Raw genomic sequence first — 264,437 nt, 5'->3', positions numbered from 1 at the left:
CATAACACAAGTTTTGTGGAGAATGCTCTCACGTTGTCATAGGCAGCACTGACGAGCTGCCCCTGGCCTTGTAACTTCTTGTTCAGTACATTCAGCTCATGCGTGATGTCAACAAGAAAAGCTAAGTCCATGAGCCATTTGGGATCACTTAGCACAGGAACAGCCACCCCATCCTTCTCCATGAAGGCTTTCACTTCTGCTCTCAACTCAAAAAATCTCTTCAAGACGTTTCCCCTGCTGAGCCAACGTACCGCGGTGAAGTAGAGCACATCCTCATATTCTGACTCCATTTCCTCTAAAAAAGTACGGATCATCCGGTGCTTTAAGCCCCTGGATCTGATTTGGTTGATGCATTTCACAACAACAGACATCACATTGTCAAACTTCAGGCATTTGCTGCAAAAGGGCCTGCTAATGGATGATGCAGTGCAGAGCAATGGCCTCCTCTTCTAGTTTTCTTTGAACAAGTGCCACCAGTCCATTTTTCCTTTTGTTGCCTCAGTAGACATGTTTTAAGATTGGCAACCCGGTTGGCTCTCTCATCTCCCTGGTATTTTGCATACTCCTCAGCATGTCTAGTTGAGTAATGACGTTTGAGGTTGTATTCCTTTTGCACCGCAACTTTTTCTGTACAAATAAGACGTCGGGGTGCTCATGTGCTCAACATAGAAATATTGCATCTCCCACTTTTCCTGAAATTGTCTGTGTTCGTCACCAACCTTTCTCTTCACTGCAGGCTTTGAAAAAGACATGATTGGGGCTGTGTGACAAGATATATATTCATTCCACTTGCTGTCGCTCACGCACTAAAGTTTCAGTCAAGCGTTTAGCCAACCAGCGACGCACAGAGACGCAATTTCCGCAAATGCACGTCATTTCGTCTTTTTCCGGTAATAACAGGTTCGGAGATTATGGGGGGGGGGGGGGGGAGTAATGCGTTCCCCTCAGATTTCGTCCCCACACCCCAGTCACAGGCAGACACAGCTGTAGCAGCTGCTACTATACACGCTAGTCTGTTCAAAGCACGGGGATCTGAGCCGGGATGAGCTGTGGATCTGCGCTTTGACGAGCTCCGTTGGGCGCACAGTGGAGAGCCGAAAGAGGGAGAGGAGAGGACTATATGAGGCTGGGTCATTGTGTGACCACGGGGTTCAAATGCTGCTGGCCACATTTTTTGTGCTTACTTTGTGCCGCTGTGTTGGCTTTTCCTGCATTCCGGGACTTATTTGAGCAGATCCGGTACCTCTCGTATCGAAAAAAATATGAATATTAAAAAAAGTTTTGATTAAAAAGAAATGATTAAAATAAAATACAATATAATGTAATCCCGTCTGCGTAAAGAAGCTCCCAAAACCTCTGAGCGCAGCGTGTGCGTAAAGGAGCCGTGGTGTCCCTTGAATTTGCCTTCAATTTAGCAAATTGTGTGTATGTGTGTGTGTGTTCCGTTCGTTTTCTCCGCTGGACACAGAAGTCGCCTTTGCTCAAGATGCCACTTTATTAATCACTGACACAAAGACTGATACCGTCACTGCAGTATAGCCTAAATAAGTCCCACTGCATTGTAAGTGGCATGTGTGTGCTGTTTTAAGCGTCGTTTTATGTGTGTTCCGGGACCTGTGCTCGTCGTACCTGCGCTGTCACCTTGTGATTTACAAATGAAGGACTGGATACATCATGACCTGCGCGAAAGAGGGCGGAAAACTATGAATTTCACCCTCCTGCTCTTCGCACATCAAAATCCACTCTTTTCTCTCCCGGCTCTCTCTTTCACACGTACACAAACACACACACACACACACACACACGCCCCCCATGACACTCACATGCATGCCGCATTCACTGGAGAGGCACACAGTAGGAAACCAGAACATCATAACATTTTCCCACACAGCAGCTAACAGCGGGGTTGCTGTGTTTGTTACTTGTGGTTGAGCTAGAGCCACCAAATTTCACATGCACTACATGGGAAAAATATTCATAACCAGATAAAAAATATTTTATACCACCACATTAAAGATTGCTATCGTTACTCTTCTTATTTCCATTAGATTCAAGACAAACTGTGTCAGGATGAATTTCAGAAAGCAAAGAAAAGGGTGAGGTAAAAATGGGTGTTAGCACCCTTTGGCTAACAGTTCAAAAACGGGACAGCGTGAAAAACTTGTATGTACACTAACATATAATCCCGTTCTACCCCCATGTCTTTTCACAGCTACATGTTTGTCTCGGATTCACTGTCTCCATCACGGTCTGGCTCATGGGCTCCACGTATTACTTTCAGGCCGTCAAATACCAGGATTAATTGTGCATCTGAAATTATATTTACCCTCTGAAAAGATCTTATTTTTTTACTTGGATAATAGCTGCAAATGTTAGTATCACATGAAGTGCTGAAAGACTAATTACCCACAAGTCTGTAGTTGTGTTGAGAGAGAGACAGGGACAGAGAGGAAGACACAGATTATACCAGAATAACCAATTTTGAGACCAGAATGAACACTCATTACCCCTTAAAATTCTGGATGTGTTTGCAGTTGGAGAAGTTTGAATGTGAATGTAAATATGTCAGTTGCTGACCATGATAACTTGGGGATGAGGAGATACGAATAGATGTTAACTGAGGACAGGAAAGGCCAAACTAATTGGGTTCAGTGGGCTGATGAAGCCTCCAAAACTCTCCACATGGTGTGATATAAATGTCCCTTGCTCATTCCTACAAGTGTAGGATAGAGGTTGGTGACGTGAGGCAGTATGAAGACAATGATATGACAAAGGGAAGAACACAGGGGAGGCAGGGGTAATTGGACACAGGTGAAAAACATGAGGACCAGGTGCTGACAATCACCAGGGCGGGAAACTGGACAGAGAAAGGAAGTAAAGTTGAAAACACAAGGAGAATGTACAAAAAAAAACAGCAAACTGAAAACTCAGGGAGAACACAAATCCAAACACAGACCTAAACACAGGGAGATACAGGAAAAGACCATAAAACCCAAAATCCAAAATAATAAATAGATTTCATTGTCATGTGCACACCAATTCCATATAGAAGTTGCTTGCAATGAAATGCTTGGGTCGCAGGCTCTCTTCTAACAATGCTCAAAATATTCACACAAGCAAAAATGTTTAATAAAAATAAAGACTATACTAAATAAATACAAAAAAATAAACTATATAAATACAAAAATATAAACCTACAAAAGTAGTGCAACACCATACACCAGGGGTACTCAAGTAGAAATGATGAGGGGCCACAAAAATTTTTTTCAGTGACTCAAGGGGCCATTTATTGGGACCGTGTACGTCCGATAACGTATCATAACATAACGTATGTATAACATTTACAACATTTTATAACATAACATTTCCTTTTTATTAAAAAAAAAAAAATTTCCTAAAATAAAAATATAATTTTAATTTGGGCATATATTAAAAAAAATAACTAAATAAAACCAAACATAACCCTGTTCAAGATAAAAAAAACAAAAAAAACAAAAAGCCTTCAGACAGCCCATTTTTGTGCTTTGTTTAACAAACTATTTCACATTTCTCACATGTCCCCTTTAATGGGAGAATTGGCCTCTGCTTTCTTTGGCCAATGCTTCAAACCTGGGCTGATATGGTGTGATTGCCAGGGAGACACACTGATGCACGTGCTCGTTGGTTAGGCGACTCCGGTACTGATTTTTGATGAAGTTCATTTTTGAGAATGCAGATTCACATCTGTATGTGGATCCAAACATTGTAAGGATGTGCACTGCCATCCTATTCAGCAGGGGGAAATTGGCCGCAGTTACCATTTTTGTCCACAGGGTGATGACGTCACACTGAGTCTCCCTCAGTGTGATATTCTCCTGCAGGTCAATCAGCTCAGTTTGGAGTGCTGCAGCTTGGATCCAGGGGAATACCTGATTCGCCTCTGAAGTCAACTCACTCACATTTCTGACAAGGAATGGGTTTCCAATGCACAGGAGGATTTGGTTTCCAAGAATGAAGTCATCAAATCTTGTTCTGAAGTTCTCAATCATCTTCTCCACAAATGCAATGTGTTTTTGATGAGCATCTTTTTGTTTGGTCTGCTCCAAAAGTTTGGGGAAATGGAGCAATTCCTCCTGTACATAACAATAAAAAAATAGTCATTATTATTGGCATTCCAAATTATTGTTATTAGGACAATGATTCTGATCATGAGTATGGTGATGATGATGATTGTTGTTGTTGTTATTGTTATTATTAATATTAGTAGTAGTAGTAGTAGTAGTAGTAGTAGTAATAGTAATTAGTAGTAGTAGTATTGTTATTATTTTAAAATGGCATGACAAAAATGGCATAATAAAATAAAGATGTGTGGCTGCCAATGTTAAACAGCCTACCTGTAAGTCACCCTTGTAGAGCTCTAGTTTCCTCTGGAATGCCCGCACTGCTGATATCAGCTGACATACAGTGTTGCCATTCCCTTGGAGCTTCAGATTCAAGTCATTCATGTGAGATGTCATGTCAGTCAAAAATGCCACAGCCTCCATCTTTTCTGGATTGTGCAGGAAATCCAAGAACAGTTTTGCTTTTGCACTTTTTTGTTGTGACAGAAATAGTTGTAGTTCATTCCTAATGGCCCAAAACCGCTCCAGGACCTTGCCCTTGCTCAGCCATCTGACGTTGTTGTGCAAAAGCAAGTCATCAAATTCAGCACTGACCTCAGTCAGGAATGACCGCAGCAAGCGATGCTGTAGTGCAGATGATGCTCTCAAGAAATTGACCAGCTTCATCATTGTGTTCATGACTTCGGCGTAGATTTCTCCAAGACTTGCACAAAGGATGGACTGGTGAATTATACAGTGGTATGAAATGAGTTGAGGGTGAAGAAGCTTCAGGCGCTGAACTAGTCCCTTCTCTCTGCCCATCATAGATGGCGCCCCATCAGTAGCCACTGACACAATTTTCTTCACATCAATTCCTTTTTCATTCAGCACTGCCATTATTGCATTGTAAATGTCTTCACCCCTCGTCTGCCCAGAAAGGCTTGCCATGCCCAGCACATCTTCAATAAACTCTCTTTTTGACTCATCAAAGTATCTCACAAATATCATCAACTGAGCTTTATCATTAGTGTCAGTGGATTCATCCACAGCAAGGGAAATGCACTCTGCATTTTTTATTCCATCACACAGCTGCTTTGCAACATCATCAGCCAGCATTTCAGTACGTCTGCATGCTGTGGAGTCAGACAGTGGGATTTGTTGAATTTTTGTTTTCATTTCATCTTTTTCTTTGCCTTCAAGCAACGTGTCCATCACGTCAATCATGCATTCTTTCACTACCTCTGAATCCGTGAATGGCTTCATGTGCTTAGCCAAAACCCACGCTACTCTAAAGGAGCACTGTGATGCCTTTTGCTGCTTTGTCACAGAAGTGTGGAGGATTCGGTTGGATGATTGATATGATTCTTTAAGAGCATTTAATTTTGTTGTTCTGATCTCGGAGTTTTGCGGAAATGTCTCTTCAAAATGCTTGTGTTTTGATTCGTAGTGTCGCTTCACATTGCTAAGTTTAATTGCCGCGACAGACTCTTGACATATTAAGCACAGAGGGCGAGTGCTGGACGGTGGTAGAAAGAACGCAAACCTTTCTGTCCACTCTGGTTGGAACTGGCGGTTTTCGCTGTCCAGTTTTCTTTTTGGGGCAAATTTGGAGCATGCCATTACGGCTCCGGTCGGTATACGTGTGACTGACTGCTGCTGAGATGGACTGTCTGCCTCGAGTTTGGGAGGGCTGGAGCGGTCTGTGGGCTGGAGTGCTATCTGTTTATCGTTGCAACCCCCAGCCTCGTATTGAGATCGCGGCGCGCGGTTTCAAAATAAGAGCGCCCAGCACGATTTTTTTTTTTTTTTTTTTTTTTAATAATTAATTTTTTAATAATTAAAAAAACTTTTCAAAACAGCTCGAGGGCCATTAATAGACACCCCGCGGGCCACAAAAGGCCCGCGGGGTGTCTATTAATGTATAACTGCCATACACCATCTGTACTGGACTGCTACATATTCAGAATCTGGACCGGAGAAAGTTGCAAGGAGGAGGTCTCTTGTGAACCACCTCCAAGATATCCACATCCATTGAGACCCCAGCTTCCCCAGGTTTGAACATTCAGTGACACCAAGAACTGACCAGAGCAAGTTGTTTGAGCCAGTTGTGTACTGTTAATGCTCCAACTACATTTGTGTTCCATCTGTATCTTTTCAGGGATTGCAACTGTGTGTTTACATACAGTAATTACTGTATCAATATTGAAAAAATAAAACCTTAACCTCAAACAATTTAAACTACATCTATGCATCTACCATGTACTAAGCTACTGAGCTATGCTTTGATAAAACCTCCCAACTTAAATTGTTTTAATTCAAATGTGGTTGGTGTCAACACCATTAGACACCTAAAACACAACCATTTTCACTTTGATTACGCATTACATTACAACCTCTAAAGTGTGTCTATGTACCTACACGTGTGTGTAAGCACTATCTTCCCTAAACTAAACACTGATAATTGATGACTATCAACTGAAAAAAGCAATAAAAAAGCTGAAAATGTGTTTATATATAATTAAAAACAAATCTATTTCTATGGTTGACCCAAAAAACTAAACATGGTACCTTCCCATTGAATTTCAACTTCGTAATTCCGCCTTTCACAACCATAAGACCGAGAATTTGACCGAGTAGACATAACAGGCATTTTGTTCACGAAACAAAAGGAGTTCATGAAGCTGACATGTATTTGTAATGCAAAGTAAAAATGTACATAAATAAAATAAAAAAATAAACATTCATGAACACATGTTTTCCTGTTTGACCAAGTCTTTAAAGACCAGTGCAGTAAATTTTAACATCTTGGTTTTATAATATCCCTCATTTGAAAAATATTCTAACTTGTTTTTATATTGTATCTATGTTGTATGTAATGAACTGCATTTTTTGTATGAAAGGTTCTATACAAATTAGGTTTTATTATTATCTCTGAAATCATTACTAATTTACAGATGTAGTCTGAGCCTCAAATACCCATAGTCAGCCCGACAAATATTGTTTGCATTTAGCAGATAATAGAGTTTCAAGCACACATGTTCCAGGCCAAGATGCTCAAGTCATGCAGTTTGTGTTGGACTGCTGATTTGGCTACAACCTTTTTGAGGATTTTAGACAGGACGGGGAGGTTGGATATTGGTCTGCGGTTGAAGTTTTTTGAGAAAGGGTTTGATTACAGCTTGCTTAAACGATTATGTTACATATCCTGATGATGATAGATTTATTGTATTCAATAAAGTACTATATATTGAGGGTAGAATTTCTTTAAGCAACTTTGTAGACAATGAGATTTTTTAAGACTGCTGATCAAGGTTGACAGGAGAGAAGCTGTGTAAATAAATAACAAGATTCATAGATGTTCCTATTTAGCATCAATTGAGGGCAGGAGAGGGTGGATTTTATTTTGAATCTTTACAATTTTATTATTAAAAAAGCTCAAAGACATTGCTGTTCAGGGTTTGAGTAATACTGGATTCAATGGATCTGTGAAGAAGCTACAATGCTTAAGAGAAACCTGGGGTTGTTTTAAATTTTCTCTCTATTAATGTGGAGTAGTAGGCAGCTTTTAAATTGTAGCAGGCCTTCTTATATACCCATAAGACTATCTTCGCCAGCAAGGTGAATTTTAACATGATTGTTGGCGCGCCACTTCCGTTCTAGTTTTCTTGGAGCTTGTTTTATTCACGTGGGACTAGGCTTGATTATAACTCAAAATTCCATTCAAAATTCCGATTATGCCCCATACGCACGAAAAACTACCCTTTTTTCCCCTGGACCTTTCTGCTGCATTTGACCCAGTGAACCACCAAATCCTTATTTCCTCACTTCAGGATCTGGGTGTCTCTGGCTCTTTACTCTCCCTGCTCACCTCCTACCTCAGAGACCGTACCTACAAGGTAAATTGGAGAGGATCTGTGTCACAGCTTTGTCCACTCACTACTGGGGTCCCTTAGGGTTCCATCCTTGGTCCCCTCCTCTTCTTGCTAATGTGCATTTTGTTTACTGTGGTTATTTGTGTCTTTCCTTTTTTGTGCCGGCGACAACTTTTTCCAGGACCACAAAACGATGGAAAGATGCCGTGTTTCTGTCGTGTTTCACAGTGGAAAACATTTGTGTACAGTACGGTCAACTGTGTCATTAATGTCAGAGGTTTTTTCCGCTGGCAAAACCACGTAAACATTTTGTGTTTCTGTCGTGTTTCAAGATGGAAGTATTGGACTGCAAGAACCCATAACGACCAATGGAATTCAGGATGAGCCTGAAGGACACAGCTCTGATGACCATGTTCTGTCTCTTATGGCAAAGAAGAGAAATAAACCCTTGGTTCATATCTAAAGTGTATCAAATCAGAAAGCAAAAGATAAACATTGCTCTAATAAGTGTCCATTTTTTTAACCAACCATAATGAATATAGAAATGAACTCTATTATCCATGACACTTAGCAATGACTGCCAACTCTAAACAGTTGCAGGCCGTCTTTAGTTTAGGGAGGAAAACATGAAGCTGGTGCAGTCATCCTCGTGTTGATCAGCCTGAAGCTGCCGATCTCCACCATGTTGCTGCTGAGGACATCAGGTGCTGCAGTCCTTCATCTAATGAAAAGAAGAAACTCACTATTAAAGAATGTTTTGTGTTGTGTATGAAGCACCACAGATGTCAGACAAAACCGATGTACTGCGCACTGGGTTTATACCCTCATGGTTAAATGCACATATTTGAAGTCGCTTTGGATAAAAGTACTGAAAGAAATAAAACATTTTATAAATAGATAAAATGTCATTCTACCTCATTTCTAATATTCAAGGTGATAATCTCCCACAGAGCTATTGATAACAGTCCACATCAAGTCTCTCCCCTTCCCTCAGTGTGAAAACATAATTATATAATTAATATGAGAACTGTCTAAACTGTCTAATTCACTCTAAAATTCCATAACAGGCTAAATAAACGAGGTGCAACAGTAATGGTGGATATACCAGCCTGTGTCAGAATATTTGTGAAACATAGTTAATATCACATGAAACTTCCACATGTAGCGTATTGATATTAACTTATTAAAAGAAGAAATCAAGTCACAACCTAACACAAGATTCTGTAGTTAACTTGCCTCAATCTGTTCATTAGACATGTTAAATAAACGGTAACTTTTATAACAATTACATATTAAAAAACCCTTGAGGCATGTAAGCATATGCATATGATGATAGATAAAGCAATAGGTTTTGTTGTTGTACAGTTTCAAGGTTACTTACCTTTAGTTCATGTTAAAGATCGCGACCTTCCGGCTGGGCAGCGCTAGCCGTTAGCACCGATGGTTAGCATTTCGCCGGTTAGCCGTAGCCTAAGCTTACCAGGCCACTAGAGCTCTGCTGCCGTCGCACAACTGTCAGTCTTCACTCGCATTCCTCGTACTTGCCCATTGATTGGTTAGCCAGGAACTAGGAGGAGTCAGCACCGGCAAGATGGCGCCTTGGGAACGCCTCCTAGTAGCCTCATTTATATATACAGTCTAGACTTAAAACAGGATATGTCTGAATGGTAAATTACACTGTCCTCATGTTTGTTCAAGTTATAGCTGGACAGTTGGCCAATGTAGGAGTAACGTCCTGAGTTACAGTACAGACTTTCACAACAGACTTTCAAAGCAGAGTAATATCTATGTGACTCAATTTTATTTCCAACGATTCATTTCAATGCAAATATGATGTATATTTTCCGCCAATCACAGACTAAAGACATACAATTAATTCAAGATTAAGATTAAGACTCATTTATTAGTCCCAAACACATGCACAGACATGCAAAGGCAGGTAGGGAACTTTAATCTCTGCTTTTGACCCATCTGGTGCAGGACACACAGAGCAGTGAGCGACCATGTAAGGCGCTCGGGGAGCAGATGTTGGGGGAGTAAGGTGCCTTGCTCAGGGGCACTAGACAGGGTAGGGAGTGTGATGGAAATCTGGAGATACAAGAGGCTGGAAACAACAAAGTTATCTACGTGTATTTAATAAGGGGCTTTCTGCAGAAAGGATCAACACAGGGAAACCACAAGGGTCTCAGAGTGAGGATGAAGAACAGTCAAAAACACAGATCTTATATAGGAGGATTTAGGGCTGTCCTTTTGAACCAATCCAGGAAGGATACATGGGTGGGGGAAGGAGAGGAATCTAAACATTAGCAGCTGATTCACATGTGTTTCCTTAGGTGATAAGAAGACATCCACTCCTTCCTTTGATGGGTAATTAAGTAACAAATGGTCTCAACGTATTTCAACACTAACAGTGCCGACCATAAAACAGCTCAAGTCTTGAGCTGTTTTAAGGTCGGCAACATTTGGTGTATGTAAATACAAGTCATAAAAGTCTCTTACAAGGCTGCAGACACTTACTATCCAAATACAAAATAGTTTGTTAAGCATGTTTAGTTAATTTTTCTACTACAGGAGACAGGTAGGATTTTTAGACAGATCAATCCAGGTTCTTCTTTTGTTGTCTCTCCGTGTAGTCGAACGAGAGACGAACCAGAGACCTTCTCTGCCCATAGTGCCACTAGACCACCGCCTCTAACTTGTTACATATGTGTAAAAAGATGATTTACATTTTTTTTATTTAAGTCTAGAATAAAATGTAACCACACCATTATAGGATAATATGTAGAACTATTGACTATAGAGACCATCAATATACTTTCCTATTGTAGTCCTCGAGAAATGCGAAAATGTCAAGCAGTGTAATGACAAATTCACAGGAAAATAACTAAATAAATCTATATTGATATCTTGAAAAGAAAAAAACGCTTTCAGACACTATTCAACACATTTTCTCTGCGCCAGTAATGGCGTTATAGTATCATAAGTATAACTTCAATAAAAGTGTAAATGTAAATTAAAAAAAAAAAAAAAATCACATTTTATAGTCAATATTGTTCCTTTGTCAAATTACACTGTTTGCCAAAGAATAGATACGATGGGAACAGACATTTTTGATCAAGTTGTGGAAAAACGGTGAAGCCTTTTCACTCCGGCTGGATGAATGGACAGCTGTTGGTGGAGAGGCACAGCTTAATGCTTTTGTGAGCAACATTGATACTGATACTGTTTTACACTGGTCAGGGGTACTCCATGATGTATTGTGGGAAACAATGAGGTTACTATGTAGGTAATAGCAAACTTCACTAAACAAATGGACACCACAATGAAATGGCGAACTCAGAGTAGCAAGAAAGGAACAAAGGCAGGAAGCGAAGGTATCTGAAAGGAGAGGAGAAGGTGAGTTTACAAAATGAAACAGGAAATTATATATCATAAAAACATAGCAACTGTAAAATAGATGGTTATCCGTAGTTCATGTATAGTGGGAGAAAGGCAATAATCACTGAAACCAGTCATAATATTACTTATATTAAATACCCCCAAAAATCTAAGACTGAAATGCACTAACAGCTACAGAGGGACATGTGAGGATGGGCACAGCCTGGGTTCAGACCAAAGACACTAATTTCTATTTGTAGCTGAGGGCACATTTATCATCTCTGTTTGCCTCAAATTTCTACCAAAGAGTGTGGTCCTAAGGGGCTTTTTGTCCAAACAATGCTTTCATTGTAGTCCAGAGTGTAGAACATGGGACTTTTACAGTCCAGATTTGGTCTGGCACTCACTCTCTTAACTACCGTCCTGAAAAGTAAGATAATGAATTATACATTTTACAACATTTTGTTAATGTTTTTGTATCTAGAATTATCACCCAGAACTGTATTGCTGTTTATATTGTGTGCTATCATATACTTTTTTATTTTAACTCGTACAAAATGTTTCTGTATGATCAAAAAAGACAGCTATGGCCTTAGCTTGAAATTATTTCATATGGTTTGGAAAAGCAATCAATGGAATCTCAGCTGCATCTTTGCTATTTTGTTGTATTTGTCTTACCCTGCTGTGTTCAGTGAATGCTGTGTAAATGACAAATAGCCTGTTGTTTTTCATTATAATGTATTTTATAGAAATGTAGATATATATATTTCTCAATGCTCATTGTCATTATTAGGGCCTAAGCACCGAACAGACATTGAAATTGTAAGCATTATTATTATAATTTTTATAATAAAAAAAAAAAATGAATTGGCTTTTTGAGAGCTTTAACATGCTCCAATTCTTACCAAACTTTGGTTTGAAAGTGGTGAAAATTTACGTAGTTTGGAGTAATTTCCAATGGGTATGGCAAAATGGCAATCTGAGGTGCCATTTTTTGCATTTAGTGGCCATTTTTGCCATATTCCACATTTTTACTTGAGGTACTTGTACTTAAAGACTGAATGTAAGGACAACTGTTTGAGTCTGTGTAAGTTATCAACATCACTGTCTGTAAGTTTAATTAGCCTTAATTCCAGCATGTTAAAGACACATTAGCATGCCTTGGCTTTGTGACACGTGGGTAAAAATGGTCTCTCATTACAACTTGTACGTGTGTTTAATTGTACAATATGTGGGGCAAAGTATGCTCATACTGAGACTGTATCATTCAAACTAATAATTTTTTGTCATGTTTATGATAATATGATTCAGTTTATAAAGTGACAAATATTTCAATTTAAGTTGAATATGTTTACATGCAGCCCTCTATAAAGAATTTTTTTACTTTGTTAAGATAAATAGCTATTTTGTTCATATGGATTTGATGTTTTTCGTATAAATTCAAGTTAAAGTCGAGCCTAATGAAGGACAATCTAAAAGAAAGTTGGTTAATAATATCACAACTTTAAAGGGCTCTAAAAGTCGTTTATAAGTACATAAGGGAAGAAATATTGGTTTTAAAAAAAACTCTCAAAGTGTTCACACTTATCACAGCATGTATGTAGATAACTTGTGCTGCCGCACTCAAAGCTTCTACATTTTTTTAGCCTGCAAAGGGCACTCCGCAGTGGAAATTAATCATTGTCAGTGAGCTTTGATTTAAAATGCTGAAGTGGAATATTTGCTTGAATATTAAGCAGGGGCCAACCTACTCAAAACAATGCCATTAATACTGGTTTAAAGGTGAGTGGTCTGAGCGCACAACTGTAGGCTTTGAAACCACAACATGAGAGGTGCAGTATATGAGAAAAACAGCATAGCCATTTATTTAGTGCAAAGCTGCTGCTTGCATGAAAAGGTCATCCATTTTAAAGGTTTAATTCAAAATTCCTGTCAAGAGGACAGGAGTTACTCTGATCTTTGTTTTTTATCTGTCAAGTCATCTTAAAACAGTTAAGTGGCAGATGTTAGGCAAGGATTAATGGTTATGACCTACAATTTATTATGACGTCGCCTTATCACCTTTTGAACCCAGAGTTCAATCTTGTCAGTGCTCATAAGAATCACTGGGGGATTTCACCATATAGGGAGTTATCACAGTCGTAACTCACCAATGGGTGGTCCTTTAGTTAAGTCTTAGCATAGATTGTATGTAAAGATGGATGACCCCACTCCCTCCCACTATCCAGAAATTAAGCTCAAATAACCCAGATACAAACACCATGCATTTCAACCAGAGTCTCCAGTTTAGCGATCAGGGAATGGTCCTGTGATACACAAGCTTGACCAATCACGAGTCAGAATCAGCTCTCAATTTTCCTTCCCCTCCATTTTTGTGAACATTTTAATTGACACCAAAATTTGACTTTTTAGTTTGATCCATTTCCAACCCACTAGCATGGAGGAGGGCAGGATTTATGACCTACACTGCAGCCAACCACCAAGTGGGGATTAAGACACTGGCTTTATTTTTAGCGAGCAGTCATGTTGTCATCATTAAAATATATTCTTACCCATTTTTATTGTAGTGCCAGTAAACCTCGATTTCTTGTTTCATGAACGTATACATATGATTGTTTCTATAGTTACTGAGGGCTGTTAGTAGAGTATACAAGCTCCAGTTGATAAGCTTGTCTAAGATCATTTATTTTTGCTGTGCAAGTTTGTCTACTGTATATTGTTTGACAATATATTGGAATTGAGGTCTCCCTTTCCTGAAAGTTGTTCGCACATTAAATTGATTTCATCACTGTCACAGCCCGGCTCAAGACTGCAGCAAGGAGGGAGACGACACGGGAAAACTGTGGCTCTTTTAGAACATTTATTAATGGAACCAACTACAAACAACAGCCAACTCTTCAAAAACGAAACAGAACAAAGGTACTGGCGTCCGGGAGAGCCAACCTCGTCCCGTAGGTAGCGCAAGAGAGAGAAAGCGCGACCAATCTGGCCAGCTTTTTAAAGGGCAGAGCACACCTGTAACTCAGAAAAAGGGAGAACAGGGACACCTAGTGTCCATGTGAGGGTGGAAGGGGTCGTCACATCACCAAGAAAATGTATTCTTCAATTATATTCAGGGTCTCTATGGTGGCTATTTACTATGTAATTGTTGTAAGTTCAGAGAAAAGCCTACCTGCACTCCTCCACTAGGGGGAGGTAACGCTGGGGTGAAGGGGATAAGACACAGGGTTAGAGAAACAATAGCAGAGAAGAAGTGATGCCCGTGGCTATGCTATGTCGGTGTGCAGTGGATAATAAACAAACATTTAAGCAAACCATCGTGTGGTCGTGAGGATATTACAATTGGCGACGAGGATCAAAGCAAGAATTCAAACGGGACACAAAGAAGACTGCAAGTGTGGCAGACTGGTCGGTGGAGTCAGACGAGGAGGACACAATCCGAACTACAATGACAGAAAACTGCAAGTGTGTTGGACTGGTCGATTGATTCAGACGAGGAGTATAAACCACAAAGACGGACGAGGATGTCGGTGATCGGAACGGTAACTCCTTTCGATGTTGCGTCGCAGTCATGGGAAGAGTATGCGGAGATGTTAGAGATGTTCTTCGAAGCTGATGATATTGAGGATGCAGAGAAAAAAAGAGCTGTGTTGCTAAGTGGAGTGGGGGCAGCCACTTATAGTTTATTGAGAAGTTTAGGCACCCAAGGAGAAAACATATGATCAGCTCACGACTATTCTGAAGACTCATTACGACCCGACACCGAGTGAGATCGTGCAAAGATTTAAGTTTAACTCACGCATACGGAAGAGCAGTGAGTCTATAGCGGAATATGTGGCGGCATTGAGAAGATTGGCCCAACATTGTGTATACGAATATTCACTGCCACAAATGCTGATAGACAGATTGGTGTGCGGAGTGAACGACGATAGAATGCAACGTAGACTATTGTCGGAAGTGGGCTTGACGTTTGACAGGGCCCTGAAGATGTGTTTGGCGATGGAATCAGCGTCAAAGGACGTGAAAGAGATGCAAGGCCAATTAACAGAGGACACGGCTCAAAATGAATATGGGATGAAATCTCAAACAACTGTCCACCGGATGTTTTCAGACAATGCACAACGTAAATTCCCCAGTTGTTACCGCTGTAAAGGACAGCATACAGCGGATGAGTGTAAATTTGCTACATCGCTCTGCTACAACTGTGGTAGGAGGGGACATATTAGAATGGCCTGCAGATCTAAGGCAGCAGCATCTAATGCATATAGAGCCATGTACAAAGGGCAGAGAGGCGAAGGCAGAGGCTTTAGCAGAGAGCGGCGTACACATTTGCTAAGAGAAGGTGAAGGAGAAAGTGACACAGAGGAGAGTAGCACTCACACCATATACAGTATGTCCCAAGAATTAGCCTAAGTGGCTTCCATCACGCGCCCGGTGAAAATAAATGGGAAAGAGGTATATGTTTGAAATAGACACTGGCTGTGGGGTGACCATAGTAAGCAAACAACAATATGTGCAGCTTTGTAAGACAATAGCCATATCCGAAATGAAGCCGTGCTTGCTAAAATTGAAAACCTATACAGGAGAGAGGCTCAGAGTGCTAGGCAGGGTACAAGTGCAGGTGCAGAATGAAAACACAGACAAGACATTGCCAGTGGTGATAATCGAGGGGGATGGACCTAACCTACTGGGGCGAAGTTGGCTAAGGGCGCTGGGCCTGGCAGATCAGTTGGTAAACAAGGTGGATTCACGCCTCCATTTCAGCTGGAAGAGATACTCAGGACACATAATGAAGTGTTTAAGGAAGGGCTGGGACAGCTTAAGAATTTCAAAGCAAAGATTAATGTAGACAGGGAGGCTCAGCCAAGATTCTGCAAACCACGGCCGGTGCCATATGCTCTAAAACCACTAGTAGAGAGAGAGCTACAGAGGCTGCAAGATGACAAGATCATAGAGCCAGTGCAGTATGCAGAGTGGGCAGCGCCCATTGTCCCAGTCAGGAAGCCGGACGGGTCAATTCGAATATGTGGGGATTATAAACTCACAGTAAATCGAGCATCGCGGCTGGATCAGTATCCAATCCCTAGAGTGGATGACCTCTTTGCACAGCTGAATGGGGGACAACACTTCACCAAATTAGACATGAGTCATGCCTATCAGCAGGTAGTCCTGGAGGAAGAATCTAGGAAGTATGTCACTGTCACCACACACACAAAGGCCTGTTTACCTACACCCGCTTACCATTTGGGGTAGCGTCAAGTCCTGGGATTTTCCAAAGAACCATGGAGGGCATCCTGGGTGGCATCCCAAACGTGGCCATCTACTTAGATGACATTCTGATCTCAGGACCCAATGAAAAAAAAACACCTGGAACACCTAGAGAAAGTACTCCGTAGATTGGAGAACAGTGGTCTCAGGCTAAAAAGAAGCATGTGAGTTCATTGGGAAAGAGGTGGCGTTTCTTGGACATAAAATAAATGCCTGCGGGTTGCGTCCGCTGACAGACAAGATGGAGGCTATCGCTGGAGCCCCTCAACCACAAAATGTCAGTGAGTTGAAAGCTTACCTGGGGTTATTAAATTATTACCACAGATTCCTACCAAAACTCTCCACGCTACTGGCCCCGCTACACACACTGTTAAAGAAAGAGGAAAAATGGTCATGGGGTTCAAGGCAGCAGAAGGCATTTGAGGAGTCAAAAGAGCTGCTGCAATCCTGTAGGGTGTTAGTGCATTATGATAGCAACCTCTCATCTTGGCATGTAATGCCTCGCCCTATGGGGTGGGGGCAATACTTTCCCAACTAATGGCAGATGGCTCGGACAGACCGATAGGATTCGTGTCAAGGACCCTCAATCCCGCTGAAAAAAAACTACTCCCAGCTAGACAAGGAGGGGCTGGCAGTGGTTTTTGGAGTAAAGAAATTTCATAAATATCTGTACGGGAGACAATTCCCTATTGTGACAGATCATAAGCCACTAATCTCACTATTCAGTGAAATGAGAGCCATACCGCAGATGGCATCGCCCCGGATACAGAGATGGGCAGTCACACTGGCAGCGTATGAGTACACCATTTTCTACAAGGCAGACCGAGACCACACAAACGCGGACGCTCTGAGCAGACTGCCACTGGAAGGTAAAGAGGAGAAAATGTCTGAGGGAGAAGAGAGAATAATGCTGTTTGAAGATGTCGAAACACCTCCAGTTAATGCACAGCAGATAAAGCAATGGACTGACAAAGATCCGGTGTTGGCTAGAGTGTGAGAATACATCCTGCGAGGGTGGCCAAGGGAAGTGGAAAATCAGGCATTCACACCATACACCCGGCGTCAGAATGAGCTCAGCACACAAGAAGGATGTTTACTGTGGGGAGGACGAGTGGTTGTCCCTCCACCGGGAAGAAATGCTTTGTTGAGGCAGCTTCACCAAGGCCACCCAGGCATCACTAGGATGAAGGGGTTGGCACGCAGTTACATGTGGTGGCCGAACATGGATGCCGAGGTGGAGGAGCGGGTGAAAGCCTGTTTGACATGTCAGGAAAATAGAAACAGTCCTCCAGTGGCCCCATTACATCCGTGGGAAGTGCCAGACAAGCCATGGGAAAGAATCCATGTGGATTATGCAGGTCCCTGGAAAGGGAAAATGTTTCTGATTCAAGTGGACGCATACTCAAAGTGGATTGAAGCGCATGCGGTGAGTAGGTCAACATCTGCTGTCACGATTGAGTGCCTGAGACAGAGTTTTAGTCAACACGGCATACCTGAGGTGATGGTGTCGGATAATGGTAGTTGTTTCACCAGTGAAGAGTTCCACGAATTCATAGAAAAGAATGGGATACATCACATCACTACGGCACCATATCACCCCTCTTCTAATGGCTTAGCGGAGAGGGCAGTGCAAACCTTTAAGTCACTTGTTGAGAAGAGCACAGGAGATTCAATTGAAACCAAAATCGCACGAGCACTGTTCAGCTACCGTATAACTCCTCAATCCTGAGTTATTGGTCGGTAGGAAGGTGAGGTCAACGCTAGACTTAATACACCCAGATTTCGCAGAAGCAGGAGAGACAAAAGTATTACCATGACAGGCATGCCAGAGCAAGGATGCTTGAGGAAGGAGACTTCGTCTTCACCCGTAACTACAGCTCAGGACCAACATGGATACCTGGGGCCGTAACAGAAAAGACTGGTCCCGTATCCTGCAAAGTCACACTCGGGAACGGAGAAGTGGTGAGGCGACACATTGACCAAGTCCGTGGCAGAAGTTCCCCATCGCCAAAGAAACAGGAGGCCTTACCTGAGGCTTCACTAGTGGAACCACCAATCGGACCTGAGACATCTTTCTGCGCTGATGAGGACGTCACGGCAGCAGAAACAGCCGATGAACTGACAGAGCCATTTGCGGCAGAGGAACAATCAGCAGTGAGAAGGTCTCAGCGAGCTAGAAAGGCTCCTGATTACTTCTCGGCAAGCTAAAAAAAAAAAAAAAAGACTTTGTATGATTGGAATGGCTATGGTTAGTTTAGTAGTGAGTTCCACATCCACAGGACAAGAATGCGTCCTGGAATCTCACTGGGATGAGGTAGTCCACCCGAATCCCTAGCTTAAAGATGTTCTTGAGGGTTGTATATATGGGAATAGAGATATAGTTATATATAGTTAAAAAAAAAAAAGAAAAAATGTGTGTTCATGTGTTTAATGAATTTGGGTGTTAACTTCTACTAGTTTTTCTCTGAGGGGAGGGAATGTTGTAAGTTCAGAGAAAAGCCTAGCTGCACTCCTCCACTAGGGGGAGGTAACGCTGGGGTGAAGGGGATAAGACACAGGGTTAGAGAAACAATAGCAGAGAAGAAGTGATGCCTGGGGCTATGCTATGTCGGTGTGCAGTGGATAATAAACAAACATTTAAGCTAACCATCGTGTGGTCGTGAGGATATTACAGTAATGTATGATTTTAACATTTAAAAACATCATACAAAAATCACACTTTAATGAATGGTAGTTTTCGTGTTTAGGTTAATTCAACCCCTCCCTAAAACAATTTAATAAGCTTCATGAAGTGAAGATCTATTGCAGGCTGATTGTATTAGACTGCATCACTTGGGTGTACCAGATAAACTGCTAACTGAGTGTAAGTGGAGATGGGTGTTGTTCATACATAAATATAATTAGGGTGACTAAACCAGTTTCTATGGAACTGTTGTGGAGAATCTGTGGAAGTTAATCACTTAAAAACTCACAATGCACAAAAAAATCATCAATCACTCTCTTCAACACACACCCACACACTATACTCTCCTTAAATAACGCTCTTCTTTCATTGTCTGCTCTGCTTTTTCTCTTATGTTTTAAAACCCCTCATTAACTCTGGGTGGTCTTCTAAATCCTCCATGATAGAAGAGAATATATCCCCTGCTTTCGACAATGTTACTTATCCTTAGGATAAGTCGAAAGCAGAGTCGAAAGCAGAGGATATATTCCCTTCTATCATCCTGGACAGTTTGATGGGGTTTGGAAGAGGGGTTAGTAAATTAGTAGAGGCCAAAAAGTTGTATTTTTCCCTTGTGAACAACCAGAATGAGAAATGGATTGATGGAGACAATCGGGGTAGAGATAAGAGCTGATGTTCTGAAGGAGTGATTGGTTAACAGATGGATGACAGATGAGTATGAGAGAGGTCCATAATGTTAATTTTCACCTTTAGTTTGATTATTATTCTGACCCGGGCGGCAGAGGAAGCTGCAAAATTCACATTTATCGACGCTCTGAAACCTTATGAACACTTCACACACCATTACATTCAGTTCATTCCAGCAATACTTAGTTGTAAAACCACACCCTTATGCAGACAGAAACATCACACCCTCAGTCAGTCTCACACAGTGAGTGTTGGAGAAACACAGGAACAAACATGCTTTTGGATGAACAGGCATTATAACAAGCAGGTCCATTAATCAACATCTAAACCTTCACCAGCTCCGCAGTCAAGAGCACATCCAGTGTTATGCTTTGTACAGTCGATCACTTTTAGAGATGCAGTGAGAGGGATGAGTGACAGAATTAAGAACAACAATATTGAAATCCTTCCGTGTCAAAGATTAGGACAATTTCTGAAGAAACTGTCACTTTGGTTAACTTTTGATGCAGTTATAGAACATCAATATGTGATGTTCAGTGCAGTTCAATAATCATTTTGTGATGAAATGGAGGAATAAACCTATTTCTTGTACGTACTTTCTTAGCATCACATCCTTACATTGCTTGTTTTGTCAGACCAACTCTCCGAAACCCAAATACATTGAGTTTAAAGCAAGAACAAGCTACATTTTGAAAAATTGCAACCAATACATTCCACCCCCTCCCATCAGCTACGCCCATATGATAGAGCACTGGCTGCTAGAAGCTAACTTTTCTGTGACTTGCTCATTAACTTCTGGATATCATCTCTGCTTCAGCGGTGCATATCTTAAGGGGCAAGTAGGTAGATCAGTTAGTGACAGACAGGTACAGCGACTAATCATTTAATTTGTTTACTACAGTTACCAGCTACTTTTCCTCTGTTTTTCAAATTAATTTATGGATAGCGATGGGGACATGGAGGATTTCCACAAAGAAGAAAAAATTATTTTCAGAAACAAGTTACCAACACTACCTTTAACATCATATAAAACAAAGAAAAGATACAAAGTCTTGTCCTGAAGCTAAGACAAGATATTTGACGTATTTTTCAGAAATGTTAAATAAAAGAATGAAACTATTTGGTTATTAACTCTCAATTCATAAGCTAGTTGATTCAGCGATTAATTTTTCTATTCCAAACACTGACTGATTCTTTGCAGCCTCACTTCTGTGATTTCCCATTTATTGCTCCAAACCTTGACAGTAGCAGTGTCTTAAGCAATTGGCGTTGAGTTTGAAGTCCATTGATTGTAGGATGAATGCCTAGTGAGTCCACTTTTTTGCATGTGGAGGTGTGCTTGAGCCACCGAACCTTAGATTAACCCTAATGTTTTTTGCAAGTGATTCTTAAATAGCAGTATTTTTTTATTTGTTGGGGACTATTTTTTACTTGTGGATTAATTCACATTTGGTTTGAATATGTACAGCAGAAGTGTGGTTTAAAAGTAAATGAACATGTGTGTTCATGGTAATGAAAAACATGTCATCCTGTTGCAACAGTACAGATCACTCTTTATTTTTCTAATTGTCTTTAGACAGTGGAGCTCCATATGAATAACATAAATACATTACTTTGCAGTAGGATCATTTCATTTTTAGCTCTTGTCAGTCACATGGGATTTTGAGGTGACTTAAAGAGCAAAGAAAGTCACTGGGCTAATCAAGTAATCAAGAGTCTCTTCAACCCTATGCCTATGGGCCCACTATTGCAAGGTGCAATAGTGTTTTATGTATAATGACAACCTCAACCATCATGGACTGTAAATGTCTCCACTTAATCACTGTATGTAGCTCTGTTGTTATAGCAACATTTAAGTTATAAATGTTTCTCCTTCATTGTCATGATGATATGTTGTCCTGTGTGTCTAATGAAAATACCGTCTTCTCACGGCAGCTACATGCATGGTGACAATTACCTAAATTACACTGTTTGGCCCTGGGGGCTCAACAAACTGCAACTAAAGAAAATACATGCAAAAAGTAAATAAACACTAGAAAAAAATCTTTGATTAATAACCACAACCTAACGAAAAGACGTATGTGCTTTCCCCTAAATTAAGCATTGCGTTAGTTCATGCAGGACACAGAGTCATGTGCTCGGCTGTCATAAGCTGTCAGGTTTATCGGTGCTCGTCAGTCACCCACCAACCACAGCACATTCTTTCACCAAAGCAACCCCTTTACATATGACCTCATCCTCACTGATACCTACTCAGCAACACTGCCACTTAAGCGCCCTGCTGCCGGCAACTTGCACCCCTCCCCACACACACAAACATATATTTATTATCTATATTCACATTTTTTCTGTAGAAAGTATATGCATATTACAGCGTATGCTGTAACGATATGATATACTAAAAGAGACAGCCCTTCTGACTCAGGCTGTGTCCCAAAGGTGCTTTACTCTCGTTGAGCATTGTCGTGGCACAGCAGCATTACCACAAAAGCACAAAATAGCACTAAAGTGTCTCCGCTTAAAACACTGACAAGACACCTGGTCCAGCTCCATAAAGCCCTGTCCCTGTTCAAATCCTGATGGTTTACATTTGAGCCACTAGAAGTTCTTAACAGCTTTTATAAGAGAGATCTCTGGTTGTGTCTTCTCCATCTCTCTGGGATTTTATAACAGGACATATAGATATTTATTATGCGCTAATACTTTCTGTTACGTAACTCCCTGCTTAGTCCCCAATCCTTTGTGTGCTGTGGTGTCTGACCGTATCTTACTGACTTATTGTTGGATCATTGCATGTTTGTGTGTGGGTCTCAGAGGTTATTTTTTCTCAACATAGCATATATGGTATTCTCCTTCAGCAATTATCCACTAGACTGTTTAATGGTTTATGGCGCAGAGGCCAGTATAGAAGGCCTCTCACGTCACAATGCTTAGTAGCTTCAATGATAAGCTTTGATTCTCATAGACAGCGATGCAGCAAAAAGTTGCCGTGAATATTAACACAGCCAAAAGTAGAAGGTATCACATAAGTGCAGGAAAATATGGCAAAGAAAAACAAGAAAAATATGTAAGAAAGCAAGACAGGGAATGGGCCCAATGTGACAGTGTGAATGTCCTGCTAGTTCACATGCCAGTTGACATGTTTGCCTAACATAAACATCTAAGTGCCAGAAGCAACAAAAACTGCAGAAATTAAGACACTTTGGGAATTATGTGGTGCTTGTGGTAAACTTAAAATCCACTTTCAAGCTTATAATTACCAGTGAAAAAGCTTGTCTTCATTTGTATAATGTATAAACTGGAATGAAATACAAATATTTTGGCTGAATAAAAAAAAAATCTTGTGTTCTTACTGACACCTGTAGAGAGAAATAAAACAATGAGAATTTAGCTTTTGCAATGCAGAAAATCAACATGAAAGAATAGTGAAATGATTTTTTTTTTAGTTTTCACTGCAACCGTTGGTGAGGTATATTTTGACCATCCTCACATTACATCTGTACAACATTATGAGAGTAGACCCTGTCATATTGCACATACTCTTCCTGCTCTCTCCAAGCAATACCAGCGGTCTGATTATAGATAAAGGGCCAACTAGCAGTACATTGTAGTGTCCACGCTCATGGACTTTTATATCTAACTCAGATGCCCCAGACAGAGAGGCACCAAACTCTTAACTGTTCTGCATATTACATCAGAGACTTTGGGAATGCATACTTTAGGCATAACTAACCAATAAGATGCAAACACCTACATGTAACATAGAGAGTGACAGTAATTCTAGCCGTGCTGTTGAAATGGATGTCACAAGTAGAAGACGATTGTGGAGGTGAGGGGGCTGGGAGAGCATCTATATGTCTTTGTGTAATAATAGTGATTGCGCCAGCTACTGGAAACAGGAATTAAGCTTTGTTTTCCAACTATCATTCGATTTACATACAATTTTCACAGTGTGATGTGTAATTGATAGCGTGGAACGTAATGAGCAATTAGCAGGCAAAGGTCGTCATGAAAGAGTGCCTTTCCCTTTACTACAGTGTAGAACTGGACCTATCCATATGCTTAAATTCACCCACCGGCCATATGCCTGGTTTCAGCACGAACTGAAAACACTGATACAGAATTTGACTTGATAAATGTAGTGCATCAGTGTTTCAATTTTATAATATGTGCCGTATCCCTTCACTTAACAGCTAAATGCATCAATATGATTGCTTTAGGGGACTGCGATCGCTCCATTTCTGCAGCTTTTCAATAGCCAATGCCTAAATTACTATGCTCAGGTAGCTACAGGCAACGTGCCAAGACATGGATTTGGTTTGACGAATCACGAATAGCTTAATTTCATTTCAGTATTCTGAAAGTTGGAATATGTTTTTTTCTAATGAAATAAGCAACTGGAAGCCATTAGCTTGTCACATCCAGCGTATGAAGAATCGAGAGGAAAAACTTTTAGTACTGTTCTGTATAGAATGGAGTAGATGGAATTCAATTATGAAACTGAGCTGACCCTAGGATGTATAGAGCAGAAGTCTTTAGTTGCTGTGCATGTATGAACCTAGACTCTCATTCATCAGAGGAATAAAGAGGGTGTATCTGTTTCATTTGGACAGAGACAGATAAAATGTTTAATTCCTCACTCTTTGACACATGTCTGTGATTCCATAAAAGTGTCTAGTCTTTTTTCCTTTTTTTAAATGTTAAAATCCATGCAGTTGATGGCAGTGCCTCTCCTGGTTTGTAGACTGATATCTCTACAACTAATGGATGGATTGTCATGAAAATCTATCTGCACATCCATGGTGCACACAGGGTGACTCTTGCCTACTTCAGTATGATTCCAGAGTTGTGCAAGTAGGTACAAGGTTCAAATTCACAAACTTTTAACTGGAAAAACTTGAGTATAATGTCTAATTTTAAAGACCACTTTAATGCCTGCTTTACACGCCACTTGTACAAAAAGCACATCTGCTTATTGAGTTTTTCAGCCCATGATGGATTCTTATTAGATCAGACTAATAACCATGACCCAATTAATTATTATGCACAGAGAGTGAGATTGACCGGGAGGGACCAACAGAGGGGAAGGCAGAAAAAGTTTGGGCAAAAGCTGGCATGCATTGTTTGAGTTGGGGCCCATGCAGCACGAGAGGCTGGGCGGACGGCTCGCCTGCCGGAGAATACTCTTTGGGCAGGACCTGAGGGGCCATTTTTCTCCCGGGCGCCCTCTTTCTATTTTTCCCCAATACCCCGTCCGGTGGATGAAACGACTCTTCCAAATCGGAAATAGGAGGGAGATATATTAAGCCAACACTGTTCAACTCTGTCATGGGCGTAAATATGAAGCTGTAGATATTATAGTGTATATATAAATAAAGCGACATCCCTTCCACCCACATTTACATACTCACTGCAGCCTATATGATGACAAATCGCAACAACACATGGGCAAGATGTGAAATGAGCAGTCTGACAAGAGTGAGGCCAGGCGGCCGTCCCGGCAGTGTCATCCGCAAGCTTCTTAGTCATCTAAAAATGAGAACCGGACCACGTCACGTTTGTGTGTGCTTTCCACGTGAACCTGGCTTTCTTTTCCTCCAGACGACCGAAGGCCTCCCTTGCGTAGACGGAAATCATCCAAGGCACGTTGGCGATGGGTTTCATGGGCGGCACCGTCACCAGCTGCAGAGCCGAAACCTGGAGCTGTTCGAGCACGGACAGGTAGCGCAGGGTCAGCCCCAACCACTCTTTGTTGTGCTGCTCCACCAGAGCGGCACGGAGGCGAGTCGCGCTGTTGCCCAAAGTGCGGGCCTTCATCAGCCCCACCACCCTCTTGTCGCAAGACAACCTGTAAAGACACGAGGTGACTACTGTCAGCAACACACAGCAGGCATTAGCACAGGCTTTAACATTGCAGCCTACTTGTACAGCCAGAAACTGCGCCTGGTGAGCCATGTCCAGCTGACTCACGATGTCTTGGGCCCACGCCGCGTACTTCCTCTTGCAAAACCAGCCGCATTCTAGGTACTCCCTGCCCATGAAGTACCAGCCGAGGTGGTCTAGGACGCAGCGGATGGTCCTGTAGAGGCCAGCGCCGGTCAGCTGACGCCGGCAGTTTGAGCACAAGAGCCTGTAGGCCCACAGGAAAAATCTGCACTGAAAGAGGGTGTGGGCAGAGGGGATCTGGGTGTAGAAGAGCCTGGCTCCCAGAGGGGTCCACCAGAGATCCAGCAGCCTGGCTTGGTCCAGCCACGGAGGGTCCAGCCTGGAAACTGTCAAATACACACTCAAGTTGTCACACTGATATATATATATATATATATAGTAACAACGATGTTTAAAGTCAAATACACTCACGTAGAGTATCAGCCTCCATGGCAGTGACGAAGAGGACTAGGGGCAGCAGATGTGTTTGTGCAGAGAAGGACAAATTAATGTGCCTATTAACAATTGAACACACTACTATTTATTTACAGTCAGTCAGTCAGCTACTTTAGTCAGAATCTCCCCCCGTGAAACACTGCCTTTTCTCTGGGGAAAACCGCCAGAATTACATTGACCTTACTGAATATGCATTATTTAACCGTGACGCACAACAGAAACAAACGGCAGAAACAAGAACATTGAACATGCACATTGATCATGCCCTACTCACATCTCGCTTTGTCTGCTTTTCTCACTTTATTCTCCCGTTGGATGTGTATTGAATGAAGTTCACCGGCAGAATAAGAGTGGCTTAAGGTCTTGGCTTTGGGACTCAGGCTCTGTCCAGGCTTGTGTTCAGATCCCACCATTGTCTTTTTACTTTGTTCCAGATTTCTTTAGGTAAAAACATTTCCGCTTTGGTGCATTCCTGGAGAGTACATTTACCACGAAGGACAGTTTGGAAATCTGATAATTTTTCTTACATTAGACTCCCATTTCCCGCACCCAACCAAACAAGTATATTTTCTTAGAAAAATCCAAAAACTCACTTTCCAAGTAGATATTGTACACCTCCCAAACTTATTTTCAACAAACGTTCAGCAGAGGGAAAGCTCTGTTTGAAGAATGCAACCCAAGGAAAGAAGTCTAGTGGGGTCAACATGCACCTCAAGCTTGACAGAGAGCTAAAAGAGTGTATTTTTTAGGTACTAATCGAAGGTAGTGGTATTTACCACCACCTTGGTATTATCTTTAACACAACCTTGATCCAACACTATCAAACAAGATCAATTGGTTGTTATTTTAAATCACAGATTTAATTATAACTGGCAGAAATTGCCACCTAGTGTTAATTATTTTCATGGTTTACATAATTTTCTCTTGTCATTACAAAAAGGACAGTATTGATTAAAAGTAAAATGTATTCATCAAGAACATGCAGACAGGGTTTTCTTCCAAGAGTAATTTTATTTCAGTTAAATAATCCCTCTTATCAGTAAAAGTTGCAACCTAGACACACTGTGTGGTTAAAGCAGAATATAAGCAGCAGAGCAGCATCAACAGGGCATGTCCAGGCTACTGCTCTGTAGGTCTTTCCGATTTAGACCCTTCTTATAACTCAATGAGTTTCTACACTTGAAATACACTTGAAGGCCAAAAGGTTGTGTGGCCCATGAGCACAGGCATATGAAATAAACTAGAAGCACATCTGCTCCCTTACACCAATGTCAGATGGATTAGAGAAAAACTGTAATGCGTTGTTTGTTGTATGCCGTCAAAATTCAATTTTCGGCCTTGCTGTTGGAAAGCAGCAATGTCACGTAAGGCGTTGTCAAACCAGGCAGACAGGCAGACTGACAACTTAGTGTACAGGGACAGAGCCCGAAGATTTTTTTGATCACCCTGCATATCGAAATGCTGCTTGACTGCTGCATTAAATATTCAAAAAGGTCAGAGAGGAGTACACAATCGACTTGGGATCCTGCCTAGTGTCTCTCTTATTCAGTGCTGGCTTCTTGAGACTTGCTTTTTGTCTTGCTCTGTTAGCATCTTTATATTTACTACATAGTACGTCATACTGATTTTGCATATAAAATGTCAGTTTCCCAATTCATTATACAAAGCCATTTAATTCAACGATTAAATGAGAATATTTACTCTTGCTCTGGAATGTTAAATAAGAAACCTTTCCTATCATCAAGTTAATTGTTGCAATAAGTGTAGTCTACCATCTGGTTATAGTAAATTAATAGATTAGAATATAATAGACAAGCCCAGTGTGCCTAGTTGGGGGGAGCAGGCTTGCAAGAGAGTCAAGTGCCAACTTGAGTTTCAGAGAAAAATACTCGATAGAATGGATGATTTCTTTATAGAGTTTAGTATCCAACAAGAATCTTTGAACAGGACACATTCAGACTAAGACATGTTTTGCGGTGAGTGAGCTCATAGATGGGCCATTCTACCGAATTGGTTCAAAGTCAGGTTGGAAATATTTTGTAATTAGTATGTTTTATTCCCAAAACTTTGTCCGTATATATATTGTACCATATCTAAAGTACACATATCTAGTAAAAGAACTGTCAATTTTTATGTTGTATTTTCAGACTGTGTTGGAATGTTTTCCTCTCCCAAAAATGTTCACTACCGAAACATAGTAATACACTTTAGTAAAAAAGTATTATTATTAACCTGTTAAGATGTGTTTCCTTCCTTTCTCTGAATAGGATTTTACAAATATTTGTTTTCACAATTAAATCAATAAAAATAAGTTCAATTTATACAATTCATCAAAATCTAAATGCAATATTTCTTTCTAAAATGCATATTACTGATCATATTGATTCCAGAGTTGATGATTGAAGAAATTGAACATACATTAAACCAATCAGTATCTTAACATTTTAGTTGATAACTCAATATATTTTCTTTTTTACAAAACATCCAGTGTCTCGGTAGTGACTGCACTGTTTTGGTAGTGACCACTGTATTTTGTTTGCAAGGTTGTATCATATTTCCTCAACCTTATTGCTTAATTTTAACTCATAACATGCTTTAGGTTGGGAATATTAAAAACACAAATGTTTTGAGGTCAATAGAATAATTTTATTCTTGAGAACATAACAATTGTTCGTCCAGAACCATTTAAAGTACAAACATTACCCAAGTGGGTTCAGTAGAAGAGAAGAAGAAAACATTGACGAATAACTGATTATGTTTTATAGTTCAGTGACAGACACCATCACAAATCCATTCACAAATTTAACTTTTCACATACTGCGGTGAACACTCTTGGGGTGACCTGGACTCTGTGGACTTCCATTTTCTGGGGCTGTTGGTTCAGATGTTCTTACATCTCTTCCAGGCTGTACTTGTGGTGCGATGTTGGAGGACGATGGTAGGAAACAGGCACAGATGGCCTCTGTTGCAGAAGCAGCTGAGGTCTCTATAATGGATCGTGCCAGGCGTAGTGCAGATAACTTGATGAATGCTCAGTGTACCTTCGATGGTGGTCAGCTCTTTTGGAAGGAGTGTGCTCACTCTGTTGATCTGGTCTTCCTCACATAGAGGAGCTTGACTTTGGTGAGAGGAAGGAGTGTGTCATAGAGGGCTTTCGCTGTGGGTATGTCAGTACCCCTGGCTACCTGTGAATCAGCAGTTCCCTTCATGGTGGCTCCAACACCATCAGCAGGCCCTTTCCCATGACCAGCTTCCAGGACACTCCAGTTTACAGCAGAAAATCCCATATGTAAAGGAATGGTGCTCAAGAGATAGAAGTTCTTCTTTCCTCTATATTGCATGGTCGGCCCATCGCTGATAAAGAAGAGCTTTTGAATCCTCGGATGGTTCTCCTTCAGGAACTTGTTCAAACTGAGCCCAAATGGCAGGAGGATCATGCTACAAGGCACAGAATGTCAGTGTACAATCTGGAAGTCTGCCTGTGGGATGCTCCAAAACAGACTTGCTGCACCTCCTTTGCATATTTGCCAGTTTTCTGCATAGTCAATGTGAAGAATAGCTTCATCGTCTTTCAGAGATCTATGCAGGAATTGTAGCTGTGTGTACTGGTGATGGATGTTGAACAGGTGCTTGCACACTTTGGCTTTCATTTCGCTCTCAAAATCTTCCAAAAGGTGCTCTGGGCTGCCCTCACATCTCTGTTTAACCGTTTTGTCACATGGGAGCTTCTGTCTTTTTCCATCCTTTTCTTTTTCATAATCTTATTTTTTCGTGAGCCACTGGTACCACCATGTGGCTTCTGTTCCTGATGTACAAGTACTTGTGGTTTGTGTGAGAGACTTGTTCTTACATGGGAGACATGCCCTGTACATGCAAACTTTAGCCTGAGTGTCACAGCACAACTCCTCTGCGACTTTGCACAAGCTCGTTGAGTTAATAATGCCAAGGTGCTTCAGCCTGTCTGCTTTCATTTGGGCATTGTCATGCAGTTTGCAGACACATGTCTCCCTGTTGTTGATGTTTGGGGCAACAATCCCAAAAAGTTTTGTCCTGTAAAGTGAATAGGACAGCTTCAGATGAGGCATCACCAGCATCAACTTCTGATGCAAATTCAGCATTGCGTATGAGAGGAACCTCTTTTGTTTCATCTTTTTAAATCTTGTGATTGTTTCAATCTTCCCCGCTGATGCCCGACTATTGTCATCTCGACTAAAGAACATTTTGACTATGTCCATGGTCTTTTCTTTATCACTTCTCTGATAGGCGAACCTCGGCTGTGGCTTGTAGGTGTCTCCCACAGTCTTGTTGTAGACTGTGGGAGACACCTACGGTTTTTCTGAGCAAATTAACAAGTGTGTATTTTCTGAGCAACCTGTCTGAGACAGCTCTTCTGAATGCATTTTTTTCTTTACAGCTAACAGACTTGTATATTTTTTCTTCATTTGGTGCATGAGTGTATTGTGAAAAAGAAGGGTCTTTCTGATATGAGCAGGAACTCTGTGCTTCTGTACATCCTTACGAGTTTTCGTTCTTGGGGAAATATTTGACTTGTCTGATGTCAACCTCAACCTTAACCTCTGACATCTTTTTTTATGTTGCTTCCCTCCGCTGCATGTCTTTGACCTTCTGCTCTAGCTTCTGTAATTTTCTGTATGAACACATTTTTGCCCTTCTCCTTTTCTTGTCTGCAGGTCTATGCTCTGGTGTCTGATCAGCCTCGCTAGAAGTGCTAGTTGCACATCTCGTCCTTTTCTGGTCTGCAGGCCTATGCTCTGGTGTCTGTTCAGCCTCACTAGAAGGTGGTGTGGAAGCCCTGCAAAATGTCTCCATCTCGCTCTGTCTTTTCACCAACACCCTCTGCTTTTACTGTCTTTTCCTCCATGATTTTCTGACCTTCCTTTGCTCCCTGTTGGATAAATCACTGATACATTTCAACTTTCCTTCTTCCTTTCGTTTTTTATTTCTTTCTCTTTCCTTCCTTAAATATTATTGATGTTTCACTGGGTCATCCCTCTCTTTGACGGTATTCGCTTAGCCTCTCTGCTCCACTTTTTGTAATTCCTTTTGGCATCTTATGATTCTTTCTCCCCTGAACAATTTCAGACAGTATACACATCTTTGAAGAGGTGTACACACATAAAAACATAATACTTTGCATAAAACCCGAAAAAGTTTACTTAATTGAAGAGAATATGTGTTCGGTAGTGACAATTCTTAAGGTTACACGATGATTTTCAGACTTTGGAACACATTTATATCAAAAGTATGGGATTTATACGGTGGCCCTGAGAGCTCAACGAACAGCAACTTAAGAAAACACATGCAAGTTGACAAAACACACGCAAAGCAAGAAAACATCTCGCTCGCTCCTGGTATTTCAAGATGGCCTGATACGGTGATGATTTAAAAAATTTACGTGACGTTCACTTACGTTCATCATTACGTTCACGTTAATAATATGAAAACTGATTTGTTAAGTTCAGCGTTCGCGAAACATATGCACAACACTGAACTGAACAGCCACTGCAGAGGGGCTGAAGAGCCGCGTTCGGCTCCAGAGCCGCGGGTGGCCGAACCCTGTGTGGAACCGAATTTGTATGGTGTATTGGACGTTTTTGTGGCAGCAGTGTCCATCACTTTTAGCTGTCCTCTGGAAACACTTCCGTTGTGTTCTCTCCTCTACTTGCTGCGCGTTTGTCTATTTGCTGCGCGTTTGTCTATTTGCTGCGCGTTTGTCTATTTGCAGTGCGTTTGTCTATTTGCAGCGCGTTTGTCTATTTGCAGCGCGTTTGTCTATTTGCTGCGTGTTTCTGTAATGTGTTGTGTTCTATTGTGAAATTGATGAAGATGTTTTCTTACTTTGCTTGTGTTTTGTCAACTTGCATGTGTTTTCTTAAGTTGCTGTTCGTTGAGCTCTCAGGGCCACCGTAGATTTAGTTACTTACCATTCAGCCATGAGGGACAGGGATACAGTGTCACTGCCTGGTCAAAAATGCAGGGGTGTGGCTAAAAACCAGGCTCAGCCAATGGACTAAAACTCTTGTGTTTCGTTAGTGACATGAAAACTGGGGACAGGATTTTTTGAGTATAGTTTTTTAATTGAAAAGTTAAACCCACAATATATCTAAATCTCCCAAGTTCTGTTGAAACTTAATCATAAAGAACTTTGAAATAAAATCATCAAAAAATATCTACAACATTTAAAAAGTGTTATTTACAGAAATTTAAATTTAGATTTCAGTTTTGGGGACAGCTACTTCCCAATAGAATGTACCCTATTAACCACTTAAGAGGCGGGTGATATTCGCCTAAAACACCTGTCTGAGGAATACATAAATTAAATTTAAAGCTGTTCTTGAACCATTTGGAGTACATGCATGATCTTGCTCCCTTTTGAAAGGTAACATTCTGACCCCCCCCCCCAGTCAGAATCACTTTAAGTGCTACTGGCATAGAGTAATAGCAGTTGGCACACAGGGCAGTAGAAGGTTTTTATTTCCGCCCGAATATATTTTAATAAACAGATGCCTGCAGATGACTCTAGCTGGAACTTATGAGTTGGAAAACATAAAGGGACCCTAGCATGAAGCCTTGACTAGCCCGAGTTCAGATTTGATAACAATACCACAGGAAATTAATATTTGACAGATTTTTTCCTAAGCGCATGTCTAGGTGTTTTCCACAAAGGCCATTTGGAGACTCCAAAGGTGAATTTTACACTAAAAATCATACTTTTATATAAAGGAGACAAAGCCGGTCATATGGTTTGAAATGTATACAAATAAACATCTTTCATATTTTGAGCAACATGTAGCAGTTAGGACGGGGACGAAACACGGGCGCACGATGCTCTGGGACCAGCTGGACACTGTTGCGCAGTGACTTACTTTGTTTCTCCGTATATTTTTCCTGTGTTACAGCCCATATCCGTGATGGAAATTTCATTGGCTAAACGATACACCAGTCATCAGAACAATCGGTTGCAATTGGCTCAGTCTCTACACGTCAGAAGAGGGGTAAGCTCTGTCTGTCAACAAGGTGTCTCATTGGCTATTGCAGGCTGTGGACAGCCATTGCCAGCTCCGATTGGGTCAAGTTTAGATTGACAGCTCACTTGAACCAATAGGAGCTGCTACCCACCATTTGGAGATCTTTGTTTACAAGCAAACAGAAATTACGAGTGAGAGTACGTCAAAGTTTACACAGTGTGTTTTGGACTGATTATGTTACTGGATTGGAGCGTCTGGACATTTGGCAATGTACTAACACCGTTTTTGTTGGAATGTTATCGATCTGTGGATTAATATGATGATTCTTAGGTGAGTTGCGTCGACTTTGTTATCATTTTTTTTTCTTCTATTTCCGGCCTGACTGAGACGTTGATTGTACCGGTTGTGGTGATCTGATCTTGAAACGGTTTACATCAGTGGAATCAAAAAAATCTTAGCTTTCTAACAATATGTGGCATTAGTACCTAGGGTTAGGGTTAGGCTTATCCCTATCTCATTTAATGTCTTGGGTTTGAATAGACCATAACATATTCTTAGTAAATATCTATGTGTGAATACTTAATTGTTTTGTAAATAGTTTTTCTTGTTGGAGGACCATACTTTGAACCAATTCGGTAGAATGGCCCAGATAAGAAGCTGAAACGTCACTCAGAAGGAGAAGTTGTGAATGAGCCCTGTTGCTAGTGGAGCTGCTGGGAACCACACAAGTAAAACGGGTCCAAAGTGTTTGTGTTTGTATCAAATAACCACAGCAGAGCATATTAATGATGAGGCACATATCAAAAAAACCCTGAAAGACAGTCTTAGTATTATTTTATAGCTTATGATGACACAATCTACCTAAAAAATACCACCAACTAGTCATTTTTTTTGTTAAATAGGGAGAAATGCATAGCACAGACAAAGGTATGGATTTGTTTGAGGAAGTTGTTCAAAACAACTATTAGAAGGATTATACAAGCTAGTGTTGATTGCTTGAGGCAATAAATGTTACCAAAGAACTGGAAACAGACTTTATTGTTAACAATACCCAGTGTGTTAGAAACAAATGCCTTTTCATGTCACAGGCGGAAGGACGTGTACAAAAAAAAAATCACAATTTATCTTTGTGAGTTTGTTTTGCATTACATAGAACAGGACTGGATCATATATATCATGCGGTGTAACTCGTGTGTTTGATGTCTGAATATGTTGATGGAGAGAAAGCAGCTGTGGCATGGACAGAAAATTAATTAACATCGGGGAAAACAAATCACTTCAGCTGTTCAAAGAGAGAACTGCAGGTGTGTGTTGTTACAGCCAGTCCAATTCCAGCTGGGTTTGTGTCTTTCCCCACTGAAGTGTGTAGGAATGGGCTGTGTGTGATTTTGTGTATTCTTCACATTGCCAAAGTGACTTGGCTCACCCGCCCATCGGATTGAGCACCTTCTGAATGTGTCCTTGCTGTGTTTAATGGGAATCCTCTGTGTTGCGCAGTACAGTTAAGGTATTTTGTGTGTTTTCCAGGCTGCCCTCACCTGAACAGCCCTTGTGCTGCCTTTCACAGATTTTAATTGGTAATCTGTGTCTTTTCCTCTCTGTTTATTTCTCTCTCCCGTATGTGGTTATTATAACAACTTTCATTTAGTTTTACCAACAGGGAAATCAATTTCATTTTGATATATTCATAATCTTGTCTCTCGCCCTCCCACCACAGTAGGATACGTGCTCATTAAAGAATAAGAAAGCACACATTAGAAACCAAAGGAAATGAAATCTGCCCTCTCACCCTTCAGATTGTTATTTTAGGTCTGTGCCAGGACGGATGTAGAGATCTTCCCAGACTCACAGTCACACATAATTAAAGGGTGCTAATTTTGAATAGGACTCACAGTGACTGAGGTTATTGCAGTGTGTGTCCCATATCTATAAAAGACACAATTTAGGGAATTAGAAAAGTATTTCCTATTTGACATTTTACCTCCCTGCCTTTCGCTAAGTACATGGTGTGTTTGAGCAGATTTGAGGGTTTCCAAGTTCAAGGCATTAATTTATGAAGGGACTAAATTAGCTTTTGAGCCAAGTATAAAACTGATTAGAAAACAACTGTGGAGCATGATATACACACACACACACACACACACACTCGCCCGCTCCTGGTATTTCATGATGGCCTTATACGGTGATGATTTAAAAAATGTACGTGACGTTCACTCACGTTCATCGTTACGTTCACGTTAATAATATGAAAACTGATTCGTTAAGTTCAGCGTTCGCGAAACATATGCACAACATTGTACTGTACAGCCACTGCAGAGGGGCCGAAGAGCCGCGGGTGGCCGAACCCTGTGTGGAACCGAATTTCTATGGTGTATTGGACGTTTTTGTGGCAGCAGTGTCCATCACTTTTAGCTGTCATCTGGAAACACTTCCGTTGTGTTGTGGCCTCTTCTTGCTGCGCGTTTGGCTTTTTGCAGGACGTTCCGGTATTTGCAACGCGTTCCGGTATTTGCTGCGCTTTTCTCTTTTTGCAGCGCGTTGCTGTAATGTGTTGTGTTGTGTTGTGAAATTGATGAAGATGTTTTTTTACTTTGCTGGTGTTTTGTCAACTTGCATGTGTTTTCTTAAGTTGCCGTTCGTTGAGCTTTCAGGGCCACCGTATGATTGGATTCAGGCTGGGAACCAGTAATTATGCCACACTTTGAAGACATAATACATGACACACTCAGCAAGCCAAACTGTTGCAGCAGTTGACTCAAACATTGTGCGCTGCCTCACTACCAGAGAGGATGCTAATGATTCTTTTGGGCATATTAAACTTTTGTGGCAGTGGAGAGAAAACAGAGGCAAAAAATACCTTATACAAAAAACTAATATACAAAGAATATAACATCCTTCTCAGAAAAGACAATATAGCTTGAAATTAAGAGAAATAGACAATCCTTAAAACTGTGTCCTCATTGAAAGGGATTGTTTTGGGATGTAATATAAGAAACACAGATATGACATTCGTTGAGATTTAAGAAGAGATCATATTACAGGATATTGTTGCTGAAGACAATATGATGATCCTGTAATGAACTGTATAAGAAAACCTAAGGGTAGGCAGTATGAAATTGTATGTGTGATGATTTAAAAGTCATTTCAAATTATACTCTTATCTTGTATTTTGTCGTGTTGTTCCGCACAACACAGAGCTGAAGTGATATAAAATGTGTCAATTCTGAACAAGAGATCTACACAAAATACAAGTGTGTTGCATTAACGTGGTTTGGGTGTTTAAATTGTGACATGGACCACAACATAGTACTTTATGTAAATTATGCCACAGTCCGTTCACCCTCCATGCAAGAATCATATCAAACAGTAAATTGAGAATCCACAGATGAGAGCTACCTATGTATAGATGAATGCTCAAGACAGCCCAAGTGTCACTTGTTGGTGCAATGGTTGTATTTAGCTTTACATTCATTTTAAACAATGACACCCTGAGATATTTAGGTTTCCTCACATCCAGTCCTCTCAAATGAACAAATGAGACAGGTAAGTTTGGAGTGAAACTCAAACTTGTATGTGTGGAATGAATAGAAGCAGCACATTATGTTTGTGTGAAAGTTGGTGTCACTGTGGTTATGAAGCATGTTTGATGATCTTAACCGAACTCTATGATGGAGATGATGAAAACCTTTCGTAAGCAGGTTGCAGTCGCTTCCCCTTCTCATTCAAACTTGAGACAGCTAAACCAAGGTGACACTGCCAGATTTAATCTGCAGCCAGCTACTTAACCGGCTTTTATCTTAATTCTCAGTGGACCTGTGACGAAACTGGCCCCAATGTTCTTTTCTGTGTTTCAGTCGTCTCTCTCATCCTGTTTGTACTCATCCTCAGCCGCATGCTTTCTTTCCTTGCATTTATATCTACCTGTTTACTGCTTATATTCTTCCCTTCCCCACTTCTTTTCACTTCTTGACAACAGTCTTCATCAGTGTTTTTTTTTATAATGTGTTTGTGTCAGACTGTCGTGTTGCCTTCTCCTTGCTTTCTTTCAAAAACTTGTTATTTTTGCCTCCCTCCATGACAACTTTTTGTCTACAACTATTCTTTTTCTTGAATTTTGGCTGGTCTGGACATTGGTCAGTGCTACATCCACAAATGTCCATGACGGACTGAATGATATGGTTACACTATTGGGCACTGGTCGAGTGTCTTGCTTTATCAATTTCGAATACATTTTCAGAGAAGAGTTTGCAAGCAGTGATCCCAACTTAGCCCTCTTTTCATTACACTTTTGAGTTACTTTTCAGTTACTTTTTGTAACTTTCTTTCCCTTATTTTTCTCTGATTGATCATATCATATCGCAATTTGATACGCAATACAGCCATCATCTTTTGCTTAAGTGTTTAGACTAAGGGTTATCAGTACAGAGAAGCAGGTTGGAAAATGCTTGAGGTGCCCTCTGGTTAATAGTCTTCTTATTGGGCTGCTGGCTTAGGTCACTTTTTTGTAGCTGTTCTGTTTTCCAGCAGCAGGAACAGACAGACATTTAAATGAGAATACCTCTCACCCTCTCCTTCCTTTGTCCTTCCTCCTGCTACGCACATCCTCTTTTTTCTTTTAATCAACATTTTCATCCTCTACCCTCTTGCAATGATTTTCTTTCCTTCTCTTTATTATTTCAGGTAGGCTGTTTTAGACTTAATCGAACAGCCTCCCAGATCTTTACCCAATCTCCGCTGTCACTCCGCTGTGTGCTATTGTGTACACTCTGAACTGTGCACCTCTCCTTTAGGCACCATCAACTTTTGAGTGAATTAGTACGAGCGAGAAGAAAAAAAGAAAAAAAGAACATTTAATGTGACTTTGAACAGACAGACAATTAATCTCTTCCTGGTGGCAGCACACCATCTGTGTGTGTGCGTGTTTGTTTATGACACAATGTTGCGTATCTCAGAAACAACTTCATATATTGAGATGGGTGGATGATCATCTTAAAGGTTTGATATTATATTTAACACACTGTGTTAAAAACACACACACAATTCAGTATTAAAATCTCAGTAGAAAATTGTATGAACAAACATTAAGACACAAAGTGGCTAGTGTTGAGAGAAATTAAAAACCTTTTGGTCATATCTGATATTTATATTATTTGTATTGTTTAGCTAATTAGCTTTTTATGTATTGTTTCATTAGCATAATACTGTTTCCCAACAGTTCCAATTAAAATCTGCTGCTTACAAAATTGCAACAATTTGCCCGAGAGTACAAAATCAGTGAAATTATAACTTAATTAAAGTAGCTGGATAAAAGCTGACAAGGTTCTAAACGTTTAGGCTTTATAGAATATTAAATTAATGAATAATTCTATCCGAGAAAAAAAAACTGCCTCCTCCAGTCATTAATTTGGTCACTTAAAATGAATTGGGTTAATGTTTCTGAGTGTGTTTGGAATATATTCTCAGAGCCCACTAAATTCTAAGAGGAAATCCACCTTGAATCTTAATTCAAGGTGGATATCTGGGTGGAGATGGCGGCGCGTGTAGACGCAGCGATCACTCACGCTCCCGAACAAAGCAAGGGTTTTGTTTATTTAATAAATGTTGGTCCGAAAGTTTGCCATGTTCGTCTCGTCTGTCTGCGTCGGATTACGAGTACAATCAACAGGCTCTGTTGAAATCTGCAAGAGCTTAACAAAAGATTAACAACGTGTTGGATACTACAACAGAGACAACCATCAATGAGCTCGGATTACTTCGCCAACCCGTGATTACACCGGACCCGACTACAGCCTCGATAAGGGACGTCGGAAACGGTGTGCGAAGAAGCAGAAGAGGAGCAAGCGCGGAGGTATCCGAGCTAGGCTAGCGGCTAGCCCAACTCGCACAAGTAACAAATAACACAAGCCCACAGAAAACATCATCGTCTTGACATAGGACTTGTTTCCTTTGACATTGGAACTTGTTCTTCTTGACGTTGGATTTGACGAAGGACATGATTCAGGACTTTTCAGCAAAGAATTTTTGAGTGAAACTAAATTAAAAACAAAATTAACTTGACTTGGACTTCCTTTAGCTTTTAGTCAAATGGCAAAATTGCATCATTTGAAGTGAAGCGCCTTAAACCAGGAGGCTGAGTTCATAAAGATGGGTCATCTGCGGGGTTCTGCCACAGACGTAAAGGAACATGTGTTGTTTTTTTCCCTGCAACAGCACAGTGGGTGTTTTCAACATTTCATCTTCCAGCTCATTGTCAGCAAAACAGCTCATGACATTATGAAGACATGTCCCTCCGTTAGAGGGGATTAAACTGCTCGAATCACTTGGCCATGAAACTTAAGATTCCTTTTCATAGATCTTTACACTTGTCTCAGCTCATCTGTAACTAATTTGAAGCCCAAGGTTACATCAGCCAATCTAACATATTACAGCATCACTTTGAGCTTTCTGACTGATGTAAAGGCTGCCCCATTACTTTCCCTCTTTTTAACTGTAAATTAGAAGAAACATGTTTTTCAGAATATAATTAGGAGCTCTAGTTTAAGTAGCAGAGAAAAGATGATATATTTACTGTTTATGTATAGTTTTGGATTGATTCTTTGTCATTGGTAGTTTTTAAGCTTACAATTAAAGAAACTTCAGGAGTAAGCACTATTACTGTGTCTTTTAAAGACCTCCCTGACTTTAAACCTCAGTCATTAAATAGTCATGCACACAGATTTTTAGAACGTTTCCATATGTTTTTAATGGTCATTGGTGAGAACTGATGCGTCACACATATTTTGAACAAAAACACAAAAACCCCTGTTATTTTTCAAAAGCATAAAACAACAAATAAACACTTGACATTAAGGGATGTACCAGATATTAAATATTCCAAATACAATTTAGAGACTCCGGTGGTATTTGTATTTAACCAATTGATCAGAAAATAATGAGGAAATCTTTTCTACTCGTAGTGTTGCCATTAAGATACAATTCACGTTTAAACTGGTTTGTACTGCTAAAAAAAAACATCATCCATATGCTTTTCTCCAAATTCTGACTTAATAAGAGCTGTATGTTACCAAAGCATAATACCATCCATATAATGAAAGGAGTACAATGTTGAACAGAATCTCACTTGAGAGCTGTGTGGTAAAGTTTAGGTTGCACACTGATGCATATTTTATGCCTGGGGCTTACTTGTAACTGCATGTGCTCACTCTTGGGACCATTCAGTAAAACAAACCTGAACAAACATGTCTACTCAACGGTATAGTACATTCTCAGCACTTCTCCCACATGTCGAACAGGATCCCAGATGATGGGAAATACCACTTTGGAGCCTCCAGGCTCAACAGACTGGCTAGTTCATGTACTACACTGCTCCTCATTGCTTTAGTTATGGAGGTGTGGTTTGTACAGTGTTGGGGACTGGGAGGTAGCTGCGGGGCAGGTGGATGCAGGAATGAATGATCTTATGAATATTTCAAAGTATTTGTTCTACCATAACAAAAAACCCACATCACTATTTGCTTGATTTGAGTTTTTTCTTTTTTATGTATGAAACCAAATGAGAACAATGTGCTTTAATTGAGGACTGTAAAGTGGGATGTTGTTGTTTGTATGTTAGTTTGTTATTCAGATTGCAGCGTTGTATCCACAGTTGTTTCCATTCTTTCAAAGCTTTTAGGGAACTACACCTGACAGCCAATGAGTGTTTTTGTTTTGATGTGTTTTCACTTTTACATTTGCAGTGTGTGTGGATTCAGCAGTTATTACACTGCACCTGTGTGTTTAAGGCCTCCTCATCTTACTGTCATTGATAGCCCATTCTGGTTATTCAACAGTAGCAGCAGCCTTAGAAAAGAGATATTGAGGCTTGGCAAGGAACTCGTGCATCATTTCATGCTCATGTCTTGGACTCCAATTGTCCATGAGCATTTTGTTTGATCAATTTTGGAAAAACTTTAGACATGATATGTTTGCCTTTATAAAAATACTGCTACAACATAGCTTTGAGCTAGTAATTAGTTCTGTGACTCAGAACTGCCCGTTTTAAAGATTTTAGCATTACATAGTGTTGGTCAAATGTGCCATAGTTTGATAGTGACTGGAAAGTTGAGCCCTGTGTTTATATTGGCTCACTGTCAGCTGGCATTCATTTTGTATTGTAAGATCAGTCCTATAATGTGGACATGTGTAAGAAAAAAATCTGTGGTTTACACACATTTGATTGAGTCGAAGATAGTTCACTTTAGTTTTCTTTCTTTTTGTTTTCTTTCTTTATATTTTCACAAACAAACAAAATATAAAACAATATTAAAGAATACGTGTGTTTAATGATGATAATGTCTGCAGTATGAGCTTAATTCACTTCTCTGCTTACTGACCGCTGCTCATCTGGTTGAGAGGGATACCATGTGTTATACACTGTTTCCAATTTCCGTGGATAACTGTCAGAAATCTGTCTGTACACATGAAGGACTTGCTGTTCCCTCTCCTCAGACAGAACTGGAACTCAGTCTGTCATCATGGTGTTGGCGGAGGCTTAAAGGCTGTTGTTTAAACTGTTGTTTTTTTTAGATTCAGAGTAGAAACATGTGGGAAGCAGTTGAAAATAATTAGTGCAACAAAACCTTCATTGAGATGAAATGTCAAGGTTTCTGTTTCAAAATCGACCTAAGCACAGTGATAAAAAACAGAAAATGAATTCCTGGTATGTTTTAATAAAGGGGCCAGTTTATGGAAGAATGCCCATCTCCTATTGTAGCTTACAAATGTCTGAGATTTGCAGAATACACAAAGGCAAGTCTTTCAGGCTGCCACAGAGGACACCTTTAAGCTGTTTAATTGGATCAGGCTACAAAATAATTGTTTACCACTGTTGAAGCTTAAGCTGATCTCAGAGTTGGAGAAAAATACGCAGGTGGTGCAGCGAGAGGAAGCTGAAGAGGGAGAAAGACATAAGTGAGTTTCGCATAAAAAATAAAGCAGAGGGAGCGAGGGGAACTTTAAGAGAAGTGGTGACACACAGGCAAATAAGCAGAAAAAGGCCTCACTTCGATCTTCCCTCTAGTCAGATTGGAGATCAGGGTATAGGGACAAGACATAGCATTGCATTGCCTCTTTTCTCTTTGAAAACTGTGTTTGTGTTTGTATGTGTGTGCGATTATGCATATCTTTTTTTGTGTGCATGTGGTGGGGGTCATTTGTATGTGTGTGCAGTAGGGCCATGAATTGAAAAGCAGGATATGGATTGTAATCAGTTTGGATAGCAGGCCTCAAATGTTTGTTAAAAAAGAGAGGAAAATAATACCTGTCCATTTTTAATTTAGTGTGTTAAGTAGATGATTTTTGGGTCATCTATGATTTCACATGTGTCAGCTACTGGCGACCTGTTTGGTATAAATCCCATTTGACGGCTGGTTTGATCAGGGAGAGACTCCAGATAATGTATGGGTGGAAGGTTCTACATTAAAGCAAGTACACACAAAGATAGAAATATGCATGTGTGCTACCTTTACCTCTGCTCTCAACTACACATGCATAAGTATGACTTCCAGTGTCAGTAAATCACATGTGAATGTTAGCACATCGATTATAACATTGCCTTGCAGTACTTCAGGCACTCAGTGAAATGAATGACATAAAAGAGGCTGTATGTAGCAACATCAAGGATATTCATCCATCCATCCTTTGTCTCCCGATTATCTGGGCTCAGGTTGCAGAGGTAGGTTATCCCAAAAATCCCTCTCTAGCCACACTTCCTAGCTCTTCCATGGGCATCTATCCAGGATATGTATTCCCTCCAGCAAATTCTAGGTATACTCCTGTGTAAGGAGCTGCATTTCTACCCCAAGCTCCCTCATGATTTCTGAACTCCTCACCCTGTCTCCAGCATTGAGCCCAGCCAACCGATGGAGAAAATTGAAAGATCATGCCCTTCTTCACCCCAAAGGTCACGTACAATGGTAAATAAAGCCAAGAATCGCATGGGACCACTGGAATTGGGATTTCCTCTAAAAACTGGACGATGTGTATGTAATGAAGGGAGACCCAGTTTAAAAATGTAAAATGTCTTGACAAAACTTTGAAAAGCTCCCTTGGCCAATCAGCATGCACTCCTGTGAAACTTCAGCTAAGGTTGGTGCCATGCTTCAGTATCACAACATGAGGTAAAAATTCGGATTGTCAAACATCCATTAAGCTGTGCTGACCAATTTATTTGGTGAAAGGTGAGTACAATTTACTGATTATGAATATCAATGAAATTATTAAAGAACTTTAAAGGAGACATATTATGCCCATTTTACCACAGTTGAATTGGTTCCTTGGGGTCTTAGTGAAATGTCTGTAACATATTTTGGTCAAAATACCACAAGGTTAATTTAAAACAGCACCCTTTTTACCCTGTCTAAAACGTGTGTTAACTTGCTGCTTACCTTGAGCCGGCTACATAGCAGGGAAGTCTCCAATGCTCCCAGTGAGCTGCCCTCGTGTAGATCTAAATCTAAGTTGCTGTAAGCTAGCGTTAGGTCGTTGCTGCTACCCGTCAGACATCAAAGAGGCCGCATAAACATGCGGATCGTCGAAGCGGAGACCCCGGGACAGCTAAACGCTTTCCGCAGGACCTGAGCTTCACCCTACTGCACCGTGTCGGCTGTACAGATGTACAGATCTGTGCGGATCTCTGCAGCCGACCAGAGAGCATCTTGAGTGCTTCATTTGCTTCATGCTGCTAGCTAGCTAATCCAGGTGTATCCGAGGTATGCAAAAACGAAGTGAAGTGCCTTGGCAAATATCGTATCTATAAAGAGTGTATAGGGGGGAGGGGGCGGGCCAAGGCCATGTAAAAAAGACTCCCATTTAATTGTGACGAGAGACTGATATGGAAGTTCATTCGAAGTCACTCAAGCATGACGTTTCTGACATAGAGGAACAATAACAAATCGCGGGAGTTGTTTTTTCCAGAATTTTTGATCGGTAGACATGCCAGATACCCAAATTAATGTGTAGAAGCACTACAAAATTGGAATTTTCATAATATTGATTGAATAAATAAGAATGAAATAAATATGCATATATATATATACAGTAATACAAGGTATAAAACAATTCGTCAGTATAAAATAATATGGCCAAGTCAACTAGTATGTAATATGTCCCCTTTAACCTAAGTTCTGTGCACCACCATGTTTATAGACTAGAGCTTGTTTTGGACAGTCTGGCTAATGTAACACATTGAAACATCACTCAGATTGTCTTAATACAGATCCCTGCCTAGACTGCAAAACATAAGCACGACACCTGTTCAAAGTTTGTCTTTTAATAAGTTTCAGTCCATTACATTCGTTTTTTTACTGGGGCAGCATCTGTGCAAGAGATGCCAGCAGGATCAATAGTCCCATTCATGAGGCCATGGCTGGTCTGAACCTGGAGGCATTTGAGTCAGTGAGGAGCAAAAGGCACTGAACAACTGCTCTCCATCTTGAACTTCAATTGTCTTATTGTTGTTATTAAACTTTCTCAGTATTCCATCAAAACACTCAACACTTTTATCCAAAGCGACTTACAATAAGAGCATTCAACTATGAGGGTACAAACACAGAACAGCAAGAATCATGTAAGTACATTTACCTAACACTGTAGAAATTGTAAGGAAGAATAACCATAGATGTTAATACTGACACAGAAATGTTACTGTTGCTAATAGTTAATGAGGCAGGAAGTTAATTTAAATTGTACAAAACACTGATTATAAAAGCAACTTCTCAGGGTATTCTTTATTCATTCCTATTAATCAAACAATTGCCTGACTGTCTTAAAGTCAGTACACAGAAGGTCAGCTCTACATCAGAACTATAAAATCTGTTTAAAGACATACACACAATCCAGAATGGACTATGCACAATAAAATCTGACGTATATTATGCATGAATACTTACCTGGTAGCAGTTTTCCCTCACAGAATCAATCTTCAATACATCTTCAATACAGTATAGAAAAATGGTTCGTAAATAATGGCTCAAGATTTCAAAGCAGTTGCAAATAATAAGCTGTATGCTTGAGTAGCAAAAAGACAGAGAAAGAATATGATTAAACGAGATTCTTAGGACTTTTTTTTATTTTATTAACAAACACAGCCCAGACTTTAGCATAGAAAGAGCTCAAATCAATCCAGAATAGGTGTTATGGTATGTGTGTCCTTTGAAATGTGGACAAACCCATCCAACCAATCTAACATATACTTTGTCGTTCATTACACCACATCACACTCTTTGCTCTATCATATAACTACAGTGAGGTCACCTAAAAATAAAACAACTATGGGCCTTAATAAGCCAATTGCACAAACAAACCTTTGTCTCCCCACTGACTATGACACACTCACAGTGACAAACACAAATCATTATGTAGACTTAAAACATGCATTTGCATACACACACACATTCACAGACACATGCACTCGCACATCCACACACATGGTCTATGTATCACTCTGTGACAAGGCCAATCTTTAAGACTCTTTTTGATAAGTCTGTGAATGATCTGTGAGGGTCTATTTCCTGCCTTCACCTCTGATAAATCACCCTTACATTGAAAGCTTTCTCTGTGTGTGTGTGTGTGTGTGCTCTTGTACAGATATTTTTGTGAGAACCAGTTCTAGCCTGCAAGCTACAGATTGAGGACATTTTGGGAAAGTGAGGACATTTTGGCCAATTCCACTTTTGTAGTGCTTCTACACGTTATTTTGGGTATCTGGCATGTCTACCGTCCCAAAAACTCTGGAAAAAAACAACTCCCACAATTTGTTGTGGTTCCTCTATGTCAGAAACGATACGCTAGAGTGGGTCGAATGGTATTACGACCGAAATAAACGTCATAGTCACACCATGCCCATGTAGGGAGTCTCGCTACATGGCCTTGGACGAAATGTCTGCTACCCGTCAGATATTTAACCTCCTAACTGCCTGAATTAATTTCCAATTATATAAAAAAAACATTATTTGTGTTTTGGGCTGTCATACAGATGCTAAATTAAGTGGAGATTGTTAATTTCAATATAGCATTTACAGTAGATATAAAATTAAGGTATAAGGCAAATTAGCGACATTAGGCATAATGGGGCATAACCTTAATTTAAGACCGGAGTGGGGTTTGAGGCAAATTCGCGACATCCGTCTACAAGGGTTTTAGTGGCCGCATAAACAACGGACCCCCGGGACACCTCTAAACGTTGACTCAACAGTGTGGAAGGATGCTGCTGCTGCGCCAGCTCAAACTCAAGCTCCCACTGCTCCCACTGCGGGGCTGCGCTGGGGCGCTGGGGAGCTGGGGCTCTCGTCGCCAGGCTTCGGCCCACCTGACTCTTGTTCAAAACGAAATGGTTGCAGGATTGTATCTTCGTCTCCAGTAGCCATATTTCTACAGAGGTAATGGATAGCAAAAAATCTGGGCGCTTGTATCTCGTGAAGGAGAGAGGGGGGTGGGGCACTCAAAACAGGTCAATCTGAGGAGGGCTATTTTAGAAAGGGTAAAAAGGGTGCTGTTTTAAATGATCCTTGTGGTATTTTGACCAAAATATATTACAGACATTTCATTAAGACCCCAAGGAACCATATCAACTGTGGTAAAATGGGCATAATATGTCCCCTTTAAGAGACCGTTTGGGTCAAGACTTGGTTTTAGGGTTAGGGTTAGAATTAGGTTTAGGGTAGGATCGGGCATTTAGTTGTGATGGTTAAGGTCAGGGTAAGGGGCTAGGGAATGCAATACGCCAATGAGTGTCGTCACTAAGATGGAAGTACAAATACGTGTGTGTTTGTTTGGGCTTTAACTGTACACGCATCAGTGCCAACTGAAATAAGAAACTACATTTTGTATTGCTACTTATTAGTAATATCTGAAGTATACAGCAATTTTTTCATAAATTAAGCTATGTATAAATCAATTAAGTTTAGTTTGTCTGCATTCCTATCTTGTTTGCCCATGCCACTTTGTAAAATAATACATAGTCTACTGCCTCCGTTTTTATGATGACAATTTGCATATACTCCAAAATGTTATGAATAGTGATCAGATGAATTGCAATTAACTGCAAAGTCCCTCTTTGCCATGAGAATGAACTTTATCTCCAAAAAAACATTTCCACTGCATTTCAGCCCTGCCACAAAAGGACCAGCTGACATCATGTCAGTGATTCTCTTGTTAACACAGGGGAGAGTGTTGACCGGGACAAGTCTGGAGATCACTCTGTCATCCTGATTGAGACAGAATTGTAGACTGCAAGCTTTAATCGGAGGGTGGTGCTTGAAATCATTGTTCTTACTCTGTTAACCATGGTTACCTGCAAGGAAACACGTGCAGTCATCATTGCTTTGCACAAAAAGGGCTTCACAGGCAAGGATGTTGCTGCTAGTAAGATTGCACCTAAATCTACCATTTATCGAATCATCAAGAACTTCAAGGAGAGCGGTTCAATTGTTGTGAAGAAGGGCGTCCAAGAAAGTCCAGCAAGTGCCAGGACCGCCTCCTAAAGTTGATTCAGCTGCGGGATCGGGGCACCACCAGTGTAGAGGTTGCTCGGGAATGGCAGCAGGCAGGTGTGAGTGCATCTGCACGCGCAGTGAGGCGAAGGCTTTTGGAGGATGGCCTGGTGTCAATAAGGGCCGCAGAGAAGCCACTTCTCTCTAGGAAAAGCTTCAGGGACAGACTGATATTCTGACAAAGGTACAGGGATTGGACTGATGAGGACTGGGGTAAAGTAATTTTCTCTGATGAATCCCCTTTCAGATTGTTCTGGGTATCTGGAAGAAAGCTTGTCCGCAGAAGAAAAGGTGAGCGTTACCATCAGTCCTGTGTCTTGCCAACAGTAAATCATCCTGAGACCAATCATGTGTGGGGTTGCTTCTCAGCCAAGGGAGTGGGCTCACTCACAATTTTGCCTAAGAACACCGCCATGATTAAAGAATGGTACCAAATCATCCTCTGAGAGCAACTTCTCCCAACCATCCAAGAACAGTTTGTGGACAAACAATGCCTTTTCCAGCATGATGGAGCACCTTGCCATAAGGCAAAAGTGATAACTAAGTGGCTCGGGAACAAAACATCAACATTTTGTGTCCAAGGCCAGGAAACTCTCCAGACCTTAATCCCAATCAGAAAGTGTGGTCAATCCTAAAGAGGCGGGTGGACAAACAAAAACCCACAAATTCTGACAAACTCCAAATGTCGGTCGTGAACGATTCGTTCGTTTTGAACAAATCTTTACAAGGACTCGGGAGTAACGAGTCCTCTAAAAGAGTGATTCGTTCATTTTTTCCGTGGCCGCGCATCGGGACTGTTGCATAGGCTGATGCAGGACACGTGAAAAAGGATCCAAAGACTCGTATCCGGCAGTTGGATGAATCACTGATCCGAAGACTCTGTTGGTAGAAAAACGAATCACTCATCTGAAGACACGGTCGGAAGGTGAACGATTCGTTCAGCTTCCGGGTACGAGTCTTTGGATCATTTTCCACGTGACCTCCATAGGCTCAGAAGAAGAAACAGTTACCTCATTCCTTTTCGTGTGACCGCTGTTTTATTAAGACGTGAATGATTCGTTCATAAGTCAAACTGACTGGTTTTGTTATTTCACTTTACGGTTTCACTTACTTGCCGTGATAATTAAATGCCAGTGTGATAATAAATGACAATTTAAAACCATACACACTGTCATGTTGTACTGTATTTAATAGAGGTTTTCTTTAAAAAAAGATGATCTGCCACACAAATGTGCAATTCAAGTAAAATGGTCTTATATTATATGGAAAATTCTGTGTAAGACAAACTTGATTTAAGTCTGTGAACTTTGAGTGACATGTCCACAGGAAGGGGGCATGCAGTAAATTCACAGTTCACACCAATTGAAAAAGATCAGTTTACACATGTAGGGCCTATTGCACTTCATGTTGGTGACAAATAAGGGTGGAGCCAGTGTTGAAGTAGAGCTGTCTGTCATGGCTGTCTCCAAGGAGATGGTAGCCCTTCCCCACCCTCCCCCACAGTTTTGCACTAGGTGACTTGCAAGCCATCTAGAAGTTAGTGGGTCGCTTTGAATGAAATGCCATATTAATCAAATGTGATGTTAAATGTTTTTATTGTAACCCAAAATCCCAATATTGCACCATGTTACATTTATTAATAATTTACTCTTTGCATATAATAATAACAACACACTTTACATTATAGAAAACTTAAAACAGTTTACAACTGTATGGTTTTTCAAAGTTAAAAAAGTTTGTCAAGCAGAGTTTGTAACAAAATATATACATAAATAAGGTTAAATAAAAATTAAGTTAAATCACACTATTCAGCCACAGATAGATAATAATAACAGTAATTAAATCACACTAAAAACCAAAGGAACATTCTGTAACAATACTGCTGTTTAGGGCCTGCTCTAAGGCAGGTTTGCATTTAAGAAAACAAGCTCCCGGACCTTGGATGGGCTGAGCCTGTTTCTCCGATCTGAAATGATCTGCCCCATTTTAGAGAAAACTCTCTCAGAAGGCAAAGATGTGGCCACAATGCAAAGTCTTGTCTTCATGACCTCACAGAGGCTTTTGTAAACAGCTGAACACTTCATCCACCATGCCAGAGGGTCTGATGTGCGGGGTAAAAGTGGCTCAGCAAGGTAAGCCCGCATCTCCATCATGGCAGTAGTAGAGACTGTTGGTGTGGTAGTAGGAGGCCTCAAGCTTGCAACCCTCTCATCAAAGTCCTCCTAAAACATGGCCCCTGTACTGGCAGCTGTAGCAGAATGTGGATCCCCCTCTTCGGCCCTATGGAGGGGGTTAACATGTGCTGCAGCTGATGTCATTCTCTTCACTGCCTCGTCTGCTACTTTGCTGTTGAAAAAGGCTTGCTTTTTGAACCTCGGGTCCAAGCAGGTAGCATCAGCAAGCTTCTCAATGTACTCCACTTTACTGAACCTCTTCAACATTTCTCTCCTCAGGCTGTCCACGAAACCTTTAACAGGTTCATGGATGGAGGGATTCCTTTGATTGCGGGCAACAATCCTCTGAAGGCCTCTTGCCATTAAAATGACTTTAGAGGCAGTCACAAACCTAAAGAAATGAACAATTATTTAAATATAATTAATACAATGTATTATTTTTTTTTTTTGAACAATTTATTTATTTCAATTTTTCAAACAAACAACAGTGATACAGGGCATCAAATCCCTGCTCCCCCCACCCCCACCCCATGGGCCAGAGTGGAACGAAAAAGGACAACAGCAATGACCACAGCAACAAAAAAAAAAATAAATAAATAAATAAAACAAAATAACAACAACATCAGCGAAGATAATACTGATACAATGTATTATTAAAAAGCCAATACATACCTGTTTGTGAAAAAAATGTTAAAAAAACAATCCATCATTAAGGAGAAATTTAGTTTGCAATCTTGATTTAAAATAGGTGTTAATCACTTAATCTACATACCTCTCAGCGCTCACTTCAGTTGTGACCTCCTCAAAGGGCTTGATAACATCCACTGTTTCTTTAACAATTTTCCCATTGTTCTAGGGACAAGGTTGCCAGAGACGCATTCACAAGTGCCAGGGTGGAGATGACAGGATCTTTGACCTCTACAATTCTTTTCAACATGTAGAATGTTGAATTCCACCTTGTGGCCACATCCTGCTTTAGGCGTAATTGCTCCTGTCCCATCTGTTGCTGTGTGGCCTTGAGCTTCTCTGAAGCCACTGTGCTCCTGTGAAAAAACTCAACAATGGCTTTGACCTTTTGCACTATGCTTTGGACCATCTTCAGGGCAGCTCTGACAATAAGGTTCAGAACATGGGCAAAACAGGGGATGTGGTCCCAATGAAGGTCTCTCACAGCTGACACAATGTTGGCAGCATTGTCTGTGACACAGGCTACAATTTTGTCCTTTACACCCCATTCTTCACTATACCCTTGCAAGATTGTCAGCAGCGTGTCTTTCTGTCATGACAAAACAGTCCAGGACATTTGAGGTCACTTGAAAATCCTCCATGAAATGACAAGTCACAGACATGTAACTTGTGGTAGTTATTGAGGTCCAGCAGTCTGTTGTGAGACATACAGCTGTGGCAGACTTGATTTTGTCCATGACCTCAGTTCTGAGTTTCTTTTACATCATAGGTAGAATTTTTGTTGAAATTGTTTTTCTACCTGGTAGGCTGTATGATGGGTCCAGAAGCTTTGAATATTCCCTGAAGCCTTTGTCCTCAACCACAGAAAGGGGCTGGAAATCACAAGCAATCATTTTGACCAGAGCCTCATCCAGTTTACTCTGTCTTAACGGATCCATTGGCCTTGTAACAAAGCTGCCCATTGAGGTTTGTTGCTGTGGCCTCCGTGGCCTAACTGCTGCTTGGGTGGTGGTAAGTGCAGCTGGAAAGGTGGATGCTGTGGACATGGTCAACGTAGCAGTTGCAGGCCCAGTTGAAGAGGTGCTGCTGGTGGAAGCAACTCCTGCTGCTGCAGTACCATCATCACTGTCTCCTCTAACTTGTGCTACGAGCACAGTTGGATGTGCACATTTAAGGTGCCTTCTCAAGTTTGAGGTGCTTCCTCCTTGAATGGATAAAAGCTTTTTGCAAATTTAGCATTTCGCTTTTGTGGAAGAAAGATTTTCAAAATGAGACCAAACATCACTCCTTTTTCTGGTGCTCATTCTCTTGACCTAATCCAAGTGGTGTCTCTCCTGACTGCAAGTCACTTAATGCAAAACTGTGGGGGAGGGTGGGGAAGGGCCTCAGTCCCCTTGGAGAAAGCCATGACAGACAGCTCTACTTCAACACTGGCTCCACCCTTATTTGAACCAACATGAAGTGCAATAGGCCCTACATGTGTAACCTGATCTTTTTCAATTGATGTGAACTGTGAACTTACTGCATACCCCCTTCCTGTGGACATGTCACTCAAAGTTCACAGACTTAAATCAAGTTTGTCTTACACAGAATTTTCCATATAAGACCATTTTACTTGAATTGCACATTTGTGTGGCAGATCATATTTTTTTTATGAAAACCCCCTCTATTAAATACAGTAAAACATGACAGTTTGTATGGTTTTAAATTGTCATTTATTATCACACTGGCATTTAATTATCAAGGGAAATAATTACACTGCACTAAACTGTAAGTGTAAATGTAAAGTGGAAATAACAACCAGTCATTTTACTTGTGAATAGGGCTGAACGATTTGGGGAAATAATCTAACTGCGATTTCCCCCCCAAATATTGCGATTAAGATTTAATATGCGATTTTTTTATTTTATCCCCTCTATCTCCCCCAAAAAAACCCTAATGAATGATTTAAATATGACCAACACAATATTAGATACTGTACAATATTCTTCCCACATTTTTATTTAACTGCTCATTACAGAAACAAGAACAACAAATCGGTGTGCATTTAAGTAATTTAATCAAAGTCATTGTAAGTATAAACACAAGCCATGCACTTTTTAAAACCTGTGTGCAAAATTTACCATCTTGAGAAAAACTTTTTTAAATTATAGGCGTCTTACTGCTCTCAAGTCAGTAACATTTCCAGTGTTGGGAAGGATACTTTCAAAACGTATTCCCTTACAGAATACAGAATACATGCCCAAAAATGTAATCTGTAACGTATTCCGTTAAATTAACTAATCTGAGTAATGTATTCCGAATACTTGGATTACTTCCAAATTGAATTGCATTTTATAAGTGTAGGAATGCGGCGTTGTTATGGTCAGTCGCTGGATGCGATGGAAGGGCAGCTTCGTAGATTCCCGTTCCTGTCCGGGTGGACGTGCAGCGGTATGGAGGCGCCGGGCCTCAGCAGGAACACCCCCATGCTGAACACCTCCGTCTAGCAGATGTGCATGTAGGGGACCGGGGGGCTCTGGAACCCCGCCCCCCCGGAGCTCGGCTTGCTTTTCCGGGGAGCGATTCTCCGGTCCGCCGCCCGCACCGCGGTCACCGGCGAGATGCGCTCGCTCTATGTGACCGACACGTCTCTGTTGGCAGATGAACGAATCATTGATCCGAAAACACGGTCGGGGGGTGAACGATTCGTTCATCTGCCGGGTACGAGTCTTTGGATCTTTAGCACCCCCCCCCGTTGAAATGAACGAATGACTCGAAAAAAGATTTGTTCATTTTACTGAACGAGATTCAAAGAACCGAGTCGGTAAAAAGATCCGAACTTCCCATCACTACCAAGCATTGATTATGCAAGAATGAGCTGCCGTCAGTCAGGATGTGGCCCAGAAGTTAATTGACAGCATGCCAGGGTGAATTGCACAGGTCTTGAAAAAGAAGGGTCAACACTGCAAATATTGACTCTTTGCATGAACTCAGTGTAATTGTCAATAAAATCTTTTGACACTCATGAAATGCCTGTAATTATACTTCAGTATACCATAGTAACATCTGTTAAAAATATCTAAAAACACTCAAGCAACACACTTTCTGAAAACCAATACTTGTGTCATTTTCAAAACTTTTGGCCTCGGCTGTACATATAGAGTTGTTTCTCTTAAATTAAATGTATGATAATTATATAAAAGGGTTAGCTTATTATCATGTCAAATAAACAGAGCTTTGGCTTGGTCAATATCTCATTAGACAACCGTTCTTTACTCACAGAATAGGTCTCACAACAAATGACTCTAGCTCTTTGTGACGTCCCCTGCCTTGTTTATTTAACTTATTTTCTTGATGAGATGCAGCAGGTAACTGGTGGGTAGACTCTCTGGTAGTTGGAAGCACCTGCGTCCAGTGTTCTCCCGGCTGTAAAAGGTCCGTCCTACTTGCTGAGGCATTCTGATTGCTTGTTCTCATCCCTGCACCACACACACGCTTCACTCATGCATCTGCACACCCTCACTACTGTTTCCATTGATGACACACCTCATTACCTTCTTAATTTTTTTTTGCAGTCAGATAATTTAATTTAAATAAATTACAAATATTTTGGCGTCTACCTCTCTTTTGTCATGGTTTCTGAGTGGGATCGCGACAATCTTTTAAATATTTTAATATATATTTAATCAACTTGTATGGCCTTTTTTGTGAAAACCGACAATACAATACAAATATTTGATACATATTATTTTATGTAAGTGTTATAGCCGCTTGTCTGGTATTACGTAGCTTGCTGTACTCCTAATGCACAGCTCAAAAACTGAGTCACAATGATTTCAATTTCAACCTGTTTTGGGACCAAGAAATCTGTTAAAGAATTGATTAGGGACATTATAAAAAAGGTGAGGGTATATCGCTTCACTCCCAACTTAAAGGGATAGTTTACTGAAAAATAAAAATTCACTAATTATCTACTCACCACTAATGTCTAAAAGTCAGCTGATCTCTTCCTATACAGCATCGTGTTGCTACTTCCACTATCTAAGCCACTTCCAGGGGACTTTTAGGCTTAAAAGATGGTGTGATTGACTTAGTTTCTAGTCGGATATGAATGTCGGGTCTTGCGGACACTTAGATAACATTTCACGAGCAGTATGTAGGCATGTTATGTTTTTTCTGTTGTTTGATTACATCTGAAGAAGAGATCACGAATCACTTCAATTGTATATGATTCTGCTACAACAAAGTTTACCCCTGAGACTTCACCAGTGTTTTGAAGATTCAAACACTTCACAACCCCTCCATCGGCATAGTGGTGAGTAGATAATGAGTGACTTTTAATTTTTCTGTGAACTATGACTTTAACCTATGGCTTCCTGCACTTCACTGCTGGTATTTGTAATGGGGCTGCAATATCACTCTTCTCTACATGCTATACAACAAGGGCAATGTCATGGATCATTTCCAGTCCCTCCTCGGTTCTCAGAGATATGTCACTCAAGCGAAGGATGCAGATAAAATAAATTGATGAGATGTTATTGTGTGGCACTAAAACTTCCAGCCTATCCAAACAAAGCAAGGACAGTCTCCCTGCTGTCCATGGCATGCTGCCATTGGCTGGATCCTTAACCTTTCCTTGTCTATGATCTGTATGTGTATTGATGTTTTTTGTATGTTTTTGTGTGGTTTGATGTGTCCATATTCTGCTCTCATCCGTGATGATACTAGTGGCGGGTGTGACTTCTGGCTCAGTTTATAATCAAAAACTCAACTTTATGGCTCTAAAACAAAACTACTGTAACATTGTCTTTCCAGGTTCTGGTGAAAAGATGAACTAGACCGCTGCAGCTAATCTACGTTTCTGCGGAATAGGTGCTTACCAACACCAAGAAATAGTGCCATGTATATAAAGTTGCCCTGCCAATTTTTACAAATGCGCTATCAGATAGATGAACAACTTCAAGCTCAAACATACATATTTTATCTTTTGTCCTGAATTAGAATATTATACCTGTTGAGTGTGCTTTTCCATGAGTGTATCAGCAATAAACTACCAGTTTGAGTGATTTGTCTAATAGCAATTATTTGCAAATGCAACTCTGTTTTTAGTCTGAGTATCCCTTGTCTTGTCATTATTACATTCTACTTCTCCTTCCATCTACCTATAAACCTGTTCTCATGTTTATTAAGTCCTCCAGAAGCATGTTTCCTGCATTCAACCCCTCTGATCATTCAAGGTAGAATATTTAGGCATCAGATTGTTGGGCCAGAGCCCAGAGGCTGACCCAGACACAGGGCAGAGGTTAACACAAAGAAAATCTAAACAAAGGCCTGTATAAATCAAGGCCTTGTGGAACATTCCTATCCACCTGTGAGTACTTTTTCCTGGCAGTTTCGAGAAACCCAAGCAGGTTTCAAGGCCCCCGCAGGAACACGGGGAGCCCTGCTGGGTCTGAAGAGCCCAAAGGGGGGGCCACCAGACACTGGAGCCGAGGGTGAACAAAGGGTTGTTTAACTTTTGGAGGGAAAACATTCTCCTGGAGGCTCAAGAATCTCCCCCTGGTGGTGGAAAATGTTCTGGGAATGCCTTGGAACCCCCGCTGAGTTCCAAGCCCCGCCCACTCAGATCGATTCCTGACAAATCAATTGGCCGATGTCCTATGACCAACTCCTCAAGGAGGAGGACCTCTCAGGTAATTTAAAAGCCCTGACACCCCAAAAATCTTCGCCATTTCTCCCTGCTAAGGACTTCGACCAGGCCCCTTTGGGGCCTCCCAGATGTTCCAGCTCTAAAGGGGCAACTTTAACTTTTAGTTTTATTCGCCATTTCCTGCTCTCTGAAGACCGTTCCCGGTCTAGCTAGATGATTTAGTTGCTAAAGGAGGCAACCAGAGTTATTTTCTTTTATCTTAAGTTGAATCTTATTTTGAAAGACTATTTTTGTTTTTAACTTGAAAAGGTCGCGCACAGAAGCTCATTCGCCGGCCGAGACAAAGACTTTCTTTTTCAAGATCCCCACAACAGCACCACAGCTGTTAATCCCTGCAGGACAAAGCATCATTCTGTCGCAGAAGGACGGAGCAGCATCCCGTCGAAGAAGACGAACGATGTTTCATCCCGTAGAGGAGCAAGACGAATCAGCTCCTATTCGGCCCAGCCGACGCCGCTGCAACCGAGGAACCAGCGCCACCGAGCTTGAGCGGCCACGATCATTCACTGGACTTCCGGAATATCCGCGTGACACGCGCATGCAACACCGTGAAGGTCACAGTAAGAGGCTTATTAATTGTCTGGGCAAAGACTAGTTTAAATACTTAGCGTGTCATTTTATTTGAGTGTGTTTGTTTGTAGATTGCTGATCTGTTTTTAGCCGTGTAACGCGCGACGAACTGGAGACGTCACATCCGGTTCCTTTGTCTTCTATGTTCTGAGAAGCGCGCGTAACAAGCCGGCACTTCCTTTTTACGTGTTACCGTCAGAGATATTGTGCAGAGTTTTACATCTGTTAAAAGATAAATCTCACGTAACTGGACTGCCCGCTTCACCGGAAGTTTGTCTCTGACGATGTTTTGAGAGCTTTCCTGATCTCTCTCTCTATCTCTCCCTCTCTCTCTCTTTTCTCCTAAACCTGTTTTTACACACGTCCCGACCTACACTTACATATTTCATGTGGCATAGAAAATTCTAGATTTAAAGAGCCTTAATACATCTCGACGCCATTCGGCGCCAGAACCAGGAGATAAGAAATCTCTTTGTCTAAAGTTCCTTTGTGTAACAGGCGACCGACCGCCATCTTGTCTTCGACCTCATGTCGTCACCGGGGTCATAAACCTCCATCTTGAAAGTACGTGAACGTAACATCTTGATCCTGGCCAGACTACGTCACCACGTGATCTCGTCATTTCGCCATAGCCACTCCCCTTTCTCTTTAGACACACCCACCCACACACACACATAGAGACACAGACAGGCAGACACACACGACCACACACACTCACCAGTAGATACTCAGTATTACATGTGTGACCATTGTGATAAGTGCTGCTGCTGCTGTTGCCATCTTTGAAATATTGGAGTTTGTTAAATGAAGAATCATTGAAATAACATTGACTTTATTTCCCCTTTTTAATAAATACTTTTGTAATTAAAGTATTTATATTTCTGTGATTATTTGTACATGTGTATGTGAATGCAGCTGGATTACTATAGCCTTTGCTCGAACTTAAAACCCTTCATTGTTTATTATATAATCATTAATATTAAATATTGAGATTATTAATTTAACAATTATCACTTGAGACTGATAACTATAGTTTGACTAGTTGGTCCCTGTAACCAGGGTGGTGCCCCGCTACGATAAGCAATGATTACAGATTGTATTATTCTTAATTAATAATTTTATTGTTTTCATTAATTATTTAACCATTATTAATGGATAACCGTATCATTTCTAATTAATTATTTTACTATTCTTAATTAATAGCTTTATAATTTCTAATTATTTTTAATAAATAATTTCTATTTTAATAATCATTTCTCATGATTATTAATAATTAGCCAACGTCAAATCTACTACTACTATTGCACAACAAGATCCAACACTGAAGACATACCACCTGTCCCACTTTTAATAAGTACCCTGTATAGCTCCTTCACATCTGTCTGCCAATGACATTGATATGTGTATTATATCTGCCATGTTTGATTGTACAGATCAGGCAGCTTTCTTTTATATTCTAACCCTTGTGATAAGTGTATCTGATAGATATGCACTGGCACAAATCATGTTTTCATGTTCACCAGCTGATTCACTGTTTAGTGATTGTTCAATAGTGAGTCCTATTCACCACAAATGCACTAGAAGAGTTTTGTTTTTAACTGAACAGCAATTGCTTATATTAAACTGTAAAATATTGTTTACTTGATGTTATTGCAGCACTTATATGCTCACAGTGATCCATTACACCTACAAACTGTGTAAGAAGTGACCATGAACCCTCAAGTCTTTAATTTGTTATTTTTTTTCAAGTGAACACACAACTGATGGGTTATTAACTTATGTCTACCTACCAGTAGAGCTAGCAAACTAGAGTATTTAAAGTCAGCCTGATTTTCAAGTTGAAATAAACTATCCATTAATCATCATCAATTTATCAATGTAAACTTCCTTAGATTAACCTGTTTGATATTCCTCGTTCCTCAGGCATAATCCTTCTGATCCTAAAGGACATCTTTCCAAAACATAGGTTTTAAGTCCACACAATACCACATCAAATAATGAAGAATATTGAAGGGGTACTGGTGGGTCCACATTCTTGATCGAATATTTGTCTAATGTAGTAGTTGAATCTTGTGACATTCTTGTGCCGCTGGTTATTCAAAGTAAACTGGTTGAGTTTGTCTCCTTTTACCTGGCAAGTAGGCTCCATTACCTCAGCCAATGGCTCAGTGGATTTGGAAATTACAACCAGGACATCTCATGCAGACAAGAGAGAACTCTGTGGAAGAGAGAGAGCATTTGACACTGCACTAAGTTTTTGACACTTTAATTTCTGTTTTAGGAGGGTTTTTTTTATTTTTTTTAGCTGTGGTCTTAAACTTTTGATCAGCTGATGAACAGCCTATTTGAGTTAAATTGTTGTTTTCAATAAATTGCCTGCTCACAACTCTTGGTCTCTTGTTCCCATTTCTTCTTTTTGCATTTTGAATCTCTACTTAGAACCTTCCTAAGATCCAGCAGTGCAAAATGCAAATTCATGCAATTTTTTAACTGGTCTTAAGATTTTGATCTCAATCCGAGGTGTGTGCCATTAAGGCCAGGTAACAATACACCCCAATGGGGCTATTTTTCTCCTTTACTCCTATCAAATTGAAACTTTACACAATGAAAGTACCCATGAAAAGTAAAAAAAATTGTGTTACAAGGTTCTTTGAAATGAATTTGAATATGCACATGAGCTCCACACTTATTGAATATGTCCTAATTCGCATCGGCAGAAACACCATTCATATGTATGACAAATACATCGGCCCAATCTTCATCCAATTATCCTACTGCCAATGGGTGATGGCAAAGCTGCTTTTAGACTGGCCTCTAACCTGAAAACCGCCTGGCTTTGTAGTACCTGCAAGGGGTATAACCCCCACCGGTATTATACACTTGGCTATTGTCTTCTTTTCTTGACAATAGAGTTCGATTTTCTCAGCCAATGCTCTCTATTGTGCCACAATGAATGCAAATTCTACAATTCAGAGCCTCTCCTGGGACATGGAAATGGCCTACTGTTATCAGCCTAAAATGGCATTTAATAATTTTTTTGAAGCATATACTTTCTTGTTGCTCCAACATTAACTGCAATAGCGTCCCAACATGTGTATTTTTGTCTCATATGTGCTGAGGATCATACAACTCACTGTACTTCTCCTCTTCAATTATTAATTTAATGTAATCCATCCTCAAGAACTTCTCCGCTGTTTGCTCCTTTCAATGTCGGGTGTTGAGGGTAAATAACATACCCTCAACAATACCTTTCAACTCTACAATCTTAGTTGAAGCCATTATATCAATTTTAGTTTTAGTAAGATCATTTCAATTAAAATACAGTGATAAGATGATTAATCAAGGTTGCTTATAGGCCACTCGGCTCTCACTTTAACTAATAAACACTCATCACTAGTTATCAGGACCTGATCAGTACATGAAGTAACTTAATGTTTGATTCGCTCCAGAGTTTGAGGCTGCATTTAAACATCATGAAAATGACTAACATTTTGTGCTCAGTACAACAGGAGACGTGACGCTCACAATCAGGACCAAACACATGACCGTAAGTTTGTCACCTAAATCATCTCAATAAAATTAACTATGAACGTGAACTAGTTCATTTTCCTCTGAATGAACTGAAGTTGGAACTCGTTATTTTTAATTGTGAACTGGCTCAAAACTGCTTCTACAGAAGGGCTCATATTCAGATTTCACTTTCTTATTTAATTGTGTAATGGTTTGTTTTTTTGCTTAAAAACAATAAAAAAGAGGAAAGGCTAAGATGCCCAGATTGTTTACACTTTATACCATCTGATGATTATAAACTAAAATCATTCTCTTTTTTTGCCCAGCTTTTGAAAATGTCTGACCAAGGCAGTGGTTTTGGAAACTTGTTAGGCTGATGCACCTCATTATTGATAATCTTCCTCATTTCTTTTTTCATTACTTTGCTCTTTTGTGTCTTTTGATTTTGGTAGTTTATTAAGTTGAAGCTTCACTACCACACATACATAATGTGTCAGTGCCAGTTGGTCACATTATTTCAGGTACATTTATTTTCTTTGTTTTCATCCCATCTGTTATGTACTTTCAGGTGGAAAGGTCTTCAGGGAGACAAAAAGAAAACAATATTTATTAACTTTTTTCAAAATAGTGTAAATAATCTAACTGTAAAAAGAGAACATTAAATATCCATTAAATGTTCATCCACAAAATTGTTGTTACTGTCACAGCCCGGCTCACGACTGTGACAAGGAGGGAGATGACACGGTTGAACTTTTACTATTTCAGGATATTTATTTAACAGAATGAAATATAAGCAACAACCAAAGTCAGAGAAGGTTGCTGACGTCCGGGAGAGCCAACCTCGTCCCAAAGGTAGCGCGAAAGAGAGAGAGAGCGCGATACGAATCTGGCCAGCCTTTGAAAGGGCAGAGCACACCTGCCCAAGATGTGCTCTGATTGTCGCTGATGTCCACTCCCCCTACAGTTCTGGGGAAGTAAAAACAGGGACACCTAGTGTCCAGGTGAGGGTGGAAGGGGTTGTCACACGTAATGACTATAATAAGGCTTTAACAGATTCACATGGCAGAGCTGAGTTGACTTTCTATGTTTAGGCGTAGAAAGTAGGTAATCTTGCTCCGACACTTTACGCAAAATTGAAAAAGGGCTGTGGAACTTGGCTTGAAACGGTAAACACACTAGTGGTAACAAAGCCAGAACCTGGACTGAAGATGCGACTCTCGGCTTTACAGTCATAAATATTTTTCATTTTCCTCTGAGCAGATGCAAAATTTTCCCTAGCCATCTCTCCAGCAATATACAATCTATGCCGGAAACCATTCACATAGTTAAGCAGATTAAGGGGTGATTCAGATTGCATAACTTGATCATGAAGTAATGTTAATGGTCCATGCACCGTGTGACCAAACACAAGCTGGTTTGGACTAAATCCAGTGCTCTCCTGAAGAACACCTCTGGCAGCCAACAACAACCAGGGTAAACCTTCTTCCCAATCTTGACTCAACTCTACAAAATAGCTACGCAACAGAGATTTGAGTGTTTGATGAAATCTTTCCAACGCCCCTGGACTCTGAGCGTGGTACGCTGAGGCCAGATTATGTTTTACACCCAGCTGTTTCAAAACATGAGAAAACAGATTGGATGGAAAATTTGTGCCCTGGTCACTCTGGATCACCTTAGGGATCCCGAAAACAGAAATAAATTGGGTTAAAGCTTTAACCACGGATTAAGCAGTAATGGAGCGGATATGCGGCCGGATATCTCGTGCTCTGACACATTACTGTAAGCAAGTAATTACTTCCCGATTTTGAGCGTGGTAAGGGATTCAATCGATTATTAAATGCTCAAAAGGCTGAGAAATTGCAGGAATGGGGAAGAGAGGAGCCAGTTTAATGTTCTGGTTTGGTTTACCGGTCATCTGACAAGTGTGACAAGTCTTGATATATCGAGATACATCCCTCTTCATGCACGGCCAGAAAAAATATTTGAGGATGTAATCATACGTTTTAAGAACCCCCAAGTGCCCCAACTGATCGTGTGAGGTCCTCAGTACCTCCTCGCGGAACTTTGATGGAACGACCACCTGAAAAACCGGATCACCGACACAGTTAAGTCTATGAGGAACCCATTTCCTCACCAAAAACTGATCTTGACACAGATAACAGGAGAGGCGGTGGACTAGTGGCAGAAACTTGGACTACGGGCAGAAAAGCTCTCTGGTTCGACTTTACGGAGAAACAACAAAAAGACGAACCTGGATTAATCTGTCCAAAAATCCAAGAGGATTCTCCCTACCCTGTCTAGTGTCCCTGAGCAAGGCACCTTACTCCCCCAACATCTGTTCCCAGTGTGCCGTACATGGCTGCTCACTGGTCTGTGTGTCCTGCACCAGATGGGTTAAAAGCAGAGGTTAAATTTCCCTACAATTGCATGAGTGTGCCTGTGCATGTCTGTGCATGTGTTTGGGACAAATAAATGTATCTTAATCTTAATCTTAACCAATAGCAGCACTCTTTACATCAGCGTCCGATAGCACTTTGTCAAAAAGCTCTCTAAGGGAAGGATCAGCTCGCTGCTCAGTGGCCAGAACGGTGTGAGAAACTGATAACAAAGAGTCAGGCACGGACACAGAGTAGGATCCAGTCCTCTCGGTCATGCTATGTTCAACCTTCTCATGGCACATAGCTCTAGTAACTGCACAGGCAGTGAACACATCAGGGAAACACTGTGAACTCTCATCCGACTCTGTATTGACAGAAGGAGAGGATGTTACCACCGGAGATGGCGGACCGCTAGCCCACACACGGATACCACACAGATCATTCCCAGAATGATATCCACGCCTGGGATTGGCAATGCAGGGCGCACCCCAATGGCTACTTCCCTCTGTACTAAGCCACAGTCCAGTTCTAACTTGTGCACCGGAACAGGCAACACAGTCAAACCCATTCCCTGCATCAGAATGTAATCTCCGGACTTCCGGTGGAGAGAGGAATGGAGTAGACGCACGTGTCGCGCTCTCCCGCACTGACTTCTAAAAACTTAACTTTTCATAACCCAAACCCGGCCCGAATCCCTAGTAAAGAGGGAATAAAATCCTCCACGCTTCATGGCCTCCGGAACCAGGCTGGCTAAAGAGAGAGAAACCGTGAAAGACGACTCGTCCGTCATGGCTAACCAGATTAGCATGCCTGCTCTGACTAGCTTACTGGAGGAGCACCGCCAGTCCATATCGGCGGCGCTGTCCGCTGAGCTCAGGTCGGCGTTTGCCTCTCTCGAAGCTAAACTTGACACGGTGCAGGCCACAGTGACTGACTTTGGTGAAAGAATTGAGAGTCTGGAGTCCAACGCTAATTTAACTGAGGAACGCATCCAAGCTCTTGAAGCATCATGCTCCACTTTATCAGAGGTTTGTGCTAAACTCAAAAACAAAAACATCGATCTGGAGGGACGAAGCCGACGCAACAACATCAGGATTGTCGGCCTGCCTGAGTCCATAGAAGGTCCCCGACCTACGTCCTTCTTCTCGGACGTCCTGATGGAGATACTCGGAGACCAGGTGCTACAAACCCCACCCGAGCTGGATTGGGCCCACCGCTCCCTAGCTGCTAAGCCGCGACAGGGAGACGGCCCAGACCCGTGATTGTGTGCCTTCACCGGCACCAGACCAAGGAGCTTATAGTCCGGGAGGCCCGCAAACGGAGGAACGACCTGAAGTACCGCGACTCGCCAGTCCGCATCTACGAGGATTACTGCCCCGACGTTTTAGAGCAGCGGGTGGTCTACCGCGAGGTCATGGCCAAGTTGTACAACCTGGGCCTCCGGCCGGCTCTGCTCTACCCTGCAAAGCTTCAAATCACCAAGAAAGATGGCTCTAAGAAACGTTTCTCCTCGGCCGAGGAGGCCGTTGCCTTCGCGGGGAACCAGTCCGCCTCCTGAGGCTGCATCACCGGATCGGCTCCGCAATCGTTGAACGGGCTAATCACTAGCGGCTAACGCTAACAACATTACCAACACAGGCCTCGGGATGACTCGTCCAGCCGGTAAGAGTGTCTCGACACGATAACATTCAACAGATGTGAACTGTGAACTCTTTCTAGTGTCTTAGGATGCTTTCTGAACACTGGGACTTTTTCACCATTTGTAAATCTTCACCTGATGCTGAGTATGGAGTCTACCTCGGTTTGTTTTGATTAGCCATGTCACAACTGTTAGTCGCTGATTACACTTTTCATTTTCCAGTAGGGGTAATATTAGTTAAACATTTAATACAAAGTTGTTTGTTATATCACAGTGTGTGTCCGGATAAATATGTGGTTTATTTTTCTCTTTGGTTATATGAAGATGCAGCCTCGCTAACCTTGTTTTTTCTTCCCGGGTCATATCGTCCCCTACTGTTCTGTAGAGGCGACACAACAGGAAAACTCGCACGGCTTTATCTATAATACTGTGTGGTTGTTTTGTTTTTGTTTTTGTTATCTCTCTCTCCTTCTCTAAACGATCGTTTGTCTAAAACGCTCGTGTCCACGTGTGAGTAAATTGGTCTTATGCCTTATAACATGGGAGGCAGTGAAACATTTTTCAATTAATGTTGGACCCTCTGTATTATCTGGGTTACATTTAATCCAGCGGGAGTGGAGAAGTTATGGGGATAAGTGAGTATAAAGAAACTGGAAGCTATACAGGGGTTTTTGAATGTTTTTTTCTCTTCTTTTTTCTCTTCTTTTTCTTTTCATTTTTCTTTTTGTGTTTGTTTCTTTTGTTCCCCCCCCCCCCCCCCCAAGGGCATTACCACCGTACATTTCCGCTTGACAAAGGGTGAGTAATGCATAATACAACTACTCCTTCAAATCATGGCTGCAGGTTGGTATCATGGAACGTTAGGGGAGTCAATGGAACAATCAAGAGGGGCAGGGTGATCTCACACTTGAAACAGCTCAAAGGGGATATTTATTTCTTTCAAGAAACTCACCTTAAGACCTCTGAGATTTCACGTATTAAAAGACCTTGGATGAGTCGCGTGTTTCATTCTAAATTTTCTGCGAGGGCGAGAGGTGCGGCCATCATTATAAGTAAAAATATAACGTTTGAACCAACAAAATCAGTTGAAGATCCCAATGGCCGTTTTGTGGCTGTTTCAGGCAGGCTGTTTGACATCCCAGTTATCTTAGTGAGTGTCTATGCCCCTGTGTGGGATGATGACAAATTCATAACCCATCTTTTCTCTTCTCTCCCGGACATGGACAGTCATTACCCTATTATAGGTGGCGATTTCAACCTTATTCAAGATCCTGTTCTAGATAAGTCCTCCGCTAGGTCCCTCACTTTGTCCAGTTCAGCTAATACATTGAAATCTTTTATGAACCAGCTTGGTCTGTGTGATCCTTGGAGATCTCTTAATCCAACCACTAAGGCCTTTTCATTCTTCTCCCATGTCCATCGTACATATTCCAGAATCGATTTTTTTCTTGCCGATAACAGGCTGCTGCATTGGGTCAACTCTGGCGAGTATCACAGTATAGTGATCTCGGACCATGCTCCTACGTCCGCTGTCATAAACTTTCCAAACCACCGTCCTCCACATTTTCAGTGGAAACTTTCTCACTTTTTATTGAATAACTCACGTTTTAAAACATTTTTTCAGGAGGAAATAATATTATATATATAATTTTTTCAGACGAATGACACCCCAGACATCACAAAAAGCACTCTTTGGGAGGCGTGTAAAGCTTATCTGAGGGGACAGGCGATCTCGTTTGCCTCTTGGCAGAAAAAAGCGGACGTGGAAAGGGTGGTCTGGCTCTCGGAGCAACTACTTAGTATCGACACACAACATGCCGCCGCCCCAACTCCCTCCCTTTATGACCAACGTCTTAAACTCCAGGCTGAGTTTGACCGCCTGTCAACATCCAAGGTTGAAACACAATTGTTAAAAACAAAGCAACGCTATTTGGAAATGGGAGATAAAGCGGGCAAACTTCTTGCCCATCAAGCTTGAACCGCAGCTCTTTCGAGACTGATCCCTAGGATAAAATTACCATCGGGGTCGGCAGTCACCGACCCCAAAATGATAAATGTCAAGTTCCTCCCTTTCTTTGTGCAGTCTCCACTTAAAGGAGTTGGAAATCTATGCAGAGTTGCTGGGCTTCACTCAATAACCACACTTTTCTTTTCCTTTTTATCTTCTTTTATTTTGTGATTTTAAGGTTTCAGGCAAGTAGGTCGTTTGCTAGTAAGCAGGTAGCAGTTAGGTGAAAAACCTTTTAAAACAATAAACAAGAAAAAGGTTGTTTCTACAATGTTCTGGAAAATATACATTTCAACAATTATTGCCTTTTCCCTCTTAAATTAAACAAAGTGCAACCTAAATTCTCCCACTTTTATCATTATTAATGTATCTAGGGATTTTATTAAGTTACTATTACAGATTTTAAATAATTTACATTTACCTAATTTTTAAATGTCATCCTAATAATATAATTTCATCATAATCATTTTAACTTATTAATCTGCAACATATAAGCTCACTCAACAATCATGTTCCTAATTTAAACAATCATGACATCATTAAATTATGAATGAGAATCAAACTTGACAAACACTGGCATTTACAGGGTTAACCACAGCACTGCCGGTTCGGCCCCGTGGCTAACACTAGCGGCTATCGAACGCACAAATATTTCATTTGGGGTCCGCAGTCTCTCCTGATGGGCTCGGTGTCTTACCGGCTGCCTCTCTGGCGTTTGTAGATTTGTTTGCACGGGATCAGATACTAAGCACGCTTCAGTTTGCGTCTTCCCTCTTCACTTCCTTATGTAGATGTTGTGCCGCCTCCTTTATAGTCCGTGCGGCAAACTCGGACTGCCGAAAGGTTCCATTCCAGCTTGCGATGTGAGTTTCTTAATTGTCGCGTTAGTTTGACTTCACAATAAATGATGCGTTTTTGAATTTCTATTCTGACCTGTATACTTCAGAGTATTCGCCTGAAATCTGGAAGAACCACAATCCTCTGGAGGATCTCGCATATCCCAAAGTTGATGGCAATCTGGCTGATGAACTGGGCGCTCCGATTGCAGCGGCGGAAGTGCGGGAGGCAAGACCAGACTGGGTTCATGGCCGGAAGGAGCTCTTCGTCCAACACTAGGAGACTTCTCAACATTATTGGCTCCCCCAATCCTGTCACACCTGAGGTGGTAATTTCTTTAGACGCTGAGAAAGCGTTTGACAGGGTTGAGTGGAAGTATCTGTACTGCGTCCTGTCTAAATTTGGTTTCGGCTCCGACTTTATTGCATGGATTAGACTGCTTTATGACTCTCCAACTGCCCATATCCTTACAAATGGTTTGAGGTCGCCCCCTTTTGCCCTCTGTCGGGGCACCAGACAGGGATGCCCCCTCTCCCCCCTCCTATTTGCTCTGGCTATCGAAACGTTGGCGATCTGGCTTCGGGGGGAGGGGCGAGTTGAGGGCATCACCAGAAATGATGTCACCCACAAGCTGTCCCTTTATGCCGACGATTTGTTATTATATGTGTCTAACCCAGCCTCATCCGTCCCTGTTATCTCAGACATTTTAACCCAATTTGGCAGATACTCTGGTTACAAGTTAAATTTTAATAAAAGTGAACTTCTTCCAATAAATAAGATGCCGCCATCTTCTTTCCCATTTAGAGTTGTTTCAGAGGGGTTTCGATATCTCGGCATATTTGTGACTGCATCTTTCAAGGACCTTTTTAATAAAAATTTTCGCCCTCTCCTTGACAAGTGCAAGCTAGATCTGACTCGTTGGTCCTCCCTCCCTCTTTCCCTCCCTCAAAAGCGCTCCATTTCTGTGATTTACAATTCCATTGACTCCCTCAACCCTGACCCAACGGCTCGTCTGAAGCACACCTGGGAGCAGGAGATAGGAGTTCCAGTTTCGGACGACCAATGGGACCAAATCCTTAGGCTAGTTCACACGTCCTCTATATGTGCCAGGCACAGCTTATTACAGTGTAAAGTTCTTTTCAGAGTGCACTACACAAACGTACGATTGGCGAGGATTTACCCAGGCACCAGTGACAGTTGTAATAAATGTAAGCAGTCGCCTGCTAATCACACACATATGTTTTGGTCCTGTTCGATTCTCACCAGCTTTTGGTGCCAAATTTTTGATACACTTTCAACAGTGCTTGAAGTGGATCTTAACCCTGAGCCTTACACTGCCCTGTTTGGCCTGCCTCCACTTATGACACTTTGCCTCCCTGCATCGAAACGCCGGGTACTGGCCTTTACTACTCTACTGGCCAGGCGCCTTATTTTGTTTAAATGGAAACAAGTTGCTCCACCTTCACATAATAGCTGGCTTAGGGAGATCCTTCTTTATATCAAACTTGAGAAGGTTAGATTCTCTCTGTCGGGTTTTGATAACGCTTTCAACAAAACCTGGCAGCCTTTCTTAGAGTACTTAAACAGCACTACTATTCACCCTGAAAGTGACTAGATGCCCCCCCCCCCCAAACTCTGTACAATTTACTACTCTATTATCTCAACAACTAATTTCTTTTTTTTTCTTTTTTCTTTTTTTATGTAATGTAAAGTATGTTTTGGTTTAATTATGTATTTATTTTTGCTTTTTTCTTATCAGTGGGAGGGAAGGGTCAAGGGTTAATTGTGGTTCATGGAGGCCGTTCTGGCTCAGTTTAAGATTTTTGTTAATATCATACATCGTGTAGGACATCCTACTGCTATTCTCTGCCTATAACATTTTTTGTATACACTGTATGTGTGAATTATTGTTGTATGTGAACGAAAAACAAAAACAATAAAAAGATGTGTAAAAAAAAAAAGAAAAAAAAAGAATGTAATCTCCAGTGTCAGTGTGCTGAGAAAACGGCAGCAGAGCTCAGAATATATGAATCGAAAGCTCCAGTATCTCTCAGGATTTTCACTGGCACCTTTACACTACTGCCTACTAAAGACACTTGACCATCAGACACAAAAGCAGAATAATCGGATTTCTCTCGTGCAAGCTCTAATGAAGGCTTTACTTGTTCACATGGAGCATCAACACATGGTAGAAAACTGGGACTTAGTGTTCTGACAGGAGCAGTCAATGCAATGGGCCTCACTTGTCCGCGTTCAGAACCACCTTTAGCCCCTGCTTTAATAGGACATTCGGTTTTCCAATGTCCTCTTCCTTTACAATAATTAAACACTTTATCCGGATCAAACTGCAGCTGAGAGCACGGGGACCTCTCTGGTTTATAAGGACGCGGGTTGCTTCCCTCTGGCCAGTGTTTACCCGCCGTGCGGAACTTACGCTCTTCCCCTTGGGAACCAGCACCATCAGGAGCCCTATACTCACCGTAACTGAGGTGCGTCAGTACGTACTCAGCCTGAGCAGCGGCCTCCGTCGCGGTCTTTACTTTATGCTCATTTAAATACAACGCTATCTGAGAGGGTACTGTATTTTTATATTGCTCTAGAACGAATTACACAAATCACCATAATTGTCCACGTTCAGTGAATTACACCATCGATTGAAATGAATGTTTAGCTCTCTAGCGAACTCCATGTGAGTCTGTGTACCTGATTTCTCCCATGATCTGAATCTCTGGCGATATGCTTACAGCACCGGCTCGTATGCTTTTAACACCGCAGATATAACCATCTCGTAGATCTTACTATCAGCAATACTCAGCGCGGAGTACGCCTCCTGAGCCTTGCCTGATAACACCCACTGCAACAATAATGTTCGCTCGGAATCCGTCAAGTCTCTACTGTCGGCGACGCGCTCATAGAGAGAGAAGAACGTGTCCACATCCCATTCACAAAAATGAGGAATCAGACGCAGACAACTGGTCACATCAAAAGAGCGTGACAGCGCAGGAGAAACAAGGACCTGGCCCTCAACATGAGAAACTCAGTCGCCGAACTTACAACTCCATTCGTTTTAATTTCCCCATGACTCACATCCCGCTGTAACAATAACAGTTCTTTACGCTGTTCAAACGTTAACGCAGACTCGGAGAAAGACTGAGCAGTAGCACCAGATTCTGGAGAAACAGTGGCCTGGAATTTTGTGTCAATTACTCCAATTTCCACCAGATGATCACGGAGGATACTCCTGACATTCTCCTTTAAACGTTCATCCCCGACATCCATCTTGAAATGATCAGCAATTTTAATTAATTGATCCCGCGAACAGCGCTCTAATAACTCCTCGGACGGAGCACTCAAAAACTCATCCACAGTAAAAACACAGCTAACCTGCCTTAAATATAATTCTTAATTCTGTGCACCGCCTTACACAGCAACACGTCACTGCAGCGCTATCCCGCTGACTGCCTAACCAGAAACTGACTAAAGCTCCCCCCTAGTCTTCAGGTGCTAGTTGTGGTGGGTATTTATGCACTGAATCCCGCAAACCTGGTGAAGCAACCAAACTGGGGACTCCACCTGCAGCCTCGGACGTGCTCCCGAGACAACTGCTCTAACCACTTTCACACCACACTACCAAACCCCAACAAACTCCAAAGGGAGTCCGCCCTTTCGCATAACCGGGAAAGAACAGCAGCAACTTACCCGCACATCTCCCACACAACCAAAGTCTCCAAAAACAAAACATAGAAGGGTGCTGGCGTCCGGGAAAGCCAACCTCGTCCCAAATGTAGCGCCAGAGAGAGAGAGAGAGAGCGCGAGACGAATCTGGCCAGCCTTTTAAAGGGCTGAGCACACCTGGCCGAGATGTGCTCTGATTGTCGCCGACCTCCACTCCCCCTACAGTTCTGGTGAAGGAAGAACAGGGACACCTAGTGTCCAGGGGTCGGATTTATAAAGGATTGCGTAGGATTCCCATTAAAAGTGTGTGTACGCACAAAAGCCGGAAATGGGGTTGGCCAAAGCTAATTCCGATTTATAAAACCGTGCGTACGCACACCTGAACGCAATGTTCACAGTCCACTTTCGCACATTCGTACGTGGATCTGCCTCTAAATCCGCCCTCCACACGCCCATCATCAACCATGAATGGTCAATGCAAAGCACGGCACGAACATTAAATGATGCCGCTGACCAATGGGTTTCCACCGTGAGTCCTGACGGAGGCACGGCATCAAGCAATGTGAAGAGGAAGTGAAACTTTCTGACACTGACATTGGGGTGTTCGTTAGTTAGTTGAAGAGCGATTTTATGGAACAGCAGTGATGTCACTAATAAAGAAAATACACTGACACTCTGCCGCTGCTGTGGATAACACAATGTGTGAGATCAGAAATCGCTGAACCCTCGCTTCCTCCTCGTCCTTCCATTCACATGCACACCACGCAGAACCCCGCACCACTGTCACGGCAGTATTTATTTATTTAGAGAATCGGACCGATTCCCTCACATCAGTGGATCCTTACCTCCACTGGGATATTATTTGGAAAGTGTCTTCATTTCTTAAGTGATCTCCTGTGCGCTCTGTGCAGATATTATAGACGATATTATTAAAAACTATTAATGACTCGGCTCTGTAACTCCACTGTTAAATAGAATATGAACGTAATTTGCTGTAAGTTGTTTTATATATTTTTTCTATTAAAAGGCTTGGGTGGAGCAGATATGTCGCGCGAGCAAAACTAAGATGTTGGTTTTAATGTAAATGATGAAGTGGATCAATAATCTGGCTTCAGTTCACCACCTCATGTCTGCATCTCCACTTTCCCGTCTCCAAAATGTTCGTACGCATGGGTCAGAGTTTGCTTAGAAATACGCAAATTTTCCCGTAAAGTTCATTTTATAAATCCCAACTTTGGCGTGAGCAGTGGCTTACGCAAGTTTCAGGCCCCATTTTGTGCATACGCAACGGTTATAAATCCGACCCGCTGGGATATACGCACATTTTCCCGTCAAGTTCGTTTTTATAAATCCCAACTTTGGCGTGAGCAGTGGCGTACGCACGTTTCAGGGCCCGCTTTGTGCGTATGCAACGGTTATAAATCCGACCCCAGGTGAGGGTGGAAGGGGTCGTCACATTACCTTTGGAGAAACTACACTTTCATCATGAGACAGATAATTCTAAATCATCCTTAACCTATTAATCCTATTGCTATATTCAAACTGAGCAATTTTTGTTTATTTATTACCTACTGGAGTCCAAAGTCTTCCAGCTCTAAAACCACAGTGACCTGATTTCACCTGACTTCAGTTGGGTAAGCCGCAAGATAAAACATAATTCAGAAATGGTCAATGAAAGTGTAACTTGATTTAATTGTATTCATCATTTGCTCCTTTTAGTGCTGCTCTGGAAACTCTCATGGCAGTACATTGCCTTTGTTCTCTATCATCTTTTATTCATGAGTGGCGCTATTATTTATCCATTTCCAGCTGCGTGTCTGCACGTCACACCAACTGTTTCCTTTATGTTTTATTTTCAGGAAGTTGTCTATTTACAGAGCAAATCTGGTGGGACTGGTGACAACAGACCTTCTAACTTTCAGTCTGTGTAGGATTTTTTGGTTGAATCTCCCGTTGTAGTAGATGTAAAAAGAAAACTGGATTTTCACTCAGACATTGACGCACCACAATTGACATTATGTTCACTTTATGAGAGTCATTATGATTTAATCTGAGAAGGCTGAATCCAGTGCACATTACTGATGTTGGGGTAAAATATATTAAATATTGAATACATCTGCATCTTTTATCTTTAATTGAATGGGAAAAAGTCTTAACTTGAGTCAGAACAGTTGATCAGTCTCCCACAGTGAGTCTTCTCACCCCCCTTGTGCTCAGTTAGGTGGTACGGTGGCTTTTATACATTTATATCACATCTATTTATGCAATATTCCCTGTAGAGACAACATGATCATTTTTTAGGTTGCTGCAGCTCACCACTGTCTGGTGACAACTTTAAAAATAGCACAATCCAAACAAAACAACACTCCACAAATGCCCTGCTCTATCTTGTACTTGTTAGCATGAGAGTATAATGTTATATATTAAATATGTTATATTTGTGAGTGGTGGCACTTTCTGACCCGCTTTTAATGGGCTATTTGGGATAGGGATAGTTCACCCCAAAATAAAAATCCTCTACTTCTCTACTCATTGTCTGAAGTGTTTGAGTCCATAAAACACTCAGGGGTAAAAAGCATTGCAGCCAAATCCCAAACTGCCTAGGGCCCTTGACGTGAAGCATGCTACGATAACAGCACCACAGAAGTCTGGCAGTTTGTTTAACAATTATAAAAATACATTTTCAATTGCGTATTGCAACTTGTGTATGCATTATTTTTTTATTAAACAAAAATCTTTGAAAATTGAACTTTTATTTGGCAAAAAGTTAGTTATGCTTTGATGCAAAAGTATATTTACACAAAATAACTTTCATTACGGAGGAGGACAAAACTATTTTTGTCCTGCTAGAACTGTACTGCACAGGTGATTAGAATGTTTATGGTATAAAATAAATGCCAACGTTTTACTTTCACTAGCACAGTAACGACAATCAAACATGAATCCTATACTAGTATGACGCCATTGCATAACATGCTTCATGTGAGCATGAACCCATATACAAAACAACCATCCTGATTTGTAACTCTTCTACCCATTGTGATGCTGCAGCAATCGCTTACATCTCCACCATGTTAACTGTCAAATGACAAAAGGTTCTCCTGTTCTCTGAAACATCCTTGCCCCTTTTTCCAGAAAGTAGAAATCAGTAGACAGTGAGGGAACAGCCAGGGTGGTGTTACTGACAAAGGTAGGGATGTAACTTTTCTGACTTAATGACATCTCTCTGGCTACTGTTATACGGCTCCATGCAACACACTCCCTCCTGGCCCCTTCACGCTCCCAACATGGAAGAAGTACCTGTGTTGTTGGCAGTCCATCTTCAGAATGCCCCTGAAATTTTTTCAAATGTTTCCACCTAAGATGTAAAGGCATTTCACCCACCTCAACTTGAAGAGCAGACACAAAAGTTGTTTAGAAAGCACCACACCAGTGTCTCAAAGTTTGACCTAGCACAACCTCCAACTTCCTTTATAATGTTTTAGCTGTTGAATGACACACAAATCAGGTGTGGAACTAGCACCAGGTGCCAGAAGTGGAGACAGCAACCACGATATATGTACATGCACACACACAAGGACAGGGGAGACAAGGAGGGGATGCAAAAAACAGGGAAACAATGAAGTAATGGGATAAGCCAAGACAACATACATACATATATACTTACATACATACATACATATATATGTATGTAAGTATATATGTTTGCTGTTCTGGCTCCTAGATGGTGGAATGAGCTCCCCATCAACATCCGGACATCTGAAAGTATAAACATCTTCCGCCGAAAACTAAAAACACACCTCTTCCGACTGTACCTTGAATGAATGAAAAAAAAAAAAAATAACAACTCTTTGAAATTAAACACTTTTAGTAGCACTTAAATGGCACTTACTTATAGCACTTTGTAGTTTTGTTTTATTTTGAAAAATTGTACTTTCTTGATTCTTGTTGTTCTGGGTCTGTACCCTCTGGGTTGATGCACTTATTGTAAGTCGCTTTGGATAAAAGCGTCAGCTAAATGAAATGTAATGTAATATACATATAGTGGTCAATCTTGCCTACAAACACCATCCTACATCTCAACCACTGTGCAGAGTAGCATGACTACAGTCACCTGTTCACTTAAGTTACTTGAACGCACAGAGGATGTGTTTATCAAACATCTTCCAGCAAAATGTTAAACAGGAAGAAATGCTGGGTATGAGGGTGGGTTCCTCAAACCACTTTCCATATACATATGCTGACCTTTCTGCTCTAGTTCCATCTATGAAGTAAGTTACATTCAGATGTGTTCCCTTTTTGCATGCCATGGCAAAAGAGTGATAACAATTTTAGGATACATCCAATATTACTTTGTTAACATTGCATGTCTGTCAAGCTCATCCAGGAAAATCTGTTGGAATGGAGAGAATGTCCAATATCACCCTGAACTTCAGACAAAACACACTAATCACATTGGAATACAATATTGGAATAGTGACACTGCCCTTTGGATTACCATTTTCCACCATATACAGTGCCTTGCATAAGTATTCACCCCCCTTGGACTTTTTCCCATTATGTACTGTTACTAACTGGAATTCAAATAGACTTAAATAAACTTTTTCCCGTTTGATCAACAAAAAATGCATAGTACTTTGGAGGTGCAAAATACATTTTATTGTGACACAAACAATAATGAGAACAAAAAAGTTGACATCTGTTGGGTGCATAAGTATTCACCCCCCTGTGTCAATACTTGGTAGAACCCCCTTTCGCTGCAATTACAGCTGCAAGTCTTTTGGGGTATGTCTCTACCAGCTTTGCACATCTAGAGATGGAAAGGTTTGTCCATTCTTCTTGGCAAAAAAGATGAAGCTCAGTCAGATTGGATGGAGACCGTCTGTGAACCGCAATCTTCAAGTCTTGCCATAGATTCTCTATTGGATTGAGGTCTGGGCTTTGACTGGGCCATTTTAAGACATTAACATTCTTTAATCCAAACCATTCCTTTGTAGCTCTGGCTGTATGTTTAGGGTCATTGTCCTGCTGGAAGATGAACCTCCGCCCCAGTCTCAAGTCTTTTGCAGACTGCATCAGATTTTCTTCAAGGATTTCCCTGTATTTGGCTCCATCCATCTTTCCCTCTATCCTGACCAGTTTCCCTGTACCTGCTGAAGAGAAGCATCCCCACAGCATGATGCTACCACCACCATGTTTCACTGTTGGGATGGTGTGCTCAGGGTGATGGGCAGTGTTGGGTTTTCGCCACACATAGCGTTTTGCATTGAGGCCAAAAAGTTCAATTTTGGTCTCATCTGACCAGAGCACCTTCTTCCACATGTTTGCTGTGTCTCCCACATGGCTTCTGGCAAACTCCAAACGGGATTTTTTATGGATCCCTTTCAACAATGGCTTTCTTCTTGCCACTCTTCCATAAAGGCCAGATTTGTGGAGTAGACGACTAATAGTTGTCCTGTGGACAGATTCTCCCACCTCAGCTGTGGATCTCTGCAACTCCTCCAGAGTAACCATGGGCCTCCTGGTTGCTTCTCTGATTAATTTTCTCCTTGTCCGACTCTTCAGTTTGGGTGGACGGCCTCCTCTTGGTAGGTTTGCGGTTGTGCCATATTCTTTCCATTTTCTTATGATGGATTTTATGGTGCTCAGAGAGATGTTCAAAGCTCTGGATATTTTTTTATAACCTAACCCTGCTTCACATTTCTCCACAACTTTATCCCTGACCTGTTTGGTGAGCTCCTTGGTCTTCATGATGCTGTTTGTTCAGTAATGATCTCCAACAAACTCTGAGTCCGTCACAGAACAGGTGTATTTATACTGAGATTAAATTGCAGACAGGTGGACCCTATTTACTAATTATGTGACTTGCAAATGTGACTTGTGAATGCAATTGGTCGCACCAGATCTTTGTTAGGGGTTTCACAGTAAAGGGGGTGAATACATATGCACTCAACACTTTTCAGATTTTTATTTGTAAATAATTGTAAAATCCATGTAATATTTCCCCCCACTTCCAAATGATGCACTATTTTGTGTTGGTCCATTACATAAACTCACGATGAAATAAATTTTAATCTGTGGTTATACCATGACAAAATGTAGAAAAGTCCAAAGGGGGTGAATACTTATGCAAGGCACTGTAAATCACTCTCCAAAAGGACAAGGGAAGTGGAGGGTAGCAGATGATCCTTTTCACCCTCAAAAAGCAGAGCTCCCCCTGGCACTTAAATGAAAATAGAAAAGTCAAATCACATAGATTTTCAACTGTCAAACAGCAATAGTAAAGGGATTGTCAATCAGCCACTGGATAACCTGGTTGACTTTATCCTGCAGAAACTTACAGGTTAAAATAACCTACATTCACATTCTTGGGGTGATCTGGTTTCAGCCTGGAACCCGTACAAACAACCTTACTGACATACGGGATAGTACCTTAACAAAGCAACAAAAGAAGAAGCTTCTAACACATCTACAGTGGTCGAATCTGGAGTGTGTCATAAAACACAAGTAAAATATATGAGATAGTGAAAATTAAAATTTGTACTTACCGAAATTAATCTCAAAACCATTCTGAAGTTTGTGCATGATGGTTGAGAAGAAATGGCGAGTCACACCATCGCCAATTGCTGGATCTCCTGAAAAAGCAAAACACAGCACAGATTTCAGTTAACAGAAAATAGGATTTGGTCATTTGTAAGTAAGTTAGTTAGTTAGTAAGTAAGTGTGTTACCAATAAGAGTGCATGTCAAGGGGCAGGCCCACTCAACATGAGCCATCTTATAAAATTAAAGGATTGCCCTTTCCCTGTCCTCTGCACTGTCCCCAAGATCCATAATGAGACTCAGTGCTTTCCTAGAAGCATGCTGGCTCAAAATGGCTTCTTTATATGCCCTTGCTGCTTCTTTGGCATTGGTGGCAATTTTCCAATCTAAAAATAGATTTACACATTTTATAATTAACATTGGATCAATTGATATGTGAGTGCAACTATTCATTGAAATATTTTATGTAATTTTCAAAATATGTAACCAACCAGAGATGCTTCTCTCCCCAAAGGGATCCAGATCAATTAGCTCTGGGGCAGGCACATCTCCCTGAGGTGGCATGGTACAGGTTGAGCTGCTGGCCCTCGCCGGCTCACTCTCCTCTCGTCTCCTCAATGTACGCACAAAAGTATCTTGACTTCGGGAGGAGCTGGCCCTTTCTGTGCCTACCTCTCCCTCACCACTGCTCTGTGGTGGTCTTGGGTAAAAATAGATCATTTTTGTTGTTAGGGTTAGTATGTTTTATATCGTGTAACATGATTAATGTTACACAATGTGCTTGACAAACTATGTTTTAGTTCTGTAGGGCAGTACCTCATGCATTCATCACTGTGATCTTTTATTTCTGAAAAAGAAAACTCCTCTCCACAAGAAATGCATTTAGCAGGTGGTCCAACCATGCTTTCTGGTTGACATGCCTGTAAAAAACAGATAATTGTAAGACTCAATACAAGAAATACTTTATACTCTGCATTTTAGGGAAGAACAGCAGTATTAAAGGGAGGAACTTACAGCCTCGAGATCCAGGCTCCTTTGGAGTGGTCGAATGAAAAGAACTGCATGACCAATTTGTGTATCTTTTAAATATTTAACATTGTAGCCCTCATTGGGACAAGGGATGAGGTTCAGATTGCGACTCCTTGTTGTTCCTGCAGTCCTGAGCAACTCAAATCCACCCCCTTGTCGGAGTTTTGGATAGGCTGTTAAAATAAACTCCCTAAAATCATTGGGATTTGTTTGACTACCTGAAATGGAAACATAATGCAAATCACTGGTGTGACATAAAAGATCCTTCATGTTTTTAAGGTTATTGCATTTTATTTATTGGATACAAAATTGACATGCAGCGTAAAAATATACTGACAGCTGAAGAAGCATGTGTCAATCCTCATCATGATGTTTAACATAACTTGAAACGTCAAACGTTTTTCCCCTAACCCTGCAGAAGCAAGTTTTTCTTTTGTGAATCGGCTGGGGACAATGTTACCACTCTTATCCTCGAGACAGCAAAAGGTACGGGTGAAAGAGGAGAGTGTGGGCACACCAAGGGGTCGCCGCCTTGTGGAGCTTCTCTCGCCATGGGAGTATGGAGCAAAGAGTCTTGACACCTCGGCTAGGATCAAGAGAAGTGACAAGTCTTACAAATGTAAGCTAACTAACAGTGTGGGATGGATTTAGCTCACATTGTGTTCGCTGCAGAAACTTACCTTCCACTGGGTGCCTTGGTGTCACATTCCTGGACGGTGTGGATGCAGTAAGCATGCTACTGGTACCCGATGCTGCACAAAAAATACCAAAGCGACGATCATCACATGGGTGGCTAATTCAGTGTCATACAATACGTTGGCAAAAGTTGGATACAACTGTTAGTTAAACTGTTTACAGATATAAACAAAATAAACTCACAGTTCTCAAGCTGGTTAGCCACATCCCGCAGCAGGTCTGCCAGTGGTCTCTGGTCTGAAGCCATCAGGGGTATTCCACTAAACTTTAACGAGGTCCAGTTTGAGAAAATTTCTTTAAGCAAAGGTCCGGAAGATCATCATTTCTAACTATTTAGTGTGATATATATTTAAGTAGCCTAGCAGTTGTATCAGCAACTGCATGTACTCAATACCTGACTGTCAAATCAAATGAATTCAGTACGATTAAAAATAAATTGACAATATTTATTGTCACATAACATAGAACTGAACATATATGTATGATTGCACACATGTATAATGTTCTCTAATTAACTAAATAAAAGTAGGACCGTATTTCAAACCCTCCATCAGTAAATGGCTTTTTGTGTCGACCCAAAATCCAAGCAACTCTGAAGGAACACTCATGAGCACGTTGTTGGGCAGTGAATGAGTGGCTCAGGATCCTGGGGGACTGGTCATATTTGGCTCTGAGACCACTTATTTTCTGTGATCTCACTTCAGATTTAACTGGATATGTTTGTTCTTAACCTTTATGTTTTGTCTCATAATGGCGTTTCACATTGGCACTTTTAATAAGTGCCACAGTTTCTGATCATATAAGAAACACAGGTTTAGTGCTCCCAGTGGGAAGTATGAACAGAAATGAGTCGGTCCATTCCGGATTGCCCAACTTTACTTTTTTTGGAGAGCGCTATTTGTTCATTACGTTTCTCTCCCTTTCTCCATTTCAGTACTCCGTTTCTCTCCCTGTGTTTTCTCTACCTGTCTCCCTATCTTTCTTTTTGATTCTACCTTCCTCTCGTGTGCAACTTACCTCTTACTCGCTCTGTCTCTGTCTGCACTGTATAGTCTAAATTTTTACCGCCTGAGATGCACAGACTTGATTGGCTGAGCAGTATCTCGCGGGATGCCTTAACTCGCATGCAATTGGTCAATGCGTTTCCTTATCCGCTAAAACACTAACGTAATCACTACAAAAGCTGCGCCTGTTAAAAAAACAGAAGCTCCGCTAAACCACTACCGTAATGATTACAAAGCTGCGCCGGTTAAAAATAGAATCACTCCGTCAGGTTTTAAATCACAACCTTCTGTTTTGGCTGTAGGCCCGGATCCGTATGGGACGGCTTCTGGGTCCGAACCCGGTCATCATTTGCATAAGGACACTGCAAATGATGACATGTTACGCTAGCACTACAAGGAGGTTCGCTAGGTATAGATTACTTCTGTCTGGATCACTCAGTTGACCAATCCTACTCGGGATTGAGGCTGGGACATCCTGCCTCATTTACATAAGGACACTGAAATCGAAAAATAAATAAATGTGGAAATAAATAAAAGTCTGAATAAATGTGGGAATAAATAAATAAATGTGGAAATAAGTTTAACACATTGATTCATTTAATTCTGCATTTATTTCCACATTTATTTATTTATTTCCACATTTATTCCAACTTTTATTTTTCGATTTCAGTGTCCTTATGCTAATGAGAAAGGCGGGCCTAACCGCGGTCTCGAGCAGGATTGGTCAACTGAGCTACACACACACAGCCCCAGCGCTCCGCCACACACTCGCTCAGAGACACGGGCAGTGACTGAGACTTGAGCTTTTCACCGTGAAACAGCCGCTCAGTGACTTTGTAGAACAGTGGAAACACAGAGTTTCTCTGGTCACATCTGCTCAGAGATCAGCGGCGTCATGATCAGAGCAGAAGCTACAGGTGGTTTGTACCGAGCTGGAATTTCGGTTTCCTCCTTCTCCTCTCGGCTCGCTCTTTGTGCTCAGTAGAACACGTGACGCTCACAGTCAGGACTACTGACACCTAAATCATCCCAATAAAAAATAACCTTAACTAACCCTCTAAACTTGAACTAGTTCATTTTAAGTGTGAACTGGCTCAACGCTGCAAACAGCTACTGGACACCAGTCAGCATTGAGAGGCAGTAGGGCTGGATCATTACACTCTTGTGACCAATCCTGCATGAGACTGCGATTAGGCCCGCCTTTCTCATTAGCATAAGGACACTGCAAATGAAAAGGAAATGTGTCAGGGAATAAATAAATGTGCAAATATATTTAAGACATTTATTTTGACATTTATTTTGGTATTAACATATTTATTAATTTTTTTCTGTATTAATTTATTTATTTCCTTTTTTATTTATTTATTTATTTCTGTATTTATTTATTTATTTATTTTTACTTAAGTCATGTATGGTCCTCCATATTCCAACCCTTCCCTATGTTCACAGAAAGAAGATTGGTTTTCACGATCAAACTACCTATTTCATAAAAGTACACACGTCCCTGGGTGGGCTTGAACCACCAACCTTTCGGTTAACAGCCGAACGTGCTAACCAATTGCGCCACAGAGACCGGCTTCCTTTGATCTGAAAGGGGAGTGGCCTAGGAGAGCTCGTCCATTAAAATGAATTTGTGTGAATTCATTTTGCATATTTAATTTACAAATAAAGCTTGTCAATGCAGAGGGCTCTTAATGTCTCCAGGTGGATTTTTCTTGACTAAATATAGATAACTCAAGAGTTGTTGAAGGACTAAGCGGACTAATTGGGTCTTATTTAAGGAATCGGTGTATAAATCTGCTTATTTTGTTGCCTGCTTGTTCTGTGACTTTCATCATACGGTTTTCCAACCCTTACCTATATTCACAGAAAGAAGATTGGTTTTCACGATCAAACTACCTATTTCATAAAAGTACACACGTCCCTGGGTGGGCTTGAACCACCATCCTTTCGGTTAACAGCCGAACGCGCTAACCAATTGCGCCACAGAGACTCGCTTCTTTTCTTATGAAAGGAGAGTGGCATACGCAGCTCGCCCATTGATAAGGATTTGTTTGATCTCATATTGCATATATCATTCACAAATAAAGCTTGTCAATACAGAGGGTTCTTAATTTGTCCATCTGGATTTTGTTTTAACTATATATAGATGACTCAAGACTTGTTGAAGGAAAAGGTTTATAATGCTGTCTATTGTATTGCATTCCTTGTTCTGTGACTTTCATCATAAGGTTTTCCAACCCTTCTCTATATTCACAGAAAGAAGATTGTTTTTCACGATCAAACTACCTATTTCATAAAAGTACACACGTCCCTGGGTGGGCTTGAACCACCATCCTTTCGGTTAATAGCCTAACGCGCTAACCAATTGCGCCACAGAGACCCGCTTCCTTTGTTATGAAAGGAGAGTGGCCTAGGCAGCTCGCCCATTTATATGGATTTGTTTCATCTCATATTGCATATATCATTCACAAATAAAGCTTGTCAATGCAGAGGGCTCTTAATGTCTCCAGGTGGATTTTTCTTGACTAAATATAGATAACTCAAGAGTTGTTGAAGGACTAAGCGGACTAATTGGGTCTTATTTAAGGAATCGGTGTATAAATCTGCTTATTTTGTTGCCTGCTTGTTCTGTGACTTTCATCATACGGTTTTCCAACCCTTCCCTATATTCACAGAAAGAAGATTGGTTTTCACGATCAAACTACCTATTTCATAAAAGTACACACGTCCCTGGGTGGGCTTGAACCACCATCCTTTCGGTTAACAGCCGAACGCGCTAACCGATTGCGCCACAGAGACTCGCTTCCTTTCTTATGAAAGGAGAGTGGCATACGCAGCTCGCCCATTGATAAGGATTTGTTTGATCTCATATTGCATATATCATTCACAAATAAAGCTTGTCAATACAGAGGGTTCTTAATTTGTCCATCTGGATTTTGTTTTAACTATATATAGATGACTCAAGACTTGTTGAAGGAAAAGGTTTATAATGCTGTCTATTGTATTGCATTCCTTGTTCTGTGACTTTCATCATACGGTTTTCCAAGCCTTCTCTCTGTTTACAGAAAGAAGATTGGTTTTCACGATCAAACTACCTATTTCATAAAAGTTCACACGTCCCTGGGTGGGCTTGAACCACCATCCTTTCGGTTAACAGCCTAACGCGCTAACCAATTGCGCCACAGAGACCAGGCTTCCTTTGTTATGAAAGGAGAGTGGCCTAGGCAGCTCGCCCATTTATATGGATTTGTTTCATCTCATATTGCATATATCATTCACAAATAAAGCTTGTCAATGCAGAGGGCTCTTAATGTCTCCAGGTGGATTTTTCTTGACTAAATATTGATAACTCAAGAGTTGTTGAAGGACTAAGCGGACAAATTGGGTCTTATTTAAGGAATAGGTGTATAAATCTGCTTATTTTGTTGCCTGCTTGTTCTTTGACTTTCATCATACGGTTTTCCAACCCTTCCCTATGTTCACAGAAAGAAGATTGGTTTTCACGATCAAACTACCTATTTCATAAACGAACACACGTCCCTGGGCGGGCTTGAACCACCAACCTTTCGGTTAACAGCCGAACGCGCTAACCAATTGCGCCACAGAGACCGGCTTCCTTTGTTATGAAAGGAGAGTGGCCTAGGCAGCTCGCCCATTGATAAGGATTTGTTTGATCTCATATTGCATATATCATTCACAAATAAAGCTTGTCAATACAGAGGGTTCTTAATGTGTCCATCTGGATTTTGTTTTAACTATATATAGATGACTCAAGACTTGTTGAAGGAAAAGGTTTATAATGCTGTCTATTGTATTGCATTCCTTGTTCTGTGACTTTCATCATATGGTTTTCCAAGCCTTCTCTCTGTTCACAGAAAGAGATTGGTTTACACAATCAGACTACCTATTTCATAAAAGTACACACATCCCTGGGTGGGCTTGAACCACCATCCTTTTGGTTAACAGCCGAACGCGCTAACCAATTGCGCCACAGAGACCAGGCTTCCTTTGTTATGAAAGGAGAGTGGCCTAGGCAGCTCGCCCATTTATATGGATTTGTTTCATCTCATATTGCATATATCATTCACAAATAAAGCTTGTCAATGCAGAGGGCTCTTAATGTCTCCAGGTGGATTTTTCTTGACTAAATATTGATAACTCAAGAGTTGTTGAAGGACTAAGCGGACTAATTGGGTATTATTTAAGGAATCTGTGTATAAATCTGCTTATTTTGTTGCCTGCTTGTTCTGTGACTTTCATCATACGGTTTTCCAACCCTTCCCTCTGTTCACAGAAAGAAGATTGGTTTTCACGATCAAACTACCTATTTCATAAAAGTTTACACGTCCCTGGGTGGGCTTGAACCACCATCCTTTCCGTTAACAGCCGAACTCGCTAACCAATTGCGCCACAGAGACCAGGCTTCCTTTGTTATGAAAGGAGAGTGGCCTAGGCAGCTCGCCCATTTATATGGATTTGTTTCATCTCATATTGCATATATCATTCACAAATAAAGCTTGTCAATGCAGAGGGCTCTTAATGTCTCCAGGTGGATTTTTCTTGACTAAATATTGATAACTCAAGAGTTGTTGAAGGACTAAGCGGACAAATTGGGTCTTATTTAAGGAATAGGTGTATAAATCTGCTTATTTTGTTGCCTGCTTGTTCTTTGACTTTCATCATACGGTTTTCCAACCCTTCCCTATGTTCACAGAAAGAAGATTGGTTTTCACGATCAAACTACCTATTTCATAAAAGAACACACGTCCCTGGGTGGGCTTGAACCACCAACCTTTCGGTTAACAGCCGAACGCGCTAACCAATTGCGCCACAGAGACCGGCTTCCTTTGATCTGAAAGGGGAGTGGCCTAGGAGAGCTCGTGCATTAAAATGAATTTGTGTGAATTCATTTTGCATATTTAATTTACAAATAAAGCTTGTCAATGCAGAGGGCTCTTAATGTCTCCAGGTGGATTTTTCTTGACTAAATATTGATAACTCAAGAGTTGTTGAAGGACTAAGTGGACAAATTGGGTCTTATTTAAGGAATAGGTGTATAAATCTGCTTATTTTGTTGCCTGCTTGTTCTGTGACTTTCATCATACGGTTTTCCAACCCTTCCCTATATTCACAGAAAGAAGATTGGTTTTCACGATCAAACTACCTATTTCATAAAAGTACACACGTCCCTGGGTGGGCTTGAACCACCATCCTTTCGGTTAACAGCCGAACGCGCTAACCAATTGCACCACAGAGACTCGCTTCCTTTGTTATGAAAGGAGAGTGGCCTAGGCAGCTCGCCCATTGATAAGGATTTGTTTGATCTCATATTGCATATATCATTCACAAATAAAGCTTGTCAATGCAGAGGGCTCTTAATGTCTCCATGTGGATTTTTCTTGACTAAATATTGATAACTCAAGAGTTGTTGAAGGACTAAGCGGACATATTGGGTCTTATTTAAGGAATAGGTGTATAAATCTGCTTATTTTGTTGCCTGCTTGTTCTGTGACTTTCATCATACGGTTTTCCAACCCTTCCCAATGTTCACAGAAAGAAGATTGGCTTTCACGATCAAACTACCTATTTCATAAAAGTACACACGTCCCTGGGTGGGCTTGAACCACCAACCTTTCGGTTAACAGCCGAACGCGCTAACCAATTGCGCCACAGAGACTCGCTTCCTTTGTTATGAAAGGAGAGTGGCCTATGCAGCTCGCCCATTGATAAGGATTTGTTTGATCTCATATTGCATATATCATTCACAAATAAAGCTTGTCAATACAGAGGGTTCTTAATGTGTCCATCTGGATTTTGTTTTAACTATATATAGATGACTCTAGACTTGTTGAAGGAAAAGGTTTATAATGCTGTCCATTGTATTGAATTCCTTGTTCTGTGACTTTCATCATACGGTTTTCCAACCCTTCCCTATGTTCACAGAAAGAAGATTGGTTTTCACGATCAAACTACCTATTTCATAAAAGAACACACGTCCCTGGGTGGGCTTGAACCACCAACCTTTCGGTTAACAGCCGAACACGCTAACCAATTGCGCCACAGAGACCGGCTTCCTTGGATCTGAAGGGGGAGTGGCATAGGAGAGCTCGTCCATTAAAATTAATTTGTGTGAATTCATTTTGCATATTTAATTTACAAATAAAGCGTGTCAATGCAGAGGGCTCTTAATGTCTCCAGGTGGATTTTTCTTGACTAAATATAGATAACTCAAGAGTTGTTGAAGGACTAAACAGACTAATTGGGTCTTATTTAAGGAATCGGTGTATAAATCTGCTTATTTTGTTGCCTGCTTGTTCTGTGACTTTCATCATACTGTTTTCCAACCCTTCCCTCTGTTCACAGAAAGAAGATTGGTTTTCACGATCAAACTACCTATTTCATAAAAGTTCACACGTCCCTGGGTGGGCTTGAACCACCATCCTTTCGGTTAACAGCCAAACGCGCTAACCAATTGCGCCACAGAGACCGGCTTCCTTTGATCTGAAAGGGGAGTGGCCTAGGCAGCTCGCCCATTGATAAGGATTTGTTTGATCTCATATTGCATATATCATTCACAAATAAAGCTTGTCAATGCAGAGGGCTCTTAATGTCTCCATGTGGATTTTTCTTGACTAAATATTGATAACTCAAGAGTTGTTGAAGGACTAAGCGGACATATTGGGTCTTATTTAAGGAATAGGTGTATAAATCTGCTTATTTTGTTGCCTGCTTGTTCTGTGACTTTCATCATACGGTTTTCCAACCCTTCCCAATGTTCACAGAAAGAAGATTGGCTTTCACGATCAAACTACCTATTTCATAAAAGTACACACGTCCCTGGGTGGGCTTGAACCACCAACCTTTCGGTTAACAGCCGAACGCGCTAACCAATTGCGCCACAGAGACTCGCTTCCTTTGTTATGAAAGGAGAGTGGCCTAGGCAGCTCGCCCATTGATAAGGATTTGTTTGATCTCATATTGCATATATCATTCACAAATAAAGCTTGTCAATGCAGAGGGCTCTTAATGTCTCCAGGTGGATTTTTCTTGACTAAATATAGATAACTCAAGAGTTGTTGAAGGACTAGGTGGACTAATTGGGTCTTATTTAAGGAATCGGTGTATAAATCTGCTTATTTTGTTGCCTGCTTGTTCTGTGACTTTCATCATACGGTTTTCCAACCCTTCCCTATATTCACAGAAAGAAGATTGGTTTTCACGATCAAACTACCTATTTCATAAAAGTTCACACGTCCCTGGGTGGGCTTGAACCACCATCCTTTCCGTTAACAGCCGAACTCGCTAACCAATTGCGCCACAGAGACCAGGCTTCCTTTGTTATGAAAGGAGAGTGGCCTAGGCAGCTCGCCCATTTATATGGATTTGTTTCATCTCATATTGCATATATCATTCACAAATAAAGCTTGTCAATGCAGAGGGCTCTTAATGTCTCCAGGTGGATTTTTCTTGACTAAATATTGATAACTCAAGAGTTGTTGAAGGACTAAGCGGACAAATTGGGTCTTATTTAAGGAATAGGTGTATAAATCTGCTTATTTTGTTGCCTGCTTGTTCTTTGACTTTCATCATACGGTTTTCCAACCCTTCCCTATGTTCACAGAAAGAAGATTGGTTTTCACGATCAAACTACCTATTTCATAAAAGAACACACGTCCCTGGGTGGGCTTGAACCACCAACCTTTCGGTTAACAGCCGAACGCGCTAACCAATTGCGCCACAGAGACCGGCTTCCTTTGATCTGACAGGGGAGTGGCCTAGGAGAGCTCGTGCATTAAAATGAATTTGTGTGAATTCATTTTGCATATTTAATTTACAAATAAAGCTTGTCAATGCAGAGGGCTCTTAATGTCTCCAGGTGGATTTTTCTTGACTAAATATTGATAACTCAAGAGTTGTTGAAGGACTAAGTGGACAAATTGGGTCTTATTTAAGGAATAGGTGTATAAATCTGCTTATTTTGTTGCCTGCTTGTTCTGTGACTTTCATCATACGGTTTTCCAACCCTTCCCTATATTCACAGAAAGAAGATTGGTTTTCACGATCAAACTACCTATTTCATAAAAGTACACACGTCCCAGGGTGGGCTTGAACCACCAACCTTTCGGTTAACAGCCGAACGCGCTAACCAATTGCGCCACAGAGACTCGCTTCCTTTGTTATGAAAGGAGAGTGGCCTAGGCAGCTCGCCCATTGATAAGGATTTGTTTGATCTCATATTGCATATATCATTCACAAATAAAGCTTGTCAATACAGAGGGTTCTTAATGTGTCCATCTGGATTTTGTTTTAACTATATATAGATGACTCTAGACTTGTTGAAGGAAACGGTTTATAATGCTGTCCATTGTATTGAATTCCTTGTTCTGTGACTTTCATCATACGGTTTTCCAACCCTTCCCTATGTTCACAGAAAGAAGATTGGTTTTCACGATCAAACTACCTATTTCATAAAAGAACACACGTCCCTGGGTGGGCTTGAACCACCAACCTTTCGGTTAACAGCCGAACACGCTAACCAATTGCGCCACAGAGACCGGCTACCTTTGATCTGAAGGGGGAGTGGCATAGGAGAGCTCGTCCATTAAAATTAATTTGTGTGAATTCATTTTGCATATTTAATTTACAAATAAAGCTTGTCAATGCAGAGGGCTCTTAATGTCTCCAGGTGGATTTTTCTTGACTAAATATAGATAACTCAAGAGTTGTTGAAGGACTAAACAGACTAATTGGGTCTTATTTAAGGAATCGGTGTATAAATCTGCTTATTTTGTTGCCTGCTTGTTCTGTGACTTTCATCATACTGTTTTCCAACCCTTCCCTCTGTTCACAGAAAGAAGATTGGTTTTCACGATCAAACTACCTATTTCATAAAAGTACACACGTCCCTGGGTGGGCTTGAACCACCATCCTTTCGGTTAACAGCCGAACGCGCTAACAAATTGCGCCACAGAGACCGGCTTCCTTTGATCTGAAAGGGGAGTGGCCTAGGCAGCTCGCCCATTTATATGGATTTGTTTCATCTCATATTGCATATATCATTCACAAATAAAGCTTGTCAATGCAGAGGGCTCTTAATGTCTCCAGGTGGATTTTTCTTGACTAAATATTGATAACTCAAGAGTTGTTGAAGGACTAAGCGGACAAATTGGGTCTTATTTAAGGAATAGGTGTATAAATCTGCTTATTTTGTTGCCTGCTTGTTCTTTGACTTTCATCATACGGTTTTCCAACCCTTCCCTATGTTCACAGAAAGAAGATTGGTTTTCACGATCAAACTACCTATTTCATAAAAGAACACACGTCCCTGGGTGGGCTTGAACCACCAACCTTTCGGTTAACAGCCGAACGCGCTAACCAATTGCGCCACAGAGACTCGCTTCGTTGTTATGAAAGGAGAGTGGCCTAGGCAGCTCGCCCATTGATAAGGATTTGTTTGATCTCATATTGCATATATCATTCACAAATAAAGCTTGTCAATACAGAGGGTTCTTAATGTGTCCATCTGGATTTTGTTTTAACTATATATAGATGACTCTAGACTTGTTGAAGGAAAAGGTTTATAATGCTGTCCATTGTATTGAATTCCTTGTTCTGTGACTTTCATCATACGGTTTTCCAAGCCTTCTCTCTGTTCACAGAAAGAAGATTGGTTTACACAATCAGACTACCTATTTAATAAAAGTACACACGTCCCTGGGTGGGCTTGAACCACCATCCTTTCGGTTAACAGCCGAACGCGCTAACCAATTGCGCCACAGAGACCGGCTTCTTTTGATCTGAAAGGGGAGCGGCCTAGGAGAGCTCGTCCATTAAAATGAATTTGTGTGAATTCATTTTGCATATTTAATTTACAAATAAAGCTTGTCAATGCAGAGGGCTCTTAATGTCTCCATGTGGATTTTTCTTGACTAAATATTGATAACTCAAGAGTTGTTGAAGGACTAAGCGGACAAATTGGGTCTTATTTAAGGAATAGGTGTATAAATCTGCTTATTTTGTTGCCTGCTTGTTCTGTGACTTTCATCATACGGTTTTCCAACCCTTCCCAATGTTCACAGAAAGAAGATTGGCTTTCACGATCAAACTACCTATTTCATAAAAGTACACACGTCCCTGGGTGGGCTTGAACCACCATCCTTTCGGTTAACAGCCGAACGCGCTAACCGATTGCGCCACAGAGACTCGCTTCCTTTCTTATGAAAGGAGAGTGGCATACGCAGCTCGCCCATTAAAATGAATTTGTGTGAATTCATTTTGCATATTTAATTTACAAATAAAGCTCGTCAATGCAGAGGGCTCTTAATGTCTCCAGGTGGATTTTTCTTGACTAAATATAGATATCTCAAGAGTTGTTGAAGGACTAAGCAGACTAATTGGGTCTTATTTAAGGAATCGGTGTATAAATCTGCTTATTTTGTTGCCTGCTTGTTCTGTGAATTTCATCATACGGTTTTCCAACCTTTCCCTCTGTTCACAGAAAGAAGATTGGTTTTCACGATCAAACTACCTATTTCATAAAAGTACACAGGTCCCTTGGTGGGCTTGAACCACCATCCTTTCGGTTAACAGCCGAACGCGCTAACCAATTGCGCCACAGAGACCAGGCTTCCTTTGTTATGAAAGGAGAGTGGCCTAGGCAGCTCGCCCATTTATATGGATTTGTTTCATCTCATATTGCATATATCATTCACAAATAAAGCTTGTCAATGCAGAGGGCTCTTAATGTCTCCAGGTGGATTTTTCTTGACTAAATATTGATAACTCAAGAGTTGTTGAAGGACTAAGCGGACAAATTGGGTCTTATTTAAGGAATAGGTGTATAAATCTGCTTATTTTGTTGCCTGCTTGTTCTTTGACTTTCATCATACGGTTTTCCAACCCTTCCCTATGTTCACAGAAAGAAGATTGGTTTTCACGATCAAACTACCTATTTCATAAAAGAACACACGTCCCTGGGTGGGCTTGAACCACCAACCTTTCGGTTAACAGCCGAACGCCCTAACCAATTGCTCCACAGAGACCGGCTTCCTTTGATCTGAAAGGGGAGTGGCCTAGGAGAGCTCGTCCATTAAAATGAATTTGTGTGAATTCATTTTGCATATTTAATTTACAAATAAAGCTTGTCAATGCAGAGGGCTCTTAATGTCTCCAGGTGGATTTTTCTTGACTAAATATAGATAACTCAAGAGTTGTTGAAGGACTAAGTGGACTAATTGGGTCTTATTTAAGGAATCGGTGTATAAATCTGCTTATTTTGTTGCCTGCTTGTTCTGTGAATTTCATCATACGGTTTTCCAACCTTTCCCTCTGTTCACAGAAAGAAGATTGGTTTTCACGATCAAACTACCTATTTCATAAAAGTACACAGGTCCCTTGGTGGGCTTGAACCACCATCCTTTCGGTTAACAGCCGAACGCGCTAACCAATTGCGCCACAGAGACTCGCTTCCTTTGATCTGAAAGGGGAGTGGCCTAGGCAGCTCGCCCATTTATATGGATTTGTTTCATCTCATATTGCATATATCATTCACAAATAAAGCTTGTCAATGCAGAGGGCTCTTAATGTCTCCAGGTGGATTTTTCTTGACTAAATATTGATAACTCAAGAGTTGTTGAAGGACTAAGCGGACAAATTGGGTCTTATTTAAGGAATAGGTGTATAAATCTGCTTATTTTGTTGCCTGCTTGTTCTTTGACTTTCATCATACGGTTTTCCAACCCTTCCCTATGTTTACAGAAAGAAGATTGGTTTTCACGATCAAACTACCTATTTCATAAAAGAACACACGTCCCTGGGTGGGCTTGAACCACCAACCTTTCGGTTAACAGCCGAACGCGCTAACCAATTGCGCCACAGAGACTCGCTTCCTTTGATCTGAAAGGGGAGTGGCCTAGGCAGCTCGCCCATTTATATGGATTTGTTTCATCTCATATTGCATATATCATTCACAAATAAAGCTTGTCAATGCAGAGGGCTCTTAATGTCTCCAGGTGGATTTTTCTTGACTAAATATTGATAAATCAAGAGTTGTTGAAGGACTAAGCGGACAAATTGGGTCTTATTTAAGGAATAGGTGTATAAATCTGCTTATTTTGTTGCCTGCTTGTTCTTTGACTTTCATCATACGGTTTTCCAACCCTTCCCTATGTTCACAGAAAGAAGATTGGTTTTCACGATCAAACTACCTATTTCATAAAAGAACACACGTCCCTGGGTGGGCTTGAACCACCATCCTTTCGGTTAACAGCCGAACGCGCTAACCAATTGCGCCACAGAGACCGGCTTCTTTTGATATGAAAGGGGAGCGGCCTAGGAGAGCTCGTCCATTAAAATGAATTTGTGTGAATTCATTTTGCATATTTAATTTACAAATAAAGCTTGTCAATGCAGAGGGCTCTTAATGTCTCCATGTGGATTTTTCTTGACTAAATATTGATAACTCAAGAGTTGTTGAAGGACTAAGCGGACAAATTGGGTCTTATTTAAGGAATAGGTGTATAAATCTGCTTATTTTGTTGCCTGCTTGTTCTGTGACTTTCATCATACGGTTTTCCAACCCTTCCCAATGTTCACAGAAAGAAGATTGGCTTTCACGATCAAACTACCTATTTCATAAAAGTACACACGTCCCTGGGTGGGCTTGAACCACCATCCTTTCGGTTAACAGCCGAACGCGCTAACCGATTGCGCCACAGAGACTCGCTTCCTTTCTTATGAAAGGAGAGTGGCATACGCAGCTCGCCCATTGATAAGGATTTGTTTGATCTCATATTGCATATATCATTCACAAATAAAGCTTGTCAATACAGAGGGTTCTTAATTTGTCCATCTGGATTTTGTTTTAACTATATATAGATGACTCAAGACTTGTTGAAGGAAAAGGTTTATAATGCTGTCTATTGTATTGAATTCCTTGTTCTGTGACTTTCATCATACGGTTTTCCAACCCTTCCCTATGTTCACAGAAAGAAGATTGGTTTTCACGATCAAACTACCTATTTCATAAAAGAACACACGTCCCTGGATGGGCTTGAACCACCAACCTTTCGGTTAACAGCCGAACGCGCTAACCAATTGCGCCACAGAGACCGGCTTCCTTTGATCTGAAAGGGGAGTGGCATAGGAGAGCTCGTCCATTAAAATGAATTTGTGTGAATTCATTTTGCATATTTAATTTACAAATAAAGCTTGTCAATGCAGAGGGCTCTTAATGTCTCCAGGTGGATTTTTCTTGACTAAATATAGATATCTCAAGAGTTGTTGAAGGACTAAGCAGACTAATTGGGTCTTATTTAAGGAATCGGTGTATAAATCTGCTTATTTTGTTGCCTGCTTGTTCTGTGAATTTCATCATACGGTTTTCCAACCTTTCCCTCTGTTCACAGAAAGAAGATTGGTTTTCACGATCAAACTACCTATTTCATAAAAGTACACAGGTCCCTTGGTGGGCTTGAACCACCATCCTTTCGGTTAACAGCCGAACGCGCTAACCAATTGCGCCACAGAGACCAGGCTTCCTTTGTTATGAAAGGAGAGTGGCCTAGGCAGCTCGCCCATTTATATGGATTTGTTTCATCTCATATTGCATATATCATTCACAAATAAAGCTTGTCAATGCAGAGGGCTCTTAATGTCTCCAGGTGGATTTTTCTTGACTAAATATTGATAACTCAAGAGTTGTTGAAGGACTAAGCGGACAAATTGGGTCTTATTTAAGGAATAGGTGTATAAATCTGCTTATTTTGTTGCCTGCTTGTTCTTTGACTTTCATCATACGGTTTTCCAACCCTTCCCTATGTTCACAGAAAGAAGATTGGTTTTCACGATCAAACTACCTATTTCATAAAAGAACACACGTCCCTGGGTGGGCTTGAACCACCAACCTTTCGGTTAACAGCCGAACGCCCTAACCAATTGCGCCACAGAGACCGGCTTCCTTTGATCTGAAAGGGGAGTGGCCTAGGAGAGCTCGTCCATTAAAATGAATTTGTGTGAATTCATTTTGCATATTTAATTTACAAATAAAGCTTGTCAATGCAGAGGGCTCTTAATGTCTCCAGGTGGATTTTTCTTGACTAAATATAGATAACTCAAGAGTTGTTGAAGGACTAAGTGGACTAATTGGGTCTTATTTAAGGAATCGGTGTATAAATCTGCTTATTTTGTTGCCTGCTTGTTCTGTGACTTTCATCATACGATTTTCCAACCCTTCCCTATATTCACAGAAAGAAGATTGGTTTTCACGATCAAACTACCTATTTCATAAAAGTACACACGTCCCTGGGTGGGCTTGAACCACCATCCTTTCGGTTAACAGCCGAACGCGCTAACCAATTGCGCCACAGAGACTCGCTTCCTTTGATCTGAAAGGGGAGTGGCCTAGGCAGCTCGCCCATTTATATGGATTTGTTTCATCTCATATTGCATATATCATTCACAAATAAAGCTTGTCAATGCAGAGGGCTCTTAATGTCTCCAGGTGGATTTTTCTTGACTAAATATTGATAACTCAAGAGTTGTTGAAGGACTAAGCGGACAAATTGGGTCTTATTTAAGGAATAGGTGTATAAATCTGCTTATTTTGTTGCCTGCTTGTTCTTTGACTTTCATCATACGGTTTTCCAACCCTTCCCTATGTTCACAGAAAGAAGATTGGTTTTCACGATCAAACTACCTATTTCATAAAAGAACACACGTCCCTGGGTGGGCTTGAACCACCAACCTTTCGGTTAACAGCCGAACGCCCTAACCAATTGCGCCACAGAGACCGGCTTCCTTTGATCTGAAAGGGGAGTGGCCTAGGAGAGCTCGTCCATTAAAATGAATTTGTGTGAATTCATTTTGCATATTTAATTTACAAATAAAGCTTGTCAATGCAGAGGGCTCTTAATGTCTCCAGGTGGATTTTTCTTGACTAAATATAGATAACTCAAGAGTTGTTGAAGGACTAAGTGGACTAATTGGGTCTTATTTAAGGAATCGGTGTATAAATCTGCTTATTTTGTTGCCTGCTTGTTCTGTGACTTTCATCATACGATTTTCCAACCCTTCCCTATATTCACAGAAAGAAGATTGGTTTTCACGATCAAACTACCTATTTCATAAAAGTACACACGTCCCTGGGTGGGCTTGAACCACCATCCTTTCGGTTAACAGCCGAACGCGCTAACCAATTGCGCCACAGAGACTCGCTTCCTTTGATCTGAAAGGGGAGTGGCCTAGGCAGCTCGCCCATTTATATGGATTTGTTTCATCTCATATTGCATATATCATTCACAAATAAAGCTTGTCAATGCAGAGGGCTCTTAATGTCTCCAGGTGGATTTTTCTTGACTAAATATTGATAACTCAAGAGTTGTTGAAGGACTAAGCGGACAAATTGGGTCTTATTTAAGGAATAGGTGTATAAATCTGCTTATTTTGTTGCCTGCTTGTTCTTTGACTTTCATCATACGGTTTTCCAACCCTTCCCTATGTTTACAGAAAGAAGATTGGTTTTCACGATCAAACTACCTATTTCATAAAAGAACACACGTCCCTGGGTGGGCTTGAACCACCAACCTTTCGGTTAACAGCCGAACGCGCTAACCAATTGCGCCACAGAGACTCGCTTCCTTTGATCTGAAAGGGGAGTGGCCTAGGCAGCTCGCCCATTTATATGGATTTGTTTCATCTCATATTGCATATATCATTCACAAATAAAGCTTGTCAATGCAGAGGGCTCTTAATGTCTCCAGGTGGATTTTTCTTGACTAAATATTGATAACTCAAGAGTTGTTGAAGGACTAAGCGGACAAATTGGGTCTTATTTAAGGAATAGGTGTATAAATCTGCTTATTTTGTTGCCTGCTTGTTCTTTGACTTTCATCATACGGTTTTCCAACCCTTCCCTATGTTCACAGAAAGAAGATTGGTTTTCACGATCAAACTACCTATTTCATAAAAGAACACACGTCCCTGGGTGGGCTTGAACCACAAACCTTTCGGTTAACAGCCGAACGCGCTAACCAATTGCGCCACAGAGACTCGCTTCCTTTGATCTGAAAGGGGAGTGGCCTAGGCAGCTCGCCCATTTATATGGATTTGTTTCATCTCATATTGCATATATCATTCACAAATAAAGCTTGTCAATGCAGAGGGCTCTTAATGTCTCCAGGTGGATTTTTCTTGACTAAATATTGATAACTCAAGAGTTGTTGAAGGACTAAGCGGACAAATTGGGTCTTATTTAAGGAATAGGTGTATAAATCTGCTTATTTTGTTGCCTGCTTGTTCTTTGACTTTCATCATACGGTTTTCCAACCCTTCCCTATGTTCACAGAAAGAAGATTGGTTTTCACGATCAAACTACCTATTTCATAAAAGAACACACGTCCCTGGGTGGGCTTGAACCACCAACCTTTCGGTTAACAGCCGAACGCGCTAACCAATTGCGCCACAGAGACCGGCTTCCTTTGATCTGAAAGGGGAGTGGCCTAGGAGAGCTCGTCCATTAAAATGAATTTGTGTGAATTCATTTTGCATATTTAATTTACAAATAAAGCTTGTCAATGCAGAGGGCTCTTAATGTCTCAAGGTGGATTTTTCTTGACTAAATATAGATAACTCAAGAGTTGTTGAAGGACTAAGTGGACTAATTGGGTCTTATTTAAGGAATCGGTGTATAAATCTGCTTATTTTGTTGCCTGCTTGTTCTGTGACTTTCATCATACGATTTTCCAACCCTTCCCTATATTCACAGAAAGAAGATTGGTTTTCACGATCAAACTACCTATTTCATAAAAGTACACACGTCCCTGGGTGGGCTTGAACCACCATCCTTTCGGTTAACAGCCGAACGCGCTAACCAATTGCGCCACAGAGACTCGCTTCCTTTGATCTGAAAGGGGAGTGGCCTAGGCAGCTCGCCCATTTATATGGATTTGTTTCATCTCATATTGCATATATCATTCACAAATAAAGCTTGTCAATGCAGAGGGCTCTTAATGTCTCCAGGTGGATTTTTCTTGACTAAATATTGATAACTCAAGAGTTGTTGAAGGACTAAGCGGACAAATTGGGTCTTATTTAAGGAATAGGTGTATAAATCTGCTTATTTTGTTGCCTGCTTGTTCTTTGACTTTCATCATACGGTTTTCCAACCCTTCCCTATGTTTACAGAAAGAAGATTGGTTTTCACGATCAAACTACCTATTTCATAAAAGAACACACGTCCCTGGGTGGGCTTGAACCACCAACCTTTCGGTTAACAGCCGAACGCGCTAACCAATTGCGCCACAGAGACTCGCTTCCTTTGATCTGAAAGGGGAGTGGCCTAGGCAGCTCGCCCATTTATATGGATTTGTTTCATCTCATATTGCATATATCATTCACAAATAAAGCTTGTCAATGCAGAGGGCTCTTAATGTCTCCAGGTGGATTTTTCTTGACTAAATATTGATAACTCAAGAGTTGTTGAAGGACTAAGCGGACAAATTGGGTCTTATTTAAGGAATAGGTGTATAAATCTGCTTATTTTGTTGCCTGCTTGTTCTTTGACTTTCATCATACGGTTTTCCAACCCTTCCCTATGTTCACAGAAAGAAGATTGGTTTTCACGATCAAACTACCTATTTCATAAAAGAACACACGTCCCTGGGTGGGCTTGAACCACAAACCTTTCGGTTAACAGCCGAACGCGCTAACCAATTGCGCCACAGAGACTCGCTTCCTTTGATCTGAAAGGGGAGTGGCCTAGGCAGCTCGCCCATTTATATGGATTTGTTTCATCTCATATTGCATATATCATTCACAAATAAAGCTTGTCAATGCAGAGGGCTCTTAATGTCTCCAGGTGGATTTTTCTTGACTAAATATTGATAACTCAAGAGTTGTTGAAGGACTAAGCGGACAAATTGGGTCTTATTTAAGGAATAGGTGTATAAATCTGCTTATTTTGTTGCCTGCTTGTTCTTTGACTTTCATCATACGGTTTTCCAACCCTTCCCTATGTTCACAGAAAGAAGATTGGTTTTCACGATCAAACTACCTATTTCATAAAAGAACACACGTCCCTGGGTGGGCTTGAACCACCAACCTTTCGGTTAACAGCCGAACGCGCTAACCAATTGCGCCACAGAGACCGGCTTCCTTTGATCTGAAAGGGGAGTGGCCTAGGAGAGCTCGTCCATTAAAATGAATTTGTGTGAATTCATTTTGCATATTTAATTTACAAATAAAGCTTGTCAATGCAGAGGGCTCTTAATGTCTCCAGGTGGATTTTTCTTGACTAAATATAGATAACTCAAGAGTTGTTGAAGGACTAAGTGGACTAATTGGGTCTTATTTAAGGAATCGGTGTATAAATCTGCTTATTTTGTTGCCTGCTTGTTCTGTGACTTTCATCATACGGTTTTCCAACCCTTCCCTATATTCACAGAAAGAAGATTGGTTTTCACGATCAAACTACCTATTTCATAAAAGTACACACGTCCCTGGGTGGGCTTGAACCACCATCCTTTCGGTTAACAGCCGAACGCGCTAACCAATTGCGCCACAGAGACTCGCTTCCTTTGATCTGAAAGGGGAGTGGCCTAGGCAGCTCGCCCATTTATATGGATTTGTTTCATCTCATATTGCATATATCATTCACAAATAAAGCTTGTCAATGCAGAGGGCTCTTAATGTCTCCAGGTGGATTTTTCTTGACTAAATATTGATAACTCAAGAGTTGTTGAAGGACTAAGCGGACAAATTGGGTCTTATTTAAGGAATAGGTGTATAAATCTGCTTATTTTGTTGCCTGCTTGTTCTTTGACTTTCATCATACGGTTTTCCAACCCTTCCCTATGTTTACAGAAAGAAGATTGGTTTTCACGATCAAACTACCTATTTCATAAAAGAACACACGTCCCTGGGTGGGCTTGAACCACCAACCTTTCGGTTAACAGCCGAACGCGCTAACCAATTGCGCCACAGAGACTCGCTTCCTTTGATCTGAAAGGGGAGTGGCCTAGGCAGCTCGCCCATTTATATGGATTTGTTTCATCTCATATTGCATATATCATTCACAAATAAAGCTTGTCAATGCAGAGGGCTCTTAATGTCTCCAGGTGGATTTTTCTTGACTAAATATTGATAACTCAAGAGTTGTTGAAGGACTAAGCGGACAAATTGGGTCTTATTTAAGGAATAGGTGTATAAATCTGCTTATTTTGTTGCCTGCTTGTTCTTTGACTTTCATCATACGGTTTTCCAACCCTTCCCTATGTTCACAGAAAGAAGATTGGTTTTCACGATCAAACTACCTATTTCATAAAAGAACACACGTCCCTGGGTGGGCTTGAACCACAAACCTTTCGGTTAACAGCCGAACGCGCTAACCAATTGCGCCACAGAGACTCGCTTCCTTTGATCTGAAAGGGGAGTGGCCTAGGCAGCTCGCCCATTTATATGGATTTGTTTCATCTCATATTGCATATATCATTCACAAATAAAGCTTGTCAATGCAGAGGGCTCTTAATGTCTCCAGGTGGATTTTTCTTGACTAAATATTGATAACTCAAGAGTTGTTGAAGGACTAAGCGGACAAATTGGGTCTTATTTAAGGAATAGGTGTATAAATCTGCTTATTTTGTTGCCTGCTTGTTCTTTGACTTTCATCATACGGTTTTCCAACCCTTCCCTATGTTCACAGAAAGAAGATTGGTTTTCACGATCAAACTACCTATTTCATAAAAGAACACACGTCCCTGGGTGGGCTTGAACCACCAACCTTTCGGTTAACAGCCGAACGCGCTAACCAATTGCGCCACAGAGACCGGCTTCCTTTGATCTGAAAGGGGAGTGGCCTAGGAGAGCTCGTCCATTAAAATGAATTTGTGTGAATTCATTTTGCATATTTAATTTACAAATAAAGCTTGTCAATGCAGAGGGCTCTTAATGTCTCCAGGTGGATTTTTCTTGACTAAATATAGATAACTCAAGAGTTGTTGAAGGACTAAGTGGACTAATTGGGTCTTATTTAAGGAATCGGTGTATAAATCTGCTTATTTTGTTGCCTGCTTGTTCTGTGACTTTCATCATACGGTTTTCCAACCCTTCCCTATATTCACAGAAAGAAGATTGGTTTTCACGATCAAACTACCTATTTCATAAAAGTACACACGTCCCTGGGTGGGCTTGAACCACCATCCTTTCGGTTAACAGCCGAACGCGCTAACCAATTGCGCCACAGAGACTCGCTTCCTTTGATCTGAAAGGGGAGTGGCCTAGGCAGCTCGCCCATTTATATGGATTTGTTTCATCTCATATTGCATATATCATTCACAAATAAAGCTTGTCAATGCAGAGGGCTCTTAATGTCTCCAGGTGGATTTTTCTTGACTAAATATTGATAACTCAAGAGTTGTTGAAGGACTAAGCGGACAAATTGGGTCTTATTTAAGGAATAGGTGTATAAATCTGCTTATTTTGTTGCCTGCTTGTTCTTTGACTTTCATCATACGGTTTTCCAACCCTTCCCTATGTTCACAGAAAGAAGATTGGTTTTCACGATCAAACTACCTATTTCATAAAAGAACACACGTCCCTGGGTGGGCTTGAACCACCAACCTTTCGGTTAACAGCCTAACGCGCTAACCAATTGCGCCACAGAGACTCGCTTCCTTTGATCTGAAAGGGGAGTGGCCTAGGCAGCTCGCCCATTTATATGGATTTGTTTCATCTCATATTGCATATATCATTCACAAATAAAGCTTGTCAATGCAGAGGGCTCTTAATGTCTCCAGGTGGATTTTTCTTGACTAAATATTGATAACTCAAGAGTTGTTGAAGGACTAAGCGGACAAATTGGGTCTTATTTAAGGAATAGGTGTATAAATCTGCTTATTTTGTTGCCTGCTTGTTCTTTGACTTTCATCATACGGTTTTCCAACCCTTCCCTATGTTCACAGAAAGAAGATTGGTTTTCACGATCAAACTACCTATTTCATAAAAGAACACACGTCCCTGGGTGGGCTTGAACCACCAACCTTTCGGTTAACAGCCGAACGCGCTAACCAATTGCGCCACAGAGACCGGCTTCCTTTGATCTGAAAGGGGAGTGGCCCAGGAGAGCTCGTGCATTAAAATGAATTTGTGTGAATTCATTTTGCATATTTAATTTACAAATAAAGCTTGTCAATGCAGAGGGCTCTTAATGTCTCCAGGTGGATTTTTCTTGACTAAATATTGATAACTCAAGAGTTGTTGAAGGACTAAGCGGACAAATTGGGTCTTATTTAAGGAATAGGTGTATAAATCTGCTTATTTTGTTGCCTGCTTGTTCTTTGACTTTCATCATACGGTTTTCCAACCCTTCCCTATGTTCACAGAGAGAAGATTGGTTTTCACGATCAAACTACCTATTTCATAAAAGAACACACGTCCCTGGGTGGGCTTGAACCACCAACCTTTCGGTTAACAGCCGAACGCGCTAACCAATTGCGCCACAGAGACTCGCTTCGTTGTTATGAAAGGAGAGTGGCCTAGGCAGCTCGCCCATTGATAAGGATTTGTTTGATCTCATATTGCATATATCATTCACAAATAAAGCTTGTCAATACAGAGGGTTCTTAATGTGTCCATCTGGATTTTGTTTTAACTATATATAGATGACTCTAGACTTGTTGAAGGAAAAGGTTTATAATGCTGTCCATTGTATTGAATTCCTTGTTCTGTGACTTTCATCATACGGTTTTCCAACCCTTCCCTATGTTCACAGAAAGAAGATTGGTTTTCACGATCAAACTACCTATTTCATAAAAGAACACACGTCCCTGGATGGGCTTGAACCACCAACCTTTCGGTTAACAGCCGAACGCGCTAACCAATTGCGCCACAGAGACCGGCTTCCTTTGATCTGAAAGGGGAGTGGCATAGGAGAGCTCGTCCATTAAAATGAATTTGTGTGAATTCATTTTGCATATTTAATTTACAAATAAAGCTTGTCAATGCAGAGGGCTCTTAATGTCTCCAGGTGGATTTTTCTTGACTAAATATAGATATCTCAAGAGTTGTTGAAGGACTAAGCAGACTAATTGGGTCTTATTTAAGGAATCGGTGTATAAATCTGCTTATTTTGTTGCCTGCTTGTTCTGTGAATTTCATCATACGGTTTTCCAACCTTTCCCTCTGTTCACAGAAAGAAGATTGGTTTTCACGATCAAACTACCTATTTCATAAAAGTACACAGGTCCCTTGGTGGGCTTGAACCACCATCCTTTCGGTTAACAGCCGAACGCGCTAACCAATTGCGCCACAGAGACCAGGCTTCCTTTGTTATGAAAGGAGAGTGGCCTAGGCAGCTCGCCCATTTATATGGATTTGTTTCATCTCATATTGCATATATCATTCACAAATAAAGCTTGTCAATGCAGAGGGCTCTTAATGTCTCCAGGTGGATTTTTCTTGACTAAATATTGATAACTCAAGAGTTGTTGAAGGACTAAGCGGACAAATTGGGTCTTATTTAAGGAATAGGTGTATAAATCTGCTTATTTTGTTGCCTGCTTGTTCTTTGACTTTCATCATACGGTTTTCCAACCCTTCCCTATGTTCACAGAAAGAAGATTGGTTTTCACGATCAAACTACCTATTTCATAAAAGAACACACGTCCCTGGGTGGGCTTGAACCACAAACCTTTCGGTTAACAGCCGAACGCGCTAACCAATTGCGCCACAGAGACTCGCTTCCTTTGATCTGAAAGGGGAGTGGCCTAGGCAGCTCGCCCATTTATATGGATTTGTTTCATCTCATATTGCATATATCATTCACAAATAAAGCTTGTCAATGCAGAGGGCTCTTAATGTCTCCAGGTGGATTTTTCTTGACTAAATATTGATAACTCAAGAGTTGTTGAAGGACTAAGCGGACAAATTGGGTCTTATTTAAGGAATAGGTGTATAAATCTGCTTATTTTGTTGCCTGCTTGTTCTTTGACTTTCATCATACGGTTTTCCAACCCTTCCCTATGTTCACAGAAAGAAGATTGGTTTTCACGATCAAACTACCTATTTCATAAAAGAACACACGTCCCTGGGTGGGCTTGAACCACCAACCTTTCGGTTAACAGCCGAACGCGCTAACCAATTGCGCCACAGAGACTCATTTCCTTTGATCTGAAAGGGGAGTGGCCTAGGCAGCTCGCCCATTTATATGGATTTGTTTCATCTCATATTGCATATATCATTCACAAATAAAGCTTGTCAATGCAGAGGGCTCTTAATGTCTCCAGGTGGATTTTTCTTGACTAAATATTGATAACTCAAGAGTTGTTGAAGGACTAAGCGGACAAATTGGGTCTTATTTAAGGAATAGGTGTATAAATCTGCTTATTTTGTTGCCTGCTTGTTCTGTGACTTTCATCATACGGTTTTCCAACCCTTCCCAATGTTCACAGAAAGAAGATTGGCTTTCACGATCAAACTACCTATTTCATAAAAGTACACACGTCCCTGGGTGGGCTTGAACCACCATCCTTTCGGTTAACAGCCGAACGCGCTAACCGATTGCGCCACAGAGACTCGCTTCCTTTCTTATGAAAGGAGAGTGGCATACGCAGCTCGCCCATTGATAAGGATTTGTTTGATCTCATATTGCATATATCATTCACAAATAAAGCTTGTCAATACAGAGGGTTCTTAATTTGTCCATCTGGATTTTGTTTTAACTATATATAGATGACTCAAGACTTGTTGAAGGAAAAGGTTTATAATGCTGTCTATTGTATTGAATTCCTTGTTCTGTGACTTTCATCATACGGTTTTCCAACCCTTCCCTATGTTCACAGAAAGAAGATTGGTTTTCACGATCAAACTACCTATTTCATAAAAGAACACACGTCCCTGGATGGGCTTGAACCACCAACCTTTCGGTTAACAGCCGAACGCGCTAACCAATTGCGCCACAGAGACCGGCTTCCTTTGATCTGAAAGGGGAGTGGCATAGGAGAGCTCGTCCATTAAAATGAATTTGTGTGAATTCATTTTGCATATTTAATTTACAAATAAAGCTTGTCAATGCAGAGGGCTCTTAATGTCTCCAGGTGGATTTTTCTTGACTAAATATAGATATCTCAAGAGTTGTTGAAGGACTAAGCAGACTAATTGGGTCTTATTTAAGGAATCGGTGTATAAATCTGCTTATTTTGTTGCCTGCTTGTTCTGTGAATTTCATCATACGGTTTTCCAACCTTTCCCTCTGTTCACAGAAAGAAGATTGGTTTTCACGATCAAACTACCTATTTCATAAAAGTACACAGGTCCCTTGGTGGGCTTGAACCACCATCCTTTCGGTTAACAGCCGAACGCGCTAACCAATTGCGCCACAGAGACCAGGATTCCTTTGTTATGAAAGGAGAGTGGCCTAGGCAGCTCGCCCATTTATATGGATTTGTTTCATCTCATATTGCATATATCATTCACAAATAAAGCTTGTCAATGCAGAGGGCTCTTAATGTCTCCAGGTGGATTTTTCTTGACTAAATATTGATAACTCAAGAGTTGTTGAAGGACTAAGCGGACAAATTGGGTCTTATTTAAGGAATAGGTGTATAAATCTGCTTATTTTGTTGCCTGCTTGTTCTTTGACTTTCATCATACGGTTTTCCAACCCTTCCCTATGTTCACAGAAAGAAGATTGGTTTTCACGATCAAACTACCTATTTCATAAAAGAACACACGTCCCTGGGTGGGCTTGAACCACCAACCTTTCGGTTAACAGCCGAACGCCCTAACCAATTGCGCCACAGAGACCGGCTTCCTTTGATCTGAAAGGGGAGTGGCCTAGGAGAGCTCGTCCATTAAAATGAATTTGTGTGAATTCATTTTGCATATTTAATTTACAAATAAAGCTTGTCAATGCAGAGGGCTCTTAATGTCTCCAGGTGGATTTTTCTTGACTAAATATAGATAACTCAAGAGTTGTTGAAGGACTAAGTGGACTAATTGGGTCTTATTTAAGGAATCGGTGTATAAATCTGCTTATTTTGTTGCCTGCTTGTTCTGTGACTTTCATCATACGATTTTCCAACCCTTCCCTATATTCACAGAAAGAAGATTGGTTTTCACGATCAAACTACCTATTTCATAAAAGTACACACGTCCCTGGGTGGGCTTGAACCACCATCCTTTCGGTTAACAGCCGAACGCGCTAACCAATTGCGCCACAGAGACTCGCTTCCTTTGATCTGAAAGGGGAGTGGCCTAGGCAGCTCGCCCATTTATATGGATTTGTTTCATCTCATATTGCATATATCATTCACAAATAAAGCTTGTCAATGCAGAGGGCTCTTAATGTCTCCAGGTGGATTTTTCTTGACTAAATATTGATAACTCAAGAGTTGTTGAAGGACTAAGCGGACAAATTGGGTCTTATTTAAGGAATAGGTGTATAAATCTGCTTATTTTGTTGCCTGCTTGTTCTTTGACTTTCATCATACGGTTTTCCAACCCTTCCCTATGTTTACAGAAAGAAGATTGGTTTTCACGATCAAACTACCTATTTCATAAAAGAACACACGTCCCTGGGTGGGCTTGAACCACCAACCTTTCGGTTAACAGCCGAACGCGCTAACCAATTGCGCCACAGAGACTCGCTTCCTTTGATCTGAAAGGGGAGTGGCCTAGGCAGCTCGCCCATTTATATGGATTTGTTTCATCTCATATTGCATATATCATTCACAAATAAAGCTTGTCAATGCAGAGGGCTCTTAATGTCTCCAGGTGGATTTTTCTTGACTAAATATTGATAACTCAAGAGTTGTTGAAGGACTAAGCGGACAAATTGGGTCTTATTTAAGGAATAGGTGTATAAATCTGCTTATTTTGTTGCCTGCTTGTTCTTTGACTTTCATCATACGGTTTTCCAACCCTTCCCTATGTTCACAGAAAGAAGATTGGTTTTCACGATCAAACTACCTATTTCATAAAAGAACACACGTCCCTGGGTGGGCTTGAACCACCATCCTTTCGGTTAACAGCCGAACGCGCTAACCAATTGCGCCACAGAGACCGGCTTCTTTTGATATGAAAGGGGAGCGGCCTAGGAGAGCTCGTCCATTAAAATGAATTTGTGTGAATTCATTTTGCATATTTAATTTACAAATAAAGCTTGTCAATGCAGAGGGCTCTTAATGTCTCCATGTGGATTTTTCTTGACTAAATATTGATAACTCAAGAGTTGTTGAAGGACTAAGCGGACAAATTGGGTCTTATTTAAGGAATAGGTGTATAAATCTGCTTATTTTGTTGCCTGCTTGTTCTGTGACTTTCATCATACGGTTTTCCAACCCTTCCCAATGTTCACAGAAAGAAGATTGGCTTTCACGATCAAACTACCTATTTCATAAAAGTACACATGTCCCTGGGTGGGCTTGAACCACCATCCTTTCGGTTAACAGCCGAACGCGCTAACCGATTGCGCCACAGAGACTCGCTTCCTTTCTTATGAAAGGAGAGTGGCATACGCAGCTCGCCCATTGATAAGGATTTGTTTGATCTCATATTGCATATATCATTCACAAATAAAGCTTGTCAATACAGAGGGTTCTTAATTTGTCCATCTGGATTTTGTTTTAACTATATATAGATGACTCAAGACTTGTTGAAGGAAAAGGTTTATAATGCTGTCTATTGTATTGAATTCCTTGTTCTGTGACTTTCATCATACGGTTTTCCAACCCTTCCCTATGTTCACAGAAAGAAGATTGGTTTTCACGATCAAACTACCTATTTCATAAAAGAACACACGTCCCTGGATGGGCTTGAACCACCAACCTTTCGGTTAACAGCCGAACGCGCTAACCAATTGCGCCACAGAGACCGGCTTCCTTTGATCTGAAAGGGGAGTGGCATAGGAGAGCTCGTCCATTAAAATGAATTTGTGTGAATTCATTTTGCATATTTAATTTACAAATAAAGCTTGTCAATGCAGAGGGCTCTTAATGTCTCCAGGTGGATTTTTCTTGACTAAATATAGATATCTCAAGAGTTGTTGAAGGACTAAGCAGACTAATTGGGTCTTATTTAAGGAATCGGTGTATAAATCTGCTTATTTTGTTGCCTGCTTGTTCTGTGAATTTCATCATACGGTTTTCCAACCTTTCCCTCTGTTCACAGAAAGAAGATTGGTTTTCACGATCAAACTACCTATTTCATAAAAGTACACAGGTCCCTTGGTGGGCTTGAACCACCATCCTTTCGGTTAACAGCCGAACGCGCTAACCAATTGCGCCACAGAGACCAGGCTTCCTTTGTTATGAAAGGAGAGTGGCCTAGGCAGCTCGCCCATTTATATGGATTTGTTTCATCTCATATTGCATATATCATTCACAAATAAAGCTTGTCAATGCAGAGGGCTCTTAATGTCTCCAGGTGGATTTTTCTTGACTAAATATTGATAACTCAAGAGTTGTTGAAGGACTAAGCGGACAAATTGGGTCTTATTTAAGGAATAGGTGTATAAATCTGCTTATTTTGTTGCCTGCTTGTTCTTTGACTTTCATCATACGGTTTTCCAACCCTTCCCTATGTTCACAGAAAGAAGATTGGTTTTCACGATCAAACTACCTATTTCATAAAAGAACACACGTCCCTGGGTGGGCTTGAACCACCAACCTTTCGGTTAACAGCCGAACGCCCTAACCAATTGCGCCACAGAGACCGGCTTCCTTTGATCTGAAAGGGGAGTGGCCTAGGAGAGCTCGTCCATTAAAATGAATTTGTGTGAATTCATTTTGCATATTTAATTTACAAATAAAGCTTGTCAATGCAGAGGGCTCTTAATGTCTCCAGGTGGATTTTTCTTGACTAAATATAGATAACTCAAGAGTTGTTGAAGGACTAAGTGGACTAATTGGGTCTTATTTAAGGAATCGGTGTATAAATCTGCTTATTTTGTTGCCTGCTTGTTCTGTGAATTTCATCATACGGTTTTCCAACCTTTCCCTCTGTTCACAGAAAGAAGATTGGTTTTCACGATCAAACTACCTATTTCATAAAAGTACACAGGTCCCTTGGTGGGCTTGAACCACCATCCTTTCGGTTAACAGCCGAACGCGCTAACCAATTGCGCCACAGAGACTCGCTTCCTTTGATCTGAAAGGGGAGTGGCCTAGGCAGCTCGCCCATTTATATGGATTTGTTTCATCTCATATTGCATATATCATTCACAAATAAAGCTTGTCAATGCAGAGGGCTCTTAATGTCTCCAGGTGGATTTTTCTTGACTAAATATTGATAACTCAAGAGTTGTTGAAGGACTAAGCGGACAAATTGGGTCTTATTTAAGGAATAGGTGTATAAATCTGCTTATTTTGTTGCCTGCTTGTTCTTTGACTTTCATCATACGGTTTTCCAACCCTTCCCTATGTTTACAGAAAGAAGATTGGTTTTCACGATCAAACTACCTATTTCATAAAAGAACACACGTCCCTGGGTGGGCTTGAACCACCAACCTTTCGGTTAACAGCCGAACGCGCTAACCAATTGCGCCACAGAGACTCGCTTCCTTTGATCTGAAAGGGGAGTGGCCTAGGCAGCTCGCCCATTTATATGGATTTGTTTCATCTCATATTGCATATATCATTCACAAATAAAGCTTGTCAATGCAGAGGGCTCTTAATGTCTCCAGGTGGATTTTTCTTGACTAAATATTGATAACTCAAGAGTTGTTGAAGGACTAAGCGGACAAATTGGGTCTTATTTAAGGAATAGGTGTATAAATCTGCTTATTTTGTTGCCTGCTTGTTCTTTGACTTTCATCATACGGTTTTCCAACCCTTCCCTATGTTCACAGAAAGAAGATTGGTTTTCACGATCAAACTACCTATTTCATAAAAGAACACACGTCCCTGGGTGGGCTTGAACCACCATCCTTTCGGTTAACAGCCGAACGCGCTAACCAATTGCGCCACAGAGACCGGCTTCTTTTGATATGAAAGGGGAGCGGCCTAGGAGAGCTCGTCCATTAAAATGAATTTGTGTGAATTAATTTTGCATATTTAATTTACAAATAAAGCTTGTCAATGCAGAGGGCTCTTAATGTCTCCATGTGGATTTTTCTTGACTAAATATTGATAACTCAAGAGTTGTTGAAGGACTAAGCGGACAAATTGGGTCTTATTTAAGGAATAGGTGTATAAATCTGCTTATTTTGTTGCCTGCTTGTTCTGTGACTTTCATCATACGGTTTTCCAACCCTTCCCAATGTTCACAGAAAGAAGATTGGCTTTCACGATCAAACTACCTATTTCATAAAAGTACACACGTCCCTGGGTGGGCTTGAACCACCATCCTTTCGGTTAACAGCCGAACGCGCTAACCGATTGCGCCACAGAGACTCGCTTCCTTTCTTATGAAAGGAGAGTGGCATACGCAGCTCGCCCATTGATAAGGATTTGTTTGATCTCATATTGCATATATCATTCACAAATAAAGCTTGTCAATACAGAGGGTTCTTAATTTGTCCATCTGGATTTTGTTTTAACTATATATAGATGACTCAAGACTTGTTGAAGGAAAAGGTTTATAATGCTGTCTATTGTATTGAATTCCTTGTTCTGTGACTTTCATCATACGGTTTTCCAACCCTTCCCTATGTTCACAGAAAGAAGATTGGTTTTCACGATCAAACTACCTATTTCATAAAAGAACACACGTCCCTGGATGGGCTTGAACCACCAACCTTTCGGTTAACAGCCGAACGCGCTAACCAATTGCGCCACAGAGACCGGCTTCCTTTGATCTGAAAGGGGAGTGGCATAGGAGAGCTCGTCCATTAAAATGAATTTGTGTGAATTCATTTTGCATATTTAATTTACAAATAAAGCTTGTCAATGCAGAGGGCTCTTAATGTCTCCAGGTGGATTTTTCTTGACTAAATATAGATATCTCAAGAGTTGTTGAAGGACTAAGCAGACTAATTGGGTCTTATTTAAGGAATCGGTGTATAAATCTGCTTATTTTGTTGCCTGCTTGTTCTGTGAATTTCATCATACGGTTTTCCAACCTTTCCCTCTGTTCACAGAAAGAAGATTGGTTTTCACGATCAAACTACCTATTTCATAAAAGTACACAGGTCCCTTGGTGGGCTTGAACCACCATCCTTTCGGTTAACAGCCGAACGCGCTAACCAATTGCGCCACAGAGACCAGGCTTCCTTTGTTATGAAAGGAGAGTGGCCTAGGCAGCTCGCCCATTTATATGGATTTGTTTCATCTCATATTGCATATATCATTCACAAATAAAGCTTGTCAATGCAGAGGGCTCTTAATGTCTCCAGGTGGATTTTTCTTGACTAAATATTGATAACTCAAGAGTTGTTGAAGGACTAAGCGGACAAATTGGGTCTTATTTAAGGAATAGGTGTATAAATCTGCTTATTTTGTTGCCTGCTTGTTCTTTGACTTTCATCATACGGTTTTCCAACCCTTCCCTATGTTCACAGAAAGAAGATTGGTTTTCACGATCAAACTACCTATTTCATAAAAGAACACACGTCCCTGGGTGGGCTTGAACCACCAACCTTTCGGTTAACAGCCGAACGCCCTAACCAATTGCGCCACAGAGACCGGCTTCCTTTGATCTGAAAGGGGAGTGGCCTAGGAGAGCTCGTCCATTAAAATGAATTTGTGTGAATTCATTTTGCATATTTAATTTACAAATAAAGCTTGTCAATGCAGAGGGCTCTTAATGTCTCCAGGTGGATTTTTCTTGACTAAATATAGATAACTCAAGAGTTGTTGAAGGACTAAGTGGACTAATTGGGTCTTATTTAAGGAATCGGTGTATAAATCTGCTTATTTTGTTGCCTGCTTGTTCTGTGACTTTCATCATACGATTTTCCAACCCTTCCCTATATTCACAGAAAGAAGATTGGTTTTCACGATCAAACTACCTATTTCATAAAAGTACACACGTCCCTGGGTGGGCTTGAACCACCATCCTTTCGGTTAACAGCCGAACGCGCTAACCAATTGCGCCACAGAGACTCGCTTCCTTTGATCTGAAAGGGGAGTGGCCTAGGCAGCTCGCCCATTTATATGGATTTGTTTCATCTCATATTGCATATATCATTCACAAATAAAGCTTGTCAATGCAGAGGGCTCTTAATGTCTCCAGGTGGATTTTTCTTGACTAAATATTGATAACTCAAGAGTTGTTGAAGGACTAAGCGGACAAATTGGGTCTTATTTAAGGAATAGGTGTATAAATCTGCTTATTTTGTTGCCTGCTTGTTCTTTGACTTTCATCATACGGTTTTCCAACCCTTCCCTATGTTCACAGAAAGAAGATTGGTTTTCACGATCAAACTACCTATTTCATAAAAGAACACACGTCCCTGGGTGGGCTTGAACCACCAACCTTTCGGTTAACAGCCGAACGCCCTAACCAATTGCGCCACAGAGACCGGCTTCCTTTGATCTGAAAGGGGAGTGGCCTAGGAGAGCTCGTCCATTAAAATGAATTTGTGTGAATTCATTTTGCATATTTAATTTACAAATAAAGCTTGTCAATGCAGAGGGCTCTTAATGTCTCCAGGTGGATTTTTCTTGACTAAATATAGATAACTCAAGAGTTGTTGAAGGACTAAGTGGACTAATTGGGTCTTATTTAAGGAATCGGTGTATAAATCTGCTTATTTTGTTGCCTGCTTGTTCTGTGAATTTCATCATACGGTTTTCCAACCTTTCCCTCTGTTCACAGAAAGAAGATTGGTTTTCACGATCAAACTACCTATTTCATAAAAGTACACAGGTCCCTTGGTGGGCTTGAACCACCATCCTTTCGGTTAACAGCCGAACGCGCTAACCAATTGCGCCACAGAGACTCGCTTCCTTTGATCTGAAAGGGGAGTGGCCTAGGCAGCTCGCCCATTTATATGGATTTGTTTCATCTCATATTGCATATATCATTCACAAATAAAGCTTGTCAATGCAGAGGGCTCTTAATGTCTCCAGGTGGATTTTTCTTGACTAAATATTGATAACTCAAGAGTTGTTGAAGGACTAAGCGGACAAATTGGGTCTTATTTAAGGAATAGGTGTATAAATCTGCTTATTTTGTTGCCTGCTTGTTCTTTGACTTTCATCATACGGTTTTCCAACCCTTCCCTATGTTTACAGAAAGAAGATTGGTTTTCACGATCAAACTACCTATTTCATAAAAGAACACACGTCCCTGGGTGGGCTTGAACCACCAACCTTTCGGTTAACAGCCGAACGCGCTAACCAATTGCGCCACAGAGACTCGCTTCCTTTGATCTGAAAGGGGAGTGGCCTAGGCAGCTCGCCCATTTATATGGATTTGTTTCATCTCATATTGCATATATCATTCACAAATAAAGCTTGTCAATGCAGAGGGCTCTTAATGTCTCCAGGTGGATTTTTCTTGACTAAATATTGATAACTCAAGAGTTGTTGAAGGACTAAGCGGACAAATTGGGTCTTATTTAAGGAATAGGTGTATAAATCTGCTTATTTTGTTGCCTGCTTGTTCTTTGACTTTCATCATACGGTTTTCCAACCCTTCCCTATGTTCACAGAAAGAAGATTGGTTTTCACGATCAAACTACCTATTTCATAAAAGAACACACGTCCCTGGGTGGGCTTGAACCACCATCCTTTCGGTTAACAGCCGAACGCGCTAACCAATTGCGCCACAGAGACCGGCTTCTTTTGATATGAAAGGGGAGCGGCCTAGGAGAGCTCGTCCATTAAAATGAATTTGTGTGAATTCATTTTGCATATTTAATTTACAAATAAAGCTTGTCAATGCAGAGGGCTCTTAATGTCTCCATGTGGATTTTTCTTGACTAAATATTGATAACTCAAGAGTTGTTGAAGGACTAAGCGGACAAATTGGGTCTTATTTAAGGAATAGGTGTATAAATCTGCTTATTTTGTTGCCTGCTTGTTCTGTGACTTTCATCATACGGTTTTCCAACCCTTCCCAATGTTCACAGAAAGAAGATTGGCTTTCACGATCAAACTACCTATTTCATAAAAGTACACACGTCCCTGGGTGGGCTTGAACCACCATCCTTTCGGTTAACAGCCGAACGCGCTAACCGATTGCGCCACAGAGACTCGCTTCCTTTCTTATGAAAGGAGAGTGGCATACGCAGCTCGCCCATTGATAAGGATTTGTTTGATCTCATATTGCATATATCATTCACAAATAAAGCTTGTCAATACAGAGGGTTCTTAATTTGTCCATCTGGATTTTGTTTTAACTATATATAGATGACTCAAGACTTGTTGAAGGAAAAGGTTTATAATGCTGTCTATTGTATTGAATTCCTTGTTCTGTGACTTTCATCATACGGTTTTCCAACCCTTCCCTATGTTCACAGAAAGAAGATTGGTTTTCACGATCAAACTACCTATTTCATAAAAGAACACACGTCCCTGGATGGGCTTGAACCACCAACCTTTCGGTTAACAGCCGAACGCGCTAACCAATTGCGCCACAGAGACCGGCTTCCTTTGATCTGAAAGGGGAGTGGCATAGGAGAGCTCGTCCATTAAAATGAATTTGTGTGAATTCATTTTGCATATTTAATTTACAAATAAAGCTTGTCAATGCAGAGGGCTCTTAATGTCTCCAGGTGGATTTTTCTTGACTAAATATAGATATCTCAAGAGTTGTTGAAGGACTAAGCAGACTAATTGGGTCTTATTTAAGGAATCGGTGTATAAATCTGCTTATTTTGTTGCCTGCTTGTTCTGTGAATTTCATCATACGGTTTTCCAACCTTTCCCTCTGTTCACAGAAAGAAGATTGGTTTTCACGATCAAACTACCTATTTCATAAAAGTACACAGGTCCCTTGGTGGGCTTGAACCACCATCCTTTCGGTTAACAGCCGAACGCGCTAACCAATTGCGCCACAGAGACCAGGCTTCCTTTGTTATGAAAGGAGAGTGGCCTAGGCAGCTCGCCCATTTATATGGATTTGTTTCATCTCATATTGCATATATCATTCACAAATAAAGCTTGTCAATGCAGAGGGCTCTTAATGTCTCCAGGTGGATTTTTCTTGACTAAATATTGATAACTCAAGAGTTGTTGAAGGACTAAGCGGACAAATTGGGTCTTATTTAAGGAATAGGTGTATAAATCTGCTTATTTTGTTGCCTGCTTGTTCTTTGACTTTCATCATACGGTTTTCCAACCCTTCCCTATGTTCACAGAAAGAAGATTGGTTTTCACGATCAAACTACCTATTTCATAAAAGAACACACGTCCCTGGGTGGGCTTGAACCACCAACCTTTCGGTTAACAGCCGAACGCCCTAACCAATTGCGCCACAGAGACCGGCTTCCTTTGATCTGAAAGGGGAGTGGCCTAGGAGAGCTCGTCCATTAAAATGAATTTGTGTGAATTCATTTTGCATATTTAATTTACAAATAAAGCTTGTCAATGCAGAGGGCTCTTAATGTCTCCAGGTGGATTTTTCTTGACTAAATATAGATAACTCAAGAGTTGTTGAAGGACTAAGTGGACTAATTGGGTCTTATTTAAGGAATCGGTGTATAAATCTGCTTATTTTGTTGCCTGCTTGTTCTGTGACTTTCATCATACGATTTTCCAACCCTTCCCTATATTCACAGAAAGAAGATTGGTTTTCACGATCAAACTACCTATTTCATAAAAGTACACACGTCCCTGGGTGGGCTTGAACCACCATCCTTTCGGTTAACAGCCGAACGCGCTAACCAATTGCGCCACAGAGACTCGCTTCCTTTGATCTGAAAGGGGAGTGGCCTAGGCAGCTCGCCCATTTATATGGATTTGTTTCATCTCATATTGCATATATCATTCACAAATAAAGCTTGTCAATGCAGAGGGCTCTTAATGTCTCCAGGTGGATTTTTCTTGACTAAATATTGATAACTCAAGAGTTGTTGAAGGACTAAGCGGACAAATTGGGTCTTATTTAAGGAATAGGTGTATAAATCTGCTTATTTTGTTGCCTGCTTGTTCTTTGACTTTCATCATACGGTTTTCCAACCCTTCCCTATGTTTACAGAAAGAAGATTGGTTTTCACGATCAAACTACCTATTTCATAAAACAACACACGTCCCTGGGTGGGCTTGAACCACCAACCTTTCGGTTAACAGCCGAACGCGCTAACCAATTGCGCCACAGAGACTCGCTTCCTTTGATCTGAAAGGGGAGTGGCCTAGGCAGCTCGCCCATTTATATGGATTTGTTTCATCTCATATTGCATATATCATTCACAAATAAAGCTTGTCAATGCAGAGGGCTCTTAATGTCTCCAGGTGGATTTTTCTTGACTAAATATTGATAACTCAAGAGTTGTTGAAGGACTAAGCGGACAAATTGGGTCTTATTTAAGGAATAGGTGTATAAATCTGCTTATTTTGTTGCCTGCTTGTTCTTTGACTTTCATCATACGGTTTTCCAACCCTTCCCTATGTTCACAGAAAGAAGATTGGTTTTCACGATCAAACTACCTATTTCATAAAAGAACACACGTCCCTGGGTGGGCTTGAACCACAAACCTTTCGGTTAACAGCCGAACGCGCTAACCAATTGCGCCACAGAGACTCGCTTCCTTTGATCTGAAAGGGGAGTGGCCTAGGCAGCTCGCCCATTTATATGGATTTGTTTCATCTCATATTGCATATATCATTCACAAATAAAGCTTGTCAATGCAGAGGGCTCTTAATGTCTCCAGGTGGATTTTTCTTGACTAAATATTGATAACTCAAGAGTTGTTGAAGGACTAAGCGGACAAATTGGGTCTTATTTAAGGAATAGGTGTATAAATCTGCTTATTTTGTTGCCTGCTTGTTCTTTGACTTTCATCATACGGTTTTCCAACCCTTCCCTATGTTCACAGAAAGAAGATTGGTTTTCACGATCAAACTACCTATTTCATAAAAGAACACACGTCCCTGGGTGGGCTTGAACCACCAACCTTTCGGTTAACAGCCGAACGCGCTAACCAATTGCGCCACAGAGACCGGCTTCCTTTGATCTGAAAGGGGAGTGGCCTAGGAGAGCTCGTCCATTAAAATGAATTTGTGTGAATTCATTTTGCATATTTAATTTACAAATAAAGCTTGTCAATGCAGAGGGCTCTTAATGTCTCCAGGTGGATTTTTCTTGACTAAATATAGATAACTCAAGAGTTGTTGAAGGACTAAGTGGACTAATTGGGTCTTATTTAAGGAATCGGTGTATAAATCTGCTTATTTTGTTGCCTGCTTGTTCTGTGACTTTCATCATACGATTTTCCAACCCTTCCCTATATTCACAGAAAGAAGATTGGTTTTCACGATCAAACTACCTATTTCATAAAAGTACACACGTCCCTGGGTGGGCTTGAACCACCATCCTTTCGGTTAACAGCCGAACGCGCTAACCAATTGCGCCACAGAGACTCGCTTCCTTTGATCTGAAAGGGGAGTGGCCTAGGCAGCTCGCCCATTTATATGGATTTGTTTCATCTCATATTGCATATATCATTCACAAATAAAGCTTGTCAATGCAGAGGGCTCTTAATGTCTCCAGGTGGATTTTTCTTGACTAAATATTGATAACTCAAGAGTTGTTGAAGGACTAAGCGGACAAATTGGGTCTTATTTAAGGAATAGGTGTATAAATCTGCTTATTTTGTTGCCTGCTTGTTCTTTGACTTTCATCATACGGTTTTCCAACCCTTCCCTATGTTTACAGAAAGAAGATTGGTTTTCACGATCAAACTACCTATTTCATAAAAGAACACACGTCCCTGGGTGGGCTTGAACCACCAACCTTTCGGTTAACAGCCGAACGCGCTAACCAATTGCGCCACAGAGACTCGCTTCCTTTGATCTGAAAGGGGAGTGGCCTAGGCAGCTCGCCCATTTATATGGATTTGTTTCATCTCATATTGCATATATCATTCACAAATAAAGCTTGTCAATGCAGAGGGCTCTTAATGTCTCCAGGTGGATTTTTCTTGACTAAATATTGATAACTCAAGAGTTGTTGAAGGACTAAGCGGACAAATTGGGTCTTATTTAAGGAATAGGTGTATAAATCTGCTTATTTTGTTGCCTGCTTGTTCTTTGACTTTCATCATACGGTTTTCCAACCCTTCCCTATGTTCACAGAAAGAAGATTGGTTTTCACGATCAAACTACCTATTTCATAAAAGAACACACGTCCCTGGGTGGGCTTGAACCACAAACCTTTCGGTTAACAGCCGAACGCGCTAACCAATTGCGCCACAGAGACTCGCTTCCTTTGATCTGAAAGGGGAGTGGCCTAGGCAGCTCGCCCATTTATATGGATTTGTTTCATCTCATATTGCATATATCATTCACAAATAAAGCTTGTCAATGCAGAGGGCTCTTAATGTCTCCAGGTGGATTTTTCTTGACTAAATATTGATAACTCAAGAGTTGTTGAAGGACTAAGCGGACAAATTGGGTCTTATTTAAGGAATAGGTGTATAAATCTGCTTATTTTGTTGCCTGCTTGTTCTTTGACTTTCATCATACGGTTTTCCAACCCTTCCCTATGTTCACAGAAAGAAGATTGGTTTTCACGATCAAACTACCTATTTCATAAAAGAACACACGTCCCTGGGTGGGCTTGAACCACCAACCTTTCGGTTAACAGCCGAACGCGCTAACCAATTGCGCCACAGAGACCGGCTTCCTTTGATCTGAAAGGGGAGTGGCCTAGGAGAGCTCGTCCATTAAAATGAATTTGTGTGAATTCATTTTGCATATTTAATTTACAAATAAAGCTTGTCAATGCAGAGGGCTCTTAATGTCTCCAGGTGGATTTTTCTTGACTAAATATAGATAACTCAAGAGTTGTTGAAGGACTAAGTGGACTAATTGGGTCTTATTTAAGGAATCGGTGTATAAATCTGCTTATTTTGTTGCCTGCTTGTTCTGTGACTTTCATCATACGGTTTTCCAACCCTTCCCTATATTCACAGAAAGAAGATTGGTTTTCACGATCAAACTACCTATTTCATAAAAGTACACACGTCCCTGGGTGGGCTTGAACCACCATCCTTTCGGTTAACAGCCGAACGCGCTAACCAATTGCGCCACAGAGACTCGCTTCCTTTGATCTGAAAGGGGAGTGGCCTAGGCAGCTCGCCCATTTATATGGATTTGTTTCATCTCATATTGCATATATCATTCACAAATAAAGCTTGTCAATGCAGAGGGCTCTTAATGTCTCCAGGTGGATTTTTCTTGACTAAATATTGATAACTCAAGAGTTGTTGAAGGACTAAGCGGACAAATTGGGTCTTATTTAAGGAATAGGTGTATAAATCTGCTTATTTTGTTGCCTGCTTGTTCTTTGACTTTCATCATACGGTTTTCCAACCCTTCCCTATGTTCACAGAAAGAAGATTGGTTTTCACGATCAAACTACCTATTTCATAAAAGAACACACGTCCCTGGGTGGGCTTGAACCACCAACCTTTCGGTTAACAGCCTAACGCGCTAACCAATTGCGCCACAGAGACTCGCTTCCTTTGATCTGAAAGGGGAGTGGCCTAGGCAGCTCGCCCATTTATATGGATTTGTTTCATCTCATATTGCATATATCATTCACAAATAAAGCTTGTCAATGCAGAGGGCTCTTAATGTCTCCAGGTGGATTTTTCTTGACTAAATATTGATAACTCAAGAGTTGTTGAAGGACTAAGCGGACAAATTGGGTCTTATTTAAGGAATAGGTGTATAAATCTGCTTATTTTGTTGCCTGCTTGTTCTTTGACTTTCATCATACGGTTTTCCAACCCTTCCCTATGTTCACAGAAAGAAGATTGGTTTTCACGATCAAACTACCTATTTCATAAAAGAACACACGTCCCTGGGTGGGCTTGAACCACCAACCTTTCGGTTAACAGCCGAACGCGCTAACCAATTGCGCCACAGAGACCGGCTTCCTTTGATCTGAAAGGGGAGTGGCCCAGGAGAGCTCGTGCATTAAAATGAATTTGTGTGAATTCATTTTGCATATTTAATTTACAAATAAAGCTTGTCAATGCAGAGGGCTCTTAATGTCTCCAGGTGGATTTTTCTTGACTAAATATTGATAACTCAAGAGTTGTTGAAGGACTAAGCGGACAAATTGGGTCTTATTTAAGGAATAGGTGTATAAATCTGCTTATTTTGTTGCCTGCTTGTTCTTTGACTTTCATCATACGGTTTTCCAACCCTTCCCTATGTTCACAGAGAGAAGATTGGTTTTCACGATCAAACTACCTATTTCATAAAAGAACACACGTCCCTGGGTGGGCTTGAACCACCAACCTTTCGGTTAACAGCCGAACGCGCTAACCAATTGCGCCACAGAGACTCGCTTCGTTGTTATGAAAGGAGAGTGGCCTAGGCAGCTCGCCCATTGATAAGGATTTGTTTGATCTCATATTGCATATATCATTCACAAATAAAGCTTGTCAATACAGAGGGTTCTTAATGTGTCCATCTGGATTTTGTTTTAACTATATATAGATGACTCTAGACTTGTTGAAGGAAAAGGTTTATAATGCTGTCCATTGTATTGAATTCCTTGTTCTGTGACTTTCATCATACGGTTTTCCAACCCTTCCCTATGTTCACAGAAAGAAGATTGGTTTTCACGATCAAACTACCTATTTCATAAAAGAACACACGTCCCTGGATGGGCTTGAACCACCAACCTTTCGGTTAACAGCCGAACGCGCTAACCAATTGCGCCACAGAGACCGGCTTCCTTTGATCTGAAAGGGGAGTGGCATAGGAGAGCTCGTCCATTAAAATGAATTTGTGTGAATTCATTTTGCATATTTAATTTACAAATAAAGCTTGTCAATGCAGAGGGCTCTTAATGTCTCCAGGTGGATTTTTCTTGACTAAATATAGATATCTCAAGAGTTGTTGAAGGACTAAGCAGACTAATTGGGTCTTATTTAAGGAATCGGTGTATAAATCTGCTTATTTTGTTGCCTGCTTGTTCTGTGAATTTCATCATACGGTTTTCCAACCTTTCCCTCTGTTCACAGAAAGAAGATTGGTTTTCACGATCAAACTACCTATTTCATAAAAGTACACAGGTCCCTTGGTGGGCTTGAACCACCATCCTTTCGGTTAACAGCCGAACGCGCTAACCAATTGCGCCACAGAGACCAGGCTTCCTTTGTTATGAAAGGAGAGTGGCCTAGGCAGCTCGCCCATTTATATGGATTTGTTTCATCTCATATTGCATATATCATTTACAAATAAAGCTTGTCAATGCAGAGGGCTCTTAATGTCTCCAGGTGGATTTTTCTTGACTAAATATTGATAACTCAAGAGTTGTTGAAGGACTAAGCGGACAAATTGGGTCTTATTTAAGGAATAGGTGTATAAATCTGCTTATTTTGTTGCCTGCTTGTTCTTTGACTTTCATCATACGGTTTTCCAACCCTTCCCTATGTTCACAGAAAGAAGATTGGTTTTCACGATCAAACTACCTATTTCATAAAAGAACACACGTCCCTGGGTGGGCTTGAACCACAAACCTTTCGGTTAACAGCCGAACGCGCTAACCAATTGCGCCACAGAGACTCGCTTCCTTTGATCTGAAAGGGGAGTGGCCTAGGCAGCTCGCCCATTTATATGGATTTGTTTCATCTCATATTGCATATATCATTCACAAATAAAGCTTGTCAATGCAGAGGGCTCTTAATGTCTCCAGGTGGATTTTTCTTGACTAAATATTGATAACTCAAGAGTTGTTGAAGGACTAAGCGGACAAATTGGGTCTTATTTAAGGAATAGGTGTATAAATCTGCTTATTTTGTTGCCTGCTTGTTCTTTGACTTTCATCATACGGTTTTCCAACCCTTCCCTATGTTCACAGAAAGAAGATTGGTTTTCACGATCAAACTACCTATTTCATAAAAGAACACACGTCCCTGGGTGGGCTTGAACCACCAACCTTTCGGTTAACAGCCGAACGCGCTAACCAATTGCGCCACAGAGACTCATTTCCTTTGATCTGAAAGGGGAGTGGCCTAGGCAGCTCGCCCATTTATATGGATTTGTTTCATCTCATATTGCATATATCATTCACAAATAAAGCTTGTCAATGCAGAGGGCTCTTAATGTCTCCAGGTGGATTTTTCTTGACTAAATATTGATAACTCAAGAGTTGTTGAAGGACTAAGCGGACAAATTGGGTCTTATTTAAGGAATAGGTGTATAAATCTGCTTATTTTGTTGCCTGCTTGTTCTTTGACTTTCATCATACGGTTTTCCAACCCTTCCCTATGTTCACAGAAAGAAGATTGGTTTTCACGATCAAACTACCTATTTCATAAAAGAACACACGTCCCTGGGTGGGCTTGAACCACAAACCTTTCGGTTAACAGCCGAACGCGCTAACCAATTGCGCCACAGAGACTCGCTTCCTTTGATCTGAAAGGGGAGTGGCCTAGGCAGCTCGCCCATTTATATGGATTTGTTTCATCTCATATTGCATATATCATTCACAAATAAAGCTTGTCAATGCAGAGGGCTCTTAATGTCTCCAGGTGGATTTTTCTTGACTAAATATTGATAACTCAAGAGTTGTTGAAGGACTAAGCGGACAAATTGGGTCTTATTTAAGGAATAGGTGTATAAATCTGCTTATTTTGTTGCCTGCTTGTTCTTTGACTTTCATCATACGGTTTTCCAACCCTTCCCTATGTTCACAGAAAGAAGATTGGTTTTCACGATCAAACTACCTATTTCATAAAAGAACACACGTCCCTGGGTGGGCTTGAACCACCAACCTTTCGGTTAACAGCCGAACGCGCTAACCAATTGCGCCACAGAGACCGGCTTCCTTTGATCTGAAAGGGGAGTGGCCTAGGAGAGCTCGTCCATTAAAATGAATTTGTGTGAATTCATTTTGCATATTTAATTTACAAATAAAGCTTGTCAATGCAGAGGGCTCTTAATGTCTCCAGGTGGATTTTTCTTGACTAAATATAGATAACTCAAGAGTTGTTGAAGGACTAAGTGGACTAATTGGGTCTTATTTAAGGAATCGGTGTATAAATCTGCTTATTTTGTTGCCTGCTTGTTCTGTGACTTTCATCATACGGTTTTCCAACCCTTCCCTATATTCACAGAAAGAAGATTGGTTTTCACGATCAAACTACCTATTTCATAAAAGTACACACGTCCCTGGGTGGGCTTGAACCACCATCCTTTCGGTTAACAGCCGAACGCGCTAACCAATTGCGCCACAGAGACTCGCTTCCTTTGATCTGAAAGGGGAGTGGCCTAGGCAGCTCGCCCATTTATATGGATTTGTTTCATCTCATATTGCATATATCATTCACAAATAAAGCTTGTCAATGCAGAGGGCTCTTAATGTCTCCAGGTGGATTTTTCTTGACTAAATATTGATAACTCAAGAGTTGTTGAAGGACTAAGCGGACAAATTGGGTCTTATTTAAGGAATAGGTGTATAAATCTGCTTATTTTGTTGCCTGCTTGTTCTTTGACTTTCATCATACGGTTTTCCAACCCTTCCCTATGTTTACAGAAAGAAGATTGGTTTTCACGATCAAACTACCTATTTCATAAAAGAACACACGTCCCTGGGTGGGCTTGAACCACCAACCTTTCGGTTAACAGCCGAACGCGCTAACCAATTGCGCCACAGAGACTCATTTCCTTTGATCTGAAAGGGGAGTGGCCTAGGCAGCTCGCCCATTTATATGGATTTGTTTCATCTCATATTGCATATATCATTCACAAATAAAGCTTGTCAATGCAGAGGGCTCTTAATGTCTCCAGGTGGATTTTTCTTGACTAAATATTGATAACTCAAGAGTTGTTGAAGGACTAAGCGGACAAATTGGGTCTTATTTAAGGAATAGGTGTATAAATCTGCTTATTTTGTTGCCTGCTTGTTCTTTGACTTTCATCATACGGTTTTCCAACCCTTCCCTATGTTCACAGAAAGAAGATTGGTTTTCACGATCAAACTACCTATTTCATAAAAGAACACACGTCCCTGGGTGGGCTTGAACCACAAACCTTTCGGTTAACAGCCGAACGCGCTAACCAATTGCGCCACAGAGACTCGCTTCCTTTGATCTGAAAGGGGAGTGGCCTAGGCAGCTCGCCCATTTATATGGATTTGTTTCATCTCATATTGCATATATCATTCACAAATAAAGCTTGTCAATGCAGAGGGCTCTTAATGTCTCCAGGTGGATTTTTCTTGACTAAATATTGATAACTCAAGAGTTGTTGAAGGACTAAGCGGACAAATTGGGTCTTATTTAAGGAATAGGTGTATAAATCTGCTTATTTTGTTGCCTGCTTGTTCTTTGACTTTCATCATACGGTTTTCCAACCCTTCCCTATGTTCACAGAGAGAAGATTGGTTTTCACGATCAAACTACCTATTTCATAAAAGAACACACGTCCCTGGGTGGGCTTGAACCACCAACCTTTCGGTTAACAGCCGAACGCGCTAACCAATTGCGCCACAGAGACTCGCTTCGTTGTTATGAAAGGAGAGTGGCCTAGGCAGCTCGCCCATTGATAAGGATTTGTTTGATCTCATATTGCATATATCATTCACAAATAAAGCTTGTCAATACAGAGGGTTCTTAATGTGTCCATCTGGATTTTGTTTTAACTATATATAGATGACTCTAGACTTGTTGAAGGAAAAGGTTTATAATGCTGTCCATTGTATTGAATTCCTTGTTCTGTGACTTTCATCATACGGTTTTCCAACCCTTCCCTATGTTCACAGAAAGAAGATTGGTTTTCACGATCAAACTACCTATTTCATAAAAGAACACACGTCCCTGGATGGGCTTGAACCACCAACCTTTCGGTTAACAGCCGAACGCGCTAACCAATTGCGCCACAGAGACCGGCTTCCTTTGATCTGAAAGGGGAGTGGCATAGGAGAGCTCGTCCATTAAAATGAATTTGTGTGAATTCATTTTGCATATTTAATTTACAAATAAAGCTTGTCAATGCAGAGGGCTCTTAATGTCTCCAGGTGGATTTTTCTTGACTAAATATAGATATCTCAAGAGTTGTTGAAGGACTAAGCAGACTAATTGGGTCTTATTTAAGGAATCGGTGTATAAATCTGCTTATTTTGTTGCCTGCTTGTTCTGTGAATTTCATCATACGGTTTTCCAACCTTTCCCTCTGTTCACAGAAAGAAGATTGGTTTTCACGATCAAACTACCTATTTCATAAAAGTACACAGGTCCCTTGGTGGGCTTGAACCACCATCCTTTCGGTTAACAGCCGAACGCGCTAACCAATTGCGCCACAGAGACCAGGCTTCCTTTGTTATGAAAGGAGAGTGGCCTAGGCAGCTCGCCCATTTATATGGATTTGTTTCATCTCATATTGCATATATCATTCACAAATAAAGCTTGTCAATGCAGAGGGCTCTTAATGTCTCCAGGTGGATTTTTCTTGACTAAATATTGATAACTCAAGAGTTGTTGAAGGACTAAGCGGACAAATTGGGTCTTATTTAAGGAATAGGTGTATAAATCTGCTTATTTTGTTGCCTGCTTGTTCTTTGACTTTCATCATACGGTTTTCCAACCCTTCCCTATGTTCACAGAAAGAAGATTGGTTTTCACGATCAAACTACCTATTTCATAAAAGAACACACGTCCCTGGGTGGGCTTGAACCACAAACCTTTCGGTTAACAGCCGAACGCGCTAACCAATTGCGCCACAGAGACTCGCTTCCTTTGATCTGAAAGGGGAGTGGCCTAGGCAGCTCGCCCATTTATATGGATTTGTTTCATCTCATATTGCATATATCATTCACAAATAAAGCTTGTCAATGCAGAGGGCTCTTAATGTCTCCAGGTGGATTTTTCTTGACTAAATATTGATAACTCAAGAGTTGTTGAAGGACTAAGCGGACAAATTGGGTCTTATTTAAGGAATAGGTGTATAAATCTGCTTATTTTGTTGCCTGCTTGTTCTTTGACTTTCATCATACGGTTTTCCAACCCTTCCCTATGTTCACAGAAAGAAGATTGGTTTTCACGATCAAACTACCTATTTCATAAAAGAACACACGTCCCTGGGTGGGCTTGAACCACCAACCTTTCGGTTAACAGCCGAACGCGCTAACCAATTGCGCCACAGAGACTCATTTCCTTTGATCTAAAAGGGGAGTGGCCTAGGCAGCTCGCCCATTTATATGGATTTGTTTCATCTCATATTGCATATATCATTCACAAATAAAGCTTGTCAATGCAGAGGGCTCTTAATGTCTCCAGGTGGATTTTTCTTGACTAAATATTGATAACTCAAGAGTTGTTGAAGGACTAAGCGGACAAATTGGGTCTTATTTAAGGAATAGGTGTATAAATCTGCTTATTTTGTTGCCTGCTTGTTCTTTGACTTTCATCATACGGTTTTCCAACCCTTCCCTATGTTCACAGAAAGAAGATTGGTTTTCACGATCAAACTACCTATTTCATAAAAGAACACACGTCCCTGGGTGGGCTTGAACCACAAACCTTTCGGTTAACAGCCGAACGCGCTAACCAATTGCGCCACAGAGACTCGCTTCCTTTGATCTGAAAGGGGAGTGGCCTAGGCAGCTCGCCCATTTATATGGATTTGTTTCATCTCATATTGCATATATCATTCACAAATAAAGCTTGTCAATGCAGAGGGCTCTTAATGTCTCCAGGTGGATTTTTCTTGACTAAATATTGATAACTCAAGAGTTGTTGAAGGACTAAGCGGACAAATTGGGTCTTATTTAAGGAATAGGTGTATAAATCTGCTTATTTTGTTGCCTGCTTGTTCTTTGACTTTCATCATACGGTTTTCCAACCCTTCCCTATGTTCACAGAAAGAAGATTGGTTTTCACGATCAAACTACCTATTTCATAAAAGAACACACGTCCCTGGGTGGGCTTGAACCACCAACCTTTCTGTTAACAGCCGAACGCGCTAACCAATTGCGCCACAGAGACCGGCTTCCTTTGATCTGAAAGGGGAGTGGCCTAGGAGAGCTCGTCCATTAAAATGAATTTGTGTGAATTCATTTTGCATATTTAATTTACAAATAAAGCTTGTCAATGCAGAGGGCTCTTAATGTCTCCAGGTGGATTTTTCTTGACTAAATATAGATAACTCAAGAGTTGTTGAAGGACTAAGTGGACTAATTGGGTCTTATTTAAGGAATCGGTGTATAAATCTGCTTATTTTGTTGCCTGCTTGTTCTGTGACTTTCATCATACGGTTTTCCAACCCTTCCCTATATTCACAGAAAGAAGATTGGTTTTCACGATCAAACTACCTATTTCATAAAAGTACACACGTCCCTGGGTGGGCTTGAACCACCATCCTTTCGGTTAACAGCCGAACGCGCTAACCAATTGCGCCACAGAGACTCGCTTCCTTTGATCTGAAAGGGGAGTGGCCTAGGCAGCTCGCCCATTTATATGGATTTGTTTCATCTCATATTGCATATATCATTCACAAATAAAGCTTGTCAATGCAGAGGGCTCTTAATGTCTCCAGGTGGATTTTTCTTGACTAAATATTGATAACTCAAGAGTTGTTGAAGGACTAAGCGGACAAATTGGGTCTTATTTAAGGAATAGGTGTATAAATCTGCTTATTTTGTTGCCTGCTTGTTCTTTGACTTTCATCATACGGTTTTCCAACCCTTCCCTATGTTTACAGAAAGAAGATTGGTTTTCACGATCAAACTACCTATTTCATAAAAGAACACACGTCCCTGGGTGGGCTTGAACCACCAACCTTTCGGTTAACAGCCGAACGCGCTAACCAATTGCGCCACAGAGACTCATTTCCTTTGATCTGAAAGGGGAGTGGCCTAGGCAGCTCGCCCATTTATATGGATTTGTTTCATCTCATATTGCATATATCATTCACAAATAAAGCTTGTCAATGCAGAGGGCTCTTAATGTCTCCAGGTGGATTTTTCTTGACTAAATATTGATAACTCAAGAGTTGTTGAAGGACTAAGCGGACAAATTGGGTCTTATTTAAGGAATAGGTGTATAAATCTGCTTATTTTGTTGCCTGCTTGTTCTTTGACTTTCATCATACGGTTTTCCAACCCTTCCCTATGTTCACAGAAAGAAGATTGGTTTTCACGATCAAACTACCTATTTCATAAAAGAACACACGTCCCTGGGTGGGCTTGAACCACAAACCTTTCGGTTAACAGCCGAACGCGCTAACCAATTGCGCCACAGAGACTCGCTTCCTTTGATCTGAAAGGGGAGTGGCCTAGGCAGCTCGCCCATTTATATGGATTTGTTTCATCTCATATTGCATATATCATTCACAAATAAAGCTTGTCAATGCAGAGGGCTCTTAATGTCTCCAGGTGGATTTTTCTTGACTAAATATTGATAACTCAAGAGTTGTTGAAGGACTAAGCGGACAAATTGGGTCTTATTTAAGGAATAGGTGTATAAATCTGCTTATTTTGTTGCCTGCTTGTTCTTTGACTTTCATCATACGGTTTTCCAACCCTTCCCTATGTTCACAGAAAGAAGATTGGTTTTCACGATCAAACTACCTATTTCATAAAAGAACACACGTCCCTGGGTGGGCTTGAACCACCAACCTTTCGGTTAACAGCCGAACGCGCTAACCAATTGCGCCACAGAGACCGGCTTCCTTTGATCTGAAAGGGGAGTGGCCTAGGAGAGCTCGTCCATTAAAATGAATTTGTGTGAATTCATTTTGCATATTTAATTTACAAATAAAGCTTGTCAATGCAGAGGGCTCTTAATGTCTCCAGGTGGATTTTTCTTGACTAAATATAGATAACTCAAGAGTTGTTGAAGGACTAAGTGGACTAATTGGGTCTTATTTAAGGAATCGGTGTATAAATCTGCTTATTTTGTTGCCTGCTTGTTCTGTGACTTTCATCATACGGTTTTCCAACCCTTCCCTATATTCACAGAAAGAAGATTGGTTTTCACGATCAAACTACCTATTTCATAAAAGTACACACGTCCCTGGGTGGGCTTGAACCACCATCCTTTCGGTTAACAGCCGAACGCGCTAACCAATTGCGCCACAGAGACTCGCTTCCTTTGATCTGAAAGGGGAGTGGCCTAGGCAGCTCGCCCATTTATATGGATTTGTTTCATCTCATATTGCATATATCATTCACAAATAAAGCTTGTCAATGCAGAGGGCTCTTAATGTCTCCAGGTGGATTTTTCTTGACTAAATATTGATAACTCAAGAGTTGTTGAAGGACTAAGCGGACAAATTGGGTCTTATTTAAGGAATAGGTGTATAAATCTGCTTATTTTGTTGCCTGCTTGTTCTTTGACTTTCATCATACGGTTTTCCAACCCTTCCCTATGTTCACAGAAAGAAGATTGGTTTTCACGATCAAACTACCTATTTCATAAAAGAACACACGTCCCTGGGTGGGCTTGAACCACCAACCTTTCGGTTAACAGCCTAACGCCCTAACCAATTGCGCCACAGAGACTCGCTTCCTTTGATCTGAAAGGGGAGTGGCCTAGGCAGCTCGCCCATTTATATGGATTTGTTTCATCTCATATTGCATATATCATTCACAAATAAAGCTTGTCAATGCAGAGGGCTCTTAATGTCTCCAGGTGGATTTTTCTTGACTAAATATTGATAACTCAAGAGTTGTTGAAGGACTAAGCGGACAAATTGGGTCTTATTTAAGGAATAGGTGTATAAATCTGCTTATTTTGTTGCCTGCTTGTTCTTTGACTTTCATCATACGGTTTTCCAACCCTTCCCTATGTTCACAGAAAGAAGATTGGTTTTCACGATCAAACTACCTATTTCATAAAAGAACACACGTCCCTGGGTGGGCTTGAACCACCAACCTTTCGGTTAACAGCCGAACGCGCTAACCAATTGCGCCACAGAGACCGGCTTCCTTTGATCTGAAAGGGGAGTGGCCCAGGAGAGCTCGTGCATTAAAATGAATTTGTGTGAATTCATTTTGCATATTTAATTTACAAATAAAGCTTGTCAATGCAGAGGGCTCTTAATGTCTCCAGGTGGATTTTTCTTGACTAAATATTGATAACTCAAGAGTTGTTTAAGGACTAAGCGGACAAATTGGGTCTTATTTAAGGAATAGGTGTATAAATCTGCTTATTTTGTTGCCTGCTTGTTCTGTGACTTTCATCATATGGTTTTCCAACCCTTCCCAATGTTCACAGAAAGAAGATTGGTTTTCATGATCAAACTACCTATTTCATAAAAGTACACAGGTCCCTTGGTGGGCTTGAACCACCATCCTTTCGGTTAACAGCCGAACGCGCTAACCAATTGCGCCACAGAGACCAGGCTTCCTTTGTTATGAAAGGAGAGTGGCCTAGGCAGCTCGCCCATTTATATGGATTTGTTTCATCTCATATTGCATATATCATTCACAAATAAAGCTTGTCAATGCAGAGGGCTCTTAATGTCTCCAGGTGGATTTTTCTTGACTAAATATTGATAACTCAAGAGTTGTTGAAGGACTAAGCGGACAAATTGGGTCTTATTTAAGGAATAGGTGTATAAATCTGCTTATTTTGTTGCCTGCTTGTTCTTTGACTTTCATCATACGGTTTTCCAACCCTTCCCTATGTTCACAGAAAGAAGATTGGTTTTCACGATCAAACTACCTATTTCATAAAAGAACACACGTCCCTGGGTGGGCTTGAACCACCAACCTTTCGGTTAACAGCCGAACGCGCTAACCAATTGCGCCACAGAGACCGGCTTCCTTTGATCTGAAAGGCGAGTGGCATAGGAGAGCTCGTCCATTAAAATGAATTTGTGTGAATTCATTTTGCATATTTAATTTACAAATAAAGCTTGTCAATGCAGAGGGCTCTTAATGTCTCCAGGTGGATTTTTCTTGACTAAATATTGATAACTCAAGAGTTGTTGAAGGACTAAGCGGACTAATTGGGTCTTATTTAAGGAATCGGTGTATAAATCTGCTTATTTTGTTGCCTGCTTGTTCTGTGACTTTCATCATACGGTTTTCCAACCCTTCCCTATATTCACAGAAAGAAGATTGGTTTTCACGATCAAACTACCTATTTCATAAAAGTACACACGTCCCTGGGTGGGCTTGAACCACCAACCTTTCGGTTAACAGCCGAACGCACTAACCAATTGCGCCACAGAGACTCGCTTCCTTTGTTATGAAAGGAGAGTGGCCTAGGCAGCTCGCCCATTGATAAGGATTTGTTTGATCTCATATTGCATATATCATTCACAAATAAAGCTTGTCAATACAGAGGGTTCTTAATGTGTCCATCTGGATTTTGTTTTAACTATATATAGATGACTCTAGACTTGTTGAAGGAAAAGGTTTATAATGCTGTCCATTGTATTGAATTCCTTGTTCTGTGACTTTCATCATACGGTTTTCCAACCCTTCCCAATGTTCACAGAAAGAAGATTGGCTTTCACGATCAAACTACCTATTTCATAAAAGTACACACGTCCCTGGGTGGGCTTGAACCACCATCCTTTCGGTTAACAGCCGAACGCGCTAACCAATTGCGCCACAGAGACTCGCTTCCTTTCTTATGAAAGGAGAGTGGCATACGCAGCTCGCCCATTGATAAGGATTTGTTTGATCTCATATTGCATATATCATTCACAAATAAAGCTTGTCAATACAGAGGGTTCTTAATTTGTCCATCTGGATTTTGTTTTAACTATATATAGATGACTCAAGACTTGTTGAAGGAAAAGGTTTATAATGCTGTCTATTGTATTGCATTCCTTGTTCTGTGACTTTCATCATACGGTTTTCCAAGCCTTCTCTCTGTTCACAGAAAGAAGATTGGTTTACACAATCAGACGACCTATTTCATAAAAGTACACACGTCCCTGGGTGGGCTTGAACCACCATCCTTTCGGTTAACAGCCGAACGCGCTAACCAATTGCGCCACAGAGACCAGGCTTCCTTTGTTATGAAAGGAGAGTGGCCTAGGAAGCTCGCCCATTGATAAGGATTTGTTTGATCTCATATTGCATATATCATTCACAAATAAAGCTTGTCAATACAGAGGGTTCTTAATGTGTCCATCTGGATTTTGTTTTAACTATATATAGATGACTCTAGACTTGTTGAAGGAAAAGGTTTATAATGCTGTCCATTGTATTGAATTCCTTGTTCTGTGACTTTCATCATACGATTTTCCGACCCTTCCCTATGTTCACAGAAAGAAGATTGGTTTTCACGATCAAACTACCTATTTCATAAAAGAACACACGTCCCTGGGTGGGCTTGAACCACCAACCTTTCGGTTAACAGCCGAACGCGCTAACCAATTGCGCCACAGAGACCGGCTTCCTGTGATCTGAAGGGGGAGTGGCATAGGAGAGCTCGTCCATTAAAATGAATTTGTGTGAATTCATTTTGCATATTTAATTTACAAATAAAGCTTGTCAATGCAGAGGGCTCTTAATGTCTCCAGGTGGATTTTTCTTGACTAAATATAGATAACTCAAGAGTTGTTGAAGGACTAAACAGACTAATTGGGTCTTATTTAAGGAATCGGTGTATAAATCTGTTTATTTTGTTGCCTGCTTGTTCTGTGACTTTCATCATACTGTTTTCCAACCCTTCCCTATATTCACAGAAAGAAGATTGGTTTTCACGATCAAACTACCTATTTCATAAAAGTACACACGTCCCTGGGTGGGCTTGAACCACCAACCTTTCGGTTAACAGCCGAACGCACTAACCAATTGCGCCACAGAGACTCGCTTCCTTTGTTATGAAAGGAGAGTGGCCTAGGCAGCTCGCCCATTGATAAGGATTTGTTTGATCTCATATTGCATATATCATTCACAAATAAAGCTTGTCAATACAGAGGGTTCTTAATGTATCCATCTGGATTTTGTTTTAACTATATATAGATGACTCTAGACATGTTGAAGGAAAAGGTTTATAATGCTGTCCATTGTATTGAATTCCTTGTTCTGTGACTTTCATCATACGGTTTTCCAACCCTTCCCTATGTTCACAGAAAGAAGATTGGTTTTCACGATCAAACTACCTATTTCATAGAAGAACACACATCCCTGGGTGGGCTTGAACCACCAACCTTTCGGTTAACAGCCGAACGCGCTAACCAATTGCGCCACAGAGACCGGCTTCCTTTGATCTGAAAGGGGAGTGGCATAGGAGAGCTCGTCCATTAAAATGAATTTGTGTGAATTCATTTTGCATATTTAATTTACAAATAAAGCTTGTCAATGCAGAGGGCTCTTAATGTCTCCAGGTGGATTTTTCTTGACTAAATATAGATATCTCAAGAGTTGTTGAAGGACTAAGCAGACTAATTGGGTCTTATTTAAGGAATCGGTGTATAAATCTGCTTATTTTGTTGCCTGCTTGTTCTGTGAATTTCATCATACGGTTTTCCAACCTTTCCCTCTGTTCACAGAAAGAAGATTGGTTTTCACGATCAAACTACCTATTTAATAAAAGTACACAGGTCCCTTGGTGGGCTTGAACCACCATCCTTTCGGTTAACAGCCGAACGCGCTAACCAATTGCGCCACAGAGACTCGCTTCCTTTGTTATGAAAGGAGAGTGGCCTAGGCAGCTCGCCCATTGATAAGGATTTGTTTGATCTCATATTGCATATATCATTCACAAATAAAGCTTGTCAATACAGAGGGTTCTTAATGTGTCCATCTGGATTTTGTTTTAACTATATATAGATGACTCTAGACTTGTTGAAGGAAAAGGTTTATAATGCTGTCTATTGTATTGAATTCCTTGTTCTGTGACTTTCATCATACGGTTTTCCAACCCTTCCCTATGTTCACAGAAAGAAGATTGGTTTTCACGATCAAACTACCTATTTCATAAAAGAACACACGTCCCTGGGTGGGCTTGAACCACCAACCTTTCGGTTAACAGCCGAACACGCTAACCAATTGCGCCACAGAGACCGGCTTCTTTTGATCTGAAAGGGGAGATGCCTAGGAGAGCTCGTCCATTAAAATGAATTTGTGTGAATTCATTTTGCATATTTAATTTACAAATAAAGCTTGTCAATGCAGAGGGCTCTTAATGTCTCCATGTGGATTTTTCTTGACTAAATATTGATAACTCAAGAGTTGTTGAAGGACTAAGCGGACAAATTGGGTCTTATTTAAGGAATAGGTGTATAAATCTGCTTATTTTGTTGCCTGCTTGTTCTGTGACTTTCATCATATGGTTTTCCAACCCTTCCCAATGTTCACAGAAAGAAGATTGGCTTTCACGATCAAACTACCTATTTCATAAAAGTACACACGTCCCTGGGTGGGCTTGAACCACCATCCTTTCGGTGAACAGCCGAACGCGCTAACCAATTGCGCCACAGAGACTCGCTTCCTTTCTTATGAAAGGAGAGTGGCATACGCAGCTCGCCCATTGATAAGGATTTGTTTGATCTCATATTGCATATATCATTCACAAATAAAGCTTGTCAATACAGAGGGTTCTTAATGTGTCCATCTGGATTTTGTTTTAACTATATATAGATGACTCTAGACTTGTTGAAGGAAAAGGTTTATAATGCTGTCCATTGTATTGAATTCCTTGTTCTGTGACTTTCATCATACGGTTTTCCAACCCTTCCCAATGTTCACAGAAAGAAGATTGGTTTACACAATCAGACTACCTATTTCATAAAAGTACACACGTTCCTGGGTGGGCTTGAACCACCAACCTTTCGGTTAACAGCCGAACGCGCTAACCAATTGCGCCACAGAGACCAGGCTTCCTTTGTTATGAAAGGAGAGTGGCCTAGGAAGCTCGCCCATTGATAAGGATTTGTTTGATCTCATATTGCATATATCATTCACAAATAAAGCTTGTCAATACAGAGGGTTCTTAATGTGTCCATCTGGATTTTGTTTTAACTATATATAGATGACTCTAGACTTGTTGAAGGAAAAGGTTTATAATGCTGTCCATTGTATTGAATTCCTTGTTCTGTGACTTTCATCATACGATTTTCCGACCCTTCCCTATGTTCACAGAAAGAAGATTGGTTTTCACGATCAAACTACCTATTTCATAAAAGAACACACGTCCCTGGGTGGGCTTGAACCACCAACCTTTCGGTTAACAGCCGAACGCGCTAACCAATTGCGCCACAGAGACCGGCTTCCTGTGATCTGAAGGGGGAGTGGCATAGGAGAGCTCGTCCATTAAAATGAATTTGTGTGAATTCATTTTGCATATTTAATTTACAAATAAAGCTTGTCAATGCAGAGGGCTCTTAATGTCTCCAGGTGGATTTTTCTTGACTAAATATAGATAACTCAAGAGTTGTTGAAGGACTAAACAGACTAATTGGGTCTTATTTAAGGAATCGGTGTATAAATCTGTTTATTTTGTTGCCTGCTTGTTCTGTGACTTTCATCATACTGTTTTCCAACCCTTCCCTATATTCACAGAAAGAAGATTGGTTTTCACGATCAAACTACCTATTTCATAAAAGTACACACGTCCCTGGGTGGGCTTGAACCACCAACCTTTCGGTTAACAGCCGAACGCACTAACCAATTGCGCCACAGAGACTCGCTTCCTTTGTTATGAAAGGAGAGTGGCCTAGGCAGCTCGCCCATTGATAAGGATTTGTTTGATCTCATATTGCATATATCATTCACAAATAAAGCTTGTCAATACAGAGGGTTCTTAATGTATCCATCTGGATTTTGTTTTAACTATATATAGATGACTCTAGACATGTTGAAGGAAAAGGTTTATAATGCTGTCCATTGTATTGAATTCCTTGTTCTGTGACTTTCATCATACGGTTTTCCAACCCTTCCCTATGTTCACAGAAAGAAGATTGGTTTTCACGATCAAACTACCTATTTCATAGAAGAACACACATCCCTGGGTGGGCTTGAACCACCAACCTTTCGGTTAACAGCCGAACGCGCTAACCAATTGCGCCACAGAGACCGGCTTCCTTTGATCTGAAAGGGGAGTGGCATAGGAGAGCTCGTCCATTAAAATGAATTTGTGTGAATTCATTTTGCATATTTAATTTACAAATAAAGCTTGTCAATGCAGAGGGCTCTTAATGTCTCCAGGTGGATTTTTCTTGACTAAATATAGATATCTCAAGAGTTGTTGAAGGACTAAGCAGACTAATTGGGTCTTATTTAAGGAATCGGTGTATAAATCTGCTTATTTTGTTGCCTGCTTGTTCTGTGAATTTCATCATACGGTTTTCCAACCTTTCCCTCTGTTCACAGAAAGAAGATTGGTTTTCACGATCAAACTACCTATTTAATAAAAGTACACAGGTCCCTTGGTGGGCTTGAACCACCATCCTTTCGGTTAACAGCCGAACGCGCTAACCAATTGCGCCACAGAGACTCGCTTCCTTTGTTATGAAAGGAGAGTGGCCTAGGCAGCTCGCCCATTGATAAGGATTTGTTTGATCTCATATTGCATATATCATTCACAAATAAAGCTTGTCAATACAGAGGGTTCTTAATGTGTCCATCTGGATTTTGTTTTAACTATATATAGATGACTCTAGACTTGTTGAAGGAAAAGGTTTATAATGCTGTCTATTGTATTGAATTCCTTGTTCTGTGACTTTCATCATACGGTTTTCCAACCCTTCCCTATGTTCACAGAAAGAAGATTGGTTTTCACGATCAAACTACCTATTTCATAAAAGAACACACGTCCCTGGGTGGGCTTGAACCACCAACCTTTCGGTTAACAGCCGAACACGCTAACCAATTGCGCCACAGAGACCGGCTTCTTTTGATCTGAAAGGGGAGATGCCTAGGAGAGCTCGTCCATTAAAATGAATTTGTGTGAATTCATTTTGCATATTTAATTTACAAATAAAGCTTGTCAATGCAGAGGGCTCTTAATGTCTCCATGTGGATTTTTCTTGACTAAATATTGATAACTCAAGAGTTGTTGAAGGACTAAGCGGACAAATTGGGTCTTATTTAAGGAATAGGTGTATAAATCTGCTTATTTTGTTGCCTGCTTGTTCTGTGACTTTCATCATATGGTTTTCCAACCCTTCCCAATGTTCACAGAAAGAAGATTGGCTTTCACGATCAAACTACCTATTTCATAAAAGTACACACGTCCCTGGGTGGGCTTGAACCACCATCCTTTCGGTGAACAGCCGAACGCGCTAACCAATTGCGCCACAGAGACTCGCTTCCTTTCTTATGAAAGGAGAGTGGCATACGCAGCTCGCCCATTGATAAGGATTTGTTTGATCTCATATTGCATATATCATTCACAAATAAAGCTTGTCAATACAGAGGGTTCTTAATGTGTCCATCTGGATTTTGTTTTAACTATATATAGATGACTCTAGACTTGTTGAAGGAAAAGGTTTATAATGCTGTCCATTGTATTGAATTCCTTGTTCTGTGACTTTCATCATACGGTTTTCCAACCCTTCCCAATGTTCACAGAAAGAAGATTGGTTTACACAATCAGACTACCTATTTCATAAAAGTACACACGTTCCTGGGTGGGCTTGAACCACCAACCTTTCGGTTAACAGCCGAACGCGCTAACCAATTGCGCCACAGAGACCAGGCTTCCTTTGTTATGAAAGGAGAGTGGCCTAGGCAGCTCGCCCATTTATATGGATTTGTTTCATCTCATATTGCATATATCATTCACAAATAAAGCTTGTCAATGCAGAGGGCTCTTAATGTCTCCAGGTGGATTTTTCTTGACTAAATATTGATAACTCAAGAGTTGTTGAAGGACTAAGCGGACTAATTGGGTCTTATTTAAGGAATCGGTGTATAAATCTGCTTATTTTGTTGCCTGCTTGTTCTGTGACTTTCATTATACGGTTTTCCAACCCTTCCCTATATTCACAGAAAGAAGATTGGTTTTCACGATCAAACTACCTATTTCATAAAAGTACACACGTCCCTGGGTGGGCTTGAACCACCAACCTTTCGGTTAACAGCCGAACGCACTAACCAATTGCGCCACAGAGACTCGCTTCCTTTGTTATGAAAGGAGAGTGGCCTAGGCAGCTCGCCCATTGATAAGGATTTGTTTGATCTCATATTGCATATATCATTCACAAATAAAGCTTGTCAATACAGAGGGTTCTTAATGTGTCCATCTGGATTTTGTTTTAACTATATATAGATGACTCTAGACTTGTTGAAGGAAAAGGTTTATAATGCTGTCCATTGTATTGAATTCCTTGTTCTGTGACTTTCATCATACGGTTTTCCAACCCTTCCCAATGTTCACAGAAAGAAGATTGGCTTTCACGATCAAACTACCTATTTCATAAAAGTACACACGTCCCTGGGTGGGCTTGAACCACCATCCTTTCGGTTAACAGCCGAACGCGCTAACCAATTGCGCCACAGAGACTCGCTTCCTTTCTTATGAAAGGAGAGTGGCATACGCAGCTCGCCCATTGATAAGGATTTGTTTGATCTCATATTGCATATATCATTCACAAATAAAGCTTGTCAATACAGAGGGTTCTTAATTTGTCCATCTGGATTTTGTTTTAACTATATATAGATGACTCAAGACTTGTTGAAGGAAAAGGTTTATAATGCTGTCTATTGTATTGCATTCCTTGTTCTGTGACTTTCATCATACGGTTTTCCAAGCCTTCTCTCTGTTCACAGAAAGAAGATTGGTTTACACAATCAGACGACCTATTTCATAAAAGTACACACGTCCCTGGGTGGGCTTGAACCACCATCCTTTCGGTTAACAGCCGAACGCGCTAACCAATTGCGCCACAGAGACCAGGCTTCCTTTGTTATGAAAGGAGAGTGGCCTAGGAAGCTCGCCCATTGATAAGGATTTGTTTGATCTCATATTGCATATATCATTCACAAATAAAGCTTGTCAATACAGAGGGTTCTTAATGTGTCCATCTGGATTTTGTTTTAACTATATATAGATGACTCTAGACTTGTTGAAGGAAAAGGTTTATAATGCTGTCCATTGTATTGAATTCCTTGTTCTGTGACTTTCATCATACGATTTTCCGACCCTTCCCTATGTTCACAGAAAGAAGATTGGTTTTCACGATCAAACTACCTATTTCATAAAAGAACACACGTCCCTGGGTGGGCTTGAACCACCAACCTTTCGGTTAACAGCCGAACGCGCTAACCAATTGCGCCACAGAGACCGGCTTCCTGTGATCTGAAGGGGGAGTGGCATAGGAGAGCTCGTCCATTAAAATTAATTTGTGTGAATTCATTTTGCATATTTAATTTACAAATAAAGCTTGTCAATGCAGAGGGCTCTTAATGTCTCCAGGTGGATTTTTCTTGACTAAATATAGATAACTCAAGAGTTGTTGAAGGACTAAACAGACTAATTGGGTCTTATTTAAGGAATCGGTGTATAAATCTGTTTATTTTGTTGCCTGCTTGTTCTGTGACTTTCATCATACTGTTTTCCAACCCTTCCCTATATTCACAGAAAGAAGATTGGTTTTCACGATCAAACTACCTATTTCATAAAAGTACACACGTCCCTGGGTGGGCTTGAACCACCAACCTTTCGGTTAACAGCCGAACGCACTAACCAATTGCGCCACAGAGACTCGCTTCCTTTGTTATGAAAGGAGAGTGGCCTAGGCAGCTCGCCCATTGATAAGGATTTGTTTGATCTCATATTGCATATATCATTCACAAATAAAGCTTGTCAATACAGAGGGTTCTTAATGTATCCATCTGGATTTTGTTTTAACTATATATAGATGACTCTAGACATGTTGAAGGAAAAGGTTTATAATGCTGTCCATTGTATTGAATTCCTTGTTCTGTGACTTTCATCATACGGTTTTCCAACCCTTCCCTATGTTCACAGAAAGAAGATTGGTTTTCACGATCAAACTACCTATTTCATAGAAGAACACACATCCCTGGGTGGGCTTGAACCACCAACCTTTCGGTTAACAGCCGAACGCGCTAACCAATTGCGCCACAGAGACCGGCTTCCTTTGATCTGAAAGGGGAGTGGCATAGGAGAGCTCGTCCATTAAAATGAATTTGTGTGAATTCATTTTGCATATTTAATTTACAAATAAAGCTTGTCAATGCAGAGGGCTCTTAATGTCTCCAGGTGGATTTTTCTTGACTAAATATAGATATCTCAAGAGTTGTTGAAGGACTAAGCAGACTAATTGGGTCTTATTTAAGGAATCGGTGTATAAATCTGCTTATTTTGTTGCCTGCTTGTTCTGTGAATTTCATCATACGGTTTTCCAACCTTTCCCTCTGTTCACAGAAAGAAGATTGGTTTTCACGATCAAACTACCTATTTAATAAAAGTACACAGGTCCCTTGGTGGGCTTGAACCACCATCCTTTCGGTTAACAGCCGAACGCGCTAACCAATTGCGCCACAGAGACCAGGCTTCCTTTGTTATGAAAGGAGAGTGGCCTAGGCAGCTCGCCCATTTATATGGATTTGTTTCATCTCATATTGCATATATCATTCACAAATAAAGCTTGTCAATGCAGAGGGCTCTTAATGTCTCCAGGTGGATTTTTCTTGACTAAATATTGATAACTCAAGAGTTGTTGAAGGACTAAGCGGACAAATTGGGTCTTATTTAAGGAATAGGTGTATAAATCTGCTTATTTTGTTGCCTGCTTGTTCTGTGACTTTCATCATACGGTTTTCCAACCCTTCCCAATGTTCACAGAAAGAAGATTGGCTTTCACGATCAAACTACCTATTTCATAAAAGTACACACGTCCCTGGGTGGGCTTGAACCACCATCCTTTCGATTAACAGCCGAACGCGCTAACCAATTGCGCCACAGAGACCAGGCTTCCTTTGTTATGAAAGGAGAGTGGCCTAGGCAGCTCGCCCATTTATATGGATTTGTTTCATCTCATATTGCATATATCATTCACAAATAAAGCTTGTCAATGCAGAGGGCTCTTAATGTCTCCAGGTGGATTTTTCTTGACTAAATATTGATAACTCAAGAGTTGTTGAAGGACTAAGCGGACTAATTGGGTCTTATTTAAGGAATCGGTGTATAAATCTGCTTATTTTGTTGCCTGCTTGTTCTGTGACTTTCATCATACGGTTTTCCAACCCTTCCCTATATTCACAGAAAGAAGATTGGTTTTCACGATCAAACTACCTATTTCATAAAAGTACACACGTCCCTGGGTGGGCTTGAACCACCAACCTTTCGGTTAACAGCCGAACGCACTAACCAATTGCGCCACAGAGACTCGCTTCCTTTGTTATGAAAGGAGAGTGGCCTAGGCAGCTCGCCCATTGATAAGGATTTGTTTGATCTCATATTGCATATATCATTCACAAATAAAGCTTGTCAATACAGAGGGTTCTTAATGTGTCCATCTGGATTTTGTTTTAACTATATATAGATGACTCTAGACTTGTTGAAGGAAAAGGTTTATAATGCTGTCCATTGTATTGAATTCCTTGTTCTGTGACTTTCATCATACGGTTTTCCAACCCTTCCCAATGTTCACAGAAAGAAGATTGGCTTTCACGATCAAACTACCTATTTCATAAAAGTACAGACGTCCCTGGGTGGGCTTGAACCACCATCCTTTCGGTTAACAGCCGAACGCGCTAACCAATTGCGCCACAGACACTCGCTTCCTTTCTTATGAAAGGAGAGTGGCATACGCAGCTCGCCCATTGATAAGGATTTGTTTGATCTCATATTGCATATATCATTCACAAATAAAGCTTGTCAATACAGAGGGTTCTTAATTTGTCCATCTGGATTTTGTTTTAACTATATATAGATGACTCAAGACTTGTTGAAGGAAAAGGTTTATAATGCTGTCTATTGTATTGCATTCCTTGTTCTGTGACTTTCATCATACGGTTTTCCAAGCCTTCTCTCTGTTCACAGAAAGAAGATTGGTTTACACAATCAGACTACCTATTTCATAAAAGTACACACGTTCCTGGGTGGGCTTGAACCACCAACCTTTCGGTTAACAGCCGAACGCGCTAACCAATTGCGCCACAGAGACCAGGCTTCCTTTGTTATGAAAGGAGAGTGGCCTAGGCAGCTCGCCCATTTATATGGATTTGTTTCATCTCATATTGCATATATCATTCACAAATAAAGCTTGTCAATGCAGAGGGCTCTTAATGTCTCCAGGTGGATTTTTCTTGACTAAATATTGATAACTCAAGAGTTGTTGAAGGACTAAGCGGACTAATTGGGTCTTATTTAAGGAATCGGTGTATAAATCTGCTTATTTTGTTGCCTGCTTGTTCTGTGACTTTCATCATACGGTTTTCCAACCCTTCCCTATATTCACAGAAAGAAGATTGGTTTTCACGATCAAACTACCTATTTCATAAAAGTACACACGTCCCTGGGTGGGCTTGAACCACCAACCTTTCGGTTAACAGCCGAACGCACTAACCAATTGCGCCACAGAGACTCGCTTCCTTTGTTATGAAAGGAGAGTGGCCTAGGCAGCTCGCCCATTGATAAGGATTTGTTTGATCTCATATTGCATATATCATTCACAAATAAAGCTTGTCAATACAGAGGGTTCTTAATGTGTCCATCTGGATTTTGTTTTAACTATATATAGATGACTCTAGACTTGTTGAAGGAAAAGGTTTATAATGCTGTCCATTGTATTGAATTCCTTGTTCTGTGACTTTCATCATACGGTTTTCCAACCCTTCCCAATGTTCACAGAAAGAAGATTGGCTTTCACGATCAAACTACCTATTTCATAAAAGTACACACGTCCCTGGGTGGGCTTGAACCACCATCCTTTCGGTTAACAGCCGAACGCGCTAACCAATTGCGCCACAGAGACTCGCTTCCTTTCTTATGAAAGGAGAGTGGCATACGCAGCTCGCCCATTGATAAGGATTTGTTTGATCTCATATTGCATATATCATTCACAAATAAAGCTTGTCAATACAGAGGGTTCTTAATTTGTCCATCTGGATTTTGTTTTAACTATATATAGATGACTCAAGACTTGTTGAAGGAAAAGGTTTATAATGCTGTCTATTGTATTGCATTCCTTGTTCTGTGACTTTCATCATACGGTTTTCCAAGCCTTCTCTCTGTTCACAGAAAGAAGATTGGTTTACACAATCAGACGACCTATTTCATAAAAGTACACACGTCCCTGGGTGGGCTTGAACCACCATCCTTTCGGTTAACAGCCGAACGCGCTAACCAATTGCGCCACAGAGACCAGGCTTCCTTTGTTATGAAAGGAGAGTGGCCTAGGAAGCTCGCCCATTGATAAGGATTTGTTTGATCTCATATTGCATATATCATTCACAAATAAAGCTTGTCAATACAGAGGGTTCTTAATGTGTCCATCTGGATTTTGTTTTAACTATATATAGATGACTCTAGACTTGTTGAAGGAAAAGGTTTATAATGCTGTCCATTGTATTGAATTCCTTGTTCTGTGACTTTCATCATACGATTTTCCGACCCTTCCCTATGTTCACAGAAAGAAGATTGGTTTTCACGATCAAACTACCTATTTCATAAAAGAACACACGTCCCTGGGTGGGCTTGAACCACCAACCTTTCGGTTAACAGCCGAACGCGCTAACCAATTGCGCCACAGAGACCGGCTTCCTGTGATCTGAAGGGGGAGTGGCATAGGAGAGCTCGTCCATTAAAATTAATTTGTGTGAATTCATTTTGCATATTTAATTTACAAATAAAGCTTGTCAATGCAGAGGGCTCTTAATGTCTCCAGGTGGATTTTTCTTGACTAAATATAGATAACTCAAGAGTTGTTGAAGGACTAAACAGACTAATTGGGTCTTATTTAAGGAATCGGTGTATAAATCTGTTTATTTTGTTGCCTGCTTGTTCTGTGACTTTCATCATACTGTTTTCCAACCCTTCCCTATATTCACAGAAAGAAGATTGGTTTTCACGATCAAACTACCTATTTCATAAAAGTACACATGTCCCTGGGTGGGCTTGAACCACCAACCTTTCGGTTAACAGCCGAACGCACTAACCAATTGCGCCACAGAGACTCGCTTCCTTTGTTATGAAAGGAGAGTGGCCTAGGCAGCTCGCCCATTGATAAGGATTTGTTTGATCTCATATTGCATATATCATTCACAAATAAAGCTTGTCAATACAGAGGGTTCTTAATGTATCCATCTGGATTTTGTTTTAACTATATATAGATGACTCTAGACTTGTTGAAGGAAAAGGTTTATAATGCTGTCCATTGTATTGAATTCCTTGTTCTGTGACTTTCATCATACGGTTTTCCAACCCTTCCCTATGTTCACAGAAAGAAGATTGGTTTTCACGATCAAACTACCTATTTCATAGAAGAACACACATCCCTGGGTGGGCTTGAACCACCAACCTTTCGGTTAACAGCCGAACGCGCTAACCAATTGCGCCACAGAGACCGGCTTCCTTTGATCTGAAAGGGGAGTGGCATAGGAGAGCTCGTCCATTAAAATGAATTTGTGTGAATTCATTTTGCATATTTAATTTACAAATAAAGCTTGTCAATGCAGAGGGCTCTTAATGTCTCCAGGTGGATTTTTCTTGACTAAATATAGATATCTCAAGAGTTGTTGAAGGACTAAGCAGACTAATTGGGTCTTATTTAAGGAATCGGTGTATAAATCTGCTTATTTTGTTGCCTGCTTGTTCTGTGAATTTCATCATACGGTTTTCCAACCTTTCCCTCTGTTCACAGAAAGAAGATTGGTTTTCACGATCAAACTACCTATGTAATAAAAGTACACAGGTCCCTTGGTGGGCTTGAACCACCATCCTTTCGGTTAACAGCCGAACGCGCTAACCAATTGCGCCACAGAGACCAGGCTTCCTTTGTTATGAAAGGAGAGTGGCCTAGGCAGCTCGCCCATTTATATGGATTTGTTTCATCTCATATTGCATATATCATTCACAAATAAAGCTTGTCAATGCAGAGGGCTCTTAATGTCTCCAGGTGGATTTTTCTTGACTAAATATTGATAACTCAAGAGTTGTTGAAGGACTAAGCGGACAAATTGGGTCTTATTTAAGGAATAGGTGTATAAATCTGCTTATTTTGTTGCCTGCTTGTTCTGTGACTTTCATCATACGGTTTTCCAACCCTTCCCAATGTTCACAGAAAGAAGATTGGCTTTCACGATCAAACTACCTATTTCATAAAAGTACACACGTCCCTGGGTGGGCTTGAACCACCATCCTTTCGATTAACAGCCGAACGCGCTAACCAATTGCGCCACAGAGACCAGGCTTCCTTTGTTATGAAAGGAGAGTGGCCTAGGCAGCTCGCCCATTTATATGGATTTGTTTCATCTCATATTGCATATATCATTCACAAATAAAGCTTGTCAATGCAGAGGGCTCTTAATGTCTCCAGGTGGATTTTTCTTGACTAAATATTGATAACTCAAGAGTTGTTGAAGGACTAAGCGGACTAATTGGGTCTTATTTAAGGAATCGGTGTATAAATCTGCTTATTTTGTTGCCTGCTTGTTCTGTGACTTTCATCATACGGTTTTCCAACCCTTCCCTATATTCACAGAAAGAAGATTGGTTTTCACGATCAAACTACCTATTTCATAAAAGTACACACGTCCCTGGGTGGGCTTGAACCACCAACCTTTCGGTTAACAGCCGAACGCACTAACCAATTGCGCCACAGAGACTCGCTTCCTTTGTTATGAAAGGAGAGTGGCCTAGGCAGCTCGCCCATTGATAAGGATTTGTTTGATCTCATATTGCATATATCATTCACAAATAAAGCTTGTCAATACAGAGGGTTCTTAATGTGTCCATCTGGATTTTGTTTTAACTATATATAGATGACTCTAGACTTGTTGAAGGAAAAGGTTTATAATGCTGTCCATTGTATTGAATTCCTTGTTCTGTGACTTTCATCATACGGTTTTCCAACCCTTCCCAATGTTCACAGAAAGAAGATTGGCTTTCACGATCAAACTACCTATTTCATAAAAGTACAGACGTCCCTGGGTGGGCTTGAACCACCATCCTTTCGGTTAACAGCCGAACGCGCTAACCAATTGCGCCACAGACACTCGCTTCCTTTCTTATGAAAGGAGAGTGGCATACGCAGCTCGCCCATTGATAAGGATTTGTTTGATCTCATATTGCATATATCATTCACAAATAAAGCTTGTCAATACAGAGGGTTCTTAATTTGTCCATCTGGATTTTGTTTTAACTATATATAGATGACTCAAGACTTGTTGAAGGAAAAGGTTTATAATGCTGTCTATTGTATTGCATTCCTTGTTCTGTGACTTTCATCATACGGTTTTCCAAGCCTTCTCTCTGTTCACAGAAAGAAGATTGGTTTACACAATCAGACTACCTATTTCATAAAAGTACACACGTTCCTGGGTGGGCTTGAACCACCAACCTTTCGGTTAACAGCCGAACGCGCTAACCAATTGCGCCACAGAGACCAGGCTTCCTTTGTTATGAAAGGAGAGTGGCCTAGGCAGCTCGCCCATTTATATGGATTTGTTTCATCTCATATTGCATATATCATTCACAAATAAAGCTTGTCAATGCAGAGGGCTCTTAATGTCTCCAGGTGGATTTTTCTTGACTAAATATTGATAACTCAAGAGTTGTTGAAGGACTAAGCGGACTAATTGGGTCTTATTTAAGGAATCGGTGTATAAATCTGCTTATTTTGTTGCCTGCTTGTTCTGTGACTTTCATCATACGGTTTTCCAACCCTTCCCTATATTCACAGAAAGAAGATTGGTTTTCACGATCAAACTACCTATTTCATAAAAGTACACACGTCCCTGGGTGGGCTTGAACCACCAACCTTTCGGTTAACAGCCGAACGCACTAACCAATTGCGCCACAGAGACTCGCTTCCTTTGTTATGAAAGGAGAGTGGCCTAGGCAGCTCGCCCATTGATAAGGATTTGTTTGATCTCATATTGCATATATCATTCACAAATAAAGCTTGTCAATACAGAGGGTTCTTAATGTGTCCATCTGGATTTTGTTTTAACTATATATAGATGACTCTAGACTTGTTGAAGGAAAAGGTTTATAATGCTGTCCATTGTATTGAATTCCTTGTTCTGTGACTTTCATCATACGGTTTTCCAACCCTTCCCAATGTTCACAGAAAGAAGATTGGCTTTCACGATCAAACTACCTATTTCATAAAAGTACAGACGTCCCTGGGTGGGCTTGAACCACCATCCTTTCGGTTAACAGCCGAACGCGCTAACCAATTGCGCCACAGACACTCGCTTCCTTTCTTATGAAAGGAGAGTGGCATACGCAGCTCGCCCATTGATAAGGATTTGTTTGATCTCATATTGCATATATCATTCACAAATAAAGCTTGTCAATACAGAGGGTTCTTAATTTGTCCATCTGGATTTTGTTTTAACTATATATAGATGACTCAAGACTTGTTGAAGGAAAAGGTTTATAATGCTGTCTATTGTATTGCATTCCTTGTTCTGTGACTTTCATCATACGGTTTTCCAAGCCTTCTCTCTGTTCACAGAAAGAAGATTGGTTTACACAATCAGACTACCTATTTCATAAAAGTACACACGTTCCTGGGTGGGCTTGAACCACCAACCTTTCGGTTAACAGCCGAACGCGCTAACCAATTGCGCCACAGAGACCAGGCTTCCTTTGTTATGAAAGGAGAGTGGCCTAGGCAGCTCGCCCATTTATATGGATTTGTTTCATCTCATATTGCATATATCATTCACAAATAAAGCTTGTCAATGCAGAGGGCTCTTAATGTCTCCAGGTGGATTTTTCTTGACTAAATATTGATAACTCAAGAGTTGTTGAAGGACTAAGCGGACTAATTGGGTCTTATTTAAGGAATCGGTGTATAAATCTGCTTATTTTGTTGCCTGCTTGTTCTGTGACTTTCATCATACGGTTTTCCAACCCTTCCCTATATTCACAGAAAGAAGATTGGTTTTCACGATCAAACTACCTATTTCATAAAAGTACACACGTCCCTGGGTGGGCTTGAACCACCAACCTTTCGGTTAACAGCCGAACGCACTAACCAATTGCGCCACAGAGACTCGCTTCCTTTGTTATGAAAGGAGAGTGGCCTAGGCAGCTCGCCCATTGATAAGGATTTGTTTGATCTCATATTGCATATATCATTCACAAATAAAGCTTGTCAATACAGAGGGTTCTTAATGTGTCCATCTGGATTTTGTTTTAACTATATATAGATGACTCTAGACTTGTTGAAGGAAAAGGTTTATAATGCTGTCCATTGTATTGAATTCCTTGTTCTGTGACTTTCATCATACGGTTTTCCAACCCTTCCCTATGTTCACAGAAAGAAGATTGGTTTTCACGATCAAACTACCTATTTCATAAAAGAACACACGTCCCTGGGTGGGCTTGAACCACTAACCTTTCGGTTAACAGCCGAACGCGCTAACCAATTGCGCCACAGAGACCGGCTTCCTTTGATCTGAAAGGGGAGTGGCATAGGAGAGCTCGTCCATTAAAATGAATTTGTGTGAATTCATTTTGCATATTTAATTTACAAATAAAGCTTGTCAATGCAGAGGGCTCTTAATGTCTCCAGGTGGATTTTTCTTGACTAAATATAGATAACTCAAGAGTTGTTGAAGAACTAAGCAGACTAATTGGGTCTTATTTAAGGAATCGGTGTATAAATCTGCTTATTTTGTTGCCTGCTTGTTCTGTGAATTTCATCATACGGTTTTCCAACCTTTCCCTCTGTTCACAGAAAGAAGATTGGTTTTCACGATCAAACTACCTATTTCATAAAAGTACACAGGTCCCTTGGTGGGCTTGAACCACCATCCTTTCGGTTAACAGCCGAAGGCGCTAACCAATTGCGCCACAGAGACCAGGCTTCCTTTGTTATGAAAGGAGAGTGGCCTAGGCAGCTCGCACATTTATATGGATTTGTTTCATCTCATATTGCATATATCATTCACAAATAAAGCTTGTCAATGCAGAGGGCTCTTAATGTCTCCAGGTGGATTTTTCTTGACTAAATATTGATAACTCAAGAGTTGTTGAAGGACTAAGCGGACAAATTGGGTCTTATTTAAGGAATAGGTGTATAAATCTGCTTATTTTGTTGCCTGCTTGTTCTTTGACTTTCATCATACGGTTTTCCAACCCTTCCCTATGTTCACAGAAAGAAGATTGGTTTTCACGATCAAACTACCTATTTCATAAAAGAACACACGTCCCTGGGTGGGCTTGAACCACCAACCTTTCGGTTAACAGCCGAACGCGCTAACCAATTGCGCCACAGAGACCGGCTTCCTTTGATCTGAAAGGGGAGTGGCCTAGGAGAGCTCGTGCATTAAAATGAATTTGTGTGAATTCATTTTGCATATTTAATTTACAAATAAAGCTTGTCAATGCAGAGGGCTCTTAATGTCTCCAGGTGGATTTTTCTTGACTAAATATTGATAACTCAAGAGTTGTTGAAGGACTAAGCGGACAAATTGGGTCTTATTTAAGGAATAGGTGTATAAATCTGCTTATTTTGTTGCCTGCTTGTTCTGTGACTTTCATCATACGGTTTTCCAACCCTTCCCAATGTTCACAGAAAGAAGATTGGCTTTCACGATCAAACTACCTATTTCATAAAAGTACACACGTCCCTGGGTGGGCTTGAACCACCATCCTTTCGGTTAACAGCCGAACGCGCTAACCAATTGCGCCACAGAGACCAGGCTTCCTTTGTTATGAAAGGAGAGTGGCCTAGGCAGCTCGCCCATTTATATGGATTTGTTTCATCTCATATTGCATATATCATTCACAAATAAAGCTTGTCAATGCAGAGGGCTCTTAATGTCTCCAGGTGGATTTTTCTTGACTAAATATTGATAACTCAAGAGTTGTTGAAGGACTAAGCGGACAAATTGGGTCTTATTTAAGGAATAGGTGTATAAATCTGCTTATTTTGTTGCCTGCTTGTTCTGTGACTTTCATCATACGGTTTTCCAACCCTTCCCTATATTCACAGAAAGAAGATTGGTTTTCACGATCAAACTACCTATTTCATAAAAGTACACACGTCCCTGGGTGGGCTTGAACCACCATCCTTTCGGTTAACAGCCGAACGCGCTAACCAATTGCGCCACAGAGACTCGCTTCCTTTGTTATGAAAGGAGAGTGGCCTAGGCAGCTCGCCCATTGATAAGGATTTGTTTGATCTCATATTGCATATATCATTCACAAATAAAGCTTGTCAATACAGAGGGTTCTTAATGTATCCATCTGGATTTTGTTTTAACTATATATAGATGACTCTAGACTTGTTGAAGGAAAAGGTTTATAATGCTGTCCATTGTATTGAATTCCTTGTTCTGTGACTTTCATCATACGGTTTTCCAACCCTTCCCTATGTTCACAGAAAGAAGATTGGTTTTCACGATCAAACTACCTATTTCATAGAAGAACACACGTCCCTGGGTGGGCTTGAACCACCAACCTTTCGGTTAACAGCCGAACGCGCTAACCAATTGCGCCACAGAGACCGGCTTCCTTTGATCTGAAAGGGGAGTGGCATAGGAGAGCTCGTCCATTAAAATGAATTTGTGTGAATTCATTTTGCATATTTAATTTACAAATAAAGCTTGTCAATGCAGAGGGCTCTTAATGTCTCCAGGTGGATTTTTCTTGACTAAATATAGATATCTCAAGAGTTGTTGAAGGACTAAGCAGACTAATTGGGTCTTATTTAAGGAATCGGTGTATAAATCTGCTTATTTTGTTGCCTGCTTGTTCTGTGAATTTCATCATACGGTTTTCCAACCTTTCCCTCTGTTCACAGAAAGAAGATTGGTTTTCACGATCAAACTACCTATTTAATAAAAGTACACAGGTCCCTTGGTGGGCTTGAACCACCATCCTTTCGGTTAACAGCCGAACGCGCTAACCAATTGCGCCACAGAGACCAGGCTTCCTTTGTTATGAAAGGAGAGTGGCCTAGGCAGCTCGCCCATTTATATGGATTTGTTTCATCTCATATTGCATATATCATTCACAAATAAAGCTTGTCAATGCAGAGGGCTCTTAATGTCTCCAGGTGGATTTTTCTTGACTAAATATTGATAACTCAAGAGTTGTTGAAGGACTAAGCGGACAAATTGGGTCTTATTTAAGGAATAGGTGTATAAATCTGCTTATTTTGTTGCCTGCTTGTTCTGTGACTTTCATCATACGGTTTTCCAACCCTTCCTAATGTTCACAGAAAGAAGATTGGCTTTCACGATCAAACTACCTATTTCATAAAAGTACACACGTCCCTGGGTGGGCTTGAACCACCATCCTTTCGATTAACAGCCGAACGCGCTAACCAATTGCGCCACAGAGACCAGGCTTCCTTTGTTATGAAAGGAGAGTGGCCTAGGCAGCTCGCCCATTTATATGGATTTGTTTCATCTCATATTGCATATATCATTCACAAATAAAGCTTGTCAATGCAGAGGGCTCTTAATGTCTCCAGGTGGATTTTTCTTGACTAAATATTGATAACTCAAGAGTTGTTGAAGGACTAAGCGGACTAATTGGGTCTTATTTAAGGAATCGGTGTATAAATCTGCTTATTTTGTTGCCTGCTTGTTCTGTGACTTTCATCATACGGTTTTCCAACCCTTCCCTATATTCACAGAAAGAAGATTGGTTTTCACGATCAAACTACCTATTTCATAAAAGTACACACGTCCCTGGGTGGGCTTGAACCCCCAACCTTTCGGTTAACAGCCGAACGCACTAACCAATTGCGCCACAGAGACTCGCTTCCTTTGTTATGAAAGGAGAGTGGCCTAGGCAGCTCGCCCATTGATAAGGATTTGTTTGATCTCATATTGCATATATCATTCACAAATAAAGCTTGTCAATACAGAGGGTTCTTAATGTGTCCATCTGGATTTTGTTTTAACTATATATAGATGACTCTAGACTTGTTGAAGGAAAAGGTTTATAATGCTGTCCATTGTATTGAATTCCTTGTTCTGTGACTTTCATCATACGGTTTTCCAACCCTTCCCAATGTTCACAGAAAGAAGATTGGCTTTCACGATCAAACTACCTATTTCATAAAAGTACAGACGTCCCTGGGTGGGCTTGAACCACCATCCTTTCGGTTAACAGCCGAACGCGCTAACCAATTGCGCCACAGACACTCGCTTCCTTTCTTATGAAAGGAGAGTGGCATACGCAGCTCGCCCATTGATAAGGATTTGTTTGATCTCATATTGCATATATCATTCACAAATAAAGCTTGTCAATACAGAGGGTTCTTAATTTGTCCATCTGGATTTTGTTTTAACTATATATAGATGACTCAAGACTTGTTGAAGGAAAAGGTTTATAATGCTGTCTATTGTATTGCATTCCTTGTTCTGTGACTTTCATCATACGGTTTTCCAAGCCTTCTCTCTGTTCACAGAAAGAAGATTGGTTTACACAATCAGACTACCTATTTCATAAAAGTACACACGTTCCTGGGTGGGCTTGAACCACCAACCTTTCGGTTAACAGCCGAACGCGCTAACCAATTGCGCCACAGAGACCAGGCTTCCTTTGTTATGAAAGGAGAGTGGCCTAGGCAGCTCGCCCATTTATATGGATTTGTTTCATCTCATATTGCATATATCATTCACAAATAAAGCTTGTCAATGCAGAGGGCTCTTAATGTCTCCAGGTGGATTTTTCTTGACTAAATATTGATAACTCAAGAGTTGTTGAAGGACTAAGCGGACTAATTGGGTCTTATTTAAGGAATCGGTGTATAAATCTGCTTATTTTGTTGCCTGCTTGTTCTGTGACTTTCATCATACGGTTTTCCAACCCTTCCCTATATTCACAGAAAGAAGATTGGTTTTCACGATCAAACTACCTATTTCATAAAAGTACACACGTCCCTGGGTGGGCTTGAACCACCAACCTTTCGGTCAACAGCCGAACGCACTAACCAATTGCGCCACAGAGACTCGCTTCCTTTGTTATGAAAGGAGAGTGGCCTAGGCAGCTCGCCCATTGATAAGGATTTGTTTGATCTCATATTGCATATATCATTCACAAATAAAGCTTGTCAATACAGAGGGTTCTTAATGTGTCCATCTGGATTTTGTTTTAACTATATATAGATGACTCTAGACTTGTTGAAGGAAAAGGTTTATAATGCTGTCCATTGTATTGAATTCCTTGTTCTGTGACTTTCATCATACGGTTTTCCAACCCTTCCCTATGTTCACAGAAAGAAGATTGGTTTTCACGATCAAACTACCTATTTCATAAAAGAACACACGTCCCTGGGTGGGCTTGAACCACTAACCTTTCGGTTAACAGCCGAACGCGCTAACCAATTGCGCCACAGAGACCGGCTTCCTTTGATCTGAAAGGGGAGTGGCATAGGAGAGCTCGTCCATTAAAATGAATTTGTGTGAATTCATTTTGCATATTTAATTTACAAATAAAGCTTGTCAATGCAGAGGGCTCTTAATGTCTCCAGGTGGATTTTTCTTGACTAAATATAGATAACTCAAGAGTTGTTGAAGGACTAAGCAGACTAATTGGGTCTTATTTAAGGAATCGGTGTATAAATCTGCTTATTTTGTTGCCTGCTTGTTCTGTGAATTTCATCATACGGTTTTCCAACCTTTCCCTCTGTTCACAGAAAGAAGATTGGTTTTCACGATCAAACTACCTATTTCATAAAAGTACACAGGTCCCTTGGTGGGCTTGAACCACCATCCTTTCGGTTAACAGCCGAACGCGCTAACCAATTGCGCCACAGAGACCAGGCTTCCTTTGTTATGAAAGGAGAGTGGCCTAGGCAGCTCGCACATTTATATGGATTTGTTTCATCTCATATTGCATATATCATTCACAAATAAAGCTTGTCAATGCAGAGGGCTCTTAATGTCTCCAGGTGGATTTTTCTTGACTAAATATTGATAACTCAAGAGTTGTTGAAGGACTAAGCGGACAAATTGGGTCTTATTTAAGGAATAGGTGTATAAATCTGCTTATTTTGTTGCCTGCTTGTTCTTTGACTTTCATCATACGGTTTTCCAACCCTTCCCTATGTTCACAGAAAGAAGATTGGTTTTCACGATCAAACTACCTATTTCATAAAAGAACACACGTCCCTGGGTGGGCTTGAACCACCAACCTTTCGGTTAACAGCCGAACGCGCTAACCAATTGCGCCACAGAGACCGGCTTCCTTTGATCTGAAAGGGGAGTGGCCTAGGAGAGCTCGTGCATTAAAATGAATTTGTGTGAATTCATTTTGCATATTTAATTTACAAATAAAGCTTGTCAATGCAGAGGGCTCTTAATGTCTCCAGGTGGATTTTTCTTGACTAAATATTGATAACTCAAGAGTTGTTGAAGGACTAAGCGGACAAATTGGGTCTTATTTAAGGAATAGGTGTATAAATCTGCTTATTTTGTTGCCTGCTTGTTCTGTGACTTTCATCATACGGTTTTCCAACCCTTCCCAATGTTCACAGAAAGAAGATTGGCTTTCACGATCAAACTACCTATTTCATAAAAGTACACACGTCCCTGGGTGGGCTTGAACCACCATCCTTTCGGTTAACAGCCGAACGCGCTAACCAATTGCGCCACAGAGACCAGGCTTCCTTTGTTATGAAAGGAGAGTGGCCTAGGCAGCTCGCCCATTTATATGGATTTGTTTCATCTCATATTGCATATATCATTCACAAATAAAGCTTGTCAATGCAGAGGGCTCTTAATGTCTCCAGGTGGATTTTTCTTGACTAAATATTGATAACTCAAGAGTTGTTGAAGGACTAAGCGGACAAATTGGGTCTTATTTAAGGAATAGGTGTATAAATCTGCTTATTTTGTTGCCTGCTTGTTCTGTGACTTTCATCATACGGTTTTCCAACCCTTCCCTATATTCACAGAAAGAAGATTGGTTTTCACGATCAAACTACCTATTTCATAAAAGTACACACGTCCCTGGGTGGGCTTGAACCACCATCCTTTCGGTTAACAGCCGAACGCGCTAACCAATTGCGCCACAGAGACTCGCTTCCTTTGTTATGAAAGGAGAGTGGCCTAGGCAGCTCGCCCATTGATAAGGATTTGTTTGATCTCATATTGCATATATCATTCACAAATAAAGCTTGTCAATACAGAGGGTTCTTAATGTATCCATCTGGATTTTGTTTTAACTATATATAGATGACTCTAGACTTGTTGAAGGAAAAGGTTTATAATGCTGTCCATTGTATTGAATTCCTTGTTCTGTGACTTTCATCATACGGTTTTCCAACCCTTCCCTATGTTCACAGAAAGAAGATTGGTTTTCACGATCAAACTACCTATTTCATAGAAGAACACACGTCCCTGGGTGGGCTTGAACCACCAACCTTTCGGTTAACAGCCGAACGCGCTAACCAATTGCGCCACAGAGACCGGCTTCCTTTGATCTGAAAGGGGAGTGGCATAGGAGAGCTCGTCCATTAAAATGAATTTGTGTGAATTCATTTTGCATATTTAATTTACAAATAAAGCTTGTCAATGCAGAGGGCTCTTAATGTCTCCAGGTGGATTTTTCTTGACTAAATATAGATATCTCAAGAGTTGTTGAAGGACTAAGCAGACTAATTGGGTCTTATTTAAGGAATCGGTGTATAAATCTGCTTATTTTGTTGCCTGCTTGTTCTGTGAATTTCATCATACGGTTTTCCAACCTTTCCCTCTGTTCACAGAAAGAAGATTGGTTTTCACGATCAAACTACCTATTTAATAAAAGTACACAGGTCCCTTGGTGGGCTTGAACCACCATCCTTTCGGTTAACAGCCGAACGCGCTAACCAATTGCGCCACAGAGACCAGGCTTCCTTTGTTATGAAAGGAGAGTGGCCTAGGCAGCTCGCCCATTTATATGGATTTGTTTCATCTCATATTGCATATATCATTCACAAATAAAGCTTGTCAATGCAGAGGGCTCTTAATGTCTCCAGGTGGATTTTTCTTGACTAAATATTGATAACTCAAGAGTTGTTGAAGGACTAAGCGGACAAATTGGGTCTTATTTAAGGAATAGGTGTATAAATCTGCTTATTTTGTTGCCTGCTTGTTCTGTGACTTTCATCATACGGTTTTCCAACCCTTCCTAATGTTCACAGAAAGAAGATTGGCTTTCACGATCAAACTACCTATTTCATAAAAGTACACACGTCCCTGGGTGGGCTTGAACCACCATCCTTTCGATTAACAGCCGAACGCGCTAACCAATTGCGCCACAGAGACCAGGCTTCCTTTGTTATGAAAGGAGAGTGGCCTAGGCAGCTCGCCCATTTATATGGATTTGTTTCATCTCATATTGCATATATCATTCACAAATAAAGCTTGTCAATGCAGAGGGCTCTTAATGTCTCCAGGTGGATTTTTCTTGACTAAATATTGATAACTCAAGAGTTGTTGAAGGACTAAGCGGACTAATTGGGTCTTATTTAAGGAATCGGTGTATAAATCTGCTTATTTTGTTGCCTGCTTGTTCTGTGACTTTCATCATACGGTTTTCCAACCCTTCCCTATATTCACAGAAAGAAGATTGGTTTTCACGATCAAACTACCTATTTCATAAAAGTACACAGGTCCCTGGGTGGGCTTGAACCACCAACCTTTCGGTTAACAGCCGAACGCACTAACCAATTGCGCCACAGAGACTCGCTTCCTTTGTTATGAAAGGAGAGTGGCCTAGGCAGCTCGCCCATTGATAAGGATTTGTTTGATCTCATATTGCATATATCATTCACAAATAAAGCTTGTCAATACAGAGGGTTCTTAATGTGTCCATCTGGATTTTGTTTTAACTATATATAGATGACTCTAGACTTGTTGAAGGAAAAGGTTTATAATGCTGTCCATTGTATTGAATTCCTTGTTCTGTGACTTTCATCATACGGTTTTCCAACCCTTCCCAATGTTCACAGAAAGAAGATTGGCTTTCACGATCAAACTACCTATTTCATAAAAGTACAGACGTCCCTGGGTGGGCTTGAACCACCATCCTTTCGGTTAACAGCCGAACGCGCTAACCAATTGCGCCACAGACACTCGCTTCCTTTCTTATGAAAGGAGAGTGGCATACGCAGCTCGCCCATTGATAAGGATTTGTTTGATCTCATATTGCATATATCATTCACAAATAAAGCTTGTCAATACAGAGGGTTCTTAATTTGTCCATCTGGATTTTGTTTTAACTATATATAGATGACTCAAGACTTGTTGAAGGAAAAGGTTTATAATGCTGTCTATTGTATTGCATTCCTTGTTCTGTGACTTTCATCATACGGTTTTCCAAGCCTTCTCTCTGTTCACAGAAAGAAGATTGGTTTACACAATCAGACTACCTATTTCATAAAAGTACACACGTTCCTGGGTGGGCTTGAACCACCAACCTTTCGGTTAACAGCCGAACGCGCTAACCAATTGCGCCACAGAGACCAGGCTTCCTTTGTTATGAAAGGAGAGTGGCCTAGGCAGCTCGCCCATTTATATGGATTTGTTTCATCTCATATTGCATATATCATTCACAAATAAAGCTTGTCAATGCAGAGGGCTCTTAATGTCTCCAGGTGGATTTTTCTTGACTAAATATTGATAACTCAAGAGTTGTTGAAGGACTAAGCGGACTAATTGGGTCTTATTTAAGGAATCGGTGTATAAATCTGCTTATTTTGTTGCCTGCTTGTTCTGTGACTTTCATCATACGGTTTTCCAACCCTTCCCTATATTCACAGAAAGAAGATTGGTTTTCACGATCAAACTACCTATTTCATAAAAGTACACACGTCCCTGGGTGGGCTTGAACCACCAACCTTTCGGTTAACAGCCGAACGCACTAACCAATTGCGCCACAGAGACTCGCTTCCTTTGTTATGAAAGGAGAGTGGCCTAGGCAGCTCGCCCATTGATAAGGATTTGTTTGATCTCATATTGCATATATCATTCACAAATAAAGCTTGTCAATACAGAGGGTTCTTAATGTGTCCATCTGGATTTTGTTTTAACTATATATAGATGACTCTAGACTTGTTGAAGGAAAAGGTTTATAATGCTGTCCATTGTATTGAATTCCTTGTTCTGTGACTTTCATCATACGGTTTTCCAACCCTTCCCTATGTTCACAGAAAGAAGATTGGTTTTCACGATCAAACTACCTATTTCATAAAAGAACACACGTCCCTGAACCACCAACCTTTCGGTTAACAGCCGAACGCGCTAACCAATTGCGCCACAGAGACCGGCTTCCTTTGATCTGAAAGGGGAGTGGCCTAGGAGAGCTCGTCCATTAAAATGAATTTGTGTGAATTCATTTTGCATATTTAATTTACAAATAAAGTTTGTCAATGCAGAGGGCTCTTAATGTCTCCAGGTGGATTTTTCTTGACTAAATATAGATAACTCAAGACTTGTTGAAGGACTAAGTGGACTAATTGGGTCTTATTTAAGGAATCGGTGTATAAATCTGCTTATTTTGTTGCCTGCTTGTTCTGTGACTTTCATCATACGGTTTTCCAACCCTTCCCTATATTCACAGAAAGAAGATTGGTTTTCACGATCAAACTACCTATTTCATAAAAGTACACACGTCCCTGGGTGGGCTTGAACCACCATCCTTTCGGTTAACAGCCGAACGCGCTAACCAATTGCGCCACAGAGACTCGCTTCCTTTGATCTGAAAGGGGAGTGGCCTAGGCAGCTCGCCCATTTATATGGATTTGTTTCATCTCATATTGCATATATCATTCACAAATAAAGCTTGTCAATGCAGAGGGCTCTTAATGTCTCCAGGTGGATTTTTCTTGACTAAATATTGATAACTCAAGAGTTGTTGAAGGACTAAGCGGACAAATTGGGTCTTATTTAAGGAATAGGTGTATAAATCTGCTTATTTTGTTGCCTGCTTGTTCTTTGACTTTCATCATACGGTTTTCCAACCCTTCCCTATGTTCACAGAAAGAAGATTGGTTTTCACGATCAAACTACCTATTTCATAAAAGAACACACGTCCCTGGGTGGGCTTGAACCACCAACCTTTCGGTTAACAGCCGAACGCGCTAACCAATTGCGCCACAGAGACTCGCTTCCTTTGATCTGAAAGGGGAGTGGCCTAGGCAGCTCGCCCATTTATATGGATTTGTTTCATCTCATATTGCATATATCATTCACAAATAAAGCTTGTCAATGCAGAGGGCTCTTAATGTCTCCAGGTGGATTTTTCTTGACTAAATATTGATAACTCAAGAGTTGTTGAAGGACTAAGCGGACAAATTGGGTCTTATTTAAGGAATAGGTGTATAAATCTGCTTATTTTGTTGCCTGCTTGTTCTGTGACTTTCATCATACGGTTTTCCAACCCTTCCCTATGTTCACAGAAAGAAGATTGGTTTTCACGATCAAACTACCTATTTCATAAAAGAACACACGTCCCTGAACCACCAACCTTTCGGTTAACAGCCGAACGCGCTAACCAATTGCGCCACAGAGACCGGCTTCCTTTGATCTGAAAGGGGAGTGGCCTAGGAGAGCTCGTCCATTAAAATGAATTTGTGTGAATTCATTTTGCATATTTAATTTACAAATAAAGTTTGTCAATGCAGAGGGCTCTTAATGTCTCCAGGTGGATTTTTCTTGACTAAATATAGATAACTCAAGACTTGTTGAAGGACTAAGTGGACTAATTGGGTCTTATTTAAGGAATCGGTGTATAAATCTGCTTATTTTGTTGCCTGCTTGTTCTGTGACTTTCATCATACGGTTTTCCAACCCTTCCCTATATTCACAGAAAGAAGATTGGTTTTCACGATCAAACTACCTATTTCATAAAAGTACACACGTCCCTGGGTGGGCTTGAACCACCATCCTTTCGGTTAACAGCCGAACGCGCTAACCAATTGCGCCACAGAGACTCGCTTCCTTTGATCTGAAAGGGGAGTGGCCTATGCAGCTCGCCCATTTATATGGATTTGTTTCATCTCATATTGCATGTATCATTCACAAATAAAGCTTGTCAATGCAGAGGGCTCTTAATGTCTCCAGGTGGATTTTTCTTGACTAAATATTGATAACTCAAGAGTTGTTGAAGGACTAAGCGGACAAATTGGGTCTTATTTAAGGAATAGGTGTATAAATCTGTTTATTTTGTTGCCTGCTTGTTCTTTGACTTTCATCATACGGTTTTCCAACCCTTCCCTATGTTCACAGAAAGAAGATTGGTTTTCACGATCAAACTACCTATTTCATAAAAGAACACACGTCCCTGGGTGGGCTTGAACCACCAACCTTTCGGTTAACAGCCGAACGCGCTAACCAATTGCGCCACAGAGACTCGCTTCCTTTGATCTGAAAGGGGAGTGGCCTAGGCAGCTCGCCCATTTATATGGATTTGTTTCATCTCATATTGCATATATCATTCACAAATAAAGCTTGTCAATGCAGAGGGCTCTTAATGTCTCCAGGTGGATTTTTCTTGACTAAATATTGATAACTCAAGAGTTGTTGAAGGACTAAGCGGACAAATTGGGTCTTATTTAAGGAATAGGTGTATAAATCTGCTTATTTTGTTGCCTGCTTGTTCTGTGACTTTCATCATACGGTTTTCCAACCCTTCCCTATATTCACAGAAAGAAGATTGGTTTTCACGATCAAACTACCTATTTCATAAAAGTACACACGTCCCTGGGTGGGCTTGAACCACCATCCTTTCGGTTAACAGCCGAACGCGCTAACCAATTGCGCCACAGAGACTCGCTTCCTTTGTTATGAAAGGAGAGTGGCCTAGGCAGCTCGCCCATTGATAAGGATTTGTTTGATCTCATATTGCATATATCATTCACAAATAAAGCTTGTCAATACAGAGGGTTCTTAATGTATCCATCTGGATTTTGTTTTAACTATATATAGATGACTCTAGACTTGTTGAAGGAAAAGGTTTATAATGCTGTCCATTGTATTGAATTCCTTGTTCTGTGACTTTCATCATACGGTTTTCCAACCCTTCCCTATGTTCACAGAAAGAAGATTGGTTTTCACGATCAAACTACCTATTTCATAGAAGAACACACGTCCCTGGGTGGGCTTGAACCACCAACCTTTCGGTTAACAGCCGAACGCGCTAACCAATTGCGCCACAGAGACCGGCTTCCTTTGATCTGAAAGGGGAGTGGCATAGGAGAGCTCGTCCATTAAAATGAATTTGTGTGAATTCATTTTGCATATTTAATTTACAAATAAAGCTTGTCAATGCAGAGGGCTCTTAATGTCTCCAGGTGGATTTTTCTTGACTAAATATAGATATCTCAAGAGTTGTTGAAGGACTAAGCAGACTAATTGGGTCTTATTTAAGGAATCGGTGTATAAATCTGCTTATTTTGTTGCCTGCTTGTTCTGTGAATTTCATCATACGGTTTTCCAACCTTTCCCTCTGTTCACAGAAAGAAGATTGGTTTTCACGATCAAACTACCTATTTAATAAAAGTACACAGGTCCCTTGGTGGGCTTGAACCACCATCCTTTCGGTTAACAGCCGAACGCGCTAACCAATTGCGCCACAGAGACCAGGCTTCCTTTGTCATGAAAGGAGAGTGGCCTAGGCAGCTCGCCCATTTATATGGATTTGTTTCATCTCATATTGCATATATCATTCACAAATAAAGCTTGTCAATGCAGAGGGCTCTTAATGTCTCCAGGTGGATTTTTCTTGACTAAATATTGATAACTCAAGAGTTGTTGAAGGACTAAGCGGACAAATTGGGTCTTATTTAAGGAATAGGTGTATAAATCTGCTTATTTTGTTGCCTGCTTGTTCTGTGACTTTCATCATACGGTTTTCCAACCCTTCCTAATGTTCACAGAAAGAAGATTGGCTTTCACGATCAAACTACCTATTTCATAAAAGTACACACGTCCCTGGGTGGGCTTGAACCACCATCCTTTCGATTAACAGCCGAACGCGCTAACCAATTGCGCCACAGAGACCAGGCTTCCTTTGTTATGAAAGGAGAGTGGCCTAGGCAGCTCGCCCATTTATATGGATTTGTTTCATCTCATATTGCATATATCATTCACAAATAAAGCTTGTCAATGCAGAGGGCTCTTAATGTCTCCAGGTGGATTTTTCTTGACTAAATATTGATAACTCAAGAGTTGTTGAAGGACTAAGCGGACTAATTGGGTCTTATTTAAGGAATCGGTGTATAAATCTGCTTATTTTGTTGCCTGCTTGTTCTGTGACTTTCATCATACGGTTTTCCAACCCTTCCCTATATTCACAGAAAGAAGATTGGTTTTCACGATCAAACTACCTATTTCATAAAAGTACACAGGTCCCTGGGTGGGCTTGAACCACCAACCTTTCGGTTAACAGCCGAACGCACTAACCAATTGCGCCACAGAGACTCGCTTCCTTTGTTATGAAAGGAGAGTGGCCTAGGCAGCTCGCCCATTGATAAGGATTTGTTTGATCTCATATTGCATATATCATTCACAAATAAAGCTTGTCAATACAGAGGGTTCTTAATGTGTCCATCTGGATTTTGTTTTAACTATATATAGATGACTCTAGACTTGTTGAAGGAAAAGGTTTATAATGCTGTCCATTGTATTGAATTCCTTGTTCTGTGACTTTCATCATACGGTTTTCCAACCCTTCCCAATGTTCACAGAAAGAAGATTGGCTTTCACGATCAAACTACCTATTTCATAAAAGTACAGACGTCCCTGGGTGGGCTTGAACCACCATCCTTTCGGTTAACAGCCGAACGCGCTAACCAATTGCGCCACAGACACTCGCTTCCTTTCTTATGAAAGGAGAGTGGCATACGCAGCTCGCCCATTGATAAGGATTTGTTTGATCTCATATTGCATATATCATTCACAAATAAAGCTTGTCAATACAGAGGGTTCTTAATTTGTCCATCTGGATTTTGTTTTAACTATATATAGATGACTCAAGACTTGTTGAAGGAAAAGGTTTATAATGCTGTCTATTGTATTGCATTCCTTGTTCTGTGACTTTCATCATACGGTTTTCCAAGCCTTCTCTCTGTTCACAGAAAGAAGATTGGTTTACACAATCAGACTACCTATTTCATAAAAGTACACACGTTCCTGGGTGGGCTTGAACCACCAACCTTTCGGTTAACAGCCGAACGCGCTAACCAATTGCGCCACAGAGACCAGGCTTCCTTTGTTATGAAAGGAGAGTGGCCTAGGCAGCTCGCCCATTTATATGGATTTGTTTCATCTCATATTGCATATATCATTCACAAATAAAGCTTGTCAATGCAGAGGGCTCTTAATGTCTCCAGGTGGATTTTTCTTGACTAAATATTGATAACTCAAGAGTTGTTGAAGGACTAAGCGGACTAATTGGGTCTTATTTAAGGAATCGGTGTATAAATCTGCTTATTTTGTTGCCTGCTTGTTCTGTGACTTTCATCATACGGTTTTCCAACCCTTCCCTATATTCACAGAAAGAAGATTGGTTTTCACGATCAAACTACCTATTTCATAAAAGTACACACGTCCCTGGGTGGGCTTGAACCACCAACCTTTCGGTTAACAGCCGAACGCACTAACCAATTGCGCCACAGAGACTCGCTTCCTTTGTTATGAAAGGAGAGTGGCCTAGGCAGCTCGCCCATTGATAAGGATTTGTTTGATCTCATATTGCATATATCATTCACAAATAAAGCTTGTCAATACAGAGGGTTCTTAATGTGTCCATCTGGATTTTGTTTTAACTATATATAGATGACTCTAGACTTGTTGAAGGAAAAGGTTTATAATGCTGTCCATTGTATTGAATTCCTTGTTCTGTGACTTTCATCATACGGTTTTCCAACCCTTCCCTATGTTCACAGAAAGAAGATTGGTTTTCACGATCAAACTACCTATTTCATAAAAGAACACACGTCCCTGAACCACCAACCTTTCGGTTAACAGCCGAACGCGCTAACCAATTGCGCCACAGAGACCGGCTTCCTTTGATCTGAAAGGGGAGTGGCCTAGGAGAGCTCGTCCATTAAAATGAATTTGTGTGAATTCATTTTGCATATTTAATTTACAAATAAAGTTTGTCAATGCAGAGGGCTCTTAATGTCTCCAGGTGGATTTTTCTTGACTAAATATAGATAACTCAAGACTTGTTGAAGGACTAAGTGGACTAATTGGGTCTTATTTAAGGAATCGGTGTATAAATCTGCTTATTTTGTTGCCTGCTTGTTCTGTGACTTTCATCATACGGTTTTCCAACCCTTCCCTATATTCACAGAAAGAAGATTGGTTTTCACGATCAAACTACCTATTTCATAAAAGTACACACGTCCCTGGGTGGGCTTGAACCACCATCCTTTCGGTTAACAGCCGAACGCGCTAACCAATTGCGCCACAGAGACTCGCTTCCTTTGATCTGAAAGGGGAGTGGCCTAGGCAGCTCGCCCATTTATATGGATTTGTTTCATCTCATATTGCATATATCATTCACAAATAAAGCTTGTCAATGCAGAGGGCTCTTAATGTCTCCAGGTGGATTTTTCTTGACTAAATATTGATAACTCAAGAGTTGTTGAAGGACTAAGCGGACAAATTGGGTCTTATTTAAGGAATAGGTGTATAAATCTGCTTATTTTGTTGCCTGCTTGTTCTTTGACTTTCATCATACGGTTTTCCAACCCTTCCCTATGTTCACAGAAAGAAGATTGGTTTTCACGATCAAACTACCTATTTCATAAAAGAACACACGTCCCTGGGTGGGCTTGAACCACCAACCTTTCGGTTAACAGCCGAACGCGCTAACCAATTGCGCCACAGAGACTCGCTTCCTTTGATCTGAAAGGGGAGTGGCCTAGGCAGCTCGCCCATTTATATGGATTTGTTTCATCTCATATTGCATATATCATTCACAAATAAAGCTTGTCAATGCAGAGGGCTCTTAATGTCTCCAGGTGGATTTTTCTTGACTAAATATTGATAACTCAAGAGTTGTTGAAGGACTAAGCGGACAAATTGGGTCTTATTTAAGGAATAGGTGTATAAATCTGCTTATTTTGTTGCCTGCTTGTTCTGTGACTTTCATCATACGGTTTTCCAACCCTTCCCTATGTTCACAGAAAGAAGATTGGTTTTCACGATCAAACTACCTATTTCATAAAAGAACACACGTCCCTGAACCACCAACCTTTCGGTTAACAGCCGAACGCGCTAACCAATTGCGCCACAGAGACCGGCTTCCTTTGATCTGAAAGGGGAGTGGCCTAGGAGAGCTCGTCCATTAAAATGAATTTGTGTGAATTCATTTTGCATATTTAATTTACAAATAAAGTTTGTCAATGCAGAGGGCTCTTAATGTCTCCAGGTGGATTTTTCTTGACTAAATATAGATAACTCAAGACTTGTTGAAGGACTAAGTGGACTAATTGGGTCTTATTTAAGGAATCGGTGTATAAATCTGCTTATTTTGTTGCCTGCTTGTTCTGTGACTTTCATCATACGGTTTTCCAACCCTTCCCTATATTCACAGAAAGAAGATTGGTTTTCACGATCAAACTACCTATTTCATAAAAGTACACACGTCCCTGGGTGGGCTTGAACCACCATCCTTTCGGTTAACAGCCGAACGCGCTAACCAATTGCGCCACAGAGACTCGCTTCCTTTGATCTGAAAGGGGAGTGGCCTATGCAGCTCGCCCATTTATATGGATTTGTTTCATCTCATATTGCATGTATCATTCACAAATAAAGCTTGTCAATGCAGAGGGCTCTTAATGTCTCCAGGTGGATTTTTCTTGACTAAATATTGATAACTCAAGAGTTGTTGAAGGACTAAGCGGACAAATTGGGTCTTATTTAAGGAATAGGTGTATAAATCTGTTTATTTTGTTGCCTGCTTGTTCTTTGACTTTCATCATACGGTTTTCCAACCCTTCCCTATGTTCACAGAAAGAAGATTGGTTTTCACGATCAAACTACCTATTTCATAAAAGAACACACGTCCCTGGGTGGGCTTGAACCACCAACCTTTCGGTTAACAGCCGAACGCGCTAACCAATTGCGCCACAGAGACTCGCTTCCTTTGATCTGAAAGGGGAGTGGCCTAGGCAGCTCGCCCATTTATATGGATTTGTTTCATCTCATATTGCATATATCATTCACAAATAAAGCTTGTCAATGCAGAGGGCTCTTAATGTCTCCAGGTGGATTTTTCTTGACTAAATATTGATAACTCAAGAGTTGTTGAAGGACTAAGCGGACAAATTGGGTCTTATTTAAGGAATAGGTGTATAAATCTGCTTATTTTGTTGCCTGCTTGTTCTGTGACTTTCATCATACGGTTTTCCAACCCTTCCCTATATTCACAGAAAGAAGATTGGTTTTCACGATCAAACTACCTATTTCATAAAAGTACACACGTCCCTGGGTGGGCTTGAACCACCATCCTTTCGGTTAACAGCCGAACGCGCTAACCAATTGCGCCACAGAGACTCGCTTCCTTTGTTATGAAAGGAGAGTGGCCTAGGCAGCTCGCCCATTGATAAGGATTTGTTTGATCTCATATTGCATATATCATTCACAAATAAAGCTTGTCAATACAGAGGGTTCTTAATGTATCCATCTGGATTTTGTTTTAACTATATATAGATGACTCTAGACTTGTTGAAGGAAAAGGTTTATAATGCTGTCCATTGTATTGAATTCCTTGTTCTGTGACTTTCATCATACGGTTTTCCAACCCTTCCCTATGTTCACAGAAAGAAGATTGGTTTTCACGATCAAACTACCTATTTCATAGAAGAACACACGTCCCTGGGTGGGCTTGAACCACCAACCTTTCGGTTAACAGCCGAACGCGCTAACCAATTGCGCCACAGAGACCGGCTTCCTTTGATCTGAAAGGGGAGTGGCATAGGAGAGCTCGTCCATTAAAATGAATTTGTGTGAATTCATTTTGCATATTTAATTTACAAATAAAGCTTGTCAATGCAGAGGGCTCTTAATGTCTCCAGGTGGATTTTTCTTGACTAAATATAGATATCTCAAGAGTTGTTGAAGGACTAAGCAGACTAATTGGGTCTTATTTAAGGAATCGGTGTATAAATCTGCTTATTTTGTTGCCTGCTTGTTCTGTGAATTTCATCATACGGTTTTCCAACCTTTCCCTCTGTTCACAGAAAGAAGATTGGTTTTCACGATCAAACTACCTATTTAATAAAAGTACACAGGTCCCTTGGTGGGCTTGAACCACCATCCTTTCGGTTAACAGCCGAACGCGCTAACCAATTGCGCCACAGAGACCAGGCTTCCTTTGTCATGAAAGGAGAGTGGCCTAGGCAGCTCGCCCATTTATATGGATTTGTTTCATCTCATATTGCATATATCATTCACAAATAAAGCTTGTCAATGCAGAGGGCTCTTAATGTCTCCAGGTGGATTTTTCTTGACTAAATATTGATAACTCAAGAGTTGTTGAAGGACTAAGCGGACAAATTGGGTCTTATTTAAGGAATAGGTGTATAAATCTGCTTATTTTGTTGCCTGCTTGTTCTGTGACTTTCATCATACGGTTTTCCAACCCTTCCTAATGTTCACAGAAAGAAGATTGGCTTTCACGATCAAACTACCTATTTCATAAAAGTACACACGTCCCTGGGTGGGCTTGAACCACCATCCTTTCGATTAACAGCCGAACGCGCTAACCAATTGCGCCACAGAGACCAGGCTTCCTTTGTTATGAAAGGAGAGTGGCCTAGGCAGCTCGCCCATTTATATGGATTTGTTTCATCTCATATTGCATATATCATTCACAAATAAAGCTTGTCAATGCAGAGGGCTCTTAATGTCTCCAGGTGGATTTTTCTTGACTAAATATTGATAACTCAAGAGTTGTTGAAGGACTAAGCGGACTAATTGGGTCTTATTTAAGGAATCGGTGTATAAATCTGCTTATTTTGTTGCCTGCTTGTTCTGTGACTTTCATCATACGGTTTTCCAACCCTTCCCTATATTCACAGAAAGAAGATTGGTTTTCACGATCAAACTACCTATTTCATAAAAGTACACACGTCCCTGGGTGGGCTTGAACCACCAACCTTTCGGTTAACAGCCGAACGCACTAACCAATTGCGCCACAGAGACTCGCTTCCTTTGTTATGAAAGGAGAGTGGCCTAGGCAGCTCGCCCATTGATAAGGATTTGTTTGATCTCATATTGCATATATCATTCACAAATAAAGCTTGTCAATACAGAGGGTTCTTAATGTGTCCATCTGGATTTTGTTTTAACTATATATAGATGACTCTAGACTTGTTGAAGGAAAAGGTTTATAATGCTGTCCATTGTATTGAATTCCTTGTTCTGTGACTTTCATCATACGGTTTTCCAACCCTTCCCAATGTTCACAGAAAGAAGATTGGCTTTCACGATCAAACTACCTATTTCATAAAAGTACAGACGTCCCTGGGTGGGCTTGAACCACCATCCTTTCGGTTAACAGCCGAACGCGCTAACCAATTGCGCCACAGACACTCGCTTCCTTTCTTATGAAAGGAGAGTGGCATACGCAGCTCGCCCATTGATAAGGATTTGTTTGATCTCATATTGCATATATCATTCACAAATAAAGCTTGTCAATACAGAGGGTTCTTAATTTGTCCATCTGGATTTTGTTTTAACTATATATAGATGACTCAAGACTTGTTGAAGGAAAAGGTTTATAATGCTGTCTATTGTATTGCATTCCTTGTTCTGTGACTTTCATCATACGGTTTTCCAAGCCTTCTCTCTGTTCACAGAAAGAAGATTGGTTTACACAATCAGACTACCTATTTCATAAAAGTACACACGTTCCTGGGTGGGCTTGAACCACCAACCTTTCGGTTAACAGCCGAACGCGCTAACCAATTGCGCCACAGAGACCAGGCTTCCTTTGTTATGAAAGGAGAGTGGCCTAGGCAGCTCGCCCATTTATATGGATTTGTTTCATCTCATATTGCATATATCATTCACAAATAAAGCTTGTCAATGCAGAGGGCTCTTAATGTCTCCAGGTGGATTTTTCTTGACTAAATATTGATAACTCAAGAGTTGTTGAAGGACTAAGCGGACTAATTGGGTCTTATTTAAGGAATCGTGTATAAATCTGCTTATTTTGTTGCCTGCTTGTTCTGTGACTTTCATCATACGGTTTTCCAACCCTTCCCTATATTCACAGAAAGAAGATTGGTTTTCACGATCAAACTACCTATTTCATAAAAGTACACACGTCCCTGGGTGGGCTTGAACCACCAACCTTTCGGTTAACAGCCGAACGCACTAACAAATTGCGCCACAGAGACTCGCTTCCTTTGTTATGAAAGGAGAGTGGCCTAGGCAGCTCGCCCATTGATAAGGATTTGTTTGATCTCATATTGCATATATCATTCACAAATAAAGCTTGTCAATACAGAGGGTTCTTAATGTGTCCATCTGGATTTTGTTTTAACTATATATAGATGACTCTAGACTTGTTGAAGGAAAAGGTTTATAATGCTGTCCATTGTATTGAATTCCTTGTTCTGTGACTTTCATCATACGGTTTTCCAACCCTTCCCTATGTTCACAGAAAGAAGATTGGTTTTCACGATCAAACTACCTATTTCATAAAAGAACACACGTCCCTGAACCACCAACCTTTCGGTTAACAGCCGAACGCGCTAACCAATTGCGCCACAGAGACCGGCTTCCTTTGATCTGAAAGGGGAGTGGCCTAGGAGAGCTCGTCCATTAAAATGAATTTGTGTGAATTCATTTTGCATATTTAATTTACAAATAAAGTTTGTCAATGCAGAGGGCTCTTAATGTCTCCAGGTGGATTTTTCTTGACTAAATATAGATAACTCAAGACTTGTTGAAGGACTAAGTGGACTAACTGGGTCTTATTTAAGGAATCGGTGTATAAATCTGCTTATTTTGTTGCCTGCTTGTTCTGTGACTTTCATCATACGGTTTTCCAACCCTTCCCTATATTCACAGAAAGAAGATTGGTTTTCACGATCAAACTACCTATTTCATAAAAGTACACACGTCCCTGGGTGGGCTTGAACCACCATCCTTTCGGTTAACAGCCGAACGCGCTAACCAATTGCGCCACAGAGACTCGCTTCCTTTGATCTGAAAGGGGAGTGGCCTAGGCAGCTCGCCCATTTATATGGATTTGTTTCATCTCATATTGCATATATCATTCACAAATAAAGCTTGTCAATGCAGAGGGCTCTTAATGTCTCCAGGTGGATTTTTCTTGACTAAATATTGATAACTCAAGAGTTGTTGAAGGACTAAGCGGACAAATTGGGTCTTATTTAAGGAATAGGTGTATAAATCTGCTTATTTTGTTGCCTGCTTGTTCTTTGACTTTCATCATACGGTTTTCCAACCCTTCCCTATGTTCACAGAAAGAAGATTGGTTTTCACGATCAAACTACCTATTTCATAAAAGAACACACGTCCCTGGGTGGGCTTGAACCACCAACCTTTCGGTTAACAGCCGAACGCGCTAACCAATTGCGCCACAGAGACTCGCTTCCTTTGATCTGAAAGGGGAGTGGCCTAGGCAGCTCGCCCATTTATATGGATTTGTTTCATCTCATATTGCATATATCATTCACAAATAAAGCTTGTCAATGCAGAGGGCTCTTAATGTCTCCAGGTGGATTTTTCTTGACTAAATATTGAAAACTCAAGAGTTGTTGAAGGACTAAGCGGACAAATTGGGTCTTATTTAAGGAATAGGTGTATAAATCTGCTTATTTTGTTGCCTGCTTGTTCTTTGACTTTCATCATACGGTTTTCCAACCCTTCCCTATGTTCACAGAAAGAAGATTGGTTTTCACGATCAAACTACCTATTTCATAAAAGAACACACGTCCCTGGGTGGGCTTGAACCACCAACCTTTCGGTTAACAGCCGAACGCGCTAACCAATTGCGCCACAGAGACCGGCTTCCTTTGATCTGAAAGGGGAGTGGCCTAGGAGAGCTCGTGCATTAAAATGAATTTGTGTGAATTCATTTTGCATATTTAATTTACAAATAAAGCTTGTCAATGCAGAGGGCTCTTAATGTCTCCAGGTGGATTTTTCTTGACTAAATATTGATAACTCAAGAGTTGTTTAAGGACTAAGCGGACAAATTGGGTCTTATTTAAGGAATAGGTGTATAAATCTGCTTATTTTGTTGCCTGCTTGTTCTGTGACTTTCATCATACGGTTTTCCAACCCTTCCCAATGTTCACAGAAAGAAGATTGGCTTTCACGATCAAACTACCTATTTCATAAAAGTACACACGTCCCTGGGTGGGCTTGAACCACCATCCTTTTGGTTAACAGCCGAACGCGCTAACCAATTGCGCCACAGAGACCAGGCTTCCTTTGTTATGAAAGGAGAGTGGCCTAGGCAGCTCGCCCATTTATATGGATTTGTTTCATCTCATATTGCATATATCATTCACAAATAAAGCTTGTCAATGCAGAGGGCTCTTAATGTCTCCAGGTGGATTTTTCTTGACTAAATATTGATAACTCAAGAGTTGTTGAAGGACTAAGCAGACTAATTGGGTCTTATTTAAGGAATCGGTGTATAAATCTGCTTATTTTGTTGCCTGCTTGTTCTGTGACTTTCATCATACGGTTTTCCAACCCTTCCCTATATTCACAGAAAGAAGATTGGTTTTCACGATCAAACTACCTATTTCATAAAAGTACACACGTCCCTGGGTGGGCTTGAACCACCAACCTTTCGGTTAACAGCCGAACGCACTAACCAATTGCGCCACAGAGACTCGCTTCCTTTGTTATGAAAGGAGAGTGGCCTAGGCAGCTCGCCCATTGATAAGGATTTGTTTGATCTCATATTGCATATATCATTCACAAATAAAGCTTGTCAATACAGAGGGTTCTTAATGTGTCCATCTGGATTTTGTTTTAACTATATATAGATGACTCTAGACTTGTTGAAGGAAAAGGTTTATAATGCTGTCCATTGTATTGAATTCCTTGTTCTGTGACTTTCATCATACGGTTTTCCAACCCTTCCCTATGTTCACAGAAAGAAGATTGGTTTTCACGATCAAACTACCTATTTCATAAAAGAACACACGTCCCTGGGTGGGCTTGAACCACTAACCTTTCGGTTAACAGCCGAACGCGCTAACCAATTGCGCCACAGAGACCGGCTTCCTTTGATCTGAAAGGGGAGTGGCATAGGAGAGCTCGTCCATTAAAATGAATTTGTGTGAATTCATTTTGCATATTTAATTTACAAATAAAGCTTGTCAATGCAGAGGGCTCTTAATGTCTCCAGGTGGATTTTTCTTGACTAAATATTGATAACTCAAGAGTTGTTGAAGGACAAAGCGGACAAATTGGGTCTTATTTAAGGAATAGGTGTATAAATCTGCTTATTTTGTTGCCTGCTTGTTCTTTGACTTTCATCATACGGTTTTCCAACCCTTCCCTATGTTCACAGAAAGAAGATTGGTTTTCACGATCAAACTACCTATTTCATAAAAGAACACACGTCCCTGGGTGGGCTTGAACCACCAACCTTTCGGTTAACAGCCGAACGCGCTAACCAATTGCGCCACAGAGACTCGCTTCCTTTGATCTGAAAGGGGAGTGGCCTAGGCAGCTCGCCCATTTATATGGATTTGTTTCATCTCATATTGCATATATCATTCACAAATAAAGCTTGTCAATGCAGAGGGCTCTTAATGTCTCCAGGTGGATTTTTCTTGACTAAATATTGAAAACTCAAGAGTTGTTGAAGGACTAAGCGGACAAATTGGGTCTTATTTAAGGAATAGGTGTATAAATCTGCTTATTTTGTTGCCTGCTTGTTCTTTGACTTTCATCATACGGTTTTCCAACCCTTCCCTATGTTCACAGAAAGAAGATTGGTTTTCACGATCAAACTACCTATTTCATAAAAGAACACACGTCCCTGGGTGGGCTTGAACCACCAACCTTTCGGTTAACAGCCGAACGCGCTAACCAATTGCGCCACAGAGACCAGGCTTCCTTTGTTATGAAAGGAGAGTGGCCTAGGCAGCTCGCCCATTTATATGGATTTGTTTCATCTCATATTGCATATATCATTCACAAATAAAGCTTGTCAATGCAGAGGGCTCTTAATGTCTCCAGGTGGATTTTTCTTGACTAAATATTGATAACTCAAGAGTTGTTGAAGGACTAAGCAGACTAATTGGGTCTTATTTAAGGAATCGGTGTATAAATCTGCTTATTTTGTTGCCTGCTTGTTCTGTGACTTTCATCATACGGTTTTCCAACCCTTCCCTATATTCACAGAAAGAAGATTGGTTTTCACGATCAAACTACCTATTTCATAAAAGTACACACGTCCCTGGGTGGGCTTGAACCACCAACCTTTCGGTTAACAGCCGAACGCACTAACCAATTGCGCCACAGAGACTCGCTTCCTTTGTTATGAAAGGAGAGTGGCCTAGGCAGCTCGCCCATTGATAAGGATTTGTTTGATCTCATATTGCATATATCATTCACAAATAAAGCTTGTCAATACAGAGGGTTCTTAATGTGTCCATCTGGATTTTGTTTTAACTATATATAGATGACTCTAGACTTGTTGAAGGAAAAGGTTTATAATGCTGTCCATTGTATTGAATTCCTTGTTCTGTGACTTTCATCATACGGTTTTCAACCCTTCCCTATGTTCACAGAAAGAAGATTGGTTTTCACGATCAAACTACCTATTTCATAGAAGAACACACGTCCCTGGGTGGGCTTGAACCACCAACCTTTCGGTTAACAGCCGAACGCGCTAACCATTTGCGCCACAGAGACCGGCTTCCTTTGATCTGAAAGGGGAGTGGCATAGGAGAGCTCGTCCATTAAAATGAATTTGTGTGAATTCATTTTGCATATTTAATTTACAAATAAAGCTTGTCAATGCAGAGGGCTCTTAATGTCTCCAGGTGGATTTTTCTTGACTAAATATAGATATCTCAAGAGTTGTTGAAGGACAAAGCAGACTAATTGGGTCTTATTTAAGGAATCGGTGTATAAATCTGCTTATTTTGTTGCCTGCTTGTTCTGTGAATTTCATCATACGGTTTTCCAACCTTTCCCTCTGTTCACAGAAAGAAGATTGGTTTTCACGATCAAACTACCTATTTAATAAAAGTACACAGGTCCCTTGGTGGGCTTGAACCACCATCCTTTCGGTTAACAGCCGAACGCGCTAACCAATTGCGCCACAGAGACCAGGCTTCCTTTGTCATGAAAGGAGAGTGGCCTAGGCAGCTCGCCCATTTATATGGATTTGTTTCATCTCATATTGCATATATCATTCACAAATAAAGCTTGTCAATGCAGAGGGCTCTTAATGTCTCCAGGTGGATTTTTCTTGACTAAATATTGATAACTCAAGAGTTGTTGAAGGACTAAGCGGACAAATTGGGTCTTATTTAAGGAATAGGTGTATAAATCTGCTTATTTTGTTGCCTGCTTGTTCTGTGACTTTCATCATACGGTTTTCCAACCCTTCCTAATGTTCACAGAAAGAAGATTGGCTTTCACGATCAAACTACCTATTTCATAAAAGTACACACGTCCCTGGGTGGGCTTGAACCACCATCCTTTCGATTAACAGCCGAACGCGCTAACCAATTGCGCCACAGAGACCAGGCTTCCTTTGTTATGAAAGGAGAGTGGCCTAGGCAGCTCGCCCATTTATATGGATTTGTTTCATCTCATATTGCATATATCATTCACAAATAAAGCTTGTCAATGCAGAGGGCTCTTAATGTCTCCAGGTGGATTTTTCTTGACTAAATATTGATAACTCAAGAGTTGTTGAAGGACTAAGCGGACTAATTGGGTCTTATTTAAGGAATCGGTGTATAAATCTGCTTATTTTGTTGCCTGCTTGTTCTGTGACTTTCATCATACGGTTTTCCAACCCTTCCCTATATTCACAGAAAGAAGATTGGTTTTCACGATCAAACTACCTATTTCATAAAAGTACACACGTCCCTGGGTGGGCTTGAACCACCAACCTTTCGGTTAACAGCCGAACGCACTAACCAATTGCGCCACAGAGACTCGCTTCCTTTGTTATGAAAGGAGAGTGGCCTAGGCAGCTCGCCCATTGATAAGGATTTGTTTGATCTCATATTGCATATATCATTCACAAATAAAGCTTGTCAATACAGAGGGTTCTTAATGTGTCCATCTGGATTTTGTTTTAACTATATATAGATGACTCTAGACTTGTTGAAGGAAAAGGTTTATAATGCTGTCCATTGTATTGAATTCCTTGTTCTGTGACTTTCATCATACGGTTTTCCAACCCTTCCCAATGTTCACAGAAAGAAGATTGGCTTTCACGATCAAACTACCTATTTCATAAAAGTACAGACGTCCCTGGGTGGGCTTGAACCACCATCCTTTCGGTTAACAGCCGAACGCGCTAACCAATTGCGCCACAGACACTCGCTTCCTTTCTTATGAAAGGAGAGTGGCATACGCAGCTCGCCCATTGATAAGGATTTGTTTGATCTCATATTGCATATATCATTCACAAATAAAGCTTGTCAATACAGAGGGTTCTTAATTTGTCCATCTGGATTTTGTTTTAACTATATATAGATGACTCAAGACTTGTTGAAGGAAAAGGTTTATAATGCTGTCTATTGTATTGCATTCCTTGTTCTGTGACTTTCATCATACGGTTTTCCAAGCCTTCTCTCTGTTCACAGAAAGAAGATTGGTTTACACAATCAGACTACCTATTTCATAAAAGTACACACGTTCCTGGGTGGGCTTGAACCACCAACCTTTCGGTTAACAGCCGAACGCGCTAACCAATTGCGCCACAGAGACCAGGCTTCCTTTGTTATGAAAGGAGAGTGGCCTAGGCAGCTCGCCCATTTATATGGATTTGTTTCATCTCATATTGCATATATCATTCACAAATAAAGCTTGTCAATGCAGAGGGCTCTTAATGTCTCCAGGTGGATTTTTCTTGACTAAATATTGATAACTCAAGAGTTGTTGAAGGACTAAGCGGACTAATTGGGTCTTATTTAAGGAATCGTGTATAAATCTGCTTATTTTGTTGCCTGCTTGTTCTGTGACTTTCATCATACGGTTTTCCAACCCTTCCCTATATTCACAGAAAGAAGATTGGTTTTCACGATCAAACTACCTATTTCATAAAAGTACACACGTCCCTGGGTGGGCTTGAACCACCAACCTTTCGGTTAACAGCCGAACGCACTAACAAATTGCGCCACAGAGACTCGCTTCCTTTGTTATGAAAGGAGAGTGGCCTAGGCAGCTCGCCCATTGATAAGGATTTGTTTGATCTCATATTGCATATATCATTCACAAATAAAGCTTGTCAATACAGAGGGTTCTTAATGTGTCCATCTGGATTTTGTTTTAACTATATATAGATGACTCTAGACTTGTTGAAGGAAAAGGTTTATAATGCTGTCCATTGTATTGAATTCCTTGTTCTGTGACTTTCATCATACGGTTTTCCAACCCTTCCCTATGTTCACAGAAAGAAGATTGGTTTTCACGATCAAACTACCTATTTCATAAAAGAACACACGTCCCTGAACCACCAACCTTTCGGTTAACAGCCGAACGCGCTAACCAATTGCGCCACAGAGACCGGCTTCCTTTGATCTGAAAGGGGAGTGGCCTAGGAGAGCTCGTCCATTAAAATGAATTTGTGTGAATTCATTTTGCATATTTAATTTACAAATAAAGTTTGTCAATGCAGAGGGCTCTTAATGTCTCCAGGTGGATTTTTCTTGACTAAATATAGATAACTCAAGACTTGTTGAAGGACTAAGTGGACTAACTGGGTCTTATTTAAGGAATCGGTGTATAAATCTGCTTATTTTGTTGCCTGCTTGTTCTGTGACTTTCATCATACGGTTTTCCAACCCTTCCCTATATTCACAGAAAGAAGATTGGTTTTCACGATCAAACTACCTATTTCATAAAAGTACACACGTCCCTGGGTGGGCTTGAACCACCATCCTTTCGGTTAACAGCCGAACGCGCTAACCAATTGCGCCACAGAGACTCGCTTCCTTTGATCTGAAAGGGGAGTGGCCTAGGCAGCTCGCCCATTTATATGGATTTGTTTCATCTCATATTGCATATATCATTCACAAATAAAGCTTGTCAATGCAGAGGGCTCTTAATGTCTCCAGGTGGATTTTTCTTGACTAAATATTGATAACTCAAGAGTTGTTGAAGGACTAAGCGGACAAATTGGGTCTTATTTAAGGAATAGGTGTATAAATCTGCTTATTTTGTTGCCTGCTTGTTCTTTGACTTTCATCATACGGTTTTCCAACCCTTCCCTATGTTCACAGAAAGAAGATTGGTTTTCACGATCAAACTACCTATTTCATAAAAGAACACACGTCCCTGGGTGGGCTTGAACCACCAACCTTTCGGTTAACAGCCGAACGCGCTAACCAATTGCGCCACAGAGACTCGCTTCCTTTGATCTGAAAGGGGAGTGGCCTAGGCAGCTCGCCCATTTATATGGATTTGTTTCATCTCATATTGCATATATCATTCACAAATAAAGCTTGTCAATGCAGAGGGCTCTTAATGTCTCCAGGTGGATTTTTCTTGACTAAATATTGAAAACTCAAGAGTTGTTGAAGGACTAAGCGGACAAATTGGGTCTTATTTAAGGAATAGGTGTATAAATCTGCTTATTTTGTTGCCTGCTTGTTCTTTGACTTTCATCATACGGTTTTCCAACCCTTCCCTATGTTCACAGAAAGAAGATTGGTTTTCACGATCAAACTACCTATTTCATAAAAGAACACACGTCCCTGGGTGGGCTTGAACCACCAACCTTTCGGTTAACAGCCGAACGCGCTAACCAATTGCGCCACAGAGACCGGCTTCCTTTGATCTGAAAGGGGAGTGGCCTAGGAGAGCTCGTGCATTAAAATGAATTTGTGTGAATTCATTTTGCATATTTAATTTACAAATAAAGCTTGTCAATGCAGAGGGCTCTTAATGTCTCCAGGTGGATTTTTCTTGACTAAATATTGATAACTCAAGAGTTGTTTAAGGACTAAGCGGACAAATTGGGTCTTATTTAAGGAATAGGTGTATAAATCTGCTTATTTTGTTGCCTGCTTGTTCTGTGACTTTCATCATACGGTTTTCCAACCCTTCCCAATGTTCACAGAAAGAAGATTGGCTTTCACGATCAAACTACCTATTTCATAAAAGTACACACGTCCCTGGGTGGGCTTGAACCACCATCCTTTTGGTTAACAGCCGAACACGCTAACCAATTGCGCCACAGAGACCAGGCTTCCTTTGTTATGAAAGGAGAGTGGCCTAGGCAGCTCGCCCATTTATATGGATTTGTTTCATCTCATATTGCATATATCATTCACAAATAAAGCTTGTCAATGCAGAGGGCTCTTAATGTCTCCAGGTGGATTTTTCTTGACTAAATATTGATAACTCAAGAGTTGTTGAAGGACTAAGCAGACTAATTGGGTCTTATTTAAGGAATCGGTGTATAAATCTGCTTATTTTGTTGCCTGCTTGTTCTGTGACTTTCATCATACGGTTTTCCAACCCTTCCCTATATTCACAGAAAGAAGATTGGTTTTCACGATCAAACTACCTATTTCATAAAAGTACACACGTCCCTGGGTGGGCTTGAACCACCAACCTTTCGGTTAACAGCCGAACGCACTAACCAATTGCGCCACAGAGACTCGCTTCCTTTGTTATGAAAGGAGAGTGGCCTAGGCAGCTCGCCCATTGATAAGGATTTGTTTGATCTCATATTGCATATATCATTCACAAATAAAGCTTGTCAATACAGAGGGTTCTTAATGTGTCCATCTGGATTTTGTTTTAACTATATATAGATGACTCTAGACTTGTTGAAGGAAAAGGTTTATAATGCTGTCCATTGTATTGAATTCCTTGTTCTGTGACTTTCATCATACGGTTTTCCAACCCTTCCCTATGTTCACAGAAAGAAGATTGGTTTTCACGATCAAACTACCTATTTCATAAAAGAACACACGTCCCTGGGTGGGCTTGAACCACTAACCTTTCGGTTAACAGCCGAACGCGCTAACCAATTGCGCCACAGAGACCGGCTTCCTTTGATCTGAAAGGGGAGTGGCATAGGAGAGCTCGTCCATTAAAATGAATTTGTGTGAATTCATTTTGCATATTTAATTTACAAATAAAGCTTGTCAATGCAGAGGGCTCTTAATGTCTCCAGGTGGATTTTTCTTGACTAAATATTGATAACTCAAGAGTTGTTGAAGGACAAAGCGGACAAATTGGGTCTTATTTAAGGAATAGGTGTATAAATCTGCTTATTTTGTTGCCTGCTTGTTCTTTGACTTTCATCATACGGTTTTCCAACCCTTCCCTATGTTCACAGAAAGAAGATTGGTTTTCACGATCAAACTACCTATTTCATAAAAGAACACACGTCCCTGGGTGGGCTTGAACCACCAACCTTTCGGTTAACAGCCGAACGCGCTAACCAATTGCGCCACAGAGACTCGCTTCCTTTGATCTGAAAGGGGAGTGGCCTAGGCAGCTCGCCCATTTATATGGATTTGTTTCATCTCATATTGCATATATCATTCACAAATAAAGCTTGTCAATGCAGAGGGCTCTTAATGTCTCCAGGTGGATTTTTCTTGACTAAATATTGAAAACTCAAGAGTTGTTGAAGGACTAAGCGGACAAATTGGGTCTTATTTAAGGAATAGGTGTATAAATCTGCTTATTTTGTTGCCTGCTTGTTCTTTGACTTTCATCATACGGTTTTCCAACCCTTCCCTATGTTCACAGAAAGAAGATTGGTTTTCACGATCAAACTACCTATTTCATAAAAGAACACACGTCCCTGGGTGGGCTTGAACCACCAACCTTTCGGTTAACAGCCGAACGCGCTAACCAATTGCGCCACAGAGACCAGGCTTCCTTTGTTATGAAAGGAGAGTGGCCTAGGCAGCTCGCCCATTTATATGGATTTGTTTCATCTCATATTGCATATATCATTCACAAATAAAGCTTGTCAATGCAGAGGGCTCTTAATGTCTCCAGGTGGATTTTTCTTGACTAAATATTGATAACTCAAGAGTTGTTGAAGGACTAAGCAGACTAATTGGGTCTTATTTAAGGAATCGGTGTATAAATCTGCTTATTTTGTTGCCTGCTTGTTCTGTGACTTTCATCATACGGTTTTCCAACCCTTCCCTATATTCACAGAAAGAAGATTGGTTTTCACGATCAAACTACCTATTTCATAAAAGTACACACGTCCCTGGGTGGGCTTGAACCACCAACCTTTCGGTTAACAGCCGAACGCACTAACCAATTGCGCCACAGAGACTCGCTTCCTTTGTTATGAAAGGAGAGTGGCCTAGGCAGCTCGCCCATTGATAAGGATTTGTTTGATCTCATATTGCATATATCATTCACAAATAAAGCTTGTCAATACAGAGGGTTCTTAATGTGTCCATCTGGATTTTGTTTTAACTATATATAGATGACTCTAGACTTGTTGAAGGAAAAGGTTTATAATGCTGTCCATTGTATTGAATTCCTTGTTCTGTGACTTTCATCATACGGTTTTCCAACCCTTCCCTATGTTCACAGAAAGAAGATTGGTTTTCACGATCAAACTACCTATTTCATAGAAGAACACACGTCCCTGGGTGGGCTTGAACCACCAACCTTTCGGTTAACAGCCGAACGCGCTAACCATTTGCGCCACAGAGACCGGCTTCCTTTGATCTGAAAGGGGAGTGGCATAGGAGAGCTCGTCCATTAAAATGAATTTGTGTGAATTCATTTTGCATATTTAATTTACAAATAAAGCTTGTCAATGCAGAGGGCTCTTAATGTCTCCAGGTGGATTTTTCTTGACTAAATATAGATATCTCAAGAGTTGTTGAAGGACTAAGCAGACTAATTGGGTCTTATTTAAGGAATCGGTGTATAAATCTGCTTATTTTGTTGCCTGCTTGTTCTGTGAATTTCATCATACGGTTTTCCAACCTTTCCCTCTGTTCACAGAAAGAAGATTGGTTTTCACGATCAAACTACCTATTTAATAAAAGTACACAGGTCCCTTGGTGGGCTTGAACCACCATCCTTTCGGTTAACAGCCGAACGCGCTAACCAATTGCGCCACAGAGACCAGGCTTCCTTTGTCATGAAAGGAGAGTGGCCTAGGCAGCTCGCCCATTTATATGGATTTGTTTCATCTCATATTGCATATATCATTCACAAATAAAGCTTGTCAATGCAGAGGGCTCTTAATGTCTCCAGGTGGATTTTTCTTGACTAAATATTGATAACTCAAGAGTTGTTGAAGGACTAAGCGGACAAATTGGGTCTTATTTAAGGAATAGGTGTATAAATCTGCTTATTTTGTTGCCTGCTTGTTCTGTGACTTTCATCATACGGTTTTCCAACCCTTCCTAATGTTCACAGAAAGAAGATTGGCTTTCACGATCAAACTACCTATTTCATAAAAGTACACACGTCCCTGGGTGGGCTTGAACCACCATCCTTTCGATTAACAGCCGAACGCGCTAACCAATTGCGCCACAGAGACCAGGCTTCCTTTGTTATGAAAGGAGAGTGGCCTAGGCAGCTCGCCCATTTATATGGATTTGTTTCATCTCATATTGCATATATCATTCACAAATAAAGCTTGTCAATGCAGAGGGCTCTTAATGTCTCCAGGTGGATTTTTCTTGACTAAATATTGATAACTCAAGAGTTGTTGAAGGACTAAGCGGACTAATTGGGTCTTATTTAAGGAATCGGTGTATAAATCTGCTTATTTTGTTGCCTGCTTGTTCTGTGACTTTCATCATACGGTTTTCCAACCCTTCCCTATATTCACAGAAAGAAGATTGGTTTTCACGATCAAACTACCTATTTCATAAAAGTACACACGTCCCTGGGTGGGCTTGAACCACCAACCTTTCGGTTAACAGCCGAACGCACTAACCAATTGCGCCACAGAGACTCGCTTCCTTTGTTATGAAAGGAGAGTGGCCTAGGCAGCTCGCCCATTGATAAGGATTTGTTTGATCTCATATTGCATATATCATTCACAAATAAAGCTTGTCAATACAGAGGGTTCTTAATGTGTCCATCTGGATTTTGTTTTAACTATATATAGATGACTCTAGACTTGTTGAAGGAAAAGGTTTATAATGCTGTCCATTGTATTGAATTCCTTGTTCTGTGACTTTCATCATACGGTTTTCCAACCCTTCCCAATGTTCACAGAAAGAAGATTGGCTTTCACGATCAAACTACCTATTTCATAAAAGTACAGACGTCCCTGGGTGGGCTTGAACCACCATCCTTTCGGTTAACAGCCGAACGCGCTAACCAATTGCGCCACAGACACTCGCTTCCTTTCTTATGAAAGGAGAGTGGCATACGCAGCTCGCCCATTGATAAGGATTTGTTTGATCTCATATTGCATATATCATTCACAAATAAAGCTTGTCAATACAGAGGGTTCTTAATTTGTCCATCTGGATTTTGTTTTAACTATATATAGATGACTCAAGACTTGTTGAAGGAAAAGGTTTATAATGCTGTCTATTGTATTGCATTCCTTGTTCTGTGACTTTCATCATACGGTTTTCCAAGCCTTCTCTCTGTTCACAGAAAGAAGATTGGTTTACACAATCAGACTACCTATTTCATAAAAGTACACACGTTCCTGGGTGGGCTTGAACCACCAACCTTTCGGTTAACAGCCGAACGCGCTAACCAATTGCGCCACAGAGACCAGGCTTCCTTTGTTATGAAAGGAGAGTGGCCTAGGCAGCTCGCCCATTTATATGGATTTGTTTCATCTCATATTGCATATATCATTCACAAATAAAGCTTGTCAATGCAGAGGGCTCTTAATGTCTCCAGGTGGATTTTTCTTGACTAAATATTGATAACTCAAGAGTTGTTGAAGGACTAAGCGGACTAATTGGGTCTTATTTAAGGAATCGTGTATAAATCTGCTTATTTTGTTGCCTGCTTGTTCTGTGACTTTCATCATACGGTTTTCCAACCCTTCCCTATATTCACAGAAAGAAGATTGGTTTTCACGATCAAACTACCTATTTCATAAAAGTACACACGTCCCTGGGTGGGCTTGAACCACCAACCTTTCGGTTAACAGCCGAACGCACTAACAAATTGCGCCACAGAGACTCGCTTCCTTTGTTATGAAAGGAGAGTGGCCTAGGCAGCTCGCCCATTGATAAGGATTTGTTTGATCTCATATTGCATATATCATTCACAAATAAAGCTTGTCAATACAGAGGGTTCTTAATGTGTCCATCTGGATTTTGTTTTAACTATATATAGATGACTCTAGACTTGTTGAAGGAAAAGGTTTATAATGCTGTCCATTGTATTGAATTCCTTGTTCTGTGACTTTCATCATACGGTTTTCCAACCCTTCCCTATGTTCACAGAAAGAAGATTGGTTTTCACGATCAAACTACCTATTTCATAAAAGAACACACGTCCCTGAACCACCAACCTTTCGGTTAACAGCCGAACGCGCTAACCAATTGCGCCACAGAGACCGGCTTCCTTTGATCTGAAAGGGGAGTGGCCTAGGAGAGCTCGTCCATTAAAATGAATTTGTGTGAATTCATTTTGCATATTTAATTTACAAATAAAGTTTGTCAATGCAGAGGGCTCTTAATGTCTCCAGGTGGATTTTTCTTGACTAAATATAGATAACTCAAGACTTGTTGAAGGACTAAGTGGACTAATTGGGTCTTATTTAAGGAATCGGTGTATAAATCTGCTTATTTTGTTGCCTGCTTGTTCTGTGACTTTCATCATACGGTTTTCCAACCCTTCCCTATATTCACAGAAAGAAGATTGGTTTTCACGATCAAACTACCTATTTCATAAAAGTACACACGTCCCTGGGTGGGCTTGAACCACCATCCTTTCGGTTAACAGCCGAACGCGCTAACCAATTGCGCCACAGAGACTCGCTTCCTTTGATCTGAAAGGGGAGTGGCCTAGGCAGCTCGCCCATTTATATGGATTTGTTTCATCTCATATTGCATATATCATTCACAAATAAAGCTTGTCAATGCAGAGGGCTCTTAATGTCTCCAGGTGGATTTTTCTTGACTAAATATAGATAACTCAAGACTTGTTGAAGGACTAAGTGGACTAATTGGGTCTTATTTAAGGAATCGGTGTATAAATCTGCTTATTTTGTTGCCTGCTTGTTCTGTGACTTTCATCATACGGTTTTCCAACCCTTCCCTATATTCACAGAAAGAAGATTGGTTTTCACGATCAAACTACCTATTTCATAAAAGTACACACGTCCCTGGGTGGGCTTGAACCACCATCCTTTCGGTTAACAGCCGAACGCGCTAACCAATTGCGCCACAGAGACTCGCTTCCTTTGATCTGAAAGGGGAGTGGCCTAGGCAGCTCGCCCATTTATATGGATTTGTTTCATCTCATATTGCATATATCATTCACAAATAAAGCTTGTCAATGCAGAGGGCTCTTAATGTCTCCAGGTGGATTTTTCTTGACTAAATATTGATAACTCAAGAGTTGTTGAAGGACTAAGCGGACTAATTGGGTCTTATTTAAGGAATCGGTGTATAAATCTGCTTATTTTGTTGCCTGCTTGTTCTGTGACTTTCATCATACGGTTTTCCAACCCTTCCCTATATTCACAGAAAGAAGATTGGTTTTCACGATCAAACTACCTATTTCATAAAAGTACACACGTCCCTGGGTGGGCTTGAACCACCAACCTTTCGGTTAACAGCCGAACGCACTAACAAATTGCGCCACAGAGACTCGCTTCCTTTGTTATGAAAGGAGAGTGGCCTAGGCAGCTCGCCCATTGATAAGGATTTGTTTGATCTCATATTGCATATATCATTCACAAATAAAGCTTGTCAATACAGAGGGTTCTTAATGTGTCCATCTGGATTTTGTTTTAACTATATATAGATGACTCTAGACTTGTTGAAGGAAAAGGTTTATAATGCTGTCCATTGTATTGAATTCCTTGTTCTGTGACTTTCATCATACGGTTTTCCAACCCTTCCCTATGTTCACAGAAAGAAGATTGGTTTTCACGATCAAACTACCTATTTCATAAAAGAACACACGTCCCTGAACCACCAACCTTTCGGTTAACAGCCGAACGCGCTAACCAATTGCGCCACAGAGACCGGCTTCCTTTGATCTGAAAGGGGAGTGGCCTAGGAGAGCTCGTCCATTAAAATGAATTTGTGTGAATTCATTTTGCATATTTAATTTACAAATAAAGTTTGTCAATGCAGAGGGCTCTTAATGTCTCCAGGTGGATTTTTCTTGACTAAATATAGATAACTCAAGACTTGTTGAAGGACTAAGTGGACTAATTGGGTCTTATTTAAGGAATCGGTGTATAAATCTGCTTATTTTGTTGCCTGCTTGTTCTGTGACTTTCATCATACGGTTTTCCAACCCTTCCCTATATTCACAGAAAGAAGATTGGTTTTCACGATCAAACTACCTATTTCATAAAAGTACACACGTCCCTGGGTGGGCTTGAACCACCATCCTTTCGGTTAACAGCCGAACGCGCTAACCAATTGCGCCACAGAGACTCGCTTCCTTTGATCTGAAAGGGGAGTGGCCTAGGCAGCTCGCCCATTTATATGGATTTGTTTCATCTCATATTGCATATATCATTCACAAATAAAGCTTGTCAATGCAGAGGGCTCTTAATGTCTCCAGGTGGATTTTTCTTGACTAAATATTGATAACTCAAGAGTTGTTGAAGGACTAAGCGGACAAATTGGGTCTTATTTAAGGAATAGGTGTATAAATCTGCTTATTTTGTTGCCTGCTTGTTCTTTGACTTTCATCATACGGTTTTCCAACCCTTCCCTATGTTCACAGAAAGAAGATTGGTTTTCACGATCAAACTACCTATTTCATAAAAGAACACACGTCCCTGGGTGGGCTTGAACCACCAACCTTTCGGTTAACAGCCGAACGCGCTAACCAATTGCGCCACAGAGACTCGCTTCCTTTGATCTGAAAGGGGAGTGGCCTAGGCAGCTCGCCCATTTATATGGATTTGTTTCATCTCATATTGCATATATCATTCACAAATAAAGCTTGTCAATGCAGAGGGCTCTTAATGTCTCCAGGTGGATTTTTCTTGACTAAATATTGAAAACTCAAGAGTTGTTGAAGGACTAAGCGGACAAATTGGGTCTTATTTAAGGAATAGGTGTATAAATCTGCTTATTTTGTTGCCTGCTTGTTCTTTGACTTTCATCATACGGTTTTCCAACCCTTCCCTATGTTCACAGAAAGAAGATTGGTTTTCACGATCAAACTACCTATTTCATAAAAGAACACACGTCCCTGGGTGGGCTTGAACCACCAACCTTTCGGTTAACAGCCGAACGCGCTAACCAATTGCGCCACAGAGACCGGCTTCCTTTGATCTGAAAGGGGAGTGGCCTAGGAGAGCTCGTGCATTAAAATGAATTTGTGTGAATTCATTTTGCATATTTAATTTACAAATAAAGCTTGTCAATGCAGAGGGCTCTTAATGTCTCCAGGTGGATTTTTCTTGACTAAATATTGATAACTCAAGAGTTGTTTAAGGACTAAGCGGACAAATTGGGTCTTATTTAAGGAATAGGTGTATAAATCTGCTTATTTTGTTGCCTGCTTGTTCTGTGACTTTCATCATACGGTTTTCCAACCCTTCCCAATGTTCACAGAAAGAAGATTGGCTTTCACGATCAAACTACCTATTTCATAAAAGTACACACGTCCCTGGGTGGGCTTGAACCACCATCCTTTTGGTTAACAGCCGAACGCGCTAACCAATTGCGCCACAGAGACCAGGCTTCCTTCGTTATGAAAGGAGAGTGCCCTAGGCAGCTCGCCCATTTATATGGATTTGTTTCATCTCATATTGCATATATCATTCACAAATAAAGCTTGTCAATGCAGAGGGCTCTTAATGTCTCCAGGTGGATTTTTCTTGACTAAATATTGATAACTCAAGAGTTGTTGAAGGACTAAGCAGACTAATTGGGTCTTATTTAAGGAATCGGTGTATAAATCTGCTTATTTTGTTGCCTGCTTGTTCTGTGACTTTCATCATACGGTTTTCCAACCCTTCCCTATATTCACAGAAAGAAGATTGGTTTTCACGATCAAACTACCTATTTCATAAAAGTACACACGTCCCTGGGTGGGCTTGAACCACCAACCTTTCGGTTAACAGCCGAACGCACTAACCAATTGCGCCACAGAGACTCGCTTCCTTTGTTATGAAAGGAGAGTGGCCTAGGCAGCTCGCCCATTGATAAGGATTTGTTTGATCTCATATTGCATATATCATTCACAAATAAAGCTTGTCAATACAGAGGGTTCTTAATGTGTCCATCTGGATTTTGTTTTAACTATATATAGATGACTCTAGACTTGTTGAAGGAAAAGGTTTATAATGCTGTCCATTGTATTGAATTCCTTGTTCTGTGACTTTCATCATACGGTTTTCCAACCCTTCCCTATGTTCACAGAAAGAAGATTGGTTTTCACGATCAAACTACCTATTTCATAAAAGAACACACGTCCCTGGGTGGGCTTGAACCACTAACCTTTCGGTTAACAGCCGAACGCGCTAACCAATTGCGCCACAGAGACCGGCTTCCTTTGATCTGAAAGGGGAGTGGCATAGGAGAGCTCGTCCATTAAAATGAATTTGTGTGAATTCATTTTGCATATTTAATTTACAAATAAAGCTTGTCAATGCAGAGGGCTCTTAATGTCTCCAGGTGGATTTTTCTTGACTAAATATTGATAACTCAAGAGTTGTTGAAGGACAAAGCGGACAAATTGGGTCTTATTTAAGGAATAGGTGTATAAATCTGCTTATTTTGTTGCCTGCTTGTTCTTTGACTTTCATCATACGGTTTTCCAACCCTTCCCTATGTTCACAGAAAGAAGATTGGTTTTCACGATCAAACTACCTATTTCATAAAAGAACACACGTCCCTGGGTGGGCTTGAACCACCAACCTTTCGGTTAACAGCCGAACGCGCTAACCAATTGCGCCACAGAGACTCGCTTCCTTTGATCTGAAAGGGGAGTGGCCTAGGCAGCTCGCCCATTTATATGGATTTGTTTCATCTCATATTGCATATATCATTCACAAATAAAGCTTGTCAATGCAGAGGGCTCTTAATGTCTCCAGGTGGATTTTTCTTGACTAAATATTGAAAACTCAAGAGTTGTTGAAGGACTAAGCGGACAAATTGGGTCTTATTTAAGGAATAGGTGTATAAATCTGCTTATTTTGTTGCCTGCTTGTTCTTTGACTTTCATCATACGGTTTTCCAACCCTTCCCTATGTTCACAGAAAGAAGATTGGTTTTCACGATCAAACTACCTATTTCATAAAAGAACACACGTCCCTGGGTGGGCTTGAACCACCAACCTTTCGGTTAACAGCCGAACGCGCTAACCAATTGCGCCACAGAGACCAGGCTTCCTTTGTTATGAAAGGAGAGTGGCCTAGGCAGCTCGCCCATTTATATGGATTTGTTTCATCTCATATTGCATATATCATTCACAAATAAAGCTTGTCAATGCAGAGGGCTCTTAATGTCTCCAGGTGGATTTTTCTTGACTAAATATTGATAACTCAAGAGTTGTTGAAGGACTAAGCAGACTAATTGGGTCTTATTTAAGGAATCGGTGTATAAATCTGCTTATTTTGTTGCCTGCTTGTTCTGTGACTTTCATCATACGGTTTTCCAACCCTTCCCTATATTCACAGAAAGAAGATTGGTTTTCACGATCAAACTACCTATTTCATAAAAGTACACACGTCCCTGGGTGGGCTTGAACCACCAACCTTTCGGTTAACAGCCGAACGCACTAACCAATTGCGCCACAGAGACTCGCTTCCTTTGTTATGAAAGGAGAGTGGCCTAGGCAGCTCGCCCATTGATAAGGATTTGTTTGATCTCATATTGCATATATCATTCACAAATAAAGCTTGTCAATACAGAGGGTTCTTAATGTGTCCATCTGGATTTTGTTTTAACTATATATAGATGACTCTAGACTTGTTGAAGGAAAAGGTTTATAATGCTGTCCATTGTATTGAATTCCTTGTTCTGTGACTTTCATCATACGGTTTTCCAACCCTTCCCTATGTTCACAGAAAGAAGATTGGTTTTCACGATCAAACTACCTATTTCATAAAAGAACACACGTCCCTGGGTGGGCTTGAACCACTAACCTTTCGGTTAACAGCCGAACGCGCTAACCAATTGCGCCACAGAGACCGGCTTCCTTTGATCTGAAAGGGGAGTGGCATAGGAGAGCTCGTCCATTAAAATGAATTTGTGTGAATTCATTTTGCATATTTAATTTACAAATAAAGCTTGTCAATGCAGAGGGCTCTTAATGTCTCCAGGTGGATTTTTCTTGACTAAATATAGATAACTCAAGAGTTGTTGAAGGACTAAGCAGACTAATTGGGTCTTATTTAAGGAATCGGTGTATAAATCTGCTTATTTTGTTGCCTGCTTGTTCTGTGAATTTCATCATACGGTTTTCCAACCTTTCCCTCTGTTCACAGAAAGAAGATTGGTTTTCACGATCAAACTACCTATTTCATAAAAGTACACAGGTCCCTTGGTGGGCTTGAACCACCATCCTTTCGGTTAACAGCCGAACGCGCTAACCAATTGCGCCACAGAGACTCGCTTCCTTTGTTATGAAAGGAGAGTGGCCTAGGCAGCTCGCCCATTTATATGGATTTGTTTCATCTCATATTGCATATATCATTCACAAATAAAGCTTGTGAATGCAGAGGGCTCTTAATGTCTCCAGGTGGATTTTTCTTGACTAAATATTGATAACTCAAGAGTTGTTGAAGGACTAAGCGGACAAATTGGGTCTTATTTAAGGAATAGGTGTATAAATCTGCTTATTTTGTTGCCTGCTTGTTCTTTGACTTTCATCATACGGTTTTCCAACCCTTCCCTATGTTCACAGAAAGAAGATTGGTTTTCACGATCAAACTACCTATTTCATAAAAGAACACACGTCCCTGAACCACCAACCTTTCGGTTAACAGCCGAACGCGCTAACCAATTGCGCCACAGAGACCGGCTTCCTTTGATCTGAAAGGGGAGTGGCATAGGAGAGCTCGTCCATTAAAATGAATTTGTGTGAATTCATTTTGCATATTTAATTTACAAATAAAGCTTGTCAATGCAGAGGGCTCTTAATGTCTCCAGGTGGATTTTTCTTGACTAAATATAGATAACTCAAGAGTTGTTGAAGGACTAAGCAGACTAATTGGGTCTTATTTAAGGAATCGGTGTATAAATCTGCTTATTTTGTTGCCTGCTTGTTCTGTGAATTTCATCATACGGTTTTCCAACCTTTCCCTCTGTTCACAGAAAGAAGATTGGTTTTCACGATCAAACTACCTATTTCATAAAAGTACACAGGTCCCTTGGTGGGCTTGAACCACCATCCTTTCGGTTAACAGCCGAACGCGCTAACCAATTGCGCCACAGAGACCAGGCTTCCTTTGTTATGAAAGGAGAGTGGCCTAGGCAGCTCGCCCATTTATATGGATTTGTTTCATCTCATATTGCATATATCATTCACAAATAAAGCTTGTCAATGCAGAGGGCTCTTAATGTCTCCAGGTGGATTTTTCTTGACTAAATATTGATAACTCAAGAGTTGTTGAAGGACTAAGCGGACAAATTGGGTCTTATTTAAGGAATAGGTGTATAAATCTGCTTATTTTGTTGCCTGCTTGTTCTTTGACTTTCATCATACGGTTTTCCAACCCTTCCCTATGTTCACAGAAAGAAGATTGGTTTTCACGATCAAACTACCTATTTCATAAAAGAACACACGCCCCTGGGTGGGCTTGAACCACCAACCTTTCGGTTAACAGCCGAACGTGCTAACCAATTGCGCCACAGAGACCGGCTTCCTTTGATCTGAAAGGGGAGTGGCCTAGGAGAGCTCGTGCATTAAAATGAATTCGTGTGAATTCATTTTGCATATTTAATTTACAAATAAAGCTTGTCAATGCAGAGGGCTCTTAATGTCTCCAGGTGGATTTTTCTTGACTAAATATTGATAACTCAAGAGTTGTTGAAGGACTAAGCAGACTAATTGGGTCTTATTTAAGGAATCGGTGTATAAATCTGCTTATTTTGTTGCCTGCTTGTTCTGTGACTTTCATCATACGGTTTTCCAACCCTTCCCTATATTCACAGAAAGAAGATTGGTTTTCACGATCAAACTACCTATTTCATAAAAGTACACACGTCCCTGGGTGGGCTTGAACCACCAACCTTTCGGTTAACAGCCGAACGCGCTAACCAATTGCGCCACAGAGACTCGCTTCCTTGTTATGAAAGGAGAGTGGCCTAGGCAGCTCGCCCATTGATAAGGATTTGTTTGATCTCATATTGCATATATCATTCACAAATAAAGCTTGTCAATACAGAGGGTTCTTAATGTGTCCATCTGGATTTTGTTTTAACTATATATAGATGACTCTAGACTTGTTGAAGGAAAAGGTTTATAATGCTGTCCATTGTATTGAATTCCTTGTTCTGTGACTTTCATCATACGGTTTTCCAACCCTTCCCAATGTTCACAGAAAGAAGATTGGCTTTCACGATCAAACTACCTATTTCATAAAAGTACACACGTCCCTGGGTGGGCTTGAACCACCATCCTTTCGGTTAACAGCCGAACGCGCTAACCAATTGCGCCACAGAGACTCGCTTCCTTTCTTATGAAAGGAGAGTGGCATACGCAGCTCGCCCATTGATAAGGATTTGTTTGATCTCATATTGCATATATCATTCACAAATAAAGCTTGTCAATACAGAAGGTTCTTAATTTGTCCATCTGGATTTTGTTTTAACTATATATAGATGACTCAAGACTTGTTGAAGGAAAAGGTTTATAATGCTGTCTATTGTATTGCATTCCTTGTTCTGTGACTTTCATCATACGGTTTTCCAAGCCTTCTCTCTGTTCACAGAAAGAAGATTGGTTTACACAATCAGACTACCTATTTCATAAAAGTACACACGTTCCTGGGTGGGCTTGAACCACCAACTTTTCGGTTAACAGCCGAACGCGCTAACCAATTGCGCCACAGAGACCAGGCTTCCTTTGTTATGAAAGGAGAGTGGCCTAGGCAGCTCGCCCATTTATATGGATTTGTTTCATCTCATATTGCATATATCATTCACAAATAAAGCTTGTCAATGCAGAGGGCTCTTAATGTCTCCAGGTGGATTTTTCTTGACTAAATATTGATAACTCAAGAGTTGTTGAAGGACTAAGCGGACTAATTGGGTCTTATTTAAGGAATCGGTGTATAAATCTGCTTATTTTGTTGCCTGCTTGTTCTGTGACTTTCATCATACGGTTTTCCAACCCTTCCCTATATTCACAGAAAGAAGATTGGTTTTCACGATCAAACTACCTATTTCATAAAAGTACACACGTCCCTGGGTGGGCTTGAACCACCAACCTTTCGGTTAACAGCCGAACGCACTAACCAATTGCGCCACAGAGACTCGCTTCCTTTGTTATGAAAGGAGAGTGGCCTAGGCAGCTCGCCCATTGATAAGGATTTGTTTGATCTCATATTGCATATATCATTCACAAATAAAGCTTGTCAATACAGAGGGTTCTTAATGTGTCCATCTGGATTTTGTTTTAACTATATATAGATGACTCTAGACTTGTTGAAGGAAAAGGTTTATAATGCTGTCCATTGTATTGAATTCCTTGTTCTGTGACTTTCATCATACGGTTTTCCAACCCTTCCCAATGTTCACAGAAAGAAGATTGGCTTTCACGATCAAACTACCTATTTCATAAAAGTACACACGTCCCTGGGTGGGCTTGAACCACCATCCTTTCGGTTAACAGCCGAACGCGCTAACCAATTGCGCCACAGAGACTCGCTTCCTTTCTTATGAAAGGAGAGTGGCATACGCAGCTCGCCCATTGATAAGGATTTGTTTGATCTCATATTGCATATATCATTCACAAATAAAGCTTGTCAATACAGAAGGTTCTTAATTTGTCCATCTGGATTTTGTTTTAACTATATATAGATGACTCAAGACTTGTTGAAGGAAAAGGTTTATAATGCTGTCTATTGTATTGCATTCCTTGTTCTGTGACTTTCATCATACGGTTTTCCAAGCCTTCTCTCTGTTCACAGAAAGAAGATTGGTTTACACAATCAGACTACCTATTTCATAAAAGTACACACGTTCCTGGGTGGGCTTGAACCACCAACTTTTCGGTTAACAGCCGAACGCGCTAACCAATTGCGCCACAGAGACCAGGCTTCCTTTGTTATGAAAGGAGAGTGGCCTAGGCAGCTCGCCCATTTATATGGATTTGTTTCATCTCATATTGCATATATCATTCACAAATAAAGCTTGTCAATGCAGAGGGCTCTTAATGTCTCCAGGTGGATTTTTCTTGACTAAATATTGATAACTCAAGAGTTGTTGAAGGACTAAGCGGACTAATTGGGTCTTATTTAAGGAATCGGTGTATAAATCTGCTTATTTTGTTGCCTGCTTGTTCTGTGACTTTCATCATACGGTTTTCCAACCCTTCCCTATATTCACAGAAAGAAGATTGGTTTTCACGATCAAACTACCTATTTCATAAAAGTACACACGTCCCTGGGTGGGCTTGAACCACCAACCTTTCGGTTAACAGCCGAACGCACTAACCAATTGCGCCACAGAGACTCGCTTCCTTTGTTATGAAAGGAGAGTGGCCTAGGCAGCTCGCCCATTGATAAGGATTTGTTTCATCTCATATTGCATATATCATTCACAAATAAAGCTTGTCAATGCAGAGGGGCTCTTAATGTCTCCAGGTGGATTTTTCTTGACTAAATATTGATAACTCAAGAGTTGTTGAAGGACTAAGCGGACAAATTGGGTCTTATTTAAGGAATAGGTGTATAAATCTGCTTATTTTGTTGCCTGCTTGTTCTGTGACTTTCATCATACGGTTTTCCAACCCTTCCCTCTGTTCACAGAAAGAAGATTGGTTTTCACGATCAAACTACCTATTTCATAAAAGTACACACGTCCCTGGGTGGGCTTGAACCACCATCCTTTCCGTTAACAGCCGAACTCGCTAACCAATTGCGCCACAGAGACCAGGCTTCCTTTGTTATGAAAGGAGAGTGGCCTAGGCAGCTCGCCCATTTATATGGATTTGTTTCATCTCATATTGCATATATCATTCACAAATAAAGCTTGTCAATGCAGAGGGCTCTTAATGTCTCCAGGTGGATTTTTCTTGACTAAATATTGATAACTCAAGAGTTGTTGAAGGAAAAGGTTTATAATGCTGTCTATTGTATTGCATTCCTTGTTCTGAAGACGACATTTGTTTCGGTTGGATAAATCAAGCGGCCCGTCTGTGTGGTGGTTGATTTTGTCATCTTTACCTTGCAGCGTCCGGTGACGGAACAGCAGTCCCGGTCAACATACAGGACCCGAGGTGGGGCCTTTCCAGCCGCACTGTAGCGCCGCATCAGCCCGTCCGCCATGGGCAACAGCCCGTCCCCCTCGGACTCAGTGAGGACAGACATGAGCACCTGCCCGTGCTCGTTTCCCACGTTGGTGACCCATGCCGCCGTCCCGGCAGCGTCGCCAGCGAGCTTCTTGGTCATCTGAAAATGAGAACCGGAGCACGTCACGTCAAGCGTGTGTGTTTGCCACTTATAATACTTATTTATTTATTTATTTATTGCGCTTGCCTTCTTAGTGGAGTCCATTTTGAGGATGTCCCCAAAGATTGACGTGACCCTGGCTTTCGTCTCCTCCAGGCGGCCGAGGGCCTCCTTGGTTTAGACTGAAATCAGCCAGGGCATGCTGGGGACAGCTCTCAGGGGCGGCACCGTCACCTGCTGCGGAGCCACGCCGGGCAGCTGGAGCTGGTCCAGCACTGAAAGGTAGCGCAGGATCCGCAGCAACCAGTCTACAGTGTGCTGCTCCAGCAGAGCGGCACGGAGGTGGGAGGCGCTGTTGCCCAAAGTCCGGGCCTTCATCATGCCCATCACCCTCTTATCGCAAGACAACCTGCAAAGTCAGAAGGAGACTAGTGTCAGCTGACTGACACACACAGACAAACAGACACAGACACACACACACACACACACATTAACATTGCAGCTTACTTGTATGTGAGCACAGCCGGAAACTGTGCCTGGTGAGCCAGGTTCAGCTGACTCATGATGCCTTGGGCCCACGCTGCATACTTCTTCTTACAGCCGCCGCATTCCAGGTACTCCGTGCCCATGTGGTACCAGCCACCGAAGTCCAGAACACGGCGGACCGTCTTGTACAGGCCAGCGCCGGTAAGCTGCCACTTGCAGCTGGGGCAGGACAGCTTGTAGGCCCAAATCCTGTAGGGCGCCCACAGGAAAAACCGGCGCTGGAAGAAGGCCTGGGCAGAGGGGATCTGGGTGTAGAGGCGCCGGGCTCCCGGAGGAGTCCACCAGAGGCGCAGCTCGCTGGTGAGGACAGGATGCTTGCCAGTGCCAGTGGTAAACAGAGCCCGGCCCAACCAATCATGCTGTTCCTCCGGCAGCGTCTGCCTCCAGCTCTTGGGCAGGAGCTGCGTGGACAAGCGCATGGCATATGCAGATTAAACTGCATATGCTGGTGTTGACTATATATAGTCAACACCAGCGTTGTCACAATAGTAACAATGAGGTTTAAGTCAAATACACTCACGCAGTGTGTCCACCTCCATGGCAGCAGCGAAGACTTCATCGTCGTTAGACAGCTCTATTATGTCAGCCGCTGATGGCACGCCTTCGTTTGTGCAGAGGAGGACAAATGAATGTGATTATTAACATTTGAACACACTATTCATTAGCTATTGCAGGAAGGCAGGCAAGCAGGCAGGCATGTGATTATTAATAATCTGAAACACTACTCATTAGCTAGGGCAGGCAGGCGGGCAGGCGGGCAGGCAGGCCTTACTCGATGCAGGCTGCGACGCTCTCTGCTGCTGAGCCGGGGGAGCAGCTGGAGGAGAGGCAGCAGCCGACGGCCCTGCTGCTGACCCTTCTTTTTCCCGGCCCAGTATGTACACCTGTACAGTGTGCATCCGCGACCCCATGTTGCACTGCTGGGTCTTAAGCCACCACTTGTAGCTGCAGTCGGGAAAAAAGAACAGAGTATCGTGTCAACACGCGTCAGCTTGCATCCTCAACTGCACCTGTGGCCGAAATACTTACGTTTATCACTCTGTGCTGGTGGACTTGTACAGGGCTCGGAGCGACATGCCAGCGTGCGCACCGAACCCCACCAGCGTCCGGTCCATGCCCCTCACCGACACAAAGCCCTCGCACATCCGACGCCACTGGATCAGCTGCACCATCTTTGGGAGCAGCCGGGCGTAGGAGGCGAGGGCGTCCTTGTTGACGGCAAGAGGAGACTGGGAGGTGTCCCCGGCTTCCCTCTCCTGCATGTGGGACACAAGGATCCCACACGCGTAGCCCACATCATGGCTGAGGAGCCACTTGAAGGTTTGACCCCGGTACTGGCCAAACTGGAGCTAGCTCTCACTGAGAACCAGCTGCCAGCACTCTGGGTCTCCTTCAGCCTGGAGGATGCAGGTCTTGGCCTCCTCCCTCACCGCCTCTGGTCCCTTCAGGGCGAATGACGTAGTGGACCTACGGTTCCGTTGGGCCACCGTTACCGCATCAGCTGAGGCCTTGAGGATCAGTGTGCTGGATGATGGAAGGAACCTGAAAAATGGACGGAAATCCATTCTGCAAAGACATTAAGCAGACAACCTGCAACGTTAGACGTGACAAAACAGTGACACACAAAAGAATATGAATAGCACCAGTCCATGCAGATAATATAGATATTTACAGTAGAAGGCGATTGATACGTAATTTGTAACAAAATACTTAAGAGCAGAGTAATTTTGTATTTAAAATAGTCTGTGCAGATTTGATTTAATCTTTACCCTTGACCTTTATTCATTTTTCTGTGCAGAACTTGATGTACAGTCATTTATTTAGGCTCTTTACCTGTGTATATACATCTTTTGCTGTTATAGTATACATAGGCCTAATGTGTGATGCTATTCACATGTGATGCATATTTTCTTGTTTTAATGGGGGGGTTTTGGTTTGTTTTTTAATGTTAAAAGTTCATCCAAATCAAGAAAAAGTATTTCCCATTTTTTAAATACAAAATACATGTATTATATTGTATTACATTTTCTGGCACCAGTGTTTTGTATTTTATTTGAATACATTTATTTGGCGGGGTATTTTGTGTCTTGTATTAAAAACATTTTGATGTATTTTTGCCCATTTCTGGATACAACACATATACACCACCATATACTCCTGTACAGTTAGCAGAATTTACATGAGGCCGGGTTGATGTGAGCGTAGTGTACGGAGAGTTTTGACCGTGAAACACAACCCTTTCCCGGCGTAAAAGTACAGGGAGCCTGCGCTATGGTCAGCGCTCTGTGGACACATCCTTCCCCGGGAAGAGCACCCTTTTACCCGGCAGAAAAGTAAGTTGAGCCCGCCACGAAGCTAGCGATCTGTGTGGTCATTTTTCACCGTGAAACACTCCCTCTACCTGGCGTAAAAGTACATGGAGCCCGCGATCAAGCTAGCGGTCTGTACGGACATTATTGACCGTGAAAAACTCCCTCTACCCGGCGTAAAAGCACATGGAGCCCGCGATTAAGCTAGCGGTCTGTACGGACATTATTGACCGTGAAAAAAATTACTTTTCACGGTGAATTACGCCGGAATAAGGCGCTGACATTACAATGACCTTACTGTACATGCATTGTTTAACCGTGACACTCGACAGAAACAAGCAAACAGCAGAAAAAGAACACTAAAAATGCAAATTCGATGCTCACATCTCGCTTGGTAGTGTTGATCTTTATTCTTTTCCGTTTGATGTGTGTCTCTTGCGAAGTTCACCGGCAGAATGAACAGAGCCTTCGCACTGACGCCATTCAACCTGGGCAGCAAGCCAATCAGCGTGCCGTTCTAAAGTCACCGGCCAATCGGGCAAAACAAGAATTTGGCCATCTTGTGATTGGCTTAAACATGTAGAACCCGAAAGGTGGGGGCTTGGAGGAGGTTTAGAATCGGAGCAGAGAGCATCCGCCCCCACTAGGCGCAAAAGGTGCTGCCCAATCTTCGAGGTTTGCCCCTGCAAAGCGAGAGCCTTTTCCGCCGTCTCGCCGAATATAAAGTCATATTTCAAGAAAGATGACCGCAGGCTTTTTCTGTAGGTGCCATCTTCGATCTGTATCAGACAAGGGCTCGGTAAATGGAACGCCACGTCAGATTAGGAAGTTGCGCGTCACGGTGGTCGTGGCCTGGCAGGTAAATGAGCCATGCGGACCCACGGGCCGGATGTAAACACGGGAGGACGAGCCGCCTCCCTCGGCCCCCCTCTCGTGGCGAGGTTAGAAACAGCATAAACAAAGAAATAAAGTAAGGAGATTATTAAGCCCTTATGTTCACCTCTGTGATGGGCGTTAATATGCAGCTTTACACATTATATATATATTTATATATATGTGTAGATGGGGGTTAATATGCAGCTTTACACATTATATATATATTTATAGTTGTTTAATTACATAAAGCTCCATTCCTTTCACAAATAAATACAGGAAGGAGATATATTAAGCCCTTATGTTCACCTCTGTGATGGGCGTTAATATGAAGCTTTAGACATTATATATATTTGTAGTTGTTTAATGAAATACAGGAAGGAGATATATTAAGCCCTTATGTTCACCTCTGTGATGGGCATTAATATGAAGCTGTAAACATTATATTGTATGTATATTTATTTATAGTAGTTTAAATAAATAAAGCTCATCTCCATCCTCATCACATTTAACACAGTCACTGATTCGATATGATGACAAATGCAACAAGACATGGGCAAGATGTGAAAGGAGCAGTCTGACAAGAGTGTAAAGAAATAAGTACTTTTATTTGTGAAACAAAAAAAACACACACACAGGGCAGCTCCCTTGTCATTCTGTGTCCTCCTGAATAACAAGAAAAAAAGACATTCGGGTGTGAGAAACAAGAAGAAAACACACAGGCACGCAAAGTAAAAAGGACAACAGTTTAACGTACCTCTTTGAACTCCCTCCCTCCCGTGGCTCCTGCTCCTGGCAGCCTGCCCTCCCTCTGCTCCTTCTTTGTCTCCTGCGTAACGAGTGACAGTCAGTCACAGGACATGAAGAAAACACAGAAAGGAAAAAAGGCAAATACACACCTCCGTCTCCCTGCTCCGTTGACGCGCCTGCCAGAGGTCCACGCTTATGCCGTCCTGCAGAGCGCAGTAGGACACCTTGCCTCGAAGCAGGTTCAGCTGGCTGTGGCCGTAGTCTTTGAGCGGAGAATGCCCGCAGCGCTGGCAGGCGCACATTTTGTGTTGCTTTCTGGGCTTCGTCTGTCCCTCCTTCTCCTTCGGCCGCTCCAACTCCTTCATCCTCCACAGTGTGGTGCGCGGGATGGGCACACAGCCCCATCAGTTCAGCTTCTCCTGCTGCTTCTACCTGTGCCGGTTTTTCCTGTGGGCGTGCTACAGCATGTGGGCCTACAGGCTCACGTCTCCAAACTGTGAGAAAAAAAAAACTGACCGGCGCAGGGCTGTACAAAACTGTCCGTCGCGTGTTAGACGTGGACAGCTGGTATTTCGTGGGAACAGAGTACCTGGCATGCAGGACCTGCAAGAAAAAGTAAGCGGCGTGGGCGCAAGACATCATTAGACAGCTGGACCAGGCAGTTTTCATGTGCATTCCTTCCACAAAAACTCTGAACCGAAAGGCCTCAGCTGCTGTGCTTACGGTGTCCACACGCAACCATGTGGGCCTAGAGGCTCACGTGTCCCAACTGTTGAGAAAAAAACTGCCCGGTGCGGGGCTGTACAAAACCGTCCGTCCGGTACTAGACGTGGACAACTGGTATTTCATGGACAGTGAGTACATGGAGTGCAGTTCGTGCAGTTGTTGCAATAGAAAGAAAGACGTCATTAGACAGCTGGACCAGGCACTAGACCAGAACCTGCCGTCGGAGGCTAAGCAGCGTCAGCAGGCTGAGCCAGAAGTACATGGGGAAGATGCTGGTGGAGAACTTCGGAGCCTGGGGAGTACACGTGCATAAAAAAAAATTAAAAAATAGGTGTAATGCTCTGTGGCTTTTGCAGTGTACAAACCACATGTCTCTTTTTTCTCTTCAACTCAGGGGAGCTCATCGCGCTGGAGTACCTCTACTACCAGACAGGCGACATCGCTCTGTGGCGGGATATAACAAGACGCAGTTGACGGGATTGAAGAGTAGTGGGACGACGACGATGAGGAGGACGGGGGCTTTCAAGAGGAGCTGCCCGGGATCGAGGCCATATTGCGGGACGGGCCTCGTCCACCGCCCAGCAACCAGTCTATGGTGTGCTGCTCCAGCAGAGCGGCACGGAGGCGGGAGGCGCTGTTGCCCAAAGCGCCTCCTCGGGCCTTCATCATCCCCAGCACCCTCTTATCGCAAGACAACCTGCAAAGGCACAAGGGGACTACTGTCAGCTGAGACACACACACACGCACGCACACGCACGCGCTTTAACATTGCAGCTTACTTGTATGTGATCACAGCCGGAAACGGTGCTTGGTGAGGCAGGTCCAGTTGACTCAAAATGTCACTGTAAAACGGCCACAGGAAAAATCGGCACTGGAAGAAGCCCGGAGGTAAACAGAGCCCGGCCCAACCACTCATGCTGTTCCTCCGGCAGCGTCTGCCTCCAGCCCTTGGCCAGGAGCTGCGTGGACAATCGCATGGCATCTGCAGTTTAAACTCGAGCAGATGATATTGACAACTACACACAAGTTGTTCCAGCACTTTTACCTGTGAGCAGCAGCAGCAGCAGGGGATGATCCGGTGCGTCGCCCACGGGTGTCAACCTCGATGGCAGCAGCGAAGGCCCTTCTTTGTCCCGGCCCAGTGTGTACACCTGTACATCCGGGACCCCACGTTGACCTGCTGGGTCTTAAGCCACCGCACGTAGCTGCAGAGGGGAAAAATAACAAAGTATCGTGTCAACAGGCGTCAGCTTGCATCCTCAACTGCACCTGTGGCCGAAATACTTACGTTTGACACTGTGCTGGTGGCCTCGTACAGGGCTCGGAGCATCTTCCCCATGTACTTCTGAGTCAGCCTGCTGACGCCGCTCAGCAACCGACGCCACTGTTGGCGTCGGATGCTGGTTGGCGAGTCTGGTCCAGCTGTCTAATGATGTCTTGCGCCGAGAACCTTCTCTTGCCATAAACCGCACACGCCGGGCAGGTTTTTTCCCCACAGTTGGGACACGCGAGCCTGTAGACCCACATGGTCATTAAGCAGACAAGCAGCAGCAACGTTAGACGCGTCAGAATGTTGTGTTGTGATTGACAGACAGATCCATCTATTGATATTGTTCCAGAGGAACACTTAGGCAGGCACAAAAGACAGTAGCAGCACACAAAACAGTCACACACAAGATAATATGAATACAACCACTCCATGGCGATAATATAGATATTTACAGAAGGTGATTGAAAGATGACCTATTGACCTTTAAATCATTTTTCTGTGGAGAACTTGATGTACAGTAATTTATTTAGGCACTTTACCTGTGAGCAACTGGTTTTAATGACATATTTTGCTTTTATAGTAAACATAGGCCTAATGTGTGATGCTATTTGACATGTGATGATTTTCTTGTTGATACAAAGCCAAAGTTTATGGGCTGTTCAAATTGTGAGAAAGTAAATTCCAGAAAAAGTATTTCCTACGTTTTAAAGACAAAATACATGTATTGTATTTCATTACATTGTCTGGCACCAGTACTTTGAATGCTATTTTAATACATTTATTTGAGGGGTATTTTGTATCTTGTATCACAAACATTTTGATGTATTTTGGCCCATTTCTGGATAAAACACATATACACCACTTACTCCTGTACAGTTAGCAGGATTTTACATGAGGCCGGGTTGATGTCAGCGTAGTGTACAGACAGAATTGACCGTGCGTAAAAGTACATGGAGCCGGCGCTATGGTCAGCGGTCTGTGGGCACATTCTTCCCGGGAAAAGCACCAGTCTACCCGGCGTAAAAGTACAAGGAGACGGCGCTATGGTCAGCGGTCTGTGGGCACATTCTTCCCCGGGAAAAGCACCCCTCTACCCGGCGTAAAAGTACAAGGAGCCGGCGCTATGGTCAGCGGTCTGTGGGCACATTCTCCCCGGGAAAAGCACCCCTTTACCCGGCGGAGAAGTAAGATGAGCCCGCAACGAAGCTAGCGGTTTGTACGGACATTATTCACCCTGAATAAACTGACTTTTCACGGTGAATTACGCCGGAATAAGGCGCCGACAATACAATGAACTTACTGTACATGCATTGTTGAACCGTGACACTCGCAAACAGCAGAAAAAAGAACATTAAACATGCACATTGCTCGTTCAATACTCACATCTGGCTTGCTAGTGTTGTACTCTGTTCTCCCGTTCGATGTGTGCCTGTAGCGAAGTGAACAAAGAATGAACAAGCTTCGCGGGCAAACATTTCAACCTGGGCAGCAAGCCAATCAGCGTGCCGTTCTACAGTCACCGGCCAATCGGGCAAAACAAGCATTTGGCCATCTTCTGATTGGCTTACAAGTGTAGAACCCGAAAGGTGGGGGCTTGGAGGAGGTGTAGAATCGGAGCAGAGACCATCCGCCCCCACTAGGCGAAAAAGGTGCTGCCCAATCTTCGAGGTTTGCCCCTGCGAAGCGAGAGCCTTTTCGGCCGTCTCGCCGAAGATAAAGTCATATTTCAAGAAAGATGACCGCAGGCTTTTTCTGTAGGTGCCATCTTCGATCTGTATCAGACAAGGGCTCGGTAAATGGAACGCCACGTCAGATTAGGAAGTGGCGCGTCACGGTGGTCGTGGCCTGGCAGGTAAATGAGCCATGCGGACCCACGGGCCGGATGTAAACACGGGCCGCCTCCCTCGGCCCTCTGCATCCCTCTCGTGGCGAGGTTAGAAACAGCATAAACAAAGAAATAAAGGAAGGAGATTATTAAGCCCTTATGTTCACCTCTGTGATGGGCGTTAATATGCAGCTTTACACATTATATATATATATATTTATATATATGTGTAGATGGGGGTTAATATGCAGCTTTACACATTATATATATATTTATAGTTGTTTAATTACATAAAGCTCCATTCCTTTCACAAAGAAATACAGGAAGGAGATATATTAAGCCCTTATGTTCACCTCTGTGATGGGCGTTAATATGAAGCTTTAGACATTATAGACATTTGTAGTTGTTTAATGAAATACAGGAAGGAGATATATTAAGCCCTTATGTTCACCTCTGTGATGGGCATTAATATGAAGCTGTAAACATTATATTGTATGTATATTTATTTATAGTAGTTTAAATAAATAAAGCTCATCTCCATCCTCACATTTAACACAGTCACTGATTCGATATGATGACAAATGCAACAAGACATGGGCAAGATGTGAAAGGAGCAGTCTGACAAGAGTGTAAAGAAATAAGTACTTTTATTTGTGAAACCAAAAACACACACACACACACACACACACACACAGACACACAGGGCAGCTCCCTTGTCATTCTGTGTCCTCCTGAATAACAAGAAAAAAAGACATTCGGGTGTGAGAAACATGACGAAAACACACAGGCACGCAAAGTAAAAAGGACAACAGTTTAACGTACCTCGTTGAACTCCCTCCCTCCCGCTGCTCCTTCTCCCTCTCCTCGCAGCCTTCCCTCCCTCTGCTCCTTCTTTGTCTCCTGCGTAACAAGTGACAGTCAGTCACAGGACATGAAGAAAACACAGAAAGGGAAAAAGGCAAATACACACCTCCTTCTCCCTGGCCCGTTGACGCGCCTGCCAGAGGTCCACGCTTATGCCGTCCTGCATAGCGCAGTAGGACACCTTTCCTCGACGCAGGTTCAGCTGGCTGTGGCCGTAGTCTTTGAGCGGACAATGCCCGCAGCGCTGGCAGGTCCGCACTTTATGCTGCTTACGAGGCTTTCTCTGTCCCTCCTCCTCCTTCGGCCGCTCCATTGCCTTCTTCATCCTCCACAGGGTGGTGCGCGGGAGGGGCACATCGCCCCGTGAGTCCAGCCACTCCTGTGGAGTCTTCCCGCCAGGCCCTTCATTGCCAGCGCAGAAGAAGTCCCCCCTGTAATAAGCGTGGCCCGTGTCCAGGTGGCGGGATAGGCTGCAGGTGTCGCATTTATCAAGCTGCTGCTCCGGCTTGACGATGACCCCGCTCAGGACCTTCCGGTCTTTGTCCGACCTCATCCTCCTCCTGTACACGGTGTTGCGAGTGGGAGGATTGCCTGCCTTTGCGGATGTCGAGGGCTCAGGGCTGGATGAAGACGAGGGGTTGTGGATGGAGGAAGTCGAGGGCTCAGGGCTGGATGAGGACGACGAGTCCGCCTCGGTCTTTGTCAGCGCAGTGGGGAGCGTGTCGGGCGCCGTGCGTGGCATCGGGTCACTGACCTGTTGTCTCTTGGCCACCTCCTCTGCCCTTTTCTCCTCCAGCCACTCCTTAACCGAGCGGCCCTCTGCACGGGAGCAGAAATGCTGGGCTCTGTAGCGACTGTGGCCGTTTTCCCGGGTCTTTGGCTGGCCACAGCGCTTGCAGATAAATTGCGGGCGTGTTTTTCGGCTTTTTGTGGGAAGGCCCATCTCCTCTGCCCGCCGCTGCTTTTCATCCTGCCTTTTCCTGTACCAGGCGGTGGAACTGGGCACGGCAGCGGCGGCAGCGGCGGCGGCGGAGACCTGGCCGGCAGAGGTCGACGGCTCCGATGACGCAGAGGGTGAAGACGGTGACCTTTCCATGCTGCATGGGAAGGATGAAACAAAAGCAAAGTCAATTGAGTCTTTTTGTGCCCATTTCGCCTGAGACAAAGAAGCTGACTAATAATTGTACACACAATGTATACAGCGAGACGGACGGACAGAGAGAGACACTCACCTCGCGATCACAAGTTGTCGAATGCACTTTTTTGTTCCGTCGACCTGCTGTCTTTTATAGCTGTGCCGGCCCGCAGAGGGCACGCAGCTTCCTCTAGCCAATCGCAGCCTTCTTGGGTTGTGCTTTGATCGGCGAGAGCGTTTCCTCTCAGGAACTGCCCCCTGCGGTTAGCACCGACACCTGTGCCCAGGTTCTTTGGATCTGCAGCCCGTGGTTGGCTGGCTGGCTGGCAATCTGATAGGCCAGACAGTGTGTCTCATGTTGGAAACGGGGCCCCTGCGGTGAGCACTGACACCTACGGCCAGGTCGTTTGGACCAGCGGCTTGTGGTTGGCTGGCTGGCTGGCGATCTGATTGGCCAGACAGTGTGTCTCATGTTGGAAACGGGGCCCCTGCGGTGAGCACTGACACCTACGGCCAGGTCGTTTGGACCAGCGGCTTGTGGTTGGTTGGTTGGTTTGTTGGTTGGTTGGTTGGTTGGCTGGGTGGCTGGGTGGGTGGGTGTCTGTCTGAGAGAGGAATAGACAAAGACAGACATTTGCATTTCAATGGGCTGACCTTTCCAAAGTTAATCACCAACTGCCTGTCCTTTGTGCTGCAATCGAGTGTATTTTTTGAAATAGCGACAGTGGCAATCTATGTACACTCTCTATTATTGCATTGACATTTCATACTCACAAACTGCACGCATTTTACCGCCCTCCCTGCTGGCCGGAGGGGGTCTGAGAAGCCAGGGCAGCTTCGGCGGCCTGCAGACAACAAGACGATCGACACGGTGAACGAGTGACAATGATGTGGGAAGAGTGTCGGGTGCAGTACATGCTATCGGGTCACTGACCTGTTGTCTCTGTGCCACCTCCTCTGCCCTTTTCTCTTCCAGCCAGTCCTCTACTGAGCGGCCCTCCGCACGGGAGCAGAAATGCTGGGATCTGTAGCGACTGTGGCCGTACTCCCGGGTCTTTGGCTGGCCACAGCGCTTACAGATAAAATGTTCCCTTTTCTTCCAGCTCTTCGTGGGAAGGCCCATCGCAGCTCGCCGCCGATCCTGTTCCTCCCGGACCTTCCTCTGCCAGGCAGTGGTTTTGGGCACGGCAGAGGAGGTGGAGGCAACTGCGGTGTCTGCAGAGGTGGAGGGGATGGCGTGGGCTGTCGAAGTGGAGGCGATGGCGTGGGCCGCAGACGTGGAGGCGATGGCGTGGGCCGCAGATGTGGAGGCGATGGCGTGGGCTGTCGAAGTGGAGGCGATGGCGTGGGCCGCAGATGTGGAGGCGATGGCGTGGGCTGTCGAAGTGGAGGCGATGGCGTGGGCCGCAGATGTGGAGGCGATGGCGTGGGCCGCAGATGTGGAGGCGATGGCGTGGGCTGTCGAAGTGGAGGCGATGGCGTGGGCCGCAGATGTGGAGGCGATGGCGTGGGCTGTCGAAGTGGAGGCGATGGCGTGGGCCGCAGATGTGGAGGCGATGGCGTGGGCCGCAGACGTGGAGGCGATGGCGTGGGCCGCAGACGTGGAGGCGATGGCGTGGGCCGCAGACGTGGAGGCGATGGCGTGGGCCGCAGACGTGGAGGCGATGGCGTGGGCCGCAGACGTGGAGGCGATGGCGTGGGCCGCAGATGTGGAGGCGACTGTGGAGGTGTGGGCTACAGAGGCCTGGGCTGTAACGGCGAGGATGCTGAACAGCGCCGGTTCCAGGGGCCCTCTGCGCGTGGCAGCCAGGCCAGAGGCGTCCACTGTCTCAGAGACTGCCAGAGGCTGCACAGGCCTCAGAGGCTCCTGCAGAGGAGCCCTGGTCGGAGGAAGCCGCTCCGCCGCTGACAGCTGAGCAATGGGCCCCGGCACCACCTGGCGCACTTCTTCCGCCATCCTCTGCTTGGTCCTCTTGTGGTGCCTGATGGAAGTGAATTCAATGATATTGATTATGAGCATCTTCCTTCCAGTAGGCACATTCTACACGTCGCACGCAAATGGCACTCTCTCTCACCACCGCATAAGGGTCCGCTGGTTAACCTCCAGGAGTTGGACCGGGGCAGCTGTTGACAGCCCCCGAGTGTTGAAAAAGTTGTCCTTGATCTGCCTGTAGTCATTCCTGACGGCCGCCCAGCGGTTCACCCGGACCCCGGCGATGATATGGCCCTCCTGGTGAATGCCACACAGCTCCAGGAAGACAGCCTCCAGCAACCTGCTGGCATCAGGAGACTGTGCAGCACCCGCGCCCAGCCCGACATACACACTGCACACGCAGATAGATAGATAGATAGATAGATAGATAGATAGATAGATAGAGAGACAGAGACCATGGTCACATACAGCACCATCTATTGCACACATAATCCAAAACACGACGAAAATGCATATGAATATGATCCAAAGAGTAGAAAGACAATTTACCGAGTCATGCTGTCCACGCCGGGCGTGGTGCTTTTTGCCGCCCTGCGGCTTCTGAAGCGGCCCTTGGTCAGCCGCTGCTGGTGCCGCGGGGGGAAGGAGATAGGGGCCTTGTCCCTGTCTGACAGCTTCTGCCAGAGAGCCCCTATCTGCCTCACCTGCGCCGGCCTGACGTACGGGCGGTCACGCAGCGCAACCAAGGCCTGGGCCAGACGTACGGCGTGCTGGTACCCGCCGTGTCCGTCTGGACCGGGTACATCCTGCAACAGACAGAGGAAAGCAAGCGCAGAGGTTAAGCATTTAATAGCCGCGGCAAAAGGCCCCTCCCTCCCTCCCTCCCTCCCTCCCTCCCTCCCTCCGCCGCACAACTCAACGAGGCTTACCTCCTCCTCCTCCGCGGGCGGAAGATGGCGCAAAAGGGCCGTAATCCCGGGCAGCTCCTCCTCAAAGCCCTCATCCTCCGGCTCCTCCTCCTCCTCCTCGTCCCACTCCTCTTCCATCCCGTCGCCCTCCTCGGGATCGCGGGCCATTTCCCGCTGCAGAGCGCCGTTGCCTGTCTGGGAGTAGAGGTACTCCACCCCGATGAGCTCCCCTGAGTTAAAGAGGACAAAGAGATATATGGTTAGTACCCCGCAAATAAGCATCAGAGCATTACACCCATGTTATGTACGCAGGTGTATACCTGTGTACTCCCCAGGCTGCGTGTAGTTCTCCACCAGCGTCTGCCCCATGTATTTTTGGCTCAGCCTGTTGACGCTTCTCAGCAGCTGAGCACTGTAGCAGCGCTTGTTAGAGAGCTTGGCACCGCCGACCACCGCAGCTCGGGCGCGGTCCTCGTTCCACCTCACCAGGCCCTCCAGCAGGTACACCTGGAAGTGGAGGGCGTTGGCAGACGTGCCTGCGAGGGGAGAGACAGAGGAGGGAGAAGGACGTGACGTCAGTCAGTCAGTCAGTCTGTCAGTCTGTATGAACACACTGGCTCATCCTGACACAGGCACACACAGAGTCACACACACTCACCCGGAATGAACTGGCACAGGTGGAGGTGGAAGGACTCCAGGGACGTGGAGCCTCGGGCGCAGCGGTAGACGGGCAGCACCACGCCGCCCCTGGTCACCTCCCCCGTCTTTGCGTAGAGCAGAACTCCCGGCGGATCCTGGATGCAGCGGAGATGGCGACGCTGCGTGCTCCAGATGTCCTCCATCATCGGGCGGTCGATGAGGGGGACACCCATGCCGTCGGTGACGTCCCACATGGTGTCCAGGAGCTCCTGGATGAGCCGCTCCGTCTCCTCCGCGCCCCTGGTGCGTCGGCGGCAGTGACGGGCCAGCTCTCTGGACGTGGGATCCAGGGGGGACTGCCTGGCCTCTTGCAGGCGTGTCACGTCCTCGGCGTCCCACTCAAAAATGGCAAACGAGAGACGTGACATGAACAGCCCATACAGCGGGTGGCTGTCGGTGGTGACGCCCCTGGCGAAGCGACGCATCAGGTGCCAGATGTCCAGCCTCACCACCAGCTGATCCCACTCGCCGAACATCTGCGCCGTCTGAAGAGGAGGAGGAAGAAGAAGACGACATTAGTTTCGCTGGGATAAATCAAGCGGCCCGTCTGTGTGGTGGTTGATGTTGTCATCTTTACCTTGCAGCGTCCGGCGACGGAACAGCAGTCCCGGTCAACATACAGCACATGAGGTGGCTCCTTTCCAGACGCACTGTAGCGCCGCATCAGCCCGTCCGCCATGGCCAACAGCCCGTCCCCCTCGGACTCGGTGAGGACCGACATGAGCACCTGCCCGTGCTCGTTGCCCACGTTGGTGACCCATGCCGCCGTCCCGGCAGCGTCGCCAGCGAGCTTCTTGGTCATCTGAAAATGAGAACCGGAGAACGTCACGTCAAGCGTGTGTGTTTGCCACGTAAAATACTTATTTATTTATTGATTTATTGCGCTTGCCTTCTTCGTGGAGTCCATCTTCAGGATGTCCCCAAAGATTGACGTGACCCTGGCTTTCGTCTCCTCCAGGCGGCCGAGGGCCTCCTTGGCGTAGACAGATATCAGCCAGGGCACGCTGGGGACAGCTTTCAGGGGCGGCACCGTCACCTGCTGCGGAGCCACGCCGGGCAGCTGGAGCTGGTCCAGCACCGAAAGGTAGCGCAGGATCCGCAGCAACCAGTCGACGGTGTGCTGCTCCAGCAGCGCGGCACGGAGGCGGGAGGCGCTGTTGCCCAAAGTCCGGGCCTTCATCATGCCCACCACCCTCTTATCGCAAGACAACCTGCAAAGTCAGAAGGAGACTAGTGTCAGCTGACTGACACACACAGACACACACACACACACACACACATTAACATTGCAGCTTACTTGTATGTTAGCACAGCCGGAAACTGTGCCTTGTGAGCCAGGTCCAGCTGACTCATGATGCCTTGGCCCCACGCTGCATATTTCCTCTTACAGCCGCCGCATTCCAGGTACTCCGTGCCCATGTGGTACCAGCCACCGAAGTCCAGAACGCGGCGGACCGTCTTGTAAAGGCCAGCGCCGGTCAGCTGCCACTTGCAGTTTGGGCAGGACAGCTTGTAGGCCCACATCCTGTAGGGCGCCCACAGGAAAAACCGGTGCTGGAAGAAGGCCTGGGCAGAGGGGATCTGGGTGTACAGGCGCCGGGCTCCCGGTGGAGTCCACCAGAGGCGCAGCTCGCTGGTCAGGACAGGATGCTTGCCAGTGCCAGTGGTAAACAGAGCCCGGCCCAACCACTCATGCTGTTCCTCCGGCAGCGTCTTCCTCCAGCCCTTGGGCAGGAGCTGCGTGGACAAGCGCATGGCATATACAGATTAAACTCGAGCAGATGATATTGACAAATACACACAAGTCGTTCCCGCACTTTTACCTGTGCACCGGTGAGCAGCAGCGGGGGATGATGAGGTGCATCGCCCGTGGGCTGGTGAACGGCAGGCACCTGTGGTCTTGCCAGGGTGGGTCCAGCTTGGGAAGCTGTAAAATACACACTCAAGTTGTCACACTGATATACATACATACACACACGCGCGCGCATATATATATATATATATATAGTCAACATCAGGGTTGTCACAATAGTAACAATGAGGTTTAAGTCAAATACACTCACGCAGTGTGTCCACCTCCATGGCAGCCGCAAAGAGCTCATCATCGTCCGACAGCTCTATTATGTCATCCGCTGATGGCACGCCTTCGTTTGTGCAGAGGAGGACAAAAGAATGTGATTATTAACATTTGAACACACTACGCATTAGCTATTGCAGGCAGGCAGGCAGGCAGGCAGGCAGGCAGGCAGGCAGGCAGGCGATTATTAACAATCTGAACACACTACTCATTAGCTAGGGCAGGCAGGCGGGCAGGCAGCCAAGCAAGCAAGCAAGCAAGCAAGCAAGCAAGCAAAAAGGCAGGCAGGCAGGCAGGCAGGCAGGCAGGCAGGCAGGCAGGCAGGCAGGCAGGCAGGCAGGCAGGCAGGCAGGCAGGCAGGCAGGCAGGCAGGCAGGCAGGCAGGCAGCCAGGCCTTACTCGATGCAGGCTGCGACGCTCTCTGCTGAGCCGGGGGAGCAGCTGGAGGAGGGGCAGCAGCCGACGGCCCTGCTGCTGACCCTTCTTTTTCCCGGCCCATTATGTAGACCTGTACAGTGTGCATCCGCGACCCCATGCCACACCGCTGGGTTTTAATCCACCGCTTGTAGCTGCAGGCGGGAAAAAAAAACAAAGTATCGTGTCAACACGCGTCAGCTTGCATCCTCAACTGCACCTGTGGCCGAAATACTTACGTTTTACACTCTGTGCTGGTGGACTCGTACAGGGCTTGGAGCGACATGCCGGCATGCGCACCAAACCCCACCAGCGTCCGGTCCATGGCCCTCACCGACACCAAGCCCTCGCGCATCCGACGAGACTCCATCAGCTGCACCATCTGTGGGAGCAGCCGGGCGTAGGAGGCGAGGGCGTCCTTGTTGGCAGCAAGAGGAGACTGGGAGGTGTCCCCGGCTTCCCTCTCCTGCATGTGGGACACAAGGATCCCACACGCGTAGCCCACATCATGGCTGAGGAGCCACTTGAAGGTTTGACCCCGGTACTGGCCAAACTGGAGCTGGCTCTCACTGAGCACCAGCTGCCAGCACTCAGGGTCTCCTTCAGCCTGGAGGATGCGGGCCTTGGCCTCCTCCCTCACCGCCTCTGGTCCCTTCACGGTGAAAGACGTGGTGGGCCTACGGCTCTGTTGGGCCACTGCAAGCGCATCGTTTGAGGCCTTGAGCATCAGTGTGGTGGATGACGGCAGGAACCTGAAAACTGGACGGAAATCCATTCTGCAAAGACATTTAGCAGAGAACCTGCAACGTTAGATGTGACAAAACAGTGACACACATAAAAGAATATGAATACAACCAGTCCATGGAGATAATATAGATATTTACAGTAGAAGGCGATTAATACGTAATTTGTAACAAGATACTTAAGAGCAGAGTACTTTTGTATTTAAAATAGTCTGTGAAGATTTGATTTAATCTTGACCCTTGACCTTTATTCATTTTTCTGTGCAGAACTTGATGTACAGTCATTTATGTAGCCTCTTTACCTGTGTATATACATCTTTTGCTGTTATAGTATACATAGGCCTAATGTGTGATGCTATTCACATGTGATGCATATTTTCTTGTTTTAATGGGGGGGTTTTGGTTTGTTTTTTAATGTTAAAAGTTCATCCAAATCGAGAAAAAGTATTTCCCTTTTTTTAAATACATGTATTATATTGTATTACATTTTCTGGCACCAGTGTTTTGTATTTTATTTGAATACATTTATTTGGCGGGGTATTTTGTGTCTTGTATGAAAAACATTTTGATGTATTTTTGCCCATTTCTGGATACAACACATATACTCCTGTACAGTTAGCAGAATTTACATGAGGCCGGGTTGATGTGAGCGTAGTGTACGGAGAGTTTTGACCGTGAAACACAACCCTTTCCCGGCGTAAAAGTACAGGGAGCCTGCGATCAAGCTAGCGGTCTGTACGGACATTTTTCACCGTGAAACACTCCCTCTACCTGGCGTAAAAGTACATGGAGCCCGCGATCAAGCTAGCGGTCTGTACGGACATTATTGACCGTGAAAACCTCCCTCTACCCGGCGTAAAAGCACATGGAGCCCGCGATTAAGCTAGCGGTCTGTACGGACATTATTGACCGTGAAAAAAATGACTTTTCACGGTGAATTACGCCGGAATAAGGCGCCGACATTACAATGACCTTACTGTACATGCATTGTTTAACCGTGACACTCGACAGAAACAAGCAAACAGCAGAAAAAGAACAGTAAACATGCACATTCGATGCTCACATCTCTCTTGGTAGTGTTGATCTTTATTCTCCCGTTTGATGTGTGTTTCTTGCGAAGTTCACCGGCAGAATGAACAGAGCCTTCGCGCTGACGCCATTCAACCTGAGCAGCAAGCCAATCAGCGTGCCGTTCTACAGTCACCGGCCAATCGGGCAAAACAAGCATTTGGCCATCTTCTGATTGGCTTACAAGTGTAGAACCCGAAAGGTGGGGGCTTGGAGGAGGTGTAGAATCGGAGCAGAGACCATCCGCCCCCACTAGGCGAAAGGATGACACGCAAATTCGTGAAGCGTTTCCATATTTTCGTCCAAAAATTACTTTGGTACAAGTCTACATTCATACTTTTGTAGGAATCATCCAGTTATCTTTGTTCCTGGAATCTTTACTCTGAGCCTCTTTATGAATTCACAATGTACAAACTGTAAGGATGTAGCCATTTTCAATGCATTGGTGACTGTTAGAGAAATGCCAGTGATGCAAAAACGTTCTTTCTAAAATGGGTGTGACCCAAGTTTAGTCTCTTCCCTTTTTTAACTGAAGCAAAGGGTCCACACACCTGAACGGGGAATATACAGGCACCACTGCAGAGAAACTACTGTACTTGCTCCGGCAGTATATATAATAAATTGGATACGATACAGAGAAGATTAACATGGCCCCTGCGAAAAGATGACACGCAAATTGGTGAAGCGTTTCCATATTTTGGTCCAAAAATTATTTTGTTACAGGGCTACTTTCATACTTTTCTAGTATTCTTCTGGTTATCTTTGTACCAAGAGGCTTTTCTCTGAGCCTCTCTATGAATTCACACAGTACAAACTGAAAGGATGTAGCCATTATCAATCTATTGTTGACCGTTAGACTGATGCCAGTGATGCTCAAATGTGCTGCTGACAATGGGTGTGACTAAAGTTTAGCCTCCTGTCTGTTTTTACCGCAGCAAAGGGGCCACTCACCTGTAGGTGAAATATACAGGCACCACTGCAGTGAAGCTACTGTACTTGCTCCGGCAGTACATATAATAAATTGGATACGATACAGAGAAGATTAGCATGGCCCCTGCGAAAGGATGACACGCAAATTCGTGAAGCGTTTCCATATTTTCGTCCAAAAATTATTTTGTTTCAGGGCTACCTTCATACTTTTCTAGTATTCTTCTGGTTATCTTTGTTCCTGGAATCTTTACTCTGAGCCTCTTTATGAATTCACAATGTACAAACTGTAAGGATGTAGCCATTTTCAATGCATTGGTGACTGTTAGAGAAATGCCAGTGATGCAAAAACGTTCTTCCTAAAATGGGTGTGACCCAAGTTTAGTCTCTTCCCTTTTTTAACCGCAGCAAAGGGTCCACACACCTGGAGGGGGAATATACAGGCACCACTGCTGATAAACTACTGTACTTGCTCCGGCAGTACATATAATAAATTGGATACGATACAGAGAAGATTAGCATGGCCCCTGCGAAAGGATGACACGCAAATTCGTGAAGCGTTTCCATATTTTGGTCCAAAAACTATTTTGTTATAGGGCAACTTTCATACTTTTCTAGTATTCTTCAGATTATCTTTGTTCCTGGAAGCTTTTCTCTGAGCCTCTTTATTAATTCACACTGTACAAACTGTAAGGATGTAGCCATTTTCAATGCATTGGTGTAGGGATGAGCGAGTACAGCATTATCTGTATCTGTATCTGTATCTGTTAACCATATCAATTATCTGTATCCGTATCCGTACTCTGAGTGGGCGGGGCCTAACCCGGAAGTGGGTGTGATTTAACCCGGAAGTGGGCCGGGTTGTCTTGAAATGGGCGGGGCTTTAACCAGTATGTTATTTTAAGCAATTGATATGGGTTGATCAGAAATTGTTATATTTATTGCTGATTAGAAAACTATTACAGGACAGCATCAGCATTGAGCTTCAGATCAATGATTTTGATCACAATAGCAAACGAACTATTTACAGAACAAGTTTTGTAACAATGAATACAACACATGCTGTTGCAATTATGAAGTGAAATGTAATAACAAGTGTTTTCATACTCAACATAACTTTCTTTTTTAACTTTGAATTTTTTTTAATTTATTTCCACACCAGGTGTGTGTGTGTGTGTATGTGTGTGTGTGTGTGTGTGTGTGTGTGTGTGTAAGTGAGTAAGAGAGAGACAGAGAGAGAGAGGGGGAGTGTGTGTGTGTGTGTGTAGCTTAATTTGTAATATTTTTTATACCACTACTACCTAGAACTTGTCAGACACTCAGTGCGTGAAGTAAAATAAAACTGGTTAGAGCCAACTGACGGTTTAAAAAAAGTTTAAACCGTTAAAGTAAAAAAAAAAAAAAAAAAAATCTCCGACAGGCAGAGACGCAACGCGAGTCGCTTTCTACCAGCACCACGTCTGAACGAACCCACGTTTAACAGAACTCTACTGGTTAATAAGTAAGTACAAACTGAAATAAAAACAAACTTCAAGCTGAAGAAACCCTAAACGTTAACGGAAAAGACCCGCGAACCTGAGTGACTGAGAGACAGAGAGCTGTTCTGTGAGTGAGTGAGCAGAGCGGTGTGTGAAGGGGAGGAGCGCTGTGACGCTGTGTGAGGATTTTCATTCAGTCCGAGCACAGATATTGACTCGTATTACTCGTATAATACTCGTGCTCGGCAAAAGTGCTTTATCCGTACCGGATACTCGTTTCAGCCGAGTATCCGGCTCATCTCTACATTGGTGACTGTTAGAGAAATGCTAGTGATGCAAAAACGTTCTTCCTAAAATGGGTGTGACCCAAGTTTAGTCTCTTCCCTTTTCAACCGCAGCAAAGGGTCCACACACCTGAAGGGGGAATATACAGGCACCACTGCTGATAAACTACTGTACTTGCTCCGGCAGTACATATAATAAATTGGATACGATACAGAGAAGATTAGCATGGCCCCTGCGAAAGGATGACACGCAAATTCGTGAAGCGTTTCCATATTTTGGTCCAAAAACTATTTTGTTACAGGGCAACTTTCATACTTTTCTAGTATTCTTCAGATTATCTTTGTTCCTGGAAGCTTTTCTCTGAGCCTCTTTATTAATTCACACTGTACAAACTGTAAGGATGTAGCCATTTTCAATGCATTGGTGTAGGGATGAGCGAGTACAGCATTATCTGTATCTGTATCTGTATCTGTTAACCATATCAATTATCTGTATCCGTATCCGTACTCTGAGTGGGCGGGGCCTAACCCGGAAGTGGGTGTGATTTAACCCGGAAGTGGGCCGGGTTGTCTTGAAATGGGCGGGGCTTTAACCAGTATGTTATTTTAAGCAATTGATATGGGTTGATCAGAAATTGTTATATTTATTGCTGATTAGAAAACTATTACAGGACAGCATCAGCATTGAGCTTCAGATCAATGATTTTGATCACAATAGCAAACGAACTATTTACAGAACAAGTTTTGTAACAATGAATACAACACATGCTGTTGCAATTATGAAGTGAAATGTAATAACAAGTGTTTTCATACTCAACATAACTTTCTTTTTTAACTTTGAATTTTTTTTAATTTATTTCCACACCAGGTGTGTGTGTGTGTGTATGTGTGTGTGTGTGTGTGTGTGTGTGTGTGTGTAAGTGAGTAAGAGAGAGACAGAGAGAGAGAGGGGGAGTGTGTGTGTGTGTGTGTAGCTTAATTTGTAATATTTTTTATACCACTACTACCTAGAACTTGTCAGACACTCAGTGCGTGAAGTAAAATAAAACTGGTTAGAGCCAACTGACGGTTTAAAAAAAGTTTAAACCGTTAAAGTAAAAAAAAAAAAAAAAAAAATCTCCGACAGGCAGAGACGCAACGCGAGTCGCTTTCTACCAGCACCACGTCTGAACGAACCCACGTTTAACAGAACTCTACTGGTTAATAAGTAAGTACAAACTGAAATAAAAACAAACTTCAAGCTGAAGAAACCCTAAACGTTAACGGAAAAGACCCGCGAACCTGAGTGACTGAGAGACAGAGAGCTGTTCTGTGAGTGAGTGAGCAGAGCGGTGTGTGAAGGGGAGGAGCGCTGTGACGCTGTGTGAGGATTTTCATTCAGTCCGAGCACAGATATTGACTCGTATTACTCGTATAATACTCGTGCTCGGCAAAAGTGCTTTATCCGTACCGGATACTCGTTTCAGCCGAGTATCCGGCTCATCTCTACATTGGTGACTGTTAGAGAAATGCTAGTGATGCAAAAACGTTCTTCCTAAAATGGGTGTGACCCAAGTTTAGTCTCTTCCCTTTTCAACCGCAGCAAAGGGTCCACACACCTGAAGGGGGAATATACAGGCACCACTGCAGAGAAACTACTGTACTTGCTCCGGCAGTACATATAATAAATTGGATATGATACAGAGAAGATTAGCATGGCCCCTGCGAAAGGATGACACGCAAATTCGTGAAGCGTTTCCATATTTAGGTCCAAAAATTACTTTGGTACAAGTCTACATTCATACTTTTGTAGGAATCATCCGGTTATCTTTGTTCCTGGAAGCTTTACTCTGAGCCTCTTTATGAATTCACAATGTACAAACTGTAAGGATGTAGCCATTTTCAATGCATTGGTGACTGTTAGAGAAATGCCAGTGATGCAAAAACGTTCTTTTTAAAATGGGTGTGACCCAAGTTTAGTCTCTTCCCTTTTTTAACCGAAGCAAAGGGTCCACACACCTGAACGGGGAATATACAGGCACCACGGCAGTGAAGCTACTGTACTTGCTCCGGCAGTACATATAATAAATTGGATACGATACAGAGAAGATTAGCATGGCCCCTGCGAAAGGATGACACGCAAATTCGTGAAGCGTTTCCATATTTTGGTCTAAAAATTATTTTGTTTCAGGGCTACCTTCATACTTTTCTAGTATTCTTCTGGTTATCTTTGTTCCAAGAGGCTTTTCTCTGAGTCTCTTTATGAATTCACACAGTACAAACTGTAAGGATGTAGCCATTTTCAATGCATTGGTGACTATTAGAGAAATGCCAGTGATGCAAAAACGTTCTTCCTAAAATGGGTGTGACCCAAGTTTAGTCTCTTCCCTTTTTTAACCGAAGCAAAGGGTCCACACACCTGGAGGGGGAATATACAGGCACCACTGCAGAGAAACTACTGTACTTGCTCCGGCAGTACATATAATAAATTGGATACGATACAGAGAAGATTAGCATGGCCCCTGCGAAAGGATGACACGCAAATTCGTGAAGCGTTTCCATATTTTCGTCCAAAAATTACTTTGGTACAAGTCTACATTCATACTTTTGTAGGAATCATCCAGTTATCTTTGTTCCTGGAATCTTTACTCTGAGCCTCTTTATGAATTCACAATGTACAAACTGTAAGGATGTAGCCATTTTCAATGCATTGGTGACTGTTAGAGAAATGCCAGTGATGCAAAAACGTTCTTCCTAAAATGGGTGTGACCCAAGTTTAGTCTCTTCCCTTTTTTAACTGAAGCAAAGGGTCCACACACCTGAACGGGGAATATACAGGCACCACTGCAGAGAAACTACTGTACTTGCTCCGGCAGTATATATAATAAATGAGATACGATACAGAGAAGATTAACATGGCCCCTGCGAAAAGATGACACGCAAATTGGTGAAGCGTTTCCATATTTTGGTCCAAAAATTATTTTGTTACAGGGCTACTTTCATACTTTTCTAGTATTCTTCTGGTTATCTTTGTACCAAGAGGCTTTTCTCTGAGCCTCTCTATGAATTCACACAGTACAAACTGAAAGGATGTAGCCATTATCAATCTATTGTTGACCGTTAGAATGATGCCAGTGATGCTCAAATGTGCTGCTGACAATGGGTGTGACTAAAGTTTAGCCTCCTGTCTGTTTTTACCGCAGCAAAGGGGCCACTCACCTGTAGGTGAAATATACAGGCACCACTGCAGTGAAGCTACTGTACTTGCTCCGGCAGTACATATAATAAATTGGATACGATACAGAGAAGATTAGCATGGCCCCTGCGAAAGGATGACACGCAAATTCGTGAAGCGTTTCCATATTTTCGTCCAAAAATTATTTTGTTACAGGGCAACTTTCATACTTTTCTAGTATTCTTCAGATTATCTTTGTTCCTGGAAGCTTTTCTCTGAGCCTCTTTATTAATTCACAATGTACAAACTGTAAGGATGTAGCCATTTTCAATGCATTGGTGACTGTTAGAGAAATGCTAGTGATGCAAAAACGTTCTTCCTAAAATGGGTGTGACCCAAGTTTAGTCTCTTCCCTTTTCAACCGCAGCAAAGGGTCCACACACCTGGAGGGGGAATATACAGGCACCACTGCTGATAAACTACTGTACTTGCTCCGGCAGTACATATAATAAATTGGATACGATACAGAGAAGATTAGCATGGCCCCTGCGAAAGGATGACACGCAAATTCGTGAAGCGTTTCCATATTTTGGTCCAAAAACTATTTTGTTACAGGGCAACTTTCATACTTTTCTAGTATTCTTCAGATTATCTTTGTTCCTGGAAGCTTTTCTCTGAGCCTCTTTATTAATTCACAATGTACAAACTGTAAGGATGTAGCCATTTTCAATGCATTGGTGACTATTAGAGAAATGCCAGTGATGCAAAAACGTTCTTCCTAAAATGTGTGTGACCCAAGTTTAGTCTCTTCCCTTTTTTAACCGAAGCAAAGGGTCCACACACCTGGAGGGGGAATATACAGGCACCACTGCAGAGAAACTACTGTACTTGCTCCGGCAGTACATATAATAAATTGGATACGATACAGAGAAGATTAGCATGGCCCCTGCGAAAGGATGACACGCAAATTCGTGAAGCGTTTCCATATTTTCGTCCAAAAATTATTTTGTTTCAGGGCTACCTTCATACTTTTCTAGTATTCTTCTGGTTATCTTTGTTCCTGGAATCTTTACGCTGAGCCTCTTTATGAATTCACAATGTACAAACTGTAAGGATGTAGCCATTTTCAATGCATTGGTGACTATTAGAGAAATGCCAGTGATGCAAAAACGTTCTTCCTAAAATGGGTGTGACCCAAGTTTAGTCTCTTCCCTTTTTTAACCGCAGCAAAGGGTCCACACACCTGGAGGGGGAATATACAGGCACCACTGCTGATAAACTACTGTACTTGCTCCGGCAGTACATATAATAAATTGGATTCGATACAGAGAAGATTAGCATGGCCCCTGCGAAAGGATGACACGCAAATTCGTGAAGCGTTTCCATATTTTGGTCCAAAAACTATTTTTTTACAGGGCAACTTTCATACTTTTCTAGTATTCTTCAGATTATCTTTGTTCCTGGAAGCTTTTCTCTGAGCCTCTTTATTAATTCACAATGTACAAACTGTAAGGATGTAGCCATTTTCAATGCATTGGTGACTGTTAGAGAAATGCTAGTGATGCAAAAACGTTCTTCCTAAAATGGGTGTGACCCAAGTTTAGTCTCTTCCCTTTTCAACCGCAGCAAAGGGTCCACACACCTGAAGGGGGAATATACAGGCACCACTGCAGAGAAACTACTGTACTTGCTCCGGCAGTACATATAATAAATTGGATATGAAACAGAGAAGATTAGCATGAACCTGCGAAAGGATGACACGCAAATTCGTGAAGCGTTTCCATATTTTGGTCCAAAAATTACTTTGGTACAAGTCTACATTCATACTTTTGTAGGAATCATCCGGTTATCTTTGTTCCTGGAAGCTTTACTCTGAGCCTCTTTATGAATTCACAATGTACAAACTGTAAGGATGTTGCCATTTTCAATGCATTGGTGACTGTTAGAGAAATGCCAGTGATGCAAAAACGTTCTTTTTAAAATGGGTGTGACCCAAGTTTAGTCTCTTCCCTTTTTTAACCGAAGCAAAGGGTCCACACACCTGAACGGGGAATATACAGGCACCACGGCAGTGAAGCTACTGTACTTGCTCCGGCAGTACATATAATAAATTGGATACGATACAGAGAAGATTAGCATGGCCCCTGCGAAAGGATGACACGCAAATTCGTGAAGCGTTTCCATATTTTGGTCCAAAAACTATTTTGTTACAGGGCAACTTTCATACTTTTCTAGTATTCTTCAGATTATCTTTGTTCCTGGAAGTTTTTCTCTGAGCCTCTTTATTAATTCACAATGTACAAACTGTAAGGATGTAGCCATTTTCAATGCATTGGTGACTATTAGAGAAATGCCAGTGATGCAAAAACGTTCTTCCTAAAATGGGTGTGACCCAAGTTTAGTCTCTTCCCTTTTTTAACCGAAGCAAAGGGTCCACACACCTGGAGGGGGAATATACAGGCACCACTGCTGAGAAACTACTGTACTTGCTCCGGCAGTACATATAATAAATTGGATACGATACAGAGAAGATTAGCATGGCCCCTGCGAAAGGATGACACGCAAATTCGTGAAGCGTTTCCATATTTTGGTCCAAAAACTATTTTGTTACAGGGCAACTTTCATACTTTTCTAGTATTCTTCAGATTATCTTTGTTCCTGGAAGCTTTTCTCTGAGCCTCTTTATTAATTCACAATGTACAAACTGTAAGGATGTAGCCATTTTCAATGCATTGGTGACTATTAGAGAAATGCCAGTGATGCAAAAACGTTCTTCCTAAAATGTGTGTGACCCAAGTTTAGTCTCTTCCCTTTTTTAACCGAAGCAAAGGGTCCACACACCTGGAGGGGGAATATACAGGCACCACTGCAGAGAAACTACTGTACTTGCTCCGGCAGTACATATAATAAATTGGATACGATACAGAGAAGATTAGCATGGCCCCTGCGAAAGGATGACACGCAAATTCGTGAAGCGTTTCCATATTTTCGTCCAAAAATTATTTTGTTTCAGGGCTACCTTCATACTTTTCTAGTATTCTTCTGGTTATCTTTGTTCCTGGAATCTTTACTCTGAGCCTCTTTATGAATTCACAATGTACAAACTGTAAGGATGTAGCCATTTTCAATGCATTGGTGACTATTAGAGAAATGCCAGTGATGCAAAAACGTTCTTCCTAAAATGGGTGTGACCCAAGTTTAGTCTCTTCCCTTTTTTAACCGCAGCAAAGGGTCCACACACCTGGAGGGGGAATATACAGGCACCACTGCTGATAAACTACTGTACTTGCTCCGGCAGTACATATAATAAATTGGATTCGATACAGAGAAGATTAGCATGGCCCCTGCGAAAGGATGACACGCAAATTCGTGAAGCGTTTCCATATTTTGGTCTAAAAATTATTTTGTTTCAGGGCTACCTTCATACTTTTCTAGTATTCTTCTGGTTATCTTTGTTCCAAGAGGCTTTTCTCTGAGTCTCTTTATGAATTCACACAGTACAAACTGTAAGGATGTAGCCATTTTCAATGCATTGGTGACTATTAGAGAAATGCCAGTGATGCAAAAACGTTCTTCCTAAAATGGGTGTGACCCAAGTTTAGTCTCTTCCCTTTTTTAACCGCAGCAAAGGGTCCACACACCTGGAGGGGGAATATACAGGCACCACTGCTGAGAAACTACTGTACTTGCTCCGGCAGTACATATAATAAATTGGATACGATACAGAGAAGATTAGCATGGCCCCTGCGAAAGGATGACACGCAAATTCGTGAAGCGTTTCCATATTTTGGTCCAAAAATTACTTTGGTACAAGTCTACATTCATACTTTTGTAGGACTCATCCGGTTATCTTTGTTCCTGGAAGCTTTACTCTGAGCCTCTTTATGAATTCACAATGTACAAACTGTAAGGATGTAGCCATTTTCAATGCATTGGTGACTGTTAGAGAAATGCCAGTGATGCAAAAACGTTCTTCCTAAAATGGGTGTGACCCAAGTTTAGTCTCTTCCCTTTTTTAACCGCAGCAAAGGGTCCACACACCTGGAGGGGGAATATACAGGCACCACTGCTGATAAACTACTGTACTTGCTCCGGCAGTACATATAATAAATTGGATACGATACAGAGAAGATTAGCATGGCCCCTGCGAAAGGATGACACGCAAATTCGTGAAGCGTTTCCATATTTTGGTCCAAAAACTATTTTGTTACAGGGCAACTTTCATACTTTTCTAGTATTCTTCAGATTATCTTTGTTCCTGGAAGCTTTTCTCTGAGCCTCTTTATTAATTCACACTGTACAAACTGTAAGGATGTAGCCATTTTCAATGCATTGGTGTAGGGATGAGCGAGTACAGCATTATCTGTATCTGTATCTGTATCTGTTAACCATATCAATTATCTGTATCCGTATCCGTACTCTGAGTGGGCGGGGCCTAACCCGGAAGTGGGTGTGATTTAACCCGGAAGTGGGCCGGGTTGTCTTGAAATGGGCGGGGCTTTAACCAGTATGTTATTTTAAGCAATTGATATGGGTTGATCAGAAATTGTTATATTTATTGCTGATTAGAAAACTATTACAGGACAGCATCAGCATTGAGCTTCAGATCAATGATTTTGATCACAATAGCAAACGAACTATTTACAGAACAAGTTTTGTAACAATGAATACAACACATGCTGTTGCAATTATGAAGTGAAATGTAATAACAAGTGTTTTCATACTCAACATAACTTTCTTTTTTAACTTTGAATTTTTTTTAATTTATTTCCACACCAGGTGTGTGTGTGTGTGTATGTGTGTGTGTGTGTGTGTGTGTGTGTGTGTGTGTGTAAGTGAGTAAGAGAGAGACAGAGAGAGAGAGGGGGAGTGTGTGTGTGTGTGTGTAGCTTAATTTGTAATATTTTTTATACCACTACTACCTAGAACTTGTCAGACACTCAGTGCGTGAAGTAAAATAAAACTGGTTAGAGCCAACTGACGGTTTAAAAAAAGTTTAAACCGTTAAAGTAAAAAAAAAAAAAAAAAAAATCTCCGACAGGCAGAGACGCAACGCGAGTCGCTTTCTACCAGCACCACGTCTGAACGAACCCACGTTTAACAGAACTCTACTGGTTAATAAGTAAGTACAAACTGAAATAAAAACAAACTTCAAGCTGAAGAAACCCTAAACGTTAACGGAAAAGACCCGCGAACCTGAGTGACTGAGAGACAGAGAGCTGTTCTGTGAGTGAGTGAGCAGAGCGGTGTGTGAAGGGGAGGAGCGCTGTGACGCTGTGTGAGGATTTTCATTCAGTCCGAGCACAGATATTGACTCGTATTACTCGTATAATACTCGTGCTCGGCAAAAGTGCTTTATCCGTACCGGATACTCGTTTCAGCCGAGTATCCGGCTCATCTCTACATTGGTGACTGTTAGAGAAATGCTAGTGATGCAAAAACGTTCTTCCTAAAATGGGTGTGACCCAAGTTTAGTCTCTTCCCTTTTCAACCGCAGCAAAGGGTCCACACACCTGAAGGGGGAATATACAGGCACCACTGCAGAGAAACTACTGTACTTGCTCCGGCAGTACATATAATAAATTGGATATGATACAGAGAAGATTAGCATGGCCCCTGCGAAAGGATGACACGCAAATTCGTGAAGCGTTTCCATATTTAGGTCCAAAAATTACTTTGGTACAAGTCTACATTCATACTTTTGTAGGAATCATCCGGTTATCTTTGTTCCTGGAAGCTTTACTCTGAGCCTCTTTATGAATTCACAATGTACAAACTGTAAGGATGTAGCCATTTTCAATGCATTGGTGACTGTTAGAGAAATGCCAGTGATGCAAAAACGTTCTTTTTAAAATGGGTGTGACCCAAGTTTAGTCTCTTCCCTTTTTTAACCGAAGCAAAGGGTCCACACACCTGAACGGGGAATATACAGGCACCACGGCAGTGAAGCTACTGTACTTGCTCCGGCAGTACATATAATAAATTGGATACGATACAGAGAAGATTAGCATGGCCCCTGCGAAAGGATGACACGCAAATTCGTGAAGCGTTTCCATATTTTGGTCTAAAAATTATTTTGTTTCAGGGCTACCTTCATACTTTTCTAGTATTCTTCTGGTTATCTTTGTTCCAAGAGGCTTTTCTCTGAGTCTCTTTATGAATTCACACAGTACAAACTGTAAGGATGTAGCCATTTTCAATGCATTGGTGACTATTAGAGAAATGCCAGTGATGCAAAAACGTTCTTCCTAAAATGGGTGTGACCCAAGTTTAGTCTCTTCCCTTTTTTAACCGAAGCAAAGGGTCCACACACCTGGAGGGGGAATATACAGGCACCACTGCAGAGAAACTACTGTACTTGCTCCGGCAGTACATATAATAAATTGGATACGATACAGAGAAGATTAGCATGGCCCCTGCGAAAGGATGACACGCAAATTCGTGAAGCGTTTCCATATTTTCGTCCAAAAATTACTTTGGTACAAGTCTACATTCATACTTTTGTAGGAATCATCCAGTTATCTTTGTTCCTGGAATCTTTACTCTGAGCCTCTTTATGAATTCACAATGTACAAACTGTAAGGATGTAGCCATTTTCAATGCATTGGTGACTGTTAGAGAAATGCCAGTGATGCAAAAACGTTCTTCCTAAAATGGGTGTGACCCAAGTTTAGTCTCTTCCCTTTTTTAACTGAAGCAAAGGGTCCACACACCTGAACGGGGAATATACAGGCACCACTGCAGAGAAACTACTGTACTTGCTCCGGCAGTATATATAATAAATGAGATACGATACAGAGAAGATTAACATGGCCCCTGCGAAAAGATGACACGCAAATTGGTGAAGCGTTTCCATATTTTGGTCCAAAAATTATTTTGTTACAGGGCTACTTTCATACTTTTCTAGTATTCTTCTGGTTATCTTTGTACCAAGAGGCTTTTCTCTGAGCCTCTCTATGAATTCACACAGTACAAACTGAAAGGATGTAGCCATTATCAATCTATTGTTGACCGTTAGAATGATGCCAGTGATGCTCAAATGTGCTGCTGACAATGGGTGTGACTAAAGTTTAGCCTCCTGTCTGTTTTTACCGCAGCAAAGGGGCCACTCACCTGTAGGTGAAATATACAGGCACCACTGCAGTGAAGCTACTGTACTTGCTCCGGCAGTACATATAATAAATTGGATACGATACAGAGAAGATTAGCATGGCCCCTGCGAAAGGATGACACGCAAATTCGTGAAGCGTTTCCATATTTTCGTCCAAAAATTATTTTGTTACAGGGCAACTTTCATACTTTTCTAGTATTCTTCAGATTATCTTTGTTCCTGGAAGCTTTTCTCTGAGCCTCTTTATTAATTCACAATGTACAAACTGTAAGGATGTAGCCATTTTCAATGCATTGGTGACTGTTAGAGAAATGCTAGTGATGCAAAAACGTTCTTCCTAAAATGGGTGTGACCCAAGTTTAGTCTCTTCCCTTTTCAACCGCAGCAAAGGGTCCACACACCTGGAGGGGGAATATACAGGCACCACTGCTGATAAACTACTGTACTTGCTCCGGCAGTACATATAATAAATTGGATACGATACAGAGAAGATTAGCATGGCCCCTGCGAAAGGATGACACGCAAATTCGTGAAGCGTTTCCATATTTTGGTCCAAAAACTATTTTGTTACAGGGCAACTTTCATACTTTTCTAGTATTCTTCAGATTATCTTTGTTCCTGGAAGCTTTTCTCTGAGCCTCTTTATTAATTCACAATGTACAAACTGTAAGGATGTAGCCATTTTCAATGCATTGGTGACTATTAGAGAAATGCCAGTGATGCAAAAACGTTCTTCCTAAAATGTGTGTGACCCAAGTTTAGTCTCTTCCCTTTTTTAACCGAAGCAAAGGGTCCACACACCTGGAGGGGGAATATACAGGCACCACTGCAGAGAAACTACTGTACTTGCTCCGGCAGTACATATAATAAATTGGATACGATACAGAGAAGATTAGCATGGCCCCTGCGAAAGGATGACACGCAAATTCGTGAAGCGTTTCCATATTTTCGTCCAAAAATTATTTTGTTTCAGGGCTACCTTCATACTTTTCTAGTATTCTTCTGGTTATCTTTGTTCCTGGAATCTTTACGCTGAGCCTCTTTATGAATTCACAATGTACAAACTGTAAGGATGTAGCCATTTTCAATGCATTGGTGACTATTAGAGAAATGCCAGTGATGCAAAAACGTTCTTCCTAAAATGGGTGTGACCCAAGTTTAGTCTCTTCCCTTTTTTAACCGCAGCAAAGGGTCCACACACCTGGAGGGGGAATATACAGGCACCACTGCTGATAAACTACTGTACTTGCTCCGGCAGTACATATAATAAATTGGATTCGATACAGAGAAGATTAGCATGGCCCCTGCGAAAGGATGACACGCAAATTCGTGAAGCGTTTCCATATTTTGGTCCAAAAACTATTTTTTTACAGGGCAACTTTCATACTTTTCTAGTATTCTTCAGATTATCTTTGTTCCTGGAAGCTTTTCTCTGAGCCTCTTTATTAATTCACAATGTACAAACTGTAAGGATGTAGCCATTTTCAATGCATTGGTGACTGTTAGAGAAATGCTAGTGATGCAAAAACGTTCTTCCTAAAATGGGTGTGACCCAAGTTTAGTCTCTTCCCTTTTCAACCGCAGCAAAGGGTCCACACACCTGAAGGGGGAATATACAGGCACCACTGCAGAGAAACTACTGTACTTGCTCCGGCAGTACATATAATAAATTGGATATGAAACAGAGAAGATTAGCATGAACCTGCGAAAGGATGACACGCAAATTCGTGAAGCGTTTCCATATTTTGGTCCAAAAATTACTTTGGTACAAGTCTACATTCATACTTTTGTAGGAATCATCCGGTTATCTTTGTTCCTGGAAGCTTTACTCTGAGCCTCTTTATGAATTCACAATGTACAAACTGTAAGGATGTTGCCATTTTCAATGCATTGGTGACTGTTAGAGAAATGCCAGTGATGCAAAAACGTTCTTTTTAAAATGGGTGTGACCCAAGTTTAGTCTCTTCCCTTTTTTAACCGAAGCAAAGGGTCCACACACCTGAACGGGGAATATACAGGCACCACGGCAGTGAAGCTACTGTACTTGCTCCGGCAGTACATATAATAAATTGGATACGATACAGAGAAGATTAGCATGGCCCCTGCGAAAGGATGACACGCAAATTCGTGAAGCGTTTCCATATTTTGGTCCAAAAACTATTTTGTTACAGGGCAACTTTCATACTTTTCTAGTATTCTTCAGATTATCTTTGTTCCTGGAAGTTTTTCTCTGAGCCTCTTTATTAATTCACAATGTACAAACTGTAAGGATGTAGCCATTTTCAATGCATTGGTGACTATTAGAGAAATGCCAGTGATGCAAAAACGTTCTTCCTAAAATGGGTGTGACCCAAGTTTAGTCTCTTCCCTTTTTTAACCGAAGCAAAGGGTCCACACACCTGGAGGGGGAATATACAGGCACCACTGCTGAGAAACTACTGTACTTGCTCCGGCAGTACATATAATAAATTGGATACGATACAGAGAAGATTAGCATGGCCCCTGCGAAAGGATGACACGCAAATTCGTGAAGCGTTTCCATATTTTGGTCCAAAAACTATTTTGTTACAGGGCAACTTTCATACTTTTCTAGTATTCTTCAGATTATCTTTGTTCCTGGAAGCTTTTCTCTGAGCCTCTTTATTAATTCACAATGTACAAACTGTAAGGATGTAGCCATTTTCAATGCATTGGTGACTATTAGAGAAATGCCAGTGATGCAAAAACGTTCTTCCTAAAATGTGTGTGACCCAAGTTTAGTCTCTTCCCTTTTTTAACCGAAGCAAAGGGTCCACACACCTGGAGGGGGAATATACAGGCACCACTGCAGAGAAACTACTGTACTTGCTCCGGCAGTACATATAATAAATTGGATACGATACAGAGAAGATTAGCATGGCCCCTGCGAAAGGATGACACGCAAATTCGTGAAGCGTTTCCATATTTTCGTCCAAAAATTATTTTGTTTCAGGGCTACCTTCATACTTTTCTAGTATTCTTCTGGTTATCTTTGTTCCTGGAATCTTTACTCTGAGCCTCTTTATGAATTCACAATGTACAAACTGTAAGGATGTAGCCATTTTCAATGCATTGGTGACTATTAGAGAAATGCCAGTGATGCAAAAACGTTCTTCCTAAAATGGGTGTGACCCAAGTTTAGTCTCTTCCCTTTTTTAACCGCAGCAAAGGGTCCACACACCTGGAGGGGGAATATACAGGCACCACTGCTGATAAACTACTGTACTTGCTCCGGCAGTACATATAATAAATTGGATTCGATACAGAGAAGATTAGCATGGCCCCTGCGAAAGGATGACACGCAAATTCGTGAAGCGTTTCCATATTTTGGTCTAAAAATTATTTTGTTTCAGGGCTACCTTCATACTTTTCTAGTATTCTTCTGGTTATCTTTGTTCCAAGAGGCTTTTCTCTGAGTCTCTTTATGAATTCACACAGTACAAACTGTAAGGATGTAGCCATTTTCAATGCATTGGTGACTATTAGAGAAATGCCAGTGATGCAAAAACGTTCTTCCTAAAATGGGTGTGACCCAAGTTTAGTCTCTTCCCTTTTTTAACCGCAGCAAAGGGTCCACACACCTGGAGGGGGAATATACAGGCACCACTGCTGAGAAACTACTGTACTTGCTCCGGCAGTACATATAATAAATTGGATACGATACAGAGAAGATTAGCATGGCCCCTGCGAAAGGATGACACGCAAATTCGTGAAGCGTTTCCATATTTTGGTCCAAAAATTACTTTGGTACAAGTCTACATTCATACTTTTGTAGGACTCATCCGGTTATCTTTGTTCCTGGAAGCTTTACTCTGAGCCTCTTTATGAATTCACAATGTACAAACTGTAAGGATGTAGCCATTTTCAATGCATTGGTGACTGTTAGAGAAATGCCAGTGATGCAAAAACGTTCTTCCTAAAATGGGTGTGACCCAAGTTTAGTCTCTTCCCTTTTTTAACCGCAGCAAAGGGTCCACACACCTGGAGGGGGAATATACAGGCACCACTGCTGATAAACTACTGTACTTGCTCCGGCAGTACATATAATAAATTGGATACGATACAGAGAAGATTAGCATGGCCCCTGCGAAAGGATGACACGCAAATTCGTGAAGCGTTTCCATATTTTGGTCCAAAAACTATTTTGTTACAGGGCAACTTTCATACTTTTCTAGTATTCTTCAGATTATCTTTGTTCCTGGAAGCTTTTCTCTGAGCCTCTTTATTAATTCACAATGTACAAACTGTAAGGATGTAGCCATTTTCAATGCATTGGTGACTATTAGAGAAATGCCAGTGATGCAAAAACGTTCTTCCTAAAATGGGTGTGACCCAAGTTTAGTCTCTTCCCTTTTTTAACCGCAGCAAAGGGTCCACACACCTGGAGGGGGAATATCCAGGCACCACTGCTGAGAAACTACTGTACTTGCTCCGGCAGTACATATAATAAATTGGATACGATACAGAGAAGATTAGCATGGCCCCTGCGAAAGGATGACACGCAAATTCGTGAAGCGTTTCCATATTTTGGTCCAAAAACTATTTTGTTACAGGGCAACTTTCATACTTTTCTAGTATTCTTCAGATTATCTTTGTTCCTGGAAGCTTTTCTCTGAGCCTCTTTATTAATTCACAATGTACAAACTGTAAGGATGTAGCCATTTTCAATGCATTGGTGACTGTTAGAGAAATGCTAGTGATGCAAAAACGTTCTTCCTAAAATGGGTGTGACCCAAGTTTAGTCTCTTCCCTTTTCAACCGCAGCAAAGGGTCCACACACCTGAAGGGGGAATATACAGGCACCACTGCAGAGAAACTACTGTACTTGCTCCGGCAGTACATATAATAAATTGGATACGATACAGAGAAGATTAGCATGGCCCCTGCGAAAGGATGACATGCAAATTCGTGAAGCGTTTCCATATTTTGGTCCAAAAATTATTTTGTTACAGGGCAACTTTCATACTTTTCTAGTATTCTTCAGATTATCTTTGTTCCTGGAAGCTTTTCTCTGAGCCTCTTTATTAATTCACAATGTACAAACTGTAAGGATGTAGCCATTTTCAATGCATTGGTGACTGTTAGAGAAATGCTAGTGATGCAAAAACGTTCTTCCTAAAATGGCTGTGACCCAAGTTTAGTCTCTTCCCTTTTCAACTGCAGCAAAGGGTCCACACACCTGAAGGGGGAATATACAGGCACCACTGCAGAGAAACTACTGTACTTGCTCCGGCAGTACATATAATAAATTGGATATGATACAGAGAAGATTAGCATGGCCCCTGCGAAAGGATGACACGCAAATTCGTGAAGCGTTTCCATATTTTGGTCCAAAAATTACTTTGGTACAAGTCTACATTCATACTTTTGTAGGACTCATCCGGTTATCTTTGTTCCTGGAAGCTTTACTCTGAGCCTCTTTATGAATTCACAATGTACAAACTGTAAGGATGTAGCCATTTTCAATGCATTGGTGACTGTTAGAGAAATGCCAGTGATACAAAAACGTTCTTCCTAAAATGGGTGTGACCCAAGTTTAGTCTCTTTCCTTTTTTAACCAAAGCAAAGGGTCCACTCACCTGAAGGGTTGAATATATGGGAACCACTGCAGTAATACTGCTGTACATGCTCCGGCAGTACACATAATAAATTGGATACGATACAGAGAAGATTAGCATGGCCCCTGCGAAAGGATGACACGCAAATTCGTGAAGCGTTTCCATATTTTGGTCCAAAAATTACTTTGGTACAAGTCTACATTCATACTTTTGTAGGACTCATCCGGTTATCTTTGTTCCTGGAAGCTTTACTCTGAGCCTCTTTATGAATTCACAATGTACAAACTGTAAGGATGTAGCCATTTTCAATGCATTGGTGACTGTTAGAGAAATGCTAGTGATGCAAAAACGTTCTTCCTAAAATGGGTGTGACCCAAGTTTAGTCTCTTCCCTTTTCAACTGCAGCAAAGGGTCCACACACCTGAAGGGGGAATATACAGGCACCACTGCCGAGAAACTACTGTACTTGCCAGAGAAGATTAGCATGGCCCCTGCGAAAGGATGACACGCAAATTCGTGAAGCGTTTCCATATTTTCGTCCCAAAATTACTTTGGTACAAGTCTATATTCATACTTTTGAAGGAATCATCCGGTTATCTTTGTTCCTGGAAGCTTTACTCTGAGCCTCTTTATGAATTCACAATGTACAAACTGTAAGGATGTAGCCATTTTCAATCTATTGTTGACCGTTAGACTGATGCCAGTGATGCTCAAATGTGCTGCTGACAATGGGTGTGACTAAAGTTTAGCCTCCTGTCTTTTTTTACCTCAGCAAAGGGGCCACTCACCTGTAGGTGAAATATACAGGCACCACTGCAGTGAAGCTACTGTACTTGCTCCGGCAGTACATATAATATATCTGATACGATACAGAGAAGATTAGCATGGCCCCTGCGAAAAAGGATGACACACAAATTCGTGAAGCGTTTCCATATTTTGGTCCAAAAATTATTTTGTTTCAGGGCTACTTTCATACTTTTCTAGTATTCTTCTGGTTATCTTTGTTCCAAGAGGCTTTTCTCTGAGTCTCTTTATGAATTCACACAGTACAAACTGTAAGGATGTAGCCATTTTCAATGCATTGGTGACTATTAGAGAAATGCCAGTGATGCAAAAACGTTCTTCCTAAAATGTGTGTGACCCAAGTTTAGTCTCTTCCCTTTTTTAACCGAAGCAATGGGTCCACTCACCTGAAGGGTTGAATATAAGGGAACCACTGCAGTAACACTACTGTACTTGCTTGTACATATAATAAATTGGATACGATACAGAGAAGATTAGCATGGCCCCTGCGAAAGGAAGACACGCAAATTCGTGAAGCGTTTCCATATTTTGGTCCAAAAATTATTTTGTTACAGGAGTACTTTCATACTTTTCTAGTATTCTTCAGGTTATCTTTGTTCCGGGAAGCTTTACTCTGAGCCTCTTTATGAATTCACACATTACAAACTGTAAGGATGTAGCCATTATCAATGTATTGGTGACCGTTAGAGAGATGCCAGTGATGCTAAAATGTGCTGCTGACAATGGGTATGACCAAAGTTTAGCCTCCCTTTTATTACCGCAGCAAAGGGTCCACTCACCTGAAGGGGGAATATGCAGGCTAGGGAAAGAGATTACATTCGTTATTCACTTTCATATTCACTCTGACAGTGGAAAGTTAAAAACGTGCACAATTAAAACTTTAAAAACTCAGCAAATGTTCAATTAACATTGGGGTAAAGCCACTTGTATGAAAATGCACAAAACTATTTGATCCGTGGTGCGATGAATGAAAACTCAGCTGAAGGACCCGTGACTTATATTTCTTTCATTTCATAACATCAAATATTATGTCTACTTAGCTATTTTTCAAGAATTATGAATTATCAATAGATCTAACTTTGTGACATAGCGAGCTGATCCTGTGGTATCCACGCAATCATCTACGTGGGGCATAGGAAATGAGTCACAGTAACATGGTTTACCTTTCGATAATCTGTAGAGAATCTGACAGTAGCGTCAGGCTTTGGAACCAATAAGCACGGAGCACTCCATGGACTGGAGCTGGCCTGGGCTAAATTAGGCTTTTAAGGTTGTGAAAAAATTGAAACGACTAATTATAGATATTTAGTTTTCCTTATTAATGGACAAAATACTTGGGTATCTTGCGTCGCTTTTGAAGCCATTCTTGTCATGTTCTGTCAGTTTAGTTTGTTTATTTCAGCCTCTGTGTTTTCTGTTTCCTGTTTTATTTTGTAGTCTCTGTTCCTTGTGGGTTGTTTCTGTCTTCACTTCCTGTCTTGGTGATTGTCTTTCTAAGAGGCGGTGGACTAGTGGCAGAAACTTGGAATATGGGCAGAAAAGATCTCTGGTTCGACTCCACGGAGAAAAAAAAAAAAGACGAACCTGGATTGATCTGTCCAAACATCCAAGAGAATTCTCCCTGCCCTGCCCTTAATCTTAACTCCTCATGTGTTGCACCTGTGGCCAATTACCCCTGCCTTCCCCGTGTGTATTTAAGCCTCTGTCCTTCCCCTTGTCCTCTGTCGGATTGTCTGTTTAGCTTCCTGTTTTTCTCCAGTGTTTCTTGTGCTTGTGCTCGTTCTTGTTCCTCTGGTCGTTCTGGTGGATTATGTTCCATGTTGCTGTTCTGTTCTGCGTTCCTGTCCCGCACTGTCCTGATCTCCTGAGCCTCGTGTAAGCTTCATTGTGCTTTTGTTTAGTTAAAGTCTCTTTTTTAGATTAAATACGCTCCTGGGTCCATCTACCTGACATAATCCTGACAATTCTGGGTACCTCTCCATTTGAAGTAAGGGTCTAAAAAATCTCCATTTGGAGGGGTACGCCTTGGCCCTACCCCTCCGTCCCAACAGGTATTGGGACAGCCTACCCCTACATGTGAAAGCATAAAATGAAGGTGTAGGGCAAAGGGGTGAAATAGTGTTGGGCCTCAGCCTTGAGTGCTCCTGTGTTGACCAGCACGTCATGAAGAGGGTGGGAGACATTGTCCAGAATTGCATGTAACTTAGACAGCATCCTTCGGTCTGAAACTGCTGTCAGAGAGTCCAGCTCCACCCCCACAGCGTCACTGGCCTTGCGGATCGGTTTGACGAGGTGGTTGGCGTGCGCAACCCTCAGTCTGCTAACCCAGCACACAACAGCAAACAGGAGAGCACTGGCCACGACAGTCTCATAAAACATCCTCAGCATAGTCCAGCAGATGTTGAAGGACATCAGTCTCCTAAGGAAATAGAGGTGGCTCTGGGCCTTCTTTTAGAAGGCATGAGTGTTCTTAGCCCAGTCCAGCTTAAGGTCTATATACACTTGCAGGTATGTATACTCCTCCACAATGTTTACGCTGACCCCTGGATGGAAACAGGGGTCATCTGTGTCCTAACCCTTCTCAGACCTACAACCAGCTACTTTGTCTTTGTCGCGTTGAGCTGCAGGTGGTTCTGCTCACACCATGTGACAAAGTTGACAATCACAGCCCTGTATTCAGCATCCTCACCCTTGCTGATACGTCCAACTATTGCAGAGTCATCAGAAAACTTCTGGAGATGGGGGGCTGGTAGGCGAACTAGACGGGATCCAAGTGTGGCCTGAACGGCTCCAGGACGAGGCTCTCCAGGGTCTTCATGATGTCGGACGTCAGCGCTACTGGTCTGTAGTCCTTGGAGCAACTGGGACGCAGATTCTTCGGCACAGGGACCCTCTGAAGTCTCAGGCTTATGTTGAAGACACAGTGAAGCACTCCACAGAGCTGGGGGGCACAGGCTTTGAGCCCCTTAGGGCTGAAACCACCGGGGCCTGCAACCTTGCCTGAGTGGAGTTTCTTCAGCTGTCTTCTAACATGGTGAGAAGTGAGGGATACTTTAGAGGATGCAGGCTGGAGAGGAGAAGGGTTGGATTCGTCAGGAAGAAGACAGTCAGCTTATGAGCCAGAGGTGGGGAAGGGGGACCCTCACGGCATTTGAGGGTCAGTCAGGGGGAGGAGGGAGGAGTGGTGTTTGGAGACAAACCGCTGAGGAGTTAGAAGATGACACAAGGGTAATCAGTATACATGGTGAAAGTCTGGAATCTGAAGAGTCCTTCAATACTGCAGAGACCAAAGAGCTCATCGTAGGCTTTGGAAGACCAAGAGAAGATGCTCCCCTTTGAATCTCAGAGGAACTCACATGGTCCACTAACACCAATGGCCATTTTGCCTGAAGAAAGTTTGTCTGTTCCAATATCAGTCGGTGGCCTTCTGTCGTACAATCCCAGAGTGAATATATCCTTACATACTGCATAACCCTGGTTTCAAATATGTGTTGATAGAAAAGCTCTTCAATTGCTTACCTTCAGTGTACTGAAGTTCATTAGGATACATCTCCCAGATCTGAAGGATAAAGCTCATGCTACCTCAGAGAGCATCTGTATAGACTCCACACACACCTTTGGCATATGTTATTAAGCCACCTACACAGACTGAGAAATCCAGAGCCATAGCTGCTCTTAGTCAGTCAACCAATCATAGCCTAAAACTGTCATTAGTGACTTTATATAGATGCACATGCTGCACTTTACTGTACTTAATATACACCCACATGATGTGGTTGGTCTGGACTTTCTGATGAAATGTAAATCTGAGCTATTTGTTTTAAAAATTGAAAAAGAGGATTTGTTCACTGGCATATTTTCTCATCTCATAATAAGTGAAATCTATATTTATCAGCAAGAATGTAGACTTTACATTATCTGTTCATTTGTTTCCAGAGAAGGTTGTCTGAGTAGTCATTCGTGCATGTTTGTGAGTGTGTGTGTGTGTGTTTGAGGACTCTGCAATTGGCATTCCAGCCCACATGTAGTCATTCTGCTTTGCTGATGGAGCCTGTTGTCTAAATGAGCAGCGGTTAATCACCTCCTCACAGCAGCACTGTTCACCAGGCAGCCTACCCACCAAGACCACAGAACACAACACGACACCTCTGGTATACAAATTAGACAGAGAGGCAAACAGAGGCAGGGAGAGGGAGGCCATGGAACAACCGAATCATGAGGGAAGAGAAGAAAAAGAAAAGATAAATTAAAGACCTGGATGCAGCAATGAGGAGAACGGAAGATGGGGTTGGTGGAGGGGGAGAGCGATGGGGAAACATAGATGCTGTGAAAGAATAAGAAGGAAAACCCCAGGAAGCTAGTGAATAAATTACAGGCTAAAAATAGCTGCAAGAAGTTGAGACAGATGACAGAGAGAGCTTAGATATAATGTGAGGGAGATGCTCATACAAACGGGAGACATAGGGAGGAATAGAAAACAGAGAAGAAGAAAGGAAACTAAGACGACACCAAATCCACAGGAAGCTGCTTTAACAAATGGTGCTGTGCCGCAGCCTACCAGCTCTGCGCTGTGATAAGGCCCATTTTTCATTAAGGCAGTGATTCATCAACAGAGTGCTGAGAGGATCTTAGCAGGGGCTTTTGATTAAGGCCATTAGATATTAGACATTAGCCGTGAGATTACTCACACTGCTGTGTGGTGTTTGATTTCTCGATGTCAGCGCTTGCCGATGGGAAGTCTCTGTGCCTTGATGACTGCTCTCTTTGAAGCAGCTCTTGACAATGATGGGGTCTCCCTAGTGGCCCAGCGGGTGCAGGAGTGTGCCGTGGGTTAAGTACAACTGTACTGAGTTTGACCTTTGTCATGCCTTTGTCTACTTTTTCTCCTTCTGTTCTTTTGTAGTTGTGGGAGTCCCTTACTGTCTGGTTACTTCTGCTTTTAATGTGCTCAAAAGTCTGCATTAATTATTTTCAATTTGTGAATATGTATAGATCACATTTGTCTTAGGGGTAAGTGTCAAAATTACACCTGCACCAATAAATAGTTATATCCAAACAATGGATCAGTTGACTTAAGGCGGATATCTGTGAGTAACACTTTTGTACCTTCAACATGCCCACTATGAAACATCAGACGTAACGTCAAGTGATTAGTTGGTGAACAAAGTTCAGCTGAGGAATGAAAAGAAAAGTGAATATTAGATTTTATATTGTGGCCAGAAAATAAATGCAGATTGCCTTGTGTCTGCTGGATGATTAAACAGGAGATTGTTTCCTATATCAAGGTGATATGCCAGAGTGACATTTGCTTTGAGCTTGTTCTGTTAATATAAATTGTAATGTACAACACGATTTTGTCAAATAGATTGATACACTCCATTATGACAAATGAAAGAGCATCAGGATGTCTGAAGTACAGAGCCTAACCCAGAGCTCTAAACTCCTCTGTTCTGAATGGTCTCCACATATTTCCAACAAATGAAACCATTTCATTTATAATAACTAGTCCATTCCTAGTAATAACTAGTCCATGGGGCGGTGTGGCATAGTGGTGGTTCTCCAACACGAAGGATGCCGGTTCAAACCCCACTCTCTCCCATCTGCATGCCGAAGTGTCCTTGGCAAGATACTTAACCCCTAAATGGCCCCTCATGAATGTTGAGTGTACTAATTGTAAGTCGCTATGGACAAAAGCGTCAGCTAAATGACATGTAATGTAATGTAATTCCCCGTTCTAAATCTGCCTGTTTCCCACCCTGATGTTATTTTGTCATACATTGCATTTTGTCCACTAAAGACTTCTGTTAAGAGATTTACACAGTCTTCAGACCCAAGTTCCCAACTTTTCCAAATAAAAGCCTCGTAATTTACCTCGATAAGCATTCATAAGACAAAACATTCATTATGATTTTACTTCGAAGAAATAAAAACTGAAAAAATTATAATTATCTTGCGACAATTTAGACCGGCAGTTAGATAAACTACGGTATCGGTCAGTAACTTGGTCTGAGGATGAAAAACATCAGGCAGGCAGGCAGGCAGGCTGCCCCCCCCCCCCCCCCCCCAAAAAAAGTCAACTGTTTTCTCTGTTTGAACATATCACATACTCTAATTTCACCAAACACGGCACTGCACTTCATCAGGCCATTTAGTATAGAAATGCAAAGTAAGAAGCCAATTAGATGAACAGTCCATGAGATATGCATTCCACATATAGATAGACAGACCAAAATGTGTGGAAAAGGAGGTAGACATATAATACCTATTAAGAACCAATGATGATTTACATGAAAAGATCCATTGTTATTGTCGCTCCTTTTAAATTATTTTGCACTATGATATATATTTTTGTATTTCTTAGTTAATTCTACATCTATATAACTGGACGTGAAATCAATTATACAACTCGTCATCTTCTAATTTAACTGTGCCACTGTGCGTCACTCTCTCTGCTGGCAGTATGATTACTGAGAGTCGAGTTAAGACATGGATTTCTTGGTCTTGCAAGGTGCATTACCATCAGAATTGTTTGAGAAAACTACTGAACTGTGGCATTGCTACAGCAGTGGAAACTGATGCCTTGGAAAATATGAGTACAAAAGTTGACCTAAATATGAGGACAAATGTCATTACAATGGGAAAAATACTTTAAGGTAGAAAGTCTGTCTGACTTTTATCTTGAAGAATATAGTTTCGATTTGTTTGTTTACATCTAACTCTGTACAAAAGAGAAATTGACAAGATGTCAATTTGAGTCTTCATACTAACTACAGTAGCATTGGTTGTGACTTTAAAATCCAAAGGCAGCATGCTTTTGTTATTTACAGTTGTTTTCTTAGTGAAAAATGCACCACATCAGAAAAGTTCCAGTGTATTGAAATATTTTGCCAATGTTTTTATAGTTTCATCAGTTAAGTCGTGAATTGTTTTCCAAAATGATCTTAGATTGCAATTTTTGATTGCATAAACCTTTGATCGCAACTGATGTGTTGGCCAGTTAAATTTATTGTTCGCAACTATTTTTACAGGATTGACTCATGTTGAAGTAGTTGTGAATTTTTGTAGACAACAAACTTTTACTTGATTTCTTATTTATTTTAACCTACAGTAATTGATTTCAGCTAAATTAGTATTTTAATAAGAGGTATATATCTGACACTGTTGCTGCTACATGTTCACGAGCCGCTGTCAAACTGTGTCTGCTGCTTGGTGCATGGCATCGTCATTTGATCCATATGGTATATAAGAATATTGATAAGTCAGAGTCGTAGTCAGTTCATGCTTCATTCGACGGTAAGCGTGCTGCGTCATTTCCTGTTTTCTTGCCACTGGTGGTGGTCGCTCTGCGAATTAGCTCCGCTGTTAAAACACAACTGTTTCTCTGTAGCACTACGGCTAAAATCACCGGTCTGTAGCTAAACACTCGCACATACCAACCCTTACTCTACCTTGGTAGTGATTCTGTGTTCTGTTTGAGCTCACCCTCGCAGCTCTATAGCAGCGATGTCTTCTCTCTCTCCCTGTTGCTCCACTGCTCTCTCTTGCTCCGAGTGTCTAATGTTTACTTACTCCTCTGCCTCCCTTAACAGTAGTGGTACATGTAATAAATGTAGTGTGTTGATAGCGATGGAGGCTCGGCTTAGCGACTTAGAAGCTCGGCTCAGAAGCTTAGAAACTCCGTTAGCTGTAGTTAGCCGGCTCCCGCTAGCCGCGGAGCCACGTTGTTTAGCACGTAGCTTAGCCTTAACGAGCAGTCCCCAGACTAGTCCCGTGCAGCCGGGAGCCCAGGGCAGCTGGGTGACAACCCGGAGGGGGCATAGTGCTAGACTTAAAAAGCCCACGATTAAAGAGCCACCAGCTCACGTTTCAAATAGATTCGCTCCTGTCAGCGAGGCACCCGCTGATAAACAAACTCTGATTATTGGCGACTCGGTTCTGAGAAACGTCAGGTTAGCGACACCAGCGACTATAGTTAATTGTATCCCAGGGGCCAGAGCCGGCAATATCGAATCTAAACTTAAGTTAATGGCTAAACCTAAAAAAGGTAAATACAATAAAATCGTAATTCACGTCGGCAGCAACGACTCCCGGCTTCGTATGTCGGAGGTCACTAAATTGAATGTTGAGTCCGTGTGTGCTTTTGCTAAAACGATGTCGGACAAAGTAGTTTTCTCTGGCCCGCTCCCTAATACAACAGGTGACGACATGTTTAGCCGCATGTTATCTTTTAACCGCTGGCTGTCGAGGTGGTGTCCTGTAAACGGCGTGGGCTTTGTAGATAATTGGCTAACTTTTTTGAGAAAACCTGGTCTTGTTAGGAGAGACGGCGTTCATCCCACTTGGGATGGAGCAGCTCTCTTATCTAGGAATATTACTCAGTCTATAACATGACAACCCATAGCTGGGACCAGGAAGCAGAGCTGCAGTGCTAAACACTTCTCTGCGCTCCCTCTGGATCAGTCACAAAACCCCATAGAGAATGTGTCTGTTCACCGTCTGATTAAATTATTGAAATTAAACAAAAACAGAGCAAGAACTCCACACAAAAATCGAATACAAATTAAAACAACCTTTGAAACAACACAGGAAACCCAGACTTTTAAATGTGGTCTTTTAAACATTAGATCACTGGAAAAAAAGGCTCTTTTAGTTAATGAAATAGTCTCCGATTACAACATAGATTTATTGTCCCTCACTGAGACGTGGCTGCATCCTGATGAATATGTCAGTCTAAATGAATCTACTCCCCCCAGTCATATCAATTCACAGGTTCCTAGAGAAATTGGGCGAGGAGGTGGAGTTGCTGCTATTTTTAACTCCAGTCTATCAATTAATCCTAAACCTAAACTCAGCTACAAATCATTTGAATGTCTGGTTCTTAGTCTTCCACGCCAATCCAGGAACCACCAACAGCCAATCATATTTGCCGTAGTTTACCGTGCTCCCAGGGCTTATACTGAATTTTTAAAGGAATTCCCTGAGTTTTTATCAGACTTAGTCCTAAAGACCGATAAAATGATTATTGTTGGTGACTTTAATATTCATGTTGATAATAATAAAGATTGCCTTAGCGTAGCATTTATTTCAATACTAGACTCTGTTGGTTTCAGTCAGTGTGTGCACAAACCTACTCATTGTGGTAACCACACACTTGACCTTGTATTATCGTACGGTGTCGGAATTGAAAATTGAACAGTACTTCCGCGCAATCCAGTTCTATCAGACCATCATTTAATAACCTTTGATTTTTCAATAACTGAATATATGCCACTAATAAAAAATTAATTTTCTAGATGTCTACCTGATAGTGCTGTAGCTAAATTTAAGGAAATAATCCCAATTACATTTAAACCCGTATTAGCAGTAGATATAAACAACAAATTCTTTAAAACCCTGAGCTCCATTGAGATCGACCATCTCGTCGATAGCTCTGCAGACTCATTACGATTTAACATTAGACTCAATAGCGCCTCTAAAAAAGAAAAATGTCAAACATAGTAAATTAGCTCCGTGGTATAATTCCCAGACAAATGAGTTAAAACAATTATCAAGAAAACTAGAAAGGAAGTGGCGCTCCAGCAACAATGTTGAAAATCTAATAGACTGGAAGAATAGTGTTAAAGAATATAAAAAGGCTCTCCACAAAGCAAGAGCCGCCTACTATTCAAAACTAATAGAAGAGAATAAAAACAACCCCAGGTTTCTCTTCAGCACTGTAGCCAGGCTGACAGAGAGTCACACCTCCACCGAACCCAGTATTCCTCGATCCCTAAATAGCAATATCTTTATGACCTTTTTTAATGATAAAATTCAAACCATTAGAAATAAAATCAACCATCTCCTGCCCTCAATTGGCACTAATACCCTCCCAACAACAGAGATCTCAGAAACGGCTGAGAATCCTACCCATTACTTAGACAGCTTCTCTCTGATCACCCGTGATTAGTTTACCAAATTAATCTCAGGTTCTAAACCAACAACCTGTATCTTAGATCCCATTCCTACCAAATTACTTAAAGAAATTCTGCCCCTAATTGATAGTTCGTTACTTAACATTATCAATCTGTCATTATCATCAGGTTATGTACCACAGTCTTTTAAAATAGCTGTCATCAAACCCCTACTCAAAAAACCCACCCTAGACCCAGAGGTTTTAGCCAATTACAGGCCAATATCTAATCTCCCCTTCATTTCTAAAGTCTTAGAAAAAGTTGTTGCCAATCAGCTGTGTGAGTTTCTCCGGGAAAATAATATATATGAAGACTTTCAATCGGGGTTTAGAGCCAATCACAGTACAGAGACAGCCTTGGCCAAAGTCACTAATGACCTTTTAATAGCCTCAGATCAGGGACTTGTGTCTGTCCTCGTTCTGTTAGATCTCAGTGCAGCATTCGACACAATTGACCATCAAATTTTATTACAAAGACTCAAACAGTTAATTAACATTAATGGAACCGCCCTTAACTGGTTTAAATCGTATTTTTCTGATCGCTCCCAATTTGTGCAAATTAATGATGAGTCATCTGTGCGCACCAAAGTTAACCATGGTGTTCCACAGGGCTCTGTGCTCGGCCCAATTTTATTCTCATTATATATGCTTCCACTAGGAAACATTATCAGGACACACTCGGTAAATTTCCACTGCTATGCGGATGACACCCAGTTATATTTGTCAATAAAACCTGAACAAAGTAATCAATTAACTAAACTTCGAACATGTCTCAAGGACATAAAAACCTGGATGACCCGCAATTTTCTCTTATTAAACTCAGACAAAACAGAGGTTATAATACTTGGCCCCAAACACCTTAGAGATGCATTATCTAATGATATAGCTGCGCTAGACGACATTGCCCTTGCTTCCAACAAAACAGTCAGGAACTTGGGAGTGATCTTCGATCCTGATTTATCCTTTAATAGTCACTTAAAACAAATTTCTAGGACCGCTTTTTTCCACTTGCGTAATATTTCGAAAATTAGACATGTCCTTTCCCAAAAAGATGCAGAAAAACTAGTCCACGCCTTTGTTACCTCGAGACTGGACTATTGTAATTCATTATTATCAGGCTCCAGCAGTAAGTCGTTAAAGACTCTACAGCTTGTCCAAAATGCCGCAGCACGTGTCCTGACGAGAACAAAGAGAAGAGAGCACATTTCTCCAGTATTAGCATCGATACACTGGCTTCCAGTTAAATCTAGAATAGAATTTAAAATTCTCCTCCTCACCTTCAAGGCCCTTAATAATATAGCGCCTTTTTACCTTAAAGAGCTGTTAGTACCTTATAAACCCGCTAGAGCACTCCGCTCCCAGAATTCAAGCCTACTTGTCGTCCCTAAATTCTCTAAAAGTAGAGTAGGAGCCAGAGCTTTTAGCCATCAAGCCCCTCGGCTGTGGAATAATCTACCACTTTAAGTTCGGGAGGCAGTCACCATCTTTTCGTTTAAAAGTAGGCTCAAAACCTTCCTTTTTGATAAAGCTTATAGTTAGAGCTAATTAGTGCGCCAGAACGTTACTTGTTCTATTTTATGACACATGACACACGGAGCTTCTCTTTCCAGCTTCTCCTTCCTCTCCTCCATCCCTATCCCCCTTCCCCGGAATCCCTTTGCTTTATCACCCGCAGATCCAGGGCCTCTGTGGCCGCATCATGGATTGCGGTTTGTGGATCGCGCACAGGGGGTCGCAGTGTTGGATCCAGTGTGGCGGATTCTGAGTCATGTGGGCTGATCGTGGTGCTGGTGGCGGACCCTGTGTCGCGTTGGCATTGGGCACGGGCGGTGGACCAGGACCGCGGTGGTGGCTTGTGATGGGTCCTGGTGGGCGGCGGTGGACGGTGACTGAGGACTGGAGTGGCGTCTGGTCTGGATGGTGGATCGTGGTCTGGATGGTTGCTGAGCGTGGACTGTGATCGCAGCGGGACTGCTTGGCATGTCATGTTGGGGTTGTCCTTCGGGATGTCTACCCTCATCAAATGCTGCTAGAGACTTTGATTATTGATGATGTTCTCCTACACGTGGCATCTATTGCACTTCTGTCCGTCCTGGGAGAGGGATCCCTCACATGTGGCTCTCTCTGAGGTTTCTACATATTTTTACCCTGTTAAAAGGGTTTTTAGTAGTTTTTCCTTACTCTTGCTGAGGGTTAAGGACAGAGGATGTCACACCCTGTTAAAGCCCTATGAGATGAATTGTAGTTTGTGAATATGGGCTATACAAATAAAATTTGATTGATTGATTGATAAGTGCAGCTTTAATTTCAAACTAGGGCTACGTTGTAGCACTAACGGGCCCGAGCACAGGCAATTTCTATTCTGTTGCGGTCGGTGAAGAGAGAACGTTCAATGACCAAGCGCTCGTCTCTGCGTTGCATGCGTTTGTGCACTGCGGCAAGGATTATTGCTTCACTTCCTGTAGCCAGCAGGAGGCTCTATGAACTAGAGGTAAGTAACCTTGAAACCATACAACCAAACCTATTGCTTTAACTATCACCATATACTTACATGCCTCAAGGCTTTTTTAATATAAAATTGTTATAAAAGTTACAGTTTATTTAACACGTCTAATGAACACATTGAAGCAAGTTAACTGCAGAGTCGTATGTTTGGCTGTGACTTTGTTTTATTTTAATAAGTTAATATCAATACGCTACATGTGTAAGTTGCATGTGATAATAACTATGTTTCACCATTATTCTGATACAGGCTGATATATCCACCATTACTATTTTCACATCGTTAATTTAGTCTGTCATGGAGTTGTAGAGTCAATTAGACAGTATAGATAAGATTATAATGTCCACACATCAGTGTTGTAAACACTTCTCCAGTTAATTATATAATTATGTTTTCACACTGAGGGAAGTGGAGAGACTTGATGTGGACTGTTATCAACAGCTCTGTGGGAGATCATCACCTTGAATATTACAGATGAGGTAGAAAGACATTTTATCTATGTGTACAATGTTGTATTTCTTTCTCACGTTTTATCAAAAGCGATTTAAAGTATGTGCATTTAACCATTAGTATACAAACCCAGACCCCAGTACATCGGTTCTATCTGAAATATGTGGTGCTTCATACACAACACAAAACATTCATAACAGTGCGCTTCTGCTCCTCATTAATGCAGCTCCTGATGTCCTCAGCAGCAACATGGTGGAGATTTGCAGCTTCATGCTGGTCAACTGGAAGACAACTGATTAAGATTAAAAGATTAAGATTAAGATCCATTTATTCGTCCCAAACACATGCACAGACATGCAAAGGCACACTCATGCAGGTAGGGAAATTTAATCTCTGCTTTTTACCCATCTGGTGCAGGACACACAGAGCAGTGAGCGACCATGTACGGCGCTCACGGAGCAGATGTTTGGGGAGTGAGGTGCCTTGCTCAGGGGCACTAGAGAGGGTAGGGAGACTCTTGGATTTTTGGACAGATCAATCCAGGTTTGTCTTTTGTTGTCTCTCCGTGGAGTCGAACCGGAGACGAACCAGAGACCTTCTCTGCCCATAGTCCAAGTTTCTGCCCTCTACACATCACTCCATACGTTGCTCCCTTAACTACAGATGGCCTGCGAATGTCATGGAGTTTGACAGTGAATTAGACAGTTTAGATATGATTTTAATCTCCACACATCAGTGTTGTAAACAGTTCTCAAATTAATTATATAATTATGTTTTCACACTGAGGGAAGTGGAGAGACTTGATGTGGACTGTTATCAATAGCTCTGTGGGAGATTATCACCTTGAATATTACAGATGAGGTAGAAAGACATTTTATCTATTTTTACAATGTTGTATTTCTTTCAGTACTTTTATCAAAAGCGACTTAAAATATGTGCATTTAACCATTAGGATACAAACCCAGACCACAGTACAACGGTTCTATCTGAAATCTGTTTTGAAATCTCAAAACATTCTTTAACAGTGCGTTTCTTCTCTTCATAGATGAGGAACTGCAGCACCTGACGTCGTCAGCAGCAACATGGTGGTCAACACGTGGACGACTGCATCATCATCAGAAGCTACACAACACTTCTAAATTCCTCCCTTAAATAAAGATGGCCTGCAACTGTTTGGTGGTGGCAGTCATTGCTAAGTGGCATGGATAAGAATTCATTTCTATCTTCATTATGGTTGGTTAAAATAATAAAAACTTATAACAACAATGTGTATCTTTTGCTTTCTGATTTGATACACTTTAGATAAGAACCCAGTGTTTAATATTTCTGCTTTGCCATAAGAGACAAAACATGGTCAATTGGTCATCACAGCTGTGTCCTTCAGGCTCGTCCGTCCCTAATAAAATGAGAGGAAACATAAAAATAATCAGATCATAATCATTTCATCTTAGGAAATAGGTAGTGTACATCATTTTCAAATTCTCTATGAACACTGTCTGTTCTAGTAAAGTTACAAGGCTATAATGTATTTATATTTAACAAAATAATTCAGGGAAGTCTGCCTGAGATTAACGATGTAAACACTAGTAGACACGGTTATTTTTCACTGTAACACGTGACAGGACATCAACACCGTGACTCTGAATAAAGAGCCTTAGGATACGTAGTGCTCCTTTGCACAGCTGCTCTTACAATGTGTAGCAAGTGCTAAATCTCCATTAGTATAATAGTAATGAAAATCACCCTTCACATAATTGAACATATATTTTCCATGTGAACCGCTTTAACACAGTTCAATTCCGGAGCAAAATATAACTTATACAGTATTTATTAGAGTTACATATGAACAAAGTGTGTATTCTTATTTTCGGTGGATATTCAACTATGTATTTGAATATGCTTTTGGATTAAAACGTGCACTACCATGACAATGAATGTTTAGTATGGAGCTATTTCACATTAAAAGTATTGCATTATAATTTAACACATTATGTATTATGTGCAATACTTTGTAAGTAATGAAAACAGGTCTGTACCTGGAGTCAGTGTTCAGTCTGGTTGGATTCAAGTTGTGTCTCACGCTGGACATCCTAGAGGAACATTGAACACAAATACACAGATATGTTAAGTCATACATGTGCCATGTTATCTGCTTAACAGACTTTTACATGGTAATAATAAAATATTAATTCAAAGTTAATCAGATCATAATCATTTCAGCTTAGGAAATAGGTAGTGCATATTAGCCTACAATTCTGTATGACACTGTCTGTTCTAGTAAAGTTACAAGGCTATGATTTACTCATATTTAACAAAAGAATTCAGTGAAGTCTGTCTGAGATTAACGATTTAAATACTGAAGGTGGGAGACACGGTTACTTTTCACTGTAACACGTTACAACACTACTCTGAAGAAAGAGCTTTAGGACACGTAATGCTCCTTTGAACAGCTGCTGTTGCAATGCAGATGTGACTTTAAACACTCAGGTTTCTCAGGTTTCAGTTAGCATCGCTAGCCCGCTAGCGAAACTAACTTACAAGCCGACACACAGTCTCCTGTCTCAGAGTCATCCGCATAAAGTAACGCTTATATCTGCTGGGTGGACCCGCTCATGTCGTTTCATGTCGGTGTTTGTCGGTAATAACCCCAATCGAATCGAAGGACAGTTACTGCACCCATGCGAAGATATTGTTAGCTTGCTTGTTAGCGAGCTAGTTAGCCTCCGGCGCTAGCGAAAAAGAAGCCGACACACAGTCTCCTGTCTCAGATTCATCCTTATAAACGAACGCTTATCTCTGCTTGGTGGACCTGGGTTCATGGCGGTTGTTTCGGTAACAGCTGGCATTCGCATCGAACCCGTTGATATACACTGAGCTGGTATGTAGCTCCCGGATTAGCGTCCCTTAGCCATCACGGCTGATTCAAAGGCACCCTGCGAATACATCTAAATGAAATACTCTACGTGACTTACCACAGAGCGCAGACGTCTTTGACGTGTCCCTCAGGAGAACAAGCAGAACTTCAAACCGTGTTTCTCATACGATATGGGAGTGGAAGCCGCGGACAGTCTGATGAGGCGTGTGCTGCTCACTCTATTGAGCTGAAACCGCAGCATGGCACCAGGAAGTGGGCGCGCGTCCCTGTGACGTCACGTGAATTTCAAACATCTATATCGCTTAAACGAGGGAGTTAAAATAAAATACACCCCCCTTAGAGTTGTCATGAAGGAAGAACTTAGCGATTGAGACTAAAACCAAAGTTTGAGCAATGCTGTAAAAGGTTTAATTCTCCTCTAAAGTTGGCCACCCTGTAAACACAGTCTGTTAATGCATAGATAACACAAAGCATGGTCTGACACTGCCATCTAGTGACTAAATATTGCAGCACATCTGCCAGATATAGATGTTTTCATTCCTCAAACTGGAAGCCACACCACGGTCACACAGTATTATGAAAAGTTGCAATTTCGTTAACTTTAGATCTTCATCTTGTTTTGAACACATGCATCAAATTTTTACGTTGATTTAATGAAGGCCCTACGAGTAGTGAATCAAACTGTAACACATAGAAAAACAAGACATTTGCTGTTGCCACCAGGGGACGCTGTGATTTTAAGTCACGATTTCTGTACCGATGTCTTCAGGTCGCGACTCTTGTGTTATGTGTATAGTTTGGACTCGATTGGACAAAATATGTCCAAGATACAGGAGCCCGTGTTTTGATGGCGTTTAATCAAACTTTGAGGCCACACCACGGTCAGACGGTTTTGCTAAAACTTAATCCTTCAATAACTTTAGATCTCCATTTTGTTGTGATGACGATCGTCTAAATTGTAAGTTGATTTGATGAAAGCTGTAGGAGGAGTACTTAAAACAAAAAATATCGACTATGACCAAAATGGCCACTAAAGTCACACTGGCGGGCTTCCTGTTGCGTTATTCATAATGCACTGATGGACTTTTTTGTGCATCTAGTCATGATACACAATAGTCTTTGTTTTTTTTGAAGATCAGTGAATGCTAAATGAGGGGCTTTTCCGTAGGTGGCGCTCTTGAGCCATTTTGCCACGCCCTTTTCAAAATACTTCAGAATACGTAAATTTTCGCCGCCTTCGAATTTACTGCAAACTCCTACAACTTTTTGAGCACATTAAAGCCCTCAAAAAGCCAATTCATTTAAGCTAAGAAAAATAATAATAATAATAATAACTAGGGCTACGTTGTAGCACTAACGGGCCCGAGCACAGGCAATTTCAAGTCTGTTGCGGTCGGGGAAGAGAGAGCGATCGATGACCAGGGGCACGTCTCTGCCTTGCGTGCGTTTTAAGCTCTGCAGCAAGAATAAACGCTTCACTTCCTGTAGCCAGCAGGTGGCGCTAGGATTTTAAGTCATGGTGTCCTTGTAGATGTCATCAGATCGCGACTCTTGTCTTACATGTCTAGTTTGGAGTTGATTGGACCAAATATGTCCAAGATACAGACGCTCGTGTTTTGATGGCATGTGATCAGACTTTGACTCCACGCCATGGTCAGAGTATGGTGTTTTCCTATTTTTTAGCAGGTAAAAATACCAGTTAAATGTCAACAGTTGTCTTTATTGTCGTTCTGTTATTTAATAAATGCAACAAACTATAGTTTTTATATATATTGTATAACTATATATATATATATGTATATATATAACTTTATAACCTGTGTTATCAAATATGTTGTGCGGCTCCAGACAGATTTAAATTGGGGGAAGAGGGGACGAAATGGCTTTTTCAATAGTTACATTTTGTGTCTTGATCAAACCATGGTGTTACACTGACCTCTGGTGCCTTAATATTGGCACTACAGGTGTAATTCAATATTAAGTCACTAGAGAGCAGTGTTGGACCATTAACTACAGACATGGTGTTTTCATTTTGTTTATCAAATTTATAAGCCTCACCACGGTCACACAGATTGATGAAAAGTTTAAATTTTGATAACTTTAGATCTTCATCTTGTTTTGTACACATGCATCAAATTTTTACGTTGATTTGATGAAGGCCCTACGAGAAGTGAGTCAAACTGTAAGACATAGAAAAACAAGACATTTGCTGTTGCCACCAGGGGACGCTGTGATTTTAAGTCACGATTTCTGTACCGATGTCTTCAGGTCGCGACTCTTGTCTTATGTGTATAGTTTGGACTCGATTGGACAAAATATGTCCAAGATACAGGAGCCTGTGTTTTGATGGCGTTTAATCAAACTTTGAGGCCACACCACGGTCAGACGGTTTTGCTAAAACTTAATCCTTCAATAACTTTAGATCTCCATTTTGTTGTGATGACGATCGTCTAAATTGTAAGTTGATTTGATGAAAGCTGTAGGAGGAGTACTTAAAAGAAAAAATATCGAATATGACCAAAATGGCCACTAAAGTCAAACTGGCGGGCTTCCTGTTGCGTTATTCATAATGCACTGATGGACTTTTTTGTGCATCTAGTCATGATACACAATAGTCTTTGTTTTTTTTGATGATCGGTGAATGCTAAATGAGGGGCTTTTCCGTAGGTGGCGCTATTGAGCGGTTTTGACACACCCGTTCCCAAATACTTCAGAATACGTAAACTTGCGCACATTTCTAATTTACTGTACACTTTAGAAACTTTTTGAGCACGTTAAAGCCCTCAAAAAGCCAATTCACTGAGCGAAGAAAAATAATAATAATAATAATCTTTTCAATTTCAATAGGTCCTCTCACCGATTTCGGTGCTCGGGCCCTAATAATAATCATTTAAATTTCAATAGGGCCTCCCACCGATTTCGGTGCTCGGGCCCTAATTACTATGCACTCAGGTATATCGCTGCAGCGGATGGCTGCATCCGGTCACTGTGCATGGCTTCTTGCCAGTCCTCAACCCAGACATTGAAACCTTGTGTGGGGAGGGGCTTTTAAGTTATCTAACAATTATGGATGTTGTGCGGTGCAAGACCCATAGAAGCCACTACCTGTTGTGTGGGTTGCAGTTATTACTTTAAATTAAATATGCCTTGGAGAGCTGAATGCATTTCTGTCACCTTAATGCATTCAGTTCAAATCCCCACCTTTTCCTGTCCACATGTCAAAGTGTCCTTGGGCAGACTCCTTAACACAGTGATTTTCAACCTTTTTTGAGCCGCGGCACATTTTTTACATTTACAAAATTCTGGGGCACACCACCAACCAAAATGACACAAAATGACACTCTATGGCCTAACACAGTACATATAATACATATAGTTAGTAATATATTTTCTAAATGTATTAAAAAGCACTATTTTAAATTATTTCAGCCCTGTATTACTCTTATCCTTTAATGAGCACAAATTGAATTAGATTTATGAAACAATCTTTGATTTAACTAAACTTTATTTAACGGAGACATATTTTACCCATTTTATCACAGTTGATATGGTTCCTTGGGGTCTTAATGAAATGTCTGTAACATATTTTGGTCAAAATACCCCAAGGATAATTTAAAACAGGACCTTTTAACCCTGTCTAAAACAGATTGACCTGTTTTGAGTGCCAATAGTTACTCCCGCCCTTTACCCGCGCTTCATTGAATTTCTTCACTTTGACATTCAGAGCACTGGGCAGAAATCACATCGCGTCAACACCCACCGTGGGCCTTCGTGATGTTTTGTTTTAATTAAACAGTCGGATTCCCCTGGTCCGCACCAGTTCTAAGTAAGCTGCTAGGCGCCAGCCGAATTTTCTCAGTTATTCTGCAGTAAAAATACACAAAAATGTGTAGGAGCATAGTCAGAGACACCATGGACAGGAATCCACTCGAAGTCACTTATAACCTCTCAAGGAATATTTTTAATCAGCATCTAAATATGGCTACATTAGGAATACATTAGTCCTTTTTTACAGACTTGCCCTTCAATTTGAGGTAAAAATACATAATTTACATGAACAGATACGTCATGAAGATAAAAATAAAAATAATCAAATGAGAGACTATAACTAAAATATAGTTGTGTTTTCATTCTTGTTAGGTGCTCTGACTATCTATACTGCTTTACCGTATGAGGCACTAGTAGACGCGCAACAAAAACCCGAGTGGCGGCTGGCTTTCCACATGACGGCTCACTTTACTGCAGTCCAGAGTCGCCACCGCCGACCGCCGTACCCGGTCCCCTCCAACGGCCCGCCTTCCACACCGGCAACGGACACCGCGGAAGAGGACCTCCTCCCCAAAACAACGTCGAGGCGTGCCGCACGCCGAGTCTCCGGCGGCGTGGAGAGGAGGGCGACGAGGCGACTGCTCCCCCAGCCGTGGCACGTGCCCAGCGGTTTATCCACAAATAGCAATGATATCGGTGAAAGTCAAGTTTATTACCGATGTGCAGATGTCGGTAAATGAGGTGAATATCGGCCGCTACCGATGTTCGGCCGATACTTCGGTGCAACACTAGATATTGGATAATTTCCCACGGCACACCTGACGATCTCTCACGGCACACTAGTGTGCCGCGGCACCCTGGTTGAAAATCACTGGCTTAACACACCAAGTTGTTCCTGATGATCAGGCCAGCAACAATACATGAGTCTGTAGAAATGTAGAATTTATTTTAGTAGGTCAAATTATTGCACCCAATTCAAGGCTGGCTGGTTTAAAGGCCACCTATCCAAAAAATTTGACCTTTGACTGTGAGGACTCAGAAGATTGTCTGCTATCATCACACCAGTTATTGACATTCATCTTTAAACCTCCTGTGACCCACTGACCGGTTGAGGCTGATATTTTCTACATCAGTCATATGTGATCACAAGTTCCAGATGTACAAACATAAATACTGCAGATGCACGTATCCATGTGAGTTCATATCCCTCAAGTGGACCGTTTCTTAGCAAGGCCACCTCACCACCTATTTAATGTATTGGCCACTCAGCTTGCATCCAAACAGATAACACAGAGCAGCTTTTATTCTACCTACTGATCAGACCATATTTCAGTTCCTTTATCAGCAAAATAATAACCACTATTTTCCTCAAGAAGCAGACAGTGCTGATGCCATAACGATAACCCTGTAATGGTCAGAATAATGATGCTCAGACTCCAGCCAATGCTGCCACGCCAAATTGCAAAGACTATGAGTCGGCCAGTGCGTTGTGTTCATCAGAGGGGATGACAAGCAGGCTCTTCTGTTATCCTCCTCTTTCCTGCTCCCTCCTGCTCTAATGCCTCTAATTCAATTATTCCTCATTCTTATCTGCCTCTTCACTGCTCTCTCCAGCTAATCTGATTATAAAAGAGAGCTTGCAAGTAAAAGAGATCTATCCTTCATGCTTCATGCTGCCTTAATAAAATCCAGCTCCATGCCTCTCATGCAGCTAAGGTTCAATTAGGCGACACACTCGACTGAGAGGACAGTCTCCTTATGGTGTGTACATCAGGTCAGCGTTTACTACTTTACTTTAGTGCTTGGATGGACTCTGCAAGTCTGCAGCTTCTTTATCATATATTGCAGAGATGTTGACTAAAGTTACCTTTTATAGTAACAGTTTTGAAGTTGTCAAACAGGTTTGCAAATGCTTATCACAACTGGAAGTAAACGAAATACTTCAAAGTGTGAATTTGCTTTCATTTATTGCGAGGCTGCTATCAGATGTTATCAGATTAATACAAGTTGGGGTGCTTTTATTTTGAAAACACCTACAGAAAAATTGCAACCAGTTATGTTTGTAACATAATTTCAACAGATAAACCTTAAAACTCAGCTGATAGAAGAAAAAAAAACTGTTAACTATTCTGTAAAACACAATGTTTATCCGTTTATGCCACAAAGATATTCACAACACTTCCCGAACCATAAACCAACTTGTTTTGAAGGCAATGCAGTAGTTAAACCAGCAGCTCTCCCGCCAGCAGTGGATACACTGCCTTGTAAACAACTGACACACAGCTTATCTGCAGCAAAACCGCAGCCAGTGAGTCCAGAGAGTTCGGGGATCGACAGTGAAGACTGCGAGATTGACCAGTAGAAATCGCAATCGATGGGTTGGCGACCACTGATGTAGAGCAATAAAAGTCGTGCTGCCTCTTGCTCTGGTGAATTAGCCACTGGGCTAACAATGGACTGAATGACTTCATTATGACATTCATAAAGACTAACTGCAGATCTTTTAGTTGATGGGTTTGTGTAGAGCTGATTGTTTGTAGCTGTCTTACCTTTACCATGGTTTCTTACACATATACAGCCCATGATCACACAACATGCTGTAGGTTATCTCTCGAATTAAGCCTAGTATTAGATGTATAGTTTTGGCTGTTGATTGGGAAAGCTGAAAAATGTATATTGTGTTGTTAACAGTGTTAAGTACAATGGCCCTGAAAGCTCAACACAAATTCAGAAAACATGATCAAACACATGTGCTGCAGAACACTAGCCTGGATGCCAGACGAACTTAGCCCCGCCCACAACATTTGAGGTCGGGAAGTTTTGTCTGGAGTCGCTCCGTTGGGGAGAAATTATGCCCGGTTCGAAAGAGATCAGACCAATCAGATTGTCAGGGCGGGCTTTATGCGATGATGGACAGATGATCAACAGTAACGTAATCAACCACGTCATCAAAGTGCGCTTGGGCTGAATTCGTTTTCCACAAACATGCCTGTCGCTGGAGAGCTGAGATGTGTAGATGCTGCCATTGAGTCTGTTTTAGAAGACATTGAGAGCGCATTCATTTTGAAAGAGGAACAGAGAACGCGGAGGCGTCGCCCAAGCGCCGCGCTAATCCCTATCGCGCCGGTGCTTGGCTGTTCACACCGGACACTGAAGTGACGCTGAACCGCCGGGCAGCGCTAATAATATCACCCGTTGATCCAGTAGTATTCAAGCATATACTTACTTGTTGCTCCAACATTAAGCAACAGCATCCCAACATTTGTCTTTCCTGGTGTTGTCTTTATACAACATGTTCCGAGGATCATACAACTCACTGCACTTCTCCACTTCAATTATTAATTTAATGTCATCCATGTTGAAGAACTTCTCCGCTGTTTACGCCGTTAAATGTCGGATGTCGAGGGTAAATTACGTATTCTCCACATAGACTTGAGTGGAGAATACGTAATTTACCCTTGTAGCCCCCCCTCTCTCTCTCTTTCTCGTCCGATGTGGGCCCGGCGTTAGTAAATAACTCACAATGCGTAGCTTAACATACGTCACATACTACGTTGCTCTGATTGGTTGTAGGTCTAACCAATTGAGACAAGAGGCATTTTTTTCTGGTTCGGTTGAAACACGGCCCATAATCACAGCCCAATGGAGCGGTATCAGACTCACATTCTGACTAGAATTGTGAGTATGACAACGTCAGGCTAGCAGAACACTACACAACGGATAAACACACTGCAAGTAAATCACACACAATTGCCTAAATTGGTACACATTTTGATACATTTAGTGTTTTATTTAAACATGCTGTTACCTTCTCTGACCAGTCTCTCGGCTCCGAACCGTAGTTGGTCGCTCACTGTTTAACTTGGCTCGCTGTCTGGCCGGTAACCAGCCGTCTGGACCACTCCGTGAAGAAGGAGGAGGAGACATTCCTTTGGTTGTAACACAGCCACTTTATTTATTCGGCTTTCCAGCAGGAGCAACACCTTCATCACCTCTAGGTGGTCATTCACTACTCGTTCTCTCACAATATGTAGCGCCTTACCCACATTACCCTGGTGCACTACGTCACACACAACAACGTTCCTTAAAGGGGCAGCCCATACCTGCAACAATGCATTGCTTTTAATCATGCATCTCCGTTTTGGCCACCAAATTCTGAGAAAAAACTTCTGGCTCCAAAGTGTTCAGCAACTATTCTTTACCCTTGTTGGTGGGTACTGTACAGTGGGTAGTGTAATTGTAATTTACTGTTTATATAGTGCTTCACTAGTCTTATCAACAACTCAACACATTTTACTTTACCAGCCACATTCACCCATTCAGTCTCATAAAGAACTTCTTTAATCTGCCCTTTTCTTGTCTACACTTTTGGGCTACAGTATTATGCCCTAAGATACCTTGGAATGCAGACTGTAGCCAAGAATCAAACAACTGAGCTTCTGGTTAGTGGGCTGAGTGATGACTAGTGATGTGTCGGTCGTGAACGATTAGTTCATTTTGAACGAATCCTTACAAGGACTCGGGAGTAACGAGTCCTCTCAAAGAGAGATTCGTTAATTTTCTCATGGCCGCACATCGGGATTGTTGGATAGGCTGATGCAGGTCACGTGATAAAGGATCCAAAGACTCGTATCCGCCAGATGAACGAATCATTGATCCGAAGACTCTGTTGGCAGAAGAACGAATCATTGATCTGAAGACACGGTCGGGAGGTGAACGATTCGTTCATCTGCTAGGTACGAGTCTTTGGATCCTTTTCCACGTGACCTGCATAGGCTCAGAAGAGGAAACAGAAAGGATTTGTTTACCTCGTTCTCTTTCGCGTGACTAGGTTTAGTAAGACGTGAATGATATTCGTTCACAAGTAATAATTACAGGTTTCGTTATTTTAACTTTTTTGTACTTTATTTACAGTTCAGTGCAGCGTAATTGTTTGCCATGATAATTAAATACTAGTGTGATAATAAATGACCATTTCAAATCATCCATACTGTCATTATTTTAATGCGGGAATTTCTCCTCCCCCCACCTTGTTGAAATTAACGAATGACTCGAAAAAAGATTTGTTCAAACGAGATTTTGAGTCGGTAAAATGATCCGAACTTCCCATCACCACTGAAGACATTGCACTAAAAACGGTAAAATGTGCTTTACAATCAATACAACACCAAATTTCTCCATAGAGCTGAGGAGAACTTAAGAGTGAAGTGATGATTATCTAATCCTCACATAACTGTTTGAGCTATCGTTTAATTAATATTGATCAGTAGCAATAAATTGATAACAAAAATAGTTTAATGTATATGTATATTATCTATTAAAGGCCTTTACCAGGCTTTTATTTACAAATTACTCTTTGAAAGCTATGATAGTTCAGGGTTTCCTGTTTGCCTTTTTGTTTTACAGCTGATATTTACTCTTCTGGCATGACTGGCTGTGTGTGTGTGTGTGTGTGTGTGTGTGTGTGTGTGTGTGTGTGTGTGTGTGTGTGTGTGTGTGTGTCTGTGTGTGTGTGTGTACATGTTTGTGATATTTGCTCTCTTGTCTAGCTATGCCCTTCAAATGTACTCTAATGCCTGAGTGCCATTGCGCGTGTGTGCTCTCCTGTGATATTTGCTCAACTGGTCATGCATTGCTGTGCGTGTGTTTGGGTTCCAGTTTGCTCTATGGCTCATTGCCTCATCTTAGGTCTTAGAGCGCTCGTTTCTATCCTGTGACATTGTGTTTTATGCAACTGTAATGTCATCCTCACACTCACACCAACACACAAATACACATTTGCCTTCTCCAATGGCATTTACATGAATCAATCACTTCAACAGGCCGGTGCTATTTGTCCTGTACCTCCTCAAAGGTATCCACACACCTTCTTTATCCCCAATGTGCATGATTTATAATGTCTGTCTGATATTTCTTGATTCTCTTTGTCGGGACTTGTGCTATTTGTTACACTTTTGGGAGAAACTGATGCAATGATATTGGATTGAGGGTGTTTTTACACTTGGTACCTTTCAGGCCTACAAACGAACTCATAGCGATGAGTCAGTATCGCCTGAGCTGGTCTGAGTGTGTTTTGCTTTAAGACTGCGTTGCGGTTCACTTACCATTTGCAATGTGAACACAACACACTCCAGGTTTCCTTTTCGATATTTGCCATTGTATTGAACTGAACATGAACTGAGAAGCATCGATGCAGTGACAGAACATAATCAGTTCAAGATTTCCGCTACGTTCATTTAGTAGCTCCCACTGCTGCATTATTACTATTATGCTGCTTCAGCATCAGGACAGATGCACGTTATAGGTCTGGACGCCTCTTACCATGTCGGTGTTTCATGTGTCATCCATCCTCACTCCCCTGGTGACACACACATACAAGCTGAGGACAGGAGAGAAGTTCTATCCTTAGATTATCACACAACACAGTTTTTGTTTTTTTTTAATCTTAACTGTTTGTATCTTACCCACAATGGTATCATAAAGATCGGGGGTCTCATTTATAACCGTTGCATACGCACGAAACGGGGCCTGAAATTAACGTACGACACATTTCCACACAAACTCTGACTCAAGCGTACAAAAGTGTTGGAGACGGGAGAGTGGCAATGCAGACTTGAGGTGGTGAACTCAAGCTAGATTATTGATCCACTTCCTCATTTACATTAAAACCAAGAGCTTAAGTTTTGCTTGCGCGACATATGTGCACAAACCTTATAAAGCGAACATTTCGTTCAGGTGTGCCTGTGCACGGTTTTATGAATCGGACATTGTATGGGCATATGCCATTTCAGGTTTTTGTGCGGAATCCCACGCAATGTTTTATAAATCAGACCCCAGGTCTACATTTGAGTGATTAAAAAAGAGCAGAGTGGCAGAGTCACTTGTTGACCAGCGCATAATGCATAACTAAATCACTATTGACTTTCTAAATAACAAGCGAAGTTCAGATTAATTGGACTATTTGTATTATTGGATGAAAAAGCATCCATGCGCAATAACATAGCAAAATTAGGATACATTGACAGTCTCATTGAAATGAATCCGAGTTCGGATCATTCAAAGAGAACTATATGTGTAAAATAAACACCCTAAGGGAATCAGTTTTAGATCTTCAGTACTTTGAACAGTTCTTTTTGAAAATTTTATTGGTATATTTTTGTTATTTCAGAAGAATGTTCAGCTTCCTCCCTAGTTCAGGGGAACCTAAAATATAAACTGCATTGTTGATTTAACATGAATACTCGTACAGCGCAGACTTTTCATCAGCCTCCTGTACAAGTAGCACGGCATAACAAGAGTATCTGTGCAATTGAAAAATATTGTTTAAGAAACCTTCACGAATATATGAACCATGTCACAACAATATTTTATTCAAAGTTTGACGTTATGAGGTAAGAAGTGGATATTGGGGATAGATGGATGTGAAGAAGGGAGAGGCTGTCTGGGGTGGGATATTGAGATGTGGATGTTTTTCTACGTTGTAATAACCAAGCCCCGAATGCTACCTAGAGAATGGAGAGCAGGAGGAGAGGTAGGGGTGGGCATTATGTACGGTGGCCCTGAGAGCTCAACGAACAGCAACTTAAGAAAACACATGCAAGTTGACAAAACATAAGCAAAGTAAGAAAACATCTTCATCAATTTCACAACACAACACAACACAGACACGCGCAGCAAATAGACAAACGCCCTGCAAATAGACAAACATGCTGCAAATAGACAAACGCGCTGCAAATAGAGAAACGCGCAGCAAATAGACAAACGCGCAGCAAGTAGAGGAGAAAACACAACGGAAGTGTTTCCAGAGGACAGCTAAAAGTGATGGTCCACAGAATGACCCAAATCTGGCCCTTAGTTCGGGAGCACATGCAGCAAGCCCAAGCGCAGCAGGCACAGGTATACAACCGGGGAGCCCAGGTGAGAGAGTTCAAACCGGGAGACAAGGTAATGGCTTTACTTCCAACAAATGATTGCAAGTTTTTAGCCAAGTGGCAAGGGCCTTATGAAATACTGGAACGGGTGGGGCCTGTGAATTACCGTGTACAGCAGACAGGCCGTAGGAAAGCCAAACAACTTTACCATGTACATTTGCTGAAGCCATGGCATGAGCCTCTCCCTGGCTAATGTCCTGCTCCCCAAGTCCTCCCGCCAGTGAACATGAGTGACCAGCTGTCATCCAGGCAAGGACAAGACCTCCGAGAACTGCTCGATAGGAACAGATGTCTTCTCTGAGGCCCCAGGTCGAACAACAGCCATCGCCCATGACATCAGACGCACATATGACGCAGGACGGTAAGCGTGCTGCGTCATTTCCTGTTTTCTTGCCACTGGTGGTGGTCGCTCTGCAAATTAGCTCCGCTGCTAAAACACAACTGTTTGTCTGTAGCACTACGGCTAAAATCACCGGTCTGTAGTTAAACACTTGCACATACCAACCCTTACTCTATCGTGCTTAGTGATTCTGTGTTCTGTCTGAGCTCACCCTCGCAGCTCTATAGCAGCTATGTCTTCTCTCTCTCCCTGTTGCTCCACTGCTCTCTCTTGCTCCGAGTGTCTTATGTTTACTTACTCCTCTGCCTCCCTTAACAGTAGTGGTACATGTAATAAATGTAGTGTGTTAGTAGCGATGGAGGCGAGGCTTAGCGACTTAGAAGCTCGGCTCAGCAGCTTAGAAACTCCGTTAGCTGTAGTTAGCCGGCTCCCGCTAGCCGCGGAGCCACGTTGTTTAGCACGTAGCTTAGCCTTAACGAGCAGTCCCCAGACTAGTCCCGTGCAGCCGGGAGCCCAGGGCAGCTGGGTGACAACCCGGAGGGGGCATAGTGCTAGACTTAAAAAGCCCACGATTAAAGAGCCACCAGCTCACGTTTCAAATAGATTCGCTCCACTCAGCGAGGCACCCGCTGATAAACAAACTCTGATTATTGGCGACTCGGTTCTGAGAAACGTCAGGTTAGCGACACCAGCGACTATAGTTAATTGTATCCCAGGGGCCAGGCCGGCGATATCGAATCTAAACTTAAGTTAATGGCTAAAACTAAAAAAGGTAAATACAATAAAATCGTAATTCACGTCGGCAGCAACGACTCCCGGCTTCGTATGTCGGAGGTCACTAAATTTAATGTTGAGTCGTTGTGTGCTTTTGCTAAAACGATGTCGGACAAAGTAGTTTTCTCTGGCCCGCTCCCTAATACAACAGGTGATGACATGTTTAGCCGCATGTTGTCTTTTAACCTTTGGCTGTCGAGGTGGTGTCCTGTAAACGGTGTGGGCTTTATAGATAATTGGCTAACTTTTTTGAGAAAACCTGGTCTTGTTAGGAGAGACGGCGTTCATCCCACTTGGGATGGAGCAGCTCTCTTATCTAGGAATATTACTCAGTCTATTACATGACAACCCATAGTTGGGACCAGGAAGCAGAGCTGCAGTGCTAAACACTCCTCTGCGCTCCCTCTGGATCAGTCACATAACCCCACAGAGATTGTGTCTGTTCACCGTCCGATTAAATTATTGAAATTAAACAATAACAGAGCGAGAACTCCACACAAAAATTTAATACAAATTAAAACAACCTCTGAAACAATACAGGAAACCCAGACTTTTAAATGTGGTCTTTTAAACATTAGATCACTGGAAAAAAAGGCTCTTTTAGTTAATGAAATAGTCTCCGATTACAACATAGATTTATTGTCCCTCACTGAGACGTGGCTGCATCCTGATGAATATGTCAGTCTAAATGAATCTACTCCCCCCAGTCATATCAATTCACAGGTTCCTAGAGAAATTGGGCGAGGAGGTGGAGTTGCTGCTATTTTTAACTCCAGTCTATCAATTAATCCTAAACCTAAACTCAGCTACAAATCATTTGAATGTCTGGTTCTTAGTCTTCCACGCCAATCCAGGAACCACCAACAGCCAATCATATTTGCCGTAGTTTACCGTGCTCCCAGGGCTTATACTGAATTTTTAAAGGAATTCCCTGAGTTTTTATCAAACTTAGTCCTAAAGACCGATAAAATGATTATTGTTGGTGACTTTAATATTCATGTTGATAATAATAAAGATTGCCTTAGCGTAGCATTTATTTCAATACTAGACTCTATTGGTTTCAGTCAGTGTGTGCACAAACCTACTCATTGTGGTAACCACACACTTGACCTTGTATCATCGTACGGTGTCGGAATTGAAAATTGAACAGTACTTCCACGCAATCCAGTTCTATCCGACCATAATTTAATAACCTTTGATTTTTCAATAACTGAATATATGCCACTAATAAAAAATTAATTTTCTAGATGTCTACCTGATAGTGCTGTAGCTAAATTTAAGGAAATAATCCCAATTACATTTAAACCCGTATTAGCAGTAGATATAAACAACAAATTCTTTAAAACCCTGAGCTCCATTGAGATCGACCACCTCGTCGATAGCTCTGCAGACTCATTACGTTTAACATTAGACTCAATAGCGCCTCTAAAAAAGAAAAATGTCAAACATAGTAAATTAGTTCCGTGGTATAATTCCCAGACAAATGAGTTAAAACAATTATCAAGAAAACTAGAAAGGAAGTGGCGCTCCCGCAACAATGTTGAAAATCTAATAGACTGGAAGAATAGTGTTAAAGAATATAAAAAGGCTCTCCACAAAGCAAGATACTGCTACTATTCAAAACTAATAGAAGAGAATAAAAACAACCCCAGGTTTCTCTTCAGCACTGTAGCCAGGCTGACAGAGAGTCACACCTCCACCGAACCCAGTATTCCTCGATCCCTAAATAGCAATATCTTTATGACCTTTTTTAATGATAAAATTCAAACCATTAGAAATAAAATCAACCATCTCCTGCCCTCAATTGGCACTAATACCCTCCCAACAACAGAGATCTCAGAAACGGCTGAGAATCCTACCCATTACTTAGACAGCTTCTCTCTGATCACCCGTGATCAGTTTACCAAATTAATCTCAGGTTCTAAACCAACAACCTGTATTTTAGATCCCATTCCTACCAAATTACTTAAAGAAATTCTGCCCCTAATTGATAGTTCGTTACTTAACATTATCAATCTGTCATTATCATCAGGTTATGTACCACAGTCTTTTAAAATAGCTGTCATCAAACCCCTACTCAAAAAACCCACACTAGACCCAGAGGTTTTAGCCAATTACAGACCAATACCTAATCTCCCCTTCATCTCTAAAATCTTAGAAAAAGTTGTTGCCAATCAGCTGTGTGAGTTTCTCCGGGAAAATAATATATATGAAGACTTTCAATCGGGGTTTAGAGCCAATCACAGTACAGAGACAGCCTTGGCAAAAGTCACTAATGACCTTTTAATGGCCTCAGATCAGGGACTTGTGTCTGTCCTCGTTCTGTTAGATCTCAGTGCAGCATTCGACACGATTGACCATCAAATTTTATTACAAAGACTCAAACAGTTAATTAACATTAATGGAACCGCCCTTAACTGGTTTAAATCGTATTTTTCTGATCGCTCCCAATTTGTGCAAATTAATGATGAGTCATCTGTGCGCACCAAAGTTAACCATGGTGTTCCACAGGGCTCTGTGCTCGGCCCAATTTTATTCTCATTATATATGCTTCTACTAGGAAACATTATCAGGACACACTCGGTAAATTTCCACTGCTATGCGGATGACACCCAGTTATATTTGTCAATAAAACCTGAACAAAGTAATCAATTAACTAAACTTCGAACATGTCTCAAGGACATAAAAACCTGGATGACCCGCAATTTTCTCTTATTAAACTCAGACAAAACAGAGGTTATAATACTTGGCCCCAAACACCTTAGAGATGCATTATCTAATGATATAGCTGCGCTAGACGACATTGCCCTTGTTTCCAATGAAACAGTCAGGAACTTGGGAGTGATCTTCGATCCTGATTTATCCTTTAATAGTCACTTAAAACAAATTTCTAGGACCGCTTTTTTCCACTTGCGTAATATTTCAAAAATTAGACATGTCCTTTCCCAAAAAGATGCAGAAAAACTAGTCCACGCCTTTGTTACCTCGAGACTGGACTATTGTAATTCATTATTATCAGGCTCCAGCAGTAAGTCGTTAAAGACTCTACAGCTTGTCCAAAATCCCGCAGCACGTGTCCTGACGAGAACAAAGAGAAGAGAGCACATTTCTCCAGTATTAGCATCGCTACACTGGCTTCCAGTTAAATCTAGAATAGAATTTAAAATTCTCCTCCTCACCTTCAAGGCCCTTAATAATATAGCGCCTTTTTACCTTAAAGAGCTGTTAGTACCTTATAAACCCGCTAGAGCACTCCGCTCCCAGAATTCAAGCCTACTTGTCGTCCCTAAATTCTCTAAAAGTAGAGTAGGAGCCAGAGCTTTTAGCCACCAAGCCCCTCGGCTGTGGAATAATCTACCACTTTCAGTTCGGGAGGCAGTCACCATCTTTTCGTTTAAAAGTAGGCTCAAAACCTTCCTTTTTGATAAAGCTTATAGTTAGAGCTAATTAGTGCGCCAGAACGTTACTTGTTCTATTTTATGACACATGACACACGGAGCTTCTCTTTCCAGCTTCTCCTTCCTCTTCTCCATCCCTATCCCCCTTCCCCGGAATCCCTTTGCTTTATCACCCGCAGATCCAGGGCCTCTGTGGCCGCACCATGGATTGCAGATGGTGGATCGCGCACCGGGGGTCGCGGTGTTGGATCCAGTGTGGCGGATTCTGAGTCATGTGGGCTGATCGTGGTGCTGGTGGCGGACCCTGTGTCGCTTTGGCATTGGGCACGGGCGGTGGACCAGGACCGCGGTGGTGGCTCGTGATGGGTCCTGGTGGGCGGCGGTGGACGGTGACTGAGGACTGGAGTGGCGTCTGGTCTGGATGGTGGATCGTGTTCCTGCTGGTTGCTGAGCATGGACTGTGCTTGCAGCGGGACTGCTTGGCATGTCATGTTGGGGTTGTCCTTCGGGATGTCTACCCTCATCAAATGCTGCTAGAGACTTTGATTATTGATGATGTTTTCCTGCACGTGGCATCTATTGCACTTCTGTCCGTCCTGGGAGAGGGATCCCTCACATGTGGCTCTCTCTGAGGTTTCTACATATTTTTACCCTGTTAAAAGGGT

At 41.8% G+C, this 264,437-nt stretch overlaps 1 long non-coding RNA gene, 233 other non-coding genes and 2 pseudogenes across 234 annotated transcripts; 42 read left to right on the top strand and 194 right to left on the bottom strand.

Moving 5' to 3' along the window:
• Nucleotides 1-15,788: 15,788 nt before the first annotated feature.
• Nucleotides 15,789-18,805, top strand: LOC128445561 (uncharacterized protein K02A2.6-like; annotated as a pseudogene).
• A 58,778-nt stretch (nt 18,806-77,583) lies between these two features.
• Nucleotides 77,584-78,729, bottom strand: LOC128445411 (uncharacterized). The gene is made up of 3 exons (XR_008339456.1): nt 78,592-78,729; nt 78,394-78,497; nt 77,584-77,670 (listed from the first exon to the last, which is right to left on the bottom strand). It is a non-coding gene; the product is annotated as an uncharacterized LOC128445411 (long non-coding RNA).
• A 3,076-nt stretch (nt 78,730-81,805) lies between these two features.
• On the bottom strand, nt 81,806-81,879 carry trnan-guu (transfer RNA asparagine (anticodon GUU)). Its single transcript has one exon. It is a non-coding gene; the product is annotated as a tRNA-Asn (tRNA).
• Nucleotides 81,880-82,225: 346 nt separating this feature from the next.
• Nucleotides 82,226-82,299, bottom strand: trnan-guu (transfer RNA asparagine (anticodon GUU)). The gene has a single exon. It is a non-coding gene; the product is annotated as a tRNA-Asn (tRNA).
• A 316-nt stretch (nt 82,300-82,615) lies between these two features.
• Nucleotides 82,616-82,689, bottom strand: trnan-auu (transfer RNA asparagine (anticodon AUU)). The gene has a single exon. It is a non-coding gene; the product is annotated as a tRNA-Asn (tRNA).
• A 345-nt stretch (nt 82,690-83,034) lies between these two features.
• On the bottom strand, nt 83,035-83,108 carry trnan-guu (transfer RNA asparagine (anticodon GUU)). The gene has a single exon. It is a non-coding gene; the product is annotated as a tRNA-Asn (tRNA).
• Nucleotides 83,109-83,844: 736 nt separating this feature from the next.
• Nucleotides 83,845-83,918, bottom strand: trnan-guu (transfer RNA asparagine (anticodon GUU)). Its single transcript has one exon. It is a non-coding gene; the product is annotated as a tRNA-Asn (tRNA).
• A 1,155-nt stretch (nt 83,919-85,073) lies between these two features.
• On the bottom strand, nt 85,074-85,147 carry trnan-guu (transfer RNA asparagine (anticodon GUU)). Its single transcript has one exon. It is a non-coding gene; the product is annotated as a tRNA-Asn (tRNA).
• Nucleotides 85,148-85,493: 346 nt separating this feature from the next.
• Nucleotides 85,494-85,567, bottom strand: trnan-guu (transfer RNA asparagine (anticodon GUU)). Its single transcript has one exon. It is a non-coding gene; the product is annotated as a tRNA-Asn (tRNA).
• Nucleotides 85,568-85,912: 345 nt separating this feature from the next.
• On the bottom strand, nt 85,913-85,986 carry trnan-guu (transfer RNA asparagine (anticodon GUU)). Its single transcript has one exon. It is a non-coding gene; the product is annotated as a tRNA-Asn (tRNA).
• Nucleotides 85,987-86,302: 316 nt separating this feature from the next.
• On the bottom strand, nt 86,303-86,376 carry trnan-guu (transfer RNA asparagine (anticodon GUU)). The gene has a single exon. It is a non-coding gene; the product is annotated as a tRNA-Asn (tRNA).
• Nucleotides 86,377-86,722: 346 nt separating this feature from the next.
• On the bottom strand, nt 86,723-86,796 carry trnan-guu (transfer RNA asparagine (anticodon GUU)). Its single transcript has one exon. It is a non-coding gene; the product is annotated as a tRNA-Asn (tRNA).
• A 345-nt stretch (nt 86,797-87,141) lies between these two features.
• Nucleotides 87,142-87,215, bottom strand: trnan-guu (transfer RNA asparagine (anticodon GUU)). The gene has a single exon. It is a non-coding gene; the product is annotated as a tRNA-Asn (tRNA).
• Nucleotides 87,216-87,980: 765 nt separating this feature from the next.
• On the bottom strand, nt 87,981-88,054 carry trnan-guu (transfer RNA asparagine (anticodon GUU)). Its single transcript has one exon. It is a non-coding gene; the product is annotated as a tRNA-Asn (tRNA).
• Nucleotides 88,055-88,400: 346 nt separating this feature from the next.
• On the bottom strand, nt 88,401-88,474 carry trnan-guu (transfer RNA asparagine (anticodon GUU)). The gene has a single exon. It is a non-coding gene; the product is annotated as a tRNA-Asn (tRNA).
• Nucleotides 88,475-88,790: 316 nt separating this feature from the next.
• trnan-guu (transfer RNA asparagine (anticodon GUU)) lies at nt 88,791-88,864 on the bottom strand. The gene has a single exon. It is a non-coding gene; the product is annotated as a tRNA-Asn (tRNA).
• A 765-nt stretch (nt 88,865-89,629) lies between these two features.
• Nucleotides 89,630-89,703, bottom strand: trnan-guu (transfer RNA asparagine (anticodon GUU)). The gene has a single exon. It is a non-coding gene; the product is annotated as a tRNA-Asn (tRNA).
• Nucleotides 89,704-90,018: 315 nt separating this feature from the next.
• Nucleotides 90,019-90,092, bottom strand: trnan-guu (transfer RNA asparagine (anticodon GUU)). The gene has a single exon. It is a non-coding gene; the product is annotated as a tRNA-Asn (tRNA).
• A 346-nt stretch (nt 90,093-90,438) lies between these two features.
• On the bottom strand, nt 90,439-90,512 carry trnan-guu (transfer RNA asparagine (anticodon GUU)). Its single transcript has one exon. It is a non-coding gene; the product is annotated as a tRNA-Asn (tRNA).
• Nucleotides 90,513-92,116: 1,604 nt separating this feature from the next.
• trnan-guu (transfer RNA asparagine (anticodon GUU)) lies at nt 92,117-92,190 on the bottom strand. Its single transcript has one exon. It is a non-coding gene; the product is annotated as a tRNA-Asn (tRNA).
• Nucleotides 92,191-92,535: 345 nt separating this feature from the next.
• On the bottom strand, nt 92,536-92,609 carry trnan-guu (transfer RNA asparagine (anticodon GUU)). The gene has a single exon. It is a non-coding gene; the product is annotated as a tRNA-Asn (tRNA).
• Nucleotides 92,610-92,955: 346 nt separating this feature from the next.
• Nucleotides 92,956-93,029, bottom strand: trnan-guu (transfer RNA asparagine (anticodon GUU)). Its single transcript has one exon. It is a non-coding gene; the product is annotated as a tRNA-Asn (tRNA).
• A 316-nt stretch (nt 93,030-93,345) lies between these two features.
• trnan-guu (transfer RNA asparagine (anticodon GUU)) lies at nt 93,346-93,419 on the bottom strand. Its single transcript has one exon. It is a non-coding gene; the product is annotated as a tRNA-Asn (tRNA).
• A 1,186-nt stretch (nt 93,420-94,605) lies between these two features.
• trnan-guu (transfer RNA asparagine (anticodon GUU)) lies at nt 94,606-94,679 on the bottom strand. The gene has a single exon. It is a non-coding gene; the product is annotated as a tRNA-Asn (tRNA).
• Nucleotides 94,680-95,444: 765 nt separating this feature from the next.
• Nucleotides 95,445-95,518, bottom strand: trnan-guu (transfer RNA asparagine (anticodon GUU)). Its single transcript has one exon. It is a non-coding gene; the product is annotated as a tRNA-Asn (tRNA).
• Nucleotides 95,519-95,863: 345 nt separating this feature from the next.
• Nucleotides 95,864-95,937, bottom strand: trnan-guu (transfer RNA asparagine (anticodon GUU)). The gene has a single exon. It is a non-coding gene; the product is annotated as a tRNA-Asn (tRNA).
• Nucleotides 95,938-96,701: 764 nt separating this feature from the next.
• trnan-guu (transfer RNA asparagine (anticodon GUU)) lies at nt 96,702-96,775 on the bottom strand. The gene has a single exon. It is a non-coding gene; the product is annotated as a tRNA-Asn (tRNA).
• Nucleotides 96,776-97,121: 346 nt separating this feature from the next.
• trnan-guu (transfer RNA asparagine (anticodon GUU)) lies at nt 97,122-97,195 on the bottom strand. The gene has a single exon. It is a non-coding gene; the product is annotated as a tRNA-Asn (tRNA).
• Nucleotides 97,196-97,540: 345 nt separating this feature from the next.
• Nucleotides 97,541-97,614, bottom strand: trnan-guu (transfer RNA asparagine (anticodon GUU)). The gene has a single exon. It is a non-coding gene; the product is annotated as a tRNA-Asn (tRNA).
• A 764-nt stretch (nt 97,615-98,378) lies between these two features.
• On the bottom strand, nt 98,379-98,452 carry trnan-guu (transfer RNA asparagine (anticodon GUU)). The gene has a single exon. It is a non-coding gene; the product is annotated as a tRNA-Asn (tRNA).
• A 346-nt stretch (nt 98,453-98,798) lies between these two features.
• On the bottom strand, nt 98,799-98,872 carry trnan-guu (transfer RNA asparagine (anticodon GUU)). Its single transcript has one exon. It is a non-coding gene; the product is annotated as a tRNA-Asn (tRNA).
• Nucleotides 98,873-99,217: 345 nt separating this feature from the next.
• trnan-guu (transfer RNA asparagine (anticodon GUU)) lies at nt 99,218-99,291 on the bottom strand. Its single transcript has one exon. It is a non-coding gene; the product is annotated as a tRNA-Asn (tRNA).
• Nucleotides 99,292-100,055: 764 nt separating this feature from the next.
• Nucleotides 100,056-100,129, bottom strand: trnan-guu (transfer RNA asparagine (anticodon GUU)). Its single transcript has one exon. It is a non-coding gene; the product is annotated as a tRNA-Asn (tRNA).
• A 346-nt stretch (nt 100,130-100,475) lies between these two features.
• trnan-guu (transfer RNA asparagine (anticodon GUU)) lies at nt 100,476-100,549 on the bottom strand. The gene has a single exon. It is a non-coding gene; the product is annotated as a tRNA-Asn (tRNA).
• Nucleotides 100,550-101,313: 764 nt separating this feature from the next.
• Nucleotides 101,314-101,387, bottom strand: trnan-guu (transfer RNA asparagine (anticodon GUU)). The gene has a single exon. It is a non-coding gene; the product is annotated as a tRNA-Asn (tRNA).
• Nucleotides 101,388-101,733: 346 nt separating this feature from the next.
• trnan-guu (transfer RNA asparagine (anticodon GUU)) lies at nt 101,734-101,807 on the bottom strand. Its single transcript has one exon. It is a non-coding gene; the product is annotated as a tRNA-Asn (tRNA).
• A 315-nt stretch (nt 101,808-102,122) lies between these two features.
• trnan-guu (transfer RNA asparagine (anticodon GUU)) lies at nt 102,123-102,196 on the bottom strand. Its single transcript has one exon. It is a non-coding gene; the product is annotated as a tRNA-Asn (tRNA).
• A 1,185-nt stretch (nt 102,197-103,381) lies between these two features.
• trnan-guu (transfer RNA asparagine (anticodon GUU)) lies at nt 103,382-103,455 on the bottom strand. Its single transcript has one exon. It is a non-coding gene; the product is annotated as a tRNA-Asn (tRNA).
• A 345-nt stretch (nt 103,456-103,800) lies between these two features.
• Nucleotides 103,801-103,874, bottom strand: trnan-guu (transfer RNA asparagine (anticodon GUU)). The gene has a single exon. It is a non-coding gene; the product is annotated as a tRNA-Asn (tRNA).
• A 316-nt stretch (nt 103,875-104,190) lies between these two features.
• trnan-guu (transfer RNA asparagine (anticodon GUU)) lies at nt 104,191-104,264 on the bottom strand. Its single transcript has one exon. It is a non-coding gene; the product is annotated as a tRNA-Asn (tRNA).
• A 1,186-nt stretch (nt 104,265-105,450) lies between these two features.
• trnan-guu (transfer RNA asparagine (anticodon GUU)) lies at nt 105,451-105,524 on the bottom strand. Its single transcript has one exon. It is a non-coding gene; the product is annotated as a tRNA-Asn (tRNA).
• Nucleotides 105,525-105,869: 345 nt separating this feature from the next.
• On the bottom strand, nt 105,870-105,943 carry trnan-guu (transfer RNA asparagine (anticodon GUU)). Its single transcript has one exon. It is a non-coding gene; the product is annotated as a tRNA-Asn (tRNA).
• A 345-nt stretch (nt 105,944-106,288) lies between these two features.
• Nucleotides 106,289-106,362, bottom strand: trnan-guu (transfer RNA asparagine (anticodon GUU)). The gene has a single exon. It is a non-coding gene; the product is annotated as a tRNA-Asn (tRNA).
• A 346-nt stretch (nt 106,363-106,708) lies between these two features.
• Nucleotides 106,709-106,782, bottom strand: trnan-guu (transfer RNA asparagine (anticodon GUU)). Its single transcript has one exon. It is a non-coding gene; the product is annotated as a tRNA-Asn (tRNA).
• Nucleotides 106,783-107,098: 316 nt separating this feature from the next.
• On the bottom strand, nt 107,099-107,172 carry trnan-guu (transfer RNA asparagine (anticodon GUU)). The gene has a single exon. It is a non-coding gene; the product is annotated as a tRNA-Asn (tRNA).
• Nucleotides 107,173-108,777: 1,605 nt separating this feature from the next.
• trnan-guu (transfer RNA asparagine (anticodon GUU)) lies at nt 108,778-108,851 on the bottom strand. Its single transcript has one exon. It is a non-coding gene; the product is annotated as a tRNA-Asn (tRNA).
• A 345-nt stretch (nt 108,852-109,196) lies between these two features.
• trnan-guu (transfer RNA asparagine (anticodon GUU)) lies at nt 109,197-109,270 on the bottom strand. The gene has a single exon. It is a non-coding gene; the product is annotated as a tRNA-Asn (tRNA).
• A 346-nt stretch (nt 109,271-109,616) lies between these two features.
• trnan-guu (transfer RNA asparagine (anticodon GUU)) lies at nt 109,617-109,690 on the bottom strand. Its single transcript has one exon. It is a non-coding gene; the product is annotated as a tRNA-Asn (tRNA).
• Nucleotides 109,691-110,006: 316 nt separating this feature from the next.
• On the bottom strand, nt 110,007-110,080 carry trnan-guu (transfer RNA asparagine (anticodon GUU)). Its single transcript has one exon. It is a non-coding gene; the product is annotated as a tRNA-Asn (tRNA).
• A 1,186-nt stretch (nt 110,081-111,266) lies between these two features.
• trnan-guu (transfer RNA asparagine (anticodon GUU)) lies at nt 111,267-111,340 on the bottom strand. The gene has a single exon. It is a non-coding gene; the product is annotated as a tRNA-Asn (tRNA).
• Nucleotides 111,341-112,524: 1,184 nt separating this feature from the next.
• Nucleotides 112,525-112,598, bottom strand: trnan-guu (transfer RNA asparagine (anticodon GUU)). Its single transcript has one exon. It is a non-coding gene; the product is annotated as a tRNA-Asn (tRNA).
• Nucleotides 112,599-112,943: 345 nt separating this feature from the next.
• On the bottom strand, nt 112,944-113,017 carry trnan-guu (transfer RNA asparagine (anticodon GUU)). The gene has a single exon. It is a non-coding gene; the product is annotated as a tRNA-Asn (tRNA).
• Nucleotides 113,018-113,363: 346 nt separating this feature from the next.
• trnan-guu (transfer RNA asparagine (anticodon GUU)) lies at nt 113,364-113,437 on the bottom strand. The gene has a single exon. It is a non-coding gene; the product is annotated as a tRNA-Asn (tRNA).
• A 316-nt stretch (nt 113,438-113,753) lies between these two features.
• Nucleotides 113,754-113,827, bottom strand: trnan-guu (transfer RNA asparagine (anticodon GUU)). Its single transcript has one exon. It is a non-coding gene; the product is annotated as a tRNA-Asn (tRNA).
• A 1,186-nt stretch (nt 113,828-115,013) lies between these two features.
• Nucleotides 115,014-115,087, bottom strand: trnan-guu (transfer RNA asparagine (anticodon GUU)). The gene has a single exon. It is a non-coding gene; the product is annotated as a tRNA-Asn (tRNA).
• Nucleotides 115,088-115,432: 345 nt separating this feature from the next.
• trnan-guu (transfer RNA asparagine (anticodon GUU)) lies at nt 115,433-115,506 on the bottom strand. The gene has a single exon. It is a non-coding gene; the product is annotated as a tRNA-Asn (tRNA).
• Nucleotides 115,507-116,270: 764 nt separating this feature from the next.
• On the bottom strand, nt 116,271-116,344 carry trnan-guu (transfer RNA asparagine (anticodon GUU)). The gene has a single exon. It is a non-coding gene; the product is annotated as a tRNA-Asn (tRNA).
• A 346-nt stretch (nt 116,345-116,690) lies between these two features.
• Nucleotides 116,691-116,764, bottom strand: trnan-guu (transfer RNA asparagine (anticodon GUU)). The gene has a single exon. It is a non-coding gene; the product is annotated as a tRNA-Asn (tRNA).
• A 345-nt stretch (nt 116,765-117,109) lies between these two features.
• On the bottom strand, nt 117,110-117,183 carry trnan-guu (transfer RNA asparagine (anticodon GUU)). The gene has a single exon. It is a non-coding gene; the product is annotated as a tRNA-Asn (tRNA).
• A 764-nt stretch (nt 117,184-117,947) lies between these two features.
• trnan-guu (transfer RNA asparagine (anticodon GUU)) lies at nt 117,948-118,021 on the bottom strand. Its single transcript has one exon. It is a non-coding gene; the product is annotated as a tRNA-Asn (tRNA).
• A 346-nt stretch (nt 118,022-118,367) lies between these two features.
• Nucleotides 118,368-118,441, bottom strand: trnan-guu (transfer RNA asparagine (anticodon GUU)). Its single transcript has one exon. It is a non-coding gene; the product is annotated as a tRNA-Asn (tRNA).
• A 764-nt stretch (nt 118,442-119,205) lies between these two features.
• On the bottom strand, nt 119,206-119,279 carry trnan-guu (transfer RNA asparagine (anticodon GUU)). Its single transcript has one exon. It is a non-coding gene; the product is annotated as a tRNA-Asn (tRNA).
• A 346-nt stretch (nt 119,280-119,625) lies between these two features.
• trnan-guu (transfer RNA asparagine (anticodon GUU)) lies at nt 119,626-119,699 on the bottom strand. The gene has a single exon. It is a non-coding gene; the product is annotated as a tRNA-Asn (tRNA).
• A 315-nt stretch (nt 119,700-120,014) lies between these two features.
• trnan-guu (transfer RNA asparagine (anticodon GUU)) lies at nt 120,015-120,088 on the bottom strand. The gene has a single exon. It is a non-coding gene; the product is annotated as a tRNA-Asn (tRNA).
• A 1,185-nt stretch (nt 120,089-121,273) lies between these two features.
• On the bottom strand, nt 121,274-121,347 carry trnan-guu (transfer RNA asparagine (anticodon GUU)). Its single transcript has one exon. It is a non-coding gene; the product is annotated as a tRNA-Asn (tRNA).
• A 764-nt stretch (nt 121,348-122,111) lies between these two features.
• On the bottom strand, nt 122,112-122,185 carry trnan-guu (transfer RNA asparagine (anticodon GUU)). Its single transcript has one exon. It is a non-coding gene; the product is annotated as a tRNA-Asn (tRNA).
• A 346-nt stretch (nt 122,186-122,531) lies between these two features.
• trnan-guu (transfer RNA asparagine (anticodon GUU)) lies at nt 122,532-122,605 on the bottom strand. The gene has a single exon. It is a non-coding gene; the product is annotated as a tRNA-Asn (tRNA).
• Nucleotides 122,606-122,950: 345 nt separating this feature from the next.
• On the bottom strand, nt 122,951-123,024 carry trnan-guu (transfer RNA asparagine (anticodon GUU)). The gene has a single exon. It is a non-coding gene; the product is annotated as a tRNA-Asn (tRNA).
• A 764-nt stretch (nt 123,025-123,788) lies between these two features.
• On the bottom strand, nt 123,789-123,862 carry trnan-guu (transfer RNA asparagine (anticodon GUU)). The gene has a single exon. It is a non-coding gene; the product is annotated as a tRNA-Asn (tRNA).
• A 315-nt stretch (nt 123,863-124,177) lies between these two features.
• Nucleotides 124,178-124,251, bottom strand: trnan-guu (transfer RNA asparagine (anticodon GUU)). Its single transcript has one exon. It is a non-coding gene; the product is annotated as a tRNA-Asn (tRNA).
• Nucleotides 124,252-125,436: 1,185 nt separating this feature from the next.
• On the bottom strand, nt 125,437-125,510 carry trnan-guu (transfer RNA asparagine (anticodon GUU)). Its single transcript has one exon. It is a non-coding gene; the product is annotated as a tRNA-Asn (tRNA).
• Nucleotides 125,511-126,694: 1,184 nt separating this feature from the next.
• trnan-guu (transfer RNA asparagine (anticodon GUU)) lies at nt 126,695-126,768 on the bottom strand. The gene has a single exon. It is a non-coding gene; the product is annotated as a tRNA-Asn (tRNA).
• Nucleotides 126,769-127,113: 345 nt separating this feature from the next.
• trnan-guu (transfer RNA asparagine (anticodon GUU)) lies at nt 127,114-127,187 on the bottom strand. The gene has a single exon. It is a non-coding gene; the product is annotated as a tRNA-Asn (tRNA).
• A 764-nt stretch (nt 127,188-127,951) lies between these two features.
• trnan-guu (transfer RNA asparagine (anticodon GUU)) lies at nt 127,952-128,025 on the bottom strand. The gene has a single exon. It is a non-coding gene; the product is annotated as a tRNA-Asn (tRNA).
• A 346-nt stretch (nt 128,026-128,371) lies between these two features.
• Nucleotides 128,372-128,445, bottom strand: trnan-guu (transfer RNA asparagine (anticodon GUU)). Its single transcript has one exon. It is a non-coding gene; the product is annotated as a tRNA-Asn (tRNA).
• A 764-nt stretch (nt 128,446-129,209) lies between these two features.
• trnan-guu (transfer RNA asparagine (anticodon GUU)) lies at nt 129,210-129,283 on the bottom strand. The gene has a single exon. It is a non-coding gene; the product is annotated as a tRNA-Asn (tRNA).
• A 766-nt stretch (nt 129,284-130,049) lies between these two features.
• trnan-guu (transfer RNA asparagine (anticodon GUU)) lies at nt 130,050-130,123 on the bottom strand. The gene has a single exon. It is a non-coding gene; the product is annotated as a tRNA-Asn (tRNA).
• Nucleotides 130,124-130,469: 346 nt separating this feature from the next.
• On the bottom strand, nt 130,470-130,543 carry trnan-guu (transfer RNA asparagine (anticodon GUU)). The gene has a single exon. It is a non-coding gene; the product is annotated as a tRNA-Asn (tRNA).
• Nucleotides 130,544-130,859: 316 nt separating this feature from the next.
• On the bottom strand, nt 130,860-130,933 carry trnan-guu (transfer RNA asparagine (anticodon GUU)). Its single transcript has one exon. It is a non-coding gene; the product is annotated as a tRNA-Asn (tRNA).
• A 316-nt stretch (nt 130,934-131,249) lies between these two features.
• Nucleotides 131,250-131,323, bottom strand: trnan-guu (transfer RNA asparagine (anticodon GUU)). The gene has a single exon. It is a non-coding gene; the product is annotated as a tRNA-Asn (tRNA).
• A 317-nt stretch (nt 131,324-131,640) lies between these two features.
• On the bottom strand, nt 131,641-131,714 carry trnan-guu (transfer RNA asparagine (anticodon GUU)). Its single transcript has one exon. It is a non-coding gene; the product is annotated as a tRNA-Asn (tRNA).
• Nucleotides 131,715-132,060: 346 nt separating this feature from the next.
• trnan-guu (transfer RNA asparagine (anticodon GUU)) lies at nt 132,061-132,134 on the bottom strand. Its single transcript has one exon. It is a non-coding gene; the product is annotated as a tRNA-Asn (tRNA).
• Nucleotides 132,135-132,450: 316 nt separating this feature from the next.
• Nucleotides 132,451-132,524, bottom strand: trnan-guu (transfer RNA asparagine (anticodon GUU)). Its single transcript has one exon. It is a non-coding gene; the product is annotated as a tRNA-Asn (tRNA).
• Nucleotides 132,525-133,260: 736 nt separating this feature from the next.
• Nucleotides 133,261-133,334, bottom strand: trnan-guu (transfer RNA asparagine (anticodon GUU)). Its single transcript has one exon. It is a non-coding gene; the product is annotated as a tRNA-Asn (tRNA).
• A 346-nt stretch (nt 133,335-133,680) lies between these two features.
• Nucleotides 133,681-133,754, bottom strand: trnan-guu (transfer RNA asparagine (anticodon GUU)). Its single transcript has one exon. It is a non-coding gene; the product is annotated as a tRNA-Asn (tRNA).
• Nucleotides 133,755-134,070: 316 nt separating this feature from the next.
• trnan-guu (transfer RNA asparagine (anticodon GUU)) lies at nt 134,071-134,144 on the bottom strand. Its single transcript has one exon. It is a non-coding gene; the product is annotated as a tRNA-Asn (tRNA).
• A 317-nt stretch (nt 134,145-134,461) lies between these two features.
• Nucleotides 134,462-134,535, bottom strand: trnan-guu (transfer RNA asparagine (anticodon GUU)). The gene has a single exon. It is a non-coding gene; the product is annotated as a tRNA-Asn (tRNA).
• A 346-nt stretch (nt 134,536-134,881) lies between these two features.
• trnan-guu (transfer RNA asparagine (anticodon GUU)) lies at nt 134,882-134,955 on the bottom strand. Its single transcript has one exon. It is a non-coding gene; the product is annotated as a tRNA-Asn (tRNA).
• Nucleotides 134,956-135,271: 316 nt separating this feature from the next.
• trnan-guu (transfer RNA asparagine (anticodon GUU)) lies at nt 135,272-135,345 on the bottom strand. Its single transcript has one exon. It is a non-coding gene; the product is annotated as a tRNA-Asn (tRNA).
• Nucleotides 135,346-136,081: 736 nt separating this feature from the next.
• On the bottom strand, nt 136,082-136,155 carry trnan-guu (transfer RNA asparagine (anticodon GUU)). The gene has a single exon. It is a non-coding gene; the product is annotated as a tRNA-Asn (tRNA).
• A 346-nt stretch (nt 136,156-136,501) lies between these two features.
• On the bottom strand, nt 136,502-136,575 carry trnan-guu (transfer RNA asparagine (anticodon GUU)). Its single transcript has one exon. It is a non-coding gene; the product is annotated as a tRNA-Asn (tRNA).
• A 316-nt stretch (nt 136,576-136,891) lies between these two features.
• On the bottom strand, nt 136,892-136,965 carry trnan-guu (transfer RNA asparagine (anticodon GUU)). The gene has a single exon. It is a non-coding gene; the product is annotated as a tRNA-Asn (tRNA).
• A 346-nt stretch (nt 136,966-137,311) lies between these two features.
• On the bottom strand, nt 137,312-137,385 carry trnan-guu (transfer RNA asparagine (anticodon GUU)). Its single transcript has one exon. It is a non-coding gene; the product is annotated as a tRNA-Asn (tRNA).
• Nucleotides 137,386-137,701: 316 nt separating this feature from the next.
• trnan-guu (transfer RNA asparagine (anticodon GUU)) lies at nt 137,702-137,775 on the bottom strand. The gene has a single exon. It is a non-coding gene; the product is annotated as a tRNA-Asn (tRNA).
• Nucleotides 137,776-138,091: 316 nt separating this feature from the next.
• Nucleotides 138,092-138,165, bottom strand: trnan-guu (transfer RNA asparagine (anticodon GUU)). Its single transcript has one exon. It is a non-coding gene; the product is annotated as a tRNA-Asn (tRNA).
• A 317-nt stretch (nt 138,166-138,482) lies between these two features.
• On the bottom strand, nt 138,483-138,556 carry trnan-guu (transfer RNA asparagine (anticodon GUU)). The gene has a single exon. It is a non-coding gene; the product is annotated as a tRNA-Asn (tRNA).
• Nucleotides 138,557-138,902: 346 nt separating this feature from the next.
• Nucleotides 138,903-138,976, bottom strand: trnan-guu (transfer RNA asparagine (anticodon GUU)). Its single transcript has one exon. It is a non-coding gene; the product is annotated as a tRNA-Asn (tRNA).
• A 316-nt stretch (nt 138,977-139,292) lies between these two features.
• On the bottom strand, nt 139,293-139,366 carry trnan-guu (transfer RNA asparagine (anticodon GUU)). The gene has a single exon. It is a non-coding gene; the product is annotated as a tRNA-Asn (tRNA).
• Nucleotides 139,367-140,132: 766 nt separating this feature from the next.
• trnan-guu (transfer RNA asparagine (anticodon GUU)) lies at nt 140,133-140,206 on the bottom strand. Its single transcript has one exon. It is a non-coding gene; the product is annotated as a tRNA-Asn (tRNA).
• A 346-nt stretch (nt 140,207-140,552) lies between these two features.
• On the bottom strand, nt 140,553-140,626 carry trnan-guu (transfer RNA asparagine (anticodon GUU)). The gene has a single exon. It is a non-coding gene; the product is annotated as a tRNA-Asn (tRNA).
• A 706-nt stretch (nt 140,627-141,332) lies between these two features.
• trnan-guu (transfer RNA asparagine (anticodon GUU)) lies at nt 141,333-141,406 on the bottom strand. Its single transcript has one exon. It is a non-coding gene; the product is annotated as a tRNA-Asn (tRNA).
• A 346-nt stretch (nt 141,407-141,752) lies between these two features.
• trnan-guu (transfer RNA asparagine (anticodon GUU)) lies at nt 141,753-141,826 on the bottom strand. The gene has a single exon. It is a non-coding gene; the product is annotated as a tRNA-Asn (tRNA).
• A 316-nt stretch (nt 141,827-142,142) lies between these two features.
• Nucleotides 142,143-142,216, bottom strand: trnan-guu (transfer RNA asparagine (anticodon GUU)). The gene has a single exon. It is a non-coding gene; the product is annotated as a tRNA-Asn (tRNA).
• Nucleotides 142,217-142,532: 316 nt separating this feature from the next.
• On the bottom strand, nt 142,533-142,606 carry trnan-guu (transfer RNA asparagine (anticodon GUU)). Its single transcript has one exon. It is a non-coding gene; the product is annotated as a tRNA-Asn (tRNA).
• A 317-nt stretch (nt 142,607-142,923) lies between these two features.
• Nucleotides 142,924-142,997, bottom strand: trnan-guu (transfer RNA asparagine (anticodon GUU)). The gene has a single exon. It is a non-coding gene; the product is annotated as a tRNA-Asn (tRNA).
• Nucleotides 142,998-143,343: 346 nt separating this feature from the next.
• Nucleotides 143,344-143,417, bottom strand: trnan-guu (transfer RNA asparagine (anticodon GUU)). Its single transcript has one exon. It is a non-coding gene; the product is annotated as a tRNA-Asn (tRNA).
• A 316-nt stretch (nt 143,418-143,733) lies between these two features.
• Nucleotides 143,734-143,807, bottom strand: trnan-guu (transfer RNA asparagine (anticodon GUU)). Its single transcript has one exon. It is a non-coding gene; the product is annotated as a tRNA-Asn (tRNA).
• Nucleotides 143,808-144,573: 766 nt separating this feature from the next.
• On the bottom strand, nt 144,574-144,647 carry trnan-guu (transfer RNA asparagine (anticodon GUU)). The gene has a single exon. It is a non-coding gene; the product is annotated as a tRNA-Asn (tRNA).
• Nucleotides 144,648-144,993: 346 nt separating this feature from the next.
• Nucleotides 144,994-145,067, bottom strand: trnan-guu (transfer RNA asparagine (anticodon GUU)). Its single transcript has one exon. It is a non-coding gene; the product is annotated as a tRNA-Asn (tRNA).
• Nucleotides 145,068-145,773: 706 nt separating this feature from the next.
• trnan-guu (transfer RNA asparagine (anticodon GUU)) lies at nt 145,774-145,847 on the bottom strand. Its single transcript has one exon. It is a non-coding gene; the product is annotated as a tRNA-Asn (tRNA).
• A 346-nt stretch (nt 145,848-146,193) lies between these two features.
• trnan-guu (transfer RNA asparagine (anticodon GUU)) lies at nt 146,194-146,267 on the bottom strand. Its single transcript has one exon. It is a non-coding gene; the product is annotated as a tRNA-Asn (tRNA).
• A 316-nt stretch (nt 146,268-146,583) lies between these two features.
• On the bottom strand, nt 146,584-146,657 carry trnan-guu (transfer RNA asparagine (anticodon GUU)). The gene has a single exon. It is a non-coding gene; the product is annotated as a tRNA-Asn (tRNA).
• A 316-nt stretch (nt 146,658-146,973) lies between these two features.
• Nucleotides 146,974-147,047, bottom strand: trnan-guu (transfer RNA asparagine (anticodon GUU)). The gene has a single exon. It is a non-coding gene; the product is annotated as a tRNA-Asn (tRNA).
• Nucleotides 147,048-147,393: 346 nt separating this feature from the next.
• Nucleotides 147,394-147,467, bottom strand: trnan-guu (transfer RNA asparagine (anticodon GUU)). The gene has a single exon. It is a non-coding gene; the product is annotated as a tRNA-Asn (tRNA).
• Nucleotides 147,468-147,783: 316 nt separating this feature from the next.
• On the bottom strand, nt 147,784-147,857 carry trnan-guu (transfer RNA asparagine (anticodon GUU)). Its single transcript has one exon. It is a non-coding gene; the product is annotated as a tRNA-Asn (tRNA).
• A 766-nt stretch (nt 147,858-148,623) lies between these two features.
• On the bottom strand, nt 148,624-148,697 carry trnan-guu (transfer RNA asparagine (anticodon GUU)). The gene has a single exon. It is a non-coding gene; the product is annotated as a tRNA-Asn (tRNA).
• A 346-nt stretch (nt 148,698-149,043) lies between these two features.
• trnan-guu (transfer RNA asparagine (anticodon GUU)) lies at nt 149,044-149,117 on the bottom strand. Its single transcript has one exon. It is a non-coding gene; the product is annotated as a tRNA-Asn (tRNA).
• Nucleotides 149,118-149,463: 346 nt separating this feature from the next.
• Nucleotides 149,464-149,537, bottom strand: trnan-guu (transfer RNA asparagine (anticodon GUU)). The gene has a single exon. It is a non-coding gene; the product is annotated as a tRNA-Asn (tRNA).
• Nucleotides 149,538-149,853: 316 nt separating this feature from the next.
• On the bottom strand, nt 149,854-149,927 carry trnan-guu (transfer RNA asparagine (anticodon GUU)). The gene has a single exon. It is a non-coding gene; the product is annotated as a tRNA-Asn (tRNA).
• A 766-nt stretch (nt 149,928-150,693) lies between these two features.
• Nucleotides 150,694-150,767, bottom strand: trnan-guu (transfer RNA asparagine (anticodon GUU)). The gene has a single exon. It is a non-coding gene; the product is annotated as a tRNA-Asn (tRNA).
• A 736-nt stretch (nt 150,768-151,503) lies between these two features.
• trnan-guu (transfer RNA asparagine (anticodon GUU)) lies at nt 151,504-151,577 on the bottom strand. The gene has a single exon. It is a non-coding gene; the product is annotated as a tRNA-Asn (tRNA).
• A 316-nt stretch (nt 151,578-151,893) lies between these two features.
• trnan-guu (transfer RNA asparagine (anticodon GUU)) lies at nt 151,894-151,967 on the bottom strand. Its single transcript has one exon. It is a non-coding gene; the product is annotated as a tRNA-Asn (tRNA).
• A 346-nt stretch (nt 151,968-152,313) lies between these two features.
• trnan-guu (transfer RNA asparagine (anticodon GUU)) lies at nt 152,314-152,387 on the bottom strand. Its single transcript has one exon. It is a non-coding gene; the product is annotated as a tRNA-Asn (tRNA).
• A 316-nt stretch (nt 152,388-152,703) lies between these two features.
• Nucleotides 152,704-152,777, bottom strand: trnan-guu (transfer RNA asparagine (anticodon GUU)). Its single transcript has one exon. It is a non-coding gene; the product is annotated as a tRNA-Asn (tRNA).
• A 766-nt stretch (nt 152,778-153,543) lies between these two features.
• On the bottom strand, nt 153,544-153,617 carry trnan-guu (transfer RNA asparagine (anticodon GUU)). Its single transcript has one exon. It is a non-coding gene; the product is annotated as a tRNA-Asn (tRNA).
• A 346-nt stretch (nt 153,618-153,963) lies between these two features.
• Nucleotides 153,964-154,037, bottom strand: trnan-guu (transfer RNA asparagine (anticodon GUU)). The gene has a single exon. It is a non-coding gene; the product is annotated as a tRNA-Asn (tRNA).
• Nucleotides 154,038-154,383: 346 nt separating this feature from the next.
• On the bottom strand, nt 154,384-154,457 carry trnan-guu (transfer RNA asparagine (anticodon GUU)). Its single transcript has one exon. It is a non-coding gene; the product is annotated as a tRNA-Asn (tRNA).
• Nucleotides 154,458-154,773: 316 nt separating this feature from the next.
• Nucleotides 154,774-154,847, bottom strand: trnan-guu (transfer RNA asparagine (anticodon GUU)). Its single transcript has one exon. It is a non-coding gene; the product is annotated as a tRNA-Asn (tRNA).
• Nucleotides 154,848-155,613: 766 nt separating this feature from the next.
• trnan-guu (transfer RNA asparagine (anticodon GUU)) lies at nt 155,614-155,687 on the bottom strand. Its single transcript has one exon. It is a non-coding gene; the product is annotated as a tRNA-Asn (tRNA).
• A 736-nt stretch (nt 155,688-156,423) lies between these two features.
• trnan-guu (transfer RNA asparagine (anticodon GUU)) lies at nt 156,424-156,497 on the bottom strand. The gene has a single exon. It is a non-coding gene; the product is annotated as a tRNA-Asn (tRNA).
• A 316-nt stretch (nt 156,498-156,813) lies between these two features.
• trnan-guu (transfer RNA asparagine (anticodon GUU)) lies at nt 156,814-156,887 on the bottom strand. The gene has a single exon. It is a non-coding gene; the product is annotated as a tRNA-Asn (tRNA).
• Nucleotides 156,888-157,233: 346 nt separating this feature from the next.
• trnan-guu (transfer RNA asparagine (anticodon GUU)) lies at nt 157,234-157,307 on the bottom strand. Its single transcript has one exon. It is a non-coding gene; the product is annotated as a tRNA-Asn (tRNA).
• Nucleotides 157,308-158,033: 726 nt separating this feature from the next.
• On the bottom strand, nt 158,034-158,107 carry trnan-guu (transfer RNA asparagine (anticodon GUU)). Its single transcript has one exon. It is a non-coding gene; the product is annotated as a tRNA-Asn (tRNA).
• Nucleotides 158,108-158,452: 345 nt separating this feature from the next.
• On the bottom strand, nt 158,453-158,526 carry trnan-guu (transfer RNA asparagine (anticodon GUU)). The gene has a single exon. It is a non-coding gene; the product is annotated as a tRNA-Asn (tRNA).
• Nucleotides 158,527-159,281: 755 nt separating this feature from the next.
• Nucleotides 159,282-159,355, bottom strand: trnan-guu (transfer RNA asparagine (anticodon GUU)). Its single transcript has one exon. It is a non-coding gene; the product is annotated as a tRNA-Asn (tRNA).
• Nucleotides 159,356-159,700: 345 nt separating this feature from the next.
• trnan-guu (transfer RNA asparagine (anticodon GUU)) lies at nt 159,701-159,774 on the bottom strand. The gene has a single exon. It is a non-coding gene; the product is annotated as a tRNA-Asn (tRNA).
• Nucleotides 159,775-160,119: 345 nt separating this feature from the next.
• On the bottom strand, nt 160,120-160,193 carry trnan-guu (transfer RNA asparagine (anticodon GUU)). The gene has a single exon. It is a non-coding gene; the product is annotated as a tRNA-Asn (tRNA).
• A 316-nt stretch (nt 160,194-160,509) lies between these two features.
• On the bottom strand, nt 160,510-160,583 carry trnan-guu (transfer RNA asparagine (anticodon GUU)). Its single transcript has one exon. It is a non-coding gene; the product is annotated as a tRNA-Asn (tRNA).
• A 766-nt stretch (nt 160,584-161,349) lies between these two features.
• Nucleotides 161,350-161,423, bottom strand: trnan-guu (transfer RNA asparagine (anticodon GUU)). The gene has a single exon. It is a non-coding gene; the product is annotated as a tRNA-Asn (tRNA).
• Nucleotides 161,424-162,159: 736 nt separating this feature from the next.
• On the bottom strand, nt 162,160-162,233 carry trnan-guu (transfer RNA asparagine (anticodon GUU)). Its single transcript has one exon. It is a non-coding gene; the product is annotated as a tRNA-Asn (tRNA).
• A 316-nt stretch (nt 162,234-162,549) lies between these two features.
• Nucleotides 162,550-162,623, bottom strand: trnan-guu (transfer RNA asparagine (anticodon GUU)). Its single transcript has one exon. It is a non-coding gene; the product is annotated as a tRNA-Asn (tRNA).
• A 346-nt stretch (nt 162,624-162,969) lies between these two features.
• trnan-guu (transfer RNA asparagine (anticodon GUU)) lies at nt 162,970-163,043 on the bottom strand. Its single transcript has one exon. It is a non-coding gene; the product is annotated as a tRNA-Asn (tRNA).
• A 726-nt stretch (nt 163,044-163,769) lies between these two features.
• Nucleotides 163,770-163,843, bottom strand: trnan-guu (transfer RNA asparagine (anticodon GUU)). The gene has a single exon. It is a non-coding gene; the product is annotated as a tRNA-Asn (tRNA).
• A 345-nt stretch (nt 163,844-164,188) lies between these two features.
• Nucleotides 164,189-164,262, bottom strand: trnan-guu (transfer RNA asparagine (anticodon GUU)). The gene has a single exon. It is a non-coding gene; the product is annotated as a tRNA-Asn (tRNA).
• Nucleotides 164,263-165,017: 755 nt separating this feature from the next.
• Nucleotides 165,018-165,091, bottom strand: trnan-guu (transfer RNA asparagine (anticodon GUU)). The gene has a single exon. It is a non-coding gene; the product is annotated as a tRNA-Asn (tRNA).
• A 345-nt stretch (nt 165,092-165,436) lies between these two features.
• trnan-guu (transfer RNA asparagine (anticodon GUU)) lies at nt 165,437-165,510 on the bottom strand. Its single transcript has one exon. It is a non-coding gene; the product is annotated as a tRNA-Asn (tRNA).
• Nucleotides 165,511-165,855: 345 nt separating this feature from the next.
• Nucleotides 165,856-165,929, bottom strand: trnan-guu (transfer RNA asparagine (anticodon GUU)). Its single transcript has one exon. It is a non-coding gene; the product is annotated as a tRNA-Asn (tRNA).
• A 316-nt stretch (nt 165,930-166,245) lies between these two features.
• trnan-guu (transfer RNA asparagine (anticodon GUU)) lies at nt 166,246-166,319 on the bottom strand. Its single transcript has one exon. It is a non-coding gene; the product is annotated as a tRNA-Asn (tRNA).
• Nucleotides 166,320-167,085: 766 nt separating this feature from the next.
• On the bottom strand, nt 167,086-167,159 carry trnan-guu (transfer RNA asparagine (anticodon GUU)). The gene has a single exon. It is a non-coding gene; the product is annotated as a tRNA-Asn (tRNA).
• Nucleotides 167,160-167,505: 346 nt separating this feature from the next.
• Nucleotides 167,506-167,579, bottom strand: trnan-guu (transfer RNA asparagine (anticodon GUU)). The gene has a single exon. It is a non-coding gene; the product is annotated as a tRNA-Asn (tRNA).
• Nucleotides 167,580-167,895: 316 nt separating this feature from the next.
• trnan-guu (transfer RNA asparagine (anticodon GUU)) lies at nt 167,896-167,969 on the bottom strand. The gene has a single exon. It is a non-coding gene; the product is annotated as a tRNA-Asn (tRNA).
• Nucleotides 167,970-168,285: 316 nt separating this feature from the next.
• On the bottom strand, nt 168,286-168,359 carry trnan-guu (transfer RNA asparagine (anticodon GUU)). The gene has a single exon. It is a non-coding gene; the product is annotated as a tRNA-Asn (tRNA).
• Nucleotides 168,360-169,504: 1,145 nt separating this feature from the next.
• On the bottom strand, nt 169,505-169,578 carry trnan-guu (transfer RNA asparagine (anticodon GUU)). The gene has a single exon. It is a non-coding gene; the product is annotated as a tRNA-Asn (tRNA).
• A 345-nt stretch (nt 169,579-169,923) lies between these two features.
• trnan-guu (transfer RNA asparagine (anticodon GUU)) lies at nt 169,924-169,997 on the bottom strand. The gene has a single exon. It is a non-coding gene; the product is annotated as a tRNA-Asn (tRNA).
• A 345-nt stretch (nt 169,998-170,342) lies between these two features.
• On the bottom strand, nt 170,343-170,416 carry trnan-guu (transfer RNA asparagine (anticodon GUU)). Its single transcript has one exon. It is a non-coding gene; the product is annotated as a tRNA-Asn (tRNA).
• Nucleotides 170,417-170,762: 346 nt separating this feature from the next.
• Nucleotides 170,763-170,836, bottom strand: trnan-guu (transfer RNA asparagine (anticodon GUU)). Its single transcript has one exon. It is a non-coding gene; the product is annotated as a tRNA-Asn (tRNA).
• Nucleotides 170,837-171,182: 346 nt separating this feature from the next.
• trnan-guu (transfer RNA asparagine (anticodon GUU)) lies at nt 171,183-171,256 on the bottom strand. Its single transcript has one exon. It is a non-coding gene; the product is annotated as a tRNA-Asn (tRNA).
• A 316-nt stretch (nt 171,257-171,572) lies between these two features.
• trnan-guu (transfer RNA asparagine (anticodon GUU)) lies at nt 171,573-171,646 on the bottom strand. Its single transcript has one exon. It is a non-coding gene; the product is annotated as a tRNA-Asn (tRNA).
• A 346-nt stretch (nt 171,647-171,992) lies between these two features.
• trnan-guu (transfer RNA asparagine (anticodon GUU)) lies at nt 171,993-172,066 on the bottom strand. The gene has a single exon. It is a non-coding gene; the product is annotated as a tRNA-Asn (tRNA).
• Nucleotides 172,067-172,411: 345 nt separating this feature from the next.
• On the bottom strand, nt 172,412-172,485 carry trnan-guu (transfer RNA asparagine (anticodon GUU)). Its single transcript has one exon. It is a non-coding gene; the product is annotated as a tRNA-Asn (tRNA).
• Nucleotides 172,486-172,831: 346 nt separating this feature from the next.
• trnan-guu (transfer RNA asparagine (anticodon GUU)) lies at nt 172,832-172,905 on the bottom strand. The gene has a single exon. It is a non-coding gene; the product is annotated as a tRNA-Asn (tRNA).
• A 315-nt stretch (nt 172,906-173,220) lies between these two features.
• Nucleotides 173,221-173,294, bottom strand: trnan-guu (transfer RNA asparagine (anticodon GUU)). Its single transcript has one exon. It is a non-coding gene; the product is annotated as a tRNA-Asn (tRNA).
• A 766-nt stretch (nt 173,295-174,060) lies between these two features.
• On the bottom strand, nt 174,061-174,134 carry trnan-guu (transfer RNA asparagine (anticodon GUU)). The gene has a single exon. It is a non-coding gene; the product is annotated as a tRNA-Asn (tRNA).
• A 346-nt stretch (nt 174,135-174,480) lies between these two features.
• On the bottom strand, nt 174,481-174,554 carry trnan-guu (transfer RNA asparagine (anticodon GUU)). The gene has a single exon. It is a non-coding gene; the product is annotated as a tRNA-Asn (tRNA).
• Nucleotides 174,555-174,870: 316 nt separating this feature from the next.
• trnan-guu (transfer RNA asparagine (anticodon GUU)) lies at nt 174,871-174,944 on the bottom strand. Its single transcript has one exon. It is a non-coding gene; the product is annotated as a tRNA-Asn (tRNA).
• A 316-nt stretch (nt 174,945-175,260) lies between these two features.
• Nucleotides 175,261-175,334, bottom strand: trnan-guu (transfer RNA asparagine (anticodon GUU)). Its single transcript has one exon. It is a non-coding gene; the product is annotated as a tRNA-Asn (tRNA).
• Nucleotides 175,335-176,479: 1,145 nt separating this feature from the next.
• Nucleotides 176,480-176,553, bottom strand: trnan-guu (transfer RNA asparagine (anticodon GUU)). Its single transcript has one exon. It is a non-coding gene; the product is annotated as a tRNA-Asn (tRNA).
• A 345-nt stretch (nt 176,554-176,898) lies between these two features.
• Nucleotides 176,899-176,972, bottom strand: trnan-guu (transfer RNA asparagine (anticodon GUU)). Its single transcript has one exon. It is a non-coding gene; the product is annotated as a tRNA-Asn (tRNA).
• Nucleotides 176,973-177,317: 345 nt separating this feature from the next.
• On the bottom strand, nt 177,318-177,391 carry trnan-guu (transfer RNA asparagine (anticodon GUU)). The gene has a single exon. It is a non-coding gene; the product is annotated as a tRNA-Asn (tRNA).
• Nucleotides 177,392-178,157: 766 nt separating this feature from the next.
• trnan-guu (transfer RNA asparagine (anticodon GUU)) lies at nt 178,158-178,231 on the bottom strand. Its single transcript has one exon. It is a non-coding gene; the product is annotated as a tRNA-Asn (tRNA).
• Nucleotides 178,232-178,547: 316 nt separating this feature from the next.
• On the bottom strand, nt 178,548-178,621 carry trnan-guu (transfer RNA asparagine (anticodon GUU)). Its single transcript has one exon. It is a non-coding gene; the product is annotated as a tRNA-Asn (tRNA).
• Nucleotides 178,622-178,967: 346 nt separating this feature from the next.
• Nucleotides 178,968-179,041, bottom strand: trnan-guu (transfer RNA asparagine (anticodon GUU)). The gene has a single exon. It is a non-coding gene; the product is annotated as a tRNA-Asn (tRNA).
• A 345-nt stretch (nt 179,042-179,386) lies between these two features.
• trnan-guu (transfer RNA asparagine (anticodon GUU)) lies at nt 179,387-179,460 on the bottom strand. The gene has a single exon. It is a non-coding gene; the product is annotated as a tRNA-Asn (tRNA).
• Nucleotides 179,461-179,806: 346 nt separating this feature from the next.
• On the bottom strand, nt 179,807-179,880 carry trnan-guu (transfer RNA asparagine (anticodon GUU)). The gene has a single exon. It is a non-coding gene; the product is annotated as a tRNA-Asn (tRNA).
• Nucleotides 179,881-180,196: 316 nt separating this feature from the next.
• trnan-guu (transfer RNA asparagine (anticodon GUU)) lies at nt 180,197-180,270 on the bottom strand. Its single transcript has one exon. It is a non-coding gene; the product is annotated as a tRNA-Asn (tRNA).
• Nucleotides 180,271-181,036: 766 nt separating this feature from the next.
• trnan-guu (transfer RNA asparagine (anticodon GUU)) lies at nt 181,037-181,110 on the bottom strand. The gene has a single exon. It is a non-coding gene; the product is annotated as a tRNA-Asn (tRNA).
• A 346-nt stretch (nt 181,111-181,456) lies between these two features.
• Nucleotides 181,457-181,530, bottom strand: trnan-guu (transfer RNA asparagine (anticodon GUU)). Its single transcript has one exon. It is a non-coding gene; the product is annotated as a tRNA-Asn (tRNA).
• Nucleotides 181,531-182,236: 706 nt separating this feature from the next.
• Nucleotides 182,237-182,310, bottom strand: trnan-guu (transfer RNA asparagine (anticodon GUU)). Its single transcript has one exon. It is a non-coding gene; the product is annotated as a tRNA-Asn (tRNA).
• A 1,145-nt stretch (nt 182,311-183,455) lies between these two features.
• trnan-guu (transfer RNA asparagine (anticodon GUU)) lies at nt 183,456-183,529 on the bottom strand. The gene has a single exon. It is a non-coding gene; the product is annotated as a tRNA-Asn (tRNA).
• Nucleotides 183,530-183,874: 345 nt separating this feature from the next.
• trnan-guu (transfer RNA asparagine (anticodon GUU)) lies at nt 183,875-183,948 on the bottom strand. The gene has a single exon. It is a non-coding gene; the product is annotated as a tRNA-Asn (tRNA).
• Nucleotides 183,949-185,093: 1,145 nt separating this feature from the next.
• trnan-guu (transfer RNA asparagine (anticodon GUU)) lies at nt 185,094-185,167 on the bottom strand. Its single transcript has one exon. It is a non-coding gene; the product is annotated as a tRNA-Asn (tRNA).
• A 345-nt stretch (nt 185,168-185,512) lies between these two features.
• On the bottom strand, nt 185,513-185,586 carry trnan-guu (transfer RNA asparagine (anticodon GUU)). Its single transcript has one exon. It is a non-coding gene; the product is annotated as a tRNA-Asn (tRNA).
• Nucleotides 185,587-185,931: 345 nt separating this feature from the next.
• trnan-guu (transfer RNA asparagine (anticodon GUU)) lies at nt 185,932-186,005 on the bottom strand. The gene has a single exon. It is a non-coding gene; the product is annotated as a tRNA-Asn (tRNA).
• A 346-nt stretch (nt 186,006-186,351) lies between these two features.
• trnan-guu (transfer RNA asparagine (anticodon GUU)) lies at nt 186,352-186,425 on the bottom strand. The gene has a single exon. It is a non-coding gene; the product is annotated as a tRNA-Asn (tRNA).
• A 346-nt stretch (nt 186,426-186,771) lies between these two features.
• Nucleotides 186,772-186,845, bottom strand: trnan-guu (transfer RNA asparagine (anticodon GUU)). The gene has a single exon. It is a non-coding gene; the product is annotated as a tRNA-Asn (tRNA).
• Nucleotides 186,846-187,161: 316 nt separating this feature from the next.
• Nucleotides 187,162-187,235, bottom strand: trnan-guu (transfer RNA asparagine (anticodon GUU)). The gene has a single exon. It is a non-coding gene; the product is annotated as a tRNA-Asn (tRNA).
• A 346-nt stretch (nt 187,236-187,581) lies between these two features.
• trnan-guu (transfer RNA asparagine (anticodon GUU)) lies at nt 187,582-187,655 on the bottom strand. Its single transcript has one exon. It is a non-coding gene; the product is annotated as a tRNA-Asn (tRNA).
• A 345-nt stretch (nt 187,656-188,000) lies between these two features.
• On the bottom strand, nt 188,001-188,074 carry trnan-guu (transfer RNA asparagine (anticodon GUU)). The gene has a single exon. It is a non-coding gene; the product is annotated as a tRNA-Asn (tRNA).
• A 346-nt stretch (nt 188,075-188,420) lies between these two features.
• On the bottom strand, nt 188,421-188,494 carry trnan-guu (transfer RNA asparagine (anticodon GUU)). Its single transcript has one exon. It is a non-coding gene; the product is annotated as a tRNA-Asn (tRNA).
• Nucleotides 188,495-188,810: 316 nt separating this feature from the next.
• trnan-guu (transfer RNA asparagine (anticodon GUU)) lies at nt 188,811-188,884 on the bottom strand. The gene has a single exon. It is a non-coding gene; the product is annotated as a tRNA-Asn (tRNA).
• A 2,015-nt stretch (nt 188,885-190,899) lies between these two features.
• On the bottom strand, nt 190,900-190,973 carry trnan-guu (transfer RNA asparagine (anticodon GUU)). Its single transcript has one exon. It is a non-coding gene; the product is annotated as a tRNA-Asn (tRNA).
• Nucleotides 190,974-191,288: 315 nt separating this feature from the next.
• trnan-guu (transfer RNA asparagine (anticodon GUU)) lies at nt 191,289-191,362 on the bottom strand. Its single transcript has one exon. It is a non-coding gene; the product is annotated as a tRNA-Asn (tRNA).
• A 736-nt stretch (nt 191,363-192,098) lies between these two features.
• trnan-guu (transfer RNA asparagine (anticodon GUU)) lies at nt 192,099-192,172 on the bottom strand. Its single transcript has one exon. It is a non-coding gene; the product is annotated as a tRNA-Asn (tRNA).
• A 316-nt stretch (nt 192,173-192,488) lies between these two features.
• Nucleotides 192,489-192,562, bottom strand: trnan-guu (transfer RNA asparagine (anticodon GUU)). Its single transcript has one exon. It is a non-coding gene; the product is annotated as a tRNA-Asn (tRNA).
• A 736-nt stretch (nt 192,563-193,298) lies between these two features.
• On the bottom strand, nt 193,299-193,372 carry trnan-guu (transfer RNA asparagine (anticodon GUU)). The gene has a single exon. It is a non-coding gene; the product is annotated as a tRNA-Asn (tRNA).
• A 19,670-nt stretch (nt 193,373-213,042) lies between these two features.
• Nucleotides 213,043-213,149, top strand: LOC128446574 (U6 spliceosomal RNA). The gene has a single exon (XR_008339625.1). It is a non-coding gene; the product is annotated as a U6 spliceosomal RNA (small nuclear RNA).
• Nucleotides 213,150-213,442: 293 nt separating this feature from the next.
• Nucleotides 213,443-213,549, top strand: LOC128446542 (U6 spliceosomal RNA). The gene has a single exon (XR_008339595.1). It is a non-coding gene; the product is annotated as a U6 spliceosomal RNA (small nuclear RNA).
• Nucleotides 213,550-213,842: 293 nt separating this feature from the next.
• On the top strand, nt 213,843-213,949 carry LOC128446560 (U6 spliceosomal RNA). Its single transcript, XR_008339611.1, has one exon. It is a non-coding gene; the product is annotated as a U6 spliceosomal RNA (small nuclear RNA).
• A 1,361-nt stretch (nt 213,950-215,310) lies between these two features.
• LOC128446558 (U6 spliceosomal RNA) lies at nt 215,311-215,417 on the top strand. Its single transcript, XR_008339610.1, has one exon. It is a non-coding gene; the product is annotated as a U6 spliceosomal RNA (small nuclear RNA).
• A 1,361-nt stretch (nt 215,418-216,778) lies between these two features.
• On the top strand, nt 216,779-216,885 carry LOC128446569 (U6 spliceosomal RNA). The gene has a single exon (XR_008339620.1). It is a non-coding gene; the product is annotated as a U6 spliceosomal RNA (small nuclear RNA).
• Nucleotides 216,886-217,178: 293 nt separating this feature from the next.
• Nucleotides 217,179-217,285, top strand: LOC128446545 (U6 spliceosomal RNA). Its single transcript, XR_008339597.1, has one exon. It is a non-coding gene; the product is annotated as a U6 spliceosomal RNA (small nuclear RNA).
• A 293-nt stretch (nt 217,286-217,578) lies between these two features.
• LOC128446541 (U6 spliceosomal RNA) lies at nt 217,579-217,685 on the top strand. The gene has a single exon (XR_008339594.1). It is a non-coding gene; the product is annotated as a U6 spliceosomal RNA (small nuclear RNA).
• A 293-nt stretch (nt 217,686-217,978) lies between these two features.
• Nucleotides 217,979-218,085, top strand: LOC128446576 (U6 spliceosomal RNA). The gene has a single exon (XR_008339627.1). It is a non-coding gene; the product is annotated as a U6 spliceosomal RNA (small nuclear RNA).
• Nucleotides 218,086-218,378: 293 nt separating this feature from the next.
• On the top strand, nt 218,379-218,485 carry LOC128446540 (U6 spliceosomal RNA). Its single transcript, XR_008339593.1, has one exon. It is a non-coding gene; the product is annotated as a U6 spliceosomal RNA (small nuclear RNA).
• Nucleotides 218,486-218,777: 292 nt separating this feature from the next.
• Nucleotides 218,778-218,884, top strand: LOC128446557 (U6 spliceosomal RNA). The gene has a single exon (XR_008339609.1). It is a non-coding gene; the product is annotated as a U6 spliceosomal RNA (small nuclear RNA).
• A 293-nt stretch (nt 218,885-219,177) lies between these two features.
• Nucleotides 219,178-219,284, top strand: LOC128446539 (U6 spliceosomal RNA). Its single transcript, XR_008339592.1, has one exon. It is a non-coding gene; the product is annotated as a U6 spliceosomal RNA (small nuclear RNA).
• Nucleotides 219,285-219,577: 293 nt separating this feature from the next.
• Nucleotides 219,578-219,684, top strand: LOC128446567 (U6 spliceosomal RNA). The gene has a single exon (XR_008339618.1). It is a non-coding gene; the product is annotated as a U6 spliceosomal RNA (small nuclear RNA).
• A 292-nt stretch (nt 219,685-219,976) lies between these two features.
• Nucleotides 219,977-220,082, top strand: LOC128446578 (U6 spliceosomal RNA). The gene has a single exon (XR_008339629.1). It is a non-coding gene; the product is annotated as a U6 spliceosomal RNA (small nuclear RNA).
• A 293-nt stretch (nt 220,083-220,375) lies between these two features.
• Nucleotides 220,376-220,482, top strand: LOC128446556 (U6 spliceosomal RNA). The gene has a single exon (XR_008339608.1). It is a non-coding gene; the product is annotated as a U6 spliceosomal RNA (small nuclear RNA).
• A 293-nt stretch (nt 220,483-220,775) lies between these two features.
• Nucleotides 220,776-220,882, top strand: LOC128446555 (U6 spliceosomal RNA). Its single transcript, XR_008339607.1, has one exon. It is a non-coding gene; the product is annotated as a U6 spliceosomal RNA (small nuclear RNA).
• A 293-nt stretch (nt 220,883-221,175) lies between these two features.
• LOC128446538 (U6 spliceosomal RNA) lies at nt 221,176-221,282 on the top strand. Its single transcript, XR_008339591.1, has one exon. It is a non-coding gene; the product is annotated as a U6 spliceosomal RNA (small nuclear RNA).
• A 293-nt stretch (nt 221,283-221,575) lies between these two features.
• Nucleotides 221,576-221,682, top strand: LOC128446566 (U6 spliceosomal RNA). Its single transcript, XR_008339617.1, has one exon. It is a non-coding gene; the product is annotated as a U6 spliceosomal RNA (small nuclear RNA).
• A 293-nt stretch (nt 221,683-221,975) lies between these two features.
• On the top strand, nt 221,976-222,082 carry LOC128446554 (U6 spliceosomal RNA). Its single transcript, XR_008339606.1, has one exon. It is a non-coding gene; the product is annotated as a U6 spliceosomal RNA (small nuclear RNA).
• A 293-nt stretch (nt 222,083-222,375) lies between these two features.
• On the top strand, nt 222,376-222,482 carry LOC128446553 (U6 spliceosomal RNA). The gene has a single exon (XR_008339605.1). It is a non-coding gene; the product is annotated as a U6 spliceosomal RNA (small nuclear RNA).
• A 1,365-nt stretch (nt 222,483-223,847) lies between these two features.
• On the top strand, nt 223,848-223,954 carry LOC128446568 (U6 spliceosomal RNA). The gene has a single exon (XR_008339619.1). It is a non-coding gene; the product is annotated as a U6 spliceosomal RNA (small nuclear RNA).
• A 293-nt stretch (nt 223,955-224,247) lies between these two features.
• LOC128446544 (U6 spliceosomal RNA) lies at nt 224,248-224,354 on the top strand. The gene has a single exon (XR_008339596.1). It is a non-coding gene; the product is annotated as a U6 spliceosomal RNA (small nuclear RNA).
• Nucleotides 224,355-224,647: 293 nt separating this feature from the next.
• On the top strand, nt 224,648-224,754 carry LOC128446583 (U6 spliceosomal RNA). Its single transcript, XR_008339633.1, has one exon. It is a non-coding gene; the product is annotated as a U6 spliceosomal RNA (small nuclear RNA).
• A 293-nt stretch (nt 224,755-225,047) lies between these two features.
• LOC128446575 (U6 spliceosomal RNA) lies at nt 225,048-225,154 on the top strand. Its single transcript, XR_008339626.1, has one exon. It is a non-coding gene; the product is annotated as a U6 spliceosomal RNA (small nuclear RNA).
• Nucleotides 225,155-225,447: 293 nt separating this feature from the next.
• Nucleotides 225,448-225,554, top strand: LOC128446572 (U6 spliceosomal RNA). Its single transcript, XR_008339623.1, has one exon. It is a non-coding gene; the product is annotated as a U6 spliceosomal RNA (small nuclear RNA).
• Nucleotides 225,555-225,846: 292 nt separating this feature from the next.
• On the top strand, nt 225,847-225,953 carry LOC128446552 (U6 spliceosomal RNA). The gene has a single exon (XR_008339604.1). It is a non-coding gene; the product is annotated as a U6 spliceosomal RNA (small nuclear RNA).
• Nucleotides 225,954-226,246: 293 nt separating this feature from the next.
• LOC128446561 (U6 spliceosomal RNA) lies at nt 226,247-226,353 on the top strand. Its single transcript, XR_008339612.1, has one exon. It is a non-coding gene; the product is annotated as a U6 spliceosomal RNA (small nuclear RNA).
• A 293-nt stretch (nt 226,354-226,646) lies between these two features.
• Nucleotides 226,647-226,753, top strand: LOC128446565 (U6 spliceosomal RNA). The gene has a single exon (XR_008339616.1). It is a non-coding gene; the product is annotated as a U6 spliceosomal RNA (small nuclear RNA).
• A 292-nt stretch (nt 226,754-227,045) lies between these two features.
• Nucleotides 227,046-227,151, top strand: LOC128446577 (U6 spliceosomal RNA). The gene has a single exon (XR_008339628.1). It is a non-coding gene; the product is annotated as a U6 spliceosomal RNA (small nuclear RNA).
• A 293-nt stretch (nt 227,152-227,444) lies between these two features.
• LOC128446551 (U6 spliceosomal RNA) lies at nt 227,445-227,551 on the top strand. Its single transcript, XR_008339603.1, has one exon. It is a non-coding gene; the product is annotated as a U6 spliceosomal RNA (small nuclear RNA).
• Nucleotides 227,552-227,844: 293 nt separating this feature from the next.
• LOC128446550 (U6 spliceosomal RNA) lies at nt 227,845-227,951 on the top strand. The gene has a single exon (XR_008339602.1). It is a non-coding gene; the product is annotated as a U6 spliceosomal RNA (small nuclear RNA).
• A 293-nt stretch (nt 227,952-228,244) lies between these two features.
• LOC128446549 (U6 spliceosomal RNA) lies at nt 228,245-228,351 on the top strand. The gene has a single exon (XR_008339601.1). It is a non-coding gene; the product is annotated as a U6 spliceosomal RNA (small nuclear RNA).
• A 293-nt stretch (nt 228,352-228,644) lies between these two features.
• LOC128446564 (U6 spliceosomal RNA) lies at nt 228,645-228,751 on the top strand. Its single transcript, XR_008339615.1, has one exon. It is a non-coding gene; the product is annotated as a U6 spliceosomal RNA (small nuclear RNA).
• A 293-nt stretch (nt 228,752-229,044) lies between these two features.
• On the top strand, nt 229,045-229,151 carry LOC128446548 (U6 spliceosomal RNA). The gene has a single exon (XR_008339600.1). It is a non-coding gene; the product is annotated as a U6 spliceosomal RNA (small nuclear RNA).
• Nucleotides 229,152-229,444: 293 nt separating this feature from the next.
• On the top strand, nt 229,445-229,551 carry LOC128446547 (U6 spliceosomal RNA). Its single transcript, XR_008339599.1, has one exon. It is a non-coding gene; the product is annotated as a U6 spliceosomal RNA (small nuclear RNA).
• Nucleotides 229,552-229,844: 293 nt separating this feature from the next.
• LOC128446546 (U6 spliceosomal RNA) lies at nt 229,845-229,951 on the top strand. The gene has a single exon (XR_008339598.1). It is a non-coding gene; the product is annotated as a U6 spliceosomal RNA (small nuclear RNA).
• Nucleotides 229,952-230,243: 292 nt separating this feature from the next.
• LOC128446562 (U6 spliceosomal RNA) lies at nt 230,244-230,350 on the top strand. Its single transcript, XR_008339613.1, has one exon. It is a non-coding gene; the product is annotated as a U6 spliceosomal RNA (small nuclear RNA).
• Nucleotides 230,351-230,642: 292 nt separating this feature from the next.
• LOC128446563 (U6 spliceosomal RNA) lies at nt 230,643-230,749 on the top strand. Its single transcript, XR_008339614.1, has one exon. It is a non-coding gene; the product is annotated as a U6 spliceosomal RNA (small nuclear RNA).
• Nucleotides 230,750-231,043: 294 nt separating this feature from the next.
• On the top strand, nt 231,044-231,150 carry LOC128446570 (U6 spliceosomal RNA). The gene has a single exon (XR_008339621.1). It is a non-coding gene; the product is annotated as a U6 spliceosomal RNA (small nuclear RNA).
• A 299-nt stretch (nt 231,151-231,449) lies between these two features.
• Nucleotides 231,450-231,516, top strand: LOC128446579 (uncharacterized; annotated as a pseudogene).
• A 293-nt stretch (nt 231,517-231,809) lies between these two features.
• On the top strand, nt 231,810-231,918 carry LOC128446573 (U6 spliceosomal RNA). The gene has a single exon (XR_008339624.1). It is a non-coding gene; the product is annotated as a U6 spliceosomal RNA (small nuclear RNA).
• Nucleotides 231,919-232,212: 294 nt separating this feature from the next.
• LOC128446571 (U6 spliceosomal RNA) lies at nt 232,213-232,314 on the top strand. Its single transcript, XR_008339622.1, has one exon. It is a non-coding gene; the product is annotated as a U6 spliceosomal RNA (small nuclear RNA).
• The last annotated feature ends 32,123 nt before the right edge of the window (nt 232,315-264,437 follow it).

This window comes from Pleuronectes platessa, chromosome 8 (genome assembly GCF_947347685.1).
Source record: "Pleuronectes platessa chromosome 8, fPlePla1.1, whole genome shotgun sequence".
Lineage (NCBI taxonomy): Eukaryota > Metazoa > Chordata > Actinopteri > Pleuronectiformes > Pleuronectidae > Pleuronectes > Pleuronectes platessa.
Note: the sequence above shows the minus strand (reverse complement) of the source record. Positions and strands in the feature narration are given on the sequence as shown.